Source organism: Lygodium microphyllum, chromosome 12 (genome assembly GCF_053477565.2).
Source record: "Lygodium microphyllum isolate KBCC chromosome 12, Lygodium_microphyllum_v1.1.10, whole genome shotgun sequence".
Lineage (NCBI taxonomy): Eukaryota > Viridiplantae > Streptophyta > Polypodiopsida > Schizaeales > Lygodiaceae > Lygodium > Lygodium microphyllum.
In genome coordinates, this window is record NC_141146.1 from 104095641 (window position 1) to 104355016 (window position 259376).

General features: G+C 43.5%; 2 protein-coding genes and 2 pseudogenes across 2 annotated transcripts; 3 read left to right on the top strand and 1 right to left on the bottom strand.

Moving 5' to 3' along the window:
• Positions 1-43465: 43465 nt before the first annotated feature.
• LOC148028122 (uncharacterized) lies at positions 43466-214781 on the top strand. The gene is made up of 15 exons (XM_087689801.1): positions 43466-44184; positions 44408-44572; positions 53244-53468; positions 76118-76263; positions 100967-101081; positions 108737-108850; positions 188478-188580; positions 188752-188920; positions 193180-193324; positions 193442-193573; positions 193733-193873; positions 194012-194215; positions 195384-195404; positions 195557-195605; positions 212230-214781. Exons 1-14 carry the CDS (start codon positions 43501-43503, stop codon positions 195578-195580), a joined length of 2388 nt encoding a protein of 795 aa, XP_087545927.1. The 5' UTR covers positions 43466-43500; the 3' UTR covers positions 195581-195605; positions 212230-214781.
• Positions 69298-71175, top strand: LOC148028123 (uncharacterized; annotated as a pseudogene).
• Positions 119046-119118, bottom strand: LOC148028124 (U6 spliceosomal RNA; annotated as a pseudogene).
• On the top strand, positions 198334-208508 carry LOC148028125 (uncharacterized). The gene is made up of 3 exons (XM_087689028.1): positions 198334-198745; positions 198783-199774; positions 208234-208508. The coding sequence occupies exons 2-3, from the start codon at positions 199084-199086 to the stop codon at positions 208506-208508; spliced, it is 966 nt and encodes a 321-aa protein (XP_087545154.1). The 5' UTR covers positions 198334-198745; positions 198783-199083.
• Positions 214782-259376: the final 44595 nt, after the last annotated feature.

A 259376-nucleotide genomic window follows, 5' to 3' on the forward strand; every position in this document is an offset into this window, starting at 1 on the left:
AGAAGAAGGATGGGACCCTCAGATTGTGTATCGATTACATGGGATTAAATCAACACATCATCAATAGTAAATATCTTAATCTCCAAATCGATGAATTGCTAGATTGATTGCAAGGAGTAGTGATCTTTTCTAAGATCAATCTTAGGTCCAAATATTATGAAATTTGGACAAAGGATGAGGATATGCCAAAAATGGCCTTAAACAACAGATATGGCCATTACAAATTCATCGTAATGTCTTTCGGGCTAACCAATGCTCTTGCTACTTTTAGTAGGCTTCATGTCTATCTAGTCAAACTCAACAAAGTCGAGGATACCAAGGATGAGGGTGAGCCTTCCTAGTTAAATGAGTTCACTAATGCCTTTCTTGAGGAATTAATAGAACCACCTCTTGAGTTCACTGATGTCCATCCCTAAGGCAATTGAATTGAAGGAGTAGTTAAAGCAACTACTAAATCAAGGGTTTATTCCTTCAAACAACTTTCCTTGGGGTGCTTCTATTCTATTCCAAAAGAAGAAGGACGGGACCCTCAGATTGTGTATCGATTACATGGGATTAAATCAACACATCATCAATAGTAAATATCTTAATCTCCAAATCGATGAATTGCTAGATTGATTGCAAGGAGTAGTGATCTTTTCTAAGATCAATCTTAGGTCCAAATATTATGAAATTTGGACAAAGGATGAGGATATGCCAAAAATGGCCTTAAATAGCAGATATGGCCATTACAAATTCATCGTAATGTCTTTCGGGCTAACCAATGCTCTTGCTACTTTTAGTAGGTTGGTCCAATATATTTTCTAACTATATCTAGATGAATTTGTCCTCACATTTTTTAATGACATTCTTACTTATTCCAAGGAAGAGGAAGATCATCTAGGCCATATGTGGATTGTCCTAGAAATTCTTCATGAAAATAAGCATTAGCTACCACCCCAAAGTGTTAGAGAGATCCAAGGATTTTGGGGTCTCATAGGCTAGTACAAGATTTTTATCAAAGATATGAAGTGTTCTTACTCAATAAGGGCATCTAGTGGTGTATTCTTCTCGTAAGATTAAATCCTATGAGAAGAATTATGCTATGCATGCCCTTGAGCTTTTAGTAGTCATCCATGCCTTGAAATTATGGTGTCACTACTTACTTAGAAAAAAGATTTACTCTTATGAAGTCTCAAATGGATTTTCACCCAACATGATCTCAACATGGGACAGAGGAGATGGATTGAAGTCCTCTAAGAATTCAACTTTGAAGCAAAGTTCTGTCCTAGAATAATGTGGTAATAATGCTCAAAGCACAAATTTTTTTCTAATTTTTTTACTTTTGGAAGAGCCGGCCAGTAGAGGATTTCTTGTGAGTCTACTTTCCATGCCTAGCAATCTTATTTTAGAGACTACAGTTGCTGAAATTCCTAAAGACCCTGACTAAAGTTAAAGATATCCATAGAATAAATTACTCTACCTGCAAAAGCTTCAACAAACTTGTCAACAATTGGACCCGAACCAACATTTCGGATTGTGACACGATTAACAGGCTATAGATCTTGGATGAATCGTAAAGATCCATTTTTCTTGGGTATGGTAAACCATCGATTTGAGTAAGGTGCTGAAGAAGGTTCTAAAATCTTCATTTTGATCTTCTCATTTAGAAGTTCCAATAATTTGGGCAAATGCGCCCTTGGAATGGAAATGGGGTTGAGGTTCCAAGGCACATGTGGGACCGTAAAAATGACCATAGGAGCCACAATATTTGGATCCACACAGCCTATTTCACTTGGTTGAAATGCAAAAGCTTTTCCATGTTTCATTAGCATTTGCATAAAAGAGTGTTATTCAACCGATGGTGAAAGAAAATAATTTTCACCTATTTTGAGCTCTTTTATACTTTCAGATGTGAACTTGTCACCAATGTTGGAAAGATCACGAAGACTTGGCTGATTTGCTACCCTATCAACCAGCCCTTCACTTTCAGGAGGTAGTGGGACTGCCACAGACTTGACTTTCTTATCCACCGTCTTGTATTTTGTTTCCACGTGCTCTTCAGTCTTGTTGAGTAAACCAATATCTTCCTGCTCAACAAATTCTTGAATTGTTTGATAAAAATCCAATGTACATACTTCTATGAACTAATTTTCAGCCTGATTTTGTGTATGGGTAGTTGCATATATTTTAGCCAATGTGTCAGTAGTAATTAGTCCAAAAAAAGCCCGAAATATCTTCATTTTCAACCATCGTGTCATAAATTTTCAGCTCCCTTTTTACGTGACATAAATATTTTCTTTCAGCTTTAGTCGTGGCTAGAAGAGACTTATAACAGCCCATACTATTGGATGTACATACATACAAATTTGCTAGAGACACAATTTCTGTAGCATAAGGAAATCCAATCTTTTTACATGATGCACTGACATAGCCTCCTTTTATAGCAGTGCAGCCCGAAAACCCTTGAATTCTCGGGCATTAGGAGGCATAGGATAATCATGCAGTCAATCTCTATTTCGATTATGGTTAGCACACACAGTAAGAAATTGGACAGCTCGTTCATTATCCTTGCTTCAGATTCGAGCATAGGAAGAACATCATCAAGAGCTTTTGTTTCCAAGCGAGCTTCAGAAATGTAAGGTTGCCCAATAATGATAGGGTAACTACAAGAGTCTTGAACAAAAAAGTGAAAGGTGTCTTTTATGTCTCCAATAGTTACATGCACATTAGGACATGCAACATATAACTCTCCAGAAGAGTTGTTTGCAGCTCTCATTCTCCAACCTGGATCAACATCTATGGGCCATCTGCCACTTTCATAGAGACTCCTTTCCATGGCATTTATCTCCAAGCAATAGATGACCTTCCTCATGCATGTGCTATAGATGACCTTCTTTTTGAGAGGTGGGCTGCCCAACTGGTTTGGACTAGCCGACCATTACATTTTTAGCTTTCACTTCTTTAATTTTTGCATTCGTGCTTTCTTTATCTTCAGCTTCAATTACTGTAATTAATTCTTTAACTGCTTTAAGATGAATTCCTTGTGAAGTCAACTTCTCTTCATCCTGCACAAAAACTCGAAGAACTTGCAAAAAAGCATGCACTATTTCTTCAGCTTCATCACCAACATATTGTCTTTTCCTTTTGGTTACATTAATAATTACATCATGGAATTCACGTTTGGCAATTCGAAGAATTTTGCTTAAGGTGAATTCAATTTTGCTTCCCAGAATTCGTTCTTCTAGGACTTGTTTGAGATCGGTTGCAGATTCTATGTCAGACTGCAATTTGTAGCCTAGTTGCTTGCCTTTCTTCTTTCCTTCGGTCTTCTTTATTTGTGGCACATCTTCCATCTCTTGATCTGGGGTTATATTTTCAATAAGTTTTGGTTGTTCAGGTGTTCTTCTAGTTACCCATTTCGGAGGGCCAGAAGAGGAAGGCCTTGGTTCATCTTCTCTTCTTATCTTTTCTTCAATCAAGTCTTCTTTATGATTGACGTTAACCAAATGTGCAAAGGTGAAAAAAGAATCTACTGGTTCTTTCCAAGCAGTTATTTCTCGAATGAATTGACTTGCGTTAGCCAAATCTTCTTTGGCTACTTTACCACGTTCCATTTGATCTAGTGCATGCATCCATACTTTAGATTGCACATTAGCTTTACATGCTTTCAAAATTGATTTAGTTGGCTCAATTTGCAGCCCATAGGTAGTTGCATCAATTACTGCATAGGCATTCTTTATAGCTAAATCTTCTAATCTTTTCTTCATTTCACCATTGCCAAATTTTGGCTCTAATGGAAGACCAGTTTCAGCTGCATGAATTATTCCATCTTTCCAAAAGATGAGCTTCTATGCTTCAACCTCACAAAAGGCAGAACACTCCCTCTTGTTATGTTGTTCGTTGTCATACCAAATACAGTGTCTCTTAAAGCCTTCTCTCATGGGTCTTTGAGTTGATGAACGTCCTCATTCTTCAACTTTGACATCCAGCTTCTCCACCTTGGAACTAATTTCTATAAGATTCAGATGAAGGTCATGCATGCTTTTAATGAGTTCATCTATGACATGATTTTTAAAAGGAACAGAAGAAGAAAGAGTTGGTTGATTAGTCAAAGGAATAGGGGATTTTGAAGGTGGAACAAGCTCCATCAATGGAGTTGTTGAAGTTGAAGTAGAACCCAATCTTAGTCGCATATGCTCTCTTTGAGCAATCATGTTAACTGCATCCGTAACATCTGTCCATGCAGTCTTGACTCCTGATTATTCGGAGGTAGCATCTTCTAGGTGATCATCAAGCTTCTCTTGCAGAATGGGATCTGCAGCCTCAAGGAATAATTCAATCTTCTGACCTTCCATACTTTGTTGGTCTTCAGCATCAAGTTGTCCAAATTTACTTTCAAACTTATGGTATAAAGCTGTTGCAACTAAACCTTTGTTGGGTTTCTCAACCCAATTAGTGAAACTTTTCTTCATCATTAGGCTAGAGTCTTCTAAGAAGAATTCTTTGCGTAGGGCTTTTTTGAATGTAGCCCAATCCGCATCTTACTGAAAAAGACCATGGATTCTTTCTTGAAGACCATGCTTGGATAGTCTAGCAAAATAGCGACTCCATGCATGTTGTGGTACACCAAAGAAGAGCATTTTCTCAACATAAAAGCGAATAAGAAGTGATAAATTTTGACCATTAAATTATTTTAATTCCCGCCCAACTTCCTATAAGGCCTTGATAGATGTGGAATCAATCTTCTCTTCGTCTTGCCTTTGTTGTTGTTGTTGTAACATTTGGATTTGTTGTTGCTGAGTCTGCTGCAGTATGCACACCAATTGTTGTAGAGTATCTCTTGAAGAATCCCCCATCTTGGAGTTCTCTTACACCGACCTTCATGTCAAGCTCACCAATGTCGCAATGCATAGGGTTGAAGGTCACCATAGGGGTTTGGCAAGAGAAGAATGCATGGGGGTTCAAGAGCTTAGACTTTGGAGATGGTAGAGATAAGAGAAGGGTTGAAGGTTTCAAGCCAAGTTCTCGAAGATAAGAGACAACAGGGTGATTGTAAATTCAAGGAGAGGAGTAGATGGAAGAGAAGGGGTTCGAAGAAATTGAAGACGTAGAAGAATACTCCCAAAAAGAATTAGAAAATGTAGAAGAATACTAACAGAGATGAAGCCTATTAGTTTCTTTCAGCATTATGAAAAGATATAACTCTAATAGAAAAAATGTGTATAAAACAATACCTTCCTCTATGCTACTCAACTCACCAATCTGATGCTTCCATTGGCTCTGAAAGGGGGGTAAATACCAACACACCTGGCCAGAATTTTGCCAGATCACTTCTTCTTCATCTCCCCCTTTGAAGTGTTGTTCACTGCCTGAAAACAGCGATAGTGCATCACGCGATTTCATCAATCTCTCTTTTTACATAAAATCCTCTCAATTTGGTTGAAAGCTACATGCTTTCTTTTACATGTCATCCTAATCTAGAAGTTGTCTATAGTTTTATGGATTTTTACAAGATATAATATCTAAAATATCATAAATTGGCTAAACTTGTCCAAAAATCTAATATTTTGAACCACGGACACTAACACTAATGCCTAAAGTGGCATTGGCTCTCTAAATCTAAAAGAAAGCCACACTCTAGAGTTTTTTACACAGTGTGCATGTAGCGGCATGACACCCCTGGAACCAATCCCTGGTATGACGAGGAGAGAAATCTCGTGGCTCTCCACAACAGCCATGAAAGCCACCACCTCCACTAATTGATCCATGCCTACTTGACTCACCTCCCTTTATGACCAATTTGGAGCGTCGACTCTACCTATTGAAAATCAATGCATTGAAGCATACTAAGGCAAAACACAAGGACGTCAACAACTGAGATAGATCCACATCTGCTCTGTTAAGTGCACCATATGATATGTAGACATATGTAGACATATTGTTCTCTGAAGTATGGGGACCTATGCAACCAAAAGTAAATGTTGAGACATTCAATGTAGAGATAAAATTGAATCACAATAACAACATATATATGTGGAGTTACAAGTAACTTTAAAAACATATAATAGAGTGCCATCATAAGCAAGGGGTTAGTGACTTTGACAACAAGCTAACATAAATACGATTGCTTCTACATCTCCATAACTTTATCTTAGCATATTTTGAAAGGTCTATACAAAGGTCTCCATTTAAAAAAGGGTCTAATTTTCTCCCAAAAATTTATTTGTATGCCTAGATGAGCTAGTTGTATGCCATGTTCCACATGACACAAGGCTTGGATAGCCAACAAATGCTAAGGTGCGAGTGCAATAAGATGGTGGGCAATCTCATGTCTTACAAGATAGGTAGGTGAGATAGCTAGAGGCTTATGTTGAGCCAATTTTACATTGGTCTACAAGGGCTTCTAGACCACCAAATAGATATACTCTGTTTGTAGACTATGCTCAGATTATGTCATGGTCATTAATTATCATGAGCCTTCTTGTTATGCTAATGTTATGATTAGGGATGATAGTCATAAGTGGAAGATGGCTATATAGCTAGAGATCGATTATTTGCAAAAGAATGCTACTTGAGATTTAGTTCATTTGTATAAGGGCAAACATGCACTACATGTAAGTGGGCCTACAAATTGAAGGTATATCCATCTAATACATTGTTTTAAGTGCAAAGGCAAGATCAATGGCCAAAGGATTTAAACAAGAAAAGGGGATTAACATTGATGAGATCTGCTCACCAATTAGTAAAGTGATTTTCCTTCATATGGTTCTTGCCTTGGTTTCTAGATAGGATATAGGGTTGCTTTAGATGGATATGGAGACCACTTTCTTGCATGGAGCCTTGCATGAGAATATTTATATATGGTACCCTAAGGAGTTTGTTGTGGAAGGTGAGGAGTAGTTGGTATGTAAGCTGCATAAGAACTTATATGATTTGAAATAGGTTTTGAGGGAATGGTATCTTAAGTTCAATGCCTTTATGTGAACTCATGGATATACTAGAAGTGAGACCAATTATTTCCCATATTCTAAGAAGGCTTAACATGGTAGTCTTATGACTTGATACTTTATGTGGATTGCATGCTAATTGTTGGGAAGTCAATCATGGATGTGGATGCTTTAAAGAAAAGGTTGCATGAAACATTTGACATGAAGGACTTGGTCACATTCTTAGTATCTGAATTATGTAGGATCAAGACAAAAAGATCCTTTATCTATGTCATAAGAAATACCTTAAGAAAATATTACAGTGTTTGAAAATAGAGAGGGGAAAGGCTATTAGTGTTTCATTGCCTCCATATTTGAAAATAAAGAATAAAGTGACAATGATGGGTGGCCACCACCTATAGTGTACTGAAAGGTGAGAAGGATCGAAGCTTGCTTAGAAGTGATCTATGGCACAGAGCAAGAGCAAGAAGAGAGAGACACACAAATGGGAACTCCAACAACCACAATGTGTGGCCGGGCCTTCCTTTATTCAAACTGTCACTAAAAGAATAAAGGATAAGTGATTGTGACGGGCACCCGCCACCTGCAGTGTGCAGTGGCAGGTACTATCATTGTAGTAATACACAGGCGGCTAGGTGGAGGTGCCTTTACCCCCAACAACCTCCCACTTAAAGGCAAATCTACCCGAGTGAGAGAGAGAGAAAAGAAAAGACATTACAACATGTACACATGTATAACAGGATGAGGAAAAAGACGTCATCTCACCCATTGCCCATCAATCTCCTGAGGAAGGCAAAGCGCTCTGTAGTGAAGCTTTTTGTGAGCAAGTCTGTAGGATTTTGCTCAGTCGGAATCTTGACAAGGTCAACAAACGTGTCCTCAACGACCTTGCAAATGAAGTGATACCTCACCTCAATATGTTTTGTCTTCGCATGGAAGACCGGATTCTTGGCCAACTGAATGGCACTCATAGAATCTGAATGCAGTGTAGGCATAGCATCTGTCATATCGTCTACAATCAAACAGCCTAACCAGATAGCCTCCTTGCAAGCCTCTGTGGCTACAATATACTCGACCTTTGTAGTGGAAAGAGCCCTAGACATCCAAGAGATAGCCCCTCCAGCATAAGTGAAGAAATAGCCAAAAGTGGACTTCCTACTATCTGCATGTCCTGCATAATCAGATTCAGTGTACCCCATGACTCCTGTATCCTGGCTGCCATAACAAAGACACATATCTGTTGTGCCCTTCAGGTACCTCATTATACCCTTCACGGCATCCCAATGTTTCAAGCCAGGTGTAGCCATATAACGTGCCACAACCCCAACTGCAAAAGTAATATCTGGACGGGTGGCTATCATGGCATAGATAAGACTGGCTACGGCTAATGCACAGGGAATCTTGGCCATCTCGGCCCTCTGCTCATCTATCTGTGGACAATTGGCCTATGAAACCTTCACATGACAAGGTAATGGACAGCCAATGGCCTTAACATCTTGCATGCGGAAGCGCTCAAGGACCTTATGAATGTACGCCCTGTGTGATAGATAGAGTAGTCCCTGAGATCTATCGCGCGTAATGCGCATACCAATTATATGAGAGGCATGTCCCAGATCTTTCATCTCAAATCTCTTTTTGAGTTGAGCCTTAAGAGCATCTAGCTCCTCATGAGTTGTCCATGCTAAAAGCATGTCATCCACATAGAGTACCAAAATCAATAAAGAACCGTCACAAGCTTTCTTCGTGTACAAGCACGAATCCATAGCGTTGCGGCTGAAGCCTTGTGATTGCATGAATGCATCAAACTTATGGTACCATTCCCTAGGTGCCTGCTTTAAGTCATATAGACTCTTCTTTAGCTTGCACACTAGGTGTTCCCTGCCAGGGTCTGCAAAGCCCTTAGGCTGGTCCATGTAAATCTCATCATGCAAGTCCCCATGTAGAAAAGCCATCTTGACATCCATTTGGTATAAGTCCAAGTCAAGTTGTGCAACCAAGGCCAAGACTAAGTGTAGGGTGGTCATCTTGACCATAGGAGAAAAGACTTCATCAAAGTCAACACCATGCTCTTGCTTAAAACCCTTAGTAACCAATCGAGCCTTGTATGCTAACTTGGGGTGTCTAGGGGTACTTTTCAGCTTGTACACCCACTTGCATGGCAAAGCCTTCTTACCCTGAGACAAGGAAACCAAATCCCAAGTCTTATTCTTATGCAATGAGTCAAGCTCAGACTGCATAGCCCTCTCCCAAGAGTGACAATCACCCTTGTGCATAGCCTCATCATAAGTTAGAGGCTCTCCTACATTTGTAACCAATACATAATCTAGAGAGGGCGCAAAACAGTCACGAGGTCGTCTATCTCTAGTAGAATGCCTCAACCCAAGATCTGTTGCCTGATTGATATCCTGTCTAACATCAGCATGTCTAGCAACTGGGCCATGAGCATCAGGTGATGCTGCACGCTGTCTAGCTGGCCATGGAGCGGGCTGAACAGGAGCAGGTGGCTCCTCCTAAAAGATAACACTGCATACCTCAACCACTTTCTCAGGCTGCATATGCATTTTTTCCTCATGAAAGATGACATCATGGCTGTGGATCACTTCCCACGCCTACGGATCCCATAAACGGTAACCCATCTCTCATGCATCTCCATAGCCAATGCAAATGCATTTGACACTTTTAGGATCCAGCTTATTGTGTTTGTCCTTGGGCACATGGCATAATGCCTCACATCCAAAGACACGCAAATGATCATAAGAGGGGGGCTTGCCTGCCCATACCTCCTCTGCAACCTAAAAGTCAATGCCACTACTAAGTGACCTGTTAATGAGATGCACTGCAGTAGTAACTGCCTCAGCCCAAAAGTGTTGCGGTAAGCCAGCCTAGCTAAGCATGCTACGGACCCTTTCTTGAATGGTCCTATTCATGCGTTCAGCATACCATTTTGGGGTGGGTTGTAAGGGGCGCTCAACTGACGCTTAATACCCCGCTCATCACAAAACTGCTCAAAAGCACATGATATAAACTCACCCCCATTATCTGACTTTAGGCATTTGAGCCTTTTCCCAGATTGGTTCTCTGCCAATGCAAGCCAACACTAAAATGTGTCTAAGACATCGGATTTTCTCTTTAAGGGATAAGCCCAAACCTTACATGAGTAATCATCTATAAAAGTAACAAAGTACTTTGCCCCACCAAGTGACTGATAGGGCATGGGCCCACATATATCTGAGTGCACAAGAGCCAAGGGCTCACCCATGCATTTGTTACCAAACTTTTTATGTGTATTTTTAGTATGCCTGCCTTACAAACAATGATCACAAGAATCAAAATGCGAAGAGTCAAAAAACGGAAGATACTACAAAGCACGGAGCATTTTCATTCCTTTAAGAGACATATGCCCCAAACGAGCATGCCAAAGGGATACATGGGGAATAGAACCCACAGACAAAACATGATCCAATGTAGCTCCTGATACAAGTAAGGGATAGAGGCTGCCAGACTTGGCACCTCTTGCAAGTACAAGCCTGCCATGAGTAATCTTCCTTGCAGAGTCTCCAAAAGACACAAAATACCCTACATCATCAAGCTATCCAATTGACATAAGGCTACAAGTCAACACAGATACATGGCATACATCATGCAAAACAAAAGAACTGCCAGAGGAAAATTGTAGCCTAACATCTCCAATGCCCACAATGTCAAAAGACCTGTCATCACCAAGTCACATAGAACCAGACATGGCATGATAGGTATGAAACCAATCTCGACCAGGTGTCACATGAAAGGACGCACCCGAATCCAAGAGCCAGCACTACACATACATTGAATGTATCTTAGAAGTCTGTAAGGCATCGCATGTAGAAGCTGCAAGTATGTAATCATAATCTAAATCAGTGGCATGCATGACATTAATATCTTCTATCTTCACACTGGACTTTGTAGATACAATACTGCGCTCAGAAGACTTTTCGTGTACTTTTTCTTTTCCCTTTTCCTTGCGCTTATCATCGTGCATTTATGGCACTATGGTCTAATATGTCCTGATTTTCCACAATAATGACAGGTAAGATCAGACTTCCATCCACAGGACTTATTGCGACCACGTGACTTGGACCTAGACTTCTGAGAGTCCCTACCCTTATGATCATTATCATGCCTGCCATTTCTAGCACCTCTAACGGCCAATGCATGTGAAGAGCAGGAAGCATCATCATTTCTCTTGTTGATTTCCTCAGTCAATAAAGCACTCTCAACATCTTTGATTTTCAGCCCATCAAGCTTGTTCGTGCATATGGTAGTACGGAAGACATCCCATGATTCAAGCAAGGTGCCAAGCAGAAACAACAGGTGCAAGTTGTCTTTGAACTCAATACCCTGTGACAACAGACTCTTCATGATAGCATGAAATTGACTGAAATGAGATGAAAGGGAGGTCCCCTCCATGCGAAGGTCCACTAATTGCTTTAGCCAATACATCTATGACGCAGGAATCTGCTGTACATAAAGCTCCTGAATCTTCTCCCATAAATCCCATGCACTCTAATTCTCATCTTCAACAACATTATGATGGACGTTTTTTGAGAGTGACAAAATAAGGTAGACTTACATAGCTCATCAACTTCCATCCAAACATCATCATCCATATCCTCAGGTTTAACACCCTTGAGACACAAGGGTTTAATTTGCAACTTCTGTACCAAAACCTGCCATATTTTGAACTTTCAATACCCATAGTTGGTACCATCCAACTTGGCAATGTTAAAGAGAGCTGTATCTTTCAAATGACCAGCCATACTGTCCCAAATCAAAGTAAAAATTTAAAATTGCAGGTTGCTGTAATTAGTAGAAAATGCACTAAAGCCACTACTAAAACTGGCTGAAAGGGTGGATTTCACCAAGAGAAGCACTTGTCCACCAAATATGACCAATATAACATAAAATAGTAAGCATTACCCTCATAGAAGTGCTCAAAATCTGCATATTTCAGCTTGCTGTAATAAATGACAGCAGTATGTAAAATTGTCCCAAAATGAAGCAATCCCTGATACACATGTCACTGCAACTGCCAGGTAGCAAGATACATCCAACAATGAGTTTCCAGTGGCAAGAAGGTACCAAGAATTGTCAAACCAATAACCTGTCAGGCAAGAGACATCTCATAGGTCCAGAAGTCATGCATGCAATGGGTCTCGGGGTAAGAGAAGAGACCAAGCACAAGCATAACTGATAGAGCAAGAAGCTTAATACATAACCATCCAAGATGCATACAAAACTGACAAACCTATGACAGAGATAGGTGCCTACCCCAATAGGCGTATCAAATCAGCCCACTACAGACAAACTGCAGACATAAAGCTCTCAAGAGAGCAAATGCATGTAACCATCCCACAAGCTCAAGCTCAAGTGTAAATAAGACTCTGTGTACATCCAAATATACCAAGAGGCTCCCACTGGAAGTGAAGTCCGATGCAAAGAGAGCAAGCAACGCTCTAATATATCAAATACATAGCATCAGACATGCCAAATCCCAATAGGGTACATCTCGAGCATAAATTCCAAGCTATCTCAGACCCGTAAAGCATAAGGCTGAAAGCATTCAAAGAGCATGTAACTAACAACCAAATGTAATGCCCAGTAGATCCAAAATGCTCAAATACATCTGAAGATGAAGCTCCAAGTAACTGTCAAGCATGGGCAAACCAAGTGGCATCCATATCTGACCAAAGCATAAATGCAAGAGGCCTAAATGTCAAGCAGTGACAATAGGCATAGACCAGTCCAAAGCATGCCAACTAAAGCCAAATGCCAATGAAGAACAACCAAGTCAAAGCTTAATACGAGCTCAAAATCATTCCGAAACCAAAGACAAACTCGATGTCATACCCCGAAGGTCAATACTTCATTGCATATCCCAAAGACATAGCCCAAAACCAATAGACATAACCAAATATGAGATAATAGGCTTCAGCCCACTGTGGTCCAGCAGTGATTTATTGTTCAAAACTGAGTATTTTTAGCAAGAAAATCAGTCCAAAATGATGGCATAACATGTGCCTTGCATCCCCCAAACAATCGGGCATCAATAGGTACCAAACCGATTAAGTAGAAGCGCCCAAACAAGCATAGCATTAGATGCCAATGTTACTTCTGCATAACATGACTGTGGGACTGCTATAAATAGTCCTGGGAATGTATATATCAAACCCAAAGCTAATGCCAATGATCAAGGAGGCTTCAACCGAAGTTAGAGACCATTGCCAAGTGCATTGCCAAGCCTGAAGAAGCGTGACATAGCCATCAATGAGGAGTAGGTGAGCTGCTGTAGTGTGTTGTCCAAAACTGCCAAAAAAAATGGCGCAAATTTTTTTATCCTTTCTTCTGCTCCTGTGCATCCACGTGGCCTCAATGCTAGTGGTTGGAGGCTCCGAGGGGTGCCCAGGGAGGCCCACAACAAGCCTCAAGTGCCCAAATGCAAGAGGGAGCAAGATCCAAGCTCCAAGGGTTTGAGCTATTGCAGCCCTATTTGACTGCAACCTGAGAACTAAAGAAAAACACTAAAAGAACACTTCAATACCTCTGTAGCAATGCCCTGAGGGTGCCTCAATAGACCGGGAAGGTGCTTGGGAAGCGGGGGAGTAACGGGAGCTCGGGAAGGTTGGCTATGGCTGCCGAGAAGGAGACCCAATGTTGTAGGTATTTGAATGGAAGCTAAGAATTCCACGAACCAAGCTCGGGAAGTTGGGAAGCCTCACTCTGATACCAGTTGAAAGGTGAGAAGGATCAAAGCTTGATTGGAAGTGAGCTATGGTAGAGAGCAAGAGCAAGAAGAGAGAGAGACACAAATGGGAACTCCAACAACCACAAAGTGTAGCCAGGCCTTCCTTTATTCAAACTATCACTAAAAGAATAAAGAATAAGTGACTGTGATGGGCTCCCACCACTTGCAGTGTGTAGTGGCGGGTACTGTCAGTGTAATAATACACGGGCGGCTAGGCAGAGGTGCCTTTACCCCCAACATGTACAAGTGTGCGAGCAATGCGTACAAGTAAATACATGAAGCTAGGCATAGGCATTCTTATCCCCTAATAGCCTCCCACTTAAAGGCGAATATGCCCAAGTGTGAAGAAAGCAAGAAAAAGGTGACAAGGTACAAAGTGTGCATATAACTATAATTGGATGAGAAATGGATGTCATCTCATCCTACACCCATCATCTTCCTAAGAAAGGTATAATATTCCACTAGGAGAATTTTAGTGAGAAGATTTGCAAGATTCTTATTTGTAGACATCTTGATAAGCTCTATCTACTTGTCCTTAATCACCTCTCTAATAACATACTATTGGGCCTCAATATACTTGGTCTTCATATAAAAGATTGGATTATATACCAACTAGATGGCATTCACAGAATCTAATTGCAATGTAGAAGTCATAGTCATACCAAGGTCTACAACTAGAAAGCATAACCATAGGGCCTCCTTGCAAGCCTTAGTGGTTACAATATACTTGGCCTTGGAAATAGACAAGGCCATGCATTCCTATATCCTAGACATCCAAGAAATAGCACCTCCAAAAAATGTGAAGACATAGCCAAAGGTGGATTTCCTAGTATCTGTATATTCTGCATAATCAGAGTTTGTGTAGCCCATGACTCCAATATCCTAGCTACCATAATAAATACACATATATGGAGTGTCCTTAAGGTGATAACCTGCATAACATCCTAATGTTACGAGCCAAATGTTGCTATATAACAAGCCACAACTCCCATTGCAAATGTTATGTCAGGTCTAGTGGCTATCATGGCATATATCAAGCTGCCCATAGCAAATACATATGGGATCTTGGCTATCTCAACCTTCTCATCATTTGAATCTATGTCACTAACCTTCACATGAGAAGATAATGGGCACCAAATAGGCTTACCACTTTGCATATAGGATCGCTTGTGTACTCTATGGATTTTGGGACAAGTAGAGAAGTCCGTTAAAGCAATTGCATATAATGCTCATACCAAGTATGTGAGAGGCCTATCTCATGTGCTTCATCTCAAAGCTCTTCTTGAGCTAAGTCTTCAAAACATCTAGCTCAGCGTGAGCACTCCCAACAATCAACATATTATCAGCATACATATAGTACCAAAATAATAAGGCTACCATCACATGCCTTCTTTGAGTAAAGACATGAATCCATAGTACTACGAGAAAAATCTTGTGCGTGCATAAAAGCAACAAACTTGTGATACCTTCCCTAGGTACCTACTTAAGTCTATAGAGACTCTTTTTCAATTCACACAAGTCTAGGTGTTTCCTACCCTTTTCCACAAATACCTTAGGGTGCTTAAATGTCCTCATGTATGTCCCCATGTAAAGAAGTCATTTTTACATCCATCTGGTGGTAATGCTCCAAATCTAACTATGTAACCAAGACTAAAGCCAAGTGCAAGGTAGTCATCTTGACCATAGGAAAGAATATCTCATCAAGGTCAACTCCCTTTTCTTATTTAAAATCATTTGCAACCAAATGATCCTTGTATGCTATCTTAGAGTGACCATGGATACTCTTCAACTCATACATCTATTGCATGGCAATGCATGGAAAGATCGATCATAGCCAAAACACGACTAACAGATCTACATACAAGCAAGGGATACATGCTCCCAATCTTGGCATTTCTAATAAAAATAAGGTTATCACATGTAATCTTCCATGCAAAATCAACAAAGGATACATGATACATATCATCATCCAATTGTCCTGCTATTATGATAAAGCTTTTAGTCAAAGCTGAGAGATTACATACATCATGAAATATAAATGAAGCACCGATATCAAATCGTAGTCTCACATTACCTATGCCAACAATATCACATGCGTGATCGTTACCTAATCTAACTAAACATGTAACACTATCGTAAGTATAAAAGCAATGACAATGTGAGGTAACATGAAAGGAAGCATGTGAATCAAGAAGCCAACATTGAGAGTAAGTGGATTGAAGATCAGAAGCAACAAGTATATAATCTTAATAGTGGACTTAGAAACAATGTGATCATTAGAAGACTTGGGCATTATCCTACATTTTCCCTTTGACTTTTTCACACCTATCATTGTGTATTTTATGGCACTATGGCCTTATGTGGCTATGCTGCCCACAATAGTGACAAGTAAGAGAGAACTTAAGACCACACGATTTACTGTGTGACTAGTCAAGAGACTTAGACTTTTGCCCATATTGGGCTGTGAATCTCTACCATAACAATCATTATTTCCTCTACCATCATGTCTATCTCTAGCTATAAGTGCATGAGAAGTACGAGTTACATCAATGTTCTTCATATTTACTTCTTCTATAAGCAAAGTGATCTCTACATCATAGCATTTAAAGCTATCTTTAGGGGGATTAGCACTCATAGTAGTATGGAATATATCCCAAGACTCAAGTAGTGTGACAAGTAAGAACAAATATTTTATATTGTCCTCAAATTGAATGCCCTGCAAGATAAGGTAGTTGAAAATGGCATGAAACTCGTTCAAATGAGTGGACATATGAGTGCCCTCCTTCATGCAAAGGTCCATAAGCTTCTTCAACCACTATAACTATGAAGTAGGACTTTTCTTATCATAAAGATCATATATATTCTTCCATAAATCATAAGCACCACCTTCAATCACAATAATATTAAAGTATACCTATTTAAACGAATACAATATAATGGTGGACTTGCATAGCTCATCAATCTCTTTCCAATCATCCTATTCCAATCTTTTAACTTTGCACCCTTCATTTTCAATGGCCTAACTTGTTTCTTTTGCACCAATACTTGCCAAATTTGAGTCTTCCAATACTGAAACTCATTATCATCCAACTTCTCAATGTTAAAGATGGCACTATCATTGGAAGCATTTCAAATATCTACCAATACACACTACTATAATAGCAGTAAATTAGCCCCAAAACCAAGCCAAAAAAATTTATAACAAGAGAAAGGCTAAGCCAATGTACTATTTTCCACAAGGAAAAAACCTTGGACTACGCATTACAAGTGTTTGCTCTCAAAGAAACTGCTCAAAACTAATTTTTTGCATGGATATCCACAAAATTGCAGTAAATGAGTGTGTAATTGTAGGCAAAATATCAAAATGTGAAGCTTCCGCTGCTATGAATATTTGGGTAGCAACTAGGATATGTAATGAAATTACAGTGCAAGATAGGCACAAAACACTAAGGTACCAAATGATGTCAAATACCTAGAGACAATCCCAAATAAAAGGATAGCATCTACATAAGCCAACTATGCATAAGAGATCTTTCAAAAACAACAAAGATCTATTGATCTGCAAATGAACTCAATGCATATGAATAGTAAAGCTCAAGTATATAATCAATAATGCACCAAGAGCTAACAAACTTGTTAGACAAGAGGGAATATTAGGTGTACAAACCAAAGCTAAATCATCCCACAATCATCAATGTCTAGAACAAGGACAATGTATGCATAATCCAATAAGCATGTAAGAGTCTCCTACTGACTCAAGAGTCTAAGCTTCACAATTAAAATATCAAATCTCTCCCATGAAAGTGAGTTTAGAATGTCGAAGAGCAAATTAAAGCTCAATACATATGTCTCATAGCATCTAGGCTTCCGATGACATGAAACAGTACATATGAGAGCATATACTAATAATAAGTGTCCAATCCCATAGATGCAAACCAGTGGAGTAAATAGCCACTACAAATATGTATCTAACAATGCTCAAATCCAAAGCTTAGAGCTCACTATAAGCATATTCGAGCATAAGAATCAGTGCCAAGCATCGATATATCCATGTAGCATCCCTAAAGCATCTGTAAGCTTTCAATACTACATAAGCTTTCATAGTGAACGCTTCTGCTCAAGTACATCAAAGAACCTTCCAAATACTGAGCTAAACAAGTTCTAATTGATCCAGAATCCTTTCTCAAGCATCAATACATCATCCAAGCATAACAAACGAGTCCCATAGGCATCAATAGAGCATTAAACAAGCAAATACTTACTATCCAAACAACTAACAATAGGTTTGTCTTAAACTCTACATCAACGGTTGATCTTAGACTCTCTAAGAAGTGCTCAAGATTGAAGCCACAAGTGCCAAGGATCAAAAACTAATTATTACCAAGCTCTAACAATACATGGAGAGTACTAGAGTTGGACCAGGATTGAAGAGGAGTGAGTAGGGACTACAAGGATAGCTAGTGCAAATCACCTGGCTATCCTACAAGGCGTTATTACTACCAGTAAGCTCAATTCTCACTTGTTGGAGCTCAAAAGGTCCAAGGGAAGGCTCTAATAATTGCTAAAAGGTGTGGAGTTAATCGAAGAAACAACAAGACTCATGCATACCTCAATGAGTGGCTGCCATGAAATTTGAGAATGAAGCTCTCTTCTTGGGCTAAAGTGAATGTTGATGAAACTCATCAAATGCTCGCTCTGATACCTCTAGTTTGGAATTGGATGAGAATTTATTAATTGTGGAATATATGGAAATGCAAAACAAGATTATCTTTGATTAAAAACCAAAAATCATGTGTTTGGTTTTAAATGTGATATTTTCTTGTGAATTGGATGTTAATAAACTCAAGAAGCTCTATGAAGCTACTAGATAGGATGGCGAAGTTGAGGATATGGCATAGTGTCTACATCCTTCTCTTTTAGATCCCTGATATTTAGGCCTTCAACTCAATATCCTCCGATATTTTTGAAAGGTGGAGCAAGAGTGAGAGCACAAGCACAAGCAAGAGGAAGTAAGGACTGTGGAGGTTCAAGTAAGAGAGAGCAAGACGATATGTGGAAACTCTAATTGTCATAATGTGTGACCTACCTTCCCATATTCTATTGTCATAGTAAGAATAAAGAATAAAGTGTTAGTATTAGGTGGCTACCACTTATAGTGTACAAGTGTTCGTGTAGTGAGGATAAGTAAATATAGGTGGTTATATGGCCTTTAAACCCCAACAAGCACAAGACCATAATAAAGACTAGATTTAAGAATTGCACAACCTATTGTGTACTCAATTCAAGAAGGGAGATTGCATGCTCATTCTACTGGGAGCTAAATGAGAAGGAATTTCCAATGAATCGATTGAGGGTCTTGTAAAGGTCAAGGAGGTCAATCTTATTGGGAAAGAAGAGTCTCCTAAACCCATGTATATTACTAATGATGTTTCAAAAAAGAACAAGAGTAACCTCAGTGGATGCCTTAAGTAATTCAAAGATTTGTATGCATGGAATTACACTGATCTCAAGGGAGTACTGCCACATGTACTCGCCCACACCATATTAATAGATTTGCAAGTCAAACCCACTAAACAAAGACCATATCCAATGAGCCCCAAAACATGTGCTTATTTTATCAAAAGAACTAGAAAAGCTCCTCAAGGTAGGGTTCATTTATAAGATAAAGCATGTAGATTGGGTATCACCCCTTGTGATCATAGTAAGGAAAAATGGGAAGATCTAAGTATGCATGAATTACAAGAAAGTGAATGCGGCTACCAAGAGAAACCGTTACTCATTGCCATACATGCAACCAAGATCAAACATGTAGCACACAACGAGTATTATATCTTCCTCAATGGTTTCTATATATATAATCAAGTGTAGATTCACCTTGATAATTGGTACAAGGAGGCTTATAGCTTCCTCAATGGTTTCTCTACATATAATCAAGTGTAGGTTCACCTTGATGATTGGCACAAGATTGTCTTTGCCACTAAATGGGGGGTGCTCACATATATTGCCATGCCCTTTGGATTGATGAACACACTTACAACCTTCCAATGCCTAATGTGTATAATCTTCAAGGATATCCTTTGCAAGTATCTCAAAGTGTTTGTTGATGATCTCTACATCAAATCCTCATGGGACGTGTGACTATACTAGAGAAAAAAAAAGAGAGAGACTTGATGATTTGTGAAGACAGTGATATCTATGGGCTATGCTACTGATCAAGACACTATAGGAGACTGTTTATGGTAAAAAAAAAACCTATGTTAATGCTTTTGGGTTATTCAGACTACTCATCACTATGGTTTCTGGTGCCTTTTCATTATCTAGAAGCTATGGGCATCCATTTTATCATAGAATATAGCAAATAGAGTATTGAAGATTCAAGCATTCTTGAATATTCAAGGCTCTTGAAGAGCAAAGGATGATCAAACAGGACATATACAAGGCTATTATTGACTCTAGAAGTTCTAGACAAGTCTTCTAGGGTGTGGGTGTCTGCATGTCCTATTGGGATTATTACAATGTTTGGAGACTTGGAATGGGCTTTACAAATCATCCATAACTCAAAACGGGGCTCTTAGAGGTTTAGATAGGATGTAGGGTAGCACAATTCAATTTTTGGGTCATGATATTTTTTAGTTTAAACATGCTATAGTGTTGAAGTGCTCACCTTAAAGAGGGGACTAGGGGATTTGAATAAAAGATCTATGTAATCAGAGTTGTATAACTCAAGTCATAGCCATTTCAGTACAAGGGATCCTATAGGATTGCATTATCATGACAAAGCACAAGGTAAGGATAAGGCCCATGAGGAGTTTATGCAACAAATAAGAGACTATTTGATGGAGAATATATCCCATGGAACCTCTAAAACCCTCCAATGCAAGGGAAACTTAGCACTCTTAATACTACAATATGTGAGCATGAGACTAGGCATGCTTCAAGACGTAATGTCAAATTAAGATCACCATTGATAAACTTGTAGAGTTAAATGCCCAATTCATATCTCAATTAGCTCAATGGATGGCATTTTGAATAGGTGACAAAGAGAATAAAGAAAAGACTCAACCAAGTATGGACATGAGGGTTCCATTTTAGCAAGTAAAATCAAATTCCCAAGGCATCATTGGAAGAAGGGGAATTTTGAATGGTTAGTATGAGGTTGGTGAACTATCATAAAGAAGTGAGGAGTATATGGGGAGCATAAAATGGGTTGAACTCTCAAGTGCACAGTTTGAGCTCTCAGTACCAAGAGTCCTTTACCTATGAATAGATTTCAACACACTTTTCACCCATCTTTGGAAAGAAATTTTTCAAATAGTGGGGGTCAAATGAGCAACCATTATGATTAGCTTATTGATAGATAACCATCCTTTCATAAACAAGAGCTGAGAGATAAAATAGTTTTTCTTATCGCATAATGCCTAATAAATATCTGATAGAAAGTGGATAAACTAAGAAAACCATGAAGAGAAGTGGTACTCATAGATGTTGGCCATTATTGTACAGACTACACTTTCTTTGGGTTAGCCTTTATTCCTTCTTCACTGACAACCTCGTCCAAATACTCTACTTTGGTAAGCATGCATTTGGTCTCCTTTGTGGCATGTCTACTGCTTATTGCGGAAGGTAACGCTTGGTAGACATCCAAGGTCTATCCTAGTTCCTGCCATCTGCACTCCATATGAATAATCAAGCTTTGGTCTAACCAAGCAGCCCTAGGTCTACCATGCAGTGAAGCATTTGGCCTCAACCAACGAGGATGGACCTAAAGGTTCCTAAAGACCTAACAATCTCTAATAGCATTCTAGTGCTTAGTTAAGAGGATCATTTTGTAATCCATTGAGACTAAGACCGAATCAATCACCACACTTGATTCATAATGAGTGAGAGGTGAGTGGGAGTTGAACTCTACCCCTCTACCCATACGGCCAAACCTCATCTCTATTCCCCTAAAATATCATGTGATCGGGTTCTAAAATTGGACCCTATGAAAAGTCCTTTAGTTTTCTAAACATAGCATACTAATACACTATTTGATATTCAAAAGCAACTTCCTTAATTATCCTTATCACTATGTTTGTTTTATGTCTTCTTAAAGCACAACACAAAAAAAACAAAGATAGTCCTTTCAAAATATTTATTTTAATATTTAAATTATACATTGGATTTATGCTCATAAAGCCAGGTACAAAAGTCCACTCTCTTCTTTTGAGCGATAGCTAGCCCATAATTTTTGGGCTCTCGATGCTCGCCGCACGATACTCATATGAATTTCTTCTCTATCATTGAACCAACTTTGCAATTATCACTTTCAACTAGAACCCCCATGCTTTTGTGTTGCCATAGGAGGGAACCTTCCATACAATACCTTCTTATTTAGATGTTCCTCAAACGCTCATAGGTAGAACAAATTTGGCTCAAATTGAGCCCAGCAGTTGCCCTTGGGGAAGTGCAAACTATTGAATCCTACTCATCATCTAAGCATAAGTAAAATCTTTTATAATTTTTTGTATGTATTTCGAAATCAAATTTCAAACCCAAAGTTATAACCAATCAGTCCTTATATTTTATTGATTTAATAATAAAATGAGATCTATAATTTTTATATGACTTCATTTTTAAATTTTAATGATCACAGTAAACCAAGCAAAATTTTCACTCAATTTCTTTGATAAAATTACACCATACCATTGGCTAGAATTGCACGTTTTTATAATCACATAATCCTGAATTTTTTACGATTATGCCTCTTGTAAGGGTTAGATAATAATTATAGGATGTTTAGGTCTCATTTTATTTAATGAAAGGATGGACAAAACTATTCGTTCACTTTGTCTAGCATGAGTCTAATCATGAAAATTAGGTAGATTTCTATATGCACTCTGTGGTCCCATTTGAAATGCTTATTCATGATGGCAGGTGGTGTAATGCAAAATTATGGCATCCATAAGGCTACGACTAATGTCACAAATAAATGATATGGACTTGCACACATATGAGCCTTAGAGAAGCAAAACAACTAAGACCATATAAGACAACCATTCATTTTATAAAATAAATTTAGTGATGTTATCGCTAAGGGTGACCTTGTTTAATTCGTAACCCAAAGTTATTGATAATATTAACATATATATTTTTGAATTCACACAAAACAAGAACTAATAATTGCTATAGTCATTATTCGTTGAAGTGAATGTATGTTATTTTTAACAAGGAATCTGATAAGTAACTTAAGCATATCGAGATTCCATAGCTTTCCCAAATGACCAATTAATTTTTATAATATATTTATGAAAGAATTTTTTTAAAAGAGAGTCTGAAATTGATGCTTAGAGATGCAGTTAATATTTTCATGCATTAATTTAAAGAACTTGTATATTCATTTCCCTTTTCCTGTTGAGAATGTGTTAACTAGATGATAATAGAAAATACCTAGTTATGAGTGTTTGATGCATTAGTATCATTGGTCGTATTTGTCCCCCTATTAACAATCATTGAAGATGGGCCTGCCATGTGGGAAGGCCCTACCTCGGTCAAGGATGGGCTGGCCACATCCAAGGGTCTCGCTTCATTGGATAATCCCACTATATCGAGCTTCTTTCATGGAGGTATCATGGGTAGAGAAAAAGTAAGGGATTGGATAAGAGAAAGAGATGGGTTAGAAGAGAGAGGGGGGATGTAATTAATTTTGGGATTTCTATGATATTTGTTTTGTTGAAGATGAGAAGAGGACATATTTATTTTCATGTTTTTTTCCCCAAAAAATCAAGGGGAGGAGGGGGGGTCAGGAGGTGGTGAATATCAAAATATCACTCTCTGCTTTTTAAATAGAAAGGGGGAAAATCACGTTTGATAAAGAGAGAGAGAGAGAGAGAGAGAGAGAGAGAGAGAGAGAGAGAGAGAGAGAGAGAGAGAGAGAGAGAGAGAGAGAGGGTGAAGGTTGACTTGTCAAAATGATGGGGATATATATATATATATATAGAGAGAGAGAGAATAGAGAGAGAGAGAGAGAGAGAGAGAGAGAGAGAGAGAGATAGAGATAGAGAGATAGAGAGAGAGAGAGAGAGAGAGAGAGAGAGAGAATAGGGGGCTAAAGGTAAAGGATGGGGAGATACATGCATGCATACATACACACATGTATAAAATACCAAATGAGGAAAGGGCGGTGGATGACAAATTGACTGAATAAAAGGGGGGGGGGAAGACTGAATAATATAATTATTATATTGAAATTTAAAATAGGGGGAGACTTTGATGTCTATGTGAAGGGAGGGGGGAATGCTTTATTAGTGTTTTATGTATCTATATAACGAGGGGTGGGGAGGTTTTGGGGTAGTGGCGGCTAGTTGTTGAGAGGGGTGGGGGGAGAGGGAAAAGAGTAATAATTCTTTTAATTATTTATTTTTTTGGTTGAGTCATTAAACAATGGCCTAAACAAGCCACCCCTCTTATTTTTATCCATCTCTTTTTATCCTTTATAAGTCTTTAAACCCTTTTTTTTCTCGCTCTTCAACTTCCTTGTTTCTACATAGGTGGGAAAAAAAATAAGTGTGCATAGCTGACCGTTTTTTAAGAACCATGAGAGTTGCATGTAGTTTAGAAAAAGAAACTTGAAGAACCAACCATTTGTGCATAACTAAGGAGGGGGGAAATAAGTATCAGGAGACGAATCGCATGTGGTATACATGGGAAACACACACATGAATGCACAAGAGTAATGGAGCTATTACATTCTCTTTCTCTTAGAGAAATTGAGATGTCCTCATTTCAAGAGAGACTCAAGGTGGTGTCTCATGAGGATGGACTCCTCAACCTATGTGGCATCCTCTCCAAGAAAGTCTTTCCACCAAATAAGGTACTCATGAAGAGTAGGAATCTTGGGAGCTTTTTCTCTAATCTCTAAGATTCTACTAGGTTGAACTTTCAAAATTTTGTGAGTTGACACGTTACAATTTTTTCATCATCTAGGACATGATTAGGATTGGGGGCATAGGGTTTCAGAAGGCTTACATGAAATACATTGTGAATTTTGAGATTAGGTGGAAGTTCTAATCTGTAAGCATTCCTCCTAAGACGCTTGATAATCTTGTAGGATCCACACTACCTTGGATTGAGTTTTTGAATTTCCCAAGAGATAAAGAACTCTTCTTTGCTCAGACTCTTATGAACACCATTTTTCTGTCCTTAAAAGTTGAATGAGTCCTCTTGGGATTTGTGTAGGCCTTCTACTAGTGCTGTGTTGCTTTGATATCCTGTTAGATAGCTCTAGTTTGCTTCTCCATCTCTTCAAATATTTTTTTGGGACAGGACAAGCATTCTTGCCCATCCAATGCATCTTAGCAACTCTCAATGCAACTCTCCTAGTAACTTGATCCTTTCAGTTTTAATTCATTGATAAATCTAAGCATTTAGTGTTACATCTTAGCACATCAGCTTTCATTCTTGGCCATTGATGACTTTTTCTTACCACATTTATAGTTTTTGTATAGCTAGGATGTCTAGCTATCGGAGTGTCATGGGTCTCCCATAGAATCTTCTTCTTGAGGCCCCAACTATTGGGGCTCACTTAATTTGTGCTAATAGTACAAAAGATTCGCTCTCAATATGATAATTCTTGAATTTAGCCCACGTCTTTTAGCTATCTCTCCAATTTGGATGGCATCAAAGAAGGTATGCACAAGTAAAAAGGGAATTGTAGGGAGTTGTAACAACATTAAAGTGTGATCGTGAATACTTTATAGGTGCTTCCGTAGTGGTAGAAACTGATTGTCTTCCACTCTTGGGCATGATTGCCAACTGCTCTACACCCGACATTGCTATGCTAAGATGGATTGCATATATTAAATCTCTCAACCTCGAATTAAAGCATATTGCAGAAAAAGGCAAATCCAATTGCTGACATGCTATCATGTGCAAGATATGACAACGAAGAAGAGTTGATGGAAGAAGATGAAGCTGAAGAGTCTATACTTGTTGAATTTCATTCCATGGCTGCTGAAAGTACATTTTTAGTTGTTGTATATACAAACCCAAAGCTAAATCTTGCAGGTGAAGCTGGTCTTTTTAATGGTATAGCATTAAGTATAGTAAGAACATGAAAATGTACTACTATAAATCAACATATAGCAACAAAGCTCAAAGATTTATCTATGGAAGAAGAGTGGTCAACTAGAAGCCAGCATGCTCATTGCATTGCTCAAGTTCTAGTTCATTTCCTTGAAGAAGATTATGAAAAAGATTGGCTAAAGATCGGCCAATATTTGAGCACAATGAAGAAGAAAGAGACTTGGATTGATGAAGAGTTCAAGCATATTAAGAGGAAAGCTTATGGATTTTTTTCTTAAAGAAGGGCATCTATGGAAGCACACAAAGAAGAAGAAAGGAGCACATGTCTGAGTTTTAGGTAACAAAAGATTGCAACAACAGGTAATGAAGCAATTTCATGAAAGCCTATGGGCTGGCCATAGAGGCATATGGGGAATTTTTAGTAAAGTCAAAGAAAAATATTGGTGGCAAAACATGTATCAGGACATAGCACATTTTGTTGAAACCTGTTTTGTGTATCATATGTATTCTATGATCAAGCATCGAGATGGGTTACAACCAACTTATCCCTTGACTATACATTATAGATGGGTTATTGATCTTGTAACCATGTCTACAGGGATATGGAATATGCGGTATTTAGTGCTTGTAAGAGAGGATCTAACCAATCAAGTTGAAGGCAAAGCCTTAACAACTAAGACCACTCAAGCTATTTGTCATTTTTTGCTTGAAGAAGTGTTTTGTAGATATGGTTGTGTGGATAAAGTAACTGCAGATAGAGGAGAGTTAGATGCTGATGAGGCACGCAATTTCTTTGCTCAATTGGATATTAAGTTGACTTTAACATCATCCTACAACCCTGAAGGCAATGGGGAAAGTGAGAGAGGGCAGCAGCCTATTCTCAAAGCTCTAGCAAAAGTCTTGTAGATGAAAGATCAAAGAATGGCCTAAAATGCTACCTTTTGCATTATGGACTGACCGGACTACTTATAGTACAGTGGCTAGCTATATGCCATCTGAACTTATATATGGACAACAACCAATTATGCCAATTGAAGAATCTATTCTCACATGTAGTCTTCTACCTTGGGAGGAAGAAATCAATAGAGAAGAGTTGCTGACTTTGCGCATATGGTAGCTAGAAAGAATGCTTAAAGATGTTCAAGTAGCTATTGAGAAGCTAAAGGCAGCAAGACTAAAGAACAAAAGAAGATTTGATAAGCGACATCGACTTCGGCCATGAGAAATTTAAGAAAATGAGTGGGTGTTTGTCTATGAAGTAGCTTAGACAATCAATACAGTGCTTCTAGGAAGTTGGTAAAGTGTTGGTTTTGCCCGTATGTGGTTAAGGTCGTTCATGACAATGCCACATATTCATTGGCTGAATTGGATGGGACAAGCATGAAGATACCTGTAGTTGGAAAAATAATTAAGCTCTTTAAATGAAGAGAAAGTTCAACATATGAGTTAGAAGACTTGGATATAATTCAAGAGCATGAAGACCTATAGGAAGAAGAAGCGGTAGAAGATGAAGAGATTGACATGGCATAAGATACTTCTTTTGACACTGCAAATCTGTAAGACTTTGGCACATACCAGAGGATGTGCAGGTTAGGAGGGGGTGGATGTCGTGCCACTACATGCACACCGTGTAAAAAAATCTAGAGTGTGGCTTCCTTTTAGATTTAGAGAGCCAATGCCACTTTAGGCATTAGTGTTAGTAACCATGGTTCAAAATATTAGATATTTGGGCAAGTTTAGCCAATTTATGATATTTTAGATATTATCTCTTGTAAAAATCCATATAACTATAGACAACTTCTAGATTAGGATGACATGTAAAAGGAAGCATGTAGATTTTAGCCAATTTGAGAGGATTTTATGTAAAAAGAGAGATTGATGAAATCATGCGACGGACGATCGTTGTTTTCAGGCAGTGAATAGCACTCCAAAGGGAAAGATGAAGGAGTGATTTGGCAGAATTTTGGCCAAGTGTGCTAGTATTTTACCCCCCTTTCGGAGCCGATGGAAGCATCAGATTGGCGATCTAAGCAGCATAGAGGAAGGTATTATTTAATACACGTTTTTGTCTGGTAGAGTTATATCTTCTGATAATGCTAAAAGAAACTGATAGGCTTCATCTCTGTTAGTATTCTTCTACATTTTCTAATTCTTTTTGGGAGTATTCTTCTACATCTTCAATTTCTTTGAACCCCTTCTCTTCTTCTACTCCTCTCCCTGAATCTACCTTCACCCTGCTATCTCTTATCTTCAAGAACTTGGCTTGAAACCTTCAACCCTTCTCTTATCTCTACCATCTCCGGAGTTTAAGCTCTTGAACCCCCATACATTCTTCTCTTGCCAAACCCTTGTGGTGACCTTCAACCCTATGCATTGCAACAGCAGGTGTTGTGGAGATACTGATGCTACGATCCCATGGCCGGTTGATACTTCTTACTCCCATCATGGTTCTAGAGAGGGTGGCTCTAGTGGATGCTACAGAGATATACATGCAGTGCTTTCCTCCCATTGATCGAGTGAAGGCCCATCACTCAGCATGGATGCACCTATAGGCACTTCCACTCTTGTGACACCAAGGTTTTCTCAATCCCATGTATGGTTGGCACTCTTATAGGTGCCACTCCTGTGCATGTCACTCCTATAGATACATCAGGTATATAAGGATCTCATGGTTATGCTCATGATCGTGATGTGAAATGGGAGAGTGTGTATAGCAAACGTACCCCACTAGGCTATGGGTACTTTGTGGACATCCAATGATATTGTATATAAGAATGATGAGGGAAAGAGACTCATAATAGACATATCCCACTAGGCTATGGGTACTTAACGGACGTCCAATGGTATTGTATACATGAATGATGAGGGAGAGAGACTCATAACATGCATGTGTGAGTTGTGCCAATAGTCTTTTGGCACAATATGTTGGATCACTAGAAAAACATACTAGAGGCTAGTAAGGACTATGTGATAACATCCTTGTATGAGGAGTTCCATGTACATTATCTGCATCAGCATTAGCATGCGTATAGGCATTACTATTAGCGTCACTATATAGTGACGGTTATATTGATGCTAATAGCGACAATGGGGAAAATTTTTCCAAAGACTAATTATACCGCTACAAATGTCGGTATTGGATCTATATGTTGTAGTGTTGGGATTGTCAAAAAGGTTGATGAGTGTTATATACCATTGATTGGTGATTTTGATGCATATAAGTATTATCACCTAAGGTTTGCAATAATCTAATCGACCTTGTTCATCATTCCCAACATAAGTGAGCAACAAAGAAATGGAATTAAAAGGTGGGTTTAGAGGAATGCTAGGGTCATTTGGATACAAGAAACTATCTATCCAAATATCAATATTTTTATTTTCCTCTAAATGATATTGGAAAGTTGCTATTGCATCTAGGTCATGTTTGCTACAAGGGATCTTTGTAATAGCATATCTTTATCCACACAAACATGCAAATCCACTTTCCTCTTATGTTTGCTTATGTCCTAACCAGCTCCATTAGTTCGATTTCTTTGGTGTAATATTAATTTAGAAGGATAAGAGAAAAAATAGAGTATGAAACATGCTTGCATGAGCATAATATATGGTTAGGTATCTTTAGAGATGGAAAAGATTACTTCTCAAGGGGTGAGGGAAAGAGTCAATTTTTAGAGTCGAAATTAGCATGCTCTATTGATGCGGCACCATGGAGATGTAGTGGAGCATAACATGATTGTGTAACTACTTGCACAGGATCCCAAGCACCACATGTGTAGAGTTTAAAAAATGGGAATTGATTTGGAGACATTTTAGTACCAAAAATAGTAAAAAAAACGAGTATTTTAACTTGCAATATAAATGGATATTTTTTTATGTGAAAATTTTAGAAATTTCATTTTTGGGACAAAAATAAATCTAACTTGCTAATGTGGCACTTTTGGAAGAGTGGCGAATGCCAACTTAAAGGATGAAAAAGGGTGGTTTTACCAAGGTGAGAAGAAAGAGAAATCCCCTTCTTTTTAAGTAGAATTTACCATAAAAAGTTGGGTGGAGCCTAGGAATGTAGGGGGACCAAGGGAAAAAAGGTATACAATGATGACGATGGAAGAGACCTTAAATTATGTCCATATCAGCACCATACCCTCATGGTAGCACGAATCTATCATAGTCATCATCCCTTGCTCAACCCACTTATAGATTGGTCATAATCTCCAAAATCATGGCCACCTTCTACCATTTGTGTCCACTTCTAGCACATTCCACATGTAGGTGCCCATACTACTCATAATTAAACCCTTTGAACTCATGGTCACAAAATTTAATCTGATCATGGGCTTTAGACACAATGGTCACAAAATTTAATTTGATTATGGGTTGGGCTTTAGACACAAGGATAACATCATTAATTAACCACTTGTAGATCATGGCATTCATTCACTAGTAGCATTTCGCACTAAGAATAGGCATAAGCGGACAATATACACTTGTAGTCACACCATACACTTTGACCACCTACTTGCGATATACCTCACTTACACACTAAATGACTACCCACTCACCACTCTTGTTCACATTGGTAGGAACCTCTCACACTTACGGTTAGATACATAAACCTCCACTAAGGCCACACAAACTACACTCTTACTTTAGATGCAAACCTCCCTATACAAAACACCCCACTCTTAGGCACTCTATTCACCACCCATAGGTACAATCACATACACACTTTTCTTTAGAGTTAGCCATATCCTACTTTAGAGGTTAAAGACTCACAACATAGATAGCTTGTGCTTAGGGTACATATACCTCACCTCACTCTTAGGCAAGATTCACTTGGACACTTAATCCTAGATTAACTCATGCCAAGGACACTCCAACCCACCCATAGGTAGGTTCCTATATAGATGTGTATTCTAGGCTCTTAGCACTCAACCCTCATTCAATTGTGTGCACATATTAACTTGAATTCTCCATCCCTCTTATGCTAGGTTCAAATGAGCCACCATAACCACACGCTACCGTCCATTGTAGGGTCATTACTATCCCATCCATCTATCCATTTTCCTAACCCTATATACCTAGGTCACTAAGACATAGCCCTTAGGTGGCAGATTTAGGCATCCATTAGGAAAAACCCCATCTCACCAAGCTTTAAAACAACCACCCATTCAAAGGACCTAGAAGCCCAAACCTTAATCATATAGGTACTTGGGTCACACATTCACTTGACCCATCCCTTGTTAGGCCTTCTTATCATGTCAGCATGCAGGTTAAGGCACACTTAGCTTGAACTCACTTAGATTCACCTAGCTAATCCTAGTGAATGCCATCACTAAACCTCAAAGCAGAAAGGCAAGAATTAGCATCCATGGCCATCCACTATTAATGAATCAATAATAGGCAAGAAGAGCTCAATGAAAATAAAGAAGAGTGCTAAGATTAATGTCATTCTAAAAAGTAATGAACTTAACACACTACCAACAAAACTATGTTCAAAAGGAGAAAGTGCCACCATTACACCCCATATGAAAAAGGTTGTAACATCCACAATAGGAGAATACCATCACCCAGAGCATCAGCTAGAGGTAATTGATAAGATTAAGCATTGGATGAAGGAAGTGACTAAGAGACAATGAATGACATGGGTGCAATTGGCTTGTCCAATATGACACCCCCCATAAGGACACATATCTTTTTGAGAACTATGTCAAATTCACCTTGACAAGAGGATAATTAGGACATACTGATTCCATAGCATAGCTATGACATGAGGCCCAAGAGTTTCCAATATAACAAAGTAGATCCATGTGTCATTGCCACATTTTCCTCTACCAACATAAAAATTCCATTAGGAATATTATTGAAGGGAAGTCTTAACCTACAAAAGACTTTTAAAGTCTAGCTTGAAGGCATGGATGGAAAAATAGTAAAACTCATACTGCATGAGTTTTAAAGAAGTGGCATATCCAACTTGACTCAAACTAGGGTATCAGGGATACTAGTTGTCGATGCATTCTCAAAAGGAGTAAGCATCATGCAATCCTTCTAATGGAAGTCATAGGTGCCTCCATAAGAAGAGGAATAATTGATATGGGAGTAAGAGCATGGTAAACCAATCAATTCTAGAAGCTTGCGGAAGTCTACCCATTGAGAATATACACTTAAACCTTATAGTAATTGACAAATTCAAGGTTTGCACATTAGGCATCTTAAATGACTAGATTGTTAAGATTATGGCTATTAAGGTTCTCTGTAAATTTTGTGGTCATGAAAGAGTAAGACTAAAACCTACTACTTGGATGTCCTTGGATGTAGAACACAAGAGTAATGGAGGGAAATGGCCTAGTTTTCCTAGGGAACAGGAGCAACACATTCCAATAGAGATGGAGAACTAGAAAAACGCAAGGAAGCCCTAGTAGGCACTCTCATTAATGAAGGCTTGAATTTCAATACTTGTTGTACAAATTTTGGGATCAGGAGGATCAACCTTAGCTAGTATTGTTTGATGCTAGATCGAATCCATATGGAGGCCTCCTTTATTCAATATTGGGCAAGTATAAGCTGGTACCATCCATAGAGATAGAGAACATACATATGGATTTCTATATTTTTCCTTATCAAGAAGAAGCTAGTATTGTTTGATGCTAGATCGAATCCATATGGAGGCCTCCTTTATTCAATATTGGGCAAGTATAAGCTGGTACCATCCATAGAGATAGAGAACATACATATGGATTTCTATATTTTTCCTTATCAAGAAGACTCAGAACATGAGAACTTGTTAGGATGACCATTCAAGCTCAAAACAAAGTGTCAAGTTGACTATGTAGATCAATGCATTCACTTGAACCTTCCTAAAGCTAGAGCGATCTCTGCCTTCAATGAAGGATAGTTAGTTGAGAGACAATCCCCAATGTCAAATTCACCTAGGCACCCACATCTACCAAGTAGAACAAAGCTCTACTACAAGACTCGTAATGGCCCAGGATACGAAGCTCTTACCTATGAGTGGTTTAAGAATTGAGAACTTACACAAAACTCACATTAATCCTCTAAGTTATGCTAAAACACAAAGTGAAGTCATAAGAACTCCTCTTGGGCTATGAAAGCAATATAAAGAGACTAACCCAATATACACATGGGTGCCAAAAGCTCTGCTAATAGCTCGAGGTTACTATACGGGCAATCATTTCATATGGATTCCCACGTGAGCCACTCAAGCTCAGCGTGACCATAGAGCACTACCTCATAGCACTTGACATAGAGCCATATGCAAGATTAGTAATCTTGCTCATCAACATAGGTCCCTTGTAAAAAAACTCAATATTGACATAGACATCTTGGTGTATAGACCCAAAAACACTCAACCTTCGACCGCAAAGGAGCTAGTCTCACATGTACCCAATTTGAGTAACATGGGACTCATGCATCAATATCCAAGGAATTAATGCCGATGAAGCATTTGTGAGATTGAAAAGGTTGAAATCTTTCAATTCCAACACATAACACACAAGATAAAAGCCATGCAAAGACTATACACAAAAGTGAACATGTATAGCAAGCAAACATGGCTCTAACAAGTATTATAAGACCATAACCACTAGTAGTTGGAACGAAGCCAATTAGCACCTATCAATAACTTCATCAAATGGCCACAACATTGACCAAGAACATTAACCTTTCAATGGCTATTTTTCTCAATTGGATGCAATATTTGAAATGCTTGCTCGAGCTTCCAAAATGACTAATCTAGGAATTAATGTCATTGGAGTTGACTTGACTATTGCAATGAGATGACAATCACTATCCAAGGGGTTATGATAAGTTGTGTGCATCTAAAATTTTATTTTTTCATTGAATTAATATTTGGAATCAAGTCCATGACTTGGAAAATTCTTACCACCAAGTGGGATGGTAGGGACCTATAGATCATCATGGGATACAAGGTAGTTGCATTTGCAATAAAAGATTTGTGGATTTATAGTTTTGAATTATTTGTGGGGCTTTTTGGCCCCTATTATCTAAATAACTCTCCTCATATATAGTATGTACCTAGAAACTCTTTATTACCCAATCAATAAGGCCTTAGGGATCCACTTGTTTGGGTTGTGATATTGTGAACCATTTTTTGAACTTAGTAAGTCAATGAGAGTATGGTAGGTGCTAATACAATATTAAGCCATTAGGAAAACTCTCTCTCTCTCTCTCTCTCTTTAAGGACATGCAGTGGACATGTAAGGGAATATGTATACTTGGGAGTCACCTCTTCTAGCTTGAGATTTTCATTGAGGGGAGAAACTCAAGTTTGATTAGCACGAGGCTATACAACACTTGGGGCCCTCGATTGTCTATGCACTCATGTATAGTTTCAAGAATCCTACACCAAATTATGGCTATTTGACGCCTTAGTCACTCCTACTCTCATGTGCAAAGCTAAAGTATGGGGTTGTAGCCTATACCGTAGATAATTGACCCCAACCACACTAGCTTAGAAAGATACCACTATGATAGCTGGAATCACATAGAGAAGCCATCTCCAATGACGATATCATAGATGATTATGAGTAAGGCCTCTACACCACATCCTATCATCAGAGTAGAGCTAGGGACAATACCCATGGTTATAGAGGAACTCTTTAGAGCATTGGCATTCCTACATAGTATATGGGGGCTTCCATGTCAAAGATACTCTAGATTGGCATTGGCCTCTTCTAGAAAGCTAGCAAAGGAAGAGGAGAAAGATTGTTCATACTCATAGATGACAACATGGATGAGACTACATGGATTGGACATCAACTGGCTCCCCCCATTTGACCATATTCTAGATTTCCCTAAACTTCACCTTACCTTATTTGAGCTCAATTCAGGCACTAGAGTCAACGTTTTGATCCAAGTACCTCTCCCTCTCTAGGACCATGGATGGAGCATTATCAAGATCATTTTCTACATCTCTTTCAAGATGGATTCTTTGTTCAATCACGATACATGGACAACACACCTTTCACATGGTATGCAAGTTGCTATTGGACATATGTGCACCTCCTCCACCTAGCTAAGGTTAGAGATAGAAAAATGGGTAGATATTATGATAGTTGATGTGATATGTCAGCTCTATGATTGAGAGCCCGAGACAAAACAACATTGCATATGCCCATGCACAATTTACTATGACATATGAGGGAGATATCACTATCTCTCTCATGAAGGCTTCAGTCCTCTCTTCTAGATCATGGAGTACAAGGATGGGGCATTTCCTCTTGGAGCTTAAGAGGTGCCACAAAAAGCATTACTACAAGATATAGACTAACACACTCAGAGGGACCTAGGCAAAGTGCAATGATATACTTATTTCACATATCAAATTCAACAAACACCACTGGTTTAGCAAATCTAACCCCATCTACCCAGACTGTATCTACATTGCAAGGTGGAGTCATATTAGATAGGGCTATCACACTCTAAAGAATGGGATGACACCAACCACCTAGCCAATGATTGAGAAGCCCATAATCTTATCTCTCTCTCCTTACATAGGTATATGCATTGATGGAATGCTCTATTGTATAATATATGGTTTTAACATGATTAAATTGTGATTCATAAACACTCCACTCATGCTCCCCCTAAAACATAAAATCACCCATATCAACCCTCCCTCTTCTACAACTCTCTTCCCTGTATAACCAATAGACTCTACATAGACTGTATGCAATGGGCACTAGATAAACCCCCCTTCTTTTTCACCCTTAGATCTTTATCAAAGGGTTATAGTGCAAAGACACACAAACTTACAACATATATAGATATTAACAATAATGGTAACTATTACTTATGCAATGACAACTCGTTGAATTGTATAGACTCGCTATATTCTACACAATAGGACACTTTTTTCAACCCTTTTTGCCCTTAGATCCTTAACAATGGATTGTACCACAAAACCACACAAATTTATAACGTATATAACCGTTAATGATAACAATAACTATTACCCAGGAAATATTGAATAGGTACATATCTTCTTGACTAATAACCTATAACTATTTGTATCTCATCTCCACCATGATAATTTCTAAATTGATCAAGAGAAGGTATCATAGTCATTGAGACGAAACCCCTCCTTTTAAGCCCACAAAATCCTTAGCCTTGGATACCCCTCTATTCTAGTCAAGGCATGGCTCTTTGACAAAAACATTTAAGAGTCCAAATGGCAGGTAGAACTTTGGAACTCTAAAAATTTGAGGGAATTTAAGGCTGGTTACACACCAAGTCATAGACGGCCAACCCTCACCCAGAGTGTGGGCATGCACTTTTTGAAATTGGGTGCAGACATGGGCATCATACCTGTACACACCAAATGGACACAATTTGTAAAAAAAATAAAAAACAATGCAAATGCAAAAACTGCACCCTTGTCCGCCACTTTACAAAGTGTGCAGGGGAGACTCCCCATCCAAAAGTGGGCAGGAAATTCACCTGTTTAGCAGGTAAACAACATGTCATATTCTCTCGAGTGTGTAAAGGACTACGGACGCCCAACACTTAAATAAGTGTTTTGATTGGTTAAATCTTACAAAGTGGGCATTCGTCACTTGGTGTGTAACTAGCCTAAGCCTCTTAATAGAGCTCCTACTGCACCACCCAACCTTCATCACTTAGTTGGCTTTGCTAGTCCACCACTATTCCACTCACTTTCACTAGCTCCAAGTTGCAGCACTAGGCGCGCGCGCATGCACACACAACAGAAGCAAAAGCGGAAGATTGACACTCCAACATAGATACATAGTTTATGCAAATAGAGAGGCACTGAGTACAATTGAAAGCGTGGAATATATTAGAAATGTTGATACAAGAGAACTTGAGTGTGGCTATAAACAAGAATGCTTGTGAATGAATACAAGTGCTCGAGGGTAATTGAGGATGCCTGAATGAGCGGAGGAGCTCTCTATTTATAGGAGCCTAAGGGAATATAATCATACAAGCGAGTGGAAGTGAATCATTTCACATAGTGGGCATCTTTTAGTGGAAGGCTTTGTTAGCAGTGCGCAAATCTTACAAAAGGAAAAGGAAGCGCCTTCAGTAGTGGGGCTACATGACTCAAGGAGATTGACGCGAAAGTAGATCGGCCAAAATATTTTCCTTGCCTGGCACATGCTCAAAAGTAATGTCGAGAGCATCAAAGAAAAGGAACCATTAGAGAAGTCTTTTATTCCCTATTTCATTGGGTGCCTTTTTGGTAAGACAGCCTTTGACATGTTGTAAATCTATGCACATGGTAAAGTGTACAAATTCAAGAAAGATTCTAAATGCTTCTATTGCCTTAATGATAGCAAGGATTTCCCTTTGGTAAGAAGGGCAATTTTTTTGAGTTTGGTTGAACATGCATGAGGCATAACAACATACTTGCAATTGCTTTCTGGTAGTAGTTTGAAGTTCTTCACAAAGAGTGCTCCCCAGCTTGTGTGGCAAAGGCATTTGTGAAAAGTACTAGGGGTAGATCCGTGGGAAGATGTAATAGGGGCAGATGTTGGATTAAGGCCTTCATTTGTTGTAGGGACATGGTGTGAATAGGCTTCCAATGGAATTGGCCTTTGTGAAGTAGAGGATACAGATATTTGGTGTAAAGTGCTAAATTGGGTGCAAATGAGTTTATCCAATTTAAACACCCTAAGAGTTGTTGAAGTTACTTTTGTGAACCTAATTCTAGTGGAAAGTCTAGGATTTTTGTGAGTACATGGTCTTGTTAGTCAATCATTCCATGATGTATTTTCAGACCAATAAATTCCACCTCCCTAGTAAAAAAGGATTGACTTTGTAGGTGAAAGAATGATGCCAATGAGTTCTATAGCCTCAACAAAGTGATAAAGATGTTTAATGTGCTCTATAATGGTTTTTGAAAATACCAAAATATCATCAATGCAAACCAAACAACAATGAAATTTGGATAGCACCATGTCAGTCCATCCTTGAAAGTATGTTGGGGCCGTTTTGATACCAAATCGTAGGACTATCCATTGATAGTACTCATGAGGCACATAGAATACTAATTTATATCTATCTTCAAATTTTAATGGAAGTTGTGAGAAGCTTGATTTCAAATCAACTTTACTAAAATTTTTGCCTTTTTAATCCTTTTGATCAAGACATCTTTGAGGGGGATTGGATGACCATGTCCAATCAAGTATTTGTTTAGAGGCTTGTAGTTTTTATCACTAGTCTTTTCTTTCCTCTTTTTTGCTCTGAATGTTTATTGACATAAAATGCTTGGCATGACCAAGGAGATGTTATAGGTCCTATTAAGCCTTTATCTAATAAGGTTTGAATCTCTTGTTTGCACAATTCCAGATCATCCTCTCGCATGCCTTTGTGGATAGCTTTTGTAGGGTTTGAATTTTCTTATAGTAGTAGCCCAATAGCAAATTGGGTTCTCTTTTCTTTAAACATGAGGGTCCTCATGCATGTATTGTTGAATTGTGGCCTTGATTTTGACAATTTTATTTGCATGCTTAGCCATTTCTTGTTTGAGCCAGTTCTCTGTGTCAAGAATCTTTTGTTGTGTAGGCATTTTAATCAAATAATAAATACTTCGACCAAGTTTGGAAAGCATAGGGATATCTACCTTTTTACCTAAATAAGATACTATAAAATGGTATTGTCAAAAAGTATAAGGAACTAAATGTTGCAAGATGTCAGTTCCCAACAGTAAATCATATCTCATTTGCTTCATTAGTTGCACTTCAATAGGAACCTTAATTTGACCCAAATAAAGATAAGCACGTGTGATATGAGTCAGAGTTACCCTTTTATTGTTGGATAGCTCCACCACTATAGGGCTAGTTGCTTATATATAGTCTAAAGTAAAGAGCTCAAAAGGAGCTATGGTCAAGCTAGACCTAGTATCAATGAGTGCATCCAAATACATATTAAACTTCCCTGTGCTTTTCAACTTCACATAGATGGTTGGGATTGTCCCACCACTTGTCAAAGCATTGACTTTGTATTTTCATGAAGAAAGATTGATTTGATTAAGATGTTGGAAATTCTTTTCTTTTGGTGATGAAGAAGAAGGGAGAGAAGTATTTAGTTCTGCTAAGATCTTTGTAGATTGCTATGCAATTTGTTTTTGTGTACGCAAAGTTCTTTTTAGAACTTTACAGAGCAAATGTAGTTCTTTTTGCATTTGTTGAAATGCAGATACCATTGCATCACTTTTATGTTGAATCTAACCAGTACTTTTATGAAAATCTTGAACAAATTGTGTCATTATATGGGATTGATGGATCTATTCAAGATTGTGGGGCCCAAAAAGATTAGCTTTCTTCATTGTGTCAGAACCTAGCATAACTTGTTTGGGAAGGTCATGTGGGTTCTTAAAGAATTCTTGTAGAATCTTTTCCTTATCTTTTTTTTTTTGTCAGAAGAATCTTTAGGGCTTGAAGGAGACCCTTGTGTTGAATTAGAATCATCTTCAAAGTGATGTGTCTCTTTCCCTTTGTGTTTATACTTCAAATTGGAAGAAGTAGATGGCATATATTTGTCCTTTTCTTTCTGGGAAAAGTAGTGAGGGATTGAGTGAGCATTAATAGAGGTAAAGATTGTTAAAGAAGGATCTAGAGAAGTATCACCTTGTTCAGCATCACACACATCTGAAACACTTGACAAACTACTCTGAGTTTGGAGACTTTCATCATCAGAATAGCATGAGTTATTTCAATCAGAAAATGAATTTTTTGTATTAGTAGTGTCAATTGTAGCACTAGTATCAGAATCATAAGAAGTCAAGAAACAATATATTTTGTGTCAAAGTCAATAGCAGATTCGAAATAGGAAGAATCATCAGACAACAAATAATGAGCATTAGTTTTGGCTTGTTGCTCCTTACCTATCTTTGCAGAGTGGGCTTTGCCTTTAGAAGGCCATTTGTTGGCAAGATGACCAGAACTGCCATATATATAGCATTTTAATCCTTCGCAGTGAGAATGACTACCTTTTGATGCTTCTTGTTCATGGTAAGTGTGTCGATGGCTTTTATGATGTCTCCTTGATCTTCTATGGTGATGAGAGTCTCTTCTGTGAGATCTATAAGAAGATTTGTTGGTGTTGTTGTATGACCACCATTTAGACCAACTAGTTGGATTGCAATAACATTTATCACATCCAAAATCCTCTTCATACTTGGTTGCGGTCTTACACATAGGTGTAGGAAACTTTCATTGTAATACTGTCAACTTTTGCTGTTGGCAGACTTCCCTGACAATTTGTTCTATAGTTTAGATGATTTTTCCAACACTTTTTGTAAATTCTCGTTTCATTTTTTGCTTGCAATAAAATGGAATGGGCTCAAGAAAAGAACATACTAAATGTTCTTTCAGGCTGTTATCATGTGCTCCAAGTCGTTCATATAGAAGGTCATGTATATAAATAAATATGTGTGTGTGTAATATTGAAAATATCATGAATATGGATTAGACGAGCATACCTAAAACAATAAGATAGTGGGGGGTTTAACACACACACACACACACATGCACGCACGCATGCACGCGCACGCGCGCGCGCGCGCACACACACACACACACACACACACACACACACACACACACACACACACACACACACACACACACACACACACATCCCTCTAAACCATTCTATGTCCAATTAACTATCTGTACCTTACTAATCTATTAGACCTCCTCCCCTATCACTCTCAAACCACAATACCTCTCAATCATTAATACTCTAATAATACAATTCCTTGTCTACATACCACAAGGTACTTCCCCTAATCTTTCCCTCGCCTTCAATGCCTTGTATGGGCCAAGGTTCATGTCACCCTACTCTCCGTGTATCTCTTTCACCACATTCTATCCACTTCTATCTGTAGTTGTCTAGAAAGTCAAGCCAAAGAGTTTACTTGGCATAGATGCCAGTAAGGTAAACCACTATATGGGTTGAGAAGGGTAACAATTGGATAACGTCTTTGATACTTGTAATATGCATTAGAAATCATAGCTCTCACCTACTTCTTTTGTATGGAGTAGGTACCAAGCTTTATTCTCACTCGTATTGCAATATTGGGTCTACAAATGTTGCAAACTATGGAAAAATTAATTAATTGAAAAAAGTATTGTTGTTGGGGAAAATCTCTTTTTGATATCTTTGAAAGAAATGTTGGAACTTTGTGATGTCATAATAAGAATCTTTCTCCCCTCTCAGCCCTTGTTTTTTGAAATATTCAGAATGATAGCTCGTTCTTTAATTCTATGTTAATGTTTTTTATCTCCACGTTAACGCTTTTTAGTAACACGCTCATTTGGGAGAGTGCAATTTGCAGCTCATCCCTTTAATATGTAAACAAGCCTAACTAGTTGAACATTCCTTTTTGTAATTGGTTACATGGCACCCAAAGTTCATTGCTTTGGGGTATCTTGACTCATTATGACCCCTTTCTATTTTGTACAAGGTATACTTTGCTGCATCAACTTTAGAGAGTTATATTGTGCCATTATAGACAATGATATGGCCACTCTACAGGTTCTTCTTGATTTTGGAAGGGCTACCACTACTACTATTGGATACATCTAATTTTGAAAAAAAATCTACCACAATGCTCTCCAAGGTTCAAAATGTGATAGCAAAGCTGAAAGTTTTGGTTGACAACATGAATGCTCTCATCAAGGAAGATGAACAAAACCATAGTTAGTGGATGGAATCCTCCAAAGACATTATCCACAGGAAATCATTCACAAAATTTTTTCTCATACCAATATATCATTCATGGAAGAAAACCCTAGACCGAGGTGGTTTGTGGAAGTGGTCACCCCTTTCCCAATTGACCTACCATAAGGAAAGCACTTATCCCATCTCAGCTGTTTGAATCAAATGCCAAATTTTTGAATGCCACATGGGATACTTCTAAATGGTTGAAAGGCTATGATCAAGAGTCCTATGTTGATGCCTACAGTCCCCCCAAGTTTTTGGAACTCTAGCTGCACTCTTGCATGAAAAAATCTTGGGAGTATGGTGGCTTCACTCTTACAACACCTATTCCCATGCAAATGTGGCTTTTACTAATTGGGGAAGGAAATGTCTCAAATACATCAAAGTATTACACATGCTTGGAAAATTAAGGGACATCCTCTCTCTCTAGGACTACAATATCAAATGGACCTTTGACTATGGCTGTCTTTGAAGCAAGTAGATATAGCTCGCCCCATGGTATATGCGTATCCACCAAATCCACCAAACTTAATGAAGGAAGACATGACTCCAAGTTTCTATATGGAGTACTCAACTACTTGAGGCCCTTCATCAAATGTTGCTATGATTTGGCTAGTCATAAATCCGACTGTAACGATCATGCTATCTAGTTTGTCATGCATAACAAAGACTTTCAAAGGCTCCACGATATTATTCTTCAAATGGCTTGCTACCATTGAGTAATGGACACCTCTCCATTTGGAGTGTTAGATGATGATGTTGCTAATGACCAATTGCATCACCTCTCTACTTGGCATCTGACATTGAGGTTGATGTCATAGCCCTATGTCCTCTCGGTGTAATCACCACCGTTATAGCACAATGTTGCCATGTGGTCATTCTACACAGGCAAGCATACTCTTAAGTATGTTGAATACTGCTTGTGTTCTATTATATTTGATTGCCTAATTAGATTGATGTTGCTCATGATTTTAACCAACTGGTCTTCTATTATATTTGATTGCCTAATTAGATTGATGTAGCCCACGATTTTCACCAATTGGTTTTCTGATATGTGAGTTTGTATTACGTATTCTATCCTACAATACTGCTCTCGTGCGCTATTATATTTAATTGCCTAAATAGATTGATGTAGCCCACAATTTTAACCAACTGGTTTTTTGATATGTGAGTTTGTATTACGAATCCTATCCTACAAAGCATTGTATGTATGTAAACTCATACCTCTAACCATTCTACATATGATTAACTATTCATACCATACTAGTCTATTAGACCTCCTCCCCTATCACTCTCGAACCACAAAAGTTCTCAACTGTCAATACTCCAATAATACTTTTCCTTGTCTACATACCATAAGCTACTTCCGCTTACCTTTTCCTCCCCTTTAATGACTTGTACCGGCCAAGGTTATAGGGTAAAGGGACCAATAGATTGTCATCTAACAATCTTTCATTATAAATTTTTTTTCCAAGTGAGTTGCATAAATATTTTTTAATGGTCAAACTATTTATATTATATAGAGCTCAAGGGGCGAATAGAGTGACACTCGAAGATGCATTGCTTTAGGGTTTTACAAAATCTAAAATATAACAAAATTTACATGGCTCAATTGTTTGACTTAAGTTAAGCTCATTTGTAATTTAAAAAAATTCATATTATATTGTTAAGTGGCTAAAAAAGCCACATCTTTCTTGTAAAATTGTCACTCAATTGGGGTGGGGTGGGGTGTATTTTCCTTTTGAAGGGCGCTACTTTATTGGCCCCTTTACCTTAATGGCCGCTCATTTTGACGTGGAAGTCAGACGGACGACCAGCTCTCTCTTCATCACACACTGATTTCTCTCTCTTCTGCCTAACCCATCACCCTCTAGACCCACCTACGCGTGGCTGCTTTTCTACGAGTCCATTTACACAATCAATGGAAGTCATGAACTATGCATGCCCCTTGGCACTCGTTTCACAATTGCTCACCTTCACCCTATCGAGTCCGTTTCTCTTTAAATGTTCGAATTTGATGTCACCCTCATAGGAAAGCTAACGATTAACGATATTCGTCCCTGGCGTGCAGAGTTCTGGAAACCCCTAATGGAAGGCACTCACAACGTACCGCCACCGCCATTCCCATCTTCCTCACGCTCCGAAGAAGAGGAAGCCCCGCAGCACGTTACAGGCTCTTCGTCTTCCGGTTCTCTATCTGGAGATCGTCATCATGAAATCGTGCCTCTATCGAAAGCCAATGATCAAAACTCCGACGGCCCCTACAAGACGGAGAGGCTTAGCCAGGATTCTGATAGCGTTGATAGTAATGGGAATGGCAGTAGCAATGTCCAGCAACTGGTTGAAGGGGCTTCCGGCATCAGTCAAGATGAAGGTGTGGACAATCCCGCACAGCAGGGCACTGACAAGGAGCCCCATTCGTCCGAAAGTTTTCTGGATGCTCATCAGGTCGAATCTTACCTCAAAGAGAGTCACACTGAGGTTGCATCAGGCAGTCTGCAGGAACACACTGCCTGCACACTTGAAGTTAAGGTTGAAGCAGGACTTGCAGATGTGTCCCTTATGTCTCATAAGCAAGAAGATCAGCCTGCATGCATAACAGAAACGTCTTCCAATGTTGCTCCAAGTATCGATGATAGTAGTGACTTGGTACCTTCTGTTGAAGCCTTGAGAAAAAGACGCAGCCAGGTTTTTTTCATGCTGGAAATCAACAAACTTACTTGTTAGAAAACACCTCTTGTTGAGCATATTGCATACAATCTAAATCACGAGGATTGGGAGTAGCAACTGAGCTTGTATCAGATTTTTATTAAGGTTGATTATGTAGTCCAAATGATGTGTCACAAGGAGCCTCCTGTGACCATTGACAGGAGTGATAAGACTTTGGTTGCTCTGCTGTTCTGCATGTCAGGTGGAGAACACCATCAAAGAGGCGAGGCAACATATTGATCAACTTGGATTGCCCAAACGTGTTCGAGAGCAATTTGGAGAACATTTTTTACAGCGTGTAATGCTGCGGCTCCAGAGCAAGCAAATTCTGCATAAGTCTGCAGAGTTACTTTTACATTCTTACAAGGTTTGGCCGACAATCTTAAAGGCTTACCTTCACCTATGCGTACTAATTGAACACTCCAGGAATGACATTTAAGCTTTGAAATCAGGGGAGCATATCTTACAGCCATTCTTTCACATTTAATCGAAATTATACTTTGATGGGTTTAGTCATGAAGGTAAGTTACTGTTCAAAAGCCAAAGAATGCTGCTTATATCACTAAATTATACTTGAGTATGCTTATTTCTAGGTCTCACTTCAGGATTCCTTTGCGTGCTTTAGTGTTGGTTGACCTGGGTCCTCAATGTCCTTGTTGATGACTGAAGAAAAGAAACTAGAGACAATTATTAAAGTGGCACGAAGCAATCAACTTGAGGTTTTTGGATTGTGTTTATATTCTCCTGTGTAAAAGTTGGAAAATGTTTGCAAAGGATGGTTTCTTCACAATGCAAAGAGGGGGGGAGGCAAAACAATATAAGTAGAGTGTTTATATAGGATGACTGTAGAGCAATGCCGATTAACTGATGATCGTTACTCTGTAATCATAGGCTGATTACAGCAAGGTGCATACATGTGGGGATGTGTTTTAAGTGGATCCATTTTCAAGCTGTGTTCTTGACGAAACAGTTATGCAATTGCAAAGTGCATCGGGAAGGTTTTATCTGTTGTTTACACCTCTCTTACCTGTATTTGGCGTTATGCATTTAACAGTTAGTCTGTTATTGAGGCATAAAATTTCTCCTCATGTCTCACAAACATTAGCTAACTACAACTTATGTATTTGAACTCCTCCCAAGGTTCTCAATGCACCTACCTCAAACAGTGCAAACACAAATCACTGCATCTAACATTTACTGCAAAAGTGGCCAAAGTTAGTAGCAAAGGTTAAAATGTGTCTATTATTAGACCAGATAACAGGCTGAATCAGCATAGAATTGTGTAAGACATTTGTTGATAAGTTTCTATGTTTGCGTTGGAGTCAATATTCAAACCTACTCACCCTTTTGAGCCCCATATCCTATCCTATGATGGCTATTTGGGAAGTGGCATACTAATTGCTGCTAATTAAATATTCAGAATGTAGCAATCGAGAGTATGCTTGTTGTCAATGCAAACCTGGTGAAGAAAGTGAATTTGTATGGAAGATTTTGGGATTGTCATTGCCACCATTGGAAATACTTGCTAGCAACATAGTCAAACAATATGTGGCACCACGTTGACCGATCATTGCCCGGTTCTCTTGACACTTGACCCCCCAGCAACCACCCTAGACACACGATCTTGTCAGATCCCTGACTTGATCTATAGGAGGGAGAAGGTGACGAGACAGATAGAGCAGATTTGGACCAGAGAGTGGGACAGGAGGGACCGGATAGCAAAGGAGGTTGCAGAGGTCCTAGCCGGGTCGAGCAAAATCTGCCAAGAGGCAGCCATACAGGCCAGGTAGCAGAGCTGGGAGGAGGAGAGAGTACTCCGGCGGGACCTTGCAGCCACGCAGAGACTATTACAGTAGGCACCAGGGCATCCCACCCTCCATGCACAGGAGGTGTGTGCACGAGCAGCCATTGCTGGCCTAGAGGACAGGCACTCGGAGTTCTCTTTTTGAACCGCCTTAGCAATCTTCTGGGCGCAGAAGGGGGACACGATGTGTAGGGAGTTCTTCCAGGTGCACCAGCCTCGCATCGTAGGAGAGCAGATACGCAACCTTCGAGATCAGTATGGGAGGACTCGTTCTAGCCCAGACGAGGTGATGGAGATTGCCACCGACTATTACACATCCCTTTTCTAGAGTCGGAGACAACTTCAGCTAGAGGACAAAGATGTAGATAGCAGGTATGGGATCACATCCCATCCCTTGCCATAGAGGAGATGGGACGCTCCCTCCTAGCCCCCTTCACAGAGAAGGAACTAGAGGAGGCTTTCCATACACAGGATGGGCAGAAATGCTCGGGGGAGGATGGCCTCTCTAAGGCCTTCTTCACTACCTACTGGAAAGTGGTGAAGGACCCCCTACTGATGGCCTTCCAAGAGATTTTCACTTCAGGACAGATTCGAGGGAGTCTTTCGGCAGGCCTTATCAGTCTTCTCCCCAAAGGGGGAGACCGGTTGGAGCTTTCCCAGTGGAGACCGAGATCACCTTATTGTAAGTGGTCTATAAGGCATTGGCAAAGATGATTGGTAGGCGACTACGCCCCATGCTTCCAGACATCATCCATGACACACAGACAGGCTTTGTCCAGGATAGGAGCATCCTAGACAATGTATTTACCCTCTTTGAGGCGATAGAGTGGGCTCAGCACAGTGGGCAGAGAACGATGAGTTGATGCTGGAGAGAGTGAGGCTGGCTCTTGATGTGTTCTGTTCTGCAGCGGGAGCGAAAATCAACTGGTGAAAGTCGGTTGGTTTTCTCACAGACCTAGACTCTAGCACGGAGTGGGGCGTCCACCTGGGAATTAGATGGGTAAGCAGAGGGCAGACCGTCAGGTACTTAGGGTTCCAGGTGGGACTCGACATCACTCCTACCCTGCAGTATCTTCCTGTCCTCGATTCTATTCGAAGAAAATTGACCTACAAGAGTACGGCTCGCCTCTCACTAGCTAGTTGAGCCCTGGTGGTTAAACAGGTCCTCCTAGCGACGGCTTGGTACATCGCCTCGTGTTGGTGCTTCTTCTCATCTTGCATAGTGCAGCTTCGCCGCCTAGTGCAGAACTTCTTTTGGTCAGGGTTAGATGGTTCCACGGATTCCAGGGCCAAGGTGGCGTGGGCGACCATCATACGGCATCGGTCAAAGGGAGGGCTTGGGATCATAGACCCAGAGTATCAGAGTATGGCCCTCTTGGGCAAGCTAGTTGTTTGCGGCCTCACACCAGGCGGGCAGATCTGGAAGGTCTTATTGCAAGAGGGCCTTTAGGACTATAGATTGAGGCTTGGCGGTGAGTGGAGGCCGTCCCTGAGATGGATCTACACGTCAGCCCAGATCACCCCCCCTAGATCACCTTTCCTACGCAGCTTACTTCGCGTGTGGCAGGGCCTTCGTAGGGCCCTAATCCAAAGCCCCCAAAGTTGCCAGGAGAAGATAGACCGTCGTCTAGTGATCTGAAACTCCTAGGTCAAAGATCGGGATGGGGCACAGATAGGCGAGCTCCCCCACATCCAGTGGGCTGGTTGAGAGGCCAGCCCGATACCATCAGGACATGGCGGGAGGTGTACAGGATGGTAGACGAGGAGGTGCTGTTGTGAGTATCAGGCTGCTAGAGAGGATTGGAGTTGAGGAGAAGGGTGATAGATGCATCAATACCTCTTGAGTGGCTTGCTCCCCCGATATGAGAGCCGATAGAGCTCGAGGAGGTATGGGTAGCTAGGTTTTCATGAGCAGGCATCCCCCTACAGGTGGCAAGTAGAGTGGGTGGCGCCCCACAAGGGACTTTCTTCGCCGTTCAGGAGGGGGAACGTCTGGCCCTTGACAGAGGGTAGCAGGATGAGGGGATAGCCCCCTTTTCTTGGGGGAGGATTCGGGTGGTGGGCCTTCAGGGGAAGACATGGCGATTGGATCCCTATGTTTTCTGGAAGGAGCTCAAGGAGTGGCGCCTTTGGATCTGGGAGGGTAGACCACTTGATGAGCTGGAGTGGGATCCAGGAGAGTGGCTATGGCCGGCCACTGCGGTCGCCAAGAAGCCACTCAGGTTCCTAGAGTACATTGCCAGGATTGGCAGACACGTACTGATGCAGGAGGATATGGATTGGGCACTGTCACGTAGCAAGCACTAGGCGGAGCACAGCATCACGGAGCCTTTCCGATGGACCTTCTGGCACCACCTATGGGATAGCTGGAGGCCGAGGAGGGTTTCGTATTTCTTATGGTTGGTGGCACATGGAGGCTTGGCGGTGGGAAGCTGGCTTGCCCAGATGTAGAAGGAGGGAGGTTGTAAGCGCTGCACACAGCAGCCTTTGGAAATCCCAAAGCACTGTCTTTGGTCATGTGAGGAGGCGCAGCTTGCGTGGAGAGGAGCATGCCGCATCCTTCGCCGTATAGCACCCAACCTTGGATGTATCTCATGGGGAGCTTTTTGTTGGCAGGCAATCAGCTAGGGCCGTTACCTTCTGTACGAGGCTGGGATGCATGACACAATATTCATTATTGAGGCAGGGTCATGCGCAGTGGTCGGTTTGGAGGCTCCACCCATCCGCCTGGTACTGGAGTCCACAACAGACCTCTCGAAGGTATGGGAGATCATAGGGAGTCTTACTGGATGGCATATCTGGAAGGTGCGGCGTCAGGAGGCTTTTGGCAGAGAGAGACTTTCAGTACAGGCGACCTTAGCAGAGCTTTGGACCTCCATCATCCACTCCCTCCGCGGCCATTGGGATCAAGTGCAGGGCGAGTCCAAGGCTCGTCAAGAGCTCCGTTGTCATTTCATGCGTATGTGGGGCGGCCAGGACCTGTTTTGTGTGATGTGGGCAGGCAGCCTCAGATAGCGATACACCCCCCCCTCCATGGCTTCTTGCCCCCATCCCCCCCAGATTGCCCTGAGAGGCTTGTATACATGATGGATTTGTGACTTTGCATCAGCTCCAGCTAGTCTGTTGAGCATGAGCACTCCATTGTAATCAGTTTTTTGAGTAATATAATCAGCCACATTTTACTTGCCAAAAAAAATAATCAAACAATATGTGCATCTATTGCTTAACCATGCTCATGCCCTCTGCATGTCTAAAATTCGAACCACTTAAACGAGTTTATGATCCACACACATGAACCATAACCAGTGTCTGAACCATGAGATTTGCATCCACATGCCAAAACCCAACAGTGTTCACCACCAAGGCAAAGCAATATGTAACCTGAGCATAACTAGTGCCTCATAGCAATGATGTACCACATGATACTCTTGTAAAGCATACATCATCTGCAAACTACATGCAATTTATATAAGTGTATTTCTCTTGCATGACCGGTAAATGTACATTGCATACTATCCATGTATCACATACATGCCTTACAAATGCACATCACATCCAAATGTACATTCTATCTGTTCGATGTACTCCATACATACCAATAGCCTTGCAAATGTATAGTTTCAAAGCCTAGGTGCGAAACATAAACATTTGCATACCAACTCATAGTGACTAGTGCATTGAAAAGTGATCCCAATGGCAGAAATCTTGTCAACCTACAGTACATTGGATGCAAACTCAATACATCCGAGATCCACTATATAACTGAGCTGCCCATAACTTGGAAAGTGGAGGTGCAACCTTTCCCTTGAGCATCAATCAATCTAGACCTTCTATGGCGTGCTGAACTTGAAAGAGCTTGATCCATAGTCAGCTCCAACCAGAACTCATCAAGGTTAAGTGCAATACTAAGGATGATCTGCTAGGTGACCTCCCTTTATCCATTTGCATCCTTCCATAGGTGAGACAATCCTGAAATTTCACGAAGTACTGTATGGAAACTTTATCTCTAACTTCACTTGACCCAAAAACCACACTAAGTCTGCAAAAATGCTATCACTGGTTGCTTCATGCCTTCAGCAATTTGTCACTAGCAGCTTCAAAGGCTGGATCAATAGTCGCCTACAGCATGATGGCCTTCTTATGCAATTGCCAACAGTTGCTGATGGACCTCCTGGTGGCTAGAAAATGGCTCCTCTCAGCCAATGCTTGCTGTCTACAGCCTCTCTTCAATCCCTCGTAGCCTTCACAATGCTCATAATGGCTGGAATGACCATAGGCCAACCCCGAATAGCCTTTCCCATAGCTTGCATTGGAAAGTTTGCCATTTGGCAACCTTCTAAATGGCATTTCAGCCATTTAAATTAATTTTCAGAATTAGTAATTTTGAAAATTAATTTAGCCATTTGTCATTGTGCAGAAAATTAATCCTGCCCATCTGCCAATTAAATTGGCCAAGGCATTTAAACTCCCAAGTGATCTTGAGTGTTAATTAGCCTTGGAATTGGCATCAATAAATTAATGCCTAGTTCCTAATGTCACCATTGATATTAATGGCTAATGAAACACCCTAGGCCAAAAATTATCACGAAGTACCACCTAGTACCTAACTAGTATAACTTATTACAATTTTTGCCTTTGATACCCATTGACATCTCGGGGTCCTTGGGTCGTCATTGTGGCTTAAGTGACTTTCACATCACATGTGCACATTTCAATATAATGTCTAAGCCAAATGCTAAGCAAAGCATAAAAAATTCACATCCTTGTGACACAATGTTGTTGTGTATTGATATGAAACTTATAGTTTATTGTTTATGCCTAAAGGGACACACCAAACTTTTCTAGAGGATTGATGCTTGCATGGCGTCATTTAAGTTGATGGGTTTCGATAAAGAAAGAAAAGCAATAGGTCCACAATCTGAGGATAAAGGACATGGATCGTACCTTCTCTATTTGAAAGTAATATGTTTGATACACATTAGAACATACTTGTTAGAAAATCATCTATTGTATTTTGTGGGTTGATTGGACTATACTTACTTTGATGCATTGACACGATAAGTCAAGGAAAGCACTTAGCATATGAATACAGAGGAGATGGTTATTGGGAAAAGGCACCGGCAAAAGAACATTTCATAGGGTGGCCCTTTTGGTATATTGTATTGTGCTATAAAGTGTGGCTATAATCATTTAACAATAATTGTCAGACCTACAAAAGTGCATAGGGGTTATAGGTTGGTATGGAATCAGGTACCACAGTAACTGGCATGATAGGCAACATTCTATCTTTGGATACAGGGCGTTCATGATCAGACTGGGCTTCCAAGGAATCAAATTCTTTTTTGCTTTGGAAGGTGTGTATATCAGTATCTGTTGGTGAATGACATGTGTTAGGTTACTGAGAAAGGTAACAGAGTTTGGATATTGAAATGTAGGTCTGCTTATTGGATAACCACGTTGATAAATGGATGGACTACCAAAGCTTGCTTCCAAGGTAAGGTATTACTTTGGATATTGATCATTGGGGAACTTCCACTTTAAGATCAGCCAAAGAAAGTGAATTACAAGTGGGCTATGCAATTTCTGCACAATTCACATTGAGATCAGTATGCATTAATCTAGTCATTCCTAGTGGCTCTTAAGGTGTGGCAGTAGATCTCTCAAATATAGCAGGGCATTTCCAACGTTTGTCCAAGATTAATACTTTTAATTTTGGTACAGTTGCTTGGGATAATTTCAAAGACAAGCAGCCAATTGCATTCCATTTCTGTTGTTGGTTGGGCTTTTGGTACATCTAAATGACAAGAAATCTCATGCAGGCATCCAGGCCCGTATTGCTAGGTTTGAGGGCCTATTTTTGGCAACTTTCCAATTTGGGGACAATAGTAGTCCAAGTAACAATAAGCTCGTCACTTAGTTAAGGGTGGTCAGAAGTAGGAAAATGTCTAGGTGACCTTTGTCTAAGGTCACTGCAAATATTGAATTGGAGTCTTCTTTTCATGCTTTCTAGCGCTTTCCTGGATAATGTTTGTATTTTGGAGTTGTTATTTTGTATTATTCAGTTCAAACTGATAATTTATCAGCCTGATGAGCACTTATTTATTTCACTGGACCAACTGGTTTTAAGGTATTTATACCTGGTTAGTAACTCAGTCATCAGAATTAGTTGCCGTAATTAGTCAACCCCTCATGTACTTGCATGTGTGAATGTTTTCAGACCAGTATACATGTTTTGCCTGTCACCCATCTTTCAATTGCACTCTTGCTCAGCCTCTGCAGAGGCTCATCTGGAATTCTTAGAAGGGTTGTGGTTCTTGCCAGATAAAATATACACAGTATTAAGAAAGCCCTATAGAGAGCAGCCAAGTATAATATACAAAACCATTACGCTGAATCCCATCAAAATCTATAGTAGGGTCTCCTCTCCAAACTTAGAAGCACCATGAGCTGCTCGTAAGTACCGGTTAGGGGTAAGGGTCAATGTGCCAGGCAGTGTTATAGTGGCCGATCCTTCTTGCATGACCTCTAAAGTTTAAACTCCGCCATGCTAGAACTTGCCTCTGAAGCTGCCCATTATTTGTGAGTGTGAATGCAATCTGCTGCACTTGTCTATGGAACAAGACTGTAGTTCAGAGTCTAAGTTGGTGGTTGAATAGCCATGATTTGTCTTTTTTTTCAGAGAAAAGAATGATTCATATATTTAGATCTCCTTTGGGGCAAAGTATCCCAAGGCAAAGTACAAAAACAGCTCTGTAAGGGGCTTCCAAAAGAAGGATTATACAACAATGGGCAATTATATTACAAGGCAAGTGTGAATAACTAATTAGGAGGCCTATACTGCCAAAGCATGTGTAATTGACAAAGAAAGAATGTGCTAGAATCCCAGGTCCTAAGAAAAGCACCTCTCCTCCTTCTCAGTCTCTGAACCACCTTGTATTGTCACCCATCTCTGCAGTTATGAGTCAAATCTCCAATACATATGTGGCTTTTGTTGTGAAAGGTGGGATTTAATAAATTGACTAATCTTATCGATTAAATGAAAATTAAGTCTTAGACATGCACATAAATCCTATTTTATGGCCCTCACGTGCATTGTGATTAAACAAATTCACCTCTATGTAGAGGACCTAATATCACGTAATTGGAATCTGTGTCATTTGTTAATAATAATCTTACTATTGTTTCCATTTTTACGAATAGGTTTATGTGAACGGACAATCTTGTTCTTTTACAGAAAGCTCAAAGTTTAGCACCTTGGCGGAATGCATTGAAAGAGATTGAAGGAAATTTCGGATCTGCAGTCATGCTAACTTTTGCTTTCCTTCGATGGGTCTTGTTTCTTAATGCTGCACTTTCAGTGTTATGGGTAGTTTCCATAATCATACCTTTCTTGATACACCCCCCTAATAGCTTTTCCTGGTCTCGCTTCTTTGGGGCTGGCTTCACAAGTTTCTTTCAAGTAAGATATCTTTCTTTGAATACCCTTTTGAAGAAAATAAAATTGATCCTTCACTCTTGTACATATACTAGTCACCCAATAGAGCAATCAGCATGGTTTACACTTTGTTTCCTTCTTCTCTTCAGTTCATTGTAATAATTTGCTTTTGAGTAGTGGAAAGAACTTCTTTAGTAAAAGGTGGAATAAATTGGGCTTTAGAGCTATCTTATAAAAGGTTTAAAGAAGGAATAAATTGGTCTTGTGAAAAATATTACACAAGGTTTGGGGAGGGATTATTTGGTTTTTTGAATGTCTTATGCAAGGTTTAATGACTGTCTTATGCAAGGTGTAAGGAAATGTGGACCAGGCTACCCTCCTGACCAAAACCCCCACCCCCCCAGGAAAAGAAAATTCTATTCATAAATCTCCTCAGGATAAAGTATCCCAATGCAAAGCACAGTATACAAAACAGCCCTTAAAGGGACTTCTAGAACAAACAAGATACAACAAAGGGGAAGTCTATTACAAGGCCTGAACAAATAACCATTTAGGAGGTTTTCAGTGCTAGAGCATTATGTGGCTGAGAGTGAAAGAAGGGCTAGAATCCCAGATCCTGAGGAAAGTATCTCTCCTCCTCCTCATAGTCTCCGAGCTGCCATGAACCCTCTCTTGTCTCCTATGGAGAGTATAAACAAGCTTTGTCTATATCTTGGAGAGAGATAATGGATATATCCAATTCCATTGTCCAATAAATCTATACTGTGCGCATTTGGCCGTCCATATTGTAACAAACCTTTTGTATATCAATTGTTACAAAGACATATTGGCTCAATGATTCCAAATTAATTTGATGCTCATGTATTGTGAGGGATGGAGATAGAAGTTCTCAATTGAGAATACATAGTTGACAGCAGAGAGTGAGAGAGTGAAGACATAGTACGATTCCCGATGCACTTACCGAGAGTGCAATAAGTACAAAGTACAACCCTTAAACCCTAGGGTTGTTAATGTGTGTTCACACTCCAAAGGTGTAAAACACAATAAGTGATTGAATTGTGTGACATAAGCACATAAAATAGAAGATAATGTAACTGGGGAAAAAAACCTCTCATAAGGAGAGTAAAAAGTGCCCTAGTGTCCTATTGTGGATCATGGACACTCCTCTGTGAGTGTAGGCGCGAGTCAAACCCAATAAATCCCCCTGGAGTGAAAAGTGATTAGCATACAAGGATCATCCACTAAAGGAGATCAAATTTAAAGGATTGCGAAATGCTTCAAATTTATCGCGTGGAAGAGCTTTGGTGAAGATATTTGCCACATTGCTCGTGGTAGGACAGTAGACAAGGCTGATATCTCGTGCATGTAGCCTCTCTCTAACAAAGTGATAGTGGATCTCTATGTGTTTCGTGTGTGCATGAAACATTGGGTTTTGCGCCACTACAATGGCACTTTGATAACAGTAGACAAAGGAGTAGGCTCGGTGACAGATACATCAAGATCAGCCAACAAACGTCTCAACCATACACATTCAACAGTGGTAGTGAAAGCTGCCTTGTATTCAGCTTTACAAGACAATGTGGCAATACTGGATTGTTTCTTGCTAAGCCAAGAGATGCAAGATGAGCCAAGAAAGAAACAATTTCCACTCATAGAGTGACATGAATCAAAATCACCAGTCCAATTTGAATTGCTGTAAGCATGTAGTTGCAGTGGTCCCCCCTTGGCATAAAGCAGTCCAAGGGTCCTAGTACCCTGCAAGTAATGAAAAACACACTTCACAACTTGCCAATGTGACATGTGGGGGCTATGTATATATCCGCTAAGGGCTGAAACTGCAAATTGAATATCTGGCCTTGTGTTGCATAAATAAATGAGACATCCAATAGTTGGAGCATATGTGTGGATGTCAAACAAATCACTGTCATCATGCAAAGATAGCTTGAGTCCAGTCTCCATCAGTGTGCTAAGTGTCTTGCAATCTTGGAAGCCAAACCTCTCAAGGAGTTTACCAACATATCTGGACCGAGACAATTCAATGCCTCTAGCATCATGGAAAAACTAAATGCCCAAATAGTAATGCAAAGGCCCCAAATCTGTCATTTCAAAAGTTTGCTACAAATTTTTCTTGAATGTTGAAATCTGGTCAACATGTGTCCCTGTGAGTAGAAGATCATCTGCATAAAGACATATGACCAGCAAGGATCTCCCCTCTTTGCATACGTAAAGAGTAGACTCTAATGGGTTGTTAATGAACCCTTGGCTGACTAAAAAGGTATCAATTTTTGCATATCAAGCTTGTGGAGCTTCCTTTAAACCATACAAAGCCTTTTTCAACTTGCATACCAAGGGCTCAGATCCCTCAATAGCAAAACCAATGGGCTACTGTATCAAAAGATGACGTACCGACGAGATAGTAGGGTTTGCAGGGAGGAACACGGAGTGAACTCGGCAAACATGGAAAGAGAAGAGGAGAGAGAAGAAACTCTGATGAATGGAATGATGAAGTTCTGAATCACGGAGTGAATGTGATACAAGGGAATAAGGGTGCCGTAGCTCAAGGAAGATGATGAAGACAGCCACGAACCACGAACCGCAATGTCCTCCTGAAGGGGTGTGAGGGTAGTGGAGAGGCTGGAGAGAAGAGGTGATGGACTGAATGAATCAGCCGTAAGGAGTGAATGAGAGAGTGGCCTATAAATAGGCATAGTCAGTCTAGGATGGTGTTCCTTTTTGGGGCTGCAAACTCTAAACACAAACCGTAAACGCAAAACACAGAAATGCAAAAACGCAAACTGTGGGTGAAAGGTTTCTCAACACCCCCTCTCAGGCCCAAAAAGGGGAACAAGAGAAGAGTGAGGTGGAGTGTAATGCTACATGCTAAAGAATGCTCATGCAGCAGGTGTCACTTGGACAATGATCCTCGTGGGAAAATTGTTCACTTATCCAAGTGCCCTAGTACAAAGATAAAGAAAACATGCAATGCATAGGAGGAATGTCGGACTTTGTGTGGTGCCGAGAACCATAAGGATATGCCTGTTCTCGATCTCGGGAGGTGGATCCATGCTGACCAAGTGACCAAGGCAAGAAGAGAAGAGGAGGAAGAAGATGTAGAGGATCCCTAAGATCCAAGATTTCCACCGAAAAGGGAACCTGCAATAAAGAACAGTAGACAGAGTGAATTGGAGAAACCGAAACACAACCTCGGGAGAGAAGCCACTAGATCCATGCATCCATGCTGGAAGGAATACGAAGGCCTCGTCACCAAGTCGCGAGAGAACCTCCGAGGTCCCAATCTAGGTGGTACCTGAAGATCTTGGGTATCAGTAGAAGAGATGACCGGTTGAAGACAATCACCCTAAGAAAGTAGAGGATGGGTGAAGAACTTCATGTGGAGTAGGTTCCCTCTCTGAGGTGGAAGGTGGAGGGGCCCCCGCTGAAGTTGAAGACAAAGTAGATGTCCCCTCTGAGGGCAAAGAAATAACATCCCCCTTTGAATCCCCCTCGGAAGTAGATAGGGAATCCCAAAACGCATGGATCACGGACTTTGAAATGTCTGATGACGAAGCGTCAAAAGATGATGAAGGAAGTACCGCTGGTCGTGCCGAAGAAGGTATCTGGGGTGCTGAAGAGCTTCCAGAGGTAGCCTCTCGAACCTGAGTAGTGGAGGGTGGGAAAGATAAGGGCTTAGAATGAGCAAGAGGTAGGCAACAGTCACTGTCTCTCAGTGGAGTGGACTGGGTAGCCGAAGAAGAGGAAGGAGTCGAGCAGACTGTCTCTCGAAGGAGCAGATTGATGAGAAAATGGTATTAAACAATCACTGTCTCTCGATGGAGCGGACTGCAGATCCATAGGTCGTGGAAGCCACTGTACCTAAAAATAAGTGGGAGAAGACTCCCGCTGGCATTGCGACGATTTCCAGGAGGTTGTAGTGCCAATCGATCCTCCATGTGCTCGAAAGGACTTAGTGCGCATCTATTGCCTTGAGCATAGTATTCTGATAGCCGATGCAGAGCGATCTCTGTGGCCCAGAAAGGAGAGATGCCACAAGGAGTGCCTGGTGGAAGGCGCATATACTTCGGGGGGGTGGGGAGCAAAGGTCGAAGTCGGCAAGCATCAGTGGTGTGTCCGGTGATGCCACAGTAGGAGCACCCAGTAGTCTGGTCATTTGTTGGTAAAGAAGCCATGGATACCAGTGTGCCTTGCTGAAGAAGGAAGAGGTTAGCCACCATGAGCCACGAACCGCAATGTCTGCCTCAAGGGGTGTGAGCCTTGAGTGCAGTGTGAAGCACGAACTGCAATTTCTGCCTCAAGGGGTGGAAGGGCTAGAAGTGAGCTGCCAGTGGGAGGAGGATGCGACCATCAGTAAGAGGTTGCAACCAGTAGAAGAACACAGGTGAGGAGAAAGAAATACTAAAAACACAGGTGTATCGTACTCCGAATGGATCCCGAATCGCAGCAAGGCAGCCTCCAGATGTCGAACACCAGTGAACGCAACAGTGAGAAGCTGGATCTGATGCAGACAGTAGTGAGGAGAGAGAAAGACTAAAAATGCAGGCAGTAGGTGAGAGAAAGACTAAAAACACAGGCAACAAGACTGTGATGACGTGGCAGGCTGCACGGCAGCAGGTCTACACAAGAATAGCAGTTGCTTGGTTGGAATCAGCTCCAAACTGCGTGAAGAGGGTTGGAAATCAAGCGCCAACTGATGGAGATAGCAATGGACAGCTTGGGCTGAGATGTCCTCCGTGAACGGGATGTGGGCAGCAAGTTAAAACACCTGAAATCTGCCAAAACAAGATTTTGATACAGCCGAAGAAGAAGAGAAGTGGATACCGAACTCGCCACCAGTCTTTGCCTTCACTGGAGTGGAGGATCTTTGCTGTTGTTTGAGTAGATTCAGCTCTGATACCATGTCAAAAGATGACGTACCAGCAAGACAGTAGGGTTTACGGAGAGGAACACGGAGTGAACTCGGCAAACATGGAGAAGAGAAGAGAAGAGAGAAGAAACTCTGATGAATGGAATGATGAAGTTCTGAATCATGGAGTGAATGTGATACAAGGGAATAAGGGTGCCGTAGCACAAGGAAGATGATGACAACAGCCACGAACCACGAACTGCAATGTTCTCCTAAAGGGGTGTGAGGATAGTGGAGAGGCTGGAGAGAAGAGGTGATGGACTGAATGAATTAGCCGTAAGGAAGGAATGAGAGAGTGGCCTTTAAATAGGCATAGTCAGTCTAGGATGGCGCTCCTTTTTGGGGCTGCAAACCCTAAACACAAACCGTAAACGCAAAACGCAGAAACGCAAAAAATGCAAACTGCGGGTGAAGGGTTTCTCAACATACTATACATACACTTTTTCTTGAAGTTTCCCACGTAAAAATGCAGTTTTAATATCAAGTTGATGCACAGTCCAACCATGATGGGCAGCCAAAGCAACCATACACTGAATGGTGTCATACGAGATGTAGAAGAAAATGTCTCCTCATAATCAATGCCCTTCTTTTGTGCGTAGCCTTTTGCCACAAGCCTAGCTTTATACTTATCAATGGATCCACCCGCTTTTCTTTTCAGCTTATAGACTCACTTTGTGCCAATGGTTTTCTTTCCAATAGGTAATGCCAGTAAATCCCATGTTTGATTCTTTATTATAGAATCAAATTCATCTTGCATTGTTGCCATCTAATGCACACTCTATGGTGCATCCTCAACACAATCAGGCTCTTCATCATCAAGTGTGTGTGCTACTATAACAAACTCCATTGTATTAACATGATCATGTAGATGAGCTTGTCTTCTAATATGACCAGCAATAGGAGCATCCAAACGACTATCTTTCATAGTCTGCAAGTATCATCTAGGCATATGCCTAGCTTTCTAATTATGTACAAGAACATGACAAGCACACATAACTACTTCCATCCAAAAGCCATGTGGCAAACTCTTAGCTTTTAGCATACATCTGACCATCTCCATGAGTGATTGTGTTATAGGATCCGAGATACACGCTCGACCTTCTTATATACTTAAAAGATATATGGTGAATATTATGCTGGCACAGAGAGAGAATAGATGAGAGAGAGAGAGAGAGAGAGAGAGAGAGAGAGAGAGAGAGAGAGAGAGAGAGATTGACCAACACGGAGAGAGAGAGAGAGAGAGAGAGAGAGAGAGAGAGAGAGAGAGAGAGAGAGAGAGAGAGAGAGAGAGAGAATCCTTAGAGAGAGAGAGAGAGAGAGAGAGAGAGCGTCGAGCGATGGCGGAACTGGCTGGGGCCTGACCTGGTGATGCGCACGTTCCTCTGCTGTCGGTGCCTGCTCCCTCCCGCACGTTCCTCTGCTGTCGGTGCCTGCACCCTCCCGTTTCGCCTTCAAGAGAGAGAGAGGATGCGTCGAGCGATGGCGGAACTGGCTGGGGCCTGACCTGGTGACGCGCGTCCTGACCTGTGCGCTGCGGGAGATCTCCCCTCAGACCAGCATGGGGTTCTCCCTGACGACAATATCTCGCCCTGCCAACCTGTAAGTACCCTGCCGTCCTTCAGAGCCTACTGCCGTGCGACCTGCTGTTCTGGGTCGCCCTCCTCAGAGAGAGAGAGAGAGAGAGATCGCCGCCTCTGGTTGACGGTCGCGCCTGCTCACAGAGCCGTCCCGCCGCCCTGTTTCTGCCGCCCTAGCCACGGCAGCCTGCCCCTGCGGCCGTGAGTCAGCGGATCCGCCCCTGCCTGTCTCGCTGAATCATTTGAAGCCGCCCTGTCAACTTCACCTCTGCTGCGGCTCGAGGCGCCGCCTGCGTGTGCTCCTCCTTTCGTGCAGAGGCACCCAGTTCTTGTGAAAACCCTGAACCTGACCTTCGTCAGAGAGGAGAAAGTTCGTCCTCTGTGTGAAGACAGCAGTATGGCTGGCCTGGATTTGGATTTTCTTGACCGGACGGTGGCAGCCCTTGGCCCTGATTCCGATGCAGAGGAGCCGGAAGATATGGTGCCATGCACGGAGGAGTTGCCGCCGAGTTCTGAACAGCCGCCTGCCGGCAAACGCTCCAAGCCTACGCCTGATGAGCCAATGAGTCCTCCGGAACGCTCCTATGCGCAAGTGGCCTCTGATCCGGTGGATTCGTAGGAAATCGACTGGGAGCATTTGCTGGACTTCGCCAATACTCTGCTTGGCAATTATGTCCAGCATAATACCGAATCTTTTTCTGTTGCGGGAACGGATGATGTGCTGGAAGCCACGGTGGACCCCAAATCAGTCTTGCGATCTTTCTCGGTGTTCTATGACCGTGCAGTTATTCTTTTCTTCACTGGCAGGATCCCAATGCTTTCGCATATTCGCCAGTGGCTGCACCATCTATTGCAAGGGGAGTCGGTTGAGGAGATTTTCCTTGGACCTCGCGGGTTTTATGAGGTCCTGCTGAAATCGGAAACGCATCGCGCTGCGCTCCTGTCCAAGTTGCCGCTATTCTTTGATCGCCGCCTGGTTCATGTTGTGCCATGGCGCCCCATGGCCGACTTCCAGCGTCTGCTTCAACGCGAATGCCCGGTGTGGGTAGAGGTGGAAAACTGTCTGGCGGTCTATTGGCCCTTGTTGAAGGATGCGATGGCAGTTGTGGGAACAGTGCTGGTTCCCCCAAGCCTCAGGGCGATGAACCGCAACCGTTTATGCATGCTATGGGACACGGCCAGGAAAAGGCCCGCGTGGCTTCGCCTCAATTGTTCGGGCATGCATCCTTTGTATTTTCGCTTAAAATGGGGCAACTTTGCGGGCCACTGCTTTTCATGTGGTAAATTGGGGCATTTCATGGCCGAATGCCCTGAAAAGCAATCGTCTTCGGATGATGCGCAGGTTGTGCTGCCCAAGGACGACATGGTGCTTGATGCCACGCCCCAGGAAGCCCCTCAGTCTCCTCATGTCATGGACAAAGGCAAACAACAGGTCCGAGGTGTGGATTCCCGTCGTACTGACTGGATTGAGGCACGTTCTCAAAAAGGTAAAAACTTGGATACAGGCTTGGCGGATCCTGGGCCTCCCGCTTCCCAAGATTCCGTGCGCACGTATACGCGCCGGAAAGAAATGGCCACTTCACAGCAGGCTCCGCGTCCTAGGGCCCCGTCGGGCCCCCGCAATCAGTCTCCAAGGAGAGCCTATACCGACGGCCCCAGAGGCCCACCTGCCAAGCTGGCGTTCGATGCCAAAGGAAATGTTATTACACCCTGGGATCGGCATTATCCCCGCCCCTCTCCCAAGGCAGTGGATTGCCCTTCTACCTCCAACGCAGGTCGCTAGAATTCTTTTGCAGTATTGGCTGATTTTCTGGATGAGGGTGTCCTGGATGCTCTTGCAGAAAAGGTGAAATCGAGGCAGCAGGTGCCTCGTTCCTGACTTCCTTCTTTGAGGATACATGAAGATAGCCACGTGGAATGTGCGAGGCATTTGCTCTCGCCATAAGCAACATGCCATGTGGACCGTCTTGCACGAGAACCAGTGGGATGTATTGTGTGCAGTTGAGCACAAAAGTCACGGTGAAGCAGGAAAAGTGATGGATTGTCATGGATTCCGCCTGTTTTATGCAGGGACCCATGCTACGCACTATTCGGGCGTGCTGATGATTGTCCATGAGAAATATCAGCCTGTCCTTGTTAAAAATGATGTGCAGGGCCGCTTTTTGGTGATCGAAGTCTTATTTGAAGGCGAGATTTTATGGCTGTTGGGCCTCTATGCTCCGAATGATCCCGCATCCCGGCGGGATCTTTGGTCCACTTTGCAGGGCTCCATGTCACTCGGCCGAAGGGGATTCTTGATGGGAGATTTCAATATATGTGTCGACTCTTCTCAGTCCACTTCAGGGCATTCGGTAATGGATACGCCGGAAAGCCGGGTGTGGAGTTCTTTTGCTTTGCACGTGCTCAAGCAAGATCTTTGGTCGTGGCTTCACCCTTCTTTTTCAGGGTTTACTTTTCATTCCGCACAATATGCAACCACCTGGTTGCGGCTGGACAGAATGTATATCATGCAGGGCGATGACTTTCTTCCCGACATGCTGGAAATGAAGGTCTTGCGGCAATATGCGTTGTCGGACCATTTCCCCCTCCAGCTTGAGATGCGGGCACACTCTATTGCACCTTTTGTGCAATTCCTGGACAGGCTCCCTTTACGTTTCAACTCCTCTTATTTGAAGCATTCAATTTTCCAGGGCTATATGCAGCAGTTGATTGAGAGGTTCTTATTGGACTTCGCCTCTGAGGGCTGGCCTTCATTTGCACGGCTGCTCTCTAATGTGCAGCGGGTTGCTCGCCAGTATGGGATCCATCATGCCTCGCTTTGCCGCCGACGTCGACATGCAGCAGAAGACTTACTGGCCTTGGTCCGTTCCTTGCTCCTGGATTCCCCTGATGATGATTTTCTGCTGTCTCTGGAGAGGCAGTTGGCCCATCTTATTCAAGTGTTCCAGTTGAAATCTTATCAACAGGCCAAGCTGCACAACTTGATGGACACAATGCAAGATAGCACCTGCCAGTCTCATAAGTTCTTTCGCGCCTTGCATGCATCTCCGCCCCGCGAAAATATGACCAGACTCCAGGATTCGGAAGGTCGCATGGTCACGGATCCGCAGACCATTGTCACTATGTGCAGAAACTATTTTATGGATCTTCTTGGTTCCTCTTCCTCGCCTTCTAGCCAGGTTACGCAGGCCCGTGCGGTCTTCTATCATCTGGTCCGCCAGCAGGTTCCAGTTGATATGCAAGCCGCTTTGGAGACGGATATTTGCGAGGACGAGGTTATGGACGTTTTGTTGCACCTACCGAATGATAAAAGCCCTGGCTGGGATGGTCTCACTAATGAATTCTTTCAGACCTCGGCCACGCAGTTGGCGAAGCCATTGGTGGCCATGTTTCAGCAGGTGTGGGAAACGGGGGTCATGCCCTCCTCATAGAAAGAAGGCCTTATCAAACTAATTCCAAAGGTCCCTTCGCCGTCAAAGTTGCAACACTGGCGACCAATCTCTTTGATGGGCTCCATGTATAAAATCTACTCCAAAGTGCTGGCGAATCGGCTCCACAAGCACCTTCCAGCTATTGTGCATCCTCTCCAATATGGTTTCATTAAGGGCCGCAACATTCTGCATAATATCTTAAATGTGCAAATGGCCATTGACTATGCGCGGCACTCCGGTCAGGAAGTGGTATTGATCCAATTGGACTTGGAAAAGGCATTTGATTATGTGGACTGGTCTTTCATTGCAGACCTCATGTCGGCTATGGGCTTTGGTACCCGAATGTCCCGATTGATCTACACCATCAGTGCTGAGGCTTCCTCCAGAGTTATGCTTAATGGTGGAGTTATAGAGCCATTTGTCCTTGCACGCTCGGTCCGACAGGGTTGTCCTTTGAGCCCTCTCTTCTTTGCCCTGGCGACTCACCCGGTCCTTTCAATGTTATCCTCCATGGCAGCCTTTGCCCAGCTGGCCGGTCTGTCTCTTCCGTTGGGTCAGCACTTCGTTAGCCAATCTTTGGCGGATGACACCTTTATGATTTTGCAGGCGGACAGGGACAACATTCGAAGGGCATTAGATGTTTGGACACTCTTTGGTCAGGCCTCTGGGCTTCGCATCAATGCCCTTAAGTCAGCCCTTCTCAGTTGTACGGAGCCTGATTTGCAGTCCTTAGGCTGGCAAGGCCAGGTGGTTTCCCGTGGCTCCATTGTCAGGCATCTTGGATACCCATTGGGGGTGGATGTACGGCCAAAAGCCCTGCTGGAGTGGATTTCACAAAAATTGGCAGCAAAGTTTATGTATTGGAAGTCGCAAGCGTGGCCATTCCATGTCCGCCTCAAAGTGGCCCAGACAATCATGCTTCCAATGCTAACGTATTTCCTGCCATTGTTGCCATGGACTCCTACTACTTTGAAGGCCCTCACTCATCCCATCCGTTTCATGCTATGGAAGAAGGATTCACTGCAGGCTGGCATTTCCTGGATTTCTTGGTCACACGCATGTACCCCTAAGCGCATGGGTGGCGGAGCGATTTTGGATGCACACACTCATATGTTAGCTCTCCGTTGGTCTCTTTTTCGTGCCATGTGTGTGGATCACCACCCTTGGTCCATCATAGCCCGTTATTTTCTTGAGGACAGCGGGCTCCGCCATGGCAACACACGGCTTCGGGCCTCCTGGTGGCATGTCCTTAATGCTGACTCTCGTGTTTCCAGTCCCTCTTCCTCTTTGTTACTGCACTTGGTCGGCTCTTGGAAAGTGGTGCTCCAAAAGGCCCGCTGGCACCCAGTGGGGGACCGCTTGCAGACTAACTCCTTTCAGCTGGAATTGTTGGCAGTATCGAGACTCCTTTCATGGGAAGATAAACATCAACTCAGACCCAGATTTAATCGCATGGCCCGTCTAGGTGTGATGTCGGTTGCGGATGCTACCCTTGCTACTCGCAATGTCCTCGTCTCATTTCGGACTGCTCGGCGACTCTTTAAGATCCCGCGTGGATATCGTGATTTGTGGGAGCAGCTTTCGTCGAAGCTTCAGGGTCGGCAACCCTTTCCTGCCGTGACGGTGGATCGCCCTTGGCAGGACTGGGATCTTGCAGGCCGCCTGAGTCTGGAAAAGGCTTCCACTACTCAGGTGTATCATCTTCTTGTTCAAGATCATCAATGGCTGGGAGAGAAAGCTAACACTGTCTGGGGACTGCGGAAATCGCTGTCATGGTGGCACAAAACGCTGATGGAGGGCTGGCAAAATAAGACACCTTTCAAATGCAAGGTTTTTCTTTGGCGGGTAATGATTGGTGGTCTTCCTCTGGCCTCGGCCCTTGCCAAGCGTCGCATCTCGAATGGCAATTGTTTCTTCTGTACCACACCGGTGGAATCGGCCCGACATCGTTTTCTCTCTTGTCCGCTCGCCAAGAATATCTGGTCACTCTTGTCACACATTTGGCGCGCGGTGGTGGGATCCTCGCTAACTCCTTTCGATTGGGTTTTTGTGCGCCCGAAGTATTCCGCACCGCCACAGTTGCATGAGAAGATCTTATTTCACTTTTTCAGATATTGGGGATGCTGGCACATTTGGACCACGCGCAACGCTTTTCTCTTTGATTCGGCCTCTAATGTACCCCGACATATTGCCAGGCTTAAAGGGCTCTTGCATTGGCAGCTGGATATCATCCGACACTCCGACTTGCTCCCTCGAGAGGATTTGCATCCGTGGCATATGGCAATTGCCTCTGGGTCGTTGCCATGATTGGTGTAACTTTTTCAGTGCATTACTACGGGGCTTCCCCACACGTTGGCCTAGGGCCCTCGTGTATCTTGTAATCAGAAAAAAGAGAGAGAGAGAGAAAGAGACAACCTCTTCACATGATGGCTTTGTGTCATCATGTATCTTGTAATCTAGTGAACTTGTATTTTTTTCGTAATTAATATAATTACCTTTTACGAAAAAAAAGAGATTGACCAACACACTAGGGACTAGAAGATGGGCCAGTCTCCCCTCTTGTGGAGTTATATTATTGACAAGGAGAAAACTCCTCTGTTACAACCGGCTAACACTTGCACAACTTGGACGCTGACACCTTTTGATCCTTCTTGAGTCTCTCATTCTCTCCTACACAATATGTGTAGGACTCTCCTATTGGAACTTGATTTCAGCAGAGCTTCTACAGCACTTGCACCTTCTCTCCTACACAATATGTGTAGGACTCTCCTATTGGAACTTGATTTCAGCAGAGCTTCTACAGCACTTGCACCTTCTCTCCTACACAATATGTATAGGGATCTCCTCGCACCTTCTCTTCTCCTCTTGAAACTTGATTTCAGTAGAGCTTCTGCAACACTTGCTCCTTTTCTTTTCCTCGTGGATGCATGCAAAGTGATGCTTTCTTCACCTCCCCCACACCCAAGGAGAGTCTCCCTTTTTATAGGCTATAAGAGCTTCTCTTCTTGGAGAGAGACTTGAGTGCCAAGATTGGAAAGGTTGATCTTCATGCAAGATGTGGCTGTTCCAGGATCTACTATGTAGCACAAATTTTGAGATATCTCTCTATGCGTTGCTCAGATGGAAAAACGTCAAATACGAAAGCTGTAGATCTCACCGTTTCCGATAACTTGATTGGGCCGTTTTTAGAGATCGGCTTTCTATCGTGAGATATTTTAAAAATGGATTCACCATGTCTATTTTAAGAAAAGCAGCTTTTTAAACTCTGCTTTTAACTTATGGTCCATGAAACCACCTTGATCCATAGATAAGGAGAGTTCATTAGATTGCCTTAGGCCTCAATCTTAAGATTGACTTTGCACAAAAGCTTGTGGCATCTTAGACCTTAGAAAGAGAAAAACGTAACTCCCGATTTGTATGGAGTGCGACCACTAAAAAAGACCGCATAATCCTTATACACATAAGAAGATCCAGCCAAAGAATGTTGTTTGTGCTCCACAGCATAAAAAAATCCCAATTTTCAGCAAGCACAACTTTCCACAACCGATATTGCTTGCTGCTTGAAGAAATACCTTTTACATTCCACAAAGCAAGTTTCATGATCAATCAGAAAATAAGAAAAACTATTGAACCATTGCTTTCCCTTTCCCTTTTATATCTATAGCCTTGGCAGTCTGGAATCTCTCCATTTCAGTACGTATAACATCTACAAGATTTGCTCTCTGCAGACCCACAATTAAAGCTCGGGAAGGCAACTGCAGTTGTTGGGAGCGAAAAACGTCCCGAGGAGGCACAAGCCTTGCACGGGCATCGAATCGCAAGGCTGAATCAAAAGTCCTTCTATCATCCACTGCTGGGGTACGCAAAGATTGAGGTTTCATATAAAAACCCCTACCTCTGCGTTGGAAGGTCTGAGTGATTGGGGGCGGGGAAGGATGGGCAGGATTCAATCGAGAATCTTGCCTAGCATTACGACGGACCACGCTGACCCAAGAATCCTCCCGAGGAGACAAATTCCGCCCTAACACAGTCGAAGAACACTCCCCACCCTCGTGAGGGTCATTCTTCTTGCCTTCCTCACGACCTTGTTGGGGAAGGTCCTCTGGATCAAGTACTGTTTGTTGAAACATGTGCTGAGGGTGATGGTCTTGCATTTCCATATCTTGATTCATAGGGCCCTGCACTACCTCTGTATTTTTGTCGCATTCCGAAACAAAATGGCCCAACTGACCGCATCTGAAACAGTGTCCTGCAAAAGTACCCCATTTTAACTCATATACCAGCGTTTGTAAGCCTGGAACTTCAAAATGAATTTTTGTCGGGCGAGGTTTGCATGTATTCCACAGTATACATACCCGATTTTTATTACGGGAAGCCAGCCGAGGTTCCACCAGAACCTCACCAAGGGTTCTCACTAACATAGGGAGAAGTCTCCAAAGATGTGCAGGAAAATCCACCACCTCTACCCAAATTGGGCAAGCCTATCTCAACATGTCCTGAAATTCAGCCATGGGCCTCCAAGGGACCACATGAACTAGCTGCCCATACAAACAAAGGAATGAGTTGCATGACAAGAGCCCGTACTTCCGCAGAACGAAAGAGAACCTCAAAGAACCCCTTCAGGCCATCATAAATCTCTTCAACTAGGGGAACCTGCATACGCCTTGAAGCATCATCTGGGCATTGTTTAGAACTGACAAGCATAGATTGCAGCCAAGCACGAATTTTGCTGATCAAAGGAGTTCTTCCAGTAAAATAAAATATGGCTGCCCTCTCATGGAAAGCAACTATTTGTTGTAGGACCAGGTTGGTTCCCATGACAACTACTACTTGATCCTCTTCCGGTAATGTGTTAGCTTTATCCTCGTTACTGTGAACATAATCCGACATAAGATGATTGGCAGTGGCCAGCATGAACTGTAAAGACCCATTAGATTGTGAACACAAAACATGACCCTCAGACTAAGGCAAATTCGGGCCGAAGGCCAGTTCTTCCACCGACATCCTACAACGTTTGCCCATCTCTTCACTATCCAGCAACGGCCCGGGCTCATCTGCTAACGAATCACCATCCGATTCAGCCAAGTCTTTGTCATTCCCTTGCCTGATCTATTGATCGAGAAAGGCCATATCGATACCATTAGATTCCTGCAGGTTTTCCATAGCAGAAGCAGATTCTGATCCCAAAATTCTTCCTCTGTCTCTCTCTCACTCTGTGCAACACCCTCAGAATGAGCTGCAGGCTCTCTGCACAGTTCCAAACAGACAATTTGCTATTAAGCTGGCTGTCTGAAGTGGCCTTCACTCTCTCTCTCTCTCTCTCACACACACACACACACACACACACACACACACACACACTCTATGCTTGCACACTCTATGATATCCCTGGCCAAGAGCCTATGCCACTCCCCTCAACCTCAAGACCAGCAAATTGCAGATTTTTCACAGAAAAAAAAGTGAGGAATGCCATATGGAAATTGAAAAATGGAAGAGCCCAAGACCATGAGGGTTTAGTGGCTGAACACTTCACGCATGCCTGTGATATTCTGGCACCAACGCTGGCTCACATCTTTAATAGGGCAGTTTGTGAGGGATTTCCAACCTATTGGTTAGATCATATTATTGTGTCGCTCTTTAAGAGTGGAGACCCCGCGCTACCTAGTAACTACCGAACTATCATGATTGGACACATGCTGGCCAAGATATATGGCTCTATCGTGGAACAAGTGTTGAGTGAATGGGCCGAGATGCAGGGCCTGAGGTCAAAAGGCCAGGTTGGCTTCAGGAGGGGATATACAACTCTAGACCATATCTTTACGTTGAGGGCAATCATTGAAGAAGGCAAGGCATTCAAGAAAAAGATCTATTGCTGTTTTGTGGACTTTCGCAAGGCCTTTGACACAGTGCCACATGCTAGACTCATGAAAAGAATGCAAAACATTGATGTGCCTGTAGAGATACAGTGGAGTATCTATGCCCTGTATGAGACAGTGACAGGCAGAGTACGAACACCTGAGGGCATCTCAGATACAGTCAATAGCACCATTGGGGTGAAACAAGGCTGTCCACTTTCACCGACACTTTTTGGGCTGTATATAGATGAAATTTCAGAATATGTGGATAGGACGGGTGGGGCCGGAGCCAGCCTAGCTGGAGTGCTGATACCATTACTGCTTTGTGCCGATGATATTGTACTTATATCTGACTCACCTGAGGGACTAAATAGACACTTGGATGCATTATCAGCTTTTTGCAGAGATAGAGATCTTAAGGTGAACCTTGGGAAAACTAAAGTTATGGTATTTAACACTTCAGCTGCTTGGGTGACAAGAGCTGAGCACCAGTTTACTTTTGACGGAGAGCCAGTGGAGATGGTTAGGCAGTATGTTTATTTGGGGGTCACATTGAAGGGACCACAGTTCTCTTGGAGAGAGACATCAGAGGCTCGTTTGGCAAAAGCATATGCAGCCTTAGGTGCATTGGAGAGGCAATGTGCTCACATACAATTTCATGAGCCGCGCACCAAACTGTGGCTTTTTGACACCTTGGTTACACCCACACTCCTATATGGGGCAGCTATTTGGGGTCCGAGTCTGTTTCACACGAGGAGACAGCCTTTGGGAGACCAGGATGGACCAGAGAAGGAATACTATGATGGATGGGAGCATATGGAAAGACCACTGGTCATGATGATCTCACGCATGATACGAGCGAAGAGCTCGAGCCCACATGAGATTATGAGAGCTGAGTTGGGGGCATCACCCATGGTGCCTGAGGCCTTGGTTCAGGCAGTGACTTTCATACATAGACTATGGGAGCTCCCCCAAGATAGATACCCACGGCTAGCCCTGGCCTCTTCTAGACAACTAGCAGCAGACGGTGACAGACACTGTTGGTATGCTCAGATGAGTACATGGATGCGTCTACATGGTCTGCAGATTGACAGACTACCCCCCTTTGACTATAGCCTGGATTGCACTACACTTGACCTAAGCCGATCAGAGCTAAATCATGTGATCAGAGCAGACATACTGAAGTTAGATATAGAGAAGACTTGGATCCGACCCCCCTTGCTCCATGGCACGAGGATGGCACACTACTAGACCCACTTCCTCCAGGTATCTGAGGATGGTTTCATCACCCGACCCAGTTACATGGACACACAGCTGCCTCATGGACTACGCACAGTTATTGGTCAGATCCACACCTCATCCCACCACCTGAGGATTGAGACAGGCAGATGGGAGGGTATACAGACAGAAGAACGCATATGCCCACTATGCGACAGAGAGCCAGAGACAGAGGAACACTATATCTGCCGATGCACTGTCTATTATGACATACGAGGTAGATACCACTATCTGTTTCGAGAGGGTTTTGGACCCCTGAGATGGATCATGTAGTTTGAGGATCAGAGATGCTTGGGATTTTTCCTCTTGGAGCTCCAGAGGCGCAGAGCAACAATTCTACGGAGTAGGAGGCCCCCACAGCTCGGCTCACATAGACAGAGAGCAGTCACTGACTTTTTCACTGATACACGACAGAGTATGGCAGATACCACTACTACTGCCACACAGCCTACAGGAGTACATCATCATTGGACCTCATCTTCTGTAGGTGTCCCTTTGGATAGAGTAGTGGCACTTAGCCGGTCTAGGCGCCCACGTCCACCCGGACGAAGGCCTAGACATCCACACCACAGACAAATTAAAGCCATCATTGAGCGCCACAGGAGACAGATGCCGAGACGCCTCAGCCATGCAGAGATACACCTCCCTAGAGAACAAACATATCATTGATGGAGAGTTTTCATTTCTCTACTCTCACTTTCAGATCACTGACATGTTTCCCTTTTATAGGACACTATTTCATTTCCTTTTTAGTCTTATAGGCATGTTTTTCATCTTTTTTCTTGTTCCAGATGAGAAACACACCATCATTGTATGTACTGCTTTGGTCTCATAGGCCACATTGGCCTTTTAGAGACGTTAATATATCTCTCTCTCTCTCTCTCTCTCTCTCTCTCTCTCTCTCTCTCTCTCTCTCTCTCTCTCTCTCGCAGAGCAAGGCAGCACAGGGAGGAAGGGCACGCAGCGCAGGGCAACGGCTGATCACAAGCAGGGTAGGCACAAGCAGATGCAGATGAGCCAGACGGGCGCACAGAAGCAAGGACCTGCATTGCCTTGGTTCGACAACGCGCCCTCTCTCTTTCTCTCTCTCAGAGCAAGGCGACCTAGGATGGTAGATCGCACGCCACTAGGCTCAGCAGGTCGGCAGGGTACTTACAGGTTAGCAGGGCGAGATGTCAAGGGCAGGGTTCGATGTTGACGTCAGGGGCAGAACGAACCCCACGCTCGTCTGAAAGGAGATCTCCCGCAGTGCACAGGGCAAGAAGCACGTCACCAGGTTGAGGGGGAGCTAGATCCGCCATCGCTTCGTACCGTCCTTTTCTCTCTCTCTCTCTCTCTCTCTCTTTTCGTGAAGATAATTGAATTAAGTAGTAAATATTTACATCAGACTATCAGGTCAGCATTCTCTCTGTGTGTCTCTTACTTTCTGTTACATCAAACCATCAGGTCATCCGAGAAACTCTCACTCCCTCTCTCTTTCTCTACATCTTTCTTTTCTCTCATCTATTCTCTCTCTACGCCAGCATAATATTCACCATATATCTTTTAAGTATATAAGAAGGTCAAGCATGTATCTCGGATCCTATAACAGTGGTATTAGAGCAGGTCTCTTTGCTTTTCTTAAAGTAAAGGCGATCCTTGCAAGAAGAAGGTAAAGATGGCAATTGATGAAGTGCCTACAATGAGCAATTACAGGCTCAATTGACAGAGTATCGTAGCTTGTTGGACATTCCCGAAGTACATTAATTGATTGACAGCTTAAGAGCAAAGGAAGAAGCTACTTATGAAGGACAGGATCCTCCAAAAGATGGTGATACTGGAGGAAACACTGTTGCACCAATTGATGGTGAAGGTGCAAAGCATCCAATTGCTGAGAAGCTTCCTAGAAGGAAGAAGGACTTTCGGGTCAAGAAGAGTAAAAAGACCTCACCTTGAGTGAGGCGGATAAGTAGAAAGTCATCTCCCTCAACAATCAACTACTCCCCCTGATTACTTAAGTTCCTCCTCCTTCTCATCTTCTAGTTCCTACTCTCTTGGTTCTAAGTCTCGTGCAGTCCGCAAACGGACAAAGAGGGACCATAAGAGGAGCAAGCTTAGGAAGACTAAGACTTTCAAGTCTAGGAATAAGGACATAAAGTTTGACTCTTACTCCGGTAAGAGAGATCTTGCTAAGGCGTTAGCCTTTGTTAGGCAATTTGAAGTTGCTTTTTCTGATGGTAATTTCTCAGAAAAGTCCAAGCTCAGGCATGTAGGCATGTACTTGAATAACACCATTAGCAATTGGTGGTTGACTCTCATTTTGGAGGGAAGGAAACCTACGACTTGGAAAAAGTTCAAGAAGAATTTTTATGCTCAGTTCTTGCCTCCTGATTTTGAGAATAATGTCAAGAAGGAGTGGGATTGGCTAGGCCAGAAAGAGCATGAGAAGGTCACTAATTATGTGGACAAGTTTTGGTCTACTCTTCTCAAGGTTACTCCTTTCATGGAGATCAACGATGAAGAGAAGAAAAGGAAGTTTGAAGCTGGCCTACTCCCTCATTTACACGGAACCATGAAGGTGTATCCACATGAAACCTTATCTCGCATCATGGAGTCTGCCATCATAGCTGAAAGTTTACATACACTTGGTACATCTTGAAAGTTGAAGATGAGTTCCTATAGAGGTAGACAAGAGCAGTTCTATGATCAACCAAGAGACAGGACTAATCGAAGAAGACCTACCTTTGCCCATGACCAATATTCAAAGCCAGAGGGGAACAAGAAGAAGCGCAAGTATCTCTCACCCTCTGAGATACCAAAGTACAAAGAGAAAGGAAGGTGTTTTCTTTGTGGTGAGTTAGGGCATATGAAGCTCGATTATCCTCACAAAAGGAAGGAAGCAAATGTGATTAAAGATCCTCCTCCGCCATCCTCAAATTCCATTCCGGATGTGCAAGCTAACACTTATTCAAATGAGAAGAAGAGACAACTCTTAAAGGGTTGGGGGACACTCCATTTTTGTACAATCAAGCCCAGTGGCAGGTTTGTACAATCCATTTTTATGTGGGTCTGATTAGGTCTACATTGCTCCTTTAGTTATGCAGGGACCAACCTAGGAGACCCAGTTCAGTATCAATATGGATTTAAAGAAAACTCTCTGTGTAGAGATATTCTACAAGGTAATCCTTCATCCTTTGTTTCATTTGAGCATGGGTTTGGTGCTTCTCATTCACCATCACATTTCCCGCCCTTCCCTCCCACTTGTGCTTCACATTTAGATTCACCTACATTCAATTTTGACCCTTACTTGCTGCTTACTGGTTCCAGCTGCTGCTGCTGACTAGTTTCTGTCCCTCTTGACAGTTGCATTTAGACTAGGAGTAGGCCACCCTGCTGTCCATCCACTTCCAATGCATGCTGCAGCTTGCATTTACTATATGCAAGATCAGTCAACATTTTCTTCATCTTCCTCTACTGTCACCCAACTTTGTACAGCCTTCGGTGATCAGCTGCCATTCTTCAGGTGGTTACATTGCTGTGTTTACTAGTTCCAACTTAGAGACTACTACGTTTTGGTTTCTAGCTTGCTGCTTTTTCACTTTCAGCATCATCTCTGCTCTGACTGGTGGTTTCAGCACTTGGGATCTATCACCCAACTTCCTACAGCCTTCGGTGATCAGCTGCCATTCTTCAGGTGGTTACATTGCTGTGTTTACTAGTTCCAACCCCAGAGACTACTACGTTTTGGTTTCCAGCTTGCTGCTCTTTCACTTTCAGCATCATCTCAGCTCCGACTGGTGGTTTCAGCACTCAGGGTCTGTCTCTAGTGGATGCCACACTTCGACTACTCCCGCAGCCCACTCCCATGAGAGCCATCAGCTGTTGGACAGCTCTGCCCTTGAGCTTCTTGTACACTCTTTCCTTCATTTATTGCATTCATTCATTCACTTCAGAGTTCTCTTTCATCTCTGTTTGTGTTTTTTTGCGTTTGAGTTCTCTGCATTTCCATTGTGGTTGTACACTCATGTTTTCTTTTGCAAACCCTGGCATATCTCCATAGGAAGAAAGTGCTAGAGTCCCATGTATCAAGAAAAGCATCTATCCTCACGTGCTCAAAATCACCTTGTAGTCTCTCCCATCTCAGATGTAGATATGTCCCTACTACTCAATGACATGGTTATATCTTGTTATCCATATGATAATATGGTCATATCATCATCATGCATGTAGATGTGTCCTGCTGCTCAATGGCATGTTCATATCGGTGCCATCCATCTGATAATATTGGCAATGAGCTCTCATCTATGAAATGGCCTTTGGTCCACTTTGTCTGCAATATTGACTGCATTATGTCCTATCCTCCTTTAAGCTTGTGCACCCTCTGGCTTTGAACATTCCAAGGAAGATGTGGAAAAGCGAGTCATTCTACAATTGTGCCTAGAACTCTGAACAAAACATCCCCTCAAGAGAGGTGACATCTTTGTCCAAGAAGATGGCCTGTTTGAGACCTAGTGTGATTGTTAAACAGATGAGGTAATTTAATTTTCTCATTCTACAAAATGAGGTAGTTTAATTTTCTCATTCAACAAAATCAAGATCTTAGCTGCTACAAGGTATACAGAGGGTGGGCCTATAGAGGGTGAAATTGCACATTGTGGAGTTCAGGATGGGCAGGAACTTCTTCAGCATTTAGATAATTATATATTAAGAGCACTTATATTCAGTAGTCTGGGATGAGTATTTTACAACATTATGTAATTCATTAGAGGAGGATAGATAGTACTAGTTTCAGTGACATACCCCCATAGATCTCCAACCTGCACATGACATGGCATAAGCCGCCATACAAACACAAAAAACATAGAGGGATGGACATTAGAGTCACCTTCCGACTGTAGAACCAAATGGGCTCACCCTCAATGCTGGGACCAGCAGCATATCTGGCCAAATCTTCATTGCAAGAGCTGACATCTCATACCATCAGGCCATACCATTTTGATGTGTGGATGAGAGCACCTAGGTTCTAGAGTCCAAGCTTGGTGACCACATGAGATGTGGCAGGCTGAGTCCTTGTCATAGGACTCCATCCTAGCCTTTAGGGCATATTCACACTACAAGGCCCTTAACCCTTGAGTCACGTTTATACCTAGTGATGCTGTGGCTAGGCTTTTAGAGTGGAAATTCTTTTTCTTAATTATAACTCAGAAAAGAAACCTCACTCATGTAAATTAAGTTTGATGGTATTTGATGCATATTGGTCCTCTGCTACTAGACATGCTTGATCTTGAACTGACTTATCCATTGACTCTCTTCTTTTCACATATTGCCCAAAAAATTGTTAGTACCCAGTTGTTAAAGCTATTTTACCTGCCATGTTCCATGAATATCATTTTGTTATGGACACATTATATATATATATATATACACACACACACATATATGCATTCTTTTGGCTACAACTCCTTTAGTTGGTTTATGGATGGTATATGTCTCTATTGATTGAATGTAGGAATTTGGGAAAGCTGAGAAGCAATGTTCTGCTTTTAAAGTCTGATTTTCTGTGTGTTAGAATATCATCAATCTTGGTCATGGCTACACAATCATTTTCAAGGACAAACATCAATTTTTGTAGGGTAATGGTCTAGAAAAGAGCTGGATTTATTATGGTGGCTATTTCTATACTGTGGGTGAGCAGTCTGGCTGGTATAAGGCATCTTATATGTATCCTTGCACTATTATTGCATCGCTTTTGCTCAGTTGGATTGCTCTTTTGGCAAGGTCAGTCTTTACAAACTTTTATTATCTTGAGGAAGAAGATATTTAATCCATAGAATGTATCAATAATCTTATTTCAATTGGGATAAATTTTTACGAACTTTCAAGCTCATCATACATTTTTCATCTCTGGTAAAGTTCTGCTGAGGGTCCATCTAAATTGTGTCATGCAGATTCAAGTACAACTATATGTCCATCCTTTTCTTCATTAGTGCATCTCATTTCAACATCGGTCAGGAACTGCACCAATCTTAGTGCCCTCCCTAGGTGGTATCCCCTTATTTGCATAAATGGAAGTGAGGCAGAGTTTCTGATGGTAGCTTGCCATTACAGGGTTGTGACTGTCTTAGCGTGTGTGTTACCCAGAGTGTGAGGGACATGCTGACTTGACATTATCCCCACCTTCCTGCGGTTTAGGACTGGTAATTGTTTAGGGTTCCAATTTGAGTGATGGCAAGTAAACACAAGGTTTGTGCTTGTTATGGGCCTTAAAACCAACAGCTTATGGCACAGGCTGATTACAACCATGTATCACCTATATCCATGTCCCCAAAGGCAATCCTTTTTTCAATAAGATTTCTAGTATGTCAAGCCCTGTTAAAGTTCTTCATGTTGCATTGTATTAAACCACATGTCCACTGCCTGTGTGGGCCCATGTCAATTCCTTAGAAGTTCATTCTTGTGAATGTACTCCCCAGGCAGGATATCTAACAAGTTAGCTACAGCACTGCATGGGTCAATATGTATAACACCTAGTGTCAATTGTTCATGGCTAGAACTACTGGGTATCTAACCCAATTTGCTCCCACAGCTTTAGTCTCTCAGTCTCAGTATCTGCCCAGCAGAGTGCCTTTGCCTTGGATGTTCCTTCCAACTTCTATGCATTTCACTGTGCTACTGGAAATTCCCTCTGCTCCTGCCACACTCCAGCTCAGTAGTTTCCAATACTCTGCAAATACAAATATGCCCAACTCTAGATGAATCATGCATGTATACTTCTGTTTTCTTTACTCTTTCGTCTGAAAAATCACCAACTAATCTTACCGATCGAAACTTCAATCCAGGTGTTCCAATTTTCCAATGTTTGATGTGGAGCATAGGCATTCAACAAAGCCCAAGGATAAATTTGTATTTGCATCTCTAGATGTATGCAGATGCCTTTGGCCATCCTTTCTCAACATGTCCCTGACTCAGGTAAGAAGATAGAACAACAAGGTTTGATTTAGAACCCTCTTGTCAGGCTTCATTGTGATCATATGGTGGGCTCTCACTGCATAGGGTCCTCTATCTGCTGGTCCAGCATTACTATGGCTGATTAGAAACACGTCACCAACTAGCCCTTGGATTCCCAGAGTTCCACCGATGCTCCCTCGAAATGGTATTGAACATCCAGGATGCTATTTTGAGTGATGTGATCAGCCCCATGGCCTTTTGCTTGGTGTGATATGTTTTTCCCTTCCAAATTCTCTAAGATTTATCCCTCTGGGTTTTTCATCTAGATCTGCTATAATTGATATTGAGAATGAGGCACTTCTCAATTTTTCATCTTTGATGTTGGCAGAGCAGCAGAGTTGCATTATTTACTGCTATACATCAAAACTGATCTGTCTTGGTTGGCATTGGTGAGGGCTACTTAGAGGAATTTGTTGGGGGCTTTTAGGTGAATGAACGGCTCGTAAGGAAAGGAAACAGGAGATGTGGCAGTTACCCATGCCTGAGATTACTTGTTAGTTGAAGCCACTGGCATGTAGGTAGTGTTATTTTTTTTTCTAGAAATGGATGTGCAACAGCTTGGTTGGTGTGATGGCATGTCCATGGAAATGAAATTGGTTGAATGTTGCAGACAAATAAAACAGGAAAACAGATAAGTGATTTCGTGGAATTGGGACTTGTAATAGCCATAGCAAATGGTTGCAAGTTACTCTGCTTGCATTGATTGATGAGTACTGCTAATGGAGACGTTCCTTGTTCAATGTTATATGAGTTGTCTCCCTATGGAGAAACACAAAAAATGGTTGGAGGTTCTGCCAGGCAATGACAAAGTATACAATGTGTTGTATTCATAATGCGTCGAACTACATCAATGCCATACGATATGTATAGCGGAGAGGGCAGTACTCTTGGAAATTTATATGGGTAGGATGGTTGTTCACATCAATAGGCTTCAAAATCTTAACACACCGGTCCATCACAAACCTGAGGGACTAGAGTGAAGACATGCTCATGAGAATGCAGGTTGGTTTGAAGGCATTTTCCTTTCTCTGCATTCACCTGCCGTAAGTACATAGCATGACTTAGCAAAATTACAATTGTTGATTGATCAGGCATGACTAACTATCTACCACTGTTTTAATGACCGGAAAACATCATGACTACATATTTGCAGCTATATTTAAGATACAATCTTGCTGTCTCCTCTCTCTCCTTGGGTGTCGATCTGTGGGGTGGTGTTAACCAAGTAAATGTTATGCTCTTTTTGATGTTTCAATTCTTACTTAATTGATGAACCCATAAATAACCCATATGTATGTCCAAAAGCCTTGATTCTTTCTCAAATGGACAGATTGAAGGATGAGTACTTAAGCACTTCATACCTAAATGTCCTTGCCGAATATTGTGCTTATCATAGTCCATAGCCATCGCCATAGTAAAGAGGATCAATGATGGTGACCTCCCATCCATGGAAATGACAACAGTTCTCATGTCAAAGGTCTCCACAATGAGATGTTAAAGTAAAAGTTTACTCACAAAGGGACAAGGGTAGATACATATAGGTACAACTCATGTGAGTGACCGCCTGATAAGAGACACAAAGTGGCCAAAAGAGTGGCTGTCCATTCCTCCCAAGGTGGAAACACATGGAGATGCTAAAATGACCTCTAACACAGTTTCAAAGCTCACAGCCTTGCGTGGATTTGGGATTGTGGGCTTGATGTACATTCTTGAGTTTACTGTCTACATCTGGCAGTTTCTTTGGGCCTCTACTGCAGAGAGGTTTATGGGTGAAATCTTGGATGATGTTGTCTCAGAAGTTCATGTGTCCTCATACTCTGTTCCTTGTGTGTGAATAGATGTGGGAACCATTGGGCATGCTCATGCTCATGTGACGTCGAGCTTAGTTGATAGCTCATGCGACTTTGGTATTTGACAACTTATAAATCTTCTTTCTACACTCAGCTTGTTGTGGTCCTTGAGGCTCGTGCTGCTTATCTGAGGTGTACCCAAGAAAGCCTATGTTGGAGATAACAGAGGAGAAGCTGCAAAACGCATTTTCTTACTTTGAAGAGAGAATCCTTATGCCATCTCTAAATCTTGAGCACATTCCACTCTCTAGCTGGGAGGCAAGTGGAAATGCAGTCCAATCACTAGTAGAAGATCTCACATGGCTCTCCCATCAGGGCCATGTAGCTGGACTCTAGGAAACCAAGAAAGACACCAAATGAGAGCATCATGATGCCCTCCATTATCACCCTTTGTTGTGCCCCTCTTTGAATGAGAGCATGAGAAAATGATAAAAGCATCATGCGTTCTGGCAAGCAATCCAACTTAGCTATTGATTAGCTAAGAAGAACAAACGATGGAGAAACATGTGATCGTCCACAACAAATGTGGGATTATGTATGTCACCCTTGCAGCACATAAAGAGTCAAAGAATATTCTTCCATGGATGCTGCAGCATAGAATCTTCCAAAAGACAATGATAATAGGAGCTTAGGATAGCTCTCTTGGCGATGTCCATCCTCAAAAGATGAAGCAAACCAAAAAACTAAAGCTCCATGAATAATGTCAGATGCTAAAGGAAAAGGCAATGGTAATGTAGCCATTATACAATTAATAGCTACAATGAGAGAAGCGTAAAGTAAGACACCTTGGTTCAGAGGTCGCCATCACAAATGGTATGAATGCCACCACCAAACAAGTGGAACTGAAACACATATTAGGTCAAGATATATGTGGATGAACATGTGTAAACCCCTCTGTCACTGGTAACACAAGGGCAAAAGGGCACATCAGAAGCCCTTAGTGTGAACAAACATCAAGCACATGCATTTGTCTTAAAACCTTAAAGCACATGGAACAAGGAGTCAAAAGTCAAAACAGGAACGTGTTTAACGAGATGACTGATGCAACGCATGTCAAAAAAGAAGCATGTAACAAGGTGTAAGAAAAGCAATGCGACAGAAATGCTGCCAGTGTGTAGGAACTAGGAAGGACTGTTATATCACGAGGGGGATTCCAATAAATGCCGCTAAAATGCAGAATAGCCAATGGATACTACCAATAAAATGCATGCAAGACAAAACACAGGCAATGTCCAAACAAAAACACGAGCTTATGAAGACCATTGTGATAACAATGCCATACATCAAAAAACCTGACAGCACCAAGCAAAGAACAATAGAAAAACCCAAGTTAGCACAGCAACAAAACTGAAAACTCTTTACTCAAAAGATAATGCAAACTTGTAATGTTTGGTACCATGTTAATGAGCATAGAGATAAAACATCAACATTGAAAGCATAAATGCAAAGAATGCAACATACATGCAACAAAATTCCTTAGTGTGTAAGATGACAAGATACAATAGCTGTCAGCAGAGGAGTAACAATAGCCTCCCATATGTGCCAATGATGACTCCCACACCCAAAGTGTGCCCAAAAAGGGGGGAAGTGCACATATATAGATGAAAATGCAAAGTGACCAAAAGAGTGGCCACCTAGTCCTCCTAAGGTGGACACAGATGAGATGCTAAATGGCCTCAGCAGTGGGATTGGTTATGAGGCCAGTGATGTTGGTATGTTGCTATTGTGTAGTCTTGATGAGGTTAGTTTTGAATATTTGAATGGCATAAACTGTTTTTAAAGACTTTAATATGGATTTCGACAATTTGAGCATGTCTAGAATGGTTCATATCCAGTTTGATCATATGCAAGAAATAATAAGTATCCCATCAATAAGAGGCAAGAAATCAAACTGAGCCTTGCAGCCCTGAAGCACATGGAGTGATCAGCAACCACTCCAGAGAAAGTGTTACATACAAATCCCTTCGGATTTATTAAGCTTTTGTTTGTCTTCGAAGCATTCTACTTGGCTGCAAGTGCAACTGTTGTTCCTACTGGCACCAATGCTAGTGATCATCATTGCTACTACCATGTTTCTGGCTTTGCTGCTGCCATTGCTACCATGGTGGATTATGCAAATGCCTTGCAAGCTGTGAGCTGCTTTTGGTTTTGGCATAGATCCCATGGAAAAGGACATTCCTTGCTTCCAATCTGGACTTCATTCTTAAATTTTTTCTTGAGAAAAGAAAATTCTATTAGTAACTGCTAGATTGCAGTGAATGCGGAAGTGTATGACTGGGCTGAAAGAAAGAATGAACACGGGGAGAGGAGAGAGAGAGAGAGAGAAAGAGGGAGAAGAATGCAGTGAATGAATGCTGAATATAAGGGGGTAGATATGTACAAGGGGCTGTGAGAATATGTCAGCCAGAGTCTCTCAACCTACACACACTGAAATCTGAATAAATGTGTGACCTCGGGCTGGGAAGATGCTAGCATATTTGATGCGTATGAATAGGAACTAGGTCTAAGAGAATGGATAGATATGTGGATGGATAAGGATAGATGAGTTGGCACCAAAACGAGGCTACCTACAATGTATGAAATGTATCCCATAGGCAAAGAGAAGGGAGAGTGTCCAGGCTAGAAAGCTATACATTCATGTACTTGCTTAACCATAAATCAATCATCTTTCATGCATACATTCCTATTATGAATGGCTCTCTCTCATACCCTCCATAATTTCCTTGTGGTATCTGAGCTACATCCTCGAGGCTTGTGAGGATGAGAGGCATCCATAGCTTCTCACGAGTCCCAAGAAGCTCAAGTCCATCATTCACGCACTATCTCAGGGTATACTATTTTGGTTCAATCATCTCTCTATTTAGTTTTTGTTTGAAGAATTTATGGTTCTTGAAAGCAAGGGGGTTGTTTGTAGCAAGCACAAGCCCTGCTTAAGGGGGTAGCTTGAAGAGAACCAGAGGGACTGCTTATTCCAGAAGTAGGGGTCCTCCTCCTTGTCAGAGACAGAAAGAGAAGAGAAAGGAATCGTGCGATGGTTTTTAAGGCGTTGGCACCACCAAAATCAATCGTAGCAAAATGAATATGTCGCTAATCATCCAGCGTTGGCCAAAAACGGCCTCATAGCATGATGCAGACAAGCAGCACTGATTACATTTTGCTTCATTTTCTTATCTTCTTCAAAGTAAGGCTCTAAACCTTAATACACTAAGCCCCTTTCACACTTGTCTTTTCTTAAACCAGTTCATTCTAATCCCCATTCACAAAGGTGTAACCAAACTGGTTATCTTAGCCCCTGATTCACATTGCATATCATGGAACTAGTTCAGATTTAAAAGCTTGTTCACATTAAAGAAGTTGAAACCGGTTTTTTGGATGTTATTCACATTGTTGCTTATCCAACTTGATTTACACCCTTATAAAAGGCCATTGTGTGTGGGATCCCTTATTATTCAAAAGTCCTTGTAAAATCTTGAAAAATATCCCTTTCGTTGTATGGAGTTAGACACTACCATGGGAAGTAACCCGGTAAGACCTCTCCATCAAGAAGAATGTCAACTCAAGATATAATTGATCAATTCATAGGGTTCTAATTCCATACTTGGCATTCCAAAATGATGTATCTTCTTATGTGGAAGAGCTTATGGGGCATCATCATTGGGAGATACGCAACAACCACCTTGGGAGAAGAATATGAAGCAAGCAACAATAAAGTGTTGGGGTACACAACAACAGGCTTAGGTGATGAATGCATACATCACATTGATGGTATTCTAAGTGCAAAGTTAGCATGGGAGGAGCTTGACGAAGTATAACCGGATGACCCTGATGAAGAGGGTTTCTTTAGAGGTGCAGATGCAGACGTTGTCCGTGAATAAGTCTTCTTCGCTTCAAGAACACATCAACAAGCTTCGGCAACTTCAGATGCAAGTTCAAAATGCGGGGAAGCCTATTTTCTCCGAAGACATGGTGATCACTTTGTTGTCCCAATTACCGCCACGATTTGGTACCTTTTATTCCGCTCTTATTGCGTCAGGGCGCGAATCGACTCTTCGGTGGGAAGAGTTGGTTCCTATGGTCTTAGACCAAGAGAACATTTGAAGAGATAGAATGCTTCCAAATTGGAGGCTTTGGTTAGTCAAGCCTCTTAGAAGAAGGGGAAGGACCAAAAGAAGAAGAAGGAGGACAACAAATCCAAGAAGGACAAGAAGGAATCGACTTGCCATATTTGTAGTAAGACCGGTCATTGGAAGAAGGATTGCCCTGACAAAGACAAGGACACTAAGAAGAAGAACACGAAGGATTTTGGAGCAGTGGCTGCATCCTCATTAGCCGCTTTTCTACACTTAGTAGTCATTGAGGACTCTACACCGAAGACTTCTGATGCTGCGATGATAGCTCCCCAGTCCCGAGAGTGGATCGTGGATAGTGGTGCCTCACAGCACATGACTCCTTCCATTGGTATTGCCCATTTGCGACCTTCGCATGGGCAGATTCTCATTGGAGATAGCTCTTCTGTGTCTATTGCTGTGAGGGGTGAGATGCAGTTGATTCCAGATGGATGTGGTGGTACCCACACTTCTGAGGTATTGCATGTGCCAGGCTTGGGGTATCATTTGCTTTCGGTCCATAAGATTTTTTCTCTTGGCCTCTTGGTGGAGTTTGACAGTGATATTGTTCGAGTCCTTGATCGTGGAATGAGGAAGTTCTCTCTGTAGGGTATATGGAGAATGGCATCTACAAATTGAAGTCTTCTACAGCTCTTACCTCTCTTCTTCTTACCTCTCAGACACAGTCCGAGCTATGGCATGCTCGGTTTGGCCACCTGAACTATGAGTATCTTCGGAAGGCGTTGCAAGGATCGTTTGTCCGAGGTTTGCCGGACATAGTGGTGAGCCATCAGCCATGTGTCTCTTGCATTCCTGGGAAACTGTATCGGGATGCCATTCCCAACAAAGCTTCGAGGCGGTCTATTTCACCTATGGAGCTTGTATCTATGGATCTTTGTGGCCCAATGAGGACCAAGTCCCTGAAGGGGAGCTTGTACTTCATGTTGATGGTAGATAAATACAGTAGGATGACTTGGGCCTATTTCTTGACATTGAAGTCGGAGGCTTTCTCCCACTTCAAGGATTGGCTTCTCTTTGAGAAAAACTGATCTGGTTGGTGACTGAAGACCTTGCGTTTAGAAAAGGGCGGTGAATTTATGTCTAATGAGTTTGCTCGTTTTTGTGTAGATAGGGACATTCACCAAGAGTTTACTAACACCAATACTCCTCAAGAGAATGGCATTTTGGAGCGGAAGAACAGAAGTGTGATCGAGATGGCACGCACCATGATAGAGCACCGACAGACACCTCAGTTTCTATGGGCTGAGGCTGTGGCTACTGCAGTTCACATCCTCAATTGATCTCCCACTTCGGCCGTTGACAGAATGATACCTTTTGAGGCTTACTTTGGGACTAAGCCTGATGTCTCTTATTTCCGGATCTTTGGGTGTGATGCTTATGTGCACATCCTGAAGATGCAGCGTGATAACTTCGAGGTGGCTTCCCGACGATAGGTTTCTGTTGGCTACAACTCCTAGTCCCAAGGTTATTGTCTGTTTGATCCCGTTAAGCAAGATGTCTACATGAGCCAAGATGTACCGTTCCTGGAAGTTCCAGCCACAGAAGGGGGTGAGGAGCATCCCGTACTTGGAGATCGAGGGGAGAGTTGGGCTCGCAAGACAGTTCCTTTGGAGCTAGAGCCTCTTGATGGAGATTCTTCTTCTGATTCAAAGTCTTTCCTTCCATCGGCCTTCCTAGAGGAACTTCCGCTGGTGGATGTTCCCGAGTCTTCAGTAGATGGAGAGCGACGGGGAGATGTCCTAAAAGATGTCCGGCCTCCTCCTCGTTGGGCCTGTGACACACTTCGAGATTTAGGGATCGAGGGGGTCCCTGAGGAGTGGGAACCGCAGGATGGACCGCAGAGGTCATGGAGGAACCATGCACATTCTACAGAGCTTGTTTGCTCTAACTATTGTTTGATGACTTGTGTTATGCAGGATCGAGAGTCCACTTCAGTGAAGGAGGCTTTGCAGTCTGACCATTGGCAGAAGGCTATGGAAGCCGAGTTGGAGGCTATTGAGAGGAATGGCACTTGGTCCCTTGTGTCTCGTCCCTCTCACAAGAAGGTGATTGGCGTCAAGTGGGTCTTCAAGACCAAGTACCTTAGCGATGGTTCTTTGGACAAGCACAAGGCTCACCTTGTTGCTAAAGGTTTTGCTTAGCACCCAGGCATTGACTTTCATGATACTTTTGCCCCCATTGCTTGTATGGTGACTATTTGAGCTGTTCTTGCCTTGGTTGGCCATTGGAGATGGCCTGTCTATAAGTTGGATGTGAAGTCGGTCTTTCTTAATGGTGACTTGCAGGAGGAGATCTATGTTGAGTAGCCTCCTGGCTTTGGATCCTCGGATGGGAAGGTTTACAGGTTGAAGAAGGCCTTGTATGTGTTAGAATATCAAGCTCATTTAGTGTGTGTTGACCGACATGAGCTGGACATAGCTAGTCTAGCCATAGTAGTTAGATACATTAAATAAGTCGGTGCCTTTGGTGTGAATGGTCTTATGACCGTAGGTTGTATCTTTCACTATTGAGTGTGGTATAAATAATAGAGTGTGAGAGAGGAAGCGTGTTGCTTCACTCTGTCTGTCATCTATTTGCCTCTTTGAATCTGAACATAGTATCAGAGCTTCATCCATGAGGCTGTGGGAGAATGGGCATGACAACTTGCAGTGCAAAGGAGATGGAAGTAAGGAATCAGGAAAAATCGTGGACTGCCTCCTGAAACCTGTGTTTGAAAATCGTGGACTGCCTCCTGAAATCTGTCCTGAAATCGTGGACTGCAACCTGTGTCTGAAAATCGTGGACTGCCTCCTGAATGGACAGCAACCTGTATCTAAAAATCTGCGCCTACTGATCTGAATGGATAGCAACCTGTATCTGAAAATCTGCGCTTGCTAATCTGAGTGAAGCAACCTGTCAATCTTCAGTGGGGCACCTGGACAAGGTTCATAGAGCATGTATGCTCACTATTGAAGGTATTTGAAGTGTGCAAGGAGTAAATGCTTGTGTGGGAGCTCTGTTATGAGCTGGAGTGACAGACACAGACCTGTAATCATTTCTGAACTGCTATAAACATGAATGGACAGCATGCATTCAGTCATTACTGACACACAGGAGCCTTGTACTACACTCAGAAAGCATCTTTGGAGCACAAGAATGTGTCAAAGCATGTATACATTGGATCAAATGTCTTGGAGCTGAGATCTCTTGCTCAGAATACTCAGATCTAAAAAATCTGAAAACTGTCATACACAGTCAATGACAGAATACTCAGATCTGAAAATCTGAAAACTGTCATACACAGTCAATGACAGAATACTCAGATCTGAAAATCTGAAAATTGTCATACACAGTCAATGACAGAATACTCAGATCTGAAAATTTGAAAACTGTCATACACAGTCAATGACAGAATACTCAGATCTGAAAATCAATGATAGGCTGAAAACTGTCATACACAGTCAATGACAGAATACTCAGATCTGAAAATCAATGACAAGCTGAAAACTGTCATACACAGTCAATGACAAGTACTGTGCATTACTGAAGCAATACAGGTCATCTTGGGGGTTCCATCATCTATATGAACTGGCCTATACATGCTAATGCATGGAGAATTGAAGTAAGCAATGAGCATCATTGAAAATTGAATTTTGAAGCTGAAGTAAATGCAGTTACACTGTCCTGGCTAATTACAATTTTGGAGCTGCTTGGAGCTTGGTATGCTGAATTCTGGTTGACTGCAACCTGAAACTGAATTTGTTGACACACTCAGTTTTGGACTTGAAATTGCTGCTGGTTACTCACAGTTTACAGCTTTCAGACTGCATGTATGTACCCTGGCAGTGAGGTTACATAAACTTAAGCTGAAGCAAACACATAGCTTATGTATTGACAGTTATATCTACAGTTGAGACCACTTGTTTGTGGGTTGTTTTGGGGTGTCAGTGGGCTGAAATACTCTGGTTTTTTTACTGCAATTAATTGCAGAAAACTGTCATAAACAGTTCCGGCTGAAGTTGAACTGTTAAGAAAATCTTGGTTTGCAGGTAGTCAGGCAAGGTCTGCAACATGGCAAATGCTGATAGAACTGATAATGTAACCCAGATTGTGGGAGAAAAGCTTGATAGCAACAACTATGCAATATGGAAGTTCCGCATGGAGAACTTTCTGATAGGCAAAGGATACTGGGACTTAGTGACAGGTGTTGAGGCTGAACCTGAGTTCCAGATAGGAATCCTACAGCTGATCAAAGACGAGCACATCGAGCTTGGACGGAAAGAGCTCGCAGAGTTTTACATTGGCTGTCATTATGTATATCGGATGCTATGGTGATGCAGATCATGAACTGTAAATCCCCAGCAGATGCATGGAACATATTGGTCAGGTACTATGGCACAACTACAAGTGCCAGGAAGATACAACTGAAGCAAAAATTCAACAACATAGAGAGGAAGAACAGATCCATACAGGACTATGTCACGGAGATTAAAACCTTAGCAGATCAGCTTGCATCTGTTGGCTCACAGGTAGAAGATGAGGATATGGTTGCAGTGACCTTAAATGGCTTGGGTCCGGAGTATAAGTCTTTTGACACTTCAGTATCTGTGCGGGCTGAGATGCCTGATTTTAATGAGCTGGTTGCATTATTGATTCATGAAGAGGTGAAGCTTGGCTTAGCTACAGGGTCAAGCAGCTCTAAGAATAAGGATGCAGTTTTTTATTCGAATCAGCATGGTCGTGGTAGCCGTGGTAGAGGCTATGGATCTGGCAGAGGAGGCCAGCAGAATGCATCCTATAGTAATAGCAATCAGCAGTCATCAAATGCAAGAGGTAGTGGCAGCTTTCGAGGTAGGGGGAGATCGAACTCCCGTGGCAGAGGCTCATGGCAGCAGCAGCGTCAGTCAGACAATCCAAATAAAGATAAGGATTGTCACTACTGTGGAAAGTATGGGCATATTGCAAAGGATTGCTGGAAGAAGCAGGGAAATCGGAAGGGCAAGCAGCATGGACATTATGCTACGTCCAGTCAGACAGATGACTCTGGTGATAGACTGTTTGCCATGCAATATGTCAAAGATAAGGCTGCTGAAAAATCATCTGATGATGCAGTGTGGTACATTGACTCGGGGGCGTCGAATCACATGACCCCTCATGGTGATTGGTTCACGGATATGGTGGCTGAAAAGCATGGCTATGTATGCACAGGTGATGACACGCAGCATAGCATTGAGCATAAAGGCAAAGTGACTCTGGTTGTACATGATGGCAGGAAGAAGAATCTTCATGATGTTTTGCATGTTCCTTCAATTACAAAGAACCTATTGTCTGTGGGTCAAATGACAGAGCAGAACTTGCAGGTTCGCTTCAATAAGCATGGCTGCTTTATTGAAGAGTTTGGCAATGGATGCAAGTTGATCGCGAAAGACCACAGAAATGGAAGAATGTTCACTCTTGATGCTACACTGCCAGAGCTGAATTCCGCTATGTTTGCTCAGGGTTCTGGCACTATCAGGGACTTAGAGATTTGGCACAAGAGAGTGGGGCATGTCAATTTGCAGAGGCTGCAGACCATGCAGAAGAAGCAGCTGGTAATAGGGCTACCTAGATTCCAATATTCAGATATTGGTCATGTCTGCGAGGCTTGCCAGTTTGGTAAGCAGTCACGATTGCCGTTTGTCAGGCATGTAAGACAGAGTACACGACCACTGCAGTTAGTGCACTCTGATGTTTGGGGACCAGCTCATAATGCATCTATGGGGGGTTCCAGATACTATGTATCCTTCATTGATGACTACAGTCGATATACCTGGCTTTACATATTGAAAACAAAAGATGAGGTCTTTGCTGTTTTTCAGAAATTTAAGGCACAGGTTGAGAAGGAATTTGAGTGTTACATCTCTTGCTTGAGATCTGATAGCGGTGGGGAGTATGTCTCCAATGAATTTGCTGATTTTTTGGCTGAAAATGGCATTCGTAGGCAGCTAACCTGCAGCTACACTCCGCAGCAAAACGGAGTAGCTGAAAGGAAGAACAGGGTTCTAATGGAAGCTGCCAGGGCCATGATGAATGAGAAGCATATGCCGCTTTACTATTGGGCAGAGGCTGTTGTGACAGCCGCATATATTCTGAACAGGACTCCCACTGTAGGCATTCATGACATGACACCGTTTGAGAGGCTCTATGGCTATAAGCCGGATGTAAGACACATGAAGGTCTTTGGCTATCTTGCTTATGTGCACATTCCAGATGAGAAGAGGAAAAAGCTGGATCCCAAAGCGCATAAGAGTGTGTTCATTGGATACTCGCAGGAGAAGAAGGCATACAAATGTTATGATCCCTCTACCAGGGAGACTTTGGTAAGCAGGGATGTCATCTTTGATGAGCTGGGCTCTTGGTATGTCTCACCAGTTGCAGTGCTATCCGATCTGTCTTCCACTCATGTCTCTACAGTTGATATGCAGCAGAGCACTGCTATGACAGGCCCTATCAGTCAGACAGTATCCCCATGGACAGGGAGATTGAGGAGCTCACCGTCCACTGACACGGGTATGTCAGTGAGGGGGAGACATGATGTCTTGGACAGCAAAGGAAAAGAGAAAGTTAGTGAGGATGGTATGATGACACCTGGCAGAATGACTTCGGGCTATGAGTCTAGTGATACTTTAGACAACGAACTTGGTATTCCGACTGTCTATACGCCTGGCACGAGGCAGAACAGGTACATTCCGCCTCATGAGAGAGGTGAATCGAGTAGTGCACCACAGCCTAGACAATCGCAGAGGGTCAGATACCCTGTTGACAGGTTGACGTACTCTGGTTATTCTGCAAAGCATTATGCATACATGACAAAAGTGATGGAGATCAAAGAACCAGGTACTTATGCTGAAGCTGCAAAGGATGAAAACTGGTGCATGGCTATGGACGAAGAGATGAAAGCCTTGGCTGAAAATCAGACTTGGGATTTGGTACCACTGCCTGAAGGGAAAAAGCCTGTTGGCTGCAAATGGGTGTATAAAATCAAATGTAAGTCTGATGGCAGTGTAGAAAGGTACAAAGCAAGGCTGGTCGCTAAAGGATATGCTCAGCAGTATGGCTTGGATTATGATGAAACATTCAGCCCGGTTGCAAAAATGGCAACCATACGAACTGTTATTGCCTTGGCTGCTGCAAAAGGCTGGAAATTGCAGTAGATGGATGTTAAGAATGCATTCCTCAATGGTGATTTAACAGAGGATGTATACATGGTTCAGCCGGAAGGGTATGAGCACCCTGATTTTTAGCATTATGTGTGCAGGCTGAAAAAGGCACTGTATGGGCTGAAGCAGGCTCCGAGAGCCTGGCATGCTAGGATCAGCAGTTACTTGCAGAGTCTTGGATTTGTTGTTGGCAGGGCTGATCACAGCTTGTTTACAAAGAAGACTGACAGTGGCTTGGTAGTGCTGGTCATATATGTTGATGACTTGATAATCACTGGAAATGATGACATGGGAATTCAGCATGCTATGAAGATGCTGAAATCTGAATTTGACATGAAAGATCTGGGAGATCTGAAGTATTTCTTGGGTATTAAGGTCGTACCAGCTGAAAATGGCTTATGGCTGATGCAGAAGCACTATGCCATGGAAATGCTTAAGAAGTATGGCATGGCTGAATGCAAACCACTGGATACACCTCTGGACCAGAATGTAAAGCTAGACATGAACACTGGGGCTGAAGTAGAAGATGTGACTATGTACAGGCAGATGGTCGGCAGTCTGATTTACTTGACCATCACTAGGCCTGACTTGAGCTATGCAGTAGGGCTGATAAGCCAGTTTATGCAAAAGCCGAGAAAGCCGCACTTGGATGCTGTTAGACGCATCATGAGGTATGTTAAGTCCACTGTAGACTATGGGCTGTTCTATGTCAGAGATAAGCCCTTGATACTGATTGGATACACAGATGCAGATTGGGCAGGATGCTCAACTGACAGACGATCTACGAGTGGCTATGCCTTTGGCTTTGGTAGCGGCATGATCAGTTGGAGCAGCAAGAAGCAGCCTACGGTTGCTTTATCTAGTACTGAGGCAGAGTACAGGGGGGCTGCATTGGCAGCATGTGAGATTGCTTGGCTGCTCAAGCTTATGGCTGACTTGGATATTCAGGTTGATGCTCCAGTGAAACTGTTATGTGATAATCTGAGTAGTGTACTCCTGGCCATGAATCCAGTTTACCATGCTAGGACAAAACACATAGAGGTACACTACCACTTTATTCGTGAGATGGTTATTGTAGGAAAGGTTGATCTTATGCATGTGAGGACTGATGAGCAGGTAGCAGATATCTTTACCAAGTCTCTGGGTAAAGATAAGTTCTGTGGTTTTAGGCAGCTACTTGGAGTACATATGCTGTCTTGAGCTTGAGGGGGAGTGTTAGAATATCAAGCTCATTTAGTGTGTGTTGACCGACATGAGCTGGACACAGCTAGTCTAGCCATAGTAGTTAGATACATTAAATAAGTCGGTGCCTTTGGTGTGAATGGTCTTATGACCGTAGGTTGTATCTTTCACTATTGAGTGTGGTATAAATAATAGAGTGTGAGAGAGGAAGCGTGTTGCTTCACTCTGTCTGTCATCTATCTGCCTCTTTGAATCTGAACAGTATGGAATCAAGCAGGCACCGCATGTATGGAATGAGAAGATTAACTCGTTTCTTCAGTCCAAGTTGGACTATCGGCGCTCCCAAGCCAATCCGCAACTTTATGTGCACACTTCCAAGGCTGTTTGTGTGTTGTTTGTACTGTACATTGATGATTTGATTCTGACAAGGGATCATGCACAGAAGGTCCATGAGACCAAGACAACTTTAGACGTTCGAGATGACGGATTTGGGGCTTCTTCATTTCTTCTTGGGTTACGAGATTTATCAGTCTCAGAGAGGGATTTTCATCTCTCAGCAGCGATACATTTAGGAGCTCTTGATGGCTTTTGAGATGGAGACTTGTCGGACCATTTCTACTCCTATGGATAAGAAGTGGAAGGCCACTTCACACTCAGATTCTCCCTTGACGGATGCTTCCCACTACCGTCAGTTGATTGGATCCTTGATTTGGCTACTCAACATTCTTGTTGATCTTTGTTTTGCTGTAGGTCTTTTGACGGGGTTCATGAGTGAACCCCAATAGGTGCATTGGCAGGCTGCCCTGAGGATTCTTCGGTATTTGAGGGGGACCTCTGGCTTAGGGATTTTGTATCCCGCAGGTACAAATGCTTTAGATCTTGTTCTTGCCGGTTAGAGCGACTCGGATTGGGCTAGCGATGTGGACCATCGGCGGTCTACTACAAGCTAGCTTGGACTCATAAACACAATCTTGAGTGAATCAAATTGATAGTGCCATTACATTGAAATGAGTGTCAAGTACATGCCTTTATAGCTTTTTGGATAGTACCACTTTTCCTCTCTGTGCTTATGGGATTTTAGACATCTCTTCCTAGAGCATACATCATTGTCTCTCTCTCTCTCATACAAAGCTACTTATGGGCACACATTCAGCCTCTATGGGCATACATCATTTGCTATTCTCAACACCCCCCCTCAAATGATGAGTCTCTACCCTTGCTGGTTTTTGCCCCCCCTACATGTAGACATGGACCAGGAGACTAGCTCTTTGGCAGCCTAGTCAAGTTCAGGCTTGAAACTTTACATCTTTGGTAGGGTTTTTACATCCACTATGGGAAGTAGATCCACTCAGGGAATTCGAGATCCTCTATGGGAAATTTTTGCAAAACATTTTGTCAGTTTGTAGTAGCGGAAAATATTTTCTTCATCCTTTTTGTTTTGTTGCTTCTTTGGCAACCTTTGATCTTCTTCGTCTTTTTTGGAATTCTTTATCTTCATGCTCCTTGGCTTTTGTTATGCTCCTTATCCCTTTTGTCGATGTGTGATACTTCTCTTTTTTTTTTTTTTTGCTTCAATCTTCTTGACATGATCGTTTTGCTTCATGCTTTTATACGTGAGCACACTGATGGATACATGAGCTTTGTTTGACAAACTCTCACACGAGATGAATTTTGGAATACATGGTTTTTGGGTTTTCATTTGGCATTGACTTTCCTTTTGAGCACTTGTGCAAGCAAATCATTTAATGAGGGAAGGTCTTACCAATTGGCAATCTTGCTCAATGGCAGTGTCTAATCCCGATTACAATTTCAAAAAATTGATATTGAATTTCGGTGAAGGTTTGAATGCAATCAGAGGTGTGTGTGAATGAGGTTCTCAAGAAAGGTCTAGTATGAATTTTAAAAAAAATGGATAAACCAAGGTGTGAATAGGGCTTTAATAGGGGAGACTTTGAAACCTTTAATGATAAGGTTTAATATATTAAAATTGTGTTATCTTTTGCATTCTGTGGTCAACATCAATTCAGCCGACCCCGCCGATGATTAAATGCAAAGGCCTTCGATCTCCCTGTTGCTTTGATGATAAACCAGCAGGGCGATAGCTCGCTATTAAAGACATGGTAATCTGATCCAGGTGATGGAGAGCTTTCATCGAGTGTGATACCCGAATTGAGATTAGAGACGACCGACGACAGCTAAACAAGGCTACCCATGCCATCTTTCCCACCGATCTCCTTATCTGGCTGGAGGGTAGTGCTTGTCATAGGTGGTAATCCGAAAGACAACTGTGAATGATCTTCATGTACTTCTAGCCCTTCTTCCTCTTCTTCCTCTTCCCCATCATGATAGGTATGGTGGCCATCTGTGATGCCATAAGGAAAAGTATCCTCCTCACCCTCTCGAGGTTCTCCTGCAGTGCGGTGATCAAAAGTGGTGTCTTCAGCCAGGTCAGGCTCAACCCCGCCCTTTCTCAAACCACGCGGAGCTTCAAGGCGTCACATCACAATGGCGGAAGGTTTGCACAGGGACCTCGGCAACAAACTCAGGCCAAGCGGAAGAGGCAGATGATGGCTGGAAGAGGCTAATGCTCTGCCGCCGGCATGGTTACTGGATGCTGCAGGTGGGAGAGCTGAGGTTTTGACGGAACAACAGGACTGGAGAGTGGTCGCCATTCTCATTTCTTGAATCAAGCTTCTCTGCGACAACACTCATGGTTGGATTGTTATACAGATCACCATTGGTTGTACCATCTTTCAGGCCCGCTACAGCCTCTTGCCCAGATTCTAGTTCTTGATCTCAGCTTACACCTCGTCGTTGCTTCAATGTAGACTCCAAATCCAAATCAAGCTTCTTGAATAACACCTTGCACCTCCTTCCTTGAGCTTCTTCACCCCGAATGCACAATGGATGTTGGATACCTTGAGATACTGGAATAAAAATAGGTTTGTACAAGGGAGAGAATGAGAGAGGAAGGATTGTAAAGCATGAAAAGAAGGAGAAACTCCACCTACTAGCTACCTAGCTCAACCATAGCTCTGATACCATGTTGAGAAACACGGATCTAGAGCTAGTTAGCTATGGTGGACGCAAATCAAACACACGATACATTATCAAAATGAGAGATTGTAACTCAAGTGAATTAGGTTCCAAGATAGATTAGCTTGGACTCATAAACACAATCTTGAGTGAATCAAATTGATAGTGCCATTACATTGAAATGAGTGTCAAGTACATGCCTTTATAGCTTTTTGGATAGTACCACTTTTCCTCTCTGTGCTTATGGGATTTCAGACATCTCTTTCTAGAGCATACATCATTGTCTCTCTCTCTCTCTCATACAAAGCCACTTATGGGCACACATTCAGCCTCTATGGGCATACATCATTTGCTATTCTCAACATATTTTACCTTGGGTACAGGTGTTATCTCTTGGAGTAGCAAGAAGCAGCCCACAGTAGCCCTTTCTTCTATTGAGGCGGAGTATTGGGCCGCGTCTTCCACCACCTGTGAGGTTGTGGCTTTGGAGATTGTTGGAGGAGCTTGGCTGCCCCCAACCTCGTCCTACTCTTCTGTGGTGCGACAATGAGAGTTGCATTGCCTTGGTACGGAATCTTGTATTCCATGCCCGGACGAAGCACATTGAGATTTAGTATCACTTCATTCGAGAGAAGCTTCTAGATGGGACCATTGATGTGGAGTACTGTAAGACGAAGGATAATCTTGCCGATTTGTTCACGTAGGTGCTTCCCCAAGCTCTTCTTCGGAGACATGCGAGATCCCTCAGTCTTTTGACTTGTCCAAGATCTGAGAGGGGGTGTTAGAGAGTCATTTCCTAGACAGCAGAGTGCCACGTCAGTAGTACGGACAACAGAGGAGCCACGTTAGCAGAGTAGGTGCACAACAGGATCCATGTCAGCGGCCGCAGATGCCACGTGGCAGCAGACTGATTAGTCGGATAACAGTTGGACAGTTTTTATCATTATTTTATGCAGTCAGCTGCATTTACTGCAGCTGTGACCTGGTGCTGAGCACTATTTTTTCTTGGCTATTTATAGTCAGTTTGTGGCACACTCTCATATATTCTGATCTGACATCTGACAGAGTTGGCCTGCTAAGACTGACTGTGCGCGGGCTGACGGAGATCGAGGTTCTCAAGGCAGAGACACATGCAGATATTTTCTTTGCACCCTTGTAGATTTCTGCACTTCTATATAGCATACTACAATGTAGATTTTCTGCGTTTCACTATCTCCTTTTCTTTTTTTCGTAAAACTATCTCCTTTTCTCTCTCTCTCCTCTTTGTTTTCACTTTCTCTCAGTCTTTGTCCTACGCTTTCGCATTGCTGCACTCTGACAGTAACACGGGGACCCTAGGGTCCATAATAGCATGAAACTTCGTGTCACGCTTAGTAGACATTGCCGATGGAATAACCTGCACAAAAACAAGTCTAGCCTCCTCTGACTCTGCACACTTTGTCCACTAGGACTTCTCTCTGTTTGCCCTCAACAAGTTTCAATTGCCAAAGGTGATGAAAACTCAAATTTTCTTCAAAAGGCTGAAAACACAGCCTTTCTCCTTCACGAACAACCAAAACCTGCAAAAAACAGCAACTTCGCTCCTTCCCCGTGCTTCACCTGTTTGTCTCAGCTAGGAATGTTGAAAACAAAAATTTTTGTCATGAAGAAACCTCCATTCAAGTTTGCCTACGATCAATCAGCCCTTCTACACTACTCTGATACCATGTCAAATGGACATAAAATGACGAGGTCGGCCAGCCAAAAGTGGCCGACCAGCTGCCAAATCTGGCCAACTGGCTGAAACAGGCGGATTGCATCAGCAATCAGCAATTGAACTACCACATGGCACTATTGCCTATTTGACTTGCCTAATAAAAGGTGCTTGCACCTAGTGATTGCTGAAAATGCCAAAAACTGATAGGAAATGCGTAATTGTGCCCAAGAGAATTGTACCAAGTGTAGTGTGACAATGCCAGTCCGAGGGATGACTAATCTCTAACACTTCAACCCCCTCTGCAGCTGGAAACTTCATTAACTGAACATCTTGACTCGTTCAAACCTCCCGTAAAATAGAATCATGAAGCCTATATCCTTGTGCTGCGAGTTTTATCCCACAAACACTCGTCCTTTGGAAGATGGCTTGAACTTATATGTTTGTTTTTTCAAAATGTGACATAGGCATCACATCCGAATACCTTGAAATAAGACACATCCGGTTTTAGACCAAAGCCTCAAAGAGTGTTGTACCAACAACCACAGCCAATGTAGGTGACTGTTTGAGCCAATTCTTCCACTCCAATATGCCATTCTCCTTTAGGTGTGTTCGTGTTGGCAAACTCCTCTTGATTGCCATGATTTGCATAAAACCTGGTAAGCTCATTGGAGACATACTCTCCTCCTTTGTCAGATTGCAAGGTCTTTAGTTTTTGGCTAGACTTGTTCTCCTCGAAGATCAATCCATTCTTGAAATTGGAGTATGGTTCAGATTTCAACTTCAAGAAATATGTCCAGGTCATCCTACTAACAACATCAACAATTAGCATAAAATACAAACTCCTCTTAGGAGACAGTATTCTTATTGGTCCATATAAGTCCATCAAAAACAAGCTCCAAGGGCTCCTTTGCCCTCTTGAGAAGCCTTGCTTGGAATTGCATCTCTGTGATGCTTTCCATGAATCCAAGACACACATGATAGGTGGCTCACCCCAATCTTTGGCAATCCATGAACAAGCTTACCGCCACGAGTTGCCTTTCTAAGGTACTTGTAGTTGAGATGGCCGAACCGAGAATGCCATAGCTTAGTCTGCTTGTGAAAAAAGAAGAGAGGTAAAGGCTAATGAAGTTCACATCTCATAGACTCCATTCTCCTCGCGACCTACACAAAGAACCTGTCTCGACTCTCCATCAAGAACTCAGAGGGAGTCCTTATTGTAAGGCCAAGTGCACAAATCTTACTTACTGGAAGCAAATGATATCCCAAAACTATGCACATAGAGAATCTCTAATGTGTGAGCACCACCATGCCCATCCTGAATTAGCTACATATCACTTTTGCCTTCAATAGGGACTGAAGTGTTGTCACAAATGAGAATTTGCCCGTGCAAAGGTCACATATGGGCAATGCCATCTAAAGGAGGAGTCATGTGACGGGATGAGCCACTATCCATGATCCTCTCACAAGGCTCTGGAGCCATCATCTTTGCATCAAAAGCTTCCCGTGTTGAAGCCTTGCCACCATAAAATGTAGGAAGGCTACTGATGAAGGAGCAGCCATTGCTCGAGTCCTTTGAAGATTTCTCCTTCTTGGTGTCCTTCTTGTCCTTTTCCATGCAATCCTTCTTCCAATGACCTATCTTGCCACAGATGTGGCAAATAGACTCCTTTGCTTTGTCTTTCTTGGTCTTATTTTTCATCGTCTTCTTAGTCTCATTCTCCTTCTTTTGGGAAGATTGACCTATCATCAATGCGTCCATCTTTGGAGTATTCTGACCTTTGAGTTGTTCCCAACTCCTCACACTTAAGGGTCTTTGTCTACCTTGAAGCAATCAAGGCAAAGTAGAATGCATTAAATCACGGTGGTAACTGCAAGAGTAGAGTTACCACCGTGTCCTCCGAGATGATGGCCTTCCCTACGTTTTGGACCTACATTTGCAATTGTCAAAGCTTATTGACACACTTGCACATGGAAGCGAATTTGTTTGGGTTCAACATTTGCATTTGTACTTCCAGAGACACCCGCTTCATCACGGTCATTCAATTGTACAATTGATCCAATTCTAGCTATATCTCTTGAGCAATGGTCAAATGCTTTATGTGGGCTATCATGGCCGGTGTACATGAGAGAAAGAGGAATGATCAAATGTGGGCATTCAGCTTGTCCCAATGTGCTTGAACCTTTGCCAACAGCTGTCTCATTTGTAGAGAGCTTGGATAAATCACAGGTTGAAGGATGGTCTATGGCCTTGGTCACAAGCTCTACCAAATCATAGGACTCCAAGATGACAAGTATCATCACCCGCCAAATGTGGTAGTTCTCCCCATCAAGTTTGTGATCTTGTGGAAGAGCTGGTAACATGGGGACCTTACGGTCCATAATAACTTGGAACTCCATGTCGACCTTGAAAGACATTTTCATGTGAATAACTTCCACAAAAACAAGGGCAGCCCCTTTTGACTTTTAAAATGTAGCCTGCTAGGGCTTCCATTACTCATCACGAACCTTCTTCAACTACTAGACATGATGGAAAAAAAAAATCTGCACCAAGAGGCTGAAAAAACAGCCATTTCTCCTTCATGAACAGCAAAAACCTGCAAAAATTTGGCGTTTGCTCCTTTTCCATGCTTCTCCACTCGTTTCAGCCTTGTGTTGATGCGCAGTCTTCTTGCTTGCCCTTGAACATTGAAAACACAGCCTTGGTGTCTTGTTGAAATCTCCTCTTCAGGTCTAACCATGATCAATTAATCCCTCAATGCTGCCCTAATACCATGTAAGAGTGCAACGAATGCAGAAGTGTATGACCAGGGACTGAAAGAAAGAATGAACATGCTGAATATAAGGGGGCAGATACGTACAAGGGGCTGTGAGAATATGCCAGCTAGAGTCTCTCAACCTGCACACACCAAAATCTGAAAGAATGTGTAACCCTGGGCTGGGCAGAATATATGGCAGAAAAAAAAGAAGCCAGCCTGAAACTAGCCAACTGGCTGCAGGCTATGTGCTGCATGGCATCCATAGAATGGCTAAGAAAAAGACAACCGTCAAAAGCCACAAACTGACTAGTCACCTGTGTAGTATCTTTATGAGTTGCATAGTTTGCCCAGCAAAATAGTTAGTGACAATGATCCGAAGTTTGGGTAGGCTGAATATTCTGAGTGAGTGCAGCCAAAAAAGCTCAAAAGCACTCATGAAAGAGATCATGTTGAGTCTATCCAGGCTTTGAGTGACAAAGCTGTCACAGCGAGATCAGTGCAGAGATTATCTGAAGTCAGAGTATAAGCACATACTTATGAGTGATTTGTGATTAACTTTGCTCAATTAATCTGCAACAAAGGACATGTTACAAGCTCTTTGAAAAGCACCATGAACTGACCTAAAGTATGTCAGCCCCAAGGACCAAAAGTACTTGGCTAATGGAATACATCATACATATACATGCACAAAACAAAAACATTACATGTCAATCTGCAAGAATCTATTGGTGTTTATACTTTTGACACTTTTCTAGAACTAAAGTTCACTTTTCAATAACTTTCATTGGTCCTGTTTGTAAGACTCGCAAGTGGGCTCATACACATGTATAGATTTAACACTCCCACTCTCCAAGTAACTGCTCACAGTGATACCCCAAGATGAAGTATATTAGAAAATGGGAGCAGTCTACACTTGCAAAACAGTGATATGTTTCTGAGGTGGAAAATGGAATTCGGAATGGTCATTGGGAAAAGCAGCTGAGGACCATAGCCATCTCTAAAGATATGCTTGTTACTGTGACATGTCTCCATTTTAGAAATCTCAATGAAGCCTCACTCAAGGTCTTTTTTGATCTGGTAAGGAAATGTCACTTATGGTTTGATATGTACACACATTCCAGGTCATCTAATGGAGCAATCATCTAACTCAAAGTTTAAGTTTAATCTAATGGAGCATCTCTCTTGTTCAGATAGCCAGGGAGTTGTTGACCCATATGCTTCTTTCCTTTCCATGTATTGGGATTTCATATTGTGTGTATTTACCTTAGTGATGATTATCACTGAGGGGATGCTGAATAGAGCTTTCTTTTCTTGGAAAAGAAAAAGTGAAGGTGTATTGCTTCTGAAAACCAGTCTGTTATGTTCACACTTTTTGCATAGTTTTGATGAGTTTTATCAAGTCCCTCTTGGATACTCTGTTAGGATGTATGCCTTTGTATTCCCTTGGTACAGAAATGGGATCTTTCCAGGAAAGAATTACTTTTATTCATATCTACAGTTGGACTTAAATGCAGTGAATCCCACTCTTACCATGTCCCTTTGTCGCTATGATTTGTGAAGATATATGCTGTTGATATCTTAAACGTTGTGCTAATGGAGCCTCCTTTTTTGTAGTCTTACACTTTCAGGAATCTCTATTTTGTGCCAGGGTAACAAGACGGCTTAATGTGAGCAGCAAGGCTTTACTTTCAAACAGTAGCTCAACGCATCCTTTTTGCACGCTTGTGTTTGGATCTTGGGACTTTGGCATTACATCTAGTGAAGTAAAAATTCTGATCTTCCATGACTTCTAGCTCTTTATTAGTAGTAAGCTGTCTGCAGTGAGATTGATTTTCACAAAGTGAGATTGAGGGATTTATGCCATGACAATAAGATTAATATATTTTAAGTGCTTGGGGATCTCACAGTGTGTTTTGGATTTTGTTTATGGTGTCTAAGGCAACCATTTTCGTGTCTCCAGACTCCTAGGGAAAAGTAAAAAGGGTGGGGGGGGCAGGGGGTGTGGGTGGGTGGGTGGTTGTGGGGTGTGGTGTGTGTGGGGACAAGGGGAGGGAAACCAACCATGGAAAGTGGATCAGTATGAAGGGCTGACCAGTTTGGTTATATTCTTAGAAATGACCTCTCTGTAAGGTAAAAATGACAATTTGAGCAAAAGTACAGGCATGCAGTAAGGTAAAATATATACCTAGGGAGCAGGAGAACTACACCTGTAGCTGGGCATTGTAAGAGAAGAGTCTTGTATGGAGGGAAGCAAGAACGATGCGCCTTTGGCTGGCCACTATTAGGGGAGAGTCTCTTCTACGTGGAGAAAAACAAGACAATTACACCCCTGGCTGGTTATGCTAAGGGGAGAGTCTCTCATACATCAATGTGTGGAGGTAGAAAAGCCTTAATGGGATGCTAGGTCATTTGATATGATGGTCCTCAGTTTTTTTTTTTTTGCAAATAAAATGTGCCTGATTATATTACTCAAAAAAACTGATTACCATGGAGTGCTCATGCTCAATAGACTAGCTGGAGCTGATGCAAAGTCGCAAATCCATCATGTATACAAGCCTCTCAGGGCGGTTTGGGGGGGATGGGGGCAAGAAGCCATGGAGGGGCGGTGTATTGCTATCTGGGACTGCGTGCCTGCATTACGAAAAACAAGTCCTGGCTGCCCCACATACGCATGAAATGACAACGGAGCTCTTGACGAGCCTTGGACTCGCTCTACACTTGATTCCAATGGCTGCGGAGGGAGTGGATGATGGAGGTCCAGAGCTCTGCTAAGGTCGCCTATACTGAAAGTCTCTCTCCGCCAAAAGCCTCCTAACACCGTGCCTTCTAGATATGCCATCCAGTAAGACTCCCTATGATCTCCCATACCTCAGAGCAATCTGCTGTGGGATCCAGTACCTGGCGGATGGGTGGTAGAGTCTCCAAACCGACCACTGCACACGACCCTGCCTCGATGATGAATATCGTGTCCTGCATCCCGGCCTCATACAGAAGGTGACGGCCATAGCTGATTGCCTGTCAGCAAAAAGCTCCCCATGAGATACATCCAAGGCTGGGCGCTATATGGCGAAGGATGCGGCATGCTCCTCTCCACACGAGCTGCACCTCCTCACATGACCAAAGGCAATGCTTTGGGGTTTCCAAAGGCTGCTGTGTGCAGTGCTTACAACCTCCCTTCTTCTACATCTGGGCAAGCCAACTTCCCACCATCAAGGTTTCAGACTCTAAAGGCCAAGATCAAGTCAAAATGAGATGGCCCTGAGTTATGCTTCACTTTGGTATCTTTACTTGTCCATTTTGACTTGATCTTGGCCTTTAGAGTCTGAAACCTTGACACAATGTTACCACATCTTGATTTGGTGATACCTTGAGCTTGTAATTTAATATTTTAGATGTAAAACTGTGGATGGAATCTAATCAATAAGCCCTTCCACTTTGATGCCCATATCCAATTACAGGATTTAAAGAGGTTGCTATTAATTGTCCTGCAGAATCAGCTGAGGTCAGAAGCAGCTGGGAAAGGTGAGGGTCCATGAAAAATGAAGGGAAGGTGAAAGATTATATGGTAGTACCATTGAGGCAGAGCAAGGCTAAGAAAGACAAGCAGCAGGTCTGGTGGCAAGGAGATAGTAATAGTGAGCAGAGAGAGAGAAGTGGCAATAGATGGTGAGTAGAAAGAGAGAGAGATATATATTAACATCTTCAAAAGGACAGGATGGCCAATAACATCCAAGCCATGTAACACAAGCGTGATGAAATCTCATCATAAGGTATACAAAAGTTTAACACAGTTCATATCTAAAGGGCATTATGAAACTGTGTAAACTATAATGACAAAGCTGATACGTGTGAAAAAAAGGAAGAGCTATGGACAAGGAGAGATGAACTGTGAATTAAAGCCAGCAGATGTTTGGGCAGAACTGAGGTGGTTAGAGGCTGCTAGTTACGGGGGCAAAGCAGGTGAGGGAAGATGGAGGTGGGTTCTGTTTTATAGCTTCTGGCTGCTGGGGTTGGGCAAGAAGCCAAGGGAGGTTCCTCGAGGTTGCAGCACAGTGTCAACACATATACATGAGCTGTCATTTTGGAAAAGGGGATGATTAGAACAATGTGGATGGTGGAGGAAAAACCACACCTTTTGGACTAGGAACTCTTGAATAAAGAACATTTATTTGAAGATGCCTGGCAGGGGTGTTCCAGGTAGAACAGATGGTGGCAAGGCTAAAAATTTTCACGTGTTAGCAGGTCTGTTGAGTTCATCAGAAGAGGTCCAGCTTGTGGATATGAGGATGTACAAGGGTGTCATGCCTATCTTGTCTTGGGGCAGCTTTTGTCATGCCAGATTTCTCATAGATAGTGTGGACCAAGGAGCTTCCTAAAAATGGGAGCTCATAGCTAGCATTCTTGTCAGTACATATGAACAACTAGATGTAGCAAGCCTATTGATTTCTTTGGACACATCTACTTCGGAGACTCTTTCTAGGTTATTTGGACAGAGATTGTGCCTACTCTCTGTGGGAGATGGGAGAAGATACATGGCACTTCAGAGACTGAGGATGAGATGAGGTGCTTTTCTTAGGACATGGGATTTTGGCACTTTCTCCCTTTTCCAGATCCACATGGTTTTGGCATTATAGACCTCTTGACTGGTTATTCATTCAAGCCTTGTAATAGACTTCCCCTTATTACATATTTTTTTGATATGGAAGTCCCTTGTAGGGATGCTTTGTACTTTGTATTTTACCTTGGGATATATAGATGGGCTTGGATTTGCTAAGCTAGTGGTACCTGTGTGGAGTGTGAAACCAGCCTTCCTTCTTGAAAAGGGCAGTAATTCCCTGACTAAGCACTGGACTACAGAAATCAGCAAATAAATATAACTTGAAATGCACAAATTACCTTAATAATCTTGGACATTGGACAGCCTGTTGGCCCCAAAACTAGCGCCCCTCTCGGTATTTCTTTACCTTGATTGCTAATGGAATAAGTACAAGCTGAGATTCACAATCTCCTTTGCTGTTCCAAAAAGCCTCTTTGCTGTAGCAACAATTAACAATCAATTTAGGCTAATTGCCCCTTGATTTTTCACCTAGGACTTGCACAAATGGAACCACCAATTGGCCAAATGTTGCCCCAATTCACAATGGATGGCCTGGCATCTGAAATCCCTATTAATTTCATGAATTTCAGATGCTAATTTCACTGTACGATGCTCTCTCCTATTAGCATGGGTCCCAAGGTGGCTGCCAAATCCTAATTTCTATAGAAATTAAGGATTTACAGCAGAGATCTCTTCTGCCACTAAATTTGGCTGAGATCTGCTCACTATGGCTAAGAAATGCTAAGATCTCTTAAGAATGGGTTAAAGAAGGTGAGAGAAAGCCAAGAGGAGAGAGATATCTAATTTTCTTCGCGAGAAAACCTTAAAGTCTGCTTAAGCCTGCATTTAATGCAGTTACCCACTGCCAAACACCTCTAAAATACTGTCACATGATCAGCAATGTTGTTGCCAGTCCCTGAAGGTGACTCCTTGTTGTCCCTTACCTACTGAGGTCCCCAGATGGTTGTCTTCTACAGCAAATTGCTCTTCGTTGATTAGAAAATGGACCCGTAGCTCTCTCTTTTTTTTTTCAGTATTATCTAGCCATTTAATTAATTTTCAGGATCAAATAATCTTGAAAATTAATTTCAGCCCTTCTTACCCTACCCAAAATTAAATGTGCCCATCCATAATTAAATTGGCTAGACCATTTGCAACCTGGTGTGGTCACCAACCTCTATTGACTCTTAGACTCACATTAATTAATTAATTAATACTAGTCCCTAGTGTCACCACCGATACTTATTGGCCAAATAACTACCAAGGACTGATAAAAGGCATATGATGATCTAAAAAGGCAAGAACAAATCTTCAAAGAAGGAGACATGGTCTTCATCCGTGTCCATCCAAAGAAGAGTTTTTTTCTTTATGAGAATTTAAGAAGCTAAGTCCAAGATATTGTGGACCCTATAAGGTTCTCAATTGCTTAGGACCAAGTGCTTACAAGATACAACTCCTGAGAATATTAAAAAACATAATGTATTTCATGTTAGCTTATTGAAAGTATATGTAGCTAATCCTAACGATATCTATGATGATCAACAAGTTGTAATACCTAACTAAGGAGTCCTTACGCTACAACTTGACAGAGTCTTCTTGAGAAGTTTGGCTTACAAGATTGCAAGCCAGTTTGTACACCAATGGGACCTGGACTAAAGTTGTCATTACATAATGATAGTGATTTGTTTGATATACACACATATGCTCTAGTTCTTGGATGTCTTATTTACCTATGCAACACTAGGCCAGACATATAGTTTGCAGTTTCAGCCCTGACCAGATAAATGCATCAGCCACACATGTCACATTGGTAAGCTATTAAGCGTGTCTTTCGTTACTTGCAGGGTACTAGAGCTCTTGGATTGCTTTATGCCAAGGGGGAACCACTCTAGTTACATACTTACAGTGATTCTGAGTGGACTGGTGATTATGATTCACGTCACTCCACTAGTGGCAATTGTTTCTTTCTTCTCTCATCTTGCATATCTTGGCTTAGCAAGAAACAATCCACTGTTGCCACATCGTCATGTGAGACTGAATACAAGGCAGCTTTCACTACCACAGTTGAATGCGTATGGATTAGACGCTTGCTAGCTGATCTGGATGTATCTGTTACGGAGCCTACTCCTTTGTTCACTGACAGTCAAAGTGTCATTGCTGTGGCACGGAACCCAATGTTTCATGCACGCACGAAACACATTGAGATACATTATCACTTTTTCAGAACATGCAGGCGATATCAGCCTTGTCTATTGTCCTACCACCAGTAATGTGGCAGACATCTTCACCAAAGCTCTTCCTCGTGACAAATTTGAAGCATTTCACAATGCTTTAAATTTGATTTCCTTTGGTGGCGGATGATCCTTGTACTCTTGATCACTCTTCACTCTAGGGGGGTTTGTTGGATATTTCACTTATGCCTCACTTACGCCTACACTCACATAGGAGTGTTGGTGATCAATAGGACACTGGGGCACTTTTCACTCTCGGTACGAGAGGTTTTTCCCCCCAAACTTATGTCTTATTTCATATGTGCTTATGTCATACACTTACGGGCACTTATCGTGTTCAAGTGTGAACACCCCCTACAACCCTAAGGTTTAAGGGTTGTACCTTGTACTTTCAGTCTACACTCTTTCAGTCTATTGCATTGGGTGTTGTGCTTCACTCTCACACTGTCTACTGCACTTTGAGCTGAGCTTCAATCCTCTCTCCATCTCACACTGCCGAGGTATTGAATACCATCACTTTGGTTTTTCCAAGATTCATTGTGAGGTCTTTATCCCTGCAAAAAGTGTGCAATGCATCCAAGTGTTGTTGCAAGCCCTCTGGTGAATCAGAGATAAGTACAATATCATCTGCATAAAGTAGTATCGGTATCAATACTCCAGCTAAGTTAGCTCCAGTCCCTCCTCCCCTATCAATATATTCAGACACCTCATCTATATATAATCCAAATAATGCGGGTGAGAGCGGACATCCTTGTTTTACTCCTATGGTGCTGTCAATTCTTTCAGACATCCCTCTAGATGTGCGTACATAGCCTGTCACTTTCTCATATGTCCTCCATATGATCCAAGAAAGCGTCATCAGATCAAAAGAAACATCAGTATCTGACTACGAAACTCCTCAACAGTATCATCTGAAGAAAGGAAATCATTTTCTAACATGTGACCAAAGTAAGTGGTCTCATTCAATGAACCAGTCTCCACATCATCATGAGCAGCATCATCCTCAAAGAACAATAGATCGTAGGTGACTGAATACAATGAACTATGACATGCATCCAAAGTGTGACCATAGGTAAAATCATTATCTGCAACAGTCTCTCTACTACAAACAACCTGCAAAAGGTCCTCCCCTAGGTGATAGAAATCCGCGAGTCTCAGATACATTCATATCAGTGGCTCATCACAGAGTCTCAACACATGGGATAATTATGTGGACCTATACCAATGCAAAATCTTCTGCCTCTAATGAAGCAAATATATATTTTTTAGCATCAAGGGCTGATCCTCTTGAGGCTCCAGATCTGGGAGCTCACTGGGCCTAAGCATGGCTGCTGCTAGCATAGCACCACAGCGTGGAACAGACTCAAACTGTCTTCTGTTGCTGCCTTCTCTCAGTTGCTGCATCATGTGGATTGGCTCACACTGTCACACTGAAGCTCATTTGGCCCCTGCAGCTCTCTCTCACTGCTTCAAATCTGTTAGAAAGCTCCCTCTTTGCTGTATGATGTGGTTGCTCTTAAACACTTACCAAACTCTGAACAAATGTATCAAAAACTCATGATATGGGGTGAAAATACCTGGAAGTCCACAACTGCTCCTTAGTCTATAGCCTGAATGGATGCCAAATTTCCAACTGCCACCTTTCATTTTGCTTAGTAACATAGGTCAGGCTAGTCACATAAATCACAGTAGTAGTCTTAGTCACAAACCACCTTAATTACATGAGTCATATTGGAAGCAAAGATATCTAAGTTGATGGATACATACGTTTTATAGAGAAACGCTTGCCTTAACTTCAAGGGCATCGTGCATTTATTGCTTGAGGCAATGCCACGAGCCTGCATTTCTAGATGCCGCCACATCACTTGCACTTACCTCTTGCTTTGTCCCTTGTAGTCATGATCTGCTCCTCCGCACAAATTTTTATGCCTGGTCCCATCTTGCAGGTTGCACCTTCCTTCTTTGAAATCTTGCTCAGCTTCTTCCTTGTGATGAACAATGGAGGATGGAGTAACTAACTGATGTACGGATTGACTGATACAAGTGGCTAATGTGTGTGACACAACTGAGCGATATAAATAGAGAATAATGGCTACCACTCGAGGTGTGTCAAGTGTGCATAGGGTGTAAAATAGTGGGACACCCAGGACGAAAAATGGATGTCCCCAAATGGAGCTGGACACTATCTCAACATATATTAGATGGATGTTAACTGCATTCTATGCCCATAGTCTTGATCTCAAGAACTTCTTTTGTTTGGTTCTTCCCTCTGTACACTAATGGTGAAGATGATAGCTTTATAAAATGTTTATTTGTTTATTTCCAGGTATTTGAGCTGTAATGTTAAGTTTTGCACAGAGTGAATTTCGAAATGCACATAAGCCATATATGAAAGCTTTCACCTCTTATTACTATTGTATTTGGGTTCGTTTGAATAGGTTGCATTGTATTTGTAATTTAGATTTATGAACAATAAGCTGCATCAATGCACATAAGCCATAAATGAAAGCGTTCGGCTCTTATTACTATTGTATTTGGGTTCGTTTGAATAGGTTGCATTGTATTTGTAATTTAGATTTATGAACAATAGGCTGCATCAAGGCTACGCAAAGGGGTAAGAATGCGGCTTAGGGAGATGCTAGCAGACATTTCAGTTCGTAAGAAGCAAATTTTGGTACATCGAACAAAGATTCAACGTTACAAGGTTCATTCATATTTCCCAACATATGACGTGTGCTAGAAGAAGAAAACTAAAAGGGAGCAATATAGTGGTCCTTGTTCTTTTCAAGATCTGCAAGTTGTCTTTCCTAACCTTGAAGAGGTTCCAAATCTTGGCTGTTGACTGATGTTCCCTTTTATACATCAGAATGGTCTAAGCAGTTTCAACTATATTGAATGTCTTTTTTATTTCTACTTATAGAATGAACAAAACATTAATTCTTGAAAATACAATTTACCATCATTCATCATGCTTAGGCTTTTTTTTTCCTGCAATCTTCTTTTTCCTTTGCCTATCCAATCAACTTCTTAATGCATCTGTAAATCTGAATTTCCCTAACAGCAGTTGTCAATTTGCATAATTTGGACTAGTCTTACTCAATCTTTACCTTGTTGATCATTGGATAGTAGGAGGGGATTTCAATATGGTGGGGGCCTCGGAGGATAGAAGGGGCAGATGCGTAGACATTATCAGAGGAGAGTAGGCAGCTTGATAGAATTTTGTCTTCCACTTTAGGGGATAGGACCCTTGGTTCATGGCTGAGTTCGGTAGATTTATAGTTCTCTCTAGTTTTCCAAGAGAGGCAGTACAGTTGAGGCCAGGTTTTCATCCTGGTTTGAAAAATTTTACATGATTACTGGGTTTATACAGTAATATTCTAGGAACCACTTTATGGGTCAGTACAGCTGTTTCATATGGAGGGAGTCACTGGAATCGCTCCTAGTCTCAGAGTTCCTATGCATTTGTATGAGGATTTGAGGAAGGATAATATCAGGATTTGGACAGCCAAAGTCTCAGGACAGCTAGAGACTTGGATGATAGTCTACAAGAGGAAAGCTCTTTTTTTAGAGAGGAGGCGAGGAGCAGGGGGGAGAGAGAGGGAGGGAGAGAGAGAGAGAGAGAGAGTCGAGGATGCTGTTACCTGCGCTGGCCCCTGGCACCCACCAACGTCACCTGCAAACTGCCTACCTGTGATTGTGCTGCTCTGCAGAGTGGAAGCCCTAACCAGCTTACCACAGAATTGTCAGGATCAGGGGATGCGCTTACAGACTGCGACCCTGCACAGGTCAGGGAATAGCAGCAACAGAAACATACAGATAGGACAGATCTGCACCCAGGACTGCAGATTACTGACGAGCGAAGCCCGCAGACTGTACATCCTCCTGTTGCACGTGCAATCTGTCCCTACGCACCAACAAAGAGAGCAGACCTGCCTCTGTACACAGAGAGAGAGAGAGAGAGAGAGAGAGAGAGAGAGAGAGAGAGAGAGAGAGAGAGAGAGAGAGGGAGTGGGGAGAGAGAGAGGAAGGAAAAAATGGCGCGCAACAGCACGCCGTTAGCGATGGCGACCCCGTCTGCGACCTGACTGCGGCCGCGACTGCTTCGCCTGCTCGTCCCGGCCAGCCCGTCGTCTCCTGCAGCCATCGACATCGCCTGCGGGACCTGTTCGTCGCCGCCCTGTCCGCCACGCCCCGTTGCCCTCGCCTGCAGCCCCGGTCACTACTGCCCCCGTCGCCTGTGCCACAGTCGCCTGTGCCCCCTCGCCTGCAGCCCTCGTCGCCTATGCCCTGTCGCCCTCGCTTACAGCCCCCGCCGCCATCGCCTGCAGGCCCCGCCGCCGTCGCCAGCATCTGGCGCCTGTTGCCTGCGGGCCCCGCCCTGCCGTTGCCTGCCTGGCGCCCGTTGCCTGAGTGCCCCGCCCTGCCGTCGCCAGCATCTGGCCACCTGTCCTGCCGTCGCCAGCATCTGGCGCCCGTGGCCTGCGTGCCCCGCACCCCAGCCTGTCTGCTCCTACACGGTGACAGGTAAATCTCAGTTTTCATTAGCTCTCCTTGCCAAGCACACCCCGGGACAGCACCTCTGTACAGAAAAAAAGGAAAAGCGAGAGAGCAGGCAAAAGAGAGGGTCAGTCCTCCCTCGAGATCAACTCATCAGATACGATGGCTGGTTTGGATCTTGATTTCATAGATCAAACAGTGGCCGCACTGGGCCCGGATTCTGATGCGGAGGAACCTGAGGATATGGTTCCGTGCAACGAAGAGCTGCCCCCTGGTCCCGACATCCAGCCGGCGGGTAAACGTACCAAGCATGCTTCGGAAGAGATAGGCATTCCTCAGGATCGGTCCTATGCTCAGGTTGCCTCGGATTCGGTGGACTCTCAGGAAGTGGACTGGGAACATTTGCTGGAATTTGCAAACACCTTGCTTGGCGATTATGTTCAACATAATCAGGAAGCCTTCGCTGACTCTGCACCTGATGATGTGCTGGATGCCACAGTGGACCCAAAAACTGTCTTACGCTCCTTTTCGGTATTCTATGATCGCGCTGTCATACTCTTCTTCACTGGGCGAATCCCGTTGATTTCCCGTATCCGCCAGTGGTTGCAACATCTGTTACAAGGGGAATGTGTTGAAGAGATTTTTGTTGGCTCCCGGGGTTTTTTTGAGGTCCTGCTGAAATCAGAAACGCACCGTGCTGCTCTTCTGTCTAAACTGCCTTTGTTTTTTGATCGCCGGTTGGTTCATGTGGTTCCATGGCGTCCAATGGCAGATTTCCAGCGTCTGCTGCAACGTGAATGCCCGGTCTGGGTCGAGGTGGAAAACTGTCCGGCTGTTTATTGGCCATTATTGAAGGATGCTATGGCCGCTGTGGGCACTGTTCTGGTCCCTCCCAGTCTCCGGGCTGTCAATCGCAACCGCTTGTGTATGCTCTGGGACACTGCACGAAAAAGGCCTGCCTGGTTACGCCTCAATTGCTCTGGCATGCACCCATTACACTTTCGCTTGAAATGGGGCAATTTTGCAGGGCACTGCTTCTCCTGTGGACAGTTGGGGCACTTTATGGCCGAATGCCCGGAACAGCAACACACTTCCCAGGATGGCCATGCTGTGCCGCCCATGGAAGATATGGTGTGTGATGCCCCATCGCTGAATGCTACCCATCAGCCCCAAGCTTTGGCCAAAGGTAAACAACAAGTTGCAGGTCTGGATTCCAGCGCCACTAATTGGGTGGAAGTACGTGCAAAAAAAGGCAACAGGGTTGCTGCGGCCATGGAGAACAATGCGTCTACTACATCACAAGATTCCATGCGTACATACATGCGCAGGAAGGAAATGCAGTCTTCTGAGCGCTCGGCCCCTGCTATGATTTCCTCTGCCCCCCTTCATCAGCCCGCCAGGAAAATGTATTCGGATCGTTCAAAGGGGCCCTCTGCTAAGCTGGCATTTGATACCAGAGGTAATGTCATTACCCCCTGGGACCGTCGCTATCCCCGTTCCATCTCAAAGCCAGCAGATATCCCGTCTACTTCCAAATCTGGTCCGCAGAACTCTTTTGCAGTGTTGGCGGACTTCTTGGACGAGGGAGTTCTGGACATTCTCGCTGACAAGGTCAAGGCGAGGCAAGCAGTGCCTCGTACCTGATTTTGTTTTGAGTATACATGAAAATCGCCACGTGGAATGTGCGGGGAATTTGTTCTCGGCACAAGCAACATGCTATGTGGACTGTATTGCATGAAAATCAGTGGGATGTCCTGTGCGCTGTTGAGCACAAGAGTCACGATGAAGCCGGAAAAGTGGTAGATTGCCATGGTTTTAGATTATTTTATGCTGGGTCACAGCCCATGCATTATTCGGGTGTGCTCATGATTGTCCATGACAAATATCAGCCTGTTCTAATTAAAAATGATGTTCATGGCCGTTTTTTGGTGATTGAAATTATATTCGAAGGGGAAATCTTATGGCTACTTGGCCTCTATGCTCCGAATGATTCCGTCTCTCGTCGGGCGCTTTGGCAGACTTTGCAGACCTCTTTGTCACTTGGCAGACGGGGCTTCTTCATGGGGGATTTCAATATGTGTGTGGATTCTTCCCAGTCCACGTCGCAACATTCGGTGATGGATACGCCGGAAAGTCGTATGTGGCAGTCGTTGGCTCTTCACGTTCTTAAGCAAGACCTTTGGTCCTGGCTACACCCGTCTGCTACAGGGTTTACTTTCCATTCTGCCCAGTATGCAACAACATGGTCGAGATTGGATCGTATATATATCATGCAGAATGATGATTTTCTTCCTGAGATGCTCGAAATCAAGGTGTTGCAGCAATATGCCTTGTCCGACCATTTCCCGCTGCAGCTGGAGCTGCTTGCACAACCCATTGCCCCGTTCAAGCAATTTCTAGGGAGAACCCCTTTGCGTTTCAATTCGTCTTACCTGAAGCATGCAATCTTTCAGGGCTATATGCAGCAATTGATTGACAGATTTCTCTTCGACTTCGCTTCTCAGGGCACTGCGGCATTTAAACGATTGCTTTCTAATGTGCAGCGGGTTGTCGGCAGTATGGGATCCACCATGCGTCGCTTTCTCGGCAGCGTCGCAAGGCAGCCGAGGACATACTGGCTTTGGTTCGTTCCCTGCTGGTGGACTCGCCGGATGATGCGTTTCTGCTAGCGCTGGCCATGCGGGTGGCGGATCTTCTTAAAGAATTTCAATTGCAATCATATCAGCAGGCCAAACTGCGACATCTGACAGATACGTTGCACGATAATGCATGTCAAACCCATAAGTTCTTCCGAGCTCTTCACGCCTCTCCTGCTAGGGAGAATATGACCAGACTCGAGGATGCAGAAGGTCACCTTATCATGGACCCGCAGACTATTGTGCATATGTGCAGGAATTATTTCCGTGACCTTCTCGGCACCACTTCGCCACCTTCAGATCAAATCGCCTAGGCCCGTTCGGGTTTTTATGACCTGGTCCGCAATCAGCTACCGCAGGACGTGCAAGCTATTATGGAGTCCGATATTTGTGAGGCAGAGGTTATGGATGTCTTGTTACATTTGCCCAAGGATAAAAGCCCGGGTTGGGATGGCCTCACCAATGAGTTCTTTGAAGCTTTTGCTACCCAACTGGCGAAACCATTGCAGGCTTTGTTTCAGCAGGTGTGGCAAACCGGGATCATGCCTGCCTCATGGAAAGAAGGCCTTATTAAACTACTTCCAAAAGTCCCCTCGCCATCTAGGTTGACACAGTGGCGGTCCATTTCCTTGATGGGCTCAATGTACAAAATCTTTTCCAAAATAATGGCGAATCGACTTCACAAGCATCTCCCGGCCATTGTGCATCCTTTACAGTATGGTTTCATTAAGGGCCGAAATATTCTGCACAATGTATTGAATGCTCAACTAGCTATTGATTATGCACGGCATTCGAACCAGGAGGTAGTACTGATTCAACTGGACCTGGAAAAGGCTTTTGACTATCTGGATTGGTCTTTCGTTGCTGAACTTATGTCGGCTATGGGCTTTGGTCCCCGGATGTCTCGTCTTATCTACACCATTAGCGCGGCAGCGTCTTCGCGAGTCATGCTGAACGGAGGTGTTACCGAGCCATTTGTACTTGCCCGTTCTGTCAGACAAGGATGCCCTTTGAGCCCGCTATTCTTTGCCCTCGCGACACATCCAGTTCTTTCCATGTTATCCCATATGGTAGCCTCTTCTCAGTTGGCCGGTCTGTCGCTTCCTTCAGGACAGCACTTCATTAGCCAATCCCTGGCGGATGATACTTTTATGATTTTGCGTGCGGACAAGGACAACCTCAAGCGCGCATTGGATGTTTGGGGCATCTTTGGTCAAGCCTCCGGCCTTCGCATCAATGCGCTCAAATCAGCCATTCTTAGCTGCACGGAGTCGGATTTGCAGTCCTTGGACTGGCAGGGTCGGGTTATTCCTCGTGGCTCCATTGTCAGGCACCTTGGGTACCCTTTGGGTGTTGACGTTCCACCAAAGCAGCTTCTGCAGTGGATCTCTCAGAAAATGGAGGCTAAGTTTATGTATTGGAAATCTCAAGCCTGGCCCTTCCATATTCGTCTCAAAGTGGCCCAGACAATTATGTTGCCAATGTTGACATATTTTCTGCCACTATTGCCCTGGACTACTATGACTCTCAATGCGCTTACTCAGTCTATTCGCTTCATGCTATGGAAGAAGGACTCATTGCATGCAGGTATTTCCTGGATTTCTTGGTCGCATGCCTGCACCCCCAAACGCATGGGTGGCGGAGCTATCTTAGACGCCCAAACTCACATGCAGGCACTCCGCTGGTCTCTCTTCCGCGCCATGTGTTTGGATCATCATCCATGGGTCGATATAGCCCGTTATTTTCTTGAGAGCCATGGGCTTCTACATGGCAATACCCAAATCCAGACTTCTTGGTGGCATGTTCTTAATGCTGATTCGAGGTTCTCCAGTTCTTCTTCATCGCTGCTTAATCATTTGGTATGTTCCTGGAAACGGGTCCTTATAAAGGCTCAATGGCATCCAGCGGAGGATCGCGTGGCTATGAATTCTTTTCAATTGGAATTATTGGCAGTCTCGCGTTTACTTGTATGGGAAGGCAAAAATGAGCTTAGACCACAATTCAACCGGATGGCTCGTTTGGGATTGTCTTCGGTTGCGGATGCCACCCTTGCTAGTCGCAATGTACTTATATCTTTTCGTACAGCTAGGAGGCTTTACAGGATCCCGCGGGGATATAGGCCGTTATGGGAACAGCTTTTGCGGATGCTCCAGAGCAGACAACCCTTTCCTGACCTTGCTTCAGATCATCCCTGGCAGGATTGGGACCTACAAGGCCGGCTGACTTTAAGCAAAGCTTCTGCTAATCAAGTTTATCATATTCTGATCAAAGATCAACAATGGTTAGTTAACAAAGCCAATGCTTTATGGGGTTTGCGAAAGCCCCGGTCTTGGTGGAGGGCAACTGTGATGGAAGGCTGGTTGAACAAGACCCCCTTCAAATGTAAAGTCTTTCTTTGGAGAGTGATGATTGGTGGTCTTCCGCTTGCGTCAGCTCTTTCCAAGCGTCGAATCTCCAATGGCAACTGCTTCTTTTGCACCACTGCTGTGGAATCAGCCCGCCACAGATTTATTTCTTGCCCCGTCGCAAAAAAAGTCTGGTCCTTTTTGTCGGCTATTTGGCAAGGAGCGGTTGGATTTACCCTGCGCCCATTTGATTGGGTTTTCGGACAGCCCAAATACCCCACTCCTGCACAGCCACATATGAAACTCATGTATCATTTTCTCCGATATTGGGGCTGTTGGCATAACTGGACCATTAGGAATGCTTTTCTCTTTGACTCCGCCTATAATGTTCAGCGACATATTGCAAGGCTTAAGGGCCTTTTGTATTGGCAGTTGGATCTTCTCCGACATTCTGATTTGCTCTCTAGGGAGGACTTCCGTACCTGGCTTATGGCAATTTCATCTGCCCCCTTGCCATAACTTTGTAACTCGTAGCAATTAGCCCCTTTTCACATGATGGCCTGGAATTGGCGTCATGTTTCTTGTAATCAAGTTATCTTGTATTTTTTTTCGTAATTAATACAATTACCTTTTACGAAAAAAAAGAGAGAGAGAGAGAGAGACTATTGTGCATATGTGCAGGAGTTATTTCCGTGACCTTCTCGGTTCCGCTTCTCCTCCTTCAGCCCAAATTACTCAGGCCCGTTCAGTCTTTTATGACCTGGTCCGCAATCAGCTACCGCTGGACATGCAAGCTACTCTGGAGTCAGATATTGGTGAAGCAGAGGTTATGGATGTCTTGTTACACGTGCCCAAAGATAAAAGTCCGGGTTGGGATGGTCTCACCAATGAGTTCTTTGAAGCTTTCGCTACCCAATTGGCGAAACCATTGCGGGCTTTGTTTCAGCAGGTGTGGGAAACAGGGATCATGCCTCCCTCATGGAAACAAGGACTTATTAAACTGCTTCCAAAAGTTCCTTCGCCATCTAAGTTGACACACTGGCGCCCCATTTCTTTGATGGGTTCCATGTACAAAATCTTTTCCAAAGTCATGGCGAATCGGCTCCATAAGCATCTCCCTGCCCTTATGCACCCTCTCCAGTATGGTTTCATTAAGGGCCGAAATATCCTACACAATGTTCTGAATGCCCAATTGGCCATTGATTATGCCCGGCATTCTAATCAGGAGGTGGTGTTGATTCAACTGGACCTGGAAAAGGCTTTTGACTATCTGGACTGGTCTTTTGTTGCTGACCTTATGTCCTCTATGGGCTTTGGTGCTCGGATGTCTAGTCTGATCTACACCATTAGTGCTGCGGCGTCTTCACGAGTCATGCTGAACGGAGGTGTTACTGAACCATTTGTCCTTGCCCGTTCTGTCAGACAGGGGTGTCCTTTGAGCCCTTTATTCTTTGCCCTTGCGACACATCCAGTTCTTTCCATGTTATCACATATGGCCGCCTCTTCCCAGTTGGCCGGACTGTCGCTTCCTACAGGACAACATTTCATTAGCCAATCCCTGGCGGATGATACTTTTATGATTTTGCGTGCAGACAAGGATAACCTTCGAAAAGCATTGGATGTTTGGGGTCTCTTTGGCCAGGCGTTAGGCCTCCGTATCAATCCGCTGAAATCAGCCATTCTAAGCTGCACAGAGTCGGATTTGCAGTCCTTGGACTGGCAGGGTCTGGTTGTTCCTCGAGGTTCCATTGTCAGGCATCTTGGATACCCATTGGGTGTTGATGTTCCCCCAAAGCAGCTTCTGCAGTGGATTTCTCAGAAGATGGTGGCCAAGTTTATGTACTGGAAGTCTCAGGCCTGGCCTTTTCATGTTCGCCTCAAAGTAGCCCAGATAATTATGTTGCCAATGGTCACATATTTCTTGCCATTGTTGCCCTGGACTCCTACGACTCTGAATGCTCTCACTCAGTCTATTCGCTTCATGCTGTGGAAGAAGGACTCATTGCATGCAGGCATTTCCTGGATCTCGTGGTCGCATGTGTGCACCCCCAAAATCATGGGTGGCGGAGCTATTTTAGATGCCCAAACTCACATGCAGGCACTCCGTTGGTCCCTTTTCCGCGCCATGTGCTCGGATGACCATCATCCGTGGGTCGCTATCGCCCGTTCTTTCCTTGAGGGTCATGGGCTTCGGCATGGCAATACCCGACTCCGGAGTTCTTGGTGGCACGTTCTTAATGCGGATTCACGGTTTTCCAGTTCTTCTTCATCGTTGCTTACTCATTTGGTGTGTTCCTGGAAACACGTCCTTCGAAAGGCTCAGTGGCACCCAACGGAGGATCGCCTGGCTACTAACTCTTTTCAATTGGAATTACTGGCAGTCTCGCGTCTACTTTCGTGGGAAGGTAAACACGAGCTTAGACCACAACTCAACCGGATGGCACGTTTGGGCTTGTCTTCAGTTGCGGATGCCACCCTTGCCAGTCGCAATGTGCTTATCTCGTTTCGTACTGCTAGGAGGATTTTCCGGATCCCTCGTGGATATAGGTCTTTATGGGAACAGCTCGTGACGGTGCTCCAGAACAGACAACCCTTTCCTGCTCTTGCTTTGGATCATCCCTGGCAGGATTGGGACCTACAAGGCCGGCTGCCTTTGAGCAAAGCTTCTGCCAATCAAGTGTATCATCTCCTGATTAAAGATAATCAATGGCTAGTTACTAAAGCGAATGCTTTATGGGGATTGCGTAAATCCCGCTCGTGGTGGAGGGTCACTGTGATGGAGGGCTGGGTCAACAAGACACCCTTTAAATACAAAGTCTTTCTTTGGCGAGTGATAATTGGGGGTCTTCCGCTTGCTTCGGCTCTTTCCAAGCGACGAATCTCCAATGGCACCTGTTTCTTTTGCACCACTACTATGGAATCCGCCCGCCACCGATTTATTTCCTGCCCCGTCGCTAAGAAAGTCTGGTTATTTTTGTCGGCCATTTGGCGAGGGGTGGTTGGTATCACACTGCGCCCCTTTGATTGGGTTTTGGGCCAGCCCAAATACCCTACTCCCGCACAGCCACATATGAAGCTCATGTATCACTTTCTTCGATACTGGGGCTGTTGGCATAACTGGACCATTCGGAATGCTTTTCTGTTTGACGCCGCCCATAATGTTCAGCGGCATATTGTGAGGCTTAAGGGCCTCTTGTATTGGCAGTTAGATCTTCTCCATCGTTCTGATTTGCTCTCTACGGAGGACTTCCGTCCTTGGCATATGGCAATTTCCTCCACATCCTTGCCATGAAATTGTGACTTATAGTACTTAGCACCTCTTCACATGATGACTTGCATTGTCGTCATGTATCTTGTAATCAAGTAATCTTGTATTTTTTTTCGTAATTAATACAATTACCTTTTACGGAAAAAAAAAGAGAGAGAGAGAGACCATTTCTCGATTTGTGCGTGTCATCCTTGCGCAGGGGCCATGCTAATCTTCTCTGTATTGGCAGTTGGCTCTTCTCTATCGTTCTGATTTGCTCTCTACGGAGGACTTCCGTCCTTGGCATATGGCAATTTCCGCCGCATCCTTGCCATGAAATTGTAACTTGTAGTACTTAGCACCTCTTCACATGATGGCTTGGATTGTCGTCATGTATCTTGTAATCAAGTGATCTTGTATTTTTTTCGTAATTAATACAATTACCTTTTACGAAAAGAGAGAGAGAGAGAGAGAGAGAGAGAGAGAGACCCGTCGCACGACCCCTCGTCGGTCATCTGGCCCATCTGGCCCGTTGCCTCCGTCGCCTGACCCGTCCGCGCCTGTTCGCGCCCGTTCGGACCCGTCCGCCCTGGTTCGTGCCTTTTTTGTCCGCCCTGGTCCGCGCCTGTCCGCCTTGGTTCGCGCCCCGTCTGAACCCTGCCCGATGTCGACCTGACCATCTGTGAGCCCCCGCGCGTATGACTGTGCCGTTTTACCTATCCGGTGGTCCCTGCATCTACTCGACGACCTGCCCCACGATTCCCTGTGTCGGTGCGCCCGCCTGGCCCCTCGTCTGACCCGCCCTGCTGAACCTGTGACGTCGGCTGCCCTGCCCTGCGGACCTAAGACGTCGGCTGACCTGTGACCTAGCTGACCTGCCCCGCGGACCTGCGACGTCACCCTTGGCTGCGCGCCCTGACAGAGAGAGAGGACAGTAGTATGGCTGGTGTGGATATGGCTTTTATCGACCAGACGGTGGCGGCCCTTGGTCCTGATTCTGATACAAAGGAGCCGGAGGATATGGTTCCTTGCATGGAGGAGATGCCTGCTGGTTCTGACCTGCCGCCTGCGGGCAAACGCTCCAAGCATACTTCCAACGAGATAATGGGTCCTCAGGAACGTTCCTATGCGCAGGTTGCCTCTGATTCTGTGGATTCCCAGGAGATTGACTGGGAGCATTTGCTGGAATTTGCCAATACTCTGCTTGGCGATTATGTCCAGCATAATCATGAAGCTTTTTCTGACTCGAGAACTGATGAAGTGCTGGAAGCCACGATGGACCCGAAATCAGTCTTGCGGTCTTTTTCGGTGTTTTATGACCGTGCAGTTATACTCTTCTTCACTGGCAGGATCCCAGTGCTTTCCCATATTTGCTAGTGGCTGCACCATTTATTACAAGGGGAGTGTGTTGAGGAGATCTTTCTTGGACCCCGCGGCTTTTATGAGGTGCTGTTGAAATCAGAAAGACATCGGGCTGAGCTCCTATCCAAGTTGCCATTGTTCTTTGATTGCCGCTTGGTCCATGTTGTGCCATGGCGCCCTATGGCAGACTTTCAGCGCGTGCTTCAACGTGAATGCCCGGTGTGGGTTGAAGTGGAAAATTGTCCAGCGGTCTATTGGCCATTGTTAAAGGATGCGATGGTAGTTGTGGAAACGGTGCTAGTTCCCCCAAGCCTAAGGGCTATGAATCGAAACCATTTATGCATGTTATGGGACATGGCCAGGAAAAGGCCTGCATGGCTTCGCCTCAATTGCTCTGGCATGCATCCTTTGCACTTTCACTTGAAATGGGGCAACTTTGCAGAACACTGCTTTTCGTGTGGAAAATTGGGGCATTTTATGGCCGAATGCCCAGAGAGACAACCGTCTTCAGATGATGCGTATGTTGTGCTGCCTAAGGATGACATGGTGCTTGATGCTCCGGCACAGGAGGCCCCCCAGCCACCTAATGTTGTGGATAAAGGTAAACAATAGGTCCTAGGTTTGGATTCCCGTAGCAATGACTGGCTCGAGGCACGTCCCAAAAAAGGTAAAAAGTTGGATGCAGGCCTGGCAGATTTTGGGCCTAATGTTTCACAGGATTCCATGCGCACGTATATGCGCAGGAAAGAAATGTTCTCTTCACAGCATGCTGCACGTACTATGGTTCCTTCTACCCCCCGTAATCAGTCTACAAGGAAAGTCTATACAGACGGTCCAAAGGGCCCACCTGCTAAGCTGGCATTTGATACTAGAGGTAATATGACTACACCTTGGGATCGTCGTTATCCCTGTTCCACTCCCAAGGCAGTGGATATTCCATCTACCTCTAAAGCGGGCCGCCAAAATTCTTTTGCAGTGTTAGCTGATTTTCTGGATGAAGGTGTCCTGGACGCTCTTGTGGAAAAGGTGAAATCAAGGCAACAGGTGCCTCATTCCTGATTCTCTTTTTTTGAAGATATATGAAGATAGCCATGTGGAATGTGCGAGGCATTTGTTCTCGTCATAAGCAACATGCCATGTGGACTGTCTTGCATGAGAACCAGTGGGATGTCTTGTGTGTAGTTGAGCACAAGAGTCACGGTGAAGCAGGAAAAGTTGTGGATTACCATGGGTTTCGCCTGTTTTATGCAGGGACACATGCTATGCACTATTCGGGCGTGCTTATGATTGTCCATGAGAAATACCAGCCTGTTCTTATTAAAAATTATGTACAGGGCCGCTTTGTGGTAATCGAAGTTTTATTTGAAGGAGAGATTTTATGGTTGCCGGGCCTCTATGCTCCGAATGACCCTGCATCCCGACATCATCTTTGGAAGACTTTGCAAAGCTCCATGTCACTTGGTAGAAGGGGTTTTTTGATGGGGGATTTCAATATGTGTGTTGACTTTTCTCAGTCCACTTCAGGGCATTCGGTAATGGATGCTCCGGAAAGTCGGGTGTGGAATGCCTTTGCTCTTCACGTACTTAAGCAAGATCTCTGGTCTTGGCTCCACCCTTCTTCTTCAGGGTTTACTTTTCATTCCGCACAATATGCAACTACCTGGTCGCGGTTGGACCGAATATATATCATGCAAGGGGATGATTTTCTTCCCGAGATGCTGGAAATGAAAGTCTTGCAGCAATATGCCTTGTCGGACCATTTCCCTCTCCAGCTTGAGATGCTTGCACAACCTATTGCACCTTTTATGCAATTGCTGGATAGACTCCCTTTACGTTTCAACTCGTCTTATTTAAAGCATCCAATCTTTCAGGGCTATATGCAGCAATTGATTGAGAGGTTTTTATTGGACTTCACCTCTGAGGGCTTGGCTTCCTTTGCACGGCTGCTCTCTAATGTGCAGCGGGTTGCTCGGCAGTACGGGATCCATCATGCCTCTAATTGTCGGTGGCGTCGACACGCAACGGAGGACTTACTGGCTTTGGTCCGTTCGCTGCTGGTGGACACCCCAGATGATGAATTTCTGCTGTCATTGGCGATGCGTTTGGCTGATCTTATTCAAGTATTTCGGTTGAAATCTTATCAGCAGGCCAAACTGCACAACTTGACTGACACATTGCAAGATAGTGCTTGTCAGACTCATAAGTTCTTTCGCGCCTTGCATGCTTCTCCTGCTCGAGAAAATATGACTAGACTCCAGGATTCAGAAGGTCGCATGGTCACTGATCTGCAGACCATTGTCAATATGTGCAGAAATTATTTTATGGATCTTCTTGGTTCTTCTCCATCACCTTCTAACCAGGTTACGCATGCACGCTCGGGCTTCTATGATCTGGTCCGCTAGCAGGTTCCACTTGATATGCAAGCTACTTTGGAGGCAGATATTTGCGAGGAGGAGGTTATGGATGTTTTGTTACACCTGCCTAAGGATAAAAGTCCTGGTTGGGATGGTCTCACCAATGAATTCTTTGAGAGCTCGGCCACCCAGCTGGTGAAGCCATTGGCGGCTATGTTTCAGCAGGTTTGGGAAACAAGGGTCATGCCTTCCTCATGGAAAGAAGGCCTTATCAAACTGCTTCCAAAGGTCCCTTCGCCGTCAATGTTGCAACACTGGAGACCAATTTCTTTGATGGGTTCGATGTATAAAATCTTTTCCAAAGTGTTGGCGAATCGGCTTCACAAGCACCTTCCAGCTATTGTGCATCCTCTTCAATATGGTTTCATTAAGGGCCGCAACATTCTGCATAATATCTTAAATGTGTAAATGGCTATTGACTATGCGAGGCACTCCAGTCAGAAAGTGATATTGATTCAATTGGATCTAGAACAGGCTTTTGACTATTTAGACTGGTCTTTCATTGCAGAACTTATGTCTGCTATGGGTTTTGGTACTCGGATGTCCCGATTGATCTACACCATTAGTGCTGCGGCTTCTTCACGCGCTATGCTCAATGGTGGGGTTAAAAAGCCATTTGTCCTTGCACGCTCGGTGAGACAGGGTTGCCCTTTGAGTCCTCTCTTCTTTGCCCTGGCAATTCACCCGGTTCTTTCAATGTTATCTTCAATGGTGGCTTTTGCTCAGCTGGCCGGATTGTCTCTTCCTTTGGGATAGCATTTCATTAGCCAATCTCTGGCTGATGATAGCTTTATGATTTTGCGTATGGACAAGGACAACATTCGCAAGGCATTAGATGTTTGGACGCTCTTTGGTCATACTTCTGGTCTTCGCATCAATGCCTTCAAATCAGCCATTCTCAATTGCACAGAGTCTGATTTACAATCATTGGGTTGGCAGGGTCAGGTTGTTTCCCGTGGCTCCATTGTCAAGCATCTTGGATACCCATTGGGGGTTGATGTTCGGCCAAAGGAACTACTGGAGTGGATTTCACAAAAACTGGCAGCTAAGTTTATGTATTGGAAGTCGCAAGCTTGGCCATTCCATGTCCACCTCAAAGTGGCTCAGACAATTATGCTGCCAATGCTTACATATTTCTTGCCATTGCTGCCGTGGACTCCTACTACTTTGAAGGCTCTCACTCGCCCCATTTGTTTCATGTTATGGAAGAAGGATTCATTGCACGCAGGTATTTCGTGGATTTCATGGTCACATACATGTACCCCCAAACGCCTGGGTGGTGGAGCTATTTTGGATGCTTAAACTCATATGCTGGCTCTTTGTTGGTCTCTTTTTCGCGCTATGTGTGTGGATCATCACCCGTGGACCATTATAGCCCATTATTTTCTTGAGGACAGCGGGCTTCGGCATGGTAATACACGACTTCGGTGCTCCTGGTGGCATGTCCTTAATGCAGACTCTCGATTTTTCAGTCCCTCCTCTCTGTTACTGCATTTGGTCGGCTCCAGGAAAGTGGTGCTCCAAAAGGCGCGTTGGCATCCAGTGGGGGAGCGCTTGCATACTAACTCCTTTCAACTGGAATTGTTGGCAGTCTCGAGATTACTTTCATGGGAAGACAAACATGAGCTCAGACCAAGATTTAACCGCATGGCCCGTATGGGTGTGACTTCAGTTGCAAATGCCACCCTTGCCACTCGTAATGTCTTCGCATCGTTTCGTACTACCAGGAGACTGTTCAGGATCCCGCGCGGATACCGTGATTTATGGGAACAACTTTTGTCGGTGCTTCAGGGCAGGCAACCCTTTCCTGCCCTGGCTGTGGATCGTCCTTGGCAAGACTGGGACCTTGCAGGCCGGTTGAGTCTAGAAAAGGCCTCTGCTAATCAGGTGTATCATCTTCTCATTAAAGATCATCAATGGCTGGGTGTGAAAGCTAATACTGGGGATGTTGACACATTTGGACCACGCGGAGTGCCTTTCTTTTTGATTCGGCCTCTAATGTACCGAGACACGTTACCCAGCTTAAAGGTCTCTTGCGTTGGTAGATAGATCTCATTCGGTACTCGGACTTGCTCCCTCGGGAGGACTTGCTTCCCTGGCAAATGGCAATTTCCTCTGGGTCTTTGCCATGACTTGTGTAACTTTTTCATGGCTTAGTACTGGGATTTTACACACGTTGGCCTAGGGCCTTCGTGTATCTTGTAATCATCTAAACTTATACCTTTTTATCGTAATTAATACAATTACCTTTTATGAAAAGAGAGAGAGAGAGAGAGAGATGGAGGAGAGGAGAAGAGAGAGGGAGTGAGAACCTTTTGGAGAGAGAGAGAGACGGCTATGGAGGAGCTCGATCTGACGCCGCCTCGCCCCTGTACCTGTTCTGCTGCTATCTGCCGCCGTCTGGCCGTCGCCCGCAGGCCCGTTGCCTGCCTCTGAAGCTGCCGTCGCCCGTCGCCTGCCTCTAAAGCCCGCCGTCGTCAGCGCCTGTTCGTAGCCGTTTGCAGCCGCCGTCTGGCCCGTCGTCCTCGCTTCCTGCCTGCAAACGTCTGCCTGCGAGCGGGCGCCTACCTGTGGAGGCGCAGGTTTCGCCGCTGACGCCCGTGTTGGCCAGGTCTGCTTCGTCCCTGTCTCTTGCTGCCGTCAAGTCGTCTGCTGTGGTCTTCAGGTTGCGACCCGCTCGCCCCTTGCTATGCGACGGTGCCCCACTGCACGCAGTCCTGCCTCACATCCCCCCTCGGACGTTCCATAGTCACCTGGTTTTGCGCTCTCAGCTACTCGCCTACCTTCACACGCCCTGTTCGTCAGGGGTTCATCTGCGCGTGTCTGTCTTGTTCTCCACAGGAGCCCTGTTGCAGTCCTGTTGCTGCAGCCGGGTGGTTCCCTGATTCTACAGGTCTTCGGGACCTGCACAAAGAGAGAGAGAGAGAGAGAGAGAGAGAGAGAGAGAGAGAGGGAAAGAGAGAGAGTGAGGGAGCGAGCGAAAGCAAAAAGACAGCAGTATGGCTGGCTTGGATATGGATTTTCTAGACCGGACGGTGGCAGCCCTTGGCCCTGATTCCGATACAAAGGAGCCGGAGGATATGGTGCCATGCACGGAGGAGCCGCCTCCGGGTTCTGAACTGCCGCCTGCAGGCAAACGCTCCAAGCATACTTCAGACGAGCCAATGGGTCCTCAGGAACGTTCCTATGCGCAGGTTGCCTCTGAACCTGTGGATTCGCAGGAAATTGACTGGGAGCATTTGCTGGACTTTGCCAATACTCTGCTTGGTGATTATGTCCAGCATAATAATGAAACTTTCTCTGATGCGGCTGCGGATGATGTGCTGGAAGCCACGGTGGACCCAAAATCAGTCTTGCGGTCCTTCTCGGTGTTTTATGACCGTGCAGTTATACTTTTTTTCACTGGCAGGATCCCAGTGCTCTCACATATTCGCCAGTGGATGCACCATTTATTGCAAGGGGAGTGTGTTGAGGAGATCTTCCTTGGACCTCGCAGCTTTTATGAGGTGCTGTTGAAATCGGAATCGCATCGAGCTGAGCTCCTGTCCAGGTTGCCACTATTCTTTGATCGCCGCTTGGTCCATGTGGTACCATGGCGCCCTATGGCTGACTTCCAGCGTCTGCTTCAACGAGAATGCCTGGTGTGGGTGGAAGTGGAAAATTGTCCAGCGGTCTATTGGCCATTGTTGAAGGACGCGATGGCGGTTGTAGGCACAGTGCTGGTTCCCCCAAGCCTCAGGGCTATGAACCGAAACCGTTTATGCATGTTATGGGATACGGCCAGGAAAAGGCCTGCGTGGCTTCGCCTCAATTGTTCTGGCATGCATCCTTTGCATTTTCGCCTGAAATGGGGCAATTTTGCCGGACACTGCTTTTCATGTGGTAAATTAGGGCATTTTATGGCCGAATGCCCGGAATGGCAACTGTCTTCTGAGGAGGCGCAGGTTGTGCAGCCCAAGGATGACATGGTGCTTGATGCCCCGACACAGGAGACCCTTCAGCCACCTACTGTCATGGATAAAGGCAAACAACAGGTCCGGGGTTTGGATTCCCCTAGCACTGACTGGATTGAGGCACGACAAAAAAAAGGTAAAAAGTTGGATGCAGGCCTGGCAGATCCTGGGCCTAATGCTTCCCCGGATTCCGTGCGCACGTACACGCGCAGGAAAGACATGGTCACCTCACAGCAGGCTGCGCGTACTAGGGCCCCGTCCGCCCCCCGTAATCCGTCTTCAAGGAAAGTCTATTCAGAGGGCCCTAAGGGCCCACCTGCTAAGCTGGCGTTTGATGCAAAAGGTAATGTGATTACACCTTGGGATAGGCGTTATCCCCGCCCCACTCCCAAGGCAGTGGATTTCCCTTCTACCTCTAAAGCAGGTCGCCCGAATTCGTTTGCAGTATTGGCTGACTTTCTGGATGAGAGTGTCCTGGATGCTCTCGCGGAAAAGGTGCAATTGAGGCAACAGGCCCCTCGTTCCTGACTTCCTCTTTTGAAAATATATGAAGATTGCCACGTGGAATGTGCGAGGCATTTGCTCTCGCCATAAGCAACATACCATGTGGACTGTTTTGCATGAGAACCAGTGGGATGTATTGTGTGCAGTGGAGCACAAAAGTCACGGTGAGGCAGGAAAAGTTGTGGATTGTCATGGATTCCATCTGTTTTATGCAGGGACACATGCTAAGCACTATTCGGGCGTGTTGATGATTGTCCATGAGAAATACCAGCCTGTTCTTGTTAAAAATGATGTGCAGGGCCGCTTTCTGGTAATCAAAGTCTTATTTGAAGGAGAGATTTTATGGTTGCTGGGACTCTATGCTCCGAATGATCCCGCATCCCGACGGGATCTATGGTCGACTTTGCAGGGCTCCATGTCACTTGGCCGCAGGGGGTTTTTGATGGGAGATTTCAATATGTGTGTTGACTCTTCTCAGTCCACCTCAGGGCATTCGGTAATGGATACACCGGAAAGCTGGGTGTGGAACTCCTTTGCTTTGCACGTACTTAAGCAAGATCTTTGGTCGTGGCTTCACCCTTCTGTTTCAGGTTTTACTTTTCATTCCGCACAATATGCAACCACTTGGTCGCGGTTGGACAGAATGTATATCATGCAGGGGGATGATTTTCTTCCCGAGATGCTGGAGATGAAGGTCTTGCAGCAATATGCGTTGTCGGATCATTTCCCCCTCCAGCTTGAGATGCGGGCACAATCTATTGCACCTTTTATGCAGTTGCTGAATAAGCTCCCTTTACGCTTCAACTCCTCTTATTTGAAGCATCCAATTTTTCAAGGTTATATGCAGCAATTGATTGAGAGGTTCTTATTGGACTTCGCCTCTGAGGGCTTGGCTTCATTTGCACGCCTGCTCTCTAATGTGCAGCGGGTTGCTTGGCAGTATGGGATTCATAATGCCTCTCTTTGTCGCCGACGTCGACATGCAGCAGAGGACTTATTGGCCTTGGTCCGTTCCTTGCTCCTGGACTCTCCAGATGATGATTTTCTGATGTCACTGGAGCGGCGTTTGGCCCATCTTATTCAAGTATTTAGCTTGAAATCTTATCAGCAGGCCAAGCTGCATAACTTGACTGACACATTGCAAGATAGTGCCTGCCAGTCTCATAAGTTCTTTCGCGCCTTGCATGCTTCTCCGGCTCGCGAAAATATGACTCGACTCCAAGATTTGGAAGGTCGCATGGTCACTGATCCGCAGACCATTATCAATATGTGCAGAAATTATTTTATGGATCTTTTTGGTTCTTCTCCCTTGCCTTCTAGCCAGGTTACGCATGCCCGCTCGGTCTTCTATCATCTGGTCTGCCAGCAGGTTCCATCTGATATGCAAGCCACTTTGGAGGCGGATATTTGCGAAGAGGAGGTTATGGATGTTTTGTTGCACCTGCCTCAGGATAAAAGTCCTCGTTGGGATGGTCTCACTAATGAATTTTTTGAGCACTCGGCCACGCAGTTGGTAAAGCCATTGGTGGTCATGTTTCAGCAGGTTTGGGAAACAGGGGTCATGCCTTCTTCTTGGAAAGACGGCCTTATCAAACTGATTCCCAAGGTCCCTTCGCCGTCAAAGCTGCAACACTAGAGACCAATTTCGTTGATGGGTGCGATGTATAAAATCTTCTCCAAAGTGCTGGCAAATCGGCTCCACAAGCACCTTCCACCTATTGTGCACCCTCTCCAATATGGTTTCATTAAGGGGCGCAACATTTTGCATAATATCTTAAATGTGCAAATGGCTATTGACTATGCGCGGCACTCCAATCAGCAAGTGGTCTTGATTCAATTGGACCTGGAAAAGGCGTTTGACTGTGTGGACTGGTCTTTCCTTGCAGATCTCATGTCTGCTATGGGCTTTGGTATCCGGATGTCCCGATTGATCTACACCATTAGTACTGAGGCTTCTTCAAGAGTTATGCTTAATGGTGGGGTTACAGAGCCCTTTGTCCTTGCACGCTCGGTCCGACAGGGTTGCCCTTTGAGTCCTCTCTTCTTTGCCTTGGCGACTCACCCGGTCCTTTCAATGTTATCCTCCATGGCGGCTTCTGCCCAGCTGGCAGGGTTGTCTCTTTCTTTGGGGCAGCACTTCATTAGCCAATCTTTGGCTGATGACTCCTTTATGATTTTGCAGGCGGACAGGGACAACATTCGCAAGGCATTAGATGTTTGGACGCTCTTTGGTCAAGCTTCTGGTCTTCGCATCAATGCCTTTAAGTCAGCCATTCTCAGTTGCACGGAGCCTGATTTACAGTCATTAGGCTAGCAGGGCTAGGTGGTTTCCTGTGGCTCCATTGTCAGGCATCTTGGATACCCATTGGGGGTGGGTGTACGGCCAAAGGACCTGCTGGAGTGGATTTCACAAAAACTGGCGGCGAAGTTTATGTATTGGAAGTCGCAAGCGTGGCCATTCCGTGTCCGCCTCAAAGTGGCTCAGAAAATTATGCTACCAATGCTGACGTATTTCCTGCCACTACTGCCATGGACGCCCACTACTTTGAAGGCTCTCACTCATCCCATTCGTTTCATGCTATGGAAGAAAGATTCACTGCAGGCAGGCATTTCCTGGATTTCATGGTCACATGCATGTACCCCTAAGCGCATGGGTGGTGGAGCTATTTTGGACGCGGAAACTCATATGCTGGCTCTTCGTTGGTCTCTTTTTCGTGCCATGTGTGTGGATCATCACCCGTGGACCATCATAGCCCGTTATTTTCTTGAGGACAGCGGGCTCCGCCAGGGTAACACACAGCTTCGGGTCTCATGGTGGCATGTCCTTAATGCTGACTCTCGATTTTCAAGTCCCTCTTCCTCTTTGTTACTGCACTTGGTCGGCTCTTGGAAAGTGGTGCTCCAAAAGGCCCGTTGGCATCCTGTAGGGGACCGCTTGCAGACTAATTCTTTTTAGCTGGAATTGTTGGCGGTATCCAGATTACTTTCATGGGAAGATAAACATCAGCTCAGACCAAGATTTAACCGCATGGCCCGTTTGGGTGTGACTTCGATTGCGGATGCTACCTTTGCTACTCGCAATGTCCTCGCATCGTTTTAGACTGCTAGGAGACTTTTCAGGATACCGTGATTTATGGGCGAAGCTTTCGTCGGAACTTCAGGGTAGGCAACCCTTTCCTACCCTGGCTATGGATCGCCCTTGGCAGGACTGGGACCTTGCAGGCCGGTTGAGTCTGGAAAAGGCCTCTACTAATCAGGTGTATCATCTTCTCATAAAAGATCACCAATGGCTGGGTGTGAAAGCTAATACTGTTTGGGGCCTGCGGAAATCGCTGTCATGGTGGCAGGCAACGCTGATGGAGGGATGGCAGAATAAGGCTCCTTTCAAATGCAAGGTCTTTCTGTGGCGGGTAATGATTGGTGGTCTTCCTCTTGCCTCGGCCCTTTCCAAGCGTCGAATCTCGAATGGCAATTGTTTCTTCTGCACCACTACGGCAGAATCGGCCCGACATCGTTTTCTTTCTTGCCCGTTCGCCAAGAATATCTGGTCACTTTTGTCGCAAATCTGGCGCGCAGTGGTGGGGTCCTCATTGACTCCTTTCGATTGGGTTTTTGTACGCCCAAAGTATCCCACACCGCCACCGTTACATATGAAGATCTTATTTCACTTTTTCAGATACTGGGGATGCTGGCACATTTGGACCACCCGAAATGCTTTTCTCTTCGATTCGGCATCTAATGTACCGCGACATATTGCAAGGCTTAAAGGGCTCTTGCATTGGCAGCTAGATCTCATCAGGCACTCTGACTTGCTCCCTCGGGAGGATTTGCATTCCTAGCATTTGGCAATTGCCTCTAGGTCCTTGCCATGATTGGTGTAACCTTTTTAGTATACTAGTCCGAGGATTTCCTACGCGTTGGCCTAGGGCCCTCGTGTCTCTTGTACTCATGTAATCATGTAATCTTGTACTTTTTTTCGTAATTAATACAATTCCCTTTTACGAAAAAAAAAGAGAGATGGAGGAGCTCGATCTGAAGCCGCCTCGCCCCTGTACCTGTTCTGCTGCTATCTGCCGCCGTCTGGTCGTCGCCCGCAGGCCCGTCACCTGCCTCTGAAGCCGCCGTCGCCCGCAGGCCCGTCGCCTGCCTCTGAAGCCCGCCGTCGTCAACGCCTGTTCGTAGCCGTTTGCACCCGCCGTCTGGCCGTCACTCGCAGGCCCGTCGCCTGCCTCTGAAGCCGCCGCCGCCCGCAGGCCCGTCGCCTGCCTCTGTAGCCCATCGCCTGCCTCTGAAGCCGCCGTCGCCCGCAGGCCCGTCGCCTGCGGCTGAGTCCCCCACCCTGCTGCCTGTAGGCCCATCGACTGCGTCCCTCGCCCTGCTATTGCCCGCCTGAGCTGCGGGCTCTGCACCTGCGTTTCGCCCATTCGCCCTGTGTGTTAGGGTTTCTGTTGGCGAGGCCCCTGCCCTGCGCCCTCGACTATCCCACTCTGCCGTCGACTGCCAGCCCGGTGTTACACCCTCAGGCCCCTGCATGGTTAGGGTTGCGCCCTGCCACACGCGTTCTTGGGACAGGCCACGACTGAGGCTGACAGGTAAAGCTCAGGTTTCATCGGCTGTGCTTGTGGAATCCGCCCTTGGACAGCGCAGCTGTACAGAAAAGAAAGAGAGAGAGAGAGAGAGAGAGAGAGAGAGAGAGAGAGAGAGAGAGAGAGAGAAGACAGCAGTATGGCTGGCCTGGATATGGATTTTCTCGACTGGACGGTGGCAGCCCTTGGCCCTGATTCCGATGCAGAGGAGCCAGAGGATATGGTGCCATGCACGGAGGAGCTGCCTCCGGGTTCTGAACTGCCGCCTGCTGGCAAACGCTCCAACCATACTTCTGATGAGCCAATGGGTCCTCAAGAACGTTCCTATGCGCAAGTGGCCTCTGATCCTGTGGATTCGCAGGAAATTGACTGGGAGCATTTGCTAGACTTTGCCAATACTCTGCTTGGCGATTATGTCCAGCATAATAATGAATCTTTTTCTGAAGCGGGAACGGATGATGTGCTGGAAGCCACGGTGGACCCCAAATCAGTCTTGTGATCCTTCTCGGTATTTTATGATCGTGCAGTTATGCTTTTCTTCACTGGCAGGATCCCAGTGCTGTCGCATATTCGCCAGTGGATGCACCATTTATTGCAAGGGGAGTGTGTTGAGGAGATCTTCCTTGGACCTCGCGGCTTTTATGAGGTGCTGTTGAAATCGGAAACGCATCGAGCTGAGCTCCTGTCCAAGTTGCCACTATTCTTTGATCGCCGCTTGGTTCATGTTGTACCATGGCGCCCCATGGCCGACTTCCAGCATCTGCTTCAACGAGAATGCCCGGTGTGGGTGGAAGTGAAAAATTGTCCGACGGTCTATTGGCCAATGTTGAAGGATGCGATGGCGGTTTTGGGAACAGTGCTGGTTCCCCCAAGCCTCAGGGCAATGAACCGCAACCATTTATGCATGTTATGGGACACGGCCAGGAAAAGGCCCGTGTGGCTTCGCCTCAATTGTTCAGGCATGCATCCTCTGCATTTTCGCTTGAAATGGGGCAACTTTGCGAGACACTGCTTTTCATGTGGTAAATTGGGGCATTTCATGGCTGAATGCCCTGAAAGGCAATCGTCTTCGGAGGATGCGCAGGTTGTGCTGCTCAAGGATGACATGGTGCTTGGTGCCCCGCCCCAGGAAGCCCTTCAGTCACCTCATGTCATGGATAAAGGCAAACAACAGGTCCTGGGTTTGGATTCCCGTCGCACTGACTGGATTCAGGCACGTCCCAAAAAAGGTAAAAAGTTGGATGCAGGCCTGGTGGATCCTGGGCCTACTGCTTCCCAAGATTCCGTGCGCACGTATACGCGCAGAAAAGAAATGGTCACTTCACAGCAGGCTGCGCGTACTACGGCCCCGTCTGCCCCCCGTAATCAGTCTCCAAGGAAAGTCTATACCGACGGCCCCAAAGGCCCTCCTACTAAGCTGGCGTTTGATACCAAAGGTAATGTGATTACACCCTGGGATCGGCGTTATCCCCGCCCCACTCCCAAGGCAGTGGATTTCCCTTCTACCTCTAAAGCAGGTCGCCAGAATTCGTTTGCAGTACTGGCTGATTTTCTGGATGAGGGCGTCCTGGATGCTCTCGCGGAAAAGGTGAAATCGAGGCAACAGGCGCCTCGTTCTTGACTTCCTTTTTTGAATATATATGAAGATAGCCACGTGGAATGTGCGAGGCATTTGCTCTCGCCATAAGCAACATGCCATGTGGACCGTCTTGCATGAGAACCAGTGGGATGTATTGTGTGCAGTTGAGCACAAAAGTCACGGTGAAGCAGGAAAAGTTGTGGATTGTCATGGATTCCGTCTGTTTTATGCAGGCACCCATGCTACACACTATTCAGGCGTGCTGATGATTGTCCATGAGAAATATCAGCCTGTCCTTATTAAAAATGATGTGCAGGGCCGCTTTCTGGTTATCGAAGTCTTATTTGAAGGAGAGATTTTATGGTTATTGGGCCTCTATGCTCCGAATGATCCCCCATCCCGACGGGATCTTTGGTCCACTTTGCAGGCCTCCATGTCCCTTGGCTGAAGGGGATTTTTGATGGGAGATTTCAATATGTGTGTTCACTCTTCTCAGTCCACTTCAGGGCATTCGGTCATGGATGCGCCGGAAAGCCGGGTGTGGAATTCCTTTGCTTTGCACGTACTTAAGCAGGATCTTTGGTCGTGGCTTCACCCTTCTTTTTCAGGGTTTACTTTTCATTCTGCACAATATGCAACTACTTGGTCGCGGCTGGACAGAATGTATATCATGCAGGGGGACGATTTTCTTCCCGAGATGCTGGAAATGAAGGTCTTGCAGCAGTATGCGTTGTCGGATCATTTCCCCCTCCAGTTAGAGATGCGGGCACAATCTATTGCACCTTTTATGCAGTTGCTGGATAGGCTCCCTTTATGTTTCAACTCCTCTTATTTGAAGCATTCAATTTTTTAGGGCTATATGCAGCAATTGATTGAGAGGTTCTTATTGGACTTCGCCTCTGAGGGCTTGCCTTCATTTGTACGCTTGCTCTCTAATGTACAGCGGGTTGCTCGGCAGTATGGGATCCATCATGCCTCGCTTTGTCGCCGTCGTCGATCTGCAGCAGAGGAGTTACTGGCTTTGGTCCGTTCCTTGCTCCTGGATTCCCCAGATGATGATTTTCTGCTGTCATTGGAGAGGCGTTTGGCCCATCTTCTTCAAGTATTTCAGTTGAAATCTTATCAGCAGGCCAAGCTGCATAACTTGACTGACACATTGCAAGATAGTGCCTGCCAGTCTCATAAGTTCTTTCGCGCCTTGCATGCGTCTCCGGCTCGCGACAATATGACCAGACTCCAGGATTCGGAGGGTCGCGGTCACTGATCCGCAGACCATTGTCAATATGTGCAGAAATTATTTTATGGAACTTCTTGGTTCTTCTCCCTTGCCTTATAGCCAGGTTACGCATGCCCGCTCGGTCTTCTATCATCTGGTCCGCCAGCAGGTTCCATTGGATATGCAAGCCACTTTGGAGGCGGATATTTGCGAGGAGGAGGTTATGGATGTTTTGTTGCACCTGCCGACGGATAAAAGTCCTGGCTGGGATGGTCTCACTAATGAATTCTTTCAAAGCTCGGCCACGCAGTTGGTGAAGCCATTGGTGGTCATGTTTCAGTAGGTTTGGGAAACAGGGATCATGCCCTCCTCATGGAAAGAAGGCCTTATCAAACTGATTTCAAAGGTCCCTTCGCCGTCAAAGCTGCAACACTGGAGACCAATCTCTTTGATGGGCTCCATGTATAAAATCTACTCCAAAGTGCTGGCGAATCGGCTTCACAAGCACCTTCCCGCTATTGTGCATCCTCTCCAATATGGTTTCATTAAGGGCCGCAACATTCTGCATAATATCTTAAATGTGCAAATGGCTATTGACTATGCGCGACACTCTGGTCAGGAAGTGGTATTGATTCAATTGGACTTGGAAAAGGCATTTGATTATGTGGACTGGTCTTTCATTGCACATCTCATGTCTGCTATGGGCTTTGGTACCCGGATGTCCCGATTGATCTACACCATTAGTGTTGCGGCCTCATCCAGAGTTATGCTCAATGGTGGGGTTACAGAGCCCTTTGTCCTTGCACGCTCAGTCAGACAGGGTTGTCCTTTGAGTCCTCTCTTCTTTGCCCTGGCAACTCACCCGGTCCTTTCAATGTTATCCTCCATGGCAGATTCTGCTCAGCTGGCAGGGTTGTCTCTTCCTTTGGGCCAGCACTTCATTAGCCAATCTTTGGCTGATGACACCTTTATGATTTTGCAGGCGGACAGGGACAACATTCGCAAGGCATTAGATGTTTGGACGCTTTTTGGTCAGGCCTCTGGGCTTCGCATCAATGCCTTTAAGTCAGCCATTCTCAGTTGCACGGAGCCTGATTTACGGTCATTAGGCTGGCAAGGCCAGGTGGTTTCCCGTGGCTCTATTGTCAGGCATCTTGGATACCCATTGGGGGTGGATGTACGGCCAAAGGACCTGTTGGAGTGGATTTCACAAAAACTGGCGGCGAAGTTTATGTATTGGAAGTCGCAAGCGTGGCCCTTCCATGTCCGCCTCAAAGTGGCTCAGTCAATTATGCTCCCAATGCTAACGTATTTCCTGCCATTGTTGCCATGGACGCCTACTACTTTGAAGGCTCTCACTCATCCCATCCGTTTCATGCTATGGAAGAAGGATTCACTGCAGGCAGGCATTTCATGGATTTCATGGTCACATACATGTACCCCTAAGCGCATGGGTGGTGGAGCTCTTTTGGATGCAGAAAATCATATGCTAGCTCTCCGTTGGTCCCTTTTTCGTGCCATGTGTGTGGATCATCACCCGTGGACCATCATAGCCCGTTATTTTCTTGAGGACAGCGGGCTCCGCCATGGTAACACTCGGCTTCGGGCCTCCTGGTGGCATGTCCTTAATGCTGACTCCCGTTTTTCCAGTCCCTCTTCTGCTTTGTTACTGCACTTGGTCGGCTCTTGGAAAGTCGTGCTCCAAAAGGCCCATTGGCACCCGGTAGGGGACCGCTTGCAGACTAACTCCTTTCAACTGGAATTGTTGGCAGTATCGCGACTACTTTCATGGGAAGATAAACATCAGCTCAGACTGAGATTTAACCGCATGGACCGTTTAGGTGTGACGTCGGTTGCGGATGCTACCCTTGCCACTCGCAATGTCCTTGTATCGTTTCGGACTGCTAGACGACTTTTCAAGATCCCTCGCGAATACCGAGATTTATGGGGGAAGCTTTCGTCGGAGCTTCAGGGTAGGCAACCTTTTCCTGCCCTGGCTGTGGATCGCCCTTGGCAGGACTGGGACCTTGCAGGCCGGTTGAGTCTGGAAAAGGCCTCTACTAATCAGGTGTATCATCTTCTCATTCAGGATCACCAATGGCTGGGTGACAAAGCTAATACTGTTTGGGGACTGCGGAAATCGCTGACATGGTGGCAGACAACGCTGATGGAGGGCTGGCTGAATAAGGCACCTTTCAAATGCAAGGTCTTTCTTTGGCGGGTAATGATTGGTGGTCTTCCTCTTGCCTCGGCCCTTGCCAAGCCTCGCATCTCGAATAGCAATTGTTTCTTCTGTACCACAACGGCGGAATCAGCCCGACATCGTTTTCTTTCTTGCCCGCTCGCCAAGAATATCTGGTCACTCTTGTCGCACATTTGGCGCACTGTGGTGGGGTCCTCACTAACTCCTTTCGACTGGGTTTTTGTGCGCCCGAAGTATCCCACACCGCCACAGTTGCATATGAAGATCTTATTTCACTTTTTCAAATTCTGGGGATGCTGGCACATTTGGACCACGCGCAATGCTTTTCTCTTTGATTCGGCCTCTAATGTACCGCGCCATATTGCCAGGCTTAAAGGCCTCTTGCATTGGCAGCTAGATCTCATCCGACACTCCGACTTGCTCCCTCGGGAGGATTTGCTTCCTTGGCATATGGCAATTGCCTCTGGGTCGTTGCCATGATTGGTGTAACTTTTTTAGTGCATTACTACGGGGATTTCCTACACGTTGGCCTAGGGCCCTCGTGCCTCTTGTAATCAGAAAGAGAGAGAGAGAGAGCGAGAGAACTTCTTCACCTGATGGCTTAGTGTCATCAACTATCTTGTAATCAAGTAATCTTGTATTTTTTCGTAATTAATACAATTACCTTTTACGAAAGAGAGAGAGAGAGAGAGAGAGAGAGAGAGAGAGATTTACGAAAAAGAGAGAGAGAGAGAGAGAGAGAGAGAGAGAGAGAGAGAGATTTCTGAGAAGTTTGTGATCAACATCAAGTTCTGCTACTATGAAGAATCTGCAGCTGTCAAATGGTATCGATATGGCCTTCCTTGACCAGCATATAGGGAATAGGAATGACAAAGATCTAGCGGACTCAGATGGTGATTCGTTGGCGGAAGATTCCATGCCGTTGATGGACGGGGATGAGATAGGTAAACGTCGTAGGATGTCGGTTGAAGAACTGATCTTATGTCTCCCAAATTTGCCTCAGCCAGAGGTTCATGCTTGTTACTCACAGACTGATGGGTCTCTTCAGTTCATGCTGGCCACTACCAATCATCTTATGTCGGATTATGTTAATGCTAATGAGGGTAAAGCTAACTCTTTACCAGATGGGGATCATGTAGTGTTGCAATCATGGGAACTAGCTTGGTATTACAACAAATTGCTGCTTTCCATGAGAGGGCAGCCATTTTTTACTCCATAGGAAGGACTCCCTTGATCACCAAGATTCGTGCTTGGCTGCAGTCCATGCTTGTCAGTGTTGAACAGTGCCAAGAGGATGCTTTAGGGCATGTGCAGGCTCCTCTTGTTGAGGAGATTTAAGATGGACCAAGGGGTTTTTTGAGGTTCTTTTTCATTCCTCAAAAGTGCGGGCTATCATTATGCAACGCATTCCTTTGTTCATGGATGGGCAGCTAGTTCATATAGTCCCTTGGAGGCCTATGGCCGAGTTTTAGGAGGTGTTTAGGCAGGTATGCCCAATTTGGGTGGAGGTGGTTGATTTTCCTGCACATCTTTGGAGACTCCTCCCTTTGGTTTTGAGAACCCTTGGTGAGGTATTGGTGGAGCCTCAGTTGGCTTTCCACAATAGGAACAGGGCATGCATGCTTTGGGATATAGGGAAACCTCGCCCAACCAAAATTCGTTTTGAGGTTCCAGGATTGCAAACGTTGGTTTATGAGTTGAAATGGGGTACTTTTGCTGGACATTGTTTCAAATGTGGCCAATTGGGCCATTTCATTTCAGAATGTGATAAAAATCCTAAGGTATTGGAGCGCTCTATGGATCCAGACATGGATATGCAAGACCACAATCCTCAACAGATGCTTTAGTAGCCAGAAGGTGATCCTGAGCCGCTTCCCCAACATGGTCGTGATGATGGCAATAAGGATTTTTCCCAAGGTGGTGTTGAGTGTGGTTCGCTTGCGGTTGGGCGGAATTTGTCTGTTCGGGAGGATTCTTGAGTCTCTGTGCTTAGATATAATGTCAGACAAGATTCTCGTTGACTCCTGCCCCCCCACCACCGCACCCAATCACTTAGACCTTTCAATGCAAAGGTAGGGGGTTTTTATATGAAACCTCAATCTTCATGTGCACCAGTAGTGGATGATAAAAGGACTTCCAATTCGGCTTCGCGTTTTGATGCGCGTGGGAGGCTTGTGCCTCCTCGGGATGTTTTTTGTTCACACCAACAGTAGTTTCCTTCTCATGATGTAAAAGGGAAAGGGAAAGTGGTGGTTCAATATTTTTTCTCATTTGTGATTTATCATGAGAATTGCTTTGTGGAATGTGACGGGTAATTCTTCAAGCAGTAAGTAGTATCGATTGTGGAAAGTTGTGTTAGCTCGAGATTGGGATGTTTTTTGTGCTGTGGAGCATAAACAGCACGCTTTGGCTGGATCTTCTTATGTTTATAAGGATTATGCAGTTTTTTTTAGTGGTCGAGCTCCACATAAATCTGGAGTCATGTTGGCTGTCAAATCCTCCCTACAACCATCGTTGGTTTCTCAGGACTCTCAAGGCCGATTTATGATTCTGGAAATACTATATGAGGGAGAGGTTTTGTGGCTGGTGGCCATGTATGCTCCTTCTACTGCACGGGAACGTCGTCAGCTTTGGGATGACCTGCACTTTCTTGCCATTTCTCGTCAAGGCTTTGTCATGGGTGATTTTAATGCTTGTATATCTGGGGATTAGACGACTTCTCCCCACTCGGTGATGGATGGTCCTGAGCGACAAGCTTGGGATGCTCTAGTAGTTGTGTCTTTGAATCAGGACATGTAGTCCTGGATGTATCCATCACAATATATTTATCGTTCTTTTTAGCATCCAAACATCTAGGCCAGACTGGATAGGATCTACATTTTCCAGAGTGATTCCTTTCTTCTTGCAATCATTGACATGTGGATGGAACGACAGTATGTCTTGTCAGACCACTACCCTTTGGTCTTGGAAATGACCCATAGACTCTATTGACTACGGATTAGGTCCTCTTGAGGACCAATTCTTGTATGTTAACACACATCGCGGGGATTATAAGAAAAATTCAGGTACCTCTTCTTCTGCCCTTCCTTCTTTTCTGTCTACTTCATATAATCAAAATGAATTTGGTATTCCTTTCACTTCATTACATGGTGCATCATCATCTTCACAATTTCATTTTCAATCTTTAAATGATAAAAATGAACAAAAAGAATCTGCACCTCATACACCTCACTTTCAACATCCACCCATCCCACCACATTCTTCGGCTGCTTCACCACTTCCATTTACACCATTTACATTTCCATTTCAGACACCTCATGTTGCACTGCACATCACACCGGGAGGTTATGGAAACATAGCACATCCTTTAGGACCTCATCCTTCCCTCAGCCAGGTGGTGTTCCACCTACCTCATACACACTTTCGGAATCATTGCAGCCTGGGTATCCCACTCAGTCTCTCCTGAGTGTGGATCAGTTGCCTCCACAATTTGCTTCCATGGTGTTACTAAATTGATTGCTTATTACGCATTCTCTATTTAATAAATTTATGTCAATAAATTAATGACTCACTTTTCTTTAAGTGTTGATGATGATCTAGCATGACCATGAGACCATTTAGAGACCAATATTCCTAGTGCATCACTTAATGGGGTGATCAAAGCATTATGACAAGGATATCTGGTATAGGTAGTATAAGTTATGAAGGAGAAAAGAAGTGTCTGCCAATTGCAAGAGTGTACATAAGAACCAAGGAGTTACACATAAATGAAGATGAATTGAGTTCTAAGAAAAGAAAGTGCATTAGCATTGTGTATATGTATTTATGTTTGCATCCAGGGACGCCTGGGAATGATTACTTGTATGTAATGAGCATTGCATTCATTTGGGGCCATCCTCTCCCCTACAAGTCAAGATTTAAGATCTTTTCTTTCATTAAGAAAGACGAGAGAGGGAATTCTCTCACTAAGAAAGACGAGAGATGTGATCCTCTAGAAGCGAGGAGAGAAGTGATTTTCTCTTTCTAAGGTCTAAAATGACACAAGCTTTTGTGTGGAATTCAATCTTAAGGTTGAGGCCCAAGGCAATCTAATGAACTCTCCTTATCTATGACTCAAGGTGGTTGCATGGACCACAAGTTAAGAGTACAATTTAAAAAGCCACGGGCAAGAGAAGAAGCTACTTATGAGGGACCAAATTCTCCAAAAGATGGTGATACTGGAGGAAACACCATTGCACCAATTGATGGTAAAGATACAAAGCATCCAATTGCTGAGAAGCTTTCTAGAAGGAAGGATTCTCGGGTCAAGAAGAGTAAAAAGACCTCACCTCGAGTGAGGTGGATAAGGAGGGAGTCATCTCCCTCACCAACCAACTACTCCCTTGATTACTCAAGTTTCTCCTCCTCCTCATCATCTTCTAGTTTCTACTCTCTTGGTTTTAAGTCTTGTGCAATCCGCAAACAGACAAAGAGGGACCATAAGAGGAGCAAGCTTAAGAAGACTAAGACTTTCAAGTCTGGGGATAAGGACATAAAGTTTGACTCTTACTCCGGTAAGAGAGATCCTGCCAAGCCATTAGCCTTTGTCAGGCAATTTGAAGTTGCTTTTTCTTATGGTAATTTCTTAGAAAAGTCCAAGCTAAGGCATGTAGGTATGCACTTGAAAGACACCGCTAGCAATTGGTGGTTGACTCTTATTTTGGAGGGAAGAAAACCTACAACTTGGGAAAAGTTCAAGAAGAAGTTTTATGCTCAGTTTTTGCCTCCTGATTTTGAGAATGATGTCAAGGAGTGGGATTGGCTAAGCCAGAAAGAGCATGAAAAGGTCACTAGTTATATGGACAAGTTTTGGTCTACTCTTCTCAAGCTTACTCCATTCATGGAGATTAGCGATGAAGAGAAGAAAAGAAAGTTTGAAGCTAGCCTACTCCCTCATTTATACAGAACCATGAAGGTGTATCCACATGAAACCTTATCTCACATGATGGAGTCTACCATCATAGCTGAAATTTTGCATACACCTAGTACATCTCAAAAGTTGAAGATGAGTTATTATAGAGCTAGACAAGAGCAGCTCTATGATCAACCAAGAGACAGGACTAATCGAAGAAGACCTACCTTTACCCATGACCAATATTCAAAGCCAGAGGGTAACAAGAAGAAGTACAAGTATCTCTCACCCTCTGAGATACAAAAGTACAAAGAGGAAGGAAAGTGCTTTCTTTGTGGTGAGTTAGGGCATATGAAGCCTAATTGTCCTCACAAAAGGAATGAAGCAAATGTGGTTAAAGATTCTCCTCCGCCATCCTCAAATTCTGTTCTGGATATGCAAGCTAACACTCATCAAATGAGAAGAAAAGACAACTCTTAAAGGATTGGGGGACACTCAACAATCAACGAGTTTTGATACTCTTTGATCCAGGGTCCACATATAATTTTGTGTTAGTAGATACTGTTGAAAGGCTACAAATTCTACCGGATCGATTGGGAACACCAATTAGATCAGGTTCGGCATTTGAAGGACTTACAACCAATTCTACTCCTATTCAAGGGAAGTTGAATCTTAGAATTGGGGATTACCGCGACCAAGAATCTTTTCTACTTGCACCCATAGGTAACTATGATGTTATCTTAGGCATGCCTTGGCATTACAAGATTAGACCTCTTCCCGATTTTGTTAAGAAGACCCTTGCATTTCAATTCAAGGGTCGAAACATAGTATGCATTGCTAATGTTGGAGATTGGCATGTGCCAATGGTTAGTCATGTTAGCATTTCTAAAGAAATGAAGAAAGCTATTTCTGCGTACATGATTTTTGTAAGAGAGTCAAAAGAAACCAATGATTCAAGGGCACTTGGTGCCTCAAATGAACACACAATACCAACTAATGCTTCTAAGTCTCAGACTTTAAAAGAACCCCTCTCTTTAATTGATCAAGCTAGACATGATTTTGTTAAACAATATGAAGATAGTTTTAGTGATTCACTCCCAGGAGAGTTACCTCCGAAGCACCCGGAAGATCACACAATTGATCTTTTCCCAGGCAGTCCACCACCTAACCAACCGCCTTAACGAGTAAATGCAAGTCAACAAGAGGAGATCCTAACACAAGTAAACGAATTGTTGGAAAAAGGGTTAGTTCAACCTAGCTCTTCTCCATACTACTCTCCAGTCTTACTTGTTCAAAAGAAAGACGGTTCTTTCCGTATGTGCATAGACTACAGATCTTTAAACAAGATCACAATCAAGAATCGTTTTTCTATCCCAAGGATAGATGATATCTTGGATAAGTTGCAAGGGGCTAGTATCTTTAGTCGCATTGATCTCAAGAGCGGCTATCACCAGATATGGATAGCACCTGAAGATATTCATAAGACAGCTTTTCGTACGACATTTGGACTATACGAGTTTTTAGTCATGCCATTTGGTTTGACTAATGCACCCGCCACATTTAATCGAATGATGGAGAGAATTTTCAGACCTCACTCAAAGTTCACATATGTCTTCTTTGATGACATTCTAATATTTTCACGGTCTGAAGAAGAGTATAGAAAACATATATCTATTGTTTTTCAAGAGCTTCGCAAGCATAGACTACAGGTCAATGCTAAGAAGAGTGAAATTTTCCTCTCGGAAATTCATTACTTAGGTCATATTGTTTCTCACAATTTGGTGAGAATGGATCCTGAGAAGATTCGAGCCATTGTTGAATGGCCTACACCTACTTTTGTACATGAAGTTAGAAGTTTCTTGGACCTATGTTCATACTATAGGAGGTTCATATGAGGTTTTGCATATGTTGCATCTTCTCTACATGATTTTACTAAGAAGTGAATGCCTTTTTGCTAGGGATCAAGGCAACTACAAGCCTTTGAAAGAATTAAGTTTCTTGTGACTCAAGAACTAGTTCTCATAGTTCCGGATCTTCAAAAACCTTTTGAAGTTCACTGCGATGCTTCTGGGGATTGCATTGGAGCTGTGCTTAACCAAGAGCATCATACAGTAGCATTTGAGAGCCGACGCCTCAAGGACCATGAGCTACATGCTCCAGCATATGAGAAAGAGCTTATGGCGGTGGTTCATGCTCTTCAAGTATGGAAACACTATTTACTTGGTGCAGATTTTGTTATTAAAACAGATCACCAAAGTCTAAGATACTTCCTCACTCAGAAGAAGCTCTCAAAGAAACAGATGCGTTGGGCAAATTTTTTATCTATGTTTCATTTTCAAATCCTTCACACATTTGAAACTAAGAATGTGGTAGCAGATACTCTATCATGACGACCTCGAGTGAATGCAATCACAATTGTTTACCATAACGAGTTCATGGATTTACCCAAAATGTATACAACTGATTCCGACTTCTCAACCATATGGGATTAGCTTGACTCAGGTCAGGTCGATTATACCTTACTCGATTCAAGATGGTTATTTGTATCATCATCAAGCAATTTGTGTAGCATTACCATTGCGACACAAGGTAATGGATGAAGCACATGCATCTCCATATGCTGGACATAGGGGTATTCTACCCACTACTCAAGCATTGGAAAGATATTTCTTTTGGCCCACTCTTAGAGCTGACATTGAAAGATATGTCCGCGAGTGCAAGATATGCCAAAAAGTAAAGTATGACAGGCATAAACCACCTAGTCTACTGAAGCCATTACCTATTTCCAATGAGCCTTAGGAAAGTATAGCCATGGACTTTATCATGGAGCTTCCTCGCACACAAGCAGGCAATGATGCAATCTGGACTATCATTGATAGATTCAGTAAGAAAGCTCACTTTATACCTGTGCAAAAGACAATCAAAGCTGATCATATGGCTAAGCTATTCATTGCTCATATTTTCAAGCATCATGGCATGCCTAAGTCCATTATAAGTGATCGAGATCCCCACATGACTAGCCTATTTTGGTAGGCTCTCTTCGAGAACCTCGAGACAAAGTTAAAGTTTTCATCCTCTTATCATCCTTAAACGGATAGGTAGAGTGAAAGTGCTAATTCTACTGTTTTGGACCTTTTGAAATCCTATGTCTCTGATAATCAAAGAGAATGAAAAAAGTATTTGCCTTTAGTAGATTTTGCATACAATAATACGGTACACTCTAGTACTGGTAAGGCACCCTTTGAGATCATCTATGATAAGCCTCATCTACCACCCATTCTTCTTACAAAGGATAAGATCTTTGCAGCAGATGAGTTTGTCAGAGACATTGATACAACTTTCACTCAAGTAAAAGCTGTTATCCAAAGGACACAAGAGAAGCATAAACGTGAAGCAAATAAGCATCGTTCTAAGTTAGATCTCAAGTTGGGACAGTATGTTCTTCTTAAGTTTGAAAAGGCTCGCTTGAAGAAGTAGAAATGTGAAAAGGATAAAGTGGTTAAGCTTTCTAATCGCTATTATAGCCCTTTCAAGATCACAAATAAGATAAACGATGTAACTTTTTGTTTGAATCTACCAAGTCATTGGAACATTCATAATGCTTTTCATATAAGTTTGCTACGTCCCTATATTGGAGAACCTCCAATGAAACCAATCAAGAAAGATTTACCTGACATAGAAGAAACAAAAGAGTTCCTTGTGCCTGAAAGAATTTTACACCATCAGGACAGGTAAGGTATTACAGAAGTATCTGGTTAAGTTTAAGAATTATCCCCCATTGGACGCTCAGTTTATGACTAAGAGAGAACTACAAGACTTTCCAGATCTTCTTAAGGACTATGTATCCCCTCTACAGTTGAGGTCAACTGTTTAGAAGCCAAAGGGATGTCACTAAATTGATTGCTTATTACGCATTCTCTATTTAATAAATTTATGTCAATAAATTAACGACTCACTTTTCTTTAAGTGTTAATGATGATCTAGCGTGGCCATGAGACCAGTTAGAGACCAGTATTTCTAGTCCATCACTTAATGGGGTGATCAGAGGACTGTGACGAGGATATCTGGTACAGGCAGTACAAGTTATGAAGGGGGAAAGAAGTGTCTGCCAAGTGTAAGAGTGTACACAAGAACCAAGGAGTTACACATAAATGAAGATGGATTGAGTTCTAAGAAGAGGAAGTACATTAGCATTGTGTATATGTATATATGTGTGCATCCAAGGACACCTGGGAATGTTTACTTGTGTGTAATAAGCATTGCATTCATTTGGGGTTATCCTCTCCCCTACAAGTCAAGGTTTAAGGTCTTTTATTTCATTAAGAAAGACGAGAGAGGGAATTCTCTCACTAAGAAAGACGAGAGACGTGATCCTCTGGAAGTGAGAAGATAAGTGATTTTCTCTTTCTAAGGTCTAAAATGACACAAGGTTTTGTGTGGAATTTAATCTTAAGGTTGAGGCCCAAGGCAATCTAATGAACTCTCCTTATCTATGACTCAAGGTGGTTGCATGGACCACAAGTTAAGAGTACAGTTTAAAAAGCTGTTTTTGGGAAAATCCATTTTTAAAATATCTCTCAATAGAAAAATAATCTCTAAAAACGGGCCACATGGGTTATCGGAAACAAAGAGATCTACAACTTTCGTGTTAGACGTTTTTTCATCCAAACAACGCACAAAGAGATATCTCGAAATTAGCACTACAGAGTGGAACAACCACATCTTGTATGAAGATCAACTCAACTCTCTCTCCAAGAAGAGAAGCTCTTGAAAGCCTATAAAAGAGGAGGCTCTCCTTGGGTGTAAGGGGGAGGTGAAGGAAGCATCACTCTGTATGTATCCAAGAGGAGAAGAGAAGGTGCAAGTGCTGCGGAAGCTCTGCTGAAATCAAGTTCCAAGAGGAGAAGAGAAGGTGCAAGTGCTGCACAAGCTCTGCTAAAATTAAGTTCCAAGAGGAGAAGAGAAGGTGCAAGTGCTGCGCAAGCTCTGCTGAAATTAAGCGCTAAGAGGAGAGCCCTACACATATTGTGTAGGAGAGAAGGAGACTCAAGAAGGATCAAAAGGTGCCAACTTCCAAGTTGTGTAAGTATTAGCCAGTTATATACCATGCAAGGAACCGTGATCTTGTTTCCAAGATCTACAAGTAAGAACTGGCTTATGCGTAACGGAGGAGCTTGCTCCTCGTCAATAATATAACTCCACAAGAGGGGGGACTGGCCCATCTTCCAATCCCTAGTGTGTTGCCAATTTCTCTACCTCTCTCTCTACATCTTTCTTTTCTCCCTCTGTGCCAACATAATATTCTCCATATATATTTTAAGTATATAAGAAAGTTGAGCGTGTATCTCGGATTCTATAACACATGGCATTGCCTAGTGGACCTTCTGGTCATCTTGCTGTGTCTAAGCCTCACTTTGGACAAGGCTACCGTGTCCCAGTGTCTCCACCTACACCAGCACCTTATGGAAACATTCATGTTCCAGTGCCTACGTATCAATCGGCACTCATTGGACACTCACAGTCTCCTTCTGCCTATCCACCTCTTCCCCCTCCCTCTTTCTCTTATCAGACACACCCACCTCCATCATCTTTCCCACCATCATCTTACACCACCTATCCGACACCTCATGGTTCTAGCTTATCTTCTGCCAAGAATGCATTTAATGACAAGACTAGTTTTAACGGGCCAAACTTTACTACTTAGTCAAATTTGATGAGACATGTTCTTGACTCACAAAACCTATGGGATCTTGTACAGGGGTTGGAACCCCAACCCGATCCCGCATTTGTTCCATATGAGGTCGTCCGCTCATGGAAGGCTAGGAATGCCTCCGCTATTGTCGATCTGATGCAGGGCTTATTGCCTGAGTTTCATTCTCAACTTCAACATTTTGACTTAGCATCAAAGCGATGGGCATACTTGATTGACCGCTATGCGGCTCGGGATAGGACCCAAGTCCTCTAACGATCAGATCACATTGTTCCTAAATAAACTCCCCAAGAAATACTTCAAATTTGTGGAAGGAATAGTTTCAAAGCCTATCATGCCTACATTCTATGAATTTGAGTGTCAGTTTCATATGAATTCCTCTTCAGAGGAGGCTCTTCTTGCTCATTCTCAGAAAGGGCAACAATGGAAGGGAAAACCAAATCAACCTTCCACTCAAAATCAAAATCAAACTCAAAAGCTAAATCAATCTGGGGATTCTCAAGGAAACTCCCAGTCACAACTTAAATCAAGGTGGCAGAATGTACCTAAAAAGAAAAAGTATTGTTAACATTGTCAAAAGGCTGGCCATTTTGACGACGAGTGTCGATCAAAGGCACGAGGCACAGCACCAAAACCTAAGTCTTAGACCCCCGCCCCTCAGTCGAGCAACCCCCAGCAGGGGAGGCAAGGTGATGGCAAGGGGTAGTTTAAAGTTCAGACTCACACTGCCACCGCACAACCATCTCAGTCAACAACATTCTCAACTCCAGAGGGCTTGTCTGATTGGTTTGCAGAGGCCCACATCGTCTCCGTAGAGACATCCGATGCGAGTCTCGTTCACATCTGTGAGTTGCCTCCTGACGAAGTTACTGTAGAGGCCCACTCGTCACAGCCAAGTACTTCAGCTCCAGTTTGGATTGTGGATAGTGGAGCTACACATCACGTGACTCCTATAGAGGACATTTTCTGTACCCGAGCCCTTGCAGCTGGGCGAGTCCGTGTAGGAAACAACTCCTCGGTCAAGATTCAGGCTTAAGGTTGTGTCAGTTTTGCCACTGATAAGGGTCCGGATCTAGCTTCACTAGACAATGTATATCATGTCCCTCAGCTTGGGGTGAACTTGTTATCTGTTCAGCAGCTTTGTCAGTTGGGGCGAGCAGTTTTCTTTACAGCGACCACAGTCGAGGTCCTTGACTCTCAGACTGGTTTAGTGATTGCTTGCAGTGAGGCATAGCCTAATGGCCTATACCACATGACTCATTTTCTCACCGAGCCGACTGCCAAGGGCTCCGTGTTCCATAGCTTCCTTGGCCTTAGCCACATCTCGTGAGCCTATGCACAATAAGTGTCTTTGGCATTTTCGCTTAGGGCATCTTGGTTATGACTCACTTTATGAGTTGTCACGCCGTGAGCTGGTTAAGGGCCTTCCACGCCTGAAGCTAGCTCGAGATGTCTGTAAAGCCTATCAGCTCGGGAAGCAGCATCATACCCCATTTCCTCAGCAGTTTACACATAGAGCTGAGGAGCCCACATAGAGCTGAGGAGCCTCTTAGATTGATTCACGTTGATCTTTGCGGACCGACATCCACTACCACTTTGAACCGCGCGCTGTACTTCTTTTTTATAGTGGATGTTCATTCTCGATACATGTGGGTGTACTTCCTCAAGCATAAGTCAGATGCTTTCACATATTTTTCTGCTTGGGTGCTGCTCATTCATAACCAGAATGGTCATCGTGTCACGTGCATGAGGAGTGATAGCGGTGGTGAGTTTATCTCCCACAAGTTTTCCGAGTTTCTACAGAAGCATGGCATTTCTCACCAGCTCACCTCTACCAACTCTCCCTCTCAGAATGGAGTCGTAGAGCGTAGGAACCGCATAGTCATGGAAATGGCACGCTCTATGATGTTCGCAACAGAGCTTCTTGAGCGCCTTTGGGTCAAGGTTGTTAACACTTCGGTGTATATCCTCAACCAGTGCCCGACTACGGCTCTTCCCTAGAAGACCCTGTATGAGGCATTTTTTGGCTCTCGGCCTATTATTTTCCATTTCAAAGTCTTCGGGTGTCGTGCATACACACACACGCCTGATGACAAGATAGGTAAGCTTACCACTTCGGATCAGATACGGCCAGTGGCCACGCCTCTTGATCCTACTGTCCACTTGTCGAAGGATACCCTAGGACAGCCCTTCGATGCACACACCTATCGTTCTATTGTAGGAAAACTTCTTTGGTTAATTCACACTAGGCCAGATTTAGCTTACTCAGTTAGCATACTCAGTCAGTATTTCACAGTATCTAGGATGTCACATTGGATTGCATGTCTTCGTGTATTGCGTTATTTGCGGTGTACTTTTTCTTATGGCTTGACGTATGGTTTTGGTTTATGTTTACAGGGGTACACTAATTCTAATTGGGCAGGAGATTTTGACACCCGGCGTTCCCATGGCAGCTACCTCTTTACCTTGGGCATGGCTCCCATTTCTTGGTCCAGCCGTAAGCAAGAGACGATGGCGGCTTCCACAGCCAAGGCTGAGTACCGGCCTCTCTTCGATGGCACCACTGAGGCCATCTATCTAAGGAGTTTACTGGTGGCGCTTCTTTTTCCATATGACTCTCCCACAGTTGTCTACTGCAACAACCAAAGTGCCATTGCCCTTGCGGGCAATTCGATCATCACACCATGGATACGGCATGTGGAAGTCCACTTCCACTTTTCCAGAGAGTAGGTTGAGCTAGGCACTATTCGCCTAGAGTTTGTGCCTTCATCAGATAATTTTGCAAATATCTTGACCAAAGCGGTCAACCAGTCGGTTCTTCAGTACCTTCTACCCAAGATCGGCTTGGGTACACCCTCCCCTACTTCTTTATCTTGACGGGGAGAGGGTGCTTCCCTCTTGCTTTCCCTTCCAGTTTGAGAGGGAGCGGCTTCTACTCTTGATCGTGACAGTGATGATGCTTACAGTTTTTAGACATTGCATTCACTTATTCTTTTATATTGTATTATGGGCATTTGTAACTTCATCCGCACTGTCAAGATGACCTGATTGTAAAAGGGTACTTGGACAAGTGAACAATTCCCCTGCGAGGGCACTGTCCCAGTGGCACCGTTGCATAGCATATTGCATGAGCATGACATCTTGCATCTCCCTTTGCATTACCCCATGCATTGGCACTTTGTTCATGTAAACATGCATCTGTGCACATTTATCCTTTTTCGGTCTTTTGGAGTGGTCGACTCTAGGATCCACCATATTCGTAGCACAACACATGGCAATTCTCCTAACGGCAGTTTTCCTACTCTTGCTTGCTTGCTTGTTTTGCTTGTCTTGCTAAGCCCACCATCCTCTTTTTTGCCTTTCCACATATTCACCACATGATTGGCACATACACACACTTGTTCTCATCCTTAGGCACTTATCCTAGTCAATGCGAGGGATTGGTCTGCTAGTTTTGTGCTTGACTTGGGTTTAAAACTCTCTTTATCTTTTCCTATCTATCACTTAATCGGCCGCTGCCCCTATATTACTTATGTATTTTCAAAACATTTCAAAAATAAAAAATTTAAAAAAATCCATTGATTCCATCCGCCTTTGTAGGACTTGGTAGGCCCTTGGACAGCCGTTGAGCACCTTTGGTCCAATGCCCTGGCCTCTCTAGGGTGATCACTCGGGCTCCCTTGGTAAGATAACCATCGCCTCTGTAGTCTTGGTAGGCCACTGGGCAGCCAACGTGCACCCTTTGTCCGATGCCCTGGCTGCTTTGGGATGGGACGCCTTGGGGTAAATCAAAATTTAGGCTAGCCTACTTTTCTCGCCCTATTTTGGGCCTGAGAGGGGGTGTTGTGCTAAGAATTGCTCTTAGCCACTTAAACAACCCCAAAACATGCTTATTTTAGGCTTATTTTAGCCAAAACCCTAAAACGGGGAGTAGATCGAGAGAGTTAAGTGGGAGAGGATCTAGAACCCTAATTTTCTATAAATTGGCAACCAGCCCTCCACTCTTCCCCCAATCTCGTTTTTGCAGGTTTCAAGTGTTATTATCTTGCTGCCCACACCCTATTCGCGCAGGACATCTTAGCCCCTTGCTGTCCATCACTGTTCCCTACAATCTGGCGCCTGTCTTCAGCCCTCCACACGTTGATTGTTGCTGTTTTTGCCTGGCGAGTGACTGCTAATCATCTGCACTACTATCGTACAGCGTGCCACGTCAGCAGACTGCTACATTTGCAGGCCCCGGCTACCGCCCTGACAATTTTCTCTCTCCTGCTTTAGTCACTGCAGTTTTTCTATCTCCTGCAGGCTGTCCTACCTGCGTTTTTAGTCTTTCTCTCACCTGATGCCTGCGTTTTTAGTCTTTCTCTCTCCTGCAATCTGTCCTACCTGTGTTTTTAGTCTTTCTCTCACCTGTTGCCTACGTTTTTAGTATTTCTCTCTCCTCACTGCTGTCTGCATCAAATCCAGCTTCTCACTGCTGCGTTTGCTAGTGTTCGACATCCGGAGGCTGCCTTGCTGCAATTCGGGATCCGTTCGGAGTACAACACACTCTCCAGCTCATTACCCTTGCCTTGATCCTTGAGATACAGGAGTTTGAGGTTTAGTATTCATTCACTGCATAGTGTGTTTGCTGCATCGTATTATTAGTAGTCATATCATTTCATTTATTAACTGTGTTCATTGTCTCTAAGTTACCCTAACCCTAATCCTAACTATGTTCTTTTATCAATTTGTGCTTTGTCGTGTCGTACGGTTTTTGTTTATGCTTCTGTGTTAGGGTATTTTCTTTACGGGGGGGAGGGGGCTGCTAGCCTCATTGACAGCACTTCAAAGAGAGAAGGAAAGGCAACTAGGATGCAGGCGGGTGGCCGAGAAGTTGCATGCTACCAAAGAAGATGCAGGTGCTATGAAGGAGGCGAGATTAGAGTATAACTTCCATGCGAGGGCTTCTTTCTAGATAGAGGCAGGGAACAAGGTGAACAAAGAATTCTTCTATACTATAGGCCCCAAACACTGTAGACAAAGTGTTAGGAGACTTAGGATAGCAGACAGCCCCTTACCCAAGGGCTGCAGGAGGTTGGTCAATTTAGCCACAGATATATTGCTCTATTGGGTTTGACAATGAGACCTCCCTAATTTGAGAGGGATAGAGAGATGGTATGGCAGAGTACCAAGAGGTGGGCCATAGAGGGTATGAGGAGACACTTGATGGTCCGCTTCTCAGAGGAGGATATTACAGAGGCTTTATTGGTACTATTATTAGGGAAGTGCCCGGGGAATGATGGATTGGACAAGGCTTTCTTCTTGAGCTAGTGGAATTTGATCAGCACAACAGACTTCTAGTAGCATTTTGGGAGATTATGGCATTAGGAAACATGCCAGAGAGAGACTATGTTAGGGATTGATTTACCTCATCCCAAAAGGCGGTGGAAATAGATTGGAGATCACCCAGTGGAGACTGATCAATTTCTTGGAACAATGTATAAAATTCTAGTCTTAGATTATTTCTTGAGATGCCAAACCTCATTCACCCTACCCAGAGTGGTTTTGTTTGGGAGTGCAACATCTTGGACAGCATTTTCACCTTTTGGGACTCCATTGCTCTTCCATGATCCAAGGGATAGGTTTTCATCATTAGGTTGATTGAACAAAGTTGATTGGGAGTTCCTAGAGGGTACCACGCTGCGGATGGGTTTTTTTAGAGCAATGGATCAAAAGTTTAGCAAATCTCTACTCCTCAACTCAAAACTCATACTAGACGTGATAGATTTAGCATTCAGAGGTTGGTGAGACAGGATGCCTCCTTGCATCTCTTCTTCCTTATTTGTTGTACAAGTCATGAACTCTTTCTTGAGGGATAGAGCTACATGCATTTGAGGCATCACACTTCGCCATCCTAGGGTTTGAGGAGTTGTTGGATGTAGAGTTTGTAGATGCCACAGTGGTTTACTTGGATGGAGCTAAGGAGAACTTTAGGGCCTTTGTTTCTATGATGGAGGTGTTTTGTAGAGCTTCAAGAGCTCTTATTAATTGGCACAAATCCTACCCTTTAGATTTTGGGTTTGCGACACTCAGTAGCTAGATTGGAAACCCCATGAGAATTTCACTTGGGCTCCCCGTGCGACACTTTCGTGAGATATTTAGGCTTTCATTTGGGCATTGATATCCTTCAGAGCAGTACTTGGCACCTTTATCATTGAGCATAAGGTAGAAGCTATTGTATCAGAGCACAACAAGACTATCACTAGCAAGGAGGGTGGTAGTGGCAAATGAGGTTTTGCAAGTCACCATGTGGTATATTAGTTCTTGTTGCGCCTTCTCTAGGTCACATGTCGGCTAGACGAAGAGACTTATGAGGAAGGAATTTCATTTGGTCGCATGGAGTGGTAGCGATGTGATGCAAAAGGCAGCCTAGGATGTCATCATTCAATCCATATCTAGGGGTAGTCTGGGGATCATTGACCTAGACAGTTAAGAGTACTGATGGTGAAGCTCATTTCTAAGGAGCCTTCTTCTGGACAAGGACCCATGGAAGAAGCTACTACTATGGAGATTAGAGACCATTGCTTCTACTCATGGAGGACCATGGCAGCCTAGCATACATAGGATATTACAGCACGCTTGGGCTCCTTGCAGCAGCTTAGTAAGATATTTAGGCTTTCATGTGGGCATTGATATTACTTGAGAGCAGTAGTTGGCACCCTTACCATTAAGCATAAGGCAGAAGCTATTGTATGAGAGCTCAACAAGACTATCACTAGCAAGGAGGGTGGTAGTGGCAAATGAGGTTTTGCAAGCCACCATGTGGTATATTATTTCTTGTTGGGCCTTCTATAGGTCATGTGTTGGCTAGACGAAGAGACTTATGAGAAAGGAATTTCATTTGGTCGGGTGGATTGGTAGCCTGGGATGACATCATTCAGTCTGTATTTAGGGCCTTCTATAGGTTTGTCTTCGCAAGTGGCTTATAAGAGGTTTTTCTTTCTTGAGCTACCGACTCAAGTACAGAGATAGATTTCGATGCATGAGGCGAGCTAGAGCCATAATGGAGAGCATTAGGAAGATGGTACTCCCTAAGTGAAGGATTGCTACAAATACCTCATAGACATGGAGACAAGATAGACATGACACCCTTGTATATCCTTATATCCACTAGCTTGACCTTTGTTTGTGACCCAAGTAAGTATTGTTGAGAGATAGGCATGTGAACCCTATGTATGCAAGGGTGGATAAGGGTAGCTAAGTGTGAATGAATTGGAGGGCAGGGGGAAACCCTAACCCTAGCCATCCAGAGGCTATTTAAATAGCTTGAAGGTCATCCTCAATGTAGAGGAGAGTGTACTAGTTGTACTTGTGAACAACTCATTAAGCAAGATCTTCTTGTACTTGAGTTCTTTCTCTCCCTCTTATGCACACTCTCTTGCTCTCACTCTGATATTTCAACATGGTATCAGAGCCATCTCTGATCCCTTTAGATTCCCTAAACCTCAACTCAACCTAGGTGCACGAGAAAGCTTCATTTTCTCATCTTGGTCTTTCAACCTCCATAGCTAGCCAACACCTACCTACATTGGAGGAGCTCGTGTGAGCAAAAGAGGGCATATTAGCGTCTGATTTCTTCAGGATAAACCTTGCTTAGCATCAGACGCTCCTTCCTAACACCACAAACCCCAACATTGGCAACATAGCAGGATGCCATTGTCAAAAAACACAAGCAAGCTCAGTCGGGGAAGTGTGTAGATCCGTACAGTTGCGTGCTCAGCAGAGGGTGAATTAATGGTGGCTACCTTAAGGCTTTGATAGCCCCCCTAGTGGGCTATCCTCCCACAAGAGGGCTTCTCAAATATCTAACCACAAGAAGAGATCTCTGTCAAACCCTAGCTATGGGTTTCCTAGCAGCCATAGCTAGGAAGCTTCAAGCTCTCCTATTTTCATTTTTTTCACTCTGGAATCATTAACAATGATTCTAATTACTGAAGAATTTTCTCTGAAGCTTGTTAGAACCCTGATTCATGTAGTTTTAGGGGACCAGAATGGGACTATGCCCTACAGGTAGAGAGGTTGAGAGACGCATCCCTCTCATTTCTCATTCTCTTTGAACCAAGTGCGATATGGATCTCTTCGGATTGGGTATCTTTGTGTAAAGTAGGGTATCCAGGATCCGACATTAGAATGTTGTTAGGAAACCTTGACCACTAGGAACCCAAATTTCAGGTCGATCCCAGTGGGTTCGGCCGCAAATGTTCCGTTAGGGCTCATGGCACAACTATCCTCAGTTCAAGCTCCAATTCATAATGAAGGTGCCATTGCAATTCTCTTGAAAGCTGTAAAGAAGGTATTTCCAACCCTTGTAACTCCTTTTACAAATATCCCTGATCCAACCTTGGAAAGCACCATCCAATCTTGTTTAGATGAGGAGAAAAGAAATCAAAAAGAAGGCAGCACTAGTCAAGCATCCACTTCAACAGCCCATGACCAACTCTTGGTTCATACTATATCCACTAAATGCTCCTTCTGCAACAAAAAGGGACATCTTGTCAGCAATTGTTGGAAAAAATATCCTAACAAAATGAAATCCAACAAATGTAAGAAGACAGGGCATATTACCAGTAAATGTCCTACCATCCCTAAAGTATCAAAAGAATTGGAGGCCAACTTTGTCTCCAATCCACACGATGATCGACTTTTCTAAATCTACAAATCCTCTACCTATAAGCACTCTTGTAGCCTGATTTATAGAGGTATCTTACTTTATTTGAGGGGAGGCATTAACATGTCTTGTAGTTCAATGCCACTTTGGCATTGAGGGGGGGTGTTGAGAGATAGGCATGTGAACCCTATGTATGCAAGGGTGGATAAGGGTAGCTGGGTGTGAATAAATTGGGGGGCAAGGGAAAACCCTAACCCTAGCCATCCAGAGGCTATTTAAACAGCCTAAAGGTCACTCTCAATGTAGAGGAGAGTGTACTAGTTGTACTTGTGAACAACTCATTAAGCAAGATCTTCTTCTTGTACTTGAGCTCTCTCTCTCCCTCTCATGCACACTCTCTTGCTCTCACTCTTGATATTTCAACAAGTATCCCCCATGTGATAGTCATAAAGTCTAGAATGCCATGAAATACCATCCCAAGGGCTCTTCTTCAAACCTCCCAAGCCCTTGGACAATCCCATATGCAATGCCTCTTTGTCTCGCCATGCTCCCCACATCTAGTGCAAGCAATGGGGTCTCTATTGTAGGAAAAGCCACATACCAATTGTTAAAATCTTGTGTGATAATAACCAAAGAAAGAGTTAAATATTTCTTTGTCTAAAATTGTCATCCAATCAGCAGCTTGGAATGTGGATATGAGTAGATCAGAATGTGGAGAAGATCCGTCACTCCAAGGCGTACGACTAAGGCGGCGACCAAGGCACAACACGGAAGGCTAGACGCATCAAGGGAGAAACACCCTTGGGAGTGCGACACTGCCTAACTTTATCAACCTCATCGACAACTTAGTAGAACAGGAGATCGCAAACATGGCAAAGTCCAGTGTAAGCCGCAAAAACGAAGAGCTTGACCTGGAAGACTTCTTGGTCGAAATCCAATGAACGCTGAACGAATACGACGCACAAACCAGGCTGGATCACCATGGCAGGTTGTCAGAGGACTTCATAGCAGTCCTCGAGGAGGAAAGAAAGCTGGCGCGAAAGAAAGGCCTTGCAAAACATAGCAGCATACAACCAGCAGCAACAAACTAGGAGACTGCAGCAGGACATTGAAATGCGAGAGGCAGATCTGAATTGCATTTGCTAACTTGAAGCTTGATTATACTACCATTGATTGTGGTAAATACACTTGGTTTATATCTTAAGTAGTTGATGATATTTATAGGTATAGCTAGTAAACTATAACAAGGTTGGGGAGATTATTTGAAAGCATTGTTGTTGCCTAGCTAAAAAGATATTGCAAAGACCGAACGCAATGAGAGAAAGAGTGCTAGAGGCAGACTTAACGCTGAGTGAGCTTCTCATGAAGCGACTGATAGACAACATGTCAGAACTCCAATCGCCAGTGATGGATCCAGCCAAGGCACCCAAGATAAAGGAAAGAATGTCGATCAGAACCAAGATTTGGCAAATGTGAAGCTAGAGTTGACTAAGTTGCAGGAGATAATGAGAAGACCTATGTGGTCACATGTCCAATGCATGTATTGTGGTGGAAACCACCTTCCAGCTAAGTGTTAGGACCCAAGGTCTTGACCTTGCACCAACTGAGGTAGGTTCGGCTACGACGCCATGCACTGCAGTCTACTACAAAGACTCCCATATTCGCAACCTTACAACCAGACTTACCTAGGGACTGACTTCTGAATCTGTTCGGGAGAGGAGCCCCATTGGCCCTTCCAACACCTAACCATACAAAGCTAACCATCCCTAGGATAGAGATCAATCCCACAGGCATACCTAGGCCGCACGGACCCTACATAATCCATCCACCGAGCAACGCTCCAATCCACTATGTGAAGGAACCGAATGATAAGGAGCCTTATGTGAACCCCTACGTCTCATACGATGAAGAGGGCAATCCAATCCTTATGGACTATCGATTAGTGTCGGTGATGACGTTAGGAAGAGGGAGAGGCAAAGGCTTAGGAGGGTAGACCCAATAACTAATTTCTCGTTGGACTTATGGTCACCCAGGACACCTTTCTTCGCACTACCCTAACAAGGAGCAAGCTAATTGAGATAAGGCTAATCTCAGATGCGTGAAGTGCGGAATCACTCATCTTTTTGCCAATTTTCCTAGATGGGAGCCATCCTCTAGTTTGGCAATTGTGCCATCAATTCCACTAGGGGTATTCAGCGTCGAGACACGTGACAGGGAGGCCACACCCATCCCGTTGCATGTCATAACCCGCGCGCAGACGAGGCAAGCCAACATATCATTGCCAGGGCCTAGCAACTTGGATGCAGCCTCAATCGGAAAGAAAAGTCGTAGGCGAAGGAAGAAGAGTAGCAAGGCAAAGGTCACGTTGAAAACTGAAAGCGCAATGACACTACCTGTCGAAAAGAAAGTCACAAACGCTGAGGCCAAAACATCTGCCCCAAAGACGGCTGAAAAAGGGAGCGCTAAGGTAGGGGAGTACCCCAACACGAAGCGCCAACTCGAAGCCATAGAAAAGGTCAAAGAGTGGGTGAGAGAAGCAGAGGAACACCTAAAGGATACTGAGCCCATCTTGGAGGATGAGATCAATGATCTCTCTAGCGTAAGCATACCAATCTTTCCCATACAATCGAGAGGCATGTCCGCACCTCAAATTGTGCCGCCTAGACAGAGCTTGAATGCCACAAGCCAGCAAACTAGTCGAGGCTATAGGCTATGAAGCACAGAATTAGGAGACAAGCTAGCGGCTAGCAATCTTCTCACTACACTAGTGACCACCTCTGTGACTCTGAGTCTAGGAGATCTGCTTAGGCAGCATACAATGCTATGGTAGGAGCTAAGGCAATGGATGGAAGGGTCGATGGAGCAAGCCACCACTAACTTAAAGGACCACGATGCAGTAACGCAAATACCAAGCTTGATGTTGCACTTAGTGCCCAAGTCTTTGCATATTAATGCTTTTTGGAAAGGCACTGAAATGCACACGGTCTTACCAGTCCTAGCTCTAGGTGACACCATGAAAAAAGGAATTGTAGACACGGGGCAGGAGTCAATGCACTTAGCCATGCAGTCCTCCAGGCTTGGAATAACCCGTCTGTCGAGGATGCTAGGTTGAATGTCATGTTGGCTAACAGAACGAAAATGAAGCCATCTGGAGTGCTAAGAAATTGGCCATTGAAGATCGCAGGAGTCCTATTCTCCATGGACTGTATCGTCATGAAAGGAGTGGACTACGATATCCTGTTAGGTCAACCCTGGATGCGCAACACGAAGAAGTCATAGAAGACTCGAATAACAGTCTAATCTTCCTCGACAATCAAACAAAAGTGGTAAGAGCGGAGATGGATACTTTGAAAACTACACCAGTCGACCTAGACACTATCTCAACTATGCTCAAGGGCGACGCTCAAGTCAGGAAATATTACGGGCCACTAACTAAGTATATCCCTTGCCCTGAGGATAAACGAGATTGGATACATGTGTTAGCCAAAATCAATCTGCCATTCTTGGACAACGAGGAATATGAGCAAGCTATTAAGGCAGTCAATAAGCCCAAAGACACGCCCTCAGTGCCAATCTACATTATGGCTAGGAGCTCGCACGAGCGACCCGCCTCTATCACATTTCTCGCCGCGAACAACAAACGAGACCTCCACGAGATCTTAGAGCACTTGACAGACAAATTAGTTGGTAACCCAGCTATAAATCTTAAACCGCTCAAAGATCTCTTGGATGAACCCAAGTGACAATGGACCAAGGTGCATGACCTAAACTTGATGTACAATTGGGCCTTAACCACCACCGACGACAAGGAACCGCACTTGGGAAATGACAAGCAGTCAGATGAGGACGATTCTGATGATGAGTATAAAGACTGTTGTTCCTCCAATGACGAGAGCAAAGAAGAGATTAACATGATAGAGTATGACATAGAGGGACATGAGATTGAACAAATACGGGCAAACTCAAAACCACAGAAAAAGATCCTCTTTAGAATTGCGAAAGAAGTCACGCAAATGGGTTGCGATCGCACTTGGTTGGAGCATATAGGAGCTATTGATTACGAATGAGCGGGCCTTGCTCGACCAAGTGCCACATGAGTACTCAAAATGGAATCACCATCTGAGCTATGACCCCCTAGAGAGACTTCCTCTTCTAGCGAAGGTGGAGAGTTCGACTCCGAGTCCGAGGTAAGCTCAAATAGTGACCCTGAGAGGCCCTGACCACCTAAGATCTACCAGTTCCCCTAAGACCTACTAGTTCACATAAGGCACCGAAGATTGGAGGAAAAGAGAAAACAGCCTAGGGATTTAAGAAAGGCAAGATAAAAGAAAGGTGAGAGGGCACTGGTCTTGCTAGGGGCCAAAAGATGAGGGTAAGCGAGCAAGCCTATAGAAGGACCCGCCAAAGTCAAGGAGGTCAACCTAGCTAAGGAAGGAGAGACACCCCGACCTATTTTTATGGTTGACAACTTGACCAAGAAAGAGGAGGCAACTCTCCTTACTCTCTTACAAGAGTACATAGATGTATTCGCTTGGTCTTTGAGGAACTGAAGGGGGTAGATTCGAGTGTAGTAACTCATAGCATCCCGATGCAATGCCGGTTGAGCAGCGACCATATCCAATGAATCCCAAATATGCTCACACTATCAAGGAGGAAATCGATAAGCTACTAAGAGTAGGATTCATTTATGAAATCGAGCACATGGACTGGGTATCACCCATAAAGAAGAACATAAAAATCAGAGTGTGCATCAATTACAAGAAAGTCAATGCTACCACGAAGAGAGAATTATCAACTGCCATACACTGAGCACATACTCGAGAGGGTGGCTAGTAAAGAGGCCTATAGTTCTGGATGGCTTCTCCAGATACAATCAAGTGTAAGTACATCCAGATGATAGGCACACCATACAAAGAGTTGAAGAAGGGTCTAACCACAACACCAATCTTACGAGCTCCAGATTGGACCATAACCTTCCACGTTCACATTGATGCCTCAAAGTCTGCTGTGGGGATTGTGTTGTGCCAGCCAGGTGAACACAATTTAGATCCAGTGAGCTTTGCCAACAAACAACTCACGGATACCGAGATGAACTACACCACGGAGAGGGAAGGATTAGCCATGGTGTTTGCTATGAAGAAGTTTCAGCATTACCTTTTGGCCACACCTTTTGTTTTCTTTGTTGACCATCAAGCCCTGCTTTATCTTGTTAACAAATCCTAAGCTACGGAACGCATTGCTCTATGGTTACTTCTATTGCTAGAGTTTGACTTCTCTGTGGTTGTGTACAAAGAGAAGCAGCACTACATGGCCGACCATATGTCTCGCATAACCACAGGAGAAGCCATTGGATAGGGCATCCCGGATGACTTGCAACCTATCTAGCGAAAGAGACTTGTTTAGAGCTTACTTGACACCATACTGGGAAGACGACATAGTCCAAGTGCTTGAGCATGGACTACCTGAAAGACTTAGCGAGAAGGTCCGACTTAGGTGACTCATCCTCAAAATACAACCCTATCAACTGATAGCAAGACAACTCTACAAGTTGGGGCATGACGGCCTGCTACGTAGATACGTGTGCGAACACAAGATGCATGGCACACTTGTAGAAGCACACAGCGGGATTACATGAGGGCACTTTAGCGGAGACACGACAGCCTGCAAGATGCTCCAGTCTCAACTGTGGTGGCCTACTCTTTTTCGAGATGCAGCACGATTTGTAAAGCAGTGCGACGAATGCAAACAGACCAAGATACCAGTTTGTAAGGACAAAATGGAGCTAAGCCCAGACAACCATTCGAGAAATGGGAAATTGACTTCGTTGGACCAATTAGTCCTGCGGTATAGTACCCGCAAGCCAAGTACATCATTGTTGCTACTACGGATTATCTCACAAAGAGGCCAGAAGCGTGAGCCATGAGGAAAAACGATGCTCGAACCACCGCTAAGTTCCTTTGGAAGTAGGTGAGCTTCCCCATTAAACTAGTTAGTGATCAAGACATGCACTTCATTAATCAAGTGATCGCTCCGACCCTTCTAATCATCCATCGAAAATCCTCACCCTACTACCCTCAAGCAAATGGCCAAGATGAGTCTACTAATAAAATCTTAGTGAACGTCTTGACCAAAGTGGTCTCTACCTAGCACAACGACTGGGACAACAAACTGATGGTAGCCTTATGGGCCTATCGAACAGCCTATAAAACAACGATAGGACAAACTCCCTTCAAGTTAACCTACGGGATTGAAGCCCTTGTACCTGTAGAGTTCCTTGTCCCGAGCTTGAGAATAGCCATCCAAGAGAGATGGGACAGAACAGAGGCATGGACCGACCGCCTAATCAAGCTAGAACGCTTGTCAGAGACTCAACTTCTAGCCACCCATACACTAATTTGCGAAAAGGCATGTTACAAGAGTTGGTTTGACAAGCAAGTCAAGCAGCGAGAATTCGAACAAGGTGACTTAGTGCTGTTGTACTCAATAAAAGACCACAAACAGAAGATGAAGTTCAGGGGATTGGGACCTTTTCGAGTCCTCACTATCAATTGAGCCGGCAATGTAGAGCTCGAGACCCTCGAGGGAGAGGACATAGGCTTCTTCCACGGAAGCTGCATAAAGAAGTACTACCCTCCCACGCATCCATTGCACGAGCCTTTCATGCTAGAGCCCCCTGTGAAAGTCCGAGTCGCCACATTAATGGAAATTGAGGAAGAAGATAAGGAAATAGTAGCACATATCTACGCATAATGGTCACTGCCCAACAAATACATACCTTCAACACATTGATCGATGAGGGAGCTGATTTTATTATCTTAACTCACGATCATTGGGCTCAAATTGGCCGCCCTCAACTACAACCCACCAACGCCAAACTCAACCCATTTGGGGATTAACTATATGCCCTTCTAAGAAGATGCAAAGTAGCAGCCTCTATCGAGTCTGAAAGTATATATGTAATCTTTTACATGTTGTCAAACATAAAAGACATTGGTCAAGAATCGTTGTTAGGACGCTCATTTGAAAAGCAAGCACAGTGTAATGTCAACTATGAGTCACAGCGTATTCATCTTGCTATCAACAACGTACGAATAGTCACGGCTTTCAGCAAGGGCATCATGGCTTCATCAAAGCTCCCGAGACCATTGATAGTAGAGAAACCCACCACCAGTGTTAACCCCAACACGAAGGAAGCAAAAGGAAATAAAAAAGACGCAGGGCAAAGGCGGAAAAAAGGTAGCCCGACTGAATAAAGAAGAGGAGAAAAGGCCAGAAGTGCAAGAGCAACCTTAAAAGTCCAAGGGAAATGCAAAAGGGGAAAGGCGCATTTTAAAATATAAAGGCGCACCCTGAAATCTTGTAAAAGAGTGCCAGGCGGTGGAAAATCCGAAAAGCTAAAACAGAAGGTAAAGACAAAGGCCAAGGCAAAGAGAAACGGAAGACAAAGGCGCACGAGGAAAAGCACAAGTCCAACTATTGTAAAAGAGCGCAAGCGCATCATGGTTTAATTCGAAGAGCGCCGGGCTCTCACCCGTGCAATTTGTAAATGTAGATGGGCAGTGGAAAGGAAGCTAGGAAGATAAAAGGACAATGGGAAAAAGGGCCTAGGCTACGGCCGGCCATGTAAAAAGGGAAAAAGGGGATGACCGCCCAAAAGGGATTTAGGGTTTTGTATATAAAGTTGAAAAGTGAATGAGAAGCTCATTCTTGTGTGTGGCCAAAAGTAGCTCTCCTCTTCTTCTTCTTCTTCTTCTTCTTCTTGCTTGCTTGAGCTTGTGCTTGAGAGAGGAAGTGTGAGAGTGTGAGGGAGTGAGTGTGTGAGGGTGAGGGACCGAGGAGGAGAAGCTCTCCATCGTCTTCTCTCTTCTTCTCTTCTCTTGTCTTGCTCGCGGCAATGGAGCTTGGAGCGTGGAGCTTGAGGATGGAGCTTGCTTGAAGCTTGCACTTGGATCGTGGAGCTACCAGAGTGCGCGGGAGAGGAGGTAACTCGAACGGCATCAAGGTAAGCTCACTACACCCGTAGATATGGATGGCGCGTCGGCTATGTGAGAGGTAGCCATTAGTGCTCGGCTTGGAACGCTTGAAGCAATAAGCAGTCCGAGGGTCTTGGCGGTTGAGTGAAAGCTCCCACATTTTGGTTCCGTTGCTAGGACCAACGGATTCAAGCCTTGAGCGCTTGCGCGCTTCAAATCGAGCATTGGAGTAGGATTTTCCCCGAACCGGTGCTTGAGGTAGATAGGTAGGAAGCGAGGGGGTTGAAGAGGGTATTCGATCTCCTTGGCAAGTAGGTTTTTTGCTTTCTTGAGATTTATGTTGTGGAATGGAGTAGTGTAGGTATTTATTTTGTGATTTGGATGCATTAAGGTAGAAAAAAACAAAAAAAACAAAAAAAAACAAAGAAAAAGAAGTAAACAGTAGGGTTTTCTGTTGCTGTATAACAGGCTAAACAGGAAAATAGGGACACAGATCCTTGGAGTGCCGCTCGATTCGAGTACCATAGTGATTCCAGGCATGTCTGGCACTTCCTGGTAGTGTTTTGTACCTATCTGGAAGGCGTTGGCCGATTCGGTGTAGTAGACGTCAGTCTAGAGGCATCGCGTGCAACTCGCAGGCCGTCAGCCGGTAGTCAGACTAGGCCATCCGAGTCCCAGAATCGGACTAGTTCAGAATCGGACCAGTCCATAATCGGACCAACCCGTCCAACTCGGACACTCGGACACTCGGACCAGACCATAATCGGACCACCCAGAATCGGAAGGCCATCCGAACCTCAGAATCGGACCACTTTGAGGCCGTCCGATCCCCAAAATCGGACCACTCTTTCGATCCAACTCCTAGAATCGGACGTGACCAAAATTGAACCACTAGGCCGATCGGACCAACCCAAAATCGGACGTCCGATTCTGATAATCGGACTCCTGAAAATCGAACATCTTAGAATCGGACCAAAAACTGTCAAAATCGGACCACTCGGGCCAACCCGTCCGATTTTGAGAATCGGACGCTCGGACCAACCCGTCCGACTCGGACACTCAGACACTCTGACCAGACCATAATCGAACCACCCAGAATCGGACAGGCCGTCCGAACCCCAGAATCGGACCAGCTCAGAATCGGACCAGTCCCAAAATCGGACAGTCCGATCGGACGTGCCACGCGTCACTCGGGCCAACCAGAATCGGACCACCCAGAATCGGACCAGGCCGTCCAATCCCCAGAATCAGACCACTTTGAAAATCGGACCACTCTTTCGATCCGACTACTAGAATCGGACGTGACCAAAATCGGACCACTAGGCCGATCGGACCAACCCAAAATCGGACGTCCGATTCTGATAATCGGACTCCTGAAAATCGGACATCTTAGAATCAGACAAAAAACTGTCAAAATCGAACAGGTATCCAGAACACAAATTTTGACGCATCTAAACCCCTAAATTGACCCCAAAGACCACGTAGAGCTGAAGGCACATCACAGATCCATCACTGGGCTGAAATTTAGAGCAAGTGGTTCAAGATTTGGCTATAAACGGTCCTCCAAATTGCACATGGTGTTTACCGTAACGGCCCTGTGGGCCGGGGGGGACTGCCCCCCCCCCGGGACCCCCACAGAGGGGGCTTTGCCCCCCTCCGCACCTCCCCCGTGTAGGTTGAAGAGAAAATGCGCGCTGTGACAGGACCTCCAAATTGGACCCTAGTGTAGCAATGACTCTACACGAGCATGGATGCTCACTTGCAAAAGAGCAACCAAAAGCCCGTACCCGAATAGAGACAAACAGAGACCCTAGAACTTCAATGGGCCCATCTAGCCAACAAGGGCAAAAAGGCCACACCAAGAGAACACAAAGACATTGTGTTCATACCATGTCTAGTCAGAGCGAAGTGCAACATCAACAAGCTACAAATGCCAAGATGACTAGACATGACACTCTTGACGAGAGATGTACCTTGAGCAACACTGCACAGACAACCCAAGACATTGGTGGAAAATCCACGTCTGGTCGTGCAATCGAGAACTCAAGGGCATCTGTCAGAAGGCTTAAATTTACAAGCCAGGACCTGGAAAATGAAGACATAGTACCACCTGCTTATCTTAGGGTCAAACTCACCGTAGAAAGAGAGCATAGTGTTGATGCTCTCATTGATGAAGGAGCAGATTTCAATATCTTGACTTACGAAGCATGGACTCTACTAGGTCAACCAGAGCTCAAACCGACTGATGCAACTCTTAACCCTTACGGGGAACACCCACAAGCACCTCTAGGGAAGTGCAGAATCCTTGTAACTATTGAAACAGAAAGCTTGCCAGTCCTGTTCTATGTTCCTCCAAATAGCGAGAATTGTGGAAAGGAAATCCTCCTAGGAAGGCCCTTTAAAAAGACAACGAAGTGTGAAGCCGACTATATAGCACAGAGGATATACCTAACACTACCAGGTGTGAGGATAATCACAACATTTAGCAAGGGTGACCTCACCAAACCTCGAAGGAAGGGAAAGGAGCATTCTGACATACCAAGCAAGCCTAGTAATGAGAGCAAGGAGTTGTTGAAAGAGTTGATACAAGCGCAGGTTGAACGGAGAGAACCAGTGAGTGAGGCCGTACTTGAGACAAAAAGGTTAGGAGACAAGGCCAAGGATAGGGTTTGGACTCAAAAATATCGTAGAGGACCACAAAAGAAGCCCAAGCCTTATAGGCGAAGGCATCGATGGAGAGCTAGCACAACGCCACGATGGATATCCAAGGCGTTGCTTCGTGCTCAAGGGTATTATACAGGCAATCATTGGATTTGGGTACCCAAACTTCCTGCTAAGCCACCTCTATCAGAAGCCCAAATTATGTCCAAAGCAAAGAGGCGTAGGAGGAAAACTAAACGAAAGGCCAAGTTTCGAACCAAAAATATTGGAGTGATCGAGCCCCTCACTACTGAAATCAAGAAACCAAACATGGCCTATCAAAAAGTAGATCCTCAGCCTAGTGTGCTTGACAAGCGGACATCAGATGTAGCCATTGAGCATGCACAAAAATCATTAGTGCCCAAGGAGCCTTTGATTTCCCAAGGGGAGAGCAAGCATCATAGGCACAACATTGCTCAAGGCAAGTCTGATCGCTCAACAAAGCAAATGGCACAATCATCTAATAGCCTCGAGCAAATCATTCAGCCAGTGCCAAGTCCACCTAAGAGGCCTAGATCTCCTACATCCTCTTTTTCCAAAAGGACACAGGAAGCACAACAGCGGTTGTCAAGGGAAACGGCTCAATTCCAATCTCTATCTCCATCTAAGTTTCCAAATGTCCAAGAGGTGGGACATGATGCCATCTGTAGCTCTCGACCCAAGGATATGCATGAGCAGCCTAATGTGACTAAATCAACTCATGCTCGATCTACACAGATGAGTGCTCAAAGGCCAACAAAAGACACAACCACTTCTGATCGCCCTAGGGACTTGACACCGCAATCCACCAAGGGTAGCCAGCCCACTAAACTAGCTGCTACTACTTCCAATCAGGGACCACAACAGTCACAGCCCTTGGCTGTGACAATGCCCCTTGTGGAACGTGTCCTTAGTAGTTTACCTGTGGAGGAGGTGTCGCAACCAAATCCCTCGACAACTCCAGCACTTTCAAAGTACCTAAAGCCTAGGCTTGAGGAGAAACCTCTCAAAGCTGTGGTCAGGGAGGTCACGCATCGAACCACTCAACCTGGCAAGGCTATTCAGCAGGCCACGACTATGTCCCATAAGGATACACTAGAGAGAGAGAATGCTGAGGCCCAACCAAGCACGTCAACGGTTGACCTAGTCCAGGGTCCTGAGTCGTTGAGAGAGGCACCTTCATTGACCAAGAAAAAGAGGAGAAAGCAGAGAAAACAACAACAGTTGTAGGTGGGTGTGGACCCCAAGAACATTGAGACGAAGGGCGCTGGAGAGCTGATGAATAAAGCATCGAGTCTATCCACCAATGAACCCACTGATGCCTCTCCTAATAGCGGTGAAACCTCAGACACATCTGTGTGCTCTGACAAACCAAAGCAACAGTTGCCATCAACAGTTGCTTGCAACACTCTATCCACTGACAATAGAACTCACATTGATCAATCAAGAGTGGATACAACGCTATCACAACAGGGTGACAAATCTATACCAGTCACATCCGAGAAGAACCATAACGAAATAGCAGCAAAACCTCAGGAGAAACGTGAGAACCCCAAGAGCATAAGAAATCCTAGCATTGACCAATCTTGCTCATCTAGGCCTGAGCCCCCATCCATGCTAAAGCCTAAGGAAACTCTTAGAACTTTGCATGAGATGGCAACCGAGCAAGCCCTCGTTGAACATAGGAGTGTCACAGAATGCTTAACTGAGTTGGATGCTGAGCTCAAAGTGGTCGCACGTGTCTACGTCCTTGCGGACATGGGCACAATCCCCAAAGAGCAGCTCGGAGATTACTTGACCTTTCCTCTAATATGGGAAAAACAAGAACATCTTAACGGGCACTACGACAAGCTCCTGCATGAACGCATGCGACTCATCCCTGACGAGGAGGCTGACGAACTGCGCTTAACCGTCACGTTCAATGAAATGCTCTGCCGACCGAATCTCGTAGACATAGAGCAACTAAAGCGACTGTCAGTAGGCCAGAGTCAATTTGTGCAGCGTTGGTGCAAAAGCCGCGTTGTAATGGCCGAAATAGAGGCTCAGATCATGACGGTCTCAGAAGAGCAATTGGCCAAATGGCGGTCTCAAAGAGACCCAACCTATGTGGCACCGACTTCCCTTCGAGTGCTGACTGATATTCAGGGTACGGACTTAGCTGGAGCTAGGCTACAGGGCCCTTTAATTGATAAGGTTCTTGCTGAGGAGGAGTTACATATTGCCAGTAGACTCGGTTAAGGTTCCATGCTACTCGACGTGGCAAAATATCTATCGGTACTAAGTAAGCTGCCACGAGTGCTGGATGCGTGTGCCACGCTCCAATACAACCCTGAGTTCTACACTTGGTTTTTATCCTCACGGAGTGACATGGTTTCATGAACATGTACATAAATAAATAACATGTTTTGTGACTGTGTAAATAATATTAAAAGAAGCAAAGGCCAACACACCCCATGAGCTATGATGACCAAGTGCAGGTGATACGCATCAAGTCAAAACTAAGGGATTCAGGTTGGCGATGTCTTGTTTAGCTCTACATTTTCATTGTGGTTGCAGCATGTGACTTGCATGTACTCTCACGCCTTTCTAAGTGAATGCAGAATGACACAGGTCAATGTCTAGAAGCGTTCAATATCCAAGTCACCACAAAACCACCAACCCCACAAAGAACCATTATGGAGGAAGTGACAGGAATACCAAGAAACAAAAGCCGTGACGGAAACGCAACTGGATGAGAACCCAAGGACACCTCAGCAGAAAAAGCACATATTGCAACTGAGCATGGCCAAAGCATAATCATCGATTACCTCCTCCTTCTTGGTCAAACTCTATGTTCGGGCAGGAGCCACGCTCTCAACAAGGGCAAACGTCTCTTCATCATCCATGATTCAATTCGCAAGATGCTCTACCCTTGTCCATGCACAACTCACTCCAAGTGCTACCTCAATTGTTCGATGTCTCACATGTTACAAAGAGGTTTGCAAAATCTCAAGTGTATCTCTTCATCTCAACAACAGTTCCTCTAGCATCAAGGCTGGTGACACAATCATCTCTGTAATATCCATTCTTCATAGCCTTTGGATCCCAACATTTCTCAAATCCAAATGAAAGGCTAACAGCCTCAAAGTATGGCATTGATTGTATTCATTTTTTCACCACCAAAAAAATAATAATAGTAATAAATAAATAAAAATAAAATAAAATAAAATAAAAGAAAAAGAAAAACACACACACAATCACAGCACCGCACCTAGGGGTCTTCAAATTAGGTACGTCCAGTAACCTTGGTCGGCTGGCTCCATCCCTAATCCCCTAGCCCTTTGTACATCCCCCACAATTGTTCAGGGCACATCAAGGGCAGGACATACCTAGGGAGCTCGTCTCGCCTATGGTTAGACCTGTCACCCTGAACCACTTGCCATTTTTTTGCACTCCATCTCAATGCCATTACAATCAACAGTGGTAAGCAAGGCAAGAAAGACACTGAAAAAGTACACTATACTTTTCAAGCACTACAAATAGTCACTAGCTACCAAGAGCTAGACATTAAGGAGCTCAATTATGCTACATGGCCTTGACAAGACCATAATGATGTCTCAAGCCATCTTCAAGTGTACTCCCCTGTCTTCATCGACAAAATTTTCCATCAACTTAGCCCCTTGCTTCACTGACCCATTGCTATACAAGGAACCAGGCCGACAGTCTTCTAAAGAACTACTCTTAGGGAGAGACCACATGAGAGGTTTTCAATTGCAGGTATTAAATATTCCAACGAAAGTGTCGTTCGCTCTTCATCAACACCCAACTCTTAATGCTTATCTCTCACCCTCCGACAAGCCCGCAAAGAATCGTCATGTGCAGAATCCCCAACAAACTACTAACAATTGTGCTGGCCATCAATGCAATCCCCAATAAAGAATAGCCCTACCACCAACTCCAACAACCTTCCACCAGCCACCTTGGCCACCAACAGGCCCCCAGGACCTTCTGTCACACCATCACCAACACTCCTCCATGGAAACCACAGGCGTCCTTGTCACCTACACCTTCGGTGCATGCTACAGCTTGCTACCTACGACGGTGAGTGCCATGGGACTGGCACTCGTCTAGGAGGGGGGTAATGTTAACCCCAACACGAAGGAAGCAAAAGGAAATAAAAAAGACACAGGGCAAAGGCAGAAAAAAGGTAGCCCGACTGAATAAAGAAGAGGAGAAAAGGCCAGAAGTGCAAGGGCAACCTTAAAAGTCCAAGGGAAATGCAAAAGGGGAAAGGCGCATTTTAAAATATAAAGGTGCACCCTGAAATCTTGTAAAAGAGTGCCAGGCGGTGGAAAATCCGGAAAGCTAAAACAGAAGGTAAAGACAAAGGCCAAGGCAAAGAGAAACGGAAGACAAAGGCGCACGAGGAAAAGCACAAGTCCAACTATTGTAAAAGAGCGCAAGCGCATCATAGTTTAATTCGAGGAGCGCCGGGCTCTCACCCGTGCAATTTGTAAATGTAGATGGGCAGTGGAAAGGAAGCTAGAAAGATAAAATGACAATGGGAAAAAGGGCCTAGGCTACGGCCGGCCATGTAAAAAGGGGAAAAGGAGATGACCGCCCAAAAGGGATTTAGGGTTTTGTATATAAAGTTGAAAAGTGAATGAGAAGCTCATTCTTGTGTGTGGCCAAAAGTAGCTCTCCTCTTCTTCTTCTTCTTCTTCTTCTTGCTTGCTTGAGCTTGTGCTTGAGAGAGAGAGTGTGAGAGTGTGAGGGAGTGAGTGTGTGAGGGTGAGGGACCGAGGAGGAGAAGCTCTCCATTGTCTCCTCTCTTCTCTCTTCTTCTCTTCTCTTGTCTTGCTCGCGGCAATGGAGCTTGGAGCGTGGAGCTTGAGGATGGAGCTTGCTTGAAGCTTGCACTTGGATCGTGGAGCTACCGGAGTGCGCGGGAGAGGAGGTAACTCGAACGGCATCAAGGTAAGCTCACTACACCCGTAGATATGGATGGCGCGTCGGCTATGTGAGAGGTAGCCATTAGTGCTCGGCTTGGAACGCTTGAAGCAATAAGCGGTCCGAGGGTTTTGGCGGTTGAGTGAAAGCTCCCACAACCAGGTCTAAGGAGGGGGGTCAAGACTTGTCACAACCTGCCACGCCACACGGTCAACACACCGCTGAGATCTAGGCTAAGGCCCCTGAACCATGGTTCAAGTGGGTGCTTAAACATAAAGGACTGCCCCCTAGGAGCATGCAATCACACTCTTGCAAGCCTAGGAACTCATACTCAAGACCTACCAGGCAAAGAAGCAACTATATGCATCGACAAATGGTCAAAGCCGCAATGGGTCCCCAAGACCTTATTACAAGAGCAAGGCTATTACAAGGGCAATGCATGGATATGGGTGCCTAAAACTAAGTTGGCCAATAGCACTACTCGAACGCCACCCTCAAACTGACCTGTGCAGAGCCGCACAATAGATTAGGCACTAAGGCTGCAAAAAGCTCCAACTATGAAACCCATAGAGTCCAAACCCATTCACCCAAACCCTCAACGAGTCTATCAACCAAAACCGCAACTTGATGACTCCAATACAACTCCATCTAGCAATGTAAGTGCTACCCACACCTCACAGATATCTGGCAGCACAAAGTCAGAACCCCAAACCAAGCATAGCACACGAGAGGCCAAACCGCACACTCTAGAGCAACCAAAAACACCGACATCAACGGCCGAGCTGTCAAGTCCAGTCAAATCCCAACCCTCGGCAAGCCTTAAACCTTCTTACCAACGACGTTCAATTTTTACCTTGGCCACTGACTTAGCCAAAAATACAGGGGATGACTTAGCTGGTTGCCTTCGGCGTTCGGATGCCATGTTTACCACACTTGCTAAAAGCTATGACTGATTAGACCTAGGTCTCTTAAACGAACCTTTAGCAACGGAGGTATGAACGTTGCCTTTCTCATGGGAAGGATCGGAATTTGTGTTCATCAAGGTGCCCCAGGCAGCTGAGAAACTCATAGACACCGAGATTTCCCGCGAACAAGCATGTAAGAAATGCTTCATTACATCTTACGCCAAGGGCACGATCCTTGTCACCGATCAGGAAATGGCAAAGCTGAAACAGCTGGTGGCTAACAACTCCTTTTTCTTGCACCAATGGTATGCTAGCCAAGTGTTGGTGCAAAGAGCATTGGGCCTACCCAACAAGATTGAGAGACGGCCTAGAAGAGACGTATATGATATGATGGGGATGGACAAGATCCTGGTTCAAACCAATGAGGGCATTAATCTCGCTAATATCCCGGACCCAGAAGTCCAACTGTAGACGAGGATGGTCCACGCACTGTTCTCCAGCCATAGATACAATGCACTAATGAGCCGCATTAACATACCTATGCTGGAGAGCATTGCAGTCAAAGCCCTAGACGAGGTGAACCTGACTGGCTTCGTGAGGAAGACGATAGAAATATCGGCAAAAGCATTGGTCACCGGTGAACGACCCGCGGGTGGAGAATCCCCGGACTCCAAAGCTAGAAAGTCATCGTCGTTTTTCTAACTTACTTGTGATTGGACTTGGCACGAGGATTATTTTATTAGTGAATTCTCTTAGGAACTAAATGATATGTAAAAGATCTTTTGTTGACAATTTCAAACATTCACACAATAAGTGACTTCATTTCTCAAGCAATAAAATGTGATAATCAGCTACTTGAGAGGCGTGATGAGAAGGGCAGCATCGGGCTTCATTAAGTCTAGATGTGCAACAATAATGAACTCCCAAGTAGAGCCATTGTCAGCTCAAGAAAAGCAATAATGATACTCTCAAGGATTATGTTTGTATTGTGGAGAACTTGGACATATTGCTCAACATTGTCCTAATAAGAGGCTACAAGTACAACATTCTACTGTGCCCTTATTTCTAGGAAAGATGAATACCTTGCCATAGTAGGGGCCATGCAACTAGACAAAATGCAAGCTCTCTTAGAAGGCCTCTCCTTGTCTGCTAAGGCTACTTTAAGGCCCCCTAGATATTCAAGCACTTTTAGAATTTGGAATCTCTGTATATTCTATGGACGAGAAGTTTGCTGTATAGCATGATACTACAATCATGGAGAAATCTAGCCGAGTTCCTGCAAAAGTGTACAAAATTCATCCTATAAAAGTAACATCAAGAGACTTTGTAATAAACATAACTCATCATCTACAACACTACAAAGAAAGACCTTATTCTATAACCCCACATCGAGCTTAGGGCACATCAATGGCAGGACATACCTAGGGAGGCCACCCTCGCCTATGGTTAGACCTATCTCCCTAAGCCACACTCACCGCACCATCCTTATGCACGAACTGGGTCCTCAAGTGTGGGATAACACCGACTCCCAATTCCACTAGCACAAACACAATGCACCACACGGTGTGGTAGATACACCCCTAGGCAGTGCACCTTCTTTTCTTTACAAGTACCTCCCCATAATGCAACCCACTAACTTCGGAGGTTCCATCATCGTCGCGACGGCCACAACCGCCTACCTCATCACGGCATCTTCCTCAACTCAAACCCGTAAGTGCCATGGGACTGACACTCATCTAGGAGGGGGGTAATGTTACAATGTTACAAGACATGTCAGGGACAGGGATCACGCAGCCAAAAGGAAACAGAGAAAGACCAAGGAAGCCCAAGTCAAAAAGTGAATAAAGAAGCTCATTCTGCCCAAGCAGGAAAAGGGGAGGAGAGGGCAATCTCAGAAAAAACATGGAAGACTATTGAATATTCTGAATATTCAAGCAAGGCTCTCTCGCAATGTAATTCATTTTATAAGAGCGCCAGGCTCCCCCCTTTGCAAATTGTAAAGTCTAAATGGACATGGATGAAGGGATAAGGCAACTAGAAGGGAATGGAGAAAGAGGACCTTGGCAAGATGCCCGGTCATGTAAAAAAGGAGATGGGTGCCCAAGAGATTTAGGGTTTGTATATAAACGTGAAAAGTGAATGAGTATTCTTTGGTGTGTGGCAAAAGTGGTCTCTTCTTCTTCTCTTCTTCTCTCCTTCTTGCTTACTTGTGTGTGATTGAAAAAGGGAGTGTGAGGGAGTAAGGGAGTGAGTGTGTGAGGGTGAAGGATCAAGGAGAAGAAGCTCTCCATCATCTCCTCCCTTCTTCTTCTTTTCTCTTCTCTTCTCTTGTCTTGCACGCGGCTATGGAGGATGGAGCTTGAAGGTGGAGGCTTGAGATTGCTTGAGCTTGCATCTCGAATCGTGGAGCTACCATGTTGCTTGAGGGAGAAGGCTACTTGTTCGGGCATCAAAGTAAGCTCACTATACCCTCGTAGGATCGAAGGCGCGTTGGCTAGGTGAGAGATAGCCATTTGTTCTCACTTGAAACGTTTAAAGCAATAAGCGGTCCATGGATCTTGGCAATTGAACATGAGCTTCCACTACAAGTGTGATCATTGTGGGAGGGTAGACAACAAACACATACTGTATCACAACAATATTGTAAATAACACATACAATTGGATTGTTGTAACACAGCAGTAAGCATTGCATGTACTGTATCACAACGGTAAACACATATAGTTGGATTGTTGTAGCATAGCAGTAAGCAATTGCACATAGCTATATTGTGTCAAGTAGTTGAATGCATTTGTAGTAGGGAAACCATACGCTGCAAATATGGGTGAACCAGTATCCCCAACACAACAATGTGGCATCCCAGTGTAATGATCAATCCTTCCAAACTCCACCAAAGCTCTACAAAAACATGGACGTGATGCACTCACACCTATGAGCATTAGAAGATGCTCAGGTTACAAAAATATTGAAGACAACACGTAGGGGGGGTTTGGATGACAGAAGGTCTCTCATAAGAGTCGAGATAAAAGAGGTGTATGCATCAATACAAAACAATATACTGCAGGATACGAATGCACACATGAAAGAAAGCATACATGAGTGGGAAAATGGAAAATACAATGACATAAAGACAGAATTACAGGCTGAAATGGTAGATAATGTGGTGCAATTGGATACAGCTTGGAAAAACGAAATGGAAATGCTAAGAAAGCACACTGATGTGAGAGAGGATGGTAGGATCGAAGCTCAGCACAGAAAACAATAGACAGTAGAGAGTGAATCACGACACCCAATGCAATAGACTGAAAGAGTGTAAACTGAAAGTACAAGGTACAACCCTTAAACCTTAGGGTTGTAGGAGGGTGTTCACACCCGAACACGGTAAGTGCCCGTAAGTGTGTGTCATAAGCACATACAAAATAATACCATAAGTCTAGGGGGAAAAAACCTCTCCTACCGAGATTAAAAAGTGCCCCAATGTCCTACTGATCACCAACACTCCGATGTGAGCATAGGTGTAAGTGAGGCGTGAGTGAAATACCCAACAAAACCCCCTGCAGTGAAGAGTGATCAAGAGTACAAGGATCATCTACCACCAAAGAATATCAAATTTAAAGCATAGCAAAATGCTTCAAATTTGTCACGAGGAAGAGCTTTGGTGAAGATGTCTGCCACATTACTGGTGGTAGGACAATAGACAAGGCTGATATCACCTGCATATAGCCTCTCTCTGACAAAGTGATAATGTATCTCAATGTGTTTCATACATGCATGAAACATTGGGTTCCATGCCACTGCAATGGCACTCTGACTGTCAGTGAACAAAGGAGTAGGCAATAGTGGACAGATACATCCAAATCAGCAAGCAAGCGTCTAATCCATACGCATTCAACTGTGGTAGTGAAAGCTGCCTTGAATTCAGCTTCACATGACGATGTGGCAATAGTGGACTGTTTCTTGCTAAGCCAAGATATACAAGATGAGCCAAGAAAGAAACAATTGCCACTAGTGGAGTGACATGAATCATAATCACTAGCCCAATCAGGATCATTGTAAGCATGTAACTGCAATGGTCCCCCCTTGGCATAAAGCAATCCAAGAGATCTAGTACCCTGCAAATAATGGAAGACACGCTTAACAGCTTGCCAATGTGACATGTGTGGTTGATGCATATATCTACTCAAGGCTGAAACTGCAAACTGTATGTCTGGCCTAGTGTTGCATAAGTAAATAAGACATCCAACTGCTCGAGCATATATGTGTATATCAAACAAATCACTGTCATCATGTAATGACAGTTTAAGTCCAAGTTCCATTGGTATACAAACTGGCTTGCAATCTTGTAAGCCAAACTTCTCAAGAAGTTTACCAATGTATCTTGACTGTGATAACCCAATACCTCTAGCATCATGTATAAACTGAATGCCCAAGTAATAATGCAAAGACCCCAAGTTTGACATGTCAAAAGTTTGCTGCAAATTTTGTTTAAATGCTGAAATTTGATCAACATGTGTCCCTGTAAGCAAGAGATCATCAACATAAAGACAAATGATCAGCATGGATTCCCCCTCTTTACATACGTAAAGGGTAGACTCAGATGAGCTGTTCATGAACCCTTGGCTAAGCAAGAAAGCATCTATCTTTGCATACCAAGCTCTAGGAGCTTGTTTCAAACCATACAAAGCTTTTTTCAGCTTGCGGACCAAGTGTTCCAAGCCCTCAACTGCAAAACCAATGGGCTGCTATACATATACTTCCTCATGAAGTTCCCCATGTAAAAATGCAGTTTTAATACCCAACTAATGCACAGTCCATCCATAATGAGCAGCCAAAGCAACCATAGACCTGATGGTCGTCATACGGGAAGTAGGAGCAAATGTCTCCTCATAGTCTATGCCTTTCTTCTGTGCATAGCCTTTGGCTACAAGCCTTGCCTTGTATTTGTCAATGGATCCATCTGCATTCCGTTTCAACTTGTAGATCCATTTTGTTCCAATGGCTTTCTTTCCAAATGGCAAAGACACCAAAGCCCATATTTGATTCTTATTGATAGAATCCAATTCAGCTTTCATTGCTGCCATCCAATGCACACTCTGTTGTGCATCTTCAAAACATTTAGGATCTTCTTCATCAAGGGTGCTTGCTACCATAACAAACTCCATGGTATGTGTAGTATCATGCATACGAGCTTGCCTTCTAGTATGACCAGCCATGGGTGCATCCAGATGACTGTCTTTCATAGTCTGTAAATACCATCTAGGCATTTGTCTTGCCTCCTGACTGTGCATAAGCTCTTGCTGAATTTCAGTTTCAGCACTTTGCTGAATATTCAGATCAGCCAATGGCTGATTTTCTGCATTTTCCAAAGGAGTAGCTGGCTGAACATTGAGTTCACTTGCTGAAACTCCAGTTGAATCACCAAATATAATGGGCAGAAGCCCTTCAAATACATCACGAGCAGCATGATATGTGTCTAAACCAGCCAGGGACAATTCTGATTTTTCATCAAATAGTACATCTCTACTGACAAAAGCCTTTTTCGAAACAGGATCATAGAGTATGTAGCCCTTGCTCTCACTGCTATATCCCATAAAAATGCATTTAACAACCTTGTTATCCAACTTTTTCCTGAGTATCTTTGAAATATGTGCATATGCAAGGCACCCAAAGGTATGAAAGTGTCCAACATAAGGTTTTCGGCTGTTCCAAGCCTCAAAAGGTGTAATTTTCTTCAATGCTTTGGTGGGGCATCTGTTCAAAACATGGCAAGCACACATGACGGCTTCCATCCAGAAACTGTGAGGCAAGCTCTTTGCCTTCAGCATACATCTGGCCATCTCCATGAGTAACCGATTCTTTCTCTCTGCAACCCCATTCCGCTGTGAAGTATAAGCAGTAGTGTACTGATGGACAATGTTCTTCTGCTTCAAAAAGGAATTCAGCATAGAGGACATGTATTCCCCCCCTCGTTCCGAACGGAGAGTCTTAATTTTACAACCAAACTAGTTTTCAGTAAGTGCAATAAAAGCCAAGAATGCATCATACACTTTTGACTTTTTGACCAAAGAGTAGACCCAGCAAAATCGAGTAAAGTCATCAATAAAAGTCACAAAATAGTAACATCCTCCCAATGACTTTATTTGCATAGGCCCACATACATCTAAATGCACTAACTGCAACCTAGCTGTTGCTCGAAAAGCAACATCACGAGGAAATGAAAAACGATGCATTTTTTCCAAAATACATCCTTTGCACAAGTTCTCAGGAGGTCTCTCCAGTAGAGGTAATCTATCTAGCATCTACGTACACTGTAAGAGCATCAAACTGCCAAAGTTCACAAGCCCCATCCTAGCATGCCATAACTCTGCATGTATCATAGCAGGAGTAAGAGTGGATGTCAAATATGTTGACTGATCAACTGAAAGAGCATCCAACTCGTATAACCCATGATATAAAGTTCCTGTCAAGACCAAAGTCATGTGTTCTTTATCTCTCACTATGCATCAATCATCATCAAATGTGACCTACAATCCACAACATGCCAAAGAAGAGATAGAAAGCAAATTCTTCTTTATGCCTGGCACAAATAAAGCATCGTATAGGTGGAGAATAGAGCCATCAATGGCTGTGAGCACAATCTCCCCAATACCTCTAATAGGGTATGATGCATTGTTGGCACACTATACAGACTTGCCAATTGGAGCTGCATGAACAAATGCAAATAAATCTCTGTGAGATGTAATATGCCTAGAAGCACCACTATCAAAAAACCAAGTGTCTACATCCTCAGTAGAGCTAAATGCTCGATCTGCCTAAAAGGTGTCATAACTGCATGTGTAAAAACAATAGTCCCTATCTGCAACAAAGGACCCGGACTCAATAGTAGTGGAAGGAGCATCAGAAATAGACATTCCTGACTCCTTTTTCTTCTCTTTGGCAATCTTGTTTTTTATTTGCCTGTGATGTGCCAGAAGTCCCAGAACTTTGCGGAGCTTTCTTCACTTGGCTGCCTTTGCCCTTCTGTCTAGCCATAAAAGCCTGCTCAGAGGCTATAGCATCCACACCACTATTCCTCCGTGTTTGCTCCTCCTCTAGAAGCAAACTGACTAACTAAAGAAAAGTGATTGGCTATGCGGTAATCCTCATGGTGAGGTTTAAGGCCGTATGAAAAGCCAAGTATGAAGGAGGTAATGAGTTCAAAGTGGTAGATATCATCTGTGCATCCGAATAGTACTCATCAACATTCATGAGTTGCTCTCGCAAGTCCTGAATTTTGTTCAAGTGATCTTGAATAGAATCACCTTCATCCGTTTTCAATGTCTCTAGCTCTTTCTTTAAGAAAGAGATGCAAGTCTCATTCTTGTCTGCAAACATCTGCTCCAAAGTTAGCCAAGCTTCTCATGAAGAAGCTGCTGAACGAATATAGGGGATGATTGACTACTAAACTGCCAATGCAATTAGCGACAAAGCCTGTGCATCCCGTGTATCCCATGCTTTTTGAGCTGTTGTTCTTTGGGGAAGTGGCTGAAGTGGAGCAGGCTGAGGTGCCCGTGGTGCACGTCCTCCTGGAGGAGGAGTAGCTAGAGCCACAACTCCAGGTCGAGCTTCTTCTCCACTGACATAACCCCAAAGATTTTTAGCCACAAGTACATTCTTCATCATGAAGGACCAAAGTGAATAGTTATTTCCATCCAATTTGTCCTCCTTGGATACATAGGTGAAAATATCTCCTCCCTGATTTGCCATGATTTTAAATTACCAAAAAATGCAAAAGAGCAATGTCGAAGCAAAACTTCACTGGAAATCTGAAAATTTTCAGAAATTGCAAGAAATAACTTTCCGCAATTCATGTACAGAGGTGCACTCTATCAAAACTGTCTTTTATGCACGCAGTCCAACATGCAATCAGTGTTCAACAACACTGTACCAGCAAAATCCCTAAAATTTCCTTGCCTCGGGTTTGTCAAAACAGTCTGTCAGTGACTGTAACTGCAGTGCGTATGCCAATGTTCCTAGAAAACATAAAAGACCCAAAATTTTTGAAAAATGTTCCCAAAAAATTTGCATCCAATGTGTCCCAAACACATTTCTGAATTCTTTGTCTGTGGCATGGGAACCCCTGCTTCCAGAAATTGCAGGAGATTTTAAAAAAAATTAAAAATACCAGAAAAAAAACGCAGAGCCATCAGGCACACCTTCGACGGGTACGGGTTGACTGGTGTCGGGCGTTGCAGGCAAGCTGGCGGGCGTGGCAGCTGACGTCGCAAGTGAGCTGGCATGCAAGGTAACTGACGTCGCAAGGCAGGAGCAACGCTGGATGTTGGGTGACGAGCTGGAATTGGCGGCGCTGGCAGGAAGAGCGCCAGGCAGGCGACACACTGCAGGGCAGGGGGTGACTTCCTTCAGGCGTCAGGTGGTAGGCGACGAGTTGGAACTAACGGCGCTGGTAGCAAGGGCGCCAGGCAGGTGACATGCTACAGGGCAAGGGGCGACTTCCTCCAGGCGTCAGGTGGTACAGGCAGGCGGCACAATAGACAGAAGTGTCGCAACACCACATGGGCGTTTGGAGACTGGCAAGCGGGTGGAGAAGGCTATGTCTGACGGGCGGCACTAGAGACTTTTGTCACAGACGAGCTGCTAAGGCGGGCAGCACTGGCAAGCAGGGAAAGGGAAGGAGCTGCTGCAAGACTAACAGACTATGTCAAGCTGAGCTGAGCAGAGCCAATGCTCTGATACCAAATGTGAGAGAGAATGGTAGGATCGAAGCTCAGCACAGAAAACAGTAGACAGTAGAGAGTAAAGCACGACACCCAATGCAATAGACTGAAAGAGTATAAACTGAAAGTACAAGGTACAAGCCTTAAACCTTAGGGTTGTAGGGGAGTGTTCACACCCGAACACGGTAAGTGCCCGTAAGTGTGTGTCATAAGCACATACAAAATAATGCCATAAGTCTGGGGGAAAAAACCTCTCCTACCGAGAGTAAAAAGTGCCCCAGTGTCCTACTGATCACTGACACTCCGATGTGAGCGTAGGCGTAAGTGAGGCGTGAGTGAAATACCCAACAACTAATACATGCATAACAGTCAAAGACAAAGAAATCGCTGAATTGCAATCTCAGCTAGATGCTTGTAAGAAAGACATAGCAACATATAAGGAGAAACTTGATACACAAAAGCCAATGCCAATGGCACCCGCATTGGAAAAAGAGATGGAATATCTTAAGAAGGACCTACATACATGGACCAACGTAGTTGAAGGGACAAAAAAGAAGGTAGAAACAATGGAACATGTCACTAAAGAAAATGCTCAATGGATTGAAGTTGCAAATTAAAATAAAGGAGGGCATGCAAGCAAATTGGAAGTAATGAATGCTACCATAGAGGAAGAAGCAAGATGGAAAATCCAAGCACTCCGATTTTGTGTAGTAGGATGGACTGAAAAGGGAACACCACAAGAAGATTCAATAGCCTTGAGTGAGAAAATGGGAGCAAAAGAGACATCCATTCTAGATGCATGGAGAGTGGGAGATCCAATGGACAAGAGAGGGCATATCTGTACACTGAAGCTTGAAAACATGGACAAGGAAAAAGCATTTCTCACAAAACGTGGGACCCTCAAGGGAGAAGAAATATACCTTGATGAGGATTAACACCTGCTCAGCTAGAACATAGAAAAGCTCGCATGCCTAAGATATTGGAGGCATGTAAGGAGGGAAAGTATACAATATACAGAGATGATAGGGTGATATTGTAGAACATCGATCACAATGACGGTGCACAGCCTATGAGACAATTAGGATGTTAGTATGGATTGCAATGGAGCACTACAGTTGGATGTTGGGTATTGTGAGGATAGTTTTAGAAAAATAGACATAGCCATGTATACAAAAACACATCAATGCACAAGGAGCCGATTGCCAAATGTTCGGGGCTTCAAATGGAAAAGTGCATTCCATCCACAAGCCAGAAAGCCTAGTGGCACTAGGGGATTTGGGGGCATGGCCATACTTTTTCGAGAGGGTCTCTAAGAGATCATGCAAGTGATGCATAAAGATGAAGACGCATGATACGTGTGGATCAAGATACACACAGGGCGATCATGTGATATGTTTATCGCTATATGCTACTTTCCACCTACAAACTCAGGCTACACTTCATGAGATGGATTACCTTTTTGACACATTATATGAGGATATCATGAGATATACTATTTTGGGAGATGTACTTTTGATAGGGGATTTTAATGAACGGACTAGAGCTAGACAAAGTGACTTTTACATACATGAGGATGCCATGCTCAAAGAGATTGATGTAGATGAGGTGGGTCTACACAGGATGTCCCAGGACAAAGAAGTGAGTACCTACGAGACACCAAAAACTAGCTCTGGGAAGTGCACATGGATTAGCCATCTTCAATGGTTTATCATGTTGGCCAAGATCAGATGCTTTGACATGTTAAAACCATAAGCGAGGGGCAAGTACAGTGGACTATCTGATAGGATCACCGTCATTAATACCAGACATCAAGAATTTTGAGATCTCAGGGAGACTGATAGGAATAGTAGTGGATCATGCCATCTTGACCTTTACAATCTCTTGTGGGCACATGAGAGACACTGCATCATATCTCCCCAAGCACTACAGATATCACTTTGCAAAGGAAACTTCACATATATACAATGGCTCTGTGCATGACAAATTTGAGTAGACCAGTAGAAGAATATACAAGAGATTTGGCAGAGGCCTTGCATACTTCAGCTATGTATGCATTCCCACACACCTTGCCCCCATGCAAACCCCCACACTGTACAACTCCCCAAAATGGATGGTATGATAGTGCAAGGACACTCATACATGCCTACAAAGAGAGATTGCTTCGGGCACTCACACACATGACCAAGGAAGGATGCTCTTCAGATGCCTAGTGCGGAAGAAGAAGCGAGACTACTTAGCAAAAATTAAGACGGAGATATACCAGCTATTTTTGGGACAGGATAGCAAAAGAGCATGGAGAATGTTTCATGAGAGACAGCCCCCTAGATAGATTACATCACCTGATGCTTGGTTCCATCATGGGAGACAGTTATATGATGTACCGGAACAAACACACATACAGCCTCCACAGGCCCACAGACCAATGTAGTGGTCCTTTTTCACTAGTAAGATGGTTAGAGAGGCGATCTACAAACTACAAAAGGTTTGGGCACAAGATGAGGATGGTCTAATAGTAGAGCGTTTCTCGCGTACATATGACACACTAGCACCCATATTGGCAGGTATGTCCAACAGAGTAGTATGTGAGGAATTCCTAGAAATATGGACAGACCATACTATACTCCCACTCTTTAAGAGTGGCAACCCTTTGATTCCCAATAACTAGAGGACCATCATGATTGGCCACACACTAGCTAAGATATATGGATTGATAGTGGAGCATGAACTTAGTGCATGGGTTGAGATGCAATTTAGCAGAGCACAGGGGCAAGCTGGTTTTAGGCATGGATACACCACACTGGACCATATTCTCACACTCATAGTTTTTTCATATGGAAATCATACGTCGTACGTAGACAAGTATGAAAGAATGATTGGAGTATATTTCACACCCTGGGGCTGAATCATACATTGCCCTATTTTTATTTTTTATTTTTTTAACTAAAATGCATCTAGATCTAGTATTTTATACTAAATTGAGTAAAGAAGCTAACAAGCTGAATGAAAACTAGAATTCCATTGTTTCAATAGCTTTAGTCTACTAGCAAGGAATCCAATAATCAAGACACAAAATTGATTTGCCAAAACATATTCAGATTCTCATTTCCAATCATTGGAGTCAGGACACAATTTAAGCATTGATGGCTGCAGCCTACAAGTGAAAGAAATCCAAAATAGGATATATAGGTCAAAACAGACTGCCATAAAGTCAAAGGGTTGCATAACAATAGAGTTTGGGCTCTAGAGTCTAAACTACATTAGAAGGCTGAAGCAAACTATATGGGAAGAAGAGTAGAAATATCGATCATGGACAAGATGCACTCTCCTCATCCCCTCCTCAATGTCCTCATCCTCATCATTGTCATCCTTCTCCTCATCTTCCTTCTTCTCATCTTTTTAACCATCATACCAAAAATTTTCAACTATTTTAGCCTTGCTAAAATGTCAAATTCAGCTCTAAAGCCAGAAATTTCAGAGATTTGAAAGCCAACACTAAAGGGGAAAAGAGCGTTTCTCAAGAATTTGAGAGTTTACTCAGCGAATTTGAGAGTTAAATGGTTGTTAATGTTTGAAATTTGTAAAAAAATTCAGACTTTAGTCTAAGAAATTTGCAAAAGTAATTAGCCACTCAGACTTGAGAGTCAAGACACATGAGGAGGGGAGAGAAAGAGGGAGGGAAGGAGAGAGAGATGCAGTCTGAAATTTTAGACCAACAAAAACAACACATGTAAAAGATGAGAGAGAGGGGGGGGAAAACAGTAAGAAAAAGCTTACTCTGCAACTTTGGGGCTGATAATATCAGGGCTGAAGGCTAAATCGACCTGTTGAGCAGTCCATGAGCAGGTTTCCATGTTTTAGGACAGGGAGAAGGCAGGTGACAGCAAGGAGACACCTTCTTGGTGAAAATCATCAAGTGTTTGTATGCTTTTTGCAAGGCCAAAGCCTTTTTGGCAAAATTGTGATCTTATTAGCCTTTTCCAGTCCCGTTTTTATTTTTTTAAGTATGTCAAGTATAAAACGGGATTTCATACTCCTATTTTCATACATTTTTCAGACGTCTGCATGGTGAATCAGACACATCTGATAAAAACTATACTCACACTCAAGGCAATCATTGAGGAGGGGCTGAGCTCAAGACAAGAGGATTTATTGTTGCTTTGTGGATTTTTGCAAGGCATTTGGCACAATATCTCGAACATGTTTTATGCAGAGATTGAAGGAGATTGGACTGCCAGAAGGTATGCAATGGGGATTTATACATTGTATGAGAAAGTAATAGCCCATATGCGCACACCTAGGGGGAGGTCTGACAGGATTGATAGCACCATAGGAGTAAAACAGGGATGCCCACTTTCACCCATGCTATTTGGACTATACATATATGAGGTGTCTAACCATATTGACAGAGGAGGTGGAGCTTGAGCTAGCCTAGCTGGAGTGTTAATATCGATATTTGTACTTATTTCAGACTCACCAGAGGGCTTACAGCATCACTTGGATGCACTATATACATTTGTAAAGATAGAGATCTCACAATGAATCTTGGAAAAACCAAAATCATGGTATTCAACACCTCAACGGCATGGGTAACTCGATCTATGTATCAATTCACACTTGGAGGAAATGTAGTGGAGCATGTGAGAGAATATGTATGCTTGGGAGTCACTTTCTCTTGACCAAGATTTTCATTGAGAGGGGCAACCGAGGCCCGGTTGGCATGAGGCTATGCAACACTAGGGGTCCGTGAGAGCCAATGTGCCCATATGTAGTTTCAGGAACCTCGAACCAAACTATGGTTATTTGACACACTAATCACACCTACTCTTCTGTATGGAGCAAAGGTCTGGGTTTGCAGCCTACATCACAGACAATTGATCCCGCTTGCTGATCAGACTGGCCCAAAGAGAGACCATTATGATGGTTGGGACCGCATAGAGAGACCATTGGTGATGATGATATCATGCATGATCAAGAGTAAGCCCTCCACCCCACTCCCTATCATCAGAGCAGAGTTAGGGGCAACACCTATGGTTGTGGAGGCACTCTTTAGAGCTATGACTTTCTTACACAAGATATGGGAGCTCCCGTGGCCACTTGGATGAGCTTACATGTACTAGACATCAACCAACTCCCGCCCTTTGACTATAGCTTGGACTATCCCACACTCCCTCTCAGTTGATCTGAGCTAAATTCAGTCATTAGGGCCAATGTCCTGAGAGTTGAGACAGGGAGGACTTGGATCTAGCCACCGCTCCCTCTAGGACCGAAGATGGAGTTTTACTGGAGCCACTTTGTATACCTCTTTGAGCATGGATTTATTGTCTGACCACAATATATGGACACGCTCCTCTCCTGATAGAGATAGGAAGATGGACAGATATTCCAGCAAAGGATGGGATATGCCAGCTCTATGACAGAGAGCTTGGGACGGAGGAGCACTACATATGCAAATGTACAATGTAGGCAAATTTCTTTCTTTCTTTCTTTCTTTCTAGCATTTTTGCCTTTGTCTGGCATTGTGTGGTTTGGGGGGCTTTCTCTCATTGCTAGGAGGTTGAGGTCTGCCACCTCCCTTGTCCTAGAGAGATTTGTGTTGCTACCATGTCTTAGACAATCTGCTTCAAGATACGCATCATCATTTAGGTGAAAGATTGTCCAAGAAGGCCTAACTAGGAAGCTCATTGTATGAGGTATCTTCTGTGAATGGATGGATCCCGAAAATCCAAGAAGGATTTCATAGACTTAGTAGGGATAATGACCCTAACTAAGAGGTATTGGGGTTTCGGGTTGGGGGGGTAGGATTTGCAGGTCCTCTCTCTCTCAATAACGAGCCAAAAGCACTGCCAATCTTAGATTGGAAAAGGGAAAAGTACTCGTTGAGGGGTGGAAAAGAGATGGTGATAGCAGTGCCATCCCCTAGTATAGAGTTGTCCTTGCCCTTGATCCATTTACTGAAGTAAGCCACCAACAATTCCACATCAAATGGGTTGGTGGCAACTGCTGCCTCTAGCTGCTTAGGTGAGCTGAATTTGACCATGAAGCACCCCTTTTCAAGGGTAACCACTTTGTGTAACCCTTGCTGGAGTGCTAGTGAAAGTTGCCTGGGTGGAGTCCTTGATACTGTGGAGAGGAGGATAATCTCCAACCAACTGACAGCAAGAGATGAAGCATTGAGCACTGCCAGTTTGTCCCTAAGGGCAAGCTCTGTGTCCAGAGCAAAAGTGGGAGGAGAGGCTTCACTGGGGCAAACCATAAGCTGAGGGTGCATAGGGGGTTGCACAGGAGTCCTTTGTGAAGGTGAAGGACTGGCTGCTATGTCATGAGTAGTGGTTGCTCCTTCAGTCTGGTGGGCTGAAATATCTTGAACTGTGTACAAATCTGAGCTCTGTTGGGCTAGTTCCAATGCTGAGGGAAGGGAAAACGGAGGAAGGGGGGGAGATGGCTTGGGAGAGGAAATAGAGGAAGGCTGCCAAGGTGGGAGGAGAGGCTGCCATTTGGAGGCCCAGGGCCAGGAGGGGAAGGGGGAGACTGAGTAGGAGCAGGTCCAAAAAAGGGGTGTCACAGGCTGAAAACAGGGATGAGAAGGTGGAACCTGAGGATAGATGCACATGCACTTGAGCTCGAGCACATAGGGACACTTGGGCATAGCTGCACTTGGCCACCAAGGGTTAAACCCCAATTGACCCACATTACGATTCCCATTGTTGCCCAAGGCTTTGACACATGGAGCCATAGGCCCAACCGATATTTAGGAACATCTAGGAGCCTCTTGCACCCCGGTTTAGATCTCCTAGGACACACACACGCTCATTGTAGCTTAGGGTACATGCATCTGCACCTGAAAAACATGCACGTCGATCTTAGTTTAGGAAGGCTAGGGTTCACTGTTTAAGAGTAACATGCCATCCCCGTAGGTATACCTCCACCTATAACCACAACTATCCACTTGACTACACTTCATTGACACTCACAACTGTACCCTTACCCTAGTGTATCCCTTTCCACACATGTACTTGCACACAAAGGTGCAATAGGGCTGCTGGACAGCAGGGTGGGCAGTGCAAATACAGGCAATTTCTTGTATATTTTCCCAACATGTCTAGATTCTAAACTTCTGTTTTGTATGAATGCATGCTGTTTTATATGTATACATGCATAGATTCATATGTACACATATCTATTTGCATGTAATAGTGTTTGGATTGGATGACCAGAAGGTAAGATGCATGTCATGCAAGAAAAAAGTATAGTGGTCCTCTTACAGTTGTCACCTACTTATGCTAGAATTCCTGTGTTTTGTATAAGATGTTAATGCGGCCTGTGTTTCCAATTTTGCAGAGATATATAGCTCTAGGTTTCCTCTGGCCCTTGCAAATCACTCTGAATGTCACCATAATTGTTACCCTTGTGTCACAGTCTGACAAAGTCAACGAGGCTTTCAGTAATCAGTCTAAACTCTCATCTCCTATACAATCTGCACGTTTTAGAATTAGCATAAGATATATTTTTCCACTAGCAGTATATGCTAAATTTTAGAAAACAGGTAAGTATGTGGAACACATTGTTTGCATGCAAACATTGATAAGAAACTTTTCTGTTTATGTGCGTACAGAGACAGACTATGCTCAATCACTACTACTTACAGCAGTCAGCATCATAAGCCCCCAGATAGTACACCTACTTGTATGGATGGAAGATTGGAACCCATCTACAGCTGAACATGTGATTCTTGTGAAACTTTTTGCTGTACGGTTTATTAACACTTGTACTCTTTATTACAGGTGTGTGTCTGATGAGATGATGCAAGCTTTGTTTATTCCCAGTGTGACTTGTTATCATTTTCCAAGAAGAGAAGATTTTGTTAAAAGTGCACCTCAGTAAAATTTACTCAGATAAAATACAATGTATAAGGTCTTATATCTTGAAGTACAATAAAAGAGGGGGTGGGCATCAAGGGAAACGGGATCCCCTTGGCTATTTGCTCAAAGGAGGTGCAAGTACAGTGCTAATGAAATAATCATGCTAGTAGGGTGTCATACCAAATCATGTGAAGAGCTTAAAAGGGGTGGGCATCAAGAGAAACAAGATATCCTTGGCTATTTTTCACAAAGGAGGTGTCAAATACGATGCTACTTAAATAATCAGACTAGTAGGCTGTCATACCAAATTATGTGAAGAGCATCTAAGAGAAAGAAGGTGCCATTCTCCCAAGTGCAAAGGAAGGCCTTTCGCCTCCTTATGTGATCAGACTCTGCCATCTACCTCTGACAATATGAACAATCTGTCCTAATGCAGAAAGTGTCTCTCAAGTAGGGGGGCGCTGTTGCTCTATAGCCTCATTGCATCTTGCTGTACCAAGCAATGATGCTACCAATGATTTCCTGGTCCCATATGTGACAATGGCCTGTAGTCACCACACTGTTTCAAGGGTGGGGGCAGTGCTCTGCTGCTGGTTTGATATCAGATAGTATATGCTCCCCTGAGTATGAGTCCTGCACCTCTGACGTGATAGGGGAAGACTGCTGTGGTTGGGCCGAGGGGTGGAGATTCGTATCCATCCTCTACATCCATCGCATGTGATTGCTGCTTTCCTGCCTTTGTGGCCATCTCTGTTAGCTGATATGTCAGTTCATGTGTGAGTCTATGCATGCAGAGGCTGGGCACATTATTTAGGATATTTAGGCATTTTTTATTTGTGCCATTTTATGCTCATTTGTAGCATTTATGGCTGACCGACCAGCATAAAATGCTGGCCGACCAGCATTTTATGCTCCTCCTTTTTCAGCCTATATATTCAGGCTCCTCCTCCTCACTCAGTCACTCATCTGCCATCACACGTTCGGAGACTCCATGGAGAGAGGAGCCAGTGCCAATGCCCACGCAGCCAGTGACTCACTGCTGTATGCAATTGTCTCGTGTTGGATATATGGATTCCATTTCCCGAGCATACATCTGAGTTCTCATCTGTATTGTGTTCTTTAGTGTTCTTCAATGTTCTTTCTTTCCCTTTCTCTTTTGTCTTGTGTTTCAGCAGTTTATTACAGCATATGTTTACGCTTTCATTGCTGCTCCACTTCTAACAATCTCTTCCTCCTCCTTGCCTCTCATCTCCTAGGTCTCATACATCGGCCTCTTGCTCCATCATCATCCAAATGTTGTCTCTATGGCTTCCTTGCTTGCCTTTGATAGCTGCTTTGAGAGCAGGCGGTTGCTAGGTGTCCATGCTATCGATAATTGAAGCACCAATTTGAGAGACTTTAGTTTCTTCACTGACTGAAACATCTCTTCTCCTAAATGGTAGGAATGATGATGTATGAAGGTAGAGAATGCATTGCATGTAAGGGGGCTATCAGTCTCAATGAGAGAGAGAAGTGTGTTCCCTTCACCACATATATCTAGAACCTTTCCTACACTATCACTTGTCCAATAATCCTAACAATATTAAGACTAGAATAGTCCCTGCCTTGAGTCCACTGGTCAAGGAAGCAACTATCGTACAAATGTCTAGGGGACTATATCTAAGAAGATTCAGGAGAGAATATGGGTCTAACTGATCCTATCACAGCTGATGAAGTTACTTAGAGGCTGAGAGCCTAAACTGAAAATACATGGGCTGGGCCTAGGGAGAGTATATCATTCTAAGAAAGGGGGTCTTATTGGTCACTATCGCATAGCCTCAACCTCATCCCATCCGCAAAGAATCTGGGGGGTTTTGCTCTAGTAGACAATAATCTCGTGTCCTCCTATGCATGTGCGAGCAACACATTGGTCAAGATCTGGGATGTTTGGATTGGCCAAGCTGGACCGCTCGAGCATAAATTGTAGCACTTTAAAAAGAGGAGAGGTGTCCAGGGCTCAGACAGGTGGTAGGGAGGATGCAAGCTGCGAGGGCAGATATAGATACCATGAAGGAACTTAGAGTGGAGTATCTGTATGAGCTTCATATTGGACAGAGATAAAAGATAGGTTAACAAGGGTTTTTTCTTAATACAGGGCCTAGACATTCTAGATAGCAATAAGAAGATTGAAGAGAGAAGATGGGTCTATGGCCCCAAGGGCCTCAGGAGCTTGGACAGGTCGCCATAGCCACTTCATCGCCAGGATCATGTGCTGACCTTGTACATCTGGGGGATACTTTTGCAAGACCAAGAACCACCATGAGAAGAGCAGAGACTCGAGAGGGTAGGTTGACTGAACAGCACTACTATGAGATAGGCGACCAGCTCGACAAAAGGAACCCAGGCAGAGAGCAGTGACAGGTTTCTTCCACAGACCAGATTTCTACAAGAACTACAAGTCCAGGCAGAGCAGTGACAGGTTTCTAGAAGTACTACTAATCCAGTAGACATAGAGTCATCCCACCAGACCGCATCTACCTCATGCCGCAGAGTCACAGTAGAGAAGGCCATTGCACTTTGCTGAGTACAATGACCTCGACCACCTGATCCATGACTGAGGGGGCTCATACCATAGTTACAGAGGAGAAGCTTGCAAAAGCTTTGCCTGCCTTGCCTTCATCAACTGCCTCGGGAGATGATGGCCTGAATAAGATTTTCTTGTAAGCGATTGGGACATTCTCAGTATAGTCTTTTAACTTTTTTTCGAGGAGATCATAGCATTTGGAGACTGTTTGAGGGACGGATAGCAAGCTACCTTTGAAGTGGAGAGTTATTTCTCTAGTGATGTGTCACAAGGTTCCTTCTTGGAAGAGCTTTTGGCAAACAGATAATTACTGCACAATGCCCTCAATTTCCATGCAGCAGAGAAACGTGCAATATGATGTTTGGACCCTTTTTTTTTACAGCATGCAAATGATTGCTAAGAAAAGGAAAATTGCAAACAGGCTCTCTTTGAAGCAAAGCGTGTTTCTCTTGTGATGTATCTTTATGTTTCTCTCTAGGGAGAGCTTTTAGCTAAAGAAAGTTGCTGTATTTTTCCCTTAGTCCCACGTGAAGAAAACTGCAACAGTGACTGTGGTCTTGTCTTGAATCCAGAAGCGTTCTTAGAAATGTCTTGCTTTCTGCGGCATTGAACAAGATTTTGAGTTTTTCAGATAGGGATTGTTCAGAATAAGCAACTCTTCCAGTCATCTCAGACTCATACTGTCACTTCTATCAATCTTCACAACATTCTTGTTATTGACTAAATTATATATACCAGCAACACCTAGATTTGTCTTTCCATACTTTTAAATTTAAGATGGGAGATGATCGATCACATTTTGTGGGATCTTCACTATGTATTTCAAGAAAAGTTGAGTGAAAAGAATGCAGTCCCAATGTACTGGCTTTCTTGTAATATTACAACACAACCAGTGAGAGGTGAAGAAGAGGGATCCCAATGGGAAGTTTTGGCTTCTCTTGTAAGTTAAAGTGATAAGAGAATTATTTATTTAAAAAATGGTGGGAGGTGAAAGAAGTTTGGGACTTTCGCACCTTTTCCACAAAGAGCCACATATGATCTGACATTATAGCCCACGAGATTGGTTGTTCACCTAACCATTATAGTTATGGTACTTGATAGTCCCTTACAAGGCCTCTTTTTAAACTTTGTATTTTATCTTAGGCAGTTTTTCTGAGATGTTATTGATAGAATTTTGTTTTTTTGAGCGAAAATGTGAAAGAAGTAGAATTCAAAAGACATGCTTTCTTTAAAGTTAGAGAGGAGGAAATGAATTGCTTAAATCTTTGCATGATTTTAAATATCAATGAAGTCTCTTCTTCGTGTCTATGTTAACTAAGACTCCTTTCCCAAAGAGAAGACAATACATTAAGTAGTCATCGATAGCATCTTGACTCTGTTCAAATAAAGCATATGCTTGTGAAAACTGCAGCAAAACAAGTGATCTATATGTTCTCGTTTGGACAGATTAAATATCAATGACGTCTCTTCTTCGTGTCCATGTTAACTAAGACTCCTTTCCCAAAGAGAAGACAATGCATTAAGTAGTCGTCGATAGCATCTTCACTCTGTTCAAATAAAGCATATACTTGTGAAAACTGCAGCAAAACAAGTGATCTATATGTTCTTGTTTGGACAGATTATATATGATTCTTGCACGGGCCATCCATATAAAGGCTGGAAATGAGATCATTAGTTGTTCGAGTCAGAAAAGTTGTCCTGAAGGGTTTTCATGTTGCAATTACCAGGGAGTGAAAGAATGGGTCTTCTGCAGGCCGGATATGGTATGCAAATTGATTAAGCAAGCACCTTTGATGCTTCATAAAAGTACTCTATGAAAGTCAATGAAATCCTCTGCAGTTGATGGAAGCTTGACAAATGTGTCATGTTAATCTTTCCAGGGGCATGTTTGTATGCCAGGTTGCATGGAAAACGTGGTTGCTAAACAGCTGTTGCGTTTGATGTTGACTACTACATTTGTCAATATTGTTTGTGACCTTCTAAATGGAATACTATATCAGAAAGTTTTGCATGTGAGTGTCGGAGTTTTATTGCAGAGCACCTTCTCAATATATCATTCATGCACAGCTACATTCTTCTAAAGCTGTTTGCTGTTGAAACACACCTAGTTTTTCTGTTTGATGAGCAAATTTTTTTACACCTCTGAACAAATGTAAGCTATCTTAAAGCAGGCCAAAAGACAGATGTCAATTGAGAATATGGTGATTGACATTGTGTATCTTGAATCTCTTATTTGGGTTGGCTCTTCTTTCAGTCCAGTGGCTCCATTACTTGGCCTATTTTGCAACTTGTTGGCATTTACTTATATGAAGGCAAGATCTTTCTAAAATAACCATTTCCTGTTCAAATTGTGCTGTTTGTAGCCTTAATCAGTTGACCCGTGCATTACCTGATCTGCTGTATATCTGAATCTGATGTTCCATTTTTTGGTGGTAATATTTTGAAAACAGTTTTCTTTAAGGCGTTACTATGGACCTATGAGAAAGCCGTATAGTGCATCTCGTACTTCAAATCTCACTCATGGATTATTACTGTTGGGACTCATACTTTGCAGTTTACCTGCTTCAGCTACATTGATGCAGAAAAGCAGTGGAGTTTGTGGACCCATCACTGAAAATTACTCGATGTATCAAACTCTTGCCACACATATTGAGGTATTCTGTTGATCTTAAATATGTAAAAATTCCCTTTAAAATGAAAATATTTCAAGGTACATCAATCATCAATAGGGATAGTTCCACCTCACTAACGCATTGATCAGGAATGGCAAACTACTCCTGTACTTTTCACATCTATAATAGTAAAATGAAGAAATGAATTTCTGTATTTGGGAGACAATTAAGCCTTTCATACCACCTTCCTTTCATACTCCTGTATGGATCCACTCAATAAAGAAGAGCTATTCCATGTTTGAACTTTGGCTTAAAATTTCTAGGTCTTTTTTTTTCTCACAAATGTTGCTGACATAAAAGAATAATCAGATGTGTAAGAGGCTGTCTAACCAACATAGGAAAGCCATATTCACCACTCAAAAATCAAACCCAAAAGAAGCCACAAGTGTGGTAGCAGGAAAATGAAACTAGTTGAAGCCCTTGCACACTGAGAGTATCATGCATCGTGACCCACAAATAGTGATCAAAGTCGTGTGAATAAGCTCTATGGAGCAACCTTGTCGTAGATGACAACTCTTGCTGATATCATAGAAGCAACAAAGCAACCTGCCACAACAATAAGCCTATAATGCAACCTATATGACCATGAATTTAAAAGGCCGAGTTGAAGATTAAAGCATTTTTAGCATACCAGATGTGCCAAAGTCCAAGCCAGTGCAAGAAATGAAACAAATGAGACTGATGCGGGTGCAATGTGTCAAGCTGGGGTGATCTTCCCAAGACCCATGCATGATCAGTAATTCTTTGGGATGTCACTGAATTCCAAACACTAGAAATAAAACCCAAATCTATCTAGCAATTGGGCAGGAAACAAAAAGATGAGATGTAGCTTCCACATATGCAGTGCAAAGACATAATGGCCGCTAGCAATCTTGCATTGCCACACCAGAGCACCAGTAGGAGGCCTCCAATAAGGACTCTCTAAACAAAAACCTTGCCTTGATATAGGATTTTTGCAATCTATCCTGATTCCTGTTGTTTTATATGGCCATCTCTACATAATCACACCTCATTTTTTGTATCATGTTTGTTATGCTTAATATTTTAAGAATTTCCTTCTATATGGTAATACATAAAAGTTTCATGCACTTGCACTATGCTTTCAACTATTTTATGAACAACAATTAACTTAAAACTTGTTATTTATTAGGGTACTCCAACACTCTTCAGGGTATTTCTTCAATGGCTTGGAAATCCAGCTGTCCTCTTGGGAGTTATATTTTTGCTTATTTTTGGGTTACTAGTGATGAGAGAAAGACTAGTTCAGACTACCTTGTCATTCCAGGCACGTTATAATATGTTTACAACATGTTGTCTTCTCAGCTTCAATCAAGATGGACAACATGAAAAGATTAGACTTCTTTCTCAACAGGTAATTTTTATCATGCTGTTCCTTAAGAATGATAATTATAATTGCATTATGTTCCCACACATTATGTTCCCACACAACTGCATCTCCCTATTAGATAAACTAAACATTGTATAATGTAGACATATAAGCAAAATATACCAGCATATAATCAGGTGGTTGAGCTTCACGCTCTTTTTCTTTTTTTTAGGTTTTAGGATAGGTCTTTTCTTTTTGTTTTGGGGTGGTTTTCTTTTTGGTTTTTGGGTTTTGGGTGGGGGGATGGATGCATCTGTGGTGTTTGGGTTGGGGGAAAGGGACTTACATAGGAGGAAGGAATTCCAAGGTGGTGAGACTCATCACTACCACTCCCAAAGGTCCTATTAGGCAGTGCCAGGCCTATGCTCATGAAAGCACATGTGCCAAGTGTAAACAAGCATAAGTAAACTTGAGCTAGGGCCAAAAAGTACCAAATCTCACTCTGCGTTACTAACTCTAACAAATTTATCTTTCCCCATAATGCTTTCTTGGGATGGTAAGGTAATTTGTTTACAACATAGTAGCACTTACTAATATTTTAGGGCAAAATGAAGTAATTACATATGCAAACCTCTATTGACTAGTAGAAAATATAAGTATCAACTTTTCATGTCTATTGAGATTAACTTCTTTCTCTCTATGAACAACCAATCTGGTAGGCTAAAGTGCCAGACCATCTGAGGGGTAGTATGAAAGGTGTCTGAATCCCTAATCCGAAAGAAAGCCTCTCTTTTCTTCCTCATCCTCTCAGAGATGCCCTGCATCCTCTCCCATCTCCCACGGAGAGTGTGGACTATCTCTGTCCAAATCGTCGATAATAAAGACTCCCCAGTGGGTGAATTTCATGTTTGCTTGCACGTTCGCCACACCCAATGTTCCATTTGGTAGTGGCAACTCCGGCAACCTTAGGCACTCCTATATCTCCAACAATACCCGTTCTTTGACCGGTTGCAGTGGTTCTCATGGTCTTTCCACCTCTCACTTTGGAGCCATCATTCGCAACTGGATTCAAGAGATAAAGAAGGAGGAATGAATTTGGGATGGGGGAGCATAAGAGAAAATGGCTTAGTCAAAGATTTCACCACATGGCCAAAAGCCTTAGCAAAGTCCCTAGAGTACGATCCTTGCATATGAAACTTACATGGAGAATAAATCCAATGTTAACTTAGGGACAAAATCATTCATAAGAGTTTCTACATTACCAAAATGATTTTTAACTATATCTCATACCACATTGATAGTCAACATTTCATTTATCAATGACCTAGCTACATCTCGCAATCCATATGTACCAAGCTATAATACTGGAAACCAGCTCCCATCTGTGACAATGTCCCTGAGTCCACTGTGTCTATGAGTAGTCTGGGGTAGGGATCCTGCTTAGATGTTGTCCAATGATGAGAAAAGAGATGCTCCCCTAAGTGTCCTCATAGCCACAAGGTGGACCTCTGTCTGTGACCCAAGCTACAGCCCCTCATGTCACCACCATGGACTTCGCTATACCATGGAATACTGTCCTAAGAGCACTCCTCCAAATCTCCTAGGCTCTGGGACAGTCACTTAGGCAATGTCTCTGTGTCTCCTTTGGCTCACCATATCGCGGACATACCACTGGGTCCCTGCCATATCCAAGCCAAGTACCAACTGCTAAACTCCTATGGGCTAGAAGCCATAAAAAGAGGGATACTTCTTGGGCTTGAAGCTGTCATGTAGCCGCCTCCAAAAGTCATATAAAAACTCATCTAAGATTCCCTCTCTATACCAATGAGGGGTAGCTGCAGGCTGTGCTATAATCTTGCTCATCTGTATTTTCTGTCCCAATCTATTGGTGTAGCCAAAAAAGGAAATGTCGCATGGCCTATCACAGAAGGGATTCCTCCACGCCCACTCTTCCGATCCCATTGAAGTCTCTATAGAGGCTGTTGAGCTAAAATATGCATTACTTGCTGATTAGCCTCTTAAGCAGCCCCAAAACACAATAAAAAATGCTCTTTTAGAGTAAAACCCTAAAACAAGGAGCGGTTCAAGAGAGTTCGGTGGAAACCCTAATTTATTCCGTCTGTGCAGGTTTCTCACTCCACGTGCAGATTTCAGCCATCAGCCTCCTCCCACGTGGCTGTCCAATCCTCAAGATTGCTGCGACTCCATCTGTGTTTGCTCCTACTACTGGCACCTTCATCCATGCTGACGTTAGCTGCTGGCAACATCATCATCTGCTGCGATCTGATCATCCAGTCATCGCTGTTGGGTATCTCACACGCCTTACTTACGCCTACGCTCATATGGGAGTGTGCGGGTGATCACTAGGACACTGGGGCACTTTTTACTCTCGGTAGGAGAGGTTTTTTCCCCCAGATTATGTGTACTATTTTGTATGTGCTTGTGGTGCACACTTACGGGCACTTACTGTGTTCGGGTGTGGACAGCCCCTTATAACTCTAAGGTATAAGGGTTATCATTTGTACTTTCAGCTAACACTCTATTCAGTACTATTGCATTGGGTGTCGTGCTCAACTCTGTCTCTCACTCTCACACTGTCTACTGCACTTCAGCTGCACCTCGATCCTCTCCCATCTGACATTTGGTATCAGAGCTCAGCTCAGAGCAGTCTTCAGTCTGCAGTCTGCAGCCCCCGCCAGTTCTGCCCCAGCCGCCTGTTCCTGCCCAGTCCTTCCTGCGCCTGTCAGTCCGTCAGCGCGCAGCACCAGACGACTCCTCTGCCCAGCGTGCAGCTCCAACAATCAGCGCGCCACCTGTACCTCTGCCCAGCGCTCCACCTGTACCTGCGTGCTGCCGCCTCTGCCCAGCGAGTCCTCTGCCCTGTGTCTGCCCAGAGTGCCCCTTCGCCTGTCAGTCTGCCTGCGCAGCCTCCCTGCGCTGAGCTAGCCTGTGCCGTCAGCTCCAGCTGCCAGCGCGCCACCTGTCTCCACCAGCCAGTCCTGGGTGCCGCCTCCTCTGCCCAGCGCGCGCCCAGTCCTGCCTGCGCGTGTCACTGGACCTGCACGCCTGTACCTGTGCGTCAGTCCGACTGTACCCAGCAGTCATTACCTCGGGAATCGTGCCCGTCGTCAACACGCAGAGGTAACATTCTGCACTTTTCTTTTACACAGGAGTTCGTGCAACAGGTTCAGGTTCAGCATTGGGAAACGTGCTGAACAGCAGGTTCAGTTTTCAGCATTGGGAAACGTGCTGTGTCTGTCTGTGACACATTGAATGCACATTTTGGGGCTTTTGTAACAGACATTTGTGACAGAAATTTTGGGCAGAAAATTTTGGGGCTTTTGATGTTTTAGTGCTGCTGAGCACTAATTGCACCTTGGGAAGCGTGCATCAGTGACAGTTTTTTTTTGACAGAGTACCCTTTGCACATTAATTGCAGACTTGTGTTTGCTGCAATTTCTGGAAATTTGCAGATTTCCAGCCCGGACTGCATTGACATTGCTCTATTGCCTTTTGGGAAATAATGGCAAATCAGGGAGGAGATGTATTCACCTATGTGTCCAAGGAAGACCGATTGGATGGGAACAATTATTCCCTTTGGTCTTTCATGATGAAGAATGTATTAGTGGCAAAAAATTTGTGGGATTATGTCAGTGGAGAGGAAGCACGACCGGGAGTTGTGGCTCCCGCTACTCCTCCTCCAGGAGGATGTGCAAGAGGGCAACCTCAGCCCCCTCCACCTCACCCCGCTCAGCCACTTCCCCCAAGAACTGCAGCTCAGAAAACTTGGGATACACGGGATGCACAGGCTATGTCGCTGATTGCATTGGCAGTTCAGCGTTCTATCATTCCTCATATTCGTTCAGCAGCTTCTTCACAAGAAGCTTGGTTGATATTGGAGCAGATGTTTGCAGGAAAGAATGAGACTCGCATCTCTTTCTTGAAGAAAGAGCTAGAGACTCTAAAGATGAATGAGGGTGATTCTATGCAGGATCATCTCAACAAAATTCAGGACTTACGGGAGCAACTCATGAATGTGGATGAGTACTACTCAGATGCGCAGCTGATTTCTACGACATTGAATTCACTGGCTCCCTCTTACTTGGCTTTTCATACTGCCTTGAACCTCACTATGAGGATTTCGAAAGAGCCCATCACTTTCATTCAGCTTGTCAGTTTGCTTCTAGAGGAAAAGCAAACTAGACGGAACAGTGGTGTGGATGGTATAGCCTCTGAGTAGGCTTTTATGTCAAGGCAGAAGGGTAAAAACAGCCAAGGGAAAAATGCTTCGCAGAGTTCTTATAGTAGCAACACTTCACAGACAAGTCAGAAACAGGGGGGCACGCAAGCCAAGAAAGGAAAATGCCATTACTGCAAGAAGCCTGGCCACTACATCACTGAGTGCAGGAAGCGCATCGCCAAAGAGAAGAAGAAGGAGTCAGGGATGTCTGTTTCTGCAGCTCCTTCCACTGCTAGTGAGTCCGCGTCCTTTGTTGCAGACAGGGACTATTGTTTTTACACTTGCAGTTATGATGTCTCTTGGGCTGATAGAGCATTTAGCTCTACAGAAGATGCTGACACTTGGTTCTTTGACAGTGGTGCTTCACGGCATATCACATCTCGTAGAGATTTGTTTGCTTCTCTTGGTGCACCTCCCGTTGGGAAGTCTGTTCAGTGTGCTAATAATGCATCATACCCTGTTCGTGGTGTTGGGGAGATTCAGCTTACAGCCATTGATGGCTCTATTCTCCGCCTACAGGATGCTTTGTATGTGCCTGGCATTAAGAAGAATCTGCTTTCCATTTCTTCTATGGCACGTTGTGGTTTGCAGGTCACCTTTGATGATGACCGTTGTATGGTCCGTGACAAGGAACACATGACATTGGTCTTGACAGGTTCTCTGTGTCATGGGTTATATGAGTTGGATGCTCTTTCGGTAGATCAGTCTGCATATTTGACATCCACTCTTACTCCTGCTATGTTAGAGGCAGAGTTATGGCATGCTCGTTTGGGGCATGTAAACTATGGCAGCTTGATGCTATTACAGCGTACTCAGATGTTGGATGGATTACCTCTCTTGGAGAGACCTCCTGAGCATTTATGCGAGGGTTGCATTTTGGGGAAAATGCATCGTTTCTCTTTTCCCCGTGATGTTGCTTTTAGAGCAACAGCCAGATTGCAGCTTGTGCATTCGGATGTTTGTGGGCCCATGCAGACACAGTCATTGGGTGGTTGTTACTATTTTGTAACATTTATTGATGACTTTACACGTTTGTGCTGGGTCTACTGCTTGAAAAAGAAGTCAGAAGTGTATGATGCATTTTTGGCTCTCAGTGCACTTGTGGAAACTCAGTCTGGTTGCAAGATTAAGACTCTCCGTTCGGACCGAGGGGGGGAATACATGTCCTCTATGCTGAATTCTTATTTGCAGCAGAAGGGCATTATCCATCAGTACACTACTGCATATACTCCACAGCAGAATGGGGTAGCAGAGAGGAAAAATCGGTCACTCATGGAGATGGCCAGATGTATGCTGAAGGCAAAGAGTTTGCCTCATAGTTTTTGGATGGAAGCCGTCATGTGCGCTTGCCACATTTTGAACAGATGCCCTACCAAGGCCTTGAAAACCGTCACACCTTTTGAGGCTTGGCACAGCCGCAAACCTTCTGTTGGCCACTTCCGTACTTTTGGGTGTCTTGCATATGCCCATATTCCACAGGTACTTCGAAAGAAGTTGGACAACAAGGCTGTAAAATGCATCTTTATGGGATATAGCAGCGAAAGCAAAGGCTACAGACTCTATGATCCCGTGACCAAGAAGGTTTTTGTCAGCAGGGATGTTGTATTTGATGAAAAATCAGAATTATCCTTGGCTGGTTTTGATACATATCAGGCTGCCCGTGATGTCTTTGAAGGGCTGCTGCCCATCACATTTGGTGATTCAGCTGGTACTTCAGCAAATGAACCTAATGTTCAGCCAGCTGCTCCTATGGAACATGCAGTAAATCAGCACATTGCTGAAACTGAAATTCAGCAGGAACTTGTACACAGTCAGGAAGCAAGACAGGTGCCTAGATGGTACACGCAGACTATGAGAGATAGTCATTTGGATACACCCTTGGCTGGCCGTACTCGAAGGCAAACTTGACTGCATGATTCGGCACATTCCATGGAGTTTGTTATGGCAGCATGTACTCATGATAATGAGGAGCCTGAATGTTTTGAGGATGCACGACATAGTGTGCATTGGATGGCAGCCATGCAAGCTGAATTGGATTCTATTCATAAGAATCATACTTGGGATTTGGTGTCTTTGCCAGTTGGCAAGCGTGCCATTGGTACGAAATGGGTCTACAAATTGAAAAGGAATGCAGATGGATCCATAGATAAGTACAAGGCACGGCTGGTAGCTAAAGGCTACGCACAGAAAAAGGGCATTGACTATGAGGAGACCTTTGCTCCTACCTCCCGTATGACGACCATTCGGTCTATGATTGCCTTGGCTGCACATTTTGGTTGGAAAGTGCATCAGCTGGATATAAAGACTGCATTCTTACATGGGGAACTTCAGGAAGAAGTGTATGTACAGCAGCCCATTGGTTTTGCAGTTGAAGGCTCAGAAAATTTAGTATGCAAGCTGAAAAAAGCTCTATATGGTTTGAAACAAGCTCCACGAGCTTGGTACGCAAAGATAGATGCTTTCTTGCTTAGTCAGGGGTTTGTAAACAGCCCATCTGAGTCTACCCTTTATGTACATAAAGAGGGGGGATCCATGCTGATTTTGTGTCTATATGTAGACGACCTTTTGCTCACTGGAACACGTGCTGATCAGATTTCAGCATTCAAAAATAATTTACAGCAAACTTTTGACATGTCTGACTTGGGTATTTTGCACTATTACTTGGGCATCCAGTTTGTACATGATGCTAGAGGCATTGGATTATGTCAGTCAAGGTACATTGGGCAACTTCTTGAGAAGTTTGGCTTACAGGATTGCAAGCCAGTTTGTACACCCATGGAACCTGGGCTCAAACTGTCATTACACGATGACAGTGATTTGTTTGATATCCATACTTATGCTCCAGCAGTGGGATGTCTCATCTATCTATGCCACACTCGGCCAGACATACAGTTTGCCGTTTCAGTTTTGAGCAGGTACATGCATCAACCTCGTATGTCGCATTGGCAAGCCGTGAAGCGTGTGTTTCGTTACTTGCAGGGTACTAGAGCTCTTGGATTGCTTTATGCCAAGGGGGGACCACTGCAGTTACATGCTTACAGTGACTCTGATTGGGCTGGTGATTTTGATACTCGTCACTCCACTAGTGGCAATTGTTTCTTTCTTGGCTCGTCATGCATTTCTTGGCTTAGCAAGAAACAATCCACTGTTGCCACGTCGTCATGTGAAGCTGAGTACAAGGCAGCCTTCACTACTGCAGTTGAGTGCGTATGGCTTAGACGCTTACTTGCTGATTTGGATGTATCTGTTACGGAGCCTACTCCTTTATATACTGACAGTCAGAGTGCCATTGCAGTGGCACGGAACCCTGTGTTTCATGCTCGCACGAAACACATAGAGATTCACTACCACTTTGTCAGAGAGAGGCTACATGCAGGTGATATCAGCCTTGTCTACTGTCCTACCACCAACAATGTGGTAGACATCTTCACCAAAGCTCTTCCACGAGACAAATTTGAAGCATTTCGCGATGCTTTGAATTTGACGCCCTTTGGTGGCGGATGATCCTTGTACACTTGATCACTCTTCACTCCAGGGGGGTTTGTTGGGTATCTCACACGCCTTACTTACGCCTACGCTCATATGGGAGTGTGCGGGTGATCACTAGGACACTGGGGCACTTTTTACTCTCGGTAGGAGAGGTTTTTTCCCCCAGATTATGTGTACTATTTTGTATGTGCTTGTGGTGCACACTTACGGGCACTTACTGTGTTCGGGTGTGAACAGCCCCTTATAACTCTAAGGTATAAGGGTTATCATTTGTACTTTCAGCTAACACTCTATTCAGTACTATTGCATTGGGTGTCGTGCTCAACTCTGTCTCTCACTCTCACACTGTCTACTCCACTTCAGCTGCACCTCGATCCTCTCCCATCTGACAATCGCCAACCACATCAGACACTATTTCAGCCTTCTATTTACAGCAAGCAGCCTGTGCACAATTTCCAGCCTCCGATCGGTGGTACACTTCTGCATTTACCAATTTCCAGCCTCCAGACTACTGAGTTTTGGTGACCAGCCTACTGCCATTCACTATTCAGCACTCCAACTGGTGGTCATAGACTTGGGATCCGTCTCCGATGGACGTCACACTCCGACATTGCTCTGCCCTTGAGCACATTGTACACTCTTACATTCATTTACAGCATTCATTCACTTTAAAGTTGTATTCTCTCTCTCTCTTCTTCTGTTTGTGTTCAAAGTACAAGAAACTCTGTGAAGAGTAACTAAGTACATCAAAGATACAATGGTTGTGTAAACAACTGATCTAGTGGGCTAAAGTGCCAGACCATTTGAGGGATAGTGTGAAAGAAGGTGTCTGAATCCCTAATCCTCAAGAGAAAAGCCTCTCTTTTCTTCCTCATCCTCTCAGAGCTGCCATGCAACCTCTCCCATTCTTCTATTTGTGTTTGAGTTTCTGCATTTGAGTTTTGAGTTTTGCGTTTAGGGTTTGAGTTTTGCCCTCTGTGTCTGTGTCTATCTCTTTGTGTTTCTATCGTGGTTGTACACTCTGTGTATCCTCAGTGCAAACCCTAGCAGTTTTCTTCACATTGTATCAGAGCCGGTGCTCTTGTAAAGAGTATTCTGTGGATATTGTGGAGAGCTAGTCTTTGTGCGAGGTACACAATATAACTCGTAACCGAATCACAATGTCCCAGACACCTTCTTCTCCAGTTCCTATGATGTCTTATCAAGCTTCTCCATCATTGGAGGCCCTAAGACGACATTATAGACTCGATGAGGAGGACAATACTCCACCTTCACCAAATTTCACTAACATGATAGAGGAGGACTTTGAGGAGTACTATCGCAACAAGTACGGTGATGTGTACACCCCTCTTACCAGTTTTGCTATCACATTTGGACCGGTTGGTAAGGCTAGCCACCTCTCCGATCATGGAGGACACATGGCATTCAAAAGGTTTGGCGATCCATCTTCATCATCTCATCCAGGTCCAATGTCAGGTTTGTACAATTCTTTTGTGTTGCATGAATCAAAACCCTCGCATATTTCTTCTTTTGAGGTATAGGATCCGAATGGCTTTGCATATGTGAACTTCAATAGAGGGGCCTCATGAAGCAGACGAAATTCAAGTACATCTACAGCTTCTGTTTCATTTGAGCATGTCACACACACTTCTCACTTCCCTTCCATCCCACCCTCTTCTATATCACACCTTGATCACCTCTCATCATCTTTCCAAAACCTTGGATTACACTCCACATCTGCATCACACACCCTAGGGGTTGGATCTTCCATCTCTGCTCCTAGCACCTTTTCCTTCTCCACCCCATTCTCTACCTCTTTGCACCATGGTACTTTGTTAGGGGAAATGCCATCCTTTAACAGAGTGCCTCTCGCCTTTCAGCAAATGAGCACACCCATAACTCCTGGGTCGACTGTGATGGGCATCCCCCTCACTATCCCCACCTTCACATCTCCCATGACCACTCATACGCAGGGGTTTCCATCCTCAACTTATGGCGCATCTTCAAACTCTCCTTGGATTACACCTACTTAGTAATTCCTATCTTTTGCTCCCCGTGTCCCCATCCGACCTCCTTGGGTTCCTCATGTGGCTACCACGCCCATGCCTAGTCAGCCTTTCCCTACCTATGGATCCACCTTGCACACTATCTGCATACCTGGTGGGCACTCTGGGACCCATTCCCAAGTCTACTCCACTCCCCCATCCTACCCCCACTACTCTTTTTCACATATCCATCTCCGAGGACTACCACTCTTGTTGCAATGGCCAAGAATGCCTTCACGGATAAGACACATTTTAACGAGTCAAATTTCACCACTTGGTCTAATTTCATGCAACAAGTGCTTGAGTCTCAGGGTCTTTGGAACCTCGTCATTGGTCTAGAGCCTATGCCGGACCCTCGACTAGATCACCCTGACTACATGCGTCAATGGAGAGCCCGCAATGCCACAGCCAATGTTGAGCTGATGCAAGCATTGCTTCCTGAGTTTGACTCTTAGTTGCAGCACTTCCCGCTCGCGTCAGAGCATTAGAGTCACCTTCTCAACCGCTATGCGGCTCATGATCGTACTCAGCGCATCAATCTTGACTTTGAGCTTTAAGAGTTCTCTATTAAGGAAGGGAATGATCTGAAAGTCAAGCTAGCTGAATATAGCGGTTACTTGCCCGAGTTCGCCACTACTGGCTCTCCAAAGTCAAATGACGATCAGGTTACATTCTTCTAATAAGTTGCCCGAAAAATACTTCAATTTCATTCAACACATCATCTCCTAATCTTAATTGCCAACCTTCTACAAGTTTAAGTGTCAGTTCTTGCGTTACGCAAGGCTGCATGATCAAGTCCACAAGAAATCCTCATCACACCCTTATTCAGAGTAGAGGGGGTTGGTTGCCTCTTCTTCGAGAGGGAAAACCACCAGTGGCAAGAACTCACAAGATGCAAAGGCAAGCCAATCAAAGGGTGATTCCTCTTCCTCAGATAGAACCAAAGAATCTAGACCTATCTAGCAACAACTCCCTAAGAAAAACTGGTTTTGCACACACTGCCAAAGAGCAGGCCATGTGGAGGAGGAGTGTCGCTCAAAGGCCCAAGGTCTTCCACCTAAAAAGCCTCAGCAGACCGCTGCAATTGCACAGTCTAGTGGGGCTACGCCTTCCGCGCCTACTTCATCTGCTCCTTTAACATCCGTTGTTGCTATTGTACATGTGGCTCGAGTACAGCCTTAGTAGCCCATCTCTTTCACTACCCCTGAGGGACTGGCTGATTGGTCTGCAGGTTCCGATCCCGTTGCACTTCATGCATCTATCTCACCTTCGTCCCCACCTCGTCAGGCGTTTCCTTGGCAGAGCTCTGCTAGTGGACATACACGATTGTGGCCACCTTCTTAGACTAGCATGTCTCTAGGTCCTTTCGGATACCCTAGGTCAATCTAGCATTCATTTTTCGCACTCTTAGAGTCGGGCCCATAGGATTCATTGTCCTTAGCTTTTCCATTCTTTTGACTTCCGCTGCATTTACTCACACACATATACATTCATTGCATTTATTTTGAGTTAGATTTTCTTTGTGTTATGTTTTGCTTTGAAGCATCTCACCACTAACCTTTGTGTTTGTAGATTCTCATCTCTTTCGCAAGATTTTGTCTTTCCGTGTAGGGCTAACTTGCAGATTGCTTTGGTCCTACTTGGGTCAGAGACGTGGGGATGCGCACCGTTCCTTTCATGGTTTCATCCTCCTAGGAGCTCCTAGGAGTGCTTGCTCTTCTTCCGGCATAGCGGTTTCCCCTTCTGAGGCAGATCATGCAGCATCTCTCTCGATGTTATCACAGCGGTGACTTCTACCTTGCTCTTCTAGCGGGGTGCTTCATCCACTTCATCTTCTTTCATTCCTTGTGGTTCTCGGCACTATATGAAGACCGACATCGGGCTCCTCTTCCTTCTTCGGCATCTACATCCAAGTTGAGAGGGGGTTCCTACCCTTCTTGGTATTCTATAGGCTTCAGCACTTTGTCTTTGACATCGGCTTTTCCCCCCCTGTTGTACCTTACCCTTTGCATTGCATGATTTCATCATCTTTGTACTAGGGCGCTCGGGCAAGTGAACAATTTTTCCATGAGGGACAGTGTCCAAGTGGCACCTGCTACATGAGCATTCTTCAGCATGTAGCATACTTGCAGCTCATTCTGCAGAGTACCCCTTGAGCGAATCCTAAGGTGTTTCCACCGGCGGCTGTTGTTACCACACCACCATCCTCCATCACATGGATACCTTATCACCTATTTTTTATTGTCATTAACACCCTGAGTGGATGGGTTAGCTTGTACTGTTTTGTAATATGTTGGGTATACCCTCCCTACTCCCGTCTTCTGGGTCACTTTTACTCAATCGGCCGCATCCCATAAAATTTACCTCACTTATTCAAAATAAAAAAAAGTTCCATGTAGTTCCATCCGCCTTTGTAGGGCTTGGTAGGCCACTGGGCAGCCGACATACACCCTTTGTCTGATGCCCTGCCCTCTCTAGGGTGACTACTTGGATTCCCTTGGTAAGATAACCATTGCCTCTGTAGTCTTGGTAGGCCACTGGACAACCGATGTGCACCCTTTGTCCGATGCACTGGCTACTTTGGGACGGAACGCCTTGGGGTTAATAAACATCACAATGGTTGGCCTAACCTTTCAACTCAATTTTGGGCCTGAGAGGGGGTGTTGAGCTAAAATATGCATTACTTGCTGATTAGCCTCTTAAATAGCCCCAAAACACACTAAAAAATGCTCTTTTAGAGTAAAAACCTAAAACGGGGAGCGGTTCGAGAGACTTCAGTGGAAACCCTAAAATGAGGAGTAGTTCAAGAGAGTTCAGTGGAAACCCTAATTTTTGGGGCACCCTTCCACATCTATAAATAGACAAGCTGCCCCCATTCAGATTTATTCCGTATGTGCAGGTTTCTCACTCCACGTGCAGATTTCAACCATCAGCCTCCTCCTACGTGGTTGTCCAGCCCTCCAAACTGCTACCACTCCATCTGTGTTTGCTCCTGCTGCTGGCGCCTTCATCCATACTGATGTTACTTGCTGGCGACATCATCTTTTGCTGCGATCTAATCATCCAGTTATCGCCAGCCACATCAGATACTATTTCAGCCTGCTGTTTACAGCTCACTATGCACAGTTTCCAGCCTTCGATCGGTGGTACACTACTGTATTTACCAATTTATAGCCTCCAGACTGCTGAATTTTGGTGACCAACCTGCTGCCATTCACTATTCAACACTCCTACACTCCAACTTGTGGTCACAAACTTGGGATCCATCTCCGATGGACGTCACACTCCAACATTGCTCTACCCTTGAGCACATTGTACACTCAGGGTAGAGCACTGTACACTCTCACATTCATTTGCAGCATTCATTCACTTCAAAGTTGTGTTCTCTCTCTCCCTTCTTCTGTTTGTGTTTGAGTTTCTGTGTTTGAGTTTTGAGTTTTGAGTTTTGCATTTAGGATTTGTGTTTTGCCCTCTGTGTCTATGTCTGTCTCTTTGTGTTTCTGTCATGGTCGTACACTCTGTGTGTCCTCAGTACAAACCCTAGCAGTTTTCTTCATAAAGGCCTCCTCCGGTATGCCCAATATCTCCATCTATCTATAAGACAAGTGGTTGGGTTTGGGTCTATGTGCTGAAATGACCTTCAAACATGAAAAGTTAAGGGGGGGAAGGACTAAAAAACATGCAACGAAGGTAGAGTGGTTTCCCATAAGTGATGACAGCCTCTAGAAACATGAAAAGACCTTCAAACTGACCAAAAGGACATCACAATGGGTTGTGCAAGCAAAATCACATCAGCAATAATCATCAGCCCAAGCGTTGCTAATTTGTTTAACATGGCCTTGGCTTGTTGTTTGGCTTTCCATGAAACAAGCCTTGAAACAGCTAGCAATTCATCTTGTAGAGAATTAGCTTGTAAGCGATCAATATTTGGATGTCAAGAAGACTTTGCAAGCACCACTTTCGAAGAATAGACAAGGTCAGAAGCATGAAAGATTTGAGATGAACAAGCTGATCAGCATTAATAACATGCCACCATGAGGCTTGGATTTGGGTATTCCTAGGCAAGATGCTTTGGTCTTGAAGAAAGAATCTTGTGATAGAAACCCAAGGCTGCTGACCAACACACAGCTTCAAAGTCCATCAGAGTGCAATCATATGTGAGTCCCCATATCTAAACTAGCTCCACGCCCCATTTTTTTCCCAGTGTATAGATAGATATGATTCCAAGAGATCCAAGAAATGCTAGATTGCATAGAGCTCTTTTTCCAAAGCATAAAGCAAATAGATTGAGTGATTTCCCACAAACCAGACTTCAACCAAGGAAGCAATCGGCAAATAATATGAAATCATTGGCACCATGTTTGTTTGAGCCACGTTAAGGCATACATGATAAGCCTAGGCTTGTGATTTCCAATAGACAAACTTGTTAGTAATACATGTGTGGAGATCCATTCAAGCAACTTCTTGGGCAAAACATTCAGCCCCAAGGGATAGCCCAAATGTCTCATAATACTGCCCTTACATGCCATCTCTCCTTGCCAATCCAAAGCCTATAAGTCTCTCTCTATACAACAAATGAGAGACTTGGTAGTATTAATATGTAGCCCTAAAGCTTAATGGTGGTATTAATATAAGAGACTTGGTGGTATTAATATGAGAAAGGGTGAAAGGCTCTATAAGTCTCTCTATACAACAAATGAGAGACTTGGTAGTATTAATATGAGAAAGGGTGAAAGGCTCTGTAACAACACCATTAGGCATAACTCTTAAGGAAAAATCTGTACTGACAATGTACATCAAATGAGACATTTTAGGGTTAAATCCCATTGTTTGCATAAGTTGGGCTAGAAAAGACCAGTCAAGACAATCGAAGGCTTGTCTAAGTCCATTTGAATCATTAGTAATTCTTGTTTTGTGTATTAAGCCTCCTCTTCTCAATCTACCAAAGCCTTGTCTAGAGACCACCACCTTCTTTATAGAGAGTAGGGTCCAAGATACTATTGATAGACTTAGTAGAGACAAGACACATGATCGCGATGGATTAGTAGCCGAGCACTTAATTCATGCTAAGGACTTGGTGGCAAGGCTACTAGCTCACCTGTTTAACAAAGTCATGTGCAAAGGCTTCCTAGAGAATTGGAGCATAAACAATATTGTCCCTATTCTCAAGCCAGATGATCCTACTCTACCTAGTAACTATTGGACAACTATGATTTTGGGTACACATTGGGCAAGTTATATGCCTCCATTCTTGAGTATGAGTTGAGGACTTGGGCAGAGAGATAGGGCCTTAGAGATTAGGGACATGCTAATTTTAGGAGAGACTTCTCTACATTGGATCACTATCCTCGTACATAGAGCAGGCCGCCTCTATTATGAGCCACCCCCATATTGCCATGCCTATTAAGAAACAAATCATGACGCTACTGACAGCACAATCTCCACATGAGTGGAAGGGTGAGCAAGTGTGAGAGAGAAGCACAATTAGAGGGAAGAGCAAGAGCTATGGAGGTTTAAACAAGAGAGAGCAAGACCAATGTGTGGGAACTTTCAATAGTCACGATGTGTGACTTGCATGCCTTTTATTATTCTATCATAGTAAAGAATAAGGAATAAAGATAGACAATGATGGGCGGCTGCCACCTGTAGTGTATATGTGTGCAGGTACTGAGTACAAGGTAAATACCAACGGCTAGACATATGCGGCCTTTAACTTCCAACAATCTCCCACTTAAAGGCAAATACGTCTGAAGTGAGAAGAAAAGTACAATATGTACATATGAGTACAATTGGATGAGGGAAGATATTTTTTCATCCTATGCCCATCAACTTCCTAAGAAAGGCATAATGTTTCACTAGGAGACTTTTACTGAGTAGATAAATAGGATTCTCGGTTGTAGAGATCTTAGCAAGCTATATATACTTCTCCTCAATCACCTCTCTAATGAAGTGATAACGAACATGGATAAGCTTAGTCTTCTTATAAAAAACCGGATTGTGTGCCAAGTGGATGTCACTTATAAAATCTAAATATAGATATGCCTAGTCTTCTTATTAAAAACCGGATTGCGTACCAAGTGGATGTCACTAATAGAATCTGAATACAAGGTAAGAGTCATAGAAGTAATACCAAGGTCTACAACGAGACGGCCTAACCATGTGGTCTCCTTGTAAACCTCAATGGTTGCAATGTACTCAACCTTAGTATAAACAAGGCATCGCATTTTTTGCACCCTAGACATCCAAGAAATAGCACCTTTAGCAAAGATGAAGACATAGCCAGAGATGATCTTTCTACTATTTGCATATCGTATATAATTTGAGCCAATATAGCCTACGACTCCAATATCCTGGTGGCCATAGCAAAGGCACAAGTATGCAATGTCCTTAATGTATCCCATGATATTCTTCATGGCATGCCAATGTTGCTGGCCAAGTGTTGCCATGTAATGAGCACAATTTCCACTGCAAATGCTATGTCAAGTCTAGTAGCTATTATGGCAACCTTCACATAAGAAGATAAATGTGTACCAATGGATTTACCACTTACATACGGGACTGCTCAAGGATTCTGTGAATATACTCCTACAATAAGTAGAGAAGTCCCCTAGACTAATTGCATATATTTTACATACCAATTATATAAGAAGCATGCCCCATGTCCTTGATCTCAAAAGTCCTCTTGAGCTAAGTCTTTAAAGCATCCAACTCTTCCTCATAATTAATTGTTTATGCGTGTACCAATATGCTTTCTAGATGAAACTGTCAATTCGTATAAGTGCAAAATATAGAAGCTAATATTTTATGTAATTAATTATTATACTAATGCTATGTGTGCAATCTAACAAGTAGCTCTTGTACCATTTGATGCAAAGGCTTTTTTTTTTTTTTGTAGAAATTCGGCATAAACATTATTATTTTATGTGGCAAAATAATAGCCTAGTAGAATAACCTGGTTTGGCACGACGACATTGGGAATTTCATCTTTGCTCTTGCTATAGACTCATTCAAACAAGGCAGGTTGTAGACAGTTTCAGTCAGTCAATTTTGGGCTATCATATCTTTTTTTTACCTGCTCTGAAATTTGCTATTAAGTGCTCTATTCGAAAAGAAAAGTATTAGCTTTGATTTGAATCAAAAATTTTGTTGATCAGAACTTTCAGTCAAAAGTTATGGCTGATTTAGATCAAAGTCAACTCTCTTTTTCTGTGTAAAAACCTTTGCAAACAAATGGGCCTCATATGCTGGCTTAGGACGACCAAGGGTATTCTTTAGCTTAATACACTCACTTGCATGATAATATATATTTTCCACTAGGTAGGGAAACCAAATTCCACATATGGTTTTTTAGATATGAGTCAAACTCAGACTATATAGCCTTCTCCCGAGAAGAATTGTCACCTTCGTGCATATCCTCCTCTAAAGTAAGGAGCTCAACAAAATGTGTCACCATGACATAATCAACAAAGGGCTCAACGATCAAGACACACAGCTCTAGTAGAGCGTTGCAAAAACTAGCTATGGATCTTGTACATTATATTCTCTTTGTCCAACATCAGTATGATCTGGCACAATAGACGGATCCTGGGCCACTCGAGCATCATCAACAACTAGAGGCTGTCTAATGGGGGCTAGTTGTACGGTAACAAGAGATTTGTCTAGTAAGATCACCTTGCGCACTGCAATCACCTGCTTAGGTTTCTTATGCATCTCATCCTTATGGAATACAACATCATGGTTGTGGATAACTTTCCTAGTATATGTATTCCAAAGACAATAGCCCATATCACTTGCATTACCATATCCAAGAAAAATGTATTTAACAAACTTCAGATCCAACTTCTTATGCTTGCCTTTAGGAATATGGCAAAATACAACATCATGGCTGTGGATAACTTTCCTAGTATATGTATTTCAAAGATAATAGCCCATCTCACTTGCATTACCATATCCAAGAAAAATGCATTTAACAAACTTCAAATCCAACTTCTTATGCTTGCCTTAAGATCACCTTGCACACCGCAATCACCTGCTTAGGTTTCTTATGCATCTCATCTTTATGGAATACAACATCATGGCTGTGGATAACTTTCCTAGTATATATATTCCAAAGACAATAGCCCATCTCACTTGCATAACCATATCCAAGAAAAATGCATTTAACAAACTTCATATCCAACTTCTTATGCTTGCCTTTAGGAATATGGCAAAATATCTCACATCCAAAGATACTGAAGTATACATATGAAGGAGGTTTACTAGACTATACCTCCTCTCTGTAACTCTACTACCAAGAGTAGTGCATAGGAATCTATTAACCAAATGAATTGCAGTAGTAACTGCCTCAATCCAAAATGTATGGGGTAAGCCTGGATGACAAAGCATACTATGGATTCTCTCTCTTGAACAGTCCTATTCATATACTTAGCAACACCATTTTTGGGTTGAAGTATAAGGAGCGATCAATTGACACTTAATATCCCGATCAACACAAAACTGCTCAAAAGCACAAGAGCCCATGCCCCCTACTACCTCGAGCTCTTCTTCTTCCTACTCTCCCCCTGTCTCCATACTCAAGCTATCCATAGGTAAACTCCTAATGTAAAGACTCTAAATGTTTGAAATTATATGGACAATTTTTTGCACGGAACATAGCCTTAGACGTACATCCAAGATCTATTAGTTTGATTAGTACCATACTAGTATCAAATGGTGCTAATTGGACACCATCAAACATGAGAACCGTTGAAGAGAGGGAGACTAGAGGCACTATTGTTGGTCATCATTATACCCTGCTGGTATTCTTATGCTTCATCGTATGGATTCCATTGCCCACACATTGGGAGTTCGTGTTCAACTTTTCCTATGAGTGTTTATGCTTTGTCTTTCTTGCTTCTATTCATTTGAGCATTCTCACACATCTGTGATGTCAAAGGATGTAATGTAATTCAATCTTATATAGCCCTTTCTATTCTTCTTTTTCTCATTAATCCAATGTCAATCTTTTAACTTCAAAAACAGAATGTTAGTCTATTCTAGGGTCTCGAGTCCAAGAATGTGTCGCACAATAATGTGTGCAAATAAGCCCTAAGTTTCTCTTATAGAACCTAGCCACCCAAGCCCTAAAGTGCCCTAAATGCATTGACACTACAAGATGCCTTAGCTAACCGAAAGTCCTTGATCACATTCACACCTAGTGGCCTCTTGTGGACAATGTTGCAGGCACCCATCCATGATTTTGAAGGATGTAACACTAACAGTGCTGAGCAGAGCCCTTTCTATTCTTCTTAATCTTTTACCTTTGAAAACATCCATCTATGTCCATCTAATCACCAGTGGATGAAAAAAACCTACATCCGTCATAATGTGTATGAACATGTTAAGGTGTATTTATCATCTTTCCTTCGGTTGTCAGATAGTAATAAGCTTTGATATTGCTTTTCAGTGTGGAATCTAAAGAGAATTTGTGCTTATAGGTGTTGCACTCAGACTACTAGTTGCATTTCTAGTCGAGATTTTCAAACTTTTGAGGCTAATGGTAAGAGACTTTTTCTTGAAAGGTCTTAATTCAAAGTTTGGTCTCATGAAATGTCAAAAGCTAACCGATCTATTACACAGAAATTAGTCCACCTGTAAGCTGGGCAATGATTTCACAATTGAAAGGGCCTCCTTGCATATTCATGGGTAATGGAAAGTCGATGTAATGCAGATGATGGTTGATGATCTTTGGGCAAATCATTGCTGTATCGGGAGGAGATCGCTGGGTGTATTCCTGTACGAGTGCAGACAATGGAAAGAGAAGAATAATTGCTCGAGGTCTATCTGTTGCAACCAATGGCAACCATATGGAGATTGTTGCAAAGGTTGATGAACCTGTGAAGCTGATATGGCTGGAGAAAGTGCTTGTAATGATGTTGGTTCAGAAAGTCCAAAATCATGTACAAAGAAAGTGTAATCTCCCAAACAGTGTCATGTTGGCAGACATTCCTGGGAAAAACATGATAAAGCAAAGGTGTTGACGCTGCAAAAACCATATGTTTGATAGCCATGGAGACCTAGAGAATGGGCAGTATCTGTCATTTTTACTTAAGGTCTCCAACTGGGAGCCACCCTGGGATACATCTCCAGAAAAATGTCATTTGTATGGGGGGATCACACTTCTCTGCAGCTCCTTACGTTTTTGCTTCCACTATTTAGCTGTCCATGCCAATTGTAATGTCGATCAATTTCAATGACACAAGGGATCCATTTGATTCCCTAAACCATGCCCAATTAATTGCTCTATGCCTGTGGATATTTTACAACAGACCTGCGAAAGGGCTTTTATGAGTCGTCAATTTGGCTTGTAGTACATTCTGAAACACCGTCTTCTTTTGGGCGCAGAGAAAAAATCGAGCTTTTTCTTTGATTAGATCAAATTGCAAGTGTTCAAATTCCTTTTAGGCTTCTTGAAGACCATGGAGCTTTGCAAGGGCAGCAGAAGCTCTTATCATAGATGTCTAACAGCCATGGATTATTCATGGAGTTTTGCAAGGGCAGCAGAAGCTCTTATCGTGGATGTCTAACAGCCATGGATTGCTGTCATTTTAATTAACTCGTCCAGTTGTATGCGGACAACCATTATGCTCAAAACAAAGGGATTGATTATGATGAGACCTTTGCACCTACCTCACATATGAACACCATTCCATCTCCTATTATATTGGGTGCAAATTATGAATGGAATGTACAATACTTGGACATTGTGACTAACTTGCATGAGGAGATCTGAGATACATGTTTTGTAGCCTCATGGGTTTACTATTAAGGGACATGAAGCAATCATATGAGAAAGGTTGTTTTAAGCCTTGACTCTGTATCTCAAGCCTAGTATGAGAAGATAGATGCATACTTGCTAGCTTATGGTTTTTGCAATATTTCGGTTGAGATGACACTCTATAAAGGAGGGTAAAAAAGGGCTCTCACTTGGTCATCAACTTTGTATGTAGATGTTTTTCTACCCATTAGTTAGAATGAGGTTGGAATTTCAACCTTCAAAGCGAAATCACACTCTACTTTGAGATGTTATGTAGCTAGTATTTGAGCATCCGGTTTATGCACCAAAAGGATGGCATTGTCATAAATCAAACAAAATGAGTACAAAGGATTATACTTTATTCTATTTGTGTGTTCTTAATCCAAAATTGCATGCTTTTTTTCTATTGGGCAAGATGTTATGATACTAGGGTGACCAATTGTACTTGTAAGCTAAGTATAAGATTACCTTTAGGGGTGGGTGTAATTAAGTGTGATAGCTAAATGGCTTATTATTGACCTGGGTGTTGATTAGTCATCCCGTACTACTATCTACATAGATAGTCAAAGTGGCAGTTGCAAAAGATTTGGTCTTCCATGTGTGCACAAAGCACATTGAATTACATTATCATGCCCTACAAAAGTGTGCAATGCTAGATGAGGTTGCCCTATCTACCAAAATGGGATAACTTAGCATATCTATTCATGAAGGCTACTACTTGTAAGAAGTTTGAAGCTTTTTTGAAAGCTTTAAGCATTTTACTCTTTTGAGATTGATTCGCAATATTTCTGCACTTGTTCATATCATTAGTTGGAAGGGGATTAATAGTGTATATTATGATAGGGATGTAGAAGCATGATTATAACCATTTGAGCCTTTTTTTGCACTATTTTTCATTGCCCTTCTACATGTCTCACCATATTGCTTTTTATGTATGTGTGCCTATCATTTGTGTCTTTTGCTTTCACTTTATCTATCGATAATATGTTTACACACTTCATCTTGCTCTTCCATTGCTTACATATTGTCTCTTGTGCTCTTACTTTTCTCTCTTACAGTGTATTTTCTAGAGTCAAGACACAATAAGCATAACTTCACTTAGTTAAAGAATAAGGGTTGCCACCACTTTGGATCATAGAGGAAAGGTAATAATTTGTCTCACATAACACTTGTGCTTTTGCCACCTCTTCCATTATCATTTTACAAAGTGGAGCAAAGACTTAGTATGGAAATAATTTGATTTTTCAAAGTGGAGCACCGGCAGCAAGTATGAAACTATATTTTGGGTCATCAGTCTAGGTCTTCAGATATTTTAGGGGAAGAGGGTTTTCTTTTGGCTTTCTTTCAACTCATCTTTGGACTTACAATATTGCAGCTTTCTTTTAATATCTTCTCAGCTCATTTTTAAATTTAGCCTTTAAGACCTAGCTTTTGACTTATATTTTTTTAAATGAAAACTAACCATGAATAAATCTAATTAACACTCTCCTTGAACCTTATTCCTAGTAAGATCCTTACCATATTAAAAGGTTGTAAAATTTTTAAAAACTACTCCTGTTAAAATGCATTTATTAAAAATACTACTAACCAATATGGTCTCATTATAGATACATAATGTTTGTATTTGTTAGGTGCATACATTACATTGGATGCCATCAGCATTGTATGATTTTTTGCATATACAAGAGATTAGAGATGTCATGCAACTTCCCCATATGGGTAGAGCAAGATAGGGTTTTATGAATTGAACAAAACATAAAATATATGTGTAGAGCTTGTGTTATGATGTTTTATGGGGTTAAAACTTTTATGGAGATTTAATGACTAAAGCTTGCAAGGTCGCATCTCGCTTGGTTCTCATTTTCTGTGAGGAAAGTGGATGATCGATATGCTCCACATAGAAAAATGGATGGATGACATGCTTCACACAATATATTATGTAAAACTCTCTCTCTCTCTCTCTCTCTCTCTCTCTCTCTCTCTCTCTCTCTCTCTCTCTCTCTCTCTCTCTCTCTCTCTCTCTCTCTCTCTCTCTCTCTCTCTCTCTCTCTCTCTCCCTCCCTCTCCCTAAAATTGGATTGATGCCCCAAAATTAAAATAGAAGCCAGCTTTCACATAAGCTTTGCATAAACTCCCAAAAGGGAAAATTTTGTAGAAAATATATATATTTGGGTATATATATATATATATATATATATATATATATATATATATATATATATATATAGAGAGAGAGAGAGAGAGAGAGAGAGAGAGAGAGTGTGTGTGTGTGTGTGTGTGAACCTAAAATAGATTTTTTTTCATCTCTTTAAAAATAGTTTGAGAATCTCTCCACATTTTGATCTTATCTCTTTCTCTTGAAGGTTTTGAGATTATTTTGATAACAAAAAAAGTTCAAATATAAAATGTATTTTGTGGAGTTTTCTTTTTAATGCAAAGATTGAATTGTATAAAAATAAGGGAGAGACAGAGATAAACATGAGAACTAAGAGTTCTAGCAAAACCTTCCAATTTGGTCCCATTCGTCGTGACTCCTTGCACACAACCCCTACAGGATTCTCATCCATCGAGTGTAACCTTGCAAAAAGGAACTAAGCACAAACTCCAAGACTCTCTTCCCCTCAAAAGGGGGGCACGGGACGAAGTCTTGCAACCCACACGAATGGAACTACACTTAAACGTGGTCTCTTTCCCTCTAAGAAGACTTGCACAAAATATTCCCTCTATTCTTCCCCAATTTGGCACCATATCCACCCCCATCATGTAGGGATTGTTTACTTATCATCATGACCCGGGGATGGCTAGCTCTCTAAATAGAGCATATGGTAACATAGTTGGCAACCCTCTATTTAACTGACTCTTTACACGATATATTAATCATGGACCCATGGTCTTTGGGAAAGAGAAGAAAGTGTTGATCAAGTGGGAGGAGGAGAATGATGGCCATTTGGATTTGGAGTAATCAACATGGGAGACCCTATAGAATAATCGGCAAGAGGTAGTGGTGGAAGCTCTATCAACTGAGGGGAGGACTTCAAAGAAACTATGGCTGCCTCACAACAATTCTCCTAGACATCACCAAGCGCTCCTCAACAAGGCTAACATTATGTTGTGCAAGGGCAACAAACGAGCATGCACGACTCCATCCCCATTCCCAACGTGCCACAAGAAAGTGGCATGCCATCAGGCTCTAAGTCTAGTATTCCAAGCAATAAGTTTCCTTTATTTGTGCCTATAAAAATTACACAACACAACAGATAGAATCTAAGCAAGGAGTAGAAAACACATAGCAAATATGAGAAGAGCATAGACTACTTTAATTTCAAACAAATGGATATAAAGATGGTTCTATCCACCCGTGCACTTCCATTGTGAAGCTTAGATGGCAATCAAGGCAGATGATAGGCAAAGACATTAAGGATAGCTGGAAAAACTCTAACTCGGTGAAAGATAGATTGACGATGGCTGTGGAGGGATCTTCCTTTTATAGGCTAGGAAGGCATTCTAGTTAGGCTGTCCAACCATAGTATGAACCTTCCCTAGTTGGCCATGGAATATTCCCTTTATCGTTGGGCTGCTAGTGTTGCCCCTGAACCCCCATCAGGTCCATGATAACTCCCACACCTCACAACTCAATGCATTGTGCCTTGAGTTTCTACCAACATAACTACTCTATCTAACCCAAAGGCTAGATCCACAAAGGTCACATTTTTGCTATTCAGTTACATACACCTCATTTGACATACAAGTCAGGACCCACCCAATGTCACTTCACACGTGGCTTTTCCTCATAATAGGAGCCTTTTACAACTTAGAGCACCATAGATCATTGGTGGCACTTTACGAGAGTGGGGCATTGAGCATATTTAATAGTGCTTACATTTGAATTAAATAACTATAATAAATCTTTTGGGGGGGGGGGGGGGGGGGGGGGGGGGGGGGGAGGGGGGGGTCACTTATAAATATATGTATGTATCACACGGATTCAATATAAGATATTTTTCAAATATCATTTTTTACATACAAAAGGGTGTCATATAGAAATATTATTTATACATTAAATAAAGAAGTGTTGTTTTTTATTCAAGAAATATTCACATATATGATATTTATAAATAGTCTTTGGATGCACGTAATATAGAGGACATACATATAGTGAATCCCTTGAGTTAATAGGCTTATCCCATGGGGCTCGCCCTCGAGTTGAATATCTAAGATCATAGGCAAGAACAAATTGGGTGCCCATGGGGCTATAAATTGATCGTAATGCATTATTTGCCTAATAACTATTTATTTTGCCAAATTTAGACCCTCCAAGCCCTAAACCAACATGTGTACCTATTTAGGTCAAATTTTTTTAACCTCCCATTATCATTTTCTTAAAATTCTTACTACCCTATTAGGTAAATTTATTGGGCCAAAGACCTATATATATATATATATATATATATATATATATATATATGGAGGTGGATATTAATAAAGAAATTGATTGAAACATTGGCAATCTCTGATACAAAGGGGAGTTTTAGAAAGGACCAACTAGTCCTTTCCAAGAATCTCCCAAATGCTTGTTCAAATGCCTAAAACCAAGACATTCCATTCAAAACTATCAAGAACTTAAGCCTCAAGAAGATTTAGAAAATGCAAGAGGCTACCCCCCCAAAACTGTGAAACCCCAAGATGATGGGTTTCAGCTAGTTAATAGAAAGGCAAATAACAATAACAAAGGTTAGTTAGTCAATACACCTTATAAAAACAAAGGAAAGAACTCTAACAAACATTCATCCCTACTAATGAACATAGATGGAGAAATCAACAATACTTAGGGGGTGGGGGAAACTAGTAAGAACAAAGAATACATCCCCTCTAATTTTGATAATGATGAGGTAATTCTTGAGGAAGCACAACTAAAAAACAAGGGAGAGTCCTCTAGAATCGATGGAAATCTAAATATAGACCTAAACCAACAAAATGAGGATGTGGAATTCACACAACTGAGAACTGCTATGAGGGATTAATGCCCCCTTAAGCCCAATTCCAATAGATAGTCCAAAAAAGAACTTCCATGAGGGATAAATGCCCCCTCAGCCCAATTGCAATAGACAATCCAAAAAGGGATGGTAATAAGATGAGCAAGACTCTTAAGAACTGCCATGAGGGATAAATGCCCCCTCAACCCAATTCCAATTCCAATAGACAATTCAAAAAGGGATGGTGGTAAGACGAGCAAGACTCTTAAGAAAGACACATTGATTATAATTCATAAGTTCAACATAATCCCATGTCACATCCTAATGGCTAAACACTGATGCCATCTACCTTGATGTCATATGTCTACAAGAAGTCAAGACCACAACTCACTACTCCCAAAAAACTTGTGTCTAATTTCTAAGGATTTTGATTGTTATTTAATAAACCATAATAATACATATTGGCATCTCCCACAACCTCAAAGACCAGTTGCTAAGAGTAACTGTGGAAAAAGACTACAATTGGGAAGCAACCCACTTCAAGGGTCATGATGAGTTTGCTATAATTTGTTTATATGCTCCTAACACTGCTTCAAAAAGAGGCAAAGCGTGGGACTCACTACAAGTTATCCATTGTCCCATTATATTGGTTGGGGATTTCAGCATGGTTGAATTGCCAAAAGACAAGTATCTAGAAGAGGGACTATGTATTGCATGCATTAAAAAAGAAAAATAAGTAAAGAAATTGGGTTTACATAGTCTAAAAATGAAATTGGTTGCTTAGTTAGAAAAGTAGGCTCGACATATTTTATGGTTCAGCTAGTCTCATTGCTACTTTTTTTAATTCCAAGTGTAAGATATGTTTTGTGTGATCAATTTCATGTACAACTAAGGATGTCTAATTATTCTCAGGTTAGTAAAGCTGGTTGGTCTCATAGTGAGCCAAGGCTGTTCAAAAATGTGGATGCTAGGAACTCAATTCAATATATTTGTGAAAAGTTCTTTCTGACCCTAGACTATAGCTATTATAGAGGCACCCAAAATTATCTTAGAGAAGCCAAAAAAAACCAAGTTCAAAAGAGTATCAATTAATATTTGGAACCTAGAACTTATAGTGGACTTAGGATAGCCACACTTAAAGACTGAGCTTCTAAAGGTAAAGCAAGAGCTAAGAATATTTGAAGATAGAGAAGCTGCCAGCATCCAATTGTGCACTAGGGCTAAAAAGGCTAACAAGCCTTTCAAAGGAAATGTTTAATATTCTAAAAAAGAAGAAAGTGAAGAAACTATTCCACTCCTCTTTAAGAAGGATGGCTACAAAATTAAATGCAATATTGAGAACCTATGTATAGCCAAAGAGTTTTTCTCCAACATCTTTAGGACTCCTAGGAAGAGTAACCCAGATGAAACACCTACTAAAGTGGAAACAACCCTAACTAGGAAAAGGTGGTCCCTACTAGCCTAAACAACATACCAGAAGAAGATTTTACCCCAACCAAACTAAAAGACACAATAGATGCCCTAGCTAAAGGAAAAAGTCCAAGACCAGATAGGCCACCTAATTAATTTTTTTAATAATTCAAAGACTTTCTCATGACCCCCTTCCTTAGAGTCAGAAAAGTATCGCTGAGATTTGGAGCTTTCCCTCACGTCATCAATCATTAAGGGAGATTTGAGGTCTCAAAAATGTCCTATACAAGATCTTAGAGAGAGAAAATGTTTTTAAAAATAAATTGTGTAAATTTTTTAATTTATATTTGTGGGAGCTTTCGCTCAATCGCCAAGATCCACGAATCGCTTATTGTTTCAAGCGTTCCAAGCCGAGCATTAATGGCTACCTCTCACATAGCCGACGCGCCATCCATATCTATGGGTGTAGTGAGCTTACCTCCGTACTGATCGAGTTACCTCCTCTCCCGTGCACTCCGGTAACTCCACGATCCAAGTGCAAGCTTCAAGCAAGCTCCATCCTCAAGCTCCACGCTCCAAGCTCCATCACCGCGAGCAAGGGAAGAGAAGAGAAGAGAAGGGAAGAAGAGAGGAGAAGATGGAGAGCTTCTCCTCCCCGATCCCTCACCCTCACACACTCACTCCCTCACACTCCCTCTCTCAAGCACAAGCTCAAGCAAGCAAGAACAAGAAGAATAAGAAAAAGAGAGCCACTTTTGGCCACACACAAGAATGAGCTTCTCATTCACTTTTCAACTTTATATACAAAACCCTAAATCCCTTTTGGGCAATCATCCCCTTATCCCCTTTTTTACATGGCCGGATGTGGCTTAGGCTATTTTTCCCATTGTCCTCTTATCTTCCTAGATTCCTTCCTACCGCCCATCTACCTTTACAAATTACACGAGTGAGAGCGTGACGCTCTTTAAATTAAATCATGATGCATTTGCACTCTTTTACAAAAGTATTGACTTGCGCTTTTTCTTATGCGCCTTTTTTCTTTAATTAGGACTTTTCTGCACTTCTTGTGTTTCCAAATTCTTCTTGGCGCACCTTCGTCTTCCATTTCACTTTTGCCTTGGCCTTTGTCTTCCGCTTTGGATTTTCCAAATTTTCCACCTTATTCGTCTAACTGTTAGTCAAGATTATGATCACCTTATTTAGGAAATGAGTGTCCCGGTCCAATACCAACTCTTTTGGCATGCCAAACTGACAAATTTATTGTTTGAGAAGAAAGATAGCAATCTCCTTTGCATCATCGTTCCCCGTCACTTATGCTTCTTACCATTTTGTGAAATAGTCAATTGCTACTATGATATATCTCTTCTATGTAGAGGACAACAAGGCAATGGGACCTACAAAGCCAATGCCCCACTTCTTGAATGGTAATAAAGCCATAATAGGGGCAAAAGGACGCTTCTAATTCTCTTTAGTATCATGTCTCTAACATACATCACATCTCTTTACATATGCAAATGCATCCTAGAAGATGAACAATCACCAATATCCAGCTCTTAAGGCATTTTGTGCAGTGAATCATCTAGCAAAGTGTCCTCCACAAGCGGAGTCATGAAACTTGTCCAAGATAAATGAAACCTCATTAGACATAACACATCGATGATAACCATCATCTACCCCTTGTCGGTATAGAGTTCCTATACTTAAAGCAAACTTTAAAGCTTGTTGTTTAATCTTCCTTTAGTTGGTCACAGAAATCAAGCTACAAGCGTACACTAATTTTGATCGGCTTCGTGTCTTTTGAACCAAGCTAGACTTTGGTGAGAGCATCCTCCTTGACTCTTGTGACTTTCAGCATTTGAGCTTCAAACTCTCTTTCTTGTTGAAGCACATCCAAAATTTTAGAATCAACTTTGCTTTCTTTTTCTTTCTTGCTTTCTTCTTCTTCTTTTCTTTTCTTTTTTTTTTTTTTTTTTTTGCCATGATGAGGTGTGTACATGGAGGCAGCAGTACGAGGCATAACAGGAGTTCTACTCCTCGTTATCCGAATAGTGGGTAAGGGTGGGTGGGGGGCGGGGGGCCTTATTAAGGAATTTTCGGCTTAGCAAGTAGCCCTTAATGTGGAGGCGGGTTTTGAGGGTGGTGGTAGAGAGAAAGGGGTGGTTGCACTAGGTAAATTTGTTGTCATTCATGTCTTCCAGCAGTGCACCACAGAAGGATGGCAAAAGAGCAGCACGCATCATGAGGCGAGTCATGGTGGTGTTGTCTATGGCGTTGGGGTCAAAATAGAGGGGTGGAAGGTGGCGTTCTTGGGGTGTGGGTTCCTGGTGTACTAGGATCCTAACTAACCTAAGATAGTTACAGGTGGTGATGAATGCTGGGTCGGGGCAAGAGGTGAATTCGTTAAGGAATTTATCTATAGAGCTGTACAAGTCGGGAAGGGTGAAGAGGAGAGCGTTCCTATGGGAAGTGGTATTGGCATTATAAATGATGGGGAAGTCGAACCGGCCGTGGATGGACGGGTTGAAGTCCACTCCTACCCTTCGAGGATACGGCATAAAGGTGGGGTCGTTCCTCTCTGAAGGGAGGGTGTTGCAAAATGCCATCCACGCTTCCAGGTTGACGTCAAAAATGCGCCTCCTCCAGGTGGGTTGGCAATTATAGCCTTCCACTGTGCGAGGTACCTGAAGGATTTTGTCTTGCCAAAACTCGCGGTCCTCGGCTCCCCAAGCAGTTGGGTGGGCCTCACGCTCTGCTAACCATTTGGCCTTGAGCCTGGCCCCCATGGCAATGACATCCTCCACCAACTGAATAGGCAGCACCCTATTCAAGGCGGCGGGAAACTCGAAGCGCAGATCGAAGGGGTCTCGGCTATACTCCTAATGTTCCCAGATAATCATTTCGGCGCAGTATTCAGCAGGGGAGTCTTGGGTGCGCAGTGGAAGAGGGGCAGGTTGTTTCTGGACAGGTCTGGCCTTCAGCTTTCTTCTTGCCTTCTCCACCATCTCCTTTCTTCGGTTGGTTTGGGCTGCTCTTCGCTCGGCAGATGTGTCAGGGGTACTTTGGCTTGTTGTGGTTGAGGGGGTGGTGGGACATATTCCTCTTCCTAAGGCCCCAGGTCAGGCTCCGGTTCACCCCCTTCTGCTTGCTCGTCTTCCTGTGTTTTCTCCTCAGTGAACCCAAGGTCGTCCATCTCCTGTGCCGTCAAGCCTACTTGTGCCAGATATTTTCTATGTTCTTCTAGGCTCTGCGGCGGGCCTCCTAGCTGTAGCGGTACGTGCAGGCCCGCTGTGAGAGCTCTGCGCGCAATGGTTAGCTTTCTCTACAGCTAATCATTGGCTTCATCTGCTTCTGGTTGGGTGGCGTGGAGCAGCGTGTTGAGAAAAGTACGTTGTTGAGCTATCATAGAGAGCTGGGCTGCCTCTGCCTGATTCTCAGCCAGCACCCTGTCTCCTTCGGCCTTGGCTAGCCGGCGTGCTAAGTCCCGTACTTTCTGCTCGTTATGATTGGACCATTCTTTTGCCCTTCTCTCCATATCTTCCAGGCTTTCCCCCTGATGGAGGGTCATTGCCATGAGTTGTTGTTGCCGGGCTTCAAGCTCATGGTGCAGGCGGGACTGCTCTTGGTGTTCCTCAGTGATCTACGCATTGAGTTGGTCGAGCTTTACCTGCATCCTACGCACCTGTTCTACCCTTAACTGATCCAGCTCTGCAGCCTCTTGTCTAATTTTCTCAAGCTGACTTTGCACTTCCAGTTTGGTTGCAGATAACTGGTCATTCTTGCGCTGAAGGTGGGCAGTTGTTTCCCTCTCCCTGTTGAGGCGCTCCATTAGGATTTTCCTTCTTCCCTCCCAGGTAGCGTCGCGCTCCTTCAGGGCTCTTAGCTCTTCTGCGTCCTTAGTGCTAGCCTCCTCCTTAAGCACAGCGATTTCCTTTTGATATTCTGTTATTTGCTTCACTCTGTCCAGCTGGAGGGCGGCTTGTGATTCGCGTTCCGCTGCCAGCTTCTCCACAGCTATCCTCCTTTCTTACCTGGCCATTTGCAATTGTGCGAGCAGCTCCTTCACATAGTCATCGTAGTGGCCTACTGGAGGTAGGGGGTGGGACATGGTTGTAGTGGTGGCAATCTCTTCCACTTTTTGTCTTTTTACTTCCGGCCCTGGCTCCAGCTCGGCGGTTGCTGCCCTTTTGGCGCCTGAAACTGGGGTGGCCCCGGCCGCTTCCCTTGCCAGCTCCCTTTCCACCAAAAACTGCAACCATGTAACCATGTTGCTTTCATCGATTTTTGGGGTGTGCCCCTGGGTGGCGGTTGTAGGGGGTGTCACCATGAGGGGGGTGGCTTGCATGGGTGGCACGAGGAGAGGGGAGACTGGCCTGACTGGGTCTTTTCCTTTCCCTTCTACAGGAGGCAAGTGCACAGTTTCCGGCACACCAGTGTTGGAACCGGGTGCTTCAGGTTGGTATGGACTTCCTGCTCCTTCCACGTCTTTTCTTCGCTATTCCTCGATGGAGCGACGGGTCCCAGCTCCAAATCTTCTTCTTCCCTCCTTCTCAGCTCCTCCTCAGCCCTCTTTCTTCTTTCCTCCTCTTCCTTTACCGACTCCTTTTGGGCCCATTCGAGCTCTTCCTTCTCTTTTCTCCTTCGCTCCTCCTCTCTTTTTCTGTGTAGGGCTTTAGTTCGTTGCTCTGCCTTCCTTTTTGGTGTAGCCTGGGGTTCTCCCTCCTCGTCGGTGTCCGTTTCTGTTTCATCAGACTGCTCTTCCGCATGAGGTTGGGACTGCGACGGCGATTCGCCACTTTTCTCGTCATCTCCCTGTTTGTCTTCTCCCGCTCGTCCCTGCCCTATTGCTTTGTGGATGATCGCGGTGAGGGCACCTCCAAAACCTATGGTGGAGACCTTGGAGGATGAGGCTTTGCGGGTTGACCGGGGTGAAGGGGATTCTCCTGCAACAGCCCTTCCTCCTGTTGCCAGGGCCTTTGCCGAAGCCTCAATTGTCTTTCTTATGAACCCGTTGAGGTTCACCTCGTCCAGTGATTGAGCAGCGATGCTTTCGAGTAGAGGTACATTGATTCTGGACATGATGCTATTGTACCGCTGACTCGAAAATAGGGTATGCATCATCTTCGCCTGCAGTTGAATCTCTTGATCGGGGATGTCTGCCAGGCTGACTCCGTCGTTGATGTGGACCTTCACTTTGTCCATTCCCAACATGGCATAGACGTCCCTTTTTGGTTTCTTCTCCACCTTGTTTAGAAGCCCTAGTGCCCTTTCTATCAGTTCGGGGGTCAGTTCGACCTACACTTGCCTGGTGGCTTCCTTGTCCCGCACTGTGACGGTGCCCTTATTTCTGTTGAAGGTGCGCAGGAACTCAGTGAACAGGGTGTAGTTTATCCTCTAGCCCACTGCATCCAAGTACCTTTGTAAGTGGCATTGCTCTATAATTCGTCGTACCGCTGGTTCCTCAATGACCACGTCTTCTAGGTTGAATATGTGGCAGAATTTCAGCTGATTGAACGCTCTTGTTTCCACCGTGAGGCCGTACCGCACCTGTTCTTCCTTCGAGAAGGGGAGTTTGCCAGCTTTGTCTTGACTTGCCATGGTCGCCACCTATACATTTAGTCAATTAACTTTTTAATATTTTTTGGCAACCAATTTGCTGGACGACCACAATCATAGCAGATTTTATCGTTCATAACCCTAACTTTTCCTTTCAAACTTCTATCACCTACTTTTGTATGGCATTTCAATTTTGAGCCTTTTCATGCTTGGTTTACTTTTTAGTTTTAATCCCATTTACTGCCCCATCCCCCTCGTGGAAAAGAAAAATCCGTCCCAGGATTGGAGGTTGTGGGGCCAAGGCGTTCATGTTTATTTGTGGAGGAGCCAATCGTAGAAGTTGGGGTTATATTCCAAGTGTGCAGCGCAGTCCAGGTCGCAGGGTCGGATGCCTATATGGGTGATGTACGTGACGACATCCGTGAGCAAATCACCGAAGTTGACCCAACTTGCGATGTGGAGCTCTTCTTCTGTCAAGATGCGGTCGAGATAGGGGTGCCCTAAGATATGATCGTCCATGGTCCGACCTCGAAGAGTGGTTAACACTCGATACGAGGTAGGCGCGACGTAGGTGGGATCATACTCGGCCATTTTGATGGCTCGGTGTTGTTTGGCGTTGGTCATTATGCGGCATCCATCAACCTCCCATTTCAATCTAAGAGCATACCACTGCTTCAAGAAGGGTGATTCCGTGTCCGCCAGGTGGGACAACCTTGCTTTCTCTTGGCTAGTGATGTCAGACGTCGTGCGTGGGTCAAATGATGTGATGAGGCGTTGCTTAATGGCTTGCTCTTTGGAGACCTTGCGAGCGAGCAGCTCAGCGGCAGAGCAAGAAGCTTGTGCAAAGGTGAATTCAAAAGTCTCCGAAGAGCAAGGCATATTGCGCACGTCAGTTGCAAGGGGTTCTGCTAATAGTCCCAAGTCCAGGTGGTCATAGCTGAGGGCCAGTGCAACAAAGGTGGCATCGAGCTGTTTGATGCAGTCCACCACATCATCCCACGTGTCCTCTGCGAGGTCAGCAGCCAGCGTTAGGAATGACTTCCATTCATAGGAGGGCTTAAGGCCGGCGGGTGGTTGGGGTTTGCTGGAGCTGGAGGTTCTGACAGTACAGAGCTGCAGCTGGGGGCCCGTTTGAGTCGGCAATTCGGGCGTTGGTTGGACGGATGGGTCGGATTTGATCTTAGGGGCTATGCTACTGCGGTCAGCGGGGTTGCTGAGCTGCGGGTTGGGTTGGTTGGATAATGCCACCTATGGTGATGGCCGTTGCTTGGGTCGTTGGGCGTGTGTGATACCCGTGGGTTGACTCGCAAAGGAGTCGGATGACTGGGGTGGGCCCTACGATTCGTGGTCTTGAGGTGTCAGGGGACAAGGCCTTGAGATCGACGTAGAACTAGGGCTTGTGACACTTGGGATTTTGGGGATCCACATCGAGGCATTCCCCTCATAGTATCCTTGTGCACGCAGGAGGACTTTAGGGACCCATATTTGTTTAATCATGCGGCACTTGCGATGATGGCGTCTTGGTTTCCTAGGTTTAGGTTTGTAGGTGTTCCGCGGACACGCGCATCTAGTTCTAGGTAGTTCTCGAGGCTTCTTAGGTACCCATTGCAAGCGAGTCTGTTGGGGTTTTGCTTTGGGTGTGGCGGGCCGCGGTACGTGGGGATCTGGGTATGGTAGATATGCATGGCCCCCCTCCTTAGTCCTAGGTGCGGTTATTTCTATCGGTGGCCCCGTGAGCGGTGATGGGGTTACGAGGCCCTTGCTGAAAGTCGTGACAATAGGCACGCTCCCGATCGTTAGGTGGATGCGTTGCGACTCATAATCAACATTGCAACGGGTCTGCTTTTTAAAAGTTCGCCCGAACAATGACTCTGTGCTTGCATCCATGGCAATGGGTAAGACATAAAACAGCATGGGAATAGTTTCAGTCTCGATAGAAACGGCAACTCTGCACGTGCCGAGGATCGGATAAGATTGAGCCCCGTATGGGTTCAATCTGGCTGTTGTGGAATGAAGTATTGGTGTGCCAAGCCGGGTCCAATGCTCATGCTTCAAAATGTTAAAATCCGCCCCCTCGTCAATCAGGGCGTTGAAGGAGCACATCTGCTTGGCCGTGACCATGATGCGGAGGTAGGCGGGTTCTACAGGCTCCTCCTCATTCTCGCAGATTTCCGTATTTGTGGCTACTCGTATTTTGACAGGTGGTTCTACCATTGGTGGTTCATGCAGCGGATGAGTGGGCGGATAGTACTTCTTGATTCGGCTGCCATTGAAGAAGCCCATTCCTTCACCATCTAGTGTTTCCAGCTCGACATTACCAGTTCAGCTGATTGTGCAGACCTTAAAGGGTCCGAGACCTCTAAATTTCATCTTTTCTTATGTCCTTTAACTGAGTAGAGGAGCACTAGGTCACCCTGCTCAAACTCTCGTTGCTTGACATGTTTGTCAAACCAGCTTTTACGTCGGGCTTTCTCGCAGATAAGTGTGTGGGTGGCTAGGAGACGAACTTCTGACAGGCGTTCTAGCTCAACCAAGCGTTGCGTCCATGCTTCCTTCCCTTCCCATAGTTCTTGGAGTGCTATCCTCAGGCTAGGGACGAAGAATTCTACTGGGAGAATAGCTTTAGTCCCATAGGTTAGCCTAAAAGGCGTTTGACCGACGGCCGTCTTATAAGCTGTTCGGTAGGCCCACAAGGCTGCCATCAACTTGTTATCCCAATCACTTCGTGAGGCTGAGACTACCTTGGTCAGGACAGTGATGAGAATTTTGTTGGTTGATTCAGCTTGGCCATTAGCCTGAGGGTAGTATGGTGAGGATTTGCGATGGATGATGAGAAAGGTGAATAGGAGATGGGCTATCACTTTGTTGATGAAGTGCGTTCCCTGGTCGCTAATAACCAGTTCGATGGGGCAACCAAAACACGAGATTACTTGCTCCCATAAAAACTTGGCAGTCGTCCTAGCATCATTTCTCCGCGTGGCTCTCGCTTCCGCCCATTTGGTGAGGTAATCCGTGGCCACCATGATGTACCTAGCTTGCGAATATTGTGCTGCGGGGCTGATGGGTCCTATGAAGTCAATCCCCCATTTTTCGAAGGATTTGCAAGCGATAACAGGGGTTAACTCCATCTAATCTTTACGAACCGGGACCTTTGTCCGTTGACACTCATCACAATGCTTGACAAATTGTGTGGCATCGCGGAAGAGTGTGGGCCACCATAGCTGGGACTGCAACACCTTTCGTGCTGTAGTGTCCCTGCTAAAGTGTCCTCTTGCAATACCGTTGTGCGCCTCTGAGAGCACATCGTGCATCTCATGCTTACATACGCATCTACGTAGCAATCCGTCTTGCCCTAGCCTATAGAGCTAGCCTGCAATCAGCTGATAGGGCTAGATTTTTAGGATTAAGCGCCTAAGCCGTGCCGCTCTTTGCTTGATCCTACCCTACGCTCCGCACGTTTGCATACATCTTGGGTCTTCTCCTATTGGTGGGTTTTTTGGGCGATTTATCTGAGTGAATTCTTTTAATTTTTGAATACAGTGCTCAACTTATGGTCAGTCATGAGCGTGTTGTTCCTTGTACACTTGTGCTCAATCAGGCTTTCGGCTTTCCTAGGTGTACTTTAAGTGCGGAAATTCAACCTGAGTGCTGTGAGTAATTCCCCGGCGTCTCACTCACTCTTGCTCATTTTGGGCCTGACAGGCTTTGCTACTCTAGTTCTGGCCGTTCTATGGGTCCTAGGGTCCTATGATGCTTCCTCTTATTCACGCGGGGGTGGGTCGCTGGGGGAGTGCCCCAGTGTGTCCCTAGATGGGTCAGGTTTTGTTTTGGTTTGACTCTGGAAATCGGACATCCGATTTACCAGTGGCCCGATTTACCAGTGGTCCGATTGAGGGAATCGGACCAAGTATATCAGGGCTAAGTGGCAGTCTTAAGGTCCGCGTGTCCGATTCTCAAAAATCGGACGGGCAAGTGTTCGAAGAATCGGCCAAGGGGGTTTGATTCTGGGCAGTCTGATTTTGGGCGGTCCGATTTGTCCGATTGGTCCGATCGGACCGGGTAGTCCGATTCTGGGTGGTCTGATTATGGATGGGTCCGATTCTGGGAATCGGATCGAGCAGGTGGTCCGATTGGTAACGTGTCTTAATTTGTCCGATCGAACAGGGTGGGTCTGAGTCAAGGCGTCCGAGTGGTCTGAGCGTCCGAGTCGAACAGGTTGGTCCGAGCGTCTGATTCTCAAAAATCGGACGGGTTGGTCCGGGTGCCATGTGGCACGTCCGATCAGACTAGTTGGTCCGATCCTAGTAGTCGGACAGGTTGTTCCGATCGGACGGTTGTCCGAGTGTCCGATTCTGGGAATCAGACACTGGGTCGGACGTCCGAGTCTGTCGGTCCGATGAGCTTACGCGCACGGATTTGCTCGATTTTCTCCAAATGTTTTATCCTATTGACCATGCGATTAACCAGCGACAGAGTTGAAGTGGTGAGGAGAAGATCAGTTACCTGGGAGTCGCCGAATGCGATGTCCTCCGTGCCCTGGTCGATCGGACGGTTGGCAAGCTCGCTCACTCTCTCACTCTCTATCTCTCTCGCTCTCCGTTGGTTGGAAATGGGGTTCTCTTGCCCTCCTAGAGTTTATGCCCTGCTAGTTCCTCCCTGAACACTACAGATTCCTTCCCTGGCATTTCCTATGCAATTACCTTTGCATTTACTCCATTTTTCATTTTGTTTCCTGTGGTTTTCCCCCTGTTTCACAGCAGCAGCCCTCTGCCTCTTCGTGTGTGATTTCCTACTGCTAACCTATCCTAAACACAACCTGAATCGAAAGCAAAACACTGAACTAGTTTCTCCATGTTTTCCAATCATCAATAACTAGAATATTCCAAAATACTTACCTATTCTAAAGATCGAAAACACCCAACTTCCTACCTATCTCAAGCTCTGTTTTGGGGATGAATACCCTACTTCGATGCTCGATATGAGGCGTGCAAGTGCTCAAGCTTGAATCCGTTGGTCTCGGCAACGGAACCAAAATGTGGGAGCTTTCGCTCAACCGCCAAGACCCACGGACCGCTTATTGTTTCAAGCGTTCCAAGCGAGCTCTAATGGCTATCTCTCACCTAGCCGACACGCCGTCGATCCTACAAATGCAGTGAACTTACCTTGATGCTCGATCGAGTACCCTCCTCTCTCTTGCACTCCGGTAGCTCCACGATTCTATATGCTAACTCAAGCATCCTCAAGCCTCCTCCATCTCCAAGCTCCATCCTCCATAGCCGTGCGCGCAAGAGAAGAGAAGAGAAGAGAAGAAAAGTAGAGAAGAGGAGATGGTGAAGAGCTTCACCCTCTTGATCCCTCACTCTCGCACACACTCACTCCCTCACACTCTCACACTCCCTCTCTCAAGAGCACACACAAGCAAGAAGGGGAGAAGAAGAGAGGAAGAAGAAGACTAGTTTTGCCACACACCAAAGAATGAGCTCCTCATTCACTTTTCAATCTTATATACAAAACCCTACTTCCCTTTTGGGCGGTCATCCCCTTTTCCCTTTTTTACATGGCCGGTCATAGCCTAGGCCCTGTTTTCCATTGTCATTTTATCTTCCTAGTTTCCTTTTCACCGCCCTTCTACATTTACAAATTGCACGGGTGAGAGCCCGGCACTCTTTTACAAGATTTTAGGGTGCGCTTTTTTATTCAAAAATGCGCCTTTCCCTTTTTGTGTTTGCCTTGGACTTTTAAGGTTGTCCTTGCGCTTTTGGCCTTTTCTCCTTTTCTTTCTTCAGTCGGGCTACCTTTTTTCCGCCTTTGCCCTGCGTCTTTTCCACTTTCTTTTTCTTTCTTCGTGTTGGGGTTAACAACCACTTTCGAGCATCATACTATTGGACCTCGATACATTTACATCTCCAATGGCCTTCTTACATACAAAAGAAACATTGTTTATTTGGGGGGTGATAATATCCTCCTTTGCCTTCCCACTTTTGTCCTCTATGGCTTATGTCAAGAGATGGATAATCTTATTATGTATAGGACACTCCTGGGGCCATGGCAGCAGAGGGTTCAGGGTGATTTCAATTGGCCAGTTGTGCTCCTCTTACACCTTGCCAAGACCTAGCATTTCCCATTTAATTCTGAATGTTATACTAGCAAACATCAATATTGTGTGTGGCTTTATGGAAAATGCCACACCATCGCTGATTTTGACTGCATTCAATAGCCAAGTGACCTAGATTACTACGCTTGGTACACTAGAGGGTTTTAACAATAGTTTTTTGAGCATCCTATGAGGGCTTGCAAGCCTTGTCCTTTCTCTTGGACCTAGTTGACTTTTGGCATTCCTCTTCCTCAAAGTCCTCCTCACTGCTACTTTCTTCCTCGACATCCAAATCTGTATTGACGTCACTGGGTTCCATCCAACTAGGTTTATCAATGGGTTTGAGTGATTTCTTTCATTTTTCAGACTTGTCCGTAGCCAAAAACATCACAATGTGGAGTGCACGCTGGTAAAAATAATCCCAATTGTTAACAGATAAGTCTTTTGTAGCTAAGGCCCTATGGATTTTCCTATTTAGGCCTTGTAGATATAGAGAATGCAACATTTTACCATTGGGTTGGGCTGTCTGGAACATTCTCCTCTCAAAACTTTGAGCCGAGATGTATAGTTATGGACTATGGCACTACCTTGTTTTAGCCTACACAAACTTTTTACTTTTTAGGCATCGGTCCAGTTGGGTTGAAATCACGAATGAAATGTTGTCTAGCAAAACATTGCTCAATTGTTTTCGGTTGTGAGCCAAGTCACCACCTCTTTTCACATTGATGACTTGAATATGGCCACCTTATCTGTGGGATCCACTTGGGCAAAAAATTCTAATGAGCTAGCAAACTTCAGAAATGGAACCCATGCATGAGTAGCCATCCAAGTATTAATTGGAATACCATAAGGTAGAATGGGTAAAACCACTATCGAGTGAGCTAATGCAAATAGTTGCTTTGCTAGCTTTAGCGGTGTGATAGAGGTGATTGGTGGACTAGGGTGCACACCCTAAGATCTAGGGACAAAGCGTGAGCACTGTTTCTTGGGCTATGGAGTGGATTGTTCTACTCAAAAATCATCATTGTTGAGAAATAAAGTTCCCTCAAGAGATGAAATCTTATACCACTACTCATGGCGAAATTGTCATGAGAACACAAACTAGATGTCCTCCGGTGGACCTTGCGAGTATGTGCACATGCAGACTAACATGCGTGGGAACGATCAACATGGTCACTATGTATAATCAAGTCCAAGTTTTAGATGTGGTCGCAAGGTGCAAACTGGTTGCACTAGCTTCGCGGAATAGTAGAGGCTTACCATACCCAAACCTAACACAGGGGTATGCTAGCATTTTGGACTTAATAATAAAGCATACCGATAGAGTTAAGTACCATTAAGTAATATTGAGACAAATAGTTAATCTAAAAGAGAGAATGCTCATATATTCCATCAAGTGTATTCATGGTCTAATAATAGACATCAAAGCACAAAGTACATTTTAGAAGGTACGATAATGGACTGGACTGACTTGGCTTCCCTCACAACATTACACTGCATTGAAGGATTACATGGAGTTTGCTAGCTCATATAATCACGAGCCAACTATTCTTCAAAAGCAATTGGTATTAGATTATTATGCGTACTCGGAGTTGGAGAGGTATGGAATGTTTGTTGAAATGGTGGAAGCAAATTGAGAACTTTAGATATCATGTTATTATTGAGAATTGCTTCACCTATGTTTAGAAGTTGTTCACATAGATTTTTGGTCTTTGTGAGGTTATCCGTCATGCTTTCTTCTTCAAGCATTTTGAGACTTTTTAAAGATAAGCAATGTTAACATTGTTTTTTGACTAAGACATAATCTTCGAAACATCACATGCTTGCTTTGAGGTTTTACAAGATCTTATGTGTGGTATGATCAAATGCTTTATTGTCAAGACAATTACTATTGAAGCTTGTGCATTCTTTATATCCCACCCTTTTTCTCTAGAGTAGTTGCCAAAGTTATTATAGCTATAGTTTGTATACTTATACCTTGCCTTTTACCACACACATCTAGGCATATAAGGAGAGATTATTTGTGTCCAAACTTTTTCCCCAAAAACATAATCACACAATCCTTTTTGTAAAACAATAGTTCTAACCATAAAAATATAAAAAGAGTAGAACTACAAAGAGTATTTGTTGCCATCCAATTTATCTTCTTGAGTGAGAACCTCAAAAGTGTCCTTATTTGTTTGAGTGACCATTATAACAAATATACAAAAGCAAGTACCACCACAAAAATGTTTGTGAATCTCACAAAACATCTCTACAAAATCCTTGACTTCTTGTTAAGGAATGTTACTTCACAAAAGAATCTCACTATTGTCCTATGTAGGAAATTGTGCATCTATCAATTTCAATGGCACAAAAATATGTCTTCCATTGCTCAAAATTCTTAACATCACAAATAGCTCCAAAAAGGGGCAACAATGTAATGTGCATGTTTGAATCTCTATATATTCACTATTAAGGGTAGTTCATCCTACTCCATTGAGCATGTTGCAGCCCCTAACAACTTGATCCTTAACATTTCACGATAATATGCATTAGATATAGCCATTTATGTTGTACGTGCTTCTGTACCAAGAAAACTTATGTTGATCTTCTTGTACATTGTGTATGTAGTTGTTTTACTTTGTGGCCTAGGCTTCAACTTAGATTCATTGGATGTTGTATTTACCCCTTACATGCACATATACCACATGTTATGTGCATCATATCACTTCTTTGACTCTGCACTATGCATGGCTCAGTCATGTAATGAAAGCATGAATTGTGACAAGATGGCTACAATGGGTTATGGAACCCCCTACAAGTGTTTATCTATTTTTGTAACTCCTTTAGTAAAGTTTCATGCACTTTTAGTATTTGCATTTACTATAAATATGTGACTATTGATGAAGTCTAAATATCCACTCTTTTAGTATTTTTCAATTCTAGGTTGGACCTTTCTTCATTACCACTATCTTAAGACTCATTAGTTCTAGTAGGCCAATAGAATTTGCTTTGACTAATGGAGGTTAGTACCATAAAGATTTTTCTTTTTGGTAATATGCTCACTATGTTCTAAGAAATAATCCATTCACTATTTTTCTTATCATAATTACTTAGAAAGAAAGCCATTTAGCACATTAATATATCTCATCATTGCCTCAACAATATTTACCACTATTTAGAGCTATATGACCTACATTGTACTATAGTACTATGCCACCATTGTGTTAGCAATCAGCTTAGTGGACCTAGTAGTGTTTGGTTGGTACTAAGTAGTTCTCCCAAAGAAACCAATATATTAATTTTATTCAATAATGTTATACAACTAAGCAATTTAAGTCCACTAGTATTACACATTGCCATCTTACTACTACAAATGAAGTTTTGTGTTAGCAGTTTGTTAGCTCTATGTTTGTACTATTATAATACTAAATAGCTCATGTATGCTAGTAATACATGAATTCTTACTTCATTAGTACCACGATACCACTATGCTAGCTATGGTTAGTCTTTTTTGTTATAGTTTTGGTACACAATGTTAATTGATAGTTGTTAGTACTCACAAGAAAGCTTTATGTTAGTACTCTATTAGTTGTGTGTTAGAACTTTGTTAACTCCATATTTGTACTCCTCTCGTACTTTGTTAGCTCTATATTAGTACTAAATGCACTCACAAAGATAGCACTATGTTAATACTTTGTTAGCTCTATGTTGTTTAGCTTTAGGAATAAAACATAGTTGCATTTGTAATGCTTGTTGCAAGCACAGTCACATGCACTTTTTATCCTATTGAATATATAATTCTTGGAAGCATTTGCACCCTACAAAATGAGGAAGATGCTAGTATAGGTGTACATGAGTCTACAAAAGGATCATCTATGAAGCTTAAGGACATGTGAACCTTGCTCTTACACTTGGAACTTGCAAAGGATGCAAGAAACTCTACAATGAAACTTGACCAAGTAGAGCTTTTAAGCTCTAGCTAGAATAATAAAAGTTGCCAAGTTGAGGAGTTGAGTGAATGACCTCCGCTTCCACAAGGACAACACATTGTGAAGGTGGTCATTTCAAATTGTTGTGCTAGTTTACATAATCTCCAACTATGTCTTCAGCACCTGCCATGCCTCATATACCTTCTTTTGATTATAATAATGACCCATGATCGCTTGGAAACTTATCCATCTATCCTACTCTAGCCATGGGCAACTTGTAGAAGGCACCATACAATCCAGTCCTATAGTGAAGAACAACAATGTCTCCACTCTATGATCATAAAATGGCCTTGTCTTCAACAAAAATGACCCTCTATTCAGCACATTCAACCCCTCAAACCTCTATTCTAGGACAGACAGAGGATCAAAGCAGCAAAGAAATAGCTTTAGCAATTTGAATCCCCCTAAGATCAGCCACATTGCTTCCATGTCCTCTTCCCACAACACTAATCCTATCGCTCTTATTGTTAGAAGTCTCCATCCTCCTTCACTTATCTCTTCATCTAAGCCCATCACCATCTTCAATTTCTCAAATTCAAATGAGAAATAGGTCCTATCCATACCTACACCATGCTTCAAAAGCTTGGATGATATTTCCTTCCAAGCAAACATAGCTATTAGTAAAGTAAGATATTATTCCAATGATACCATACATAAGCCTCCTATTTGCCCATCAATAACTCAAGCCCTTCAAACTCCTGAAGGTCATCATTGGCAAGATACCATGCCTAAAGAATATCATGCTTTAGTCCAAAATAACACTTGGACTTTAGTTCATGTCCCTCCTTAACAGTCCACAATAAGTTGCAAGAGGGTTCTTCGAAAGAAGCTAATGCCAAACATGACAATCAATAAATATAAAGCAAGATTGGTAGCTCGAGGATTTGACGAAATCAAAGGCTCCATGATCTTCTTTCATATACTTGTTTTGGTGGCTACTCAGTTTTCCTTTTGCATTGTGTAGACATTAAGATTGCATTTCTTCATGGACATTTAGAAGAAGAAATATGCATGTCCCAACCTCCACATTTTCTAGATCAAAGGTATCCTAACCATGTGTGTCTCCTTAACAAATATCTATATGGTTTAAAACAAGCACCCAAGCAATGGTATACTCAAATACATGCCCATCTAGTACGCCATGGTTTTTGAAGGCTTAACACTCACCATAACATTAATGTTCTTATGTAATGCAATACAATCATCATCTTAGAACTTTATGTTGATGATATACCCATTCTAGCAAACTCATATTGTGATATGTCAAAAGTTAAATCCATTATATCCTTACAGTTTGCAATTACCTGCTATGGCCCTATCCTTTATTATCCTAGAATTGAAATAGATCAATCTCCTATATTAATTATAATGCATTAACATACATATATCCAAACTATTCTCTACGGCTACTCTATGACTATTTGTAATCGAATGGTAACTCCTCTTGCTCAAAATCTACATCTAAACCGATCTACATCTCATTTTCTCTCCACTAAGCAAGCCAAAGAAATGGAAACCATCCCATATATGGAATCACTTGGACATTTAAGATACTTAATCACTTGTACACAACTAGATTTATGCTATGTAGGACATATCCTATCAAAAGCAATGCACCAACCATCATACGAGCATTAGAAGCAACTCAAAATATTTTTGAGGTATCTCAAGGCCACATCTCATGTGGGAATATGCTTTACCAAAGCACACAACGAATTTACTCTAAAGGCTCATTCATATGTAGATTGGGGTGGAGAACTTGATACTAGGAGGTCTCTTACATTATTTGTTATCACACTAGAAGGTGAGCCCATGCCTTGGAGTACAAAGCAACAATAGTCAATTGCCCTTTCTACCACTGAAGTAGAATATGTGGCATACAACATGGCAACACAAGGTAATCTATATCAAGATACTTCTAGAAGACATCAGTTTTGCTACCACCCTCAACCAATTCCTATCTTCACCAATAAAATGATGCATTTATGTGGACTAAGAAAGTTTTAAGCTCTGTCATATTGACATGCGCTATTAGTCATACAATAGTCAATGGAAAACTCTCATATTACCCTCAATTATGTTCCCTCTCATGACAATGTTGCTAACTTTCTTACCAAATCAGTTCCTCATCTAAAACATAAGATTTCAATGCAAATCCTTTGCATGCGCTAAGAAAGGAATATAGTATGGATGGATGGATGTATATTTTATCTAATCTTCATTATTAACTCGTTGTTATATTTTCTTTCAATTGTATACAATGGTATTTCCTATCATTACGTGATCCTTTTGAGAGGGGATGTTAGAATAGAAGTGTAGCACAATAAAATATTTGTTGTAAAGAGATAAGGATATGTAAGATGTGGACAAAAGGATCCCATGATGATCCTCTATATGGGATTGTAAATATCTTGAATATAAGGAAAATGGGCTCACCTACCCCATTCAATGCATCATATATGTATACAATTGTAAGTAATGAAATAAGCAATTGTAGTAGTTCACTCTACTTTTCATACTCTCTCCATACATTCTACACAGTGTCTTCTCATCTTCTTATTTTTCAGCCTATCATTTTTAATACAACAACATGGCTCATTATTCCAAATCCTATTATTATTGTTATTGTTACTATGGTTCTAAGGAGTTTTGGTAAGATTAGTGTGGCCCTAATTATAGTTTCCATGCTACTAATCGACCGAGCTCTTTTTGCATAAGGGAACATATTGAACCTATTGTATTGCATGGGAAGAATGATTGCCAACAGTAGTGTCCTCATCAAGGTGTCTTCCAAGGTAGTGGGCCTCATTGCCTCCAATTGACCATTAAGAGGTGGATTTGAGCCCTGACAGAAGCGTGCCACTTACTGACTCATGGACATGTGGATGTGTGTACTTTTGCAATGTAACGAAGTTGGAATAGTATCATTCTAAAGTTAGCCCTTCCCACTTGAGGCTTAAAAACTTATTCATTTTCAAATTTTAATAGGCAAGAGACAAGTATCGACATTGGAATGCCACCTTAATTTGGCTCCACATTATAGTAGACTCAGGAACAACCTTATCACGGCCCCATTGTTTCCACCAAAGCTGTGCTTCTCTTGTAAGTCTCAAATGTACAATCGTTGCTTGGTTTGATGCATTGGTTCTAGCAACCAAAGAAGTAATCTTCCATCTGCTCAATCCATGTTGCAGCACTTATCTCAACCTTCGTTACTTCACCACTTAACTCAAGCAACTTGACCTATTTGAGAAGGAACTTCCTCTCTTTCTCATCCATCAAGTTAATGATAAACTAGAGCAACCCCATTTAGGGTATTCCAATTGAAGGAACCTAAAAATTTAGTACCATTTGTGATTCTTGCATTTGAAAATTGCTCGACTATATTGCAAGATTGTAACATCAAAAGTAAGATGATTCGAGATTGTAATTGAAAATGTTCGCTTTTATGCATAGCTTCATTATACGTGTCAACTATTTTTATTTATTTCTGCATACACCATATTGCCAAGTGGTAGAAATTATGTCAAAAAAGAAAGTTGTATATTCACATTATTATTGTGTCATCTCATAACAAGGCCAAAGAAGTTGTATAGGATTTTAATTTTTTTTACAGGGGATTTTTCTTGGATAATTTTATATATCCTCGATCATGGATTTGAGATAATGTTCGAATGGTGTAAATAGGAGGTTCCTTATATTGTCTAGGGTTGAATAACAATCAAGAAGGGTTGGAGAGTTCTTCAATCTTGTAATTATTTTAGGCAATATTGGCGAGCCATGATAACACAATTTGGTTGAACAATCCTAATGATACAAGATAAACCCATTAGTTTAAGGTCATCATTTCACCTTCAATGTGTACCAAAGGGTTTTGATTGCTTCTATGAACATGTAAAGTCTAACTAAATTAAACCTTTCTACCCAACGCACCCTCCATAGATTATATTCTAGGTCTATTGTTTGCTCAGCATAAATGGAGAAATCAGCTGGTAACCATCCCTAGCCTTGGTATAAGGTCAAGCATTCAAGGTTGAACTGATAAGCTTGAGGGATGAAAATTTTCCATAATACAAAAAAATTTATGCCTCAAGAAGATATTGCATTGATTTCCTACTTGGTAGACTGTAGGAAACAACTCTTGAAATCACTACAGTTCCACTTACACATACTTCCTGCAACAAGCAATATAATCCTTTTGAGATCCCTAATACAAGGTTGATAATAAATTTATTAGCCAATGACCATTCATGCTCTCTCACACTCATTTATTAGTTTATTCACTCCTCTTGTGCTAGCACGATTTTGTTGTTACTTGTCTCTTGTACCCTACTCTTCACATTTTGCCCTCTATTTATAATCAAAGGAGGAGAGGGGGTTATGGGATATTGAGGTGTCTTGTGATGGCAAGGGGTGAAGAGATTTTTTTGGGGGGGCTGATGTGTCATCTATAGGGAAAATATCGAATTTCGTGTTGCTTATAAAATTCCAATTGTAGATAAATATCTAGATTTTGGGCAGGGGGTGTTGGCAATTAAGGAAAAATACCTTATTTTTAAATCCATAGAGGGGGGAGAAGAGTCATTTAGATCTCCAATTTTTTTATTCTTAGAAAATCGAAAGGGGGATTGACATGTTAGTTAGAACGGGGGGTTTACTGTTAATTTTGGGATATTTATTTTCTTAAAAGATGAGGAGAGGGCACATTTATTCTCATAATTTTTCCCTCAAAAAAATCAAAGGGAAGAGGGGTTTACAATTTTCACGTGGGGGGTCAAATATTAAAAGATCACTTCATTGTTTTTTAAAGTGAAAGAGGGAAAATCACATTTGACATGTATGTACATATGTACATATATATGTATGTACTAAGGTACTACTCTCCTCCCCCCCCCCAAGTCCTAACAGCTCGATATGCAATCCCACCAATTTTATATATACTATATAATACAAAAATAAAGATTATATAACAAATAAAATGAGGGGAGAGGGGGATTTTGATGTCGATGTGAACAGGGAGGGTACCTAACTTATCAATATTATATATATAAAGTAAGAATTAGGGGGGGTATGGGGTGGCAGTGGTAGTGGCAGTGGCTAGCACAGAGAGAGAGAGAGAGAGACAGAGAGAGAGAGATTAAAAATTTTATGGGGGTGCTATTAAACGGCAACCTAAATAGTCCCCCCCCCTTTTGTTTCTTCCCTTTTGTTTCTTGTCATGTATAAGGTTTTTAAATCTTATTATTTTTTCCTCTTCAACTTCCTCATTCTCGTATGGTAGGGGAAAAATAAGTGTGCATGGCTAACAAAATTTTGTTAATGAACCACAAGAGTTGCCCGTGGTCGAAAAAAAGAAATTGGATCAGTTGAGCATTTGTGCATAGCCAAGGAGGGGGAAAACAATTGTTCCCTCAAAACATCAAACACCTTCCTTATATGCAACAAATGATTCTTCAACGAGTTGTTGTAGATGAGAATGTCATCAAAGAATACCAACATAAACTTGAAAAGGGAGGGCTACAATATCTTATGTCATAAGACTTTGAAAGTTGGATGGAGTATTTGTCAACGAAAGTGGCATAACAAGAAAGTGATAAAGCCCCAATCAACCCGAAAACAATCTTCATCTCATCACCCTCTCTCATCTTTATATAATGGAATGGGGTCTAAAGTCTATCTTAATAAAGTATGTAGTCCCCCTCAAGCTCATCCAACAAATAATCAACTCGTGGGATAGGCTACATGTTCTTGATGTTAATCTTATTAAGATCCATTGCAATATATCCACATGCAAAAAGTACCATCCTTCTCCTTGACCAATAATATTAGAGAGGTGTACGGTGATGAGCTAGGTTCAATAAATTCCATAAATAGGCTAAAAAAAGAAGCTTTATTTTGGGATACTATAGCTGATTATAGCTTTAATCAAATAAAGGAATTGCTCACTTCATATCCTATATTGGTTTGCCTTGAATTTTCCAACAAAGAGTTTACTATCCAATGCGATGCAATGAATGAGGCATAGGTACAATCTTCTTCAAGAGCATAGATTTATTTCTTTTGAAAGTCACAAGCTGAGCAAAAAGGAGATATAAATGAATATACATGACCAAGAAATGTTGGCTACTCTTTATGCCATCAAGAAGTGGCATCTCTATCATTACGGCAATTGGTTTAGAGTGAAGGGCAATGACAAAGCCCTCAAATCCTTTCTCGCATAGTCTAGTCTCACTCTTAACCAATGAAGATGGGTGGCCACCTTAAAAAACCATGATTTTGATATCACTCATACTAGGGGCAAAGACAATGTTGCAGCTATCTATATTTCAAGAATGTGGGCATGTAAGGTGTCTTCTATGACAAAGCTTCATAATGATTGGATCGAGGGGTTACAGGAGGCTTATCTTCTAGATGATTATTCAACCATTTTTAAAAACTTTTGCAACAGCGATTGATGGAGGAGAATTGCCAATTTTAGCTTAAGAATGGTCTCATATGGTTTCATGGCAATAATGACATTTCCTGCACTTCTTCTTTTAAGCAAAAGATTATGGAGGAAATGCATTTTTCACCTACACTTGGTCATTTAGGAGTTTTCAAAACATATGATAAAGTTTCTAAGAGCTTTCTTTGGAAATGCCTATGGAAGGATTCAATGATTTTGTGGCAAGATGCATTCCACATTAGCAAAATATGGACAACACTCTTATGTCAGTCATCTATTTTAGCTATTCTCTATCCCTAAGGATAAATGAATACACATTACAATGGATCTTACTAGCTTATCTATGACCAAGAAGCAATGGAATTGTATTTATATGGTGGCGGATAGACTCACAAAAGTAGCTCATTTCATTTCCACAAAGATTCAATTTTTAGCATCTCAAGTAACAAGCCAATTCATGGAGCAAGTGCAAATTGCATGGATTATATCAAGTCATTATTCATGAGTGAGACCCCAAGTTCATGAGTAACTTTTGGCAACAGATTTTCAATTCTATGTGAAGGGGAGCTACGAAGCTCTACCCCGAGACCTACGGACCGCTTATTGATCAAGCGTTTCAAGCCGAGCGGCCATGGATACCTCTCACATAGCCGATGCGCAATGCCTACCTTACGGGTGTAGTGAGCTTATCTTGATGCTCAATCGAGTTTCCTCCTCTCTCTTGCACTCTGGTAGCTCCACAATCCTTGCGGCGAGCTCAAGCAACCTCAAGCCCTCTCCATCAAGCTCCATCCTCCATAGCCGCGCGAGAAAAGAGAAGAGAAGAGAAGAAGAGAAGATGAAGAGAGAAGATGGGGAGCTTCTTCTCCACGATCCCTCACTCTCACACACTCACTCCCTCACACTCCCTCAATCCCTCATTCAAGCACAAGCAACAAGGCAAGAAATAAGAGAAGAAGAAGAAGCTTTGGCCACACACAAGAATGAACTTCTCATTCACTTTTCAACTTTATATACAAAATCCTAAATCCCTTTTGGGCGGTCATCCCCTTATCCCCTTTTTTTACATGGCCGGCCGTGGCCTAGGCCCTTTTTCCCATTGTTCTTCTATCTTCCTAGCTTCCTTTCCACCGCTCATCTATATTTACAAATTGCACGGGTGAGAGCCCGACGCTCTTTAAATTAGATCATGATGCACTTGCGCTCTTTTACAAAAGTATTGACTTGCGCTTTTTCTTGCGCGCCTTTTTCCTTTATTTAGGACTTGTCTGCACTTCTTATGTTTCTAGATTTTTGTTGGCGCGCCTTCATCCTCCGTTTCACTTTGCCTTGGCTTTAGCTTTTCCAAATTTTCCACCTTGTTCGTCTGACAGTTAACATTACCCCCTCCTAGACAAGTGCCAGTCCCATGGCGCTGTGGTGGGGTAGTTGGGATTGTTGCTAAGTGGAATTGGTGGGTAGATGACCACAATCGAAAGGCGCTATTGTGAATGAGAGGTGATGGAGTTTGATTAACGATGACCAGGAGAGATTTTGGCGTGCTTTAGACTTCATGAAGATGCTTGGCATTTCTCGCACAGTTGTAGCTCCCATTCTACGACGGCTGATAAACATGGGGATCTCTAATCATTTGGAGAATATGAGGTTCCAAAATCTATGCCAATGGTGGGTCCATCACTAAGTTTTTCTTCTGCTTGATTTGGTTCAGTCATGGTAGCCATCAACAGAAAAATGGTCGGCTACATCAAGCATGTTGGTCCATCCAACCATCGAAGTATGCAAGAGCTCCTGAAGCTATTGTAGTGGTGTCATGTTCAACTCATGGAACAATTCCTGGTCATTAGCGGATGTCGTGGATGGTCTTCTTTAGCTGGGGTGCCATTCACTGAGTCACGATCATAGCTTGCAAGAGAAATTTGTGCACTCCCTAAGGGGCGTGTCTGTCTCACGGTGTGATGTAAGTGCAAGTGTAGTGGAACTGGGAGATGGGTCTAACCTTGGGTAAGCCCTTGGTAATGTCCCACACTTGAGGACCCAGTTCGCGTGTTGTTGGAGGTGCAGTGCAAAACTTAGGGTGACAGGTCTAGAAGTCCTGCCCTTGATGTGCCCTAAGCGTGAAGTTGGGGGGGGGGGGGGGGGGAGAGGGGGGGGGCTAGGTGTAAACCCTAGGTGTATTGAGTAAAGTGAGCCCTCGTGTTTTTTTTCTCTCTCTTTTTCTTTTTCTCTTTTCTTCCTTTTTTTCTTTTTCTTTTATTTTTTCTTTTCTCTCTTCTCTTTTTTTTTTGAAGAATTGCATACAAGGAAGATGTCCTGGCAAATGCCTATCACCTTTAGTTGGATTATGAGGCGGTTGCAAGCATTGGGATAGGAATGCGCGACTTTGTAGATATTCTTTAATACCGGCCCGAGCCTTCAAAGGTGTAGATGACAAGAAAGAATGATTGCACCTCGTGAAGCGGGTATCACTCATATCCTCTAAGATTTCTAGGCAAAAGGAGGGAAGTAGGGTTGCCCTCATCATTAATCTAGTCATGGCTCTACTATCTATCCCTAGGTTGATGTCAAAAAAGAGTGGAGGGAGGTGGGTTTCCTCGGCTATGGGTCTCTACATTAGTAAGAACTTAACAAGCCTAAGGTAATTATAGGTAGCTAAGAAGGCTGGATCTGGGCAAGAAGACAAATCTACGAGGAAGTGGTTGATAGATGGGAGGAGATCCTCTAACCTAAAGACTAGGCATTCCTCGGGCTCCGGGCATTAACATTATATATCTTAGGAAAGTCAAAATCCCCATGAATATTTCGATCATAGTCAACTCCATGCCTACAGGGGTAAGGCATGTAGATGGAGTCGTTGCGTTCTTCAGGGAGCGAGCTGCAGAAGGCAGTCTAGGAGTCAAAATTGGTATCCCAAATCCTCCTCCACCACTTCGGCTATGCCTCATAGCCTTGGATGGTTTTGGGAACCCTGTTTACCTTGTCTTGCCAGTAGTCTTCAAGCTCTTGCCTCCATCTGGCTATTATGAGGCTTCTTTCATCTATCCACCTATTTGCAAGATCATTAGCCAAATCCTTAATCTTGGCTAGAATACCTAGAGGCAAGGCACGGTCCAGAGAGCGTGGATAAGCAAATGAAAATTCAAACGGCCTCATCTGGAACTCCTGTTGACGCCATATGTCCAATTCCTGAGGCCAATCGATAGGATGGGGATCCCCTCGTAGTGGCACAGGCTCTTCAAGGAATTGTCTTGACAGTGATCGTGCTCTGCATTGGGCTTCCTCTGCTAGCTCTTGTCTTCTTCTTCTGGCCGCCACAATGCGCTCGGGCATATGGGCATCTTCGGGCTCTTCAGTCGGGAGGTCTGGTAGAGGCGGACGAGGCATTTGTTGTTGCTCTTCTTTAGCATCCTGCTCAAAGTCCAGATCCTCTTTAACATTCTGCTCAACAACTAATGGAACCACTTGTGGTGGTGGTGGTGACTACTCCTGCTCTTCAAACCCAAGTTCCTTAAAGCTCAACAGTGGAGAGGTTGGCACGGCGTAGGTAGTGAAATTGCTGCTCTTTTGTGATTCATGTGCTTGTTGGAAGCTCCCGTTCTTGAAGGCCATACTTTAGTGCTCGGGTGGTCAGTTCTAGCTTCCTTCTTACCTTCTCCACTGAATCATTGCCCTCTGCCTGGGTGACATGTAGTACTATGCTGAGGAAGGCTTGCCTTTGTCCGTTGGCGCATACATCAGCAACTTCTACCCTGGACTCCGCAAGCACTCTCGCACTCCACCACCAAGCGTTCTCTTAAATGCCTAACTCTTTCAAAATTGTTTCTTTCCCACTCACTGGCTCTCTCATCCATCTTCTTTCTTCCATCCTCCAGCTCACTTGCCAAGGTTGTCACGACCTGTTGTTGCTCATTCGTTAAGAACCAGAGTTGGTTCCTTTCCCTAGATTTTCGAGCTAGTTGTTCTTCAACGATTTCTTTTGCCTGATTTGCAATGCTGAATCTTTTCTTTGCCTCAGCAAAACGTAGAACAGACAGTGGATTTCTATTTGTCTCTCGCCTAATTTGCCTTACCATGTTACCTCCCCAACCCGGGCAGTGGGCCTTCACTCGTGGGGGAACAGAGTTTCTCCCCGGTAGCTCTGACGTTTCTTGCACAAGCTGCTTGTGACTTTGGATCTCTGTAAGGTGCAATCTTCTTTGGGTGAAGTCCATGGCCATGAGGGCCTCTATGTCTCCTTTGGTAATCTCCAATGCATCTTGCAGTCATTGTGCTTCTGTTGTGGGAACTCTCGGCCTTTCCTGCTCTAGGAACTTTATTTCCCTCTCCAATCTGTCTTGTTCTTCAAGTTCATACCATAGCCGAAAAGCTATGGCATCTTCTTGTCGCTCACTTGGCTCGCCCTCCTGAGCTTCTATCTGTCTGTACCTCTCCAGTTTGGCAGTTCTCTGTTCCAAGTCAGCATACTGTTGCACTAGTAACTTCAAGCTTCGCTGCTCTACCACTAAGTTTTGCTCTTCATCTTCCAACATTTGTCTTATGTGGCTCTCATTGTCCTAGGCTTCCTTGTTCTTTGCTTCCAGCTGATCTTGTAGCGCTTTCACTTCCCTTCTTCGGTCGGCTCCTTGCTTTGAAACTTCTAGCCTTAAGGCTGTCGAAGTTCCCTTTTCTTTCTCTAACTCCACCAGGGCTATCTTCTTTTCTTCTTTTGCCTTGTCCAATTGTGCTAGAAGCTCAGCCACATAAGCATCGTAGTTGACACCAAGTGGCATGGGAGTAGGGGCTGTAGTGGTTGATGCCTCTAGCTTCTGTCATTTTGGATCTTGCCTAGATTTGGCATATGTGGCAGCGGGCCTTTTTGCTCCAGCTTCTGGTACAATTTCAGCCACTTTACTAACAAGTAGCTACATCATGCTCATCAGTTGGGCCGTGTCTAGAGAGGGCGTGGGTTGCAAGGTGGTTGTGGTTGTGGTGCCAGTTGGTACTAGCACAAAGGAGGAAGGCAAGGGGTGCAACAGGGACTTGCCCTTGCCCACAACTACTGGGGCCGTTTCCACACTGCCACTTGCTTCAGCTTCATGGCGGGGACTCGAAGGATCGATCTCTCCTCCCCCATGGGTTTCTTCGATAGATCTACGAGTGGCCTCTGCCAACTTAGCCAGTTCTTTCATTCTTAGTTCTTCGGCTTCCTTCTCTTCCCTTCTTTGCCTTTCTTCTACCCTCTTTGATTCTTCTCTAATTCTTTTGAGTTCTTCCTCTTCTTTTTTCCTTCGCTCACCGAACAGCCCCAAGGGTACTGAGGGCACGTTGATAGAACTAGTTGATGGCTTCTGTCTAGGACAGTTGGGAAATAGGTGTGTGATTCCACACTCAGTGCATCGAAGGTCAGCTCTGTCCTTGTTTGTCTGTTCCCTTTCCGAGCAGCGTGATGAAATATGGCCTGGATGACCACAAGTCCAGCATGAGATTGGATCTTAGCTTGGTCCTCCAAAGCCTCTGCCTCTCCCTCTACCTAGTGCCATCATCGGTACTGGTCAATAGTCCATCAAGACTGAATTGCCTTCCTCATCGTAGGATATGTATGGGTTCACGTAGGTCTCCTCTTCACTAGGTTCTTCCACATAGTGAACAGGAGCATCACTCGATGGATGGGTTACATAGGGCCCTGGTGGTCTAGATATGCCTGTTGGGTTCATCTCTATAGCCTAGGAATGGCTGGTTTTGCGTCATTTGGTGCTGGAAGTGCCAACTGGGCTCCCCTGCCAAAGAGATTAGGTGGCCTGTTGCCTAAGTATGGAGGGTTATATTGTTGCGCATATGGGAATCTCCTTGGCAGTCTGCAATGTAATGCATCGTGATTGAACCTACCATAGTTCGAGCACGGCCTCGATCTAGAATCTTAGCACTCGGCTGGGAGGTGGTTACCGCCACAGTGTATACACTGCACATGCAACCACATAGGTTTCCTCATTTGGTCTTGCAATCGTGCAAGCTCCATTCTCATCTCAGTCGGCTCATGGCCTTGGTCAACACTTTTTCCCTTATCTTGTATGCTAGAGTTCTCTCTCTCTCTCCTGAAATTGTTGACCGCTCTAGAGCTCTCTGACTTGTACTGCCCCGACTAGTGTTCCTCATGCTTCACTCCCTAAGCTTATTGTCCACCCTTATCGCCTCTTCAAAGACTCTAGCTAACACGTCTCGGTGTAGAGTGGAGTTACTAGCCAAAGCCTAGTAGAGCTCCTCACTTCGAATTCCATTTATAAATATGGTAGACACAGCCTTCTCGTTGGGTCGCTCATTTGCAGGGATCCTCTTGAAGAGACTACACACATGAGTGACATAGTCCCTTACATCTTCCTTTTCCCTCTGACATTCATCAACTGGACGATGAGATTGTCAGAGTACCCTGCCTCAGAGAATCTCTTGATAAAGAGGTCCTTAAGACTGGCAAAGTTCGTGCGCTCAGATGCATCTAGACTAGTGTACCAAATTCTCCCCTTATCACCTAAGCACAGACCGAAAGATTGAGAGCGTTGTGCAAGGTCCGTGAGACCGTTTGCTTCGCAAACTTGTTCAAATTGCTCCATAAAGCTATATGGATCATTGCTAGTTTCATACTTGTCTAGCTGCTTTGCTATGATAGGGATTCTAGATTACCCCTTGCGTGACCCCTAATCCCGAGAGTAATGCAGTGGCTAAGGCTGTTGCTCTCTGCTCAACGAACGTATTGTCCATGAGCCACTTGGCTACGAGTTCCTGCTCGTTCTCTCTCTACATTTGGCCCTACTTTGGCTACACCAGCCAAGGCTAGCACATGCCGGGCCTCGTACATGTCTACATCTTGTTGGAGCTTCCTAGCCTTCTGCTCATGGTTATAGGCGATTATGCTCTCTAGCGCCTTTCTAATAGCCTTTCTCCTCTTCTAGGCTTCCTACCACTTCCTCTACTCGTCTACCCTAAACTACCATCCTAGTCGACAAGTCGTACTCATTGACTAACTCCTGCACTAAGACTAGGAATTCTCCCAAGTCTAGTCAATCCTCTCCTTGTCCGCCTCGTGATCCTGACATTGCTCCCACTTCCACCTCCACAAGGTCGCCGATCAGTTTGAGTAGCTATGGCAACATCTAATCCTCTATGTTATCGCCTTTTAGATCTTCGTGTCCTCTTAAGGTCCTACTGATGGGGCTCTCACGCACCCAACTATGTTTTGGGATCTTCTCCTAATAGTGGGCTCCTTGATGTTATTATATCTCCTGATGAGTTCCTTGTTATTGGAAGCAGTTGTGAATCTTATTCACAAGTTGTGCTTCGTACTTTCTAGTGCTCAGTGCGAAAACAGGCTTTTTCTTTTCTTGCAGTGCACCTTTAGTGATAAAATCAAAAGTGAGGTGCGGATGCAGGAAATGCTCAATGCAAACTCCACTCTTTCCCTCACTTTTATAGCCTGATATGGCTCTAAGCGCAGGTTCTGGCTGATCTAAGGTCTTACTGAAAGTCCATGCTGCATTCTCTATTCTGCTTCAGGGTTGGTTGATTGGTTACGAAAAGTCAAGTCAAGTTCTAAATTCAGTCCGCTCAGCGCCTAGCCGTTTGGGGTGAATCCTCAGTTATCCTATCTGGTCTCTGGCTTCTAAGGGCTAAATTGGGTTTCCAGGGGGGTTAGAGATGTGAACAGGGTGGCCATGACTATCAGGCAGGTTCAAAAACCCTCTATTTTAAGTTCTAGTGAAGTGGTCCGATTCTGGGACTCGGACAGGGTGGTCCGATTCTGGGAATCAGACGGAGCTGGTCCGATTGTGAAAATCGGACAGTCCGATTTCTACTTTGGTGCGATTTCCCTAGTCAGACAGGGGGAGTCCGACTCCTACGGTAGGACGAGTGGTCAGATTGTGGCGCTAGGACCAATGGTCTGATTCTCACACTAGGAAAAGTAGTCTGACTCTTGCAGTTGGTCCGATTTTGGGACTAGGACACGTGGTCCGATTTTGGCACTGGGTCCGATTCTAGCAATCGGACGGTGTGGTCCGATTCTAGTAGTTGGACGGTCCGACTCCTAAAATCAGGTGGTCCGAATTCTAGGACTCAGACGGGCTGGTCCGACTGCGCAGATGATGGCCCGCGGGTTGCGCACGATGATTCAAGCTCGGCGCACCTACTCCATGGAATCATCCAGTGCTTTCTAGATAGGTGCAAAACACTACAAGGAAATGCCAGACATACCTGGAATCACTGTAGTGCTCGAATCAAACAGCACTCCAAGGATCTCCCTGCAACTCTCTCTCTCTCTCTCTCCCTGGCTCTCAAGCTCACTCTTTCTCACAAAGCAGAATGTCAAATCTGGACTTTCCTGGTTCCCTGGGCCTCTTATTGCCCCATCCCAGCCTGCTGTAACCTCAGAAGCTAATCCCTCACGCTCTTTCAACCAAAAATTTGAATTTGTGCCCTTATTTCCTTGTTTCCAGTAGCAACAGAACCCTTTTTGTTTTCCTTCTTTTTCCTATCCTAATCTTAACCCAATGCAACAAAAATAAAAAACAGAGATGGAGATGGATGGTCCTACTCTAATATTCAACAACAAATCAAAATACTTACTTGCTCCAAGGATTAAAACCTCCTAAATCTCCTAACTATCTCGAGCACCGGTTTGGGCTGCAAACCCTACTTCTATGCTCGATTTGATGTGCACGGCGCTCGAGGCTCGATTTCATCGGTCCCAGCAACCAAAATGAAGGGGAGCTATAAAGCTCTACCCCAAGACCTACGGACCACTTATTGATCAAGCGTTTCAAGCCGAGTGGCCATGGCTACCTCTCATATAGCCGACATGCAATGCCTACCTTACAAGCGTAGTGAGCTTACCTTGATGCTCAATCGAGTTCCCTCCTCTCTCTTGCACTCCGGTAGCTCCACGATCCTTGCGGCAAGCTCAAGTCCTCTCCGTCAAGCTCCATCCTCCATAGCCACGCGAGAAAAGAGAAAAGAAGAGAAGAAGAAAAGATGAAGAGAGAAGATGGGGAGCTTCTTCTCCACGATCCCTCACTCTCACACACTTACTCCTTCACACTCCCTCAATCCCTCACTCAAGCACAAGCAAGAAGGCAAGAAACAAGAGAAGAAGAAGAAGCTTTGGCCACACACAAGAATGAGATTCTCATTCACTTTTCAACTTTACATACAAAAACCCTAAATCCCTTTTGGGCGGTCATCCCCTTATCCCCTTTTTTTACATGGCCGGTCGTGGCCTAGGCCCTTTTTCCCATTGTCCTTTTATCTTCCTAGCTTCCTTTCCACCTCTCGTCTATATTTACAAATTGCACGGGTGAGAGCCCGATGCTCTTTAAATTAAATCATGATGCGCTTGCGCTCTTTTACAAAAGTATTGACTTGCGCTTTTTCTTACGCGCCTTTTTTCTTTACTTATGACTTGTTTGCGCTTCTTGTGTTTCTAGATTTTTGTTGGCGCGCCTTCGTCCTCCGTTTCACTTTGCCTTGGCCTTTGTCTTCTACTTTAGCTTTTCCAGATTTGCCACCTTGTTCGTCTAACGGTTAACACTATGGGGACTAAAATGGTCAAATAGAGAGGGTTAATAAATTTCTTGAGACCTGTCTTTAGCACTATTACCATGATGTGCAACATGTGTGAGATACTTGGCTCCAGTTGGCTAAGTTTGCTTACAATAGCACCACATATGCAAGTATTGGAGTTTCTCAGCTTGAGTCTTTGTATGGCTATAGATTCCCTTTCTACAACCATGTTTAGTGAGAGAATCAACCCTCAAACAAAGGAGGCATTGGAAAGAATACATGCCCTACTTCAATAATGCAAAGTGAATCATAGGAAAGCATAAGAGCAAGTGAAACTATATGCTAATGAAAGGAGGAGACTTACAGAGTTTCAAGAAGGTGATTTGGTGCTTCTAAGAGATCCCAAGTCAATATATGCTACTATTAAGGATGGTTCAAGCAACAAATTAGAATACTGATACTATGGGATATATAATATTATTAAATGTCTTGGTGACTTCACATTTAGATTGGAACTTCCTTCTTCTACCAATATTCACAATGTCTTTCATATGAGCAGGCTCAAAACTCTCATTGGGTCACAAGTGGATTATCTAGAAGAGCTAGCACCTATGGATGAAGAGGAGATCACTCAATATATTCATAGGGATATCATTGGCTAGTGTAAAAAGATGCTGAGATCTCAACCTATATTGGAATAGTTGGTCAAATGGAGGGATCTACCTTTGGGAGAATTTTTTTGGATCCGAGCATCCATTTTAGAGGAATTTCTATACCTTGAAGGAGCTCTTTTGGCCAAAAACTAGTCATTTTTTGCCCCATTTCAATGTAAACAACCCTTGGATGTTTTTATTTTGAAGTGTTGATAGATAAATAAAACTTATATTACCTAAAACTACATGAAATAAGCTTTCTTTTTTACATATGGCATGCTTGATTTGGTCCTACCCACCAAAAGTTATCTCAATTTTATTACAATAGGGTTTGTAATAGACATCATGCTATCTACTATTTATAGGAGCCTTTTCATGAAGATTCTATGGCCAAGTTTTCAACTTTATGTACTATAATGTTTACACATATGACATGATTGGTCCTCTACTTCAAATCCAATCCATTTCGAAGGTTTTTCAATGTTCATATATTCTTAACATAGTAGTATTTTGCCATCTCCATTATTAGAGCCATCTATAATCAGCCACTTTCTTTTGTTTTTTAGGGAAAAAACCTTTATGTGGGGATGGATTGTAAAGAAAAGATAAAGATACTATTATTTTGAGAATAACTAGAAAATAACCTAGCCACATTGGCATGAGTATGTAAGGTGGAAGAGGCTTATTTTTATTCATTATATTAAGCAATAAATAGTCCTCTTTCATCTTCAACCTCCTTTTTCATAGCTTTAACGGCTTTTACATATTTCTCTTCCCCCCCCCCCTCTCTCTCTCTCTCTCTCTCTCTCTCTCTCTCTCTCTCTCTCTCTCTCTCTCTCTCTCATTCAATCATTTCTCTCTCCTCTACACTCTCTTTCTCTCTCTTATCAACCCTCTCTCTTGCACACATTCTTTACATACCCCTATTCTATTTCAAAATTTTGACATGGAGCATGTTTCCATGATTCCTTAAACCTTTATGTGCAAGATTCTTGGATTTGGTACAGTGTCATTTATTTGGTGAGATGTGTCATTCCATAGGACAAAAATAATGTGACACGATGAAATCATTGATTTCGTTGTGTATCCTTGCTCTCTAAATTTCTTAGCATTTTATGTTCTCTATACATGCATTCTCTCATTGTATACATCTGGCTATGTGCTCTCTCTTCCTTATCCAATTCATTGACATGGCAAATGAACAAGATATGCTTCATTCAAACAATGAGAAAAATGCTGACAAAGGGAAGAGACTAGTTAATAAAAGAGCACAATTACAATAAAAGAGAGAGATTGAAGATCATTTGGACAAGTGTAGTCATTGGTGTTAGGAATGGGACAAAAAGAAGTAGCATATGTGCTGGTAAGAACAACAAATGGTTGAGCCCAACTTCCTTACATTAGTGGAAAGGAATGAACAAGCAATCAACCATTGATGAAGTAAGGGGTATATGGTCAATCGACACAGCAAGGAACCATGGAAGATGGACAAATATACAAATTTTGATATCAAGCCCAATGCAATGAAGGTTCACCTAACTTAAAGGAAGGTTTTTGTCACCATTTAAAGCAATACAACTTCCCTTTATTATTTTCCAAGATGTTGTGAATGAAGTTTGTTCATGGTGGGAGCATAGACCATCTAAAAGGAAATAGTGTAAAACATTCATAGGAACAATAACCTTCATGAGGGAGGAGTTAACTCTTGCTTTATAAGGTGCAACACTAGCATTGAAGATTAAAAATAGGCTCCTTGTGGAAAAATTTAAGCTAGCAAGCAACAAGAACTAAAAGGTGGTATGATTTAATTGGACCCCATGCCTCCTTGCATTGCATAGATATGCACATGGAACATAGTCTTCTAGTTGGGGGCTTGCAAAATAGATGTGTTGATTAGAGCGCTCTCTAATGCTTCATAAGTGTGCTCACATTCCTCGATCCACTCTAATTTACCAAGAGCTTGTATAGCAACCTATCAATGGCTACGTAACTAAGCACAAAGCATCTACAATAGCTAGCATGTTTGAGGAAGCATTGTACTCTACCATTTCTAGGGGGGGGGGGAACTCCAAGATGACACAAACCTTCAATGTGTCGATTTTCATTCTATTCTTGAACATTACATGTCCACCTAATGGCATCATTCTAGGCCAAACAGCATGATGACTTGTGGCAAACACTTCCCATTAGGTGGCAAAGTTGTATCGTGCTGGCCACATCGAGGTGGACTTGCACTTGATTATATCAACTAATGCAAACTTTGTTGTTGGATTCTAGTTAGCCATTGGCTTGAGGGTAGTATGGACTAGATTTCATATATAGGATTGAGAACACAAATGGAAGGTCTTCAATGACTGCGTATGAAAAGTGTCCCTTGGTTAGTGACAATCTTGATGGAGATGCCAAATCAAGAAATGATTTGCTCCCATAAGGACTTTGTTGCCATTCTCGCAAGGGGCCTAGGCCCCATTTTGTTTATAGTCTATGGCTACAGTAATATAGAGTGCTTGAGAGTATTGAGAAGTGGGGCAAATGGGTCCCGTGAAACCTATTCCCAAATTTTCAAAGTTTTGTCAGGCAATCACTAGAGAGAGTTCCATCTTGTCCTTTGGAATTGGCAATTTTTTTTGTTGGTATTCACATTGTGATGTTTGACAAAGCATGTTGAGCCTTTAAATAGCATCTAGTTTTTCATTTTCACTATTTTGATAAAGTCAAGCATTCAAAATATGCAAGCCAAGTGGATTCATGTCACAAGGGTGTGGCCTTTTCATCAACTCTACATGGAAAGGTACTTGATATGGTCAAAATAGCCTTTCTATAGAGGTTTCGATGGGAGAAGCTAGTACCCCAAATGGTGGCCTCAAGATTGCATAGATATGGATAGTTATGTTGCCTCTTTTTAGACTCTGATTATACAAATCCCCCAAGCTAAATGACCTCTTTAGGAAGTCCTTATCCCCTTCTCTATTTGAGAGTTATATCACAAACTTTGCACAATTATAGCTATTAAGGATCTAATGACCATTGATTTCGATAATCTTATGAACCAAGTCGTAAGGGTTGTTCATTTATTGGAAGGATATAGTGAGTCCAAGGACCCAAATCTTCAAATTCATCTAGATAGATCAAGAAATCAAAGAATAGCGATGATGAGATTCTAAGTCTACTAGTGTTGAGAAGGATATCAACATGAGATTGGGGGACATAGAGATAGAAATGGTGTGCAAGGTTAGAAAGCCCAAGAGGAATAGTAGCAAGAATCATCGTGCTACAAAGCGCATCACAACAAAATAGTGAGCAATTCCATGGTGCATGAAGTGTAATAATCATGCTTCTTGCCTCCTAGTTGATGGAAACATCATTTTAGAAAAGCCATCATGTAAAATATAACTTATCCCTTTACATAGAGATTTAGTTTGCCAATCCTATTTTAAAACAGTCCTATCCTTTTTATTGTAATTAAATCTTTCACTTTCCTTTTTTATGTATACAAATGTCTCCTCTTTTGATTGTAAGAGACTCTTCACTTCTTCTTCTTTCTTCATGGAAACACTATTTTTTTCGTTTGTAAGAGACTATTCACTTCCTATTTTATTTTTTCTTCATGGAAACGCTACTTTTTTTGTTTGTAAGAGACTACATGTATTAATTTTGGACTAATTGAATTTTGAATCTTAAAAATTGGCACTTAGGTTAAAAATTAATGTAATACACTCTAATGTAAGAAAATTCTCTATAAATAGGGCGAGTTTCAAAAATAAACAATTGCACATAATGAGGCTTGAATTTTAGAAGCAAGAGTTTTAAAAATACTATTTGAAAATCAAAATATGTCTAATTTAATCTAAAGAATTAGGCTATAATTTTCCATGGATATCAATTAAAACTAAACTAATTACATAACTACTCAAAGACATTGAGATATAATTAAGCTTTGCTCCATGGACTTTGTACCATCATTAGTGAAGAGATGGATATTACCTTTGATTTCCAAAGATCCATTGCCTTTGCTTTTTGTTTTTGCTTATCATTTGTTTGTTCGTGTGGTCATGTTTTGATACTATGTGATCTTTGTGTAGATTGTGAAGAAGGGTCTTGCTCAAGAAACCTTGTTAGAGTGCTTAAGGCTAACAAGATATATCACAAGTAGCAATAAATATAATGTTGAAACCAAAAGTGAGAGTGTCATAATAAATTATCATAAAAGGTATACAACTATGATGATGCTAATTTAGATAGTGAATCTAGAAAATAACAATCTAAGTTACCACAAGCTTCGTGGCTTTCCTCATTTAAATAGTTGGTTTATGGTAATCAAAGAGTGCATCTCTTTAGTTTTAATTGCTTAAAGTTTCCTGATGCTAGAAATGCATATGCAAAAAAATGCTCAATTTTTTTTTAAGACTAGTAATCTTTCCTCACATGCTTGTACCTAATGCCACAGAGTTGCAAGGAATGCAAAACTTTTTGGTAAAGTGGCTATGAAAGAAAGCATTCAAAGGATACAAACTTCTCAAAAAGAAGCATTACTTACTTTCTTTAAGTCTGCATATTTTGTTGGAACATTTTAACCATGCATTTTCATCGTGTCCATCATTACTTGATTTGCATAAAAGCATT

Excerpts from the sequence above, each read along its gene's own strand:
- LOC148028122 (XM_087689801.1), top strand. The coding sequence starts at position 43,501 with ATGTTCGAATTTGATGTCACCCTCATAGGAAAGCTAACGATTAACGAT. Across the intron at positions 193,874-194,011 it reads TGGCATTTACTTATATGAAG|TTTTCTTTAAGGCGTTACTA; the intron begins GCAAGATCTTTC and ends TTTTGAAAACAG. Across the intron at positions 195,405-195,556 it reads GTACTCCAACACTCTTCAGG|CTTCAATCAAGATGGACAAC; the intron begins GTATTTCTTCAA and ends TTGTCTTCTCAG.
- LOC148028125 (XM_087689028.1), top strand. The coding sequence starts at position 199,084 with ATGGCAAATCAGGGAGGAGATGTATTCACCTATGTGTCCAAGGAAGAC. Across the intron at positions 199,775-208,233 it reads GCAAACTAGACGGAACAGTG|GTTTCTCACTCCACGTGCAG; the intron begins GTGTGGATGGTA and ends CCGTATGTGCAG.